General features: G+C 39.2%; 2 protein-coding genes across 5 annotated transcripts; one reads left to right on the top strand and one right to left on the bottom strand.

Moving 5' to 3' along the window:
- Positions 1-66,213: 66,213 nt before the first annotated feature.
- PURG (purine rich element binding protein G) lies at positions 66,214-101,863 on the bottom strand. Of its 2 annotated transcripts, XM_045821166.1 has the most exons (3): positions 101,647-101,863; positions 100,473-101,336; positions 66,214-66,995 (listed from the first exon to the last, which is right to left on the bottom strand). In XM_045821166.1, exons 2-3 carry the CDS (start codon positions 101,328-101,330, stop codon positions 66,849-66,851), a joined length of 1,005 nt encoding a protein of 334 aa, XP_045677122.1. In that variant the 5' UTR covers positions 101,331-101,336; positions 101,647-101,863; the 3' UTR covers positions 66,214-66,848. The 2 variants fall into 2 exon arrangements, with proteins under 2 accessions (XP_045677122.1, XP_045677121.1); XM_045821165.1 differs by lacking the exon at positions 66,214-66,995 and having other exon boundaries at positions 96,112-101,336.
- A 403-nt stretch (positions 101,864-102,266) lies between these two features.
- On the top strand, positions 102,267-224,914 carry WRN (WRN RecQ like helicase). Of its 3 annotated transcripts, none has more exons than XM_045821508.1 (36): positions 102,267-102,473; positions 122,059-122,159; positions 131,130-131,246; positions 131,896-132,008; positions 135,648-135,793; positions 136,271-136,419; positions 137,161-137,310; positions 138,808-138,877; positions 142,800-142,914; positions 148,397-148,814; positions 151,249-151,314; positions 153,247-153,397; positions 154,712-154,787; positions 156,038-156,105; positions 158,944-159,052; positions 159,632-159,700; positions 161,200-161,282; positions 165,091-165,197; positions 172,788-172,975; positions 176,459-176,633; positions 180,571-180,752; positions 183,768-183,869; positions 184,159-184,251; positions 188,823-188,964; positions 192,201-192,371; positions 192,449-192,546; positions 193,343-193,418; positions 194,230-194,303; positions 198,748-198,823; positions 199,056-199,168; positions 201,232-201,346; positions 205,884-206,015; positions 208,447-208,609; positions 215,865-216,088; positions 219,443-219,532; positions 222,154-224,914. In XM_045821508.1, exons 3-36 carry the CDS (start codon positions 131,154-131,156, stop codon positions 222,271-222,273), a joined length of 4,317 nt encoding a protein of 1,438 aa, XP_045677464.1. In that variant the 5' UTR covers positions 102,267-102,473; positions 122,059-122,159; positions 131,130-131,153; the 3' UTR covers positions 222,274-224,914. The 3 variants fall into 3 exon arrangements, with proteins under 3 accessions (XP_045677464.1, XP_045677462.1, XP_045677463.1); XM_045821506.1 differs by having other exon boundaries at positions 194,227-194,303; XM_045821507.1 differs by lacking the exons at positions 102,267-102,473; positions 122,059-122,159 and adding an exon at positions 125,719-125,764 and having other exon boundaries at positions 194,227-194,303.
- Positions 224,915-288,358: the final 63,444 nt, after the last annotated feature.

Genomic DNA, 288,358 nt, shown 5'->3' with positions numbered 1-288,358 from the left:
GCCTGAAACCTTTAAAAAATATGTAATATATGAAAATAACTTTTCTAGATGTGAACACAATCACACTTTCCTTAAAGTTTGTATCACTTCTATTCGTCTATACGTAACTCATAAGTTAAAACGGAAATTCAAAAACTTAAATAAGCAAATTATAATTTTGGGTTATTCTGACTTTACACTTTGAAGTAGTCCCTTACTCATCTGCCATCCCCAAAAGAACAATTCACTTACAGTATTGGAGTGCTTCGCATTGTACTTGGAACCCACAATTTTTAAAACTGAGGGTAACAGGGGTATCTTGTAATGTCTTGGAGTCACCAGTAACCCTCAGCCTTCCCACTTTCTGTAACATCACTACTGAACTGTTTTTTCCACACAGCCACCGTGTCCTTCAAATTAAGCATTCCAAACAAATGGAGTACATCCAACCGCAAGCATGGCAAGGGTGGAAACTGCCTTAAAATGAGTTTTGGATGGGCTTAGGCAATGGCTCATATTAAATCACCTGCTGGCCAGGCGACTTTTTCTGCACCCACAGTCCTGTGCGGCCCGAAAAGTTATCAGTATGTTCCAAAAAGGCAAGAGCTACCAAGCCGAAGCAGTCCCGCAAAATTTCCACTCTACCTTCACAACGGCCAAAGCGCCACGGACACGCGGCGGCCGCATCCCCGGACGCCCGCCCGCCCGCCCGCCCGCCAGTCGGGGCAAGCTCACCGCGGGCTCCTCTCCCGAGCCGCCCTCGCCTACCCGTGCGTCCCCACGTCCGCCGGCGCCTGCAGCGAGACGGCGGGCGGCCAGCACCCGCAGGCATCGTCCGAGCGCAGCTTCTGCTAGGTGCCAGCCCGCGGGCAGCCCGGGCGCCCCGGACCGCTGGGCTCCTCGCGAGGTTCCGAGAGCAGCCGCCAACCGGGTGGTGTTCCCCGCCTCCGTGCTCCAGAGCCTCGAGTCCGGGGTGAGCCCCCTGAAGCCCGGGGTAGGCGGTGCCCCGATGAAGCCACGCCCTACCAGCCCCCTGCGGGCCCCCCCCCCCCCACCCCCCGCGCTGCCCCACAGGGAAACACGCCCGACGCCCAGTTGAACGCTCCAGACGCCCTACTCCCTGCACAGGGCACGGAGGATTCGAAGCGTTCCCTTCTGCCTTCGGTAAACCGAGACCTGAGGGTCGAGGGGACGGGGTCGACGTGAGACCTCTTGTAGCACCCGGGGCTCTTCCCTCCCAGGGCCTCGGCACCCCCATGCTGCTGACGGAGGCGTGGGGCTACCTCGTGGCTCTTAGCAAGGAGGCAGAGGGGGCCGAGCGCAGGAACAAGCCCCTCCGTGTTTGAGGTCCCCTGCTCCTCGGATGCCCACTTTTGGGCCCAAGACAGGAATCCCTGAACTTCGTGATACTTAACGTTCTCTCTTTAACTTACTGAGAACCTCGCTAGCTTCTAAACCGCCTCCCCTCGTCCACCACTTCCCCCACAAACATTGAGCCACCTTACTTGTCCAGTGAGTTCCTCGGCATCTAAACCTTCCCAAGGAGAAAAGGAGCTTCCATCAGCTCCTCAGGAAACTTCAGGAACGAAGCGGGGCGCCGCAGTCACGTGCTCACCGCACGCGGAGGCATCTGTACTAGGCGTGGTTTGTATCTGCACCTGCGCAGTGGGCGATGGGCGGACGGAGAAGCCCTGAGTGAGGAAGTCTGAAGCATGGGATTTGGGGGCTGGGTAGACATGGCTCGATATTCCCGTTCAGTGTCCCAGCGCACAATGTGTGTTCAATGTTCAGTGCATACTTTATTTGCACCTAGTAGGTCTTCAACGAACATGGTGAATGAACAAAGGAAATATACATGCTACTGGTATCCTTTCCACTCAGACTCCTGGGTTCTTTTAACTAAAGAGTGGGTCTTGCTTAAGTTAGTCTCCAGGCTTCCTCAGTTCTGAAGGGGCCGTTCTGGTGCATTGTAGGCCTGAAACATTCTTCACTATTTGTGGGTAAAGGTGTTGGGACAGGGAACTCAAATGATGCCCCATTCCATTTCCTGATAATCACTTACTATAAGGCAAATGGCTTCAGGCCTACAATTGTGAAATTAAATCTAAGGGACTGGTTGGTCCACAGTACCTGGATTCTGTGATTTACGTAGTCCTCGAATTGGGCTGTAATAGACTATGCTATAATTTTCTGAATGTAAGAAGTTTTTAAAAATCTTGATTTTTAGGTTCCCCAAAACTTGTGATGTGTTTGATACCTCCAAGCTCAAGCCTTAGCTAACCAAGTTGACTATTAGCTGTGGAACATAAAAAGTCCTTTAAAAACTTTTAAAATTAAATTATTAAATAATCAAAAAATGTGCCAGAATGGCTCCTGCAAAAGAACTGGTCCAGAAATTCAAATATTTTTTTCAACATCACTGATGTAGCTAGGTATTCACTTCTTTTAGCCTCCTTTCCTTTCTAAAGTCATTATCTTCAAATGAAAAAAAGAGACTGATCTATTTCTTGTCCTCTGTTTCCTGCATATCACATCCAAGATATCCAAGTCATTAGAAATGCATTTCACATTGCTTTTGCTGTTAACACTACTTTCAAAGACTATTGATACAGGCGGATGGAATTAGTTGAATTTGAATACTGGCAAGCATACTATAATGTTCTGAATATTCAGTTCTAAGACAGGCTTGGAATTTCTTTTTTTTTTTTTTACATATATTTTATTGATTGTGCTATTACAGTTGTCCCATTACCCCCCCTTTACTCCCCTCCACCCTGCACACCCTCTCCCACCCACATTCCCCCCCTTTAGTCATGTCCGTGTGTCATAAGTTCTTTAGCTTCTACATTTCCCATACTATGCTTACCCTCCCCGTCTATTTTCTACCTACCATCTACAGTACTTATGCTCCATACCATTTACCCCTCTCTCCTCCTGCCACTTCCCTGTTGCTAACCCTCCATGTGTTCTCCATTTCTGTGGGTCTGTTCCTGTTCTAGTTGTTTGCTTAGTTTATTTTTGTTGTTGTTTTAGGTATGGTTGTTAATAATTGTGAGTTTGCTGTCCTTTTACTATACATGTTTTTTTATCTTCTTTTCCTTAGATAAATCCCTTTAACATTTCATAAAATAAGGGCATGGTGATGATGAACTCCTTGAACTTGATCTTATCTGAGAAGCACTTTATCTGCCCTTGCATTGTAAATGAAAGCTTTGCTGGATAGAGCAATCTTGGATGTAGGTCCTTGCCTTTCATGACTTGGAATACTTCTTTCCAGCCCCTTCTTGCCTGTAAGGTCTCCTTTGAGAAATCAGCTGACAGTCTTATAGGAACTCCTTTGTAGGTGACTGTCTCCTTATCTCTTGCTGCTTCTAGGACTCTCTCCTTCATTTTTACCTTGGCTAATGTAATTATGATGTGCCTTGGTGTGTTCCTTCTTGGGTCCAACTTCTTTGGGACTCTCTGAGCTTCCTGAACTTCCTGGAAGTCTATGTCCTTTGCCAGAATAGGGAAGTTCTCCTTTATTATTTGTTCAAATAAGTTTTCCACTTGTTGCTCTTCCTCTTCTCCTTCTGGTACCTCTATAATTCAGATGTTGGAATGTTTAAAAATATCCTGAAGGTTCCTAAGCTTCTCCTCATTTTTTTGAATTCTTGTTTCTCCACTCTTTTCTGTTTGGTTGTTTCTTTCTTCCTTCTGGTCCACTCTATTATTTAGAGTCCCAGTTTCCTTCCCATCACTATTGGTTCCCTGTGCATTTTCCCTCATTTCTCTTATTGCAGCCTGCATTTGTTCATCTAATTTGGGACCCAAATCAACCAATTCTGTGAGCATCCTGATCACCAGTGCTTTGAACTGTGCATCTGATAGGTTGGCTATCTCTCAGTCGCTTGAAAGTATTGCTTGTGGGGCTTTCACTTCTGTTTGAGCCATCTCCCCCCACCTTTGGTCTGGTCGTGCCTGTTACGTAAGAGGGGCAGAGCCTTAGGTGTTCACCAGGGCGGGGCACCCCAGTAGCTGGGTTGTGATGTTGTATGTTGGGGTGGGGTCCGAGAGGGAACAATGGCGGTTGCTCCATTCTCCATGGGACCTCAGTCCCCTCTGCTGCTTCCCCCAAGCAAACTAGGCCCCTCTAGTGCCAACTTCCGAGTGGGCGGGCCAGTGCATGCTGTGGGACTTTCCAAGGACCTCTCCTGTGAGGCTGGGAGTTTCTCCATGAGCCTCAAGCCCCACAGGTGACCTCAATCAGTGTTCTGAGGCTGTGTTTCCCAGCGCTGTGATCCTGGGTTGCGCGCAGTGCCTTGCTTCACAATTCCTGCCTCGCTAGGTCTGCCGTTTGCCACCCCTTGGCCAAGGCCCTGCACACCCCCGGATGCCTTATGCACCTGGTCTCACTGCGCTCTGCTCTCCATACCATGAACTGCGCCCGGCTGCCCGACTCCACCCCTCCTACCGTTCTGGATGAACGGGTCTATTTTAACTTCTTGGTTGTCCGACCTCCATACAGTTCAACTTTCTGTCAGTTCTGGTTGTTATTCTGTTTCTAAATTGTTGTCCCTATCTTGGTTGTGCAAGGAGGCACATTGTGTCTACCGTCTTGGCTGGAAGTCTCAGCTTGGAATTTCTTAAAGAGTTTTTTAAAGAAGAGAATTCCTACAAATTAGAATTTTTGGACAAAATAAAATAAGATGCTATTCATAAGTCCTACCTCTTTTCATTCTTCTACATTTCTCTATTTTATTCTTTTCTTCAAAAGAATAGTGCCAGACTTCCAATAAAGATAGCAGTGAAGGTAAATACGGTACTTGAATCCTTCTACAACCACATCAAAATTACAACTGAACTACAGAATAACTATCATTCGAAACCACCTGAAATCTAACTGAATGGCAGTCTTACAACTAAAGATATAAAGAAGCCACACCAAGATTTGTAGGAGGGGCAGAGATGAGTGAAAGGTTTTCTTAGGCTCCTCCGAGGAAATAAATGCTAACCAGACATAAAATTAGGCAGTATAGAGCTTTATTTGGAGTTTGCATGCCTTAGTGAAGTTCCCCCGCCCCGTCCGCACAGCGGGGGCCAAGAAAGCTGAGCTGAGCAGGCAAAATGGCGGGGTTTTATTTTGGGTTGGCTCTCCGTGGGAGCTGGGGATTGGTCCCTTATGAACAAAGCGGCAACATATCATTGGTAGTTTCCCTCGCTCCCGGTGATGTCATCCATCTCTTTTGGGTTGTAGTTCAGCTGCCATGATTGGTTGTAGTCCAGCCACCATTTTTATTGTAGTCCAGCCGCTATTTTGTCCTACCCCGCCCATCCTGACAATGAGGAATAGGCTGGTCTCACACCTATGTGTGGTGTATAAAAATAGGGAGGGATATCTCAGCTGCAGAGGCTCCCCATCCCCACTGCTGAGGAGCAAGGGGTCCCAGATCCACACCAGGCACCCTAGCGCAGGTTACCAGAGCCAGGAAGAGAAGTGTCCATAGCGTCTGGCTGTAAAAACCAATGGGGATTGTGGTTGAAGGAGATGGAAGGCTTTTGGAGTCCCAGGCAGTTCTGTTTAAAGGGCCTGTGCACAGACTTACCTGGACTCACTCACTCTGAGTTCCAACACTTGAGCAGCAGCTGGAAGGGCATCAGGGACATACAGGGAGTACCTGAATTGTTTAGCATCAGAATGAGAGCTGGAGAGACAGCTTTAGCCAGACAAAAGTGCTGGTGGAAGCCATTACTCCTTTTCTGAGACCCCTTTTTACCCTGCAGGTAGGTGCCATATCTGAATCTTCATTAACCTGGTTCATGCGGTTCATCCCACCCTGGTGATTCCCTGAGACCCTACCCCACTCAACTTGTAGTCCCACCCAAGCCATTTCCAGTGGCTTTTCCATACAAACTGCTTGTCTTGGCTCCTGCTGTGGACTTTCCAAAAATCTATCGAAATTTCACAAATTGTAAAATTGCATCTGGCCTTGGTGTGCCCTGCACCTCTTGCTAAGTGGACCCAAGCCTGGAACTAATGGTAACTGGCCTTGGTTCTAAGCTTGGCCTATCCTGGGCACCTCCAAGGCCAGCAAAAGTAGCAGTCATCTGCAGATCACTCTATAGCTCATGCTGGGTGGCCCCAGACTAGGTATAGGCAGTGCTGACTTTGCATCTTCCCAGAGCCTCTAGAGCCAGTGCAGCTGGTAGACAGCTTCAGACCATGCTGGATTACAACTCTATCACATCCATAAGTGACACACTCAAGGGTGAGCACCAAAGCCCCACTGAAGCAAGTCCTGCTCCATAGGGTCAGTTCCTGCACAACAGCTTCATCACTGTAGTCACAGCTGGTCCTCACAGCTAATCGGTCTGGGTCAATTCCTCCCAGTGACACCAATAGCAGTCAAGGCTAAACTATAGCAGGACAGTGCATACAGCCCACACAGGACACACCTGAAGCACCCAATTTGGGTGACTGGGGAGGTTGTACCAGGTACAACAGGGAAGGTGGGCCCTATAGGGTGCCTATGACACAAGGCCATTCTACCAAGTCTGGGAAATGTAGAAGCTCTACCTAATACATAGAAACAAACTTAGGGAAGAAGGCAAAATATGCAAAGAAACAGGTCCCAAATGAAAGAACTGGAGAAATCTCCAGAAAAAGAACTAAATTAAATGTAGGTGAGGAAACTATCAGATACAGAAAAAAGATATAGAAACCATAAAAAAGGACCAGTCAGAAATGAAGAATACACTAACTAAAATAAAGAATAATTTTCAAGGAATTAACAGTAGAGTAGATAAAGCCAAGAGTCAAATCAGGGATTTGCTACATGAGGAAGCAAAAAACACCCAAACAGAATAGCAAAAAGAAAAAGGAATGCAAAAAATGAAGGTAATGTGAGGAGCTTCTGGGACTTCCAGTGTACCAACATTCACATCAGGGGGGTGCTGGAATGAGAAGAAAGAGAGCAAGAAATTGGAAACCTATTTGAGAAAATAATGACAGAAAACTTCCCTAACCTGGTGAAGGAAATAGATATACAAGTCCAGGAGATCTATAGAGTTCCAAACAAGATGAACAAAAGAGGACCCCACCAAGACACATCATAATTAAAATGCAAAAGGTTGAATACAGAGAATCCTAAAAGTAGCAAGAGAAAAGCAGTTTGTTACCTATAAGGGAGTTCCCATAAGAATGTCAGCTGACTTTGCAGGCCAGAAGAGAGTGGCGAGAAATAGTCAAAGTGATGAAAAGCAAGGGCGTACAACCAATATTACTCTATCTAGCAAAGCTATCATTCAGAATTAAAGGACAGATGAAGAGCTTCCCAGACAATAAAAAGCTAAAGGTGTTCACCACCACCAAACTAGTACTATATGAAATGTTAAAGGGTCTTCTTTAAGAAGAAGGGAAAAAAGATCAAAACTATGAACAACAAAATGAAAATATATAGCTATCAAAAATTAATTCTAAAAAAAAGAAAAATAAAATAAGAAGCAGAACAGAAATAGACTCATAGAGAACATTTTGGTGGTTGCCAGGTGGGAGGGGGTCTGGGGGAAGAAATGAAAAAGGTGACGGGATTAAGAAGTACAAATTGTTTGTTACAGAACAGTCACAGGAATATAAAGTACAACATAGGGAATATTCAATAATATTTTAATAACTCTGTGTTATTGGACAGGGTCTGGGCCCAGAGTGGGTCTGTCTCAGGCCTGCTGGCATTGTGTGAGTTCTTGACCTCATGTAGGAAAGATTGCACGATGCACATCAAAGTGATTTTGAGGGTATGTTTCTTCAAGATCTGGACAGTGAAACAAAGAAAGGCCTTAAGGTTGAAGAAGCAACAGGAGAGAGATAGTCAGAAACAAGGAGGCCCTTGGAGATGGGTTCAGGGACTAAGCCTGGGATGAGTTGCCACTGCCCATTGCTCCCCTGGTTGCAAGCCTTGAGGGGTTTCTTAGAGTTTAGCAGAAAGAGTACAGAGTTACAAGGCATGGGCATACTTAAGCAAGAGCACCCTGTGGATCCTTTGTCTTGAGGCTTTTTATATTTCTTTGGCTAGCTGCCAGAATCCTAGGGGAGGTCTTAGGGGAGGGTCTTACCAGAATATTCAAAATGTGCATATACAGCGTTTAGAGTTTACTTTCTGGTTAGTTTTATTTTAAAGGATGTTATTGGAGAGGAACTGGGACCAAGGCCGGTTTGTCCCAGGGTAGTCTGGAACGTGTAAACCAGAGGAGTCCAACCTTTTGGCGTCTCTGGGCCACACTGGAAGAAGAAGAGTTGTCTTGGCCCAAACATTAAATACAGTGTGACATGTAATCAGGAGAAAATCTCATGTTTTAAGTAAACTTACAATTTTGTGTTGGGCCACATTCATAGCCATCCTGAGCTGCATGTGGCCCATGGGCTGCTGGTTGGACACCCCTGGTCAAACCATTTGCTCCTGAGTGTCCTTGGTTAGGGAACAGAAAACCTTGTGATTCATTAGCTGGCTGTAAATTGCTTAAATTGTTTGGCCTTGTTTAATTATTTTATCTCAGTGTCCCTTATTCCACTTGTCAAGGAATTTCCCCAGTTTCTTAGCATCCGGCCACATTCATACGGTGTCAAATGGGTATGAGATTTACCAGGACAATCACTTAATAAGTTATATAATGCCTAATCACTGGGGTGCACACCTAGAAGTAATATAATATTGTATGGCAACTGTAATTGAAAAGTTAAAACAATGATTAAATGGCAAACAACAACAAAGAAAGAAGTAAATGGTACCGTATTAGAGTTATCCAGAAAAACAGAAAAACAGAAATTTGTTTCATATATATATATATATATATATATATATATATATATATAACTTACGTGAATATAACTTGAATATATTTATATATATTCAAATATATATATATATATATATATATATATATATATATATATATATATATAGTAGAGATGAGAGAGAGAGAGAGAGAGAGAATGATTTATTATTAGGAATTGGCTCACAGGGTTATGGAAACTGAGAAGTCTCCAGATCTGCATTAGCAAGTAGTATACCAAGGGGAGCCAAAGATGTAGGTATAGTTCTACTTCCAAAGTTGGCAGGACAAGAACCAAGAACCAGTGTTTCAGTTCAAGACCAAAGAAAGGAAAAGACTAATATTCCAGCTCAAGGCAGTCAGGCAGGAGAAATTCCCTTTTATTTGCTCTGTTTAGGTCTACATTTACGTGAATGAGGCCCACCTATGTTACGGAGGCCAATCTGCTTTCTTCAGTCTACTGATTCAAATGTTAATCTTATCTGGAAACATCCCTACAGACATACCCAGAACAATGTTTGACCAAGTGTCTGGGCACCTGAAGCCCAGTCAAGAAGACATTGAATTAATCAACACAACTCTACCCCTTGTCAACTTGGCATCCATACCCATTTCCTTAAAGTGTGTTCAAAAGACAGTAATGGAGTCATAATTCCACCTAACATAATACAACTAACATGTGTACATCTAAAAATTCACTAATCCTTTCTAGAGAAAAGGATATCAGGTTGTTGAGTGATATTTACTGCTCTCCTTGATATCCCATAACTAAAATACTATGATGTAAAATTATCAATGCTTTATACACTAACATAAAGACAATACATCTGTTACATGTTAGACACTTGTGAAGTTTTTGGTTTCCATTGATGTTTGATGTTTTCCAATTTACATTTTGTGATTGCCTTTAATTTCTCTTTTTCTTTCTTTTTTTATTTATTGATTTTAGGTATGAGAGGAAGAGAGAGACACAGAGAGAGAGAAAAAAGAGAGAAACATCAATTTGTTGTTCCATTTATTTACCTAATCATTGGTTGATTCTTGTATATGCCCTGACCTGGGATAGAACCCACAACCTTGGCATATGGGGACAATGCTCTAGCCAATGGAGCTACCAGGCCAGGGTCTCTTTTTTTCCTATAATTTTAGTTTCAGTTTTCATCTTTACCTCTTTCTCAATAATTTCAAAGGCAGCAATTTGCTCCTTTGAGCCTTGTTTTTTTTTTTTTCCTAGGGATCATAATACTGAATGGCAGCTGACAACCATTTGATCTAATTTGTTCTGCCATTCGCTTATCTTTCATCTCATGAGATTGATCTCTTTTCCTCCTCTATTGGTAGATCATCTTGGCTAGTTTCCAAAGCAACAAATATCCTGCTGAAATTTTTTCTACTTGAATCTCACTGGTTATTTCTAAGAATTTCATGTTTTCTCCCAGTCTGACTTGTCCTCTCTGGAGTTTACAGCCTGCTTATTTCCTGAGTTGGTATGCTGATTTGACATTTGCTCTGGCTGGGAGGTCTTCAAACACTGTTAATTCATCCTTCCCCCATTTTATTGAAATGACAAATTTTCTTTATCCAATTCCTTTAATCTTAAAGGTGGATTATCCACTTGTCTATGCTAAAATTCTATTCTAGTTTTAAATATAGCACTGTTACAATAATTTCTCAAGTTAACTCTGATTTCTTTCCCTAAATGTGACTAGCCCTCCCTCCAGGTGTCACACATGTGAATGTATTTTTTTTAGCAAAAGGTTGTAAAGTTAACAATAACAGGATTTTACTAAGGTAATGGTGAACTTCAGGTATAATCTATGGTCAAAGCATCCCAAGTTTCATGTTTTAGAGATTCTGAAAACTGAGGTCTACAGAACTTAAGTAACTTGCCCAAACTTGATTAAATATTTATAAGTAAATCATATTCCTTTCTTTCTGTTAAGACATCCCTTACTGCACACACATTGTACTCCATCGAAATGAAGTTGAGGAGGAATGGGTTATAGAAAGAAATAACATCTTTCTATACAGAAAGACAGTGTCACTTTTTAGATATATTTCATGGTTTGTTTGTCTAAGTGTTTTAACACAAAACATCCTTGCATCATGACATATTGGTCTATTCCCTCTTCTCTCTCTCTCTTTTTTCCTCTACCTATACTTCTATTTCTATCCACCATAAAGAAAAGATAAAACAAATGATGCTTTGAAAGGTTGACTCAGGTTGATTTTTGGTTGAGTATTTTCTAGCCCTTTAAGGCTTAGTAATGTTTTTGAAGGGATGCTACCATCTTATATATGTTACCAGACACTGTGCCCTTTTCAGATATTCTCATTTACTCCTCACAGAAATCCTGAAAAGTGGCATTAATTTAATTTTACAGCTGAAGAATCTTCAGCTCAGCTAAAGTCATTTCCTAAGCATTTATGATTAATAGATTATTGATAGGGTGAGAATCCAAATCTAAGCACATTGGCTCTAAAACCCAATTCTTTCCTACTGAGTACACTAACCAAAAGTGTGAAAAAATAGAATAAGTAATTTTCCTGCCATATTCTGAAAGTAGAGATAGTTTTGTTAAAGTTTTAAGCTCCTAACAATGTTATAACCTTCATAAATTCTGGTCTTTGACATTTTTGGAGCTAATTAGCGGAGTTGCAAGGGAGCGCTGGGCACATGAAATGGCTGCTGAACAACGCTGTTGACACAAATCCAAGTAAAAGATGTGTTCTCCTGAATGATTAGGTCATTATTAATTTACTGGCAAGCAAGCTACCATTTAAAAATGCCAGCACCACCCACCTATCTACAGTCAACTGGAGTATAACAAAGGAGCCAAGCATATGCAATGGGGAAAGGATAGTCTCTAATAAATTGTGTTGGAGAAACTGGACAGCCACATGCAAAAGAGTGAAACTAGATCACTGTCTTATATCATACACAAAGACTAACTCAAAATGAATTAAAGTCTTAAAGTAAGACCATAAAGTGAAACCATAAAACTTCTAGAGGAAAAGATAGGCAGTAAGCTCTTGACATCAGTCTTGGCTTTGAATTTTTGGATCTGACTCCAAAAGCAAAGGCAACAAAAGCAAAATTAAATAAGTGGGACTACACCAAACTAAAAAGCTTCTGCACAGCAAAGGAAACCATCAACAAAATAAAAAGCAACCAACTGAATGGGAGAAAATATTTGTAAATCATATGCCTGATAAGATATCCAAAATACATAAAGAACTCAAACAATTCAATAGCAAATAATAGAATATGATTTAAATATGGGCAGAGGATTTAAAAAGACATTTTTCGAAGAAGACATTGATGATCAACAAGCACGTGACTAGATGTTCAACATCACTAATTATCGGGGAAATGCAAGTCAAAACCACAATGAGATATTACCTCATACCTGTTAGAATGGCTATTTTCAAAAGGACAAGTAATGGCAAGTGCTGAGAGGATGTGGAGGAAAAAGAACCCTAGAACACTGTTGATGTGAATGCAAATTGGTGCATCCACTATTGAAATGGTATAGGCAGGGGTGTCCAGCCTGCAGCCCATAGGCTGCATGCATCCCAAGATGGCTGTGAATGCAGCCCAACACAAAACTATAAATTTACTTAAAACATTATGACATTTTTTTTTGTAATATGTGTCACAATGTATGTAATATATGGCCCAAGACAACTCTTCTTCCAGTGTGGCTCAAAGACACCAAAAGTTTAGACACCCCTGCTTTAGAGGTCCCCCCAAATTAAAGACAGAACTACCTTACAACTTCAATTCCACTTCTGGGTGTTTATCTGAAGAAAACAAAACATTAATATGAAAAACTATATGCACCCCTGTAATCACTGCAGCATTATTTATAATAGCTGAGATTTGGAAACAAGCTGAGTGTCCAGCAGTGGATGAATAGATAAATACATGGTGTATTTATACAATGGAATATTACTTAGCCATGAAATGTAAAAATGTGGTGACAGTGGCCAACATCAGTGCATAGCCTGGGCTGAGTGTGGATGCTCTTCCTGAACCAGCCACTACAATATGGGTAATCCATGGTGCTGTGTGATTTTAGGAGCACAAACATGGAACACAAAACTGAAGAAAAAGACTCTTGAAGAATCTCTAAATCCTCTGCAAGAAACTAGGTGATAGGTCAGTCCCCCACAAGCACAAGCAAGGGTGCAGAGGTAATGCAGGAGCTGCTATTTCAGTGGTGAAATGGAGTGGAAGGAGTAGCATTGGCAGCGACAGATGCATGGGCTGCAGAAAAGGGGAGTCCAGTAGTGGATTGATCACTTAGTTCTTCACTACATAGTGTTTTTAAAGCAGAACTTACTAAACCCCTGGAGTTCTTGGACAAATCATGGTTGGGGTGATGGTCAGATAGCAAAAAACAAACAAAAATACAGGGTGCCCAATTAAATACGAATTTCAGAAAAACAAGTTTTTCAGTGTAAGTATGTTCTATATAATATTTATCTAAGATTCAGATTTAACTGGGTGTACTATATTTTTATTTGTGAACCCCACCTCCAAGGTGAAAATGAAAGAATTTGTGGATAATTTTGTCAGGTAAGGTCTCACATGGGGTCATACCTGTTAATTGGCCAAGGTAGACTACAAATAGTATTTTCTCTGTAATGTAATAGCATCTGTGCCTACCACTATGGCAGCACTTAACACCATATTGCAATCACTGATTTTCTTATGTCTCCCTCAATTTTCTGTGAACTATTTAAGGGAAGGCACTGTGTTTTCCCCATGTCTGTGTCCCTGAAGCTCAACACAATACCTAAGATAATCATATTCATTAAATGCCAAATGAATACTTGAGTAAATTCATTCCAGTTTCAATGAACGTAGGCAAATTATCATTCTGTCCAGTAGAGGGAAGCTGTACACACAGTACTGTACAGAGCAATCTGTACAACATGGCCAAGCAAACCTGCCTTCTGAACTTGAAAAATTCTATTCCTCCAGCTCTCTGGTTACAGTAGTGTGATAAGTTCTTTTGAATTGGTGTTTCAGGATTCTTAGGGTATAATCCCAGCAGTGGAACTGTTGGGTCAAAAGGCAGTTCCATTTTTAGTTTTTTTGAGGACATTCCATACTGTTTTCCACAGCGGCTGCACCAGTCTGCATTCCCACCAACAATTTACTAGGGTTCCCTTTTCTTCGCAACATCATCAGCACTCGTTCTTTGTTGATTTGTTTATGATGGCCATTCAGTTGTTGAAACCAATTGCCATTGATATATTAACAGCAATGAAAATTGTCCTAACCAGGGCAATTCACATGTTTTTTATATTCCAACTATCTGTAATAGAATAAAAAAAAATCAGCCAGCCAAGCTGGAAGACTAAATTATTTTCCTATTCTTATTATAGAAAATGGTAGTACAACATTACATCATGTAAGAGCTATTCAAAGGGAATGAAGCCTAAATATGGAAGGAAAAATGTATTAGAGCTGTGTCAGATGGTTAATATAATAATATACTATTTTCTTGGATTTTGTGAAGTCAAATTCGTTTAAACCTGTACTTTGTTATGATCTTTTCTTATTCCTACCTAATTTTGAATTCATAATTTTTATTCTTTTTCTTAAACATGGGTCCTCAGAACTGTTTAAGATTCAGGACCCCAAATCCTGGCTCTGATTCTGGAAATAGGAATTATTATTATAATCGGGAAGTAAAATTGAAGTTCAGAGAGTTTACAACTCCCCTCAAGTCACAGGGCTTGCAAGGTTCAAATGCAGACCTGTGTGATGAGATGCCAGAGAATGAGGGGACAAGAGCCACCCACACGGGGTCAGCAGTAGCTCCTTCCACCTCTGAAATCTCGCTTGGGGGAAATGACACCTATGGAGTAGTTTTTGATTGAAGGTGCAGTTTCAGTATGCCCACACTACATAGGTATATTTAGAAGACTTACTATTCGTATACCCCAGACAAGGGGGCCAGGGAAGGAGGGATGGAGGGGAGGGCAGCCCACTGTTTTAGGTCAGGAGCAGAGCAGGAGAGAGAGAAGAGGGCAGCAAGCAAGTATTACTTAACAGGTGTTTGGGGTGGAGGATAACTGTAAGTGGTTATAAAGCTGGAATTTGTGGACCATCCTAAACTCAGGTACTTATCAATGTCCAGATTTTGGGAGTGAGCAGGGTTATCCTACTGCAAAATGCCCAGGCAGCAACTCAGAAAAACAAAGTTGTTTTTCTCAAGAGTTTTTTTCTCAGAAGTTGTTTTCACTCACCATGACCAGTAATTCCAAAGTCAGTTTGAGGATCAGTTTGGCTATCTCTTCTAACTAGCCTTGTTCATGATTTCTCAGCTCTGCCTCTGTAAGTAATGTGGTGTCTCCCTGCAGAATATTGGCATGATCACAATTCCAGGTTTCATCTTAACTTTATATCCAATAGGTATGAAGGTAAATTTCTTAGTTAAAAACAAAACAAAACAAGACAAAACAGAAATAAGTTGGTGAGGATGTAGAGAAATTAGGACCCTTATACATTGCTTGTTGGAATGTAAAACGGTACAGGTGCTGTGGGAAATGGCCTGGCAGTTCCTCAAACGTTAAACATAGAATTACCATATGATCCAACAATTCCACTGCTAGGTAAATGCCCAAGAAAAGTGAAAACATGTGTCTACACAAAAATTTATACGTTAATATTCATAGTAGCATTATTCATAATAGCTCTAAAGTGAAACAACCAAAATATCCACCAACTGATAAATGCAAAACCCAAATGTAGTATATGCATACAATGGAATATTATTCGGGCATAAAAAGAAGTGACATTCTGATTCATGCTACAACACGGATGAATCTGGAAAGCATCATACAGAGTGCAAGAAGCCAGATACAAAAAGTTCACATATTGTGTGATGGGAGGTTACACTGACCTTGAACTAGAGCTGCAAGGTAGAGTAGGCTCTCCAACAACAAATGCAGCAGTATCTCCTGGGGTGTTAGGAAGCTCAGAGCAACAAGCAGAATAAAGATTTTAATAAATCTGGAAAATCCCACAAGATTGATCTCAGGGTATCCAAAAGCAGGGCAGTGAGCGCCCCAAGAGCTTTGTGGAATAAATAAAGGGGAATTCTTGAGGCAATGGAAATCAGAGATTCAAATAGGCAGCCAGAGAGATCAGCTGCTAGAATCACCAACTGAGAAGAATTCAGATCTCCAATCCTAAAGAGATTACTGACCTGGAACAGGCAGCCAAGATTAGAATTGGGAACATGGAACAAGACTGAAAAATGCTAGTCACTATAACTCAGGTAAAGTATCAGAGATGTGAAGTAGTGAAATGGGATATCAAGTCCAATACTTTGGGGTTAGAACCCCTTCAATTCCTTCTCCCAAATAACTAGAATTGACCATAGTGATGAGGTATGGTCTGGTTTAGAGTAGGGAGTTGGTGGCAGGAAGGAGAGATATTAGGCATAATTTGACTTAATATATGGAAAACTCAATTATGCCAGTATAAGTCTCCAACTGAAAATGGTGCTATACAATGGAACATTATTTCTTCCTCCCAGATTTATTGCAACATAATTGACATACAGCACTGTAGAAGTCTGAGGTGCACATTGTAATGATTTCACTTACATATATTGTGAAATGATTACTATAATAAGATTACCATCACCTCACATAGATACCAAAAAAAAGAAAGGAAAAAAAATTTTTTTCTTTGTGATGAGAACTCTTAGGATTTACTCTCTCAGTTTTCAAAAATACCATGCTGCCCTTGCTGGTATGGCTCAGTGAATTGAATGCCAGCCTACGAACCAAAGGTTTGCTGGTTTGACTCCTAGTCAGGGCACAAGCCTGGGTTGTGGGCCAGGTCCCCAATAAGAGGCATGCTAGAGGCAACCGCACACTGATTTCTCTTTGCTAGAGAAACAAACACTGATGTTTCTCCCCCTCTCTTTCTCCCTCCCTTCTCTGTCTAAAACAAATAAATAAAATCTTAAAAAATATATCATGCAGCAGTATTAACTATAGTCATCATGTTGTCTATTTTATTCATGATACTTACTCATCATGTATCTGGAAGTTTGTACCTTTTTAAAAAAATATATTTTATTGATTATGCTATTACAGTTGTCCCATTTTCCCCCCTTCACTCCCCTCCACCCTGTATACCCTCTCCCAGCCATATCCCCGCCTTTAGTCATGTCCATGTGTCATAAGTTCTTTAGCTTCTACATTTCCCATACTATTCTTACCTTCCCCCTATCTATTTTCAACCTACAATCTATGCTACTTATTCTCTGTACCTTTTCCCCCTCTCTCCTCCTCCCACTCCCCTGTTGCTAACCCTCCATGTGATCTCCATTTCTGTGGTTCTGTTCCTGTTCTAGTTGTTTGCATAATTTCTTTTGGTTTTGCTTTAGGTGTGGTTGATAATAATTGTGAGTTTGCTGTCCTTTTGCTATACATGTTTTTTCTTTATCTTCTTTTCTTAGATAAGTCCCTTTAACATTTCATAAAATAAGGGCTTGGTGATGATGAACTCCTTGAACTTGACCTTACCTAAGAAGCACTTTATCTGTCCTTCCATTCTAAATGAAAGCTTTGCTGGATAGAGTAATCTAGGATATAGGTCCTTGTCTTTCATGACTTGGAATACTTCTTTCCAGCCCCTTCTTGCTTTTTTTGAGAAATCAGTTGACAGTCTTATGGGAACTCCTTTGTAGGTTACTGTCCCCTTATCTCTTGCTGCTTCTAGGATTCTCTCTCTTTTTTACCTTGGCTAATGTAATTATGGTGTGCCCTGGTGTGTTTCTTCTTGGGTCCAACTTCTTTGGGACTCTCTGAGCTTCCTGGATTTCCTGGAAGTCAATTTCCTTTGCCAGAATGGGTAAGTTCTCCTTTATTATTTGTTCAAATACGTGTTCAATCTGTTGCTTTTCCTCTTCCCCTTCTGGTACCCCTATAATTCGGATGTTGGAACGTTTAAAGATGTTCTGAAAGTTCCTAAGCTTCTCGTTTTTTTGAATTGTTATTTCTCCATTCTTCCCTGTTTGGTTGTTTCTTTCTTCCTTCTGGTCCACTCTATTGTTTTGAGTCCCAGTTTCCTTCCCATCACTATTGGTTCCCTGTGCATCTTCCTTCATCTCTTTTATGGTAACCTGCATTTTTTCATGTAATTTGTGCCCAAAATCAACCAATTCCGTGAGCTTCCTGATCACCAGTGTTTTGAACTGTGCATCTGATAGATTGGCTATCACTTGGTCCCTCAAAAGGATGAGTCCTGGGGCATTGATCTGTTATTCTGTTTGAGACATGTCTCCCCCCCGCCCTCTCTCTCTCTCTCCCTCCCTCCCTTCCTCCCTCTCCCCCTCTCACCCTCTCTCCCCCTCTCCCTCCCTCTCCCCCTCTCCCTCTCTCTCTCTCTCTCTTTTTTTTTTTTTGGTCTGGTCGCTCCTGTTACAGTGAGAGGCGGAGCCTTAGGTATTCACCAGGGCTGGGCACCCCAGTCGCTAGATTGTGACGTTGTATGTGGGGGCGGGGGCGAACAATGGCGGTAGCTTGGTTCTCCTGGGACCTCAGTCCCTTCTCTGGGATCTTGGGTTGTGCGCTCTGCCCTGGTCCTCAATCGCCACCTCACTGGGTCCACCAGCTGCCACCTGCGAACTCAGGGTTCGCACCCACTGCGATCCTGCACACCCCGGATGCCGTACTCGCTCCCGGTTGCCTTATGTGCCCAGTTCTCCCTGTTCTCCACGTGCCGCGACCCTGCCCAGCTGCTCCTTTCCGCCCCTCCTACCGGTCTGGATGAACAGGTCTACTTCAACTTCTTGGCTGTCCGACTTCCATTCAGATAAATGCTCTATCAGTTCTGGGTGTTATTCTGCCTCTAAATTGTTGTTGTTCTAGTCTTGGTTGTGCGTGGAGGTGCGGTGCGTCCACCTATGCCTCCATCTTGCCGGAAGTCTCCAAAGTTTGTACCTTTTAAACACCTTATTTAGTTTCCTCTTCCCCCATCCCCTGCCTCTAGTCACCACAAATTTAGTCTATTTTTCTATGAGTTTGGTTGTTTTTGTTTTTACTTTCTGTGTGTGTGTGTGTGTGTTTAGGATTCCACATATAAGTGAGGTCATACAGTATTTGCCTTTCTCTGACTGACTTCATTTTGCATACTGCCCTCAAGGTCCATCCATGTTGTTGCAAATGACAGAATTTCCTTCTTTTTTATGGCTGAATAATATTTTGAACATGATTTCTATAAAAATCATTAAATGTTCAATTCACACATGAAATTTGATAATAGAACTGATAACTATCCTTTTTCAGTTTTACTGGGGCCTAATTAGTACATATTTAACGTATACAATTTGATGAGTTTGGACGCATGCATACACCTGTGATTACATTACCACAATGAAGCTAATAAACGTATCCATCACTCCAAAAGTTTCTTGGTGTCCCTCTGTATATTTGTTTTCTTTGGTAAGAACACTTAGCATGAAATCTATTTTCTTAACAAATTTTTAAGTGCACAATACCATGTTGTTAACTATAGGCACTATGTTATATAGCAGACCCTTAGGGCAGCAATTTTCAACTGGCATGCCGCAGGAGGCTCACTGGTGTGCTGCAAGAATATTTAAAACATGCAATACCTGACTACTTAGTCAGGGGCACTGACTTTTTTTTTCTTAGATTGTCAAATGAGAAAAAAAATGACAGCAGCCAACACAACAATAGCTGTATAGTGTGAATGAATAAAAATTATACCTATTTTTGGTTAGATTGGCAGAAAATATATTTTTTGTTGTGCCACAGAATTTTAGTAGTTACAGTAGTTTATGTGTGCCATGAGATGAAAAAAGGTTGAAAATTGCTGCTCTTGAGCTTATTTATCTTCTGTAATAGTAGCTTTACAGCCATGGAAGAGTAACTCCCCACCTCCACCTCTCCGCTGGCAACCGTCACTCACTTTTCTGCTTCTACAAGCTTGACTATTTGAGGTACCTTAGGTGAGTGGAATAATACAAGCATTTGTCCTGACTTACTTCACTTAGCATAGTATCTTCCAGGTCCATCCATGTTGTCACAAATGGTAGGATCTCCTTCCTTTCTAAGGTTGAATAATACTGCATTGTGTCTATTTAGCACATTTTCTTTATGCATTCATCTGTCACTGGACATTTGGATTGTTTCCATACCTTGGCTATTGTGAATAATGCTGCAGGGAACATGGGTGTGCAGGTCTCTCTTTGAGATCCTGATTTCAATTCTTTTTGGATATATACCCAGGATTTGGGTTGTGGGATCATATGGCATTTTTAATGATAACTCTTACTTTTTGCATCAAAATATAAACTAAATATTAATATAGTTCCCACTATATTGAGGACTAGAATATTTCTATGGACACATAAAAATATAAATAAAAACCCAAGAGTCGAACACACTGTTAAACTTCAATAAATATTTTTGAATTAAAAAATATGAGTAAATGGATCACAGTGTAATTTGTAAGAGGGAAAGGAGATAAAAACTAAACTCCCATTAGTAGAAGTGCAGAAAAGTATACTACTTTCCTATTGTGTAATACTGTACAATTATGAGGTAAACAAAAAATCAGATCTTTTTATGCTCATACTGAAGGATGTTTGTAATATTTCTTTACCCCCAAATAAAGAGAATAATGAACCTCCATGTGTCCATTATCCAGATTCGACAAATATCAGCACCTGTAGTTCTCATTTCATTTTCCTTCCTCTATTTTTTTTTTTTGGTGTGTGTGTTTACCACCCTAAGTCAAGTCTCCTTCCATCACCATTTATCCTCTGCACACCTTCTTCTACCTCCTCCCCCGCCTCTCCTTTCCCTCTGATAATTACTGTTGTTTGTGTTATGAGTTCTTTTTTCTTAGTCCATTCAACTTTTTCACCAGCCTCAAGGTCCCTCCCCTCTGACAGTTGTCAGTCTCTTCTTTATATATGAGTCTGTTTCTATTTTGTTTATTAGTGTATTTTGTTCATTAGATTCCACAGATGAATGAAATCATATGGTACTTGTCTTTCCCTGACTGGCTTATATCACTTAGCATAATGCTCTTCTGTCAGAGTAAGATTTTTTTTTCTATTTTATGGTGAAGTAGTATTCCATTGTTTAAATGTATCACAACTTTTTTATCTACTCATCTACTGATGAGCACTTGGGCTGCTTCCAAATCTTGGCTCTTATAAATAATGCTTTAATGAACATACGGGTGCATATATTCTTTTGAATTAGTGTTTTGGGTTTCTTTGGGTATATTCCCAGAACTGGAATTGCTGGGTTGTAAGGCAGTTCCATTTTTAATTTTCTGATGAATTTCCATACTGTTTTCCACAGTGGTGCATCAGTCTGCATTCCCACCAACAGTGCAGAATGGTTTCCTTTTCTCCACATCCTCACCAACCCTTGTTTGTTGATTTGTTGATGATAGCCATTTTGACAGGTGTGAAGTGACATCTCATTGTGATTTCAATTTGTATTTTTCTGATGATTAGTGATGTTGAGCACCTTTTCATGTGTCTATTGGCCATTTGTATGTCCTCTTTAAAAAAGGGTCTATTCAGGTCTTTTGCCCATTTTTTAATTGAATTGTTTGGTTTTTTAGTGTTGAGTTTTATGAGTATTTATAAAATTTGGATATTAAGTCTTTATCAGATATATCATTGAGAATATGCTCTGCTATTCAGTGGGTTGTTTTTTTCATTTTGTTGATGGCTTCCTTTGCTATGCAAAAACTTATGGTTTGATATAGTCCCACTTGTTTATTTTTCTTCTGTTTCTCTTGCCTGAGGGGACATATCAGAAAATATATTGCTACTAGAGATGTCTGAGATTTTACTGCCTATGTTTTTTCTAGTATTTTTATGTTTTTGAGTCTTGCATTTAAGTCTTTAATCCATTTTGAGTGTGTTCCTATCTATAGTATAAAAAAGTAGTCTAATATCACTTTTTTGCAAGTACCTGTCTTATTTTACCAACACCATTTATTAACTAGACTGTTTACCCCATTGTATGTTCTTGTCGCCTTTCTTGAATATTAATTGACCATAAAGGCGTATTCTGGGCTCTTTATTCTCTTCCATTGATCTATATGTCTGTTTTTATGCCAGCTTCATGCTGTTTTGATTACTGTGGCCTTTTAGTATAGTTTGATATCAAGTAGTCTGATTCCTCCAACTTTGTTTTTTCTCTCTCTCAAGATTGCTGTGGCTATTTGGCGTCTTTTGTGATTCCACATAAATTTTTGAAATATTTGTTCTCAATCTGTGAAATATGCCATTGGTATCTTAATAGGAATTACATTGAATCTACAGATTGTTTTGCATAGTATGGACCCTTTAATTATGCTAATTCTTTCTATCTATGAACACATTATATGCTTTCACTTGTTTGTATCTTCTTCAATGTCTACAGTGTCTTATAATTCTCTGAATTCACGTCTTTTATATCCTTGGTTAAATTTATTGTAAGGTATTTTATCTTTTTTATGCAATTGTGATTGGGATTGTTTTCTTAAATTTTCCTTTCTGATTGTTCATTACTGGTGTATAAAAATGCAACTCATTTCTGGATATTTATTTTGCATCCTGCTACTTTGCTGATTTCATTTATCAGTTCTAGTAGCTTTTTTTGGTGGAATCTTCAGGATTCTCCATACGCGGTATCATGCCATCTACTAATAATGACAGTTTTACTTCTTCCTTTCCAACTGGGATGCCTTTTATTTCTTCTTCTTGTCTGATTGCTGTGACTAGGACTTCCAGTACTATGTTGAGTAAGAGTAATGAAAGCCAACATCCCTGTCTTTTTCCCAATGTTAAGGAAAACACTAATAGTTTTTGCCCATTGAATATGATGTTGTCTGTGGGTTTGTCATATATGGCCTTTACTATGTTGAAGCATGCTCCCTCTATTTCCATTTTTCTAAGAGTTTTTATTATAAATAAGCGCTGAATTTTATCAAATACTTTTTCTGCATCTATTGAGATGGTCATGTTGTTTTTATCCTTCATTTTGTTTGTGTGGTGTATCGTATTTATTTATTCATGAATATTTTACCAATCTTACATCCCTGGAATAAATCCCACTTGATCATGGTGTATTGCTGGATCTGGTTTGCTAATGTTTTGTTGAAGATTTTAGCATCTAATTTCATCAGGGATATTGGCATATAATTTTCTTTCTTTGTAGTGCCTTTATCTGGTTTTGGAATTAGGATAATCCTGGCCTTGTAAAATGAACTTGGGAATCTTCCCTTCTCTTGAATTTTTTGGAATAGTTTAAGAAGGATAGGTATTAGTTTTTCTTTGAATGTTTGGTAAAATTCACCTGTGAAGCCATCTGGCCCAGGAATTTTGTTTGTTGGGAGTGTTTTAATTACTGCTTCCATTTCACTAATTGTAATTAGTCTATTTAGATTTTCTGATTCTTCCTGATTCAGTTCTGGAAAATTGTATGTTTCTAGAGGTTTATCCATTTCATCCAGATAGTCCAATTTGTTGGCATATCATTGTTCATAATCTTTTCCTCTTTTGTTCATGATATATTTGAGGAGTGAAATTCACAAATACACATAGTATTATCCTATTTTATTTTAAAAAGTAATACACTGAGTAGGGTTGGGGAGAGGGAGTGTTTAGTGAGAGATGTGGAAGGAAAACCACAGCAACTGTTAAATGATTTTTCCTACTCAGTGGGAGTAAGGTAAGAGTAAGGAAGACAGATAAAACTGTAATTTATTACTTTATACTCTTAGGTTGTTTTTTTAAAAACAACATCATGTGTTACTTTTACAACTAGAAAATTTGATGATAAAAAGGAAAGCATTGTACAATACATAAATAGCTTAACAAAATTAACCACCATTATTATTGCTATTATGTACGGCTTTCGTAAACTTTTCCTTTTTCTGTGGCATCAATAATTTGTTGCACTAGTTCTAATACATATGCAGTTACTGTAACCATATGTAAAAAACTCACATTATTGCCAGAAAAGACAATAAAACTAAGCTATCCATGGCAGCAAAGGCCTGAACAAAATTGCAGGTAAAGCTGTAAATTAACAATTGATTTGATCAGTGCAGAGTGAGCTGTCACAGGAAGATGAAGAGTGGCCGAATCATCTGTATTGCACTGACATAGAATAGGAGGTAAATTCAGGTACTGCATGCTCTCTGGAGGCTAACAAGACACACTGTTCACACAAGACCATTATTCACACAAGACATACTGTCTTATGTGGCATAGCAGTTACCCTGTCAAACACGAATATTTTGCTTTCTCTCTTCTGTGAACAGGAGACAGCTTTCAAAAAAAGGGGTGGTTTTAGTGCACAATATTGTTAAAAGCTGAGGAAGTGCCTGTTATGGACTAAAATTATATACTCCCTAAATTCATATGTAGCCCTGGTTAAATAGGCCATAAGGGTGGGGCCCTAATCTGACAGGACTGGTGTCCTTATAAGAGGTAGAAGAGATACTAGTTCTGTCTGTCTGTCCATGCACATACAGAAGAAAGGCGAAGTGAGGATGTAGCACAGAGGCAGCAATCTGCAAGCCAGGAAGAGAGACCTTAGGAAAAACCAGTCTTGGCAGCACCTTGATCTTGGACTTCTAGTCTCCAGAAATGTGAAAAAGTAAGTTTGTGTTGTTTAAGCTGTCCAGTCTGTGGTATTCTGTAATGGCAGCCAGACAGACTAATACAATGCCCTAGTGTCTTTCTTTGAGACTCTTTATATTCAATCAAGATCTCCTGTTGTCTTTTTTTTTTTCAAGGAATTCTATTGAACCTTCCAGTCTCATCTCTATCTTTTGTTCTCAGTCCTGTTCTTTCTCAATATTTTCTTATCATTTTTGTATTACTAACCTTTATTAAAATACAGTCTTCTGCTCTTTAGATAAGAAACTGAGGAAAATATAGTACAATGTGATTTTATGTTTTGAAAAGACCCATTAACAAGAATACACTATGGTTTAGAACCAAAGTGCTAAAGTACTTTAGCTTCCATGCACATTTTTATTATCTCCTTTGTACTCTATGTTAACTATATTCATCAGAATCCATTTAAAAAATGGTGGCCTTCCTTATCAGCCTGTCAAGGTTACCATTTCTATTCAAGCAGAGTTGTTAAACTTTATTTTTGTAAATCTTATAAGAATTCTCTTATCACCGTAACAACAGCAAAATGATAATGGTAGGAGTTTGTGTCAAACTTGTGGTAAACATCTCACAGTATGCATGTATACCAAGTCATCATACTGTATACCTTAAACTTACACAATGCTATGTCATAGGTATCTTAATAAAGCTGAGGAATTTTTTAAAATGTTTTAAATACCATTGATTCAATATCTAGCATGATCCTTGATAGATATGATCAATAGATGTTTTTTAAGTTAATTTTAATTGTGTACACACTAACCCTCAAAATGCTTTTAGGTTGGCAATAAATCCAAGCTAGCAGAAAAAAGATCCAAGTGAACGTGACTCCTAATGATACATAAAATTCTATACTATATGTCAGGTCATTATTTCTTAACCACAATAAGCAGGACACTTAGACTCTGTGCTTGTTTTCTTGTCTACAAAGGAAGGTATCCACTGCTATGTGTTTTTGTCCTCAAAAGTGTCGTTCATAGAAAAGTTTGAGAAGCATTGGACAAGATGGCCTTCAACATTCTTTAGAGTTCTAAGATTTTTTTCAGTCATAGGTCGTAATTCGCAATCTGAGCTGCACGGCATGCTGGGACATTCTAATCAGCAGGATCAGGGAGGCAAGGCCAGAAAGTGGCGGTGCTGAGGAGAAACCAGCGGAGGCATTAACTCCTGGGCCCACTCTGTGCCATCATATCAAGTCCATGGGCATGTGGCAGTCTTTGGGTGGCTCTAGGCCAGCAGTACTCTCCAGGAAGGCAATCTTGATTCCGAGGGCAAGGCACACGGCACTGTGCGCAGGGGTTCTGGACAGCGGTGATTCTCAGCATCAGGTGGTTTCCAGGATCACAAGTCAGGGAGGACTCAGAGTAGTGATTGCAAAAAAATACCACGAGTCCTGAAGGATGTGGGTGGAATAAACTTGGTGAAGGGCACTTGGGTTATAGTCAACTGGACTGGGATTCAGGACCATGCTTTGTTTCCAGTGGGAAAGCTGCTTGGGGCCAGAGAACCGGAGTAGACAAATCAGACAGACTGGCTACACCTGGAAGTGGTGAGTCTGCTTGCTGGGCATTAAGATATAGTCAGGTTGTTGTTTAGTGCTCACATATATGAGGTCTGTCCAGAAGCTATCCAGCCATGTAATATGAAAAACAGAGACACTTACTGAAGAAGATACAAGATACAAGAAACACTGTACATAGGGCAATGATGCCTCAGTCCACTTCAAAGCAGGCACCTTGGGACCTCACACAGTTCTCCCAACCGCCATCAGCTACCCTGTCATATTTTCTTAGATCTCATCTACAGCCTGAAATCTGTTCTCTTTCAAAGGTAATTTTAGTTTTGGGAAAAGTCAGAAGTTACAGGGCACCAAATCTTGGCTGTGAGGGGGCTGGGACACCTGAGTGATTTGAAGTTTTGCTAAAAAACTGCACGAAACATGATGTATGAACAGGTGCATTGTCATGATGAAGCTGCCAATCACCAGTTGCTCCATAGCTGTGGCCTTCGGAATCATCCAAATAGTGTCCATGGAGGAGTGTTCAAGTTTAATGCAAACTTGGATGCAGACTCGTTGCTCTACTTGCTCAGTCATTTTCAATGTGACAGCCACCCAGTACCCATGCTCACTCAATGGCATCTACCACCCCCACTGACTATATAGTGAAGTTGTCATTGTTCACTCATGCACATTCCAGTCCACTCTCCTTGGCTGCCAGGTTACATCGATACTGTGCAAACCATTCTTATATTAACAATGGCTCGACTTTTTCCAGACGTCAGACTTTGTATATCCAGGAATTGCTTTACTCTCTTCCTGACTTACAGTGGGGTTATGTCCCAATCAGCCCCTTGTAAGTTGAAAATATAGTTAAATAGAAAATGCATTTAATATTATACTATAGAGTATCCGTAATTTTCCTCATGGGGCTGACTGGGAGCTGTGGCTCATTGGCACTGTCCAGCACCATGAGGGAGTATTTTACTGCATATTGCTAGCCCAGGAAAAGATCAAAATTCAAACTTCATAGCATGATTTGAGCTGAGCATATATTGCTTTTTCACCATTATAAGTTGGGACCTCCATGCACTGCTGGAGGGAACTTATTTCTCACCAGATTAGGTTTTCATGGGTTTGAGAAATGAGTAGTGCTGAGCCTCTGTAGGGCAGGACATGAGCAAGCAGTAGCTGACATTTGGCAGGTGGAAGAGGGAGCAGCCTTCATTTCAGAGGCTGAATGTTCTGTGCCAGTCTCAGCCTATTAACAGTGATGCTATTGGCTAGAAATGCCCAGGGCACTCTTCTGAGCCCAGGTGAGCTCCCAAAGACATTTCCCCTTTGAAGTCAATGTTGCAGCTGGACAAGCTTTTGTGGTTATTATGATTGCAAGATGCACCTCAGCAACAACAATCAAGGAACTTTGGAAGGTTTATTACTCACAGATCCTGGAGAGCACACGACACCCCTGTAGCCACACAGTGAGGTCTTGGGTGGACAGAGAGAACATGGGCCTGAAGTTCTTCTATTGGGGTTGAGGGTGGGGTGCCTAGGGTTTTATGGATTCACTCTCTATTGGTGAGTTTAAAACATAAGGGTGGTAAGTGGAAAAATAAGTTATCGGTTATCTAAGGCAACCAGAGGTCAAAAAAGGAAACGAGGGTGGCATGGCCTGGTTCTTTATCGAGTCAGGTAGGTAGCACTGTGCCCATCTGAGACAGCAGTCTTTGGAGTGGATGCTTTGAAGCAGTTGCCTCAGCAATCAGAAACTCCGTGTCAGGCGCTTACATTGCAATCTTACTGCTGCTAGGAGCAAAGGGCACAGTCGTCTGCAGTAGACTCAGCTCACAACAGAAAAGGGTGTTCTGTCAATTCAAGCTGTGCAAAAATTAATTTTCTGTCACTTAATTGTTAGCCATATTGGAGATGTCTGAAGATCTATGAGAGATACATACTATTGAGGGCATTTCTATCTAAGCCATCAGCAAGCTGGTCAGCTTGGCCTCCAAAGTCTATCTGTAATATGATCACTTCCCTCAACCTTTTCTCCAGAGTCCCATCCCCATCATCTCCTCCCCAGACCACAGCAGATGCTTCCTCAGTAGGATCCAATTCTCAGAAAGGCCTAAACTCACTTTGAAAGGCTCGCCTGATTAGGTCAGGCCCACCACAGTTCATCTTTTTAATTAATTCACCCAAAGTCAACTGATTAAGGACCTTAATTACAACTGCAGAAGCCCTTCACCTTTGCCATATAATGTAACATAATGACAGGAGGAATAGTCCATTCCATTTACAGGTCCTGCACACACTCAGGGAGAGCCGATTATACATAGGTTCGGGTCCTTGCAGCCATCTTAGAATTCTACCTACCACAGGTATGTTACCAGCTTCAGCATAATCCCATGGGGAACTCTAAAATATAAATTACATTACAGTTTGTGGAAACTGGAGGCAAGGAATCTCGACTTACTTATTCTCTCACCAGTTGGTCACTGGTTAAGGGCCTTTCCAGGGGATGTAAATTCCCAGGTGTTTTGGTGTTTCAGCAAGTATGAGCAGAGGCTCCAGAAGCTCTCAGTAAGCTGCATGAATAAAGTTGCATGTCCAAGCCATTAAAAACAAAAGAGCTTGGAAAATGAGGAAGGACACAAAGAATTGTAAGGAATTGTAAGGGATCCCCGGATAGTACCGGCAGTAGTCACTACCACCTACACATTCTAACACTCAGATATGCTTGAGTCTCACTTAAGTTCAGTTCATGCTGTCAGTTTCCTTCAAGACAGTGGCTGGTCACATTTCTGGGGGGAAACTAGCTAAAGTCTCCATTGCTGCAGTTAGTCTTACGGTCCTAACTGATACCCATCATTTCTCTCTGCTGTTTATTTTGGTTTCTCACATTTTTAGCAAGTGTTTCTTGTGGTCTAGATGGCTTACTTTGTGAGGCGACCCAGGCCCTCATCCTTGAGGAATGTGAGCCCTGGTTTCCAGGCCCTCATCAGGCCATTTTTGTTGTAGTTGTTCCTTTAGAGTGACAACTGGGCATGGGAGCACCAGGACTTGACCCAGGGGATCCTCTGAGCCCCGAACACATTCCTCCTGCCCCATTCCGTCTACTCATCGTGAGCAGGGTCAATTGCCCCTGCTAGTGTGGCAACTTTTTTTTTGCCTAAATGACCATGTGGCTGCTGTAGCTATAGGTTTGTAGAACCTATACTTTTGGATAGAAGAAGGATAAATTCTCCAAGCCAGGCACTGGAAGTCACTGTGAGCAGTGCCACTTCTATTTCCATTCCTTGTTTTCTGGGCCTCTGTGCTCTACTTACGGAGGGCACAGCGCCGTATAAAGGCTGCCGATTGAAGGTAAAACATCCTGCAGGCCACGGCCTGAACTTGCAGGGAGCCATTTCTAAGCTGGTGCCATAGCTGCATTTTTAAGATAACTCCAACTCTTCTGCAGGCAAGCTGCACCTGTGGTATGGCCAGTTGATCTGGGGCCTTCAGGCGATGCTGTGACTTCATTGTTCTTAATGGGTTTCCTTTGTTATGCAAAGGGAGGCTTTCTCAGGTGGGACCCCAAGATGCTGTGGGCAAGAAGTCAGACTCAGGGAACCTGTTGATCCCAGTCAAGATCAATCACTGTCCCTTCCAGAGTGTAAGCGATCCCATGTAATCAACTTGCCACTATGGGGCCGATTGGCGTCCTGAAGGGGAAGTACCATATTAAGGGCTCAGTGTCAGTCCCTGTTAGTGATGGGCCAGACGCTTAGCAGCAACAAGACCAAAATCAGCCTGGTGAGAAGGTGTCTAAGCTGCAGGGCCCTAGGTATCTTCCATCTTGGCCATCTTTTTTCAGGCACCAGGTGGCTGGCGATAGAAGTTTGACATTTTGGGGGCAAATCCTTAGTTTTTTAATGCCTCTCCTGCAATGGATCCACCCTGGTGGGCACTCACTGGAGATACAAATATCCTCAGATTTAGGCCCCCTCTGATAGGCCCCCAGACTCTAATGTCCCTCATCTCACTCCCTCCAGACCTCTAACCAACCAACTGAATTGTCCACCACAGCCTATAAGCCATGGTGAACTAGGGGGGAAGTGGCAGAACTGGTCCACTCCTGTACAGGCAAGAAGGGTGTGCTTTGTCTGTAGAGAATTTACAAAGAATCATAAAAGTGCCTACAAGTCACTGTATTGTTTTCTTATCACTGTGCAGTGGCAAATCTAAGCAATGTTGGTATTAAACTATTCCTCCATGATGGGGTGGGCTGCTCCCACTCCCCCTTGCCCACCGCAATGTGGTATCTCCCAACAGTATCTGCCCCACAATCCAAGATATCCTTACTACAGGTTATTTCTCTCTTCACACCAATGGATGACCAGGTGCTCTGTCTGACCCAGCCCACTAAAAGGATTTCCCCTCACCACTGTCTTTCAAGAACACTCCTACACGGATGCGGCTGTAGTGCAGCCCACTTCATCTGTGGCTCATTCCCGTGAGTTGACCCATCCAGGAACCATTCCGACCTTGACAAACTTTACAATAATTAAGTTCACCTTGTCTCTGGTGGTTAAGATCTGTCACCTGGCCTCTACTCTTCTGGAATTCTATCATTCCCATTGTCATCAAGAACTGTTTCATGACGGCATCCGGAACCAGAGGCTCTGGGCAATGGAGTGTCTCAACTGAGTGTCTGAAGAGTGCTGTGCCCTCACCATTAGTACTTTCCTTATCATTGTAAGTACAAGGAGTATCCTTTGGGCCCTCAGAGGAACATTGTGAGTCCTTGAGTCTTGAATAATTGAGTCATTCTGACTTGTTCTTATCTCTGAGCCTTTAAATATCATTCTTAACACTCTGGCAAGGCATTCCTGATATTTCCACTTCTTTCCATGTGGGTCATTCCCCCCACAAACTTCTGGAAGCTATCTCAACAGCATTTTAGGTCTAGTTCCATTAGCAAGCCCTTACATCCTGAGTGATAGGATATTGGCCTCATATTAAGGAACTAATCTTTTCCAGATTAGTATACTGCCCCCAGTTCTGGTCCAGCACCCTCAACATCCACACCCAGACATGTTGGCCAGTCCTTGAAACTTCTTCAGTGAACACTCTTTCTCTCTCTGTGGCAAGGTCAGCACTTCCCTAATGAGGCCACAGTGAGACTTGTCCCATGTCATTGGTCTAGTAGCCAGGAGGGGAAGAGGTTGCCAAATGTGGGGAGGGCAAATATTGTCTTGAGGAGCACAAGGCATCTGTCTCACCTGATACCTTATCCAGGTGAGGGGTGGGCCACTATTCGTTAGCCAGGGACATCGAGGCTACTTCTGCAGACCCTGAGGCTTCGAGGTTCTCAAGTGCATCTACCCAGATGTCACCATTCCAAGTCTCAGGTTCACACTGCTTCCCCATTTAGGCCCTGACTCTGTTCTAGGAGCCTGGATGAGGCTGCAAATTCAGCCTTCTCTGAAGTTCTGCTAGTCTTAAGATTATTAATAGGTCCCAACCTGTTCTTTAGCATGCTGTGTCCTCTGGTTTCTGGAATTAAAAGTGTCTTTAAGTGGTGCTGAGGGGGCCTTCTGACTTTCACACGTGAGACTCTCATTTTCTCTTCAACGCATCAGTGACTCCCAGAAACAACCAATTTCACAGTCCTTATAATTGCCATTTCCTTCTTGCTTCTCAATCAACAGAGAAATTACACAAGCCACTGCTTCATTTCCCACTGGGTCCTGTCTGGATGAACGTCTTAGAGAGACTGTAATTCTACAGCATGACGAGGGCCGTCCATACTCCACTTACCCCCACTGGGAAAGTCCTGCTTGCCATCTGGCCAGCAAGTGACCCAACTCTAGAACCTCATGTTTAGAGTCAGTTTCCTAGGACCCCTTTCAGAACCAACTGTCTTAGGTTCAGTTCCTCAAAAGCAAACACTGACACAAGGATTTGAGAGCAAGTGATTTAATAAGGAGGTGCCTTCAGGAGAAACTTCTAGGAAATGAGGAAGCAGAGTGGAAGGGGAAGAAGTGAAGAAAAAGTGCAAAGTCTCCATTTCAGCATGTCCCCATCAGGACCTCTGGACCGTAAATTCCTGTTGAAGTTAGACCCACTCCAGACAAGGGAGGTGGGTTTTCTTACACTCACACAAGTCAGCCATTGGCAGAGGGCCCCTCCTGGGAGAAGCAAACTCCTAAGCACACCTGCCTCCCAGCAACTGTGGGCTAATTGGCTCTGGTAGTCCTTGGACTGTACTCTGAAGAGAGTCACTGATGTGTGCTGTTACAAGAAAAAGCACAGGTTCTGGGGGAGGGCCCTTAGAAATGGTAGAAGGAATCTGAAGGGGTCTGGGGGAGTTCCCAAAATGTTCACTACACTGATCAAAGGGGTGTAGTGATATATCTGTCAGCTATTCCAATAGACTTTCCTGATTATCTGGGTGTTGGACCCCTGGATGAATGAGGAGAGCAAACGACAGGCATGTGGACAACAGCAGGGCTGAGCCCATGGGTCTTTTGCCTTGTGTCTACTGAATTGGTGCGCATGTGTGGGTGTGGTTTGTCATTCCTCAGTGTTGGCAGGCTTCTTCTGGTCACATGCTTGTATTTTTCATTATTTAATTGCCATCAGATTTAATGTGTCCACATTCTAATATTAGAGGTATAGAAGAAGGGTGTAGCTATTCCTGTCTTTTGCTTCACTGTGGATAAATTTCCACACCATGTCTATTCATAGAAACACAGGCAAATAGAACACTGGATATAGATGTGAGAATTAATGAACACCCATCCAATTTAAGGCCTGAATTACAGGCACCTTAGATGGCTGCACATATAACCATAACTTTTAAAAAAAATGTTCAACTCTTAGAAATTATCCCAAATGAGAACTTTCAGGACAGAGCAAGATTAACTAAGTAACATTCATTTACTCAGCAAATACATGCTGCAGACCTATTACATATCATGCATTTTGCCAGGGGAGAGACATACAGTGATGAATAAGAGACGGTCCTTCTTTTTGAGCTTACAAATTACTGGAAAAAGTACACCAATATATAGTTACATAATAGGAACACATATATACACAATATATAGTAGTGCTAGATGCAAAAATAGAGAGATATACAGGTTAAAAAGAGGTATAGAATAAGGCTGCTAAAGGATGTCCTGCGTCAGCCTCAGAAAAACTTCATAAAACAGTGATTAAAAATAATGGGCACTGGGCCTGGCTGGTGGGGCTCAGTGGACTGAGCTCTGGCCTGCAAACCGAAAGGCCGCCACTTCCGTTCCCAGTCAGGACACGGGCCTGGGTTGCAGGGCCATGTGTCCAGCTGGAAGCGTGCGAGTGGCATTCATTCAACGCCTCTCCCTCTATTTCTCCCTGCCTCCCCCTCTCTCTAAAAATAATAAAATGTTTTTTAAAAATTACAAATACCAAGGCCCACAGAGTCAATGGTTTTTCCCCTACTGGAGATGCAGTGGGGTTATTACATTGCATCTGCTTCTGACAGCCTCCTAAGATTTGACTGTGACTCAGAGGAGAAGACTGCTTCACCATAGTGCATGATATATGATTGTTAACTCTTGAGGGGGCTGTTGACATCACCACCATCAAATATGCATTTGCTTTATCATAAGACATGCTGTGTGTGTGTGTGTGTGTGTGTGTGAGAGAGAGAGAGAGAGAGAGAGAGAGAGAGATGGCGGGGAGTGGAGGTGGATAGGGAGCTTAAAGACATCTCATTTACAAAGACTTTCCTGTTCTCTTTCCTGTTCTCTTCAGCTAAATTTTGGGGGAGATAAATTATGGTATCAAGCAAAAGTAATCACAATATTATAGGTGTAGGCCATCAGTATTATAGTTGGAATAATAAGAACATGCTTTGCAGCTATGCCATCAAGGATGAATTGAAAGAAATGCCCTGGCTGGTGTGACTCAGTGGTTGAGCACTGGTCAGCGAAACAAAGGGTTGCAAGTCTGATTCCTAGTCAGGGCACATGACTGGGTTGTGGGCCAGGTTGAGAGGCAACCACACATGGATGTTTCTCTCCTTCATTTTCTCCCTCCTTTCCCCTCTCTCTAAAAATAAATAAATAAATAAAGTCATTTGAAGAATGGAAACATTCTAGAATAATAAATGGATGAATGAGTGAATGAATGAATTAAGCATCTGCTACATGTAAGGCACTGTGTCAGGGCTGGGGGGTTCAAGAATGAAGAAGACTGATATAGCCTTGCCCCTCATAAGAGGTAGAGACAAAACAAAGAAGTATACAAGTAATTACACAATGAAAAGTGTTGTAATACTAACAGAGGAATGCAATGAGATTGTACAATAGGTGGATCTAATTCAGGGGTGTGATGTTTAGGTGGAGACCTGCAGAGTAGGTTGAAATCATCCAGGTGTATTTGTTTCCTAGAACTGCCACAACAAATAACCAAAAACTTGGTGGTTTAAAACAACAGAAGGGGGTCTCCAGTCAAGATGGCGACGTAGGCTGACATGTCTTACCTCATCACACAACCACATCAAAATTACAACTAAAGTATAGAACAACCATCACTCAGGAACATCAGAAATTTAGTTGAATGGAAGTTTGACAACTACAGGATTGAAGAAACCGCATCCATCCAGAGTGGTAGGAGGGGCGCAAATGCAGAACAGGCTGGACCCACACCCACATGGATATGAATTTGGGATATCTCCAGAATGAAGAGTCCCAAAACCACATCAGGCCCCCCAGCCCAGGATTCCAGTGCAAGGAAGATAAGTCCCCTCAACTTCTTGCGGCAAAAACCAACGGGGATTGAGCTGGTGCAGGAGGCTGCTGGAGTCCAAAGCAGTTTCTCTTGGGGAACACACACTCAGACTCACTCCTTCCGAGCTCAAGCTCCAGGGTGTCAGCTTGAAAGGCACCAGCGGCATACAGGGAGAAACTGAAGTGTCTGGCATCAAGGTGAACAGAGGCCATTGTCCTTTTGCTCCTTCCTTTGTCCTTTGTCCTCCTTCCACAGATCCGGTAGGCTGGTGCCATACCTGAGACTCCACCAATCTGGCTAACACTGTGTGACCCACCTAGGAGACCCACAGAGGCCTTGCCCCACTCAATTTATGGGCCCACCAAAGCTGCTTCTCCATAAGAATGGCTGGTCTTGGCTCCTAAATCCTATCAAACAAGGAACAGCTGGTTTCAGTGAGCCCTAGCAGCAGCCAGATTAGAGTCACAGATCAGAGTCCCAGAGTCACCTGGGAATCTCCAAGCCCAGCACAAGTAGCGGCCATCTCAAATTGCTTTATAGCTTAGGCAGGGTGCCCTGGGCAACACAGGTGGGAGCTGACCTTGGCCTGCACCACCCAGGAAACACCAGGGCCAATGCACCCTGTGGACACCTATGGACCATGTTGGAGCACCACCACCCTGCCCCTGCACAGCTGATCCTCCATGAAGGGTGGAGGTTGGTGGTCAGTGGTCGCAAACAGTCCTTGCAGCCGACTGGCCTGGGTAAATCCCTCCCATTGATCTGCCAACAGCCACCAAGTTTCAACTACAAGAGGAGGGTGTACTCAGCCCACACGGAGGGCACACCTTGAATACTCAGCTTGGGTGGTAGGGAAGGCTATGCCACTGGACTTTACAGGACACCTACTACATTAGGCCATACTACTTAGATATGGAGTCAAAGCAGCTCTACCTAATACATACAAACACACAGAGAGGAGACAAAGAAACATGGTCCAAATGAAAGAACAGGTGAAATCTGAAGAAAGAGAGCTAAATGAAATGGAGATAAGCAATCAGATGCAGAGCTCAAATTACTATAAGGATGTTCAAGGAACATAGTGATAACCGCATCAGCATAAAAAGGACCCAGTCAGAAGTGAAGGATACACTAATTGAAATACAGAACAATTTATTGGGAAACAACAGTAGAATGAATGAAGCCAAGAATCAAATCAATGATTTGAAACATAAAGAAGCAAAAACAACCTTCCAGCTTTTGGTGGCTCCTGGAGTTTCGTGGCTTGTGGCTGCCTCACTTGAGTCTCTGCCTCCATCTTTACATAAGTTTCTTCCCCTCGGAGTCTTCTCCTCTGTGTGTCTCAAATCTCTTTTTACTTCAAAGATCATCAGTCATTGGATTTAGGGACCACCCTAAATCCAGGAGGATCTTATTTTAACATCTTTATCTTAATTACATCTGCAATGATCTTATTTCCAAATAAAATCACTTTCACAGGCACTGACTTGGACATGTCTTATGGGGGACAGAGTTCAATCTACGACATCAGGCGAACAGATATCCTACAGGTAAGGAAGGGGGAAGAAATGTCTAGTGAGAGGAAGTAGCATGTCTAAAAACCCTGCTATAGAAAGTAATACAATACTTTTACTCAAGCAATAAAAGAGGGGTTTTTTTGAGGCTTGCATTAAACACATTTGTTTATAGCTGCTTCCTGTCAAGGTCCCAGTAAAATGACAGAAAATGAATTTGAAATATATGAATTCACACATAAGAAAAAGAGACAACAATGGACTAGTGCTGTCAGCAAAGTTTTGGAAGAAGTTTTACCAAAACAGAGGGAAGAATGATAAATAACTTTAATAGAACAGAAAAAACCGAAACCTTACATGCCTGTACAGAAGGTGACAAAAAAGAGCAAGTCCGTTTCCTATAGAACCACAGAGAGGGTCAGTTCCTGGAGGTACCGGTAGTTGTGGGAAACAAGGGTAAGTGAGGGGGATCAAAACCAATGATGAGTTGAAAATCTGTATGTAAAACAGATTCCAGTCCCTCTTCCTCGTGTTTCATAGCCAGGCAACAACATTTCCTACAGTCTCTACATGACAGCGGAGGTTTAGGATCTGAAGAAACGGAGTGAGAGAAGTTCCACACTCGAGGACATCAGGTGGAATGGAGGATGGGAGAGAGATGCCTGACTGATAGAGGCAAAAATAAGCGAAAATCTGCATGTGGAATGGCAGAGCCCGATTCCTCTATCCAACCCCCACTCCCCGGACATAGACTTTCAAACACAGAGGGGCACAGGCAAACTATTATTAATACACAAAAACTTAGAGTTTTTTGGGTGTAGTTCCCATGAGCCCTTCTTGCTGCATCTACTAGAGAAGAGCTTCAAACAGCCCATGTGACAAGAGACGGGACAACTGTCCGAGAGCACTCACATACCCAATGCTGTCTATACTTCAGGTAGGTGTTTCTTCATTATCCTGGGAACTTAAAGGATGATTTTAATCTTGAAACTTAGTTCAGACTCAAATGTAGTTAAATTTGCATAACTCCTTTGAAAATCTCTTCCCCTACATTTTCTTTCTTAAACTCTCTATATATCAGAAGTACTCTCCTCTGGTTTATCTCTGCCTGTTTGCTGTATGTTCTGAGAGTTTCCTGACTTTATTTTCCATCCTCTGTACTGAAAGTTTTAATTTAATCTCATATCTTTAAAAATATTTTATTTACTTATTTTTAAAGAGAGAGGAAGGAAAGGAGAGAAACATCAATGTCTGGTTGCCTCTTGCTCACCCCTACTGGACCTGGCCGCAACCCAGACGTGTGCCCTGACTGGAAATCAAACTGGAGACACTTTGGTTCTCAGGCTGGTGCTCAATCCACAAAGCCACATCAAGCAGGGCCGTATTTTTAATTTTTAAATGCTCTTTCTGTTGGAGGAGTTATCATGACTGCCAGTTGACCTGCAAGATGGACCCAGGCCATTGGAGGGAGGCTCCTCCCCGCTCCCCTGGCCTTGGAATGTACACGTTGTCCTCTGTGCCCACAGTGGGAACTGTTCTGAGAACACGGCCATCAGAGAGTAAAGTGTTGTTGTGCCCAGCTGGACCCTATAAGTGACTGACTGCGAGTGAGGCCTCTATACAAACTTTAAGATTCTGGAGTTTTGGTGCAGAGATCTATGTGTCTTGCAGCACCCAAGACAAGTTTCATTAATTCACTTGCTTATTAAACTTTCCACCAGTCAGTATGGAATGGTCTGCCTCTTCCTTTGGTCTCTCCTTTCCGTTTTGTATAAGGGGGCCAGTTTGTGAACCAACACTTCTCTTTGATTTTATTTTTCACAGAAATTGGATATTGTTTCATGGATGATGTATTTTCTCTGATTTTTCTGAGTATATCATAAAGTTTTCTTCTGCTCCTTATAATATCCATTTCCTCAGAATGACTTTTCTGCATTCCATGGCACTGGCTTTTTTCCAATGTGTGACGGCCCTTGATTGTCCACTCACATTTAATTTGCATACTAATGAGCTGACTAGAGCTCTGTGTGCCAGTACTGGTTTGACCACTGCCAGGGCATTTATACTAGGACTCTGGTGATTTAAGAGACCTAAAAATATTAGTTTGTGCACCTTTGATTTTAATTTTGTTTTGTTCCTCTGAAATCATTCTGTTCACCTAGAGAAGTATCATGGCTTTTGTTGTTGTTGTTGTTGTTGTTGTTGTTGTTGTTGTTTTGCTGGGAAAGGATAACCTTTGTTACTACCACTTGGAAATGAATAGGAAAAGGTGGTTGGCAGAGCTGAGGCAGAGAAGTACCACATGAAGACACAGGGGAAAAAGAGGCATCTACAAGCTAAAGAGAGAGATCTCAGAAGAAACCAACCCTCTGACACTTTGATCTCAGACTTTTATCCTCCAGTATTGTGAAATAAATTTTTGTTGTTTAAGCCATGCAGTCTGTGGTACTTTGTTATGGCAACCAACCCCAGCAAACTAATACAGTGAGAAATTAGATGCTTTACTAATAAGATCAGGAACAAGGAAAGGATGTCCCTTATTATCACTCATATCCAACATCTCACTGAAACTCCTAGAAATGCAATAAGACAATAAAAGGTGATAAGACATATACAGATTGGGAAGACAGAAATAAAACTGTCTTTGTTCTTAGGTGGCATGATTGTCCATGTAGAAAATCTCAAAGAATCAACAACAATAACAATGACACATTCTGAGAACAAATAAGAGATTATAACAGGTTGCAGAATATAAGATTAATACACAAAAGTCAATTGCTTTCTTATATACCTGTAACAAAAAATCAAAATTTGACACATAAAACACAAAACCATTTATACTAGTACCATAAAAAGGAAACACTTAACTATAAATCCAACCAAATATGTATAAGGTCTATATGGGGAAAACTCTGAAACTCTGATGAAAGAAATCAAAGAGGTTGTAAATAAATGGAGAAATATTCCATGTACATGGACAAGAAGATTGTTTCAATATTGTCAAGATGTCAGCTCTTCCCAACTTTGTGTATTTGATGCAATCCCAGTCATAATCTCAGCAAGTTATTTTGTGGATATACATATATGCTTTTGTATATGCTTAGACTCTCTCCATTATATCATAAGAAACTGCTAACAATGATTGCCTCTGGAAGTGAGGAACAGGTGATGTAGGGGAGACCTGTTTTTTAACTTTTTGTACCTTTTAAATTTTGTATCACTTACATGTTACGTAGACAAAAATTTAGCCAGAAGAGAATTTTTATTTTAAAGATTTTATTTATTTATTTTTAGAAAGAGGGGCAGGGAAGGAGAAAGACAGGGAGAGATACATCGATGTGAAAGAGAAACATTGATCAGTTGCCTCTCATACACGCCATGACCGGGGACTGAACCCACACCCCAGGCATGTACTCTGACTGGGCATCGAACAGACAGCCTTTCACTTTGCAGTAGGACACCCAACCAACTGAGCCACAGCGGTCAGGGCTAAGCTGGAAGAGAATTTATACAAGTTCACACAGGTAGTAAGGGACACGAAGGCACTGAATCTAGGTGTTCTGAACTGTAAGGTGAGTAAGAAAAGACGTTGCTCTTTGTGTGAGATGATAGTGACAGAGAGGGTGGAAAAAGCAACATGTTCGGATAAGGAATGGACTAGACAGAGTGCCAGGCTAAGAAGTGTGGGTGTCATCCTACAGCTCATGGACAGTTGTCCAAAGTTTTAAGTATGAGGGGGGCGGGAATTTGATCAAAGGAATATTGGGAACTTCTTTTCTTTTTGAACATTGCCCAGAATCCACCTAGGCAGGCTTCAAAGGGGTAAAATAGGAGAAAGAAGAATTTGTAAATATTGAAAAAGTAAGATACAGAATAATTCTCTTTGGCTAGAAAAAGACAGGTCACTTAAATAAACCTCAAAGGGCTCTAGGAGTGATGGGAAGACCTGGGAGCACAGGAGGTGATGGAGACATGACTTGATCAGTAGCTAAGGGGACAGCATGTGCAAAACAGTTAACAATTAGGAGACAGGAAGAAGGTCTGGGAAAAAGCATCAGGAGCAACTCTAACATTCCTGGTTAACCTTCACTGATGGCTTTTCCTTTTGGACAAAAGATTGAGGAAGCTGTGTTCAGGTTTGAATTACTTCTCAATGTTATGAAAGAATCTAGGATCTAAAATTCATTGCATTTGTACATGTAAGCCTAGCCATAATGCAATAATTTGCATTTATATAGCAACATTCATCTAGGGCAGAAACGCACTTCCCCAGCATTAACTCATTAATCCTTACAATGTCCTTGTAAAGGAGCTGGCAAGCATTATTATCTCTATTTCACAAATAAGAAAAATGGAACTGCTGAGAGGGTAAGTGATTTGCGTGAAAATAGATGGGATCTATATTGGGTATTAATACCAGTATTACTACAAGTCTCTTGGAAATGAATTATAAATGATTGGTTCAACACGGTTTGGTGTTCAGATGTCTCAAAAATTTGAAATAAATGAACATTTTACTTTGACTTTATAACCAACAGAATCTGATTATTATTCAGTCTTTATTCACTCTGATGAATAACGTTTGTCTCATGGGATTCAAGGCCATACTTCTCCCTGACTAATAACTTTAGACTCTGTGAAAGGAATTGTAAGGTCAGAAAAATAATAAGAAGAAGTCACTTGACTTTATAGGTTACAGATCAGCAATTTGTTTTAGTTTCTGAACCCCCCAAAAGCCAACTTTAAGACAGTATTTGGGTTCAAGTAGCTTGTTCAGAGGGTATTCCAGGAAGCATGTCAAAGGAGCAGAGAAATAAGACAATGAAGAGAGGAGAGTCGATAAAGCATTTTGTATGTAAATGAGCAGGTGATGGAGGGACGACTAGATCTGTGGCTAAGGACACGTGGAAATGGCTCTGCGTGCTAGGGACCCTCTGTGAGACTATTGACCACAACTCTGAATTGTCTCACGCTGGAGCAAGGAAGTGGGTTTGTTCATACACAAACTCCTACCCCTCTTTCATTGAGGAATGTTCCTGTGGCATCTCTGGTCTGCTTGGTGCCTAGGCTGACAAGCTCCCTAGGCCAAACGCCCTCAGGCAGAAGACAGCTAAGAAACTCTAGTGTACCTGTTGACGTCAAGCTTTTGATTGCCCAGGCACTCATTTCAAAGACGTGTATCCTGAATAAACAGAATGCCAGCTATATGGCACAGTCTCTACAAAAACAGCTAGATAAGGAGCCAGGCAACCCCACCCACCTCCCCCAAGGTCCCATTTTAGAAAGCCCTGAGCACTAACAATTAAGGAGAAACCATAGGCACCCTACCCTCACCCTGGATATGTATTTGTGTGTGTAGAGGGTGTGCCACAAGTAGTTTGGGTCCAGGTGAGTGCCTCAGGCATTCCTAACTGATAGCATCACCCTCATAGGCCCAGGGACACAACAGAAGCCTTTAGCAAGTAAGGGATGTAACACCAACTGCTGCTGAGCTCAGAATGGCCAAGGGGATCCGATAAAGGCTCTGACTGCTTCTGCTACAACATTCAACTATCAGCATTTATTGAACATCTACTATGTGCCTGCCACTTTGTTAGATGCAAGGCTACAAGATGCCTAAGACATGGTAATTTCTCTGAAACGTAAATTCTGATCATGCCATTCTCTAGAGCCAACCACCAGTAGTTCAGATCTGCTTTAAACTGCTACAATATTGTAAGAGATGTGGAGAAATTTTAAGCGTGAGAGAAAAACATTGACAACATTAATATATTCTGTTTAATTGGGTTTGACTGAGGGAGCTATTGCCCAGGCTGCTTCTCCTATCTCTTCCCAATTTCTAAGTTACAGGATTTGGTTTCCTGCTAGAGCACAGCAGGATCTTTTTGCTTTATAAACCCCCTCTTGCCACATTTCAATGACTTCTTCCCTAGTAGACACAATATCTATTCGGCCTCAGTTTTCTTCATCTCTCTTAGCTTGAGTCCTGATAGACCTGCTTGTCTCCTGCTAACTCCTTTGCCTGTCTTTCTCTTTCCAATCTGATTTTCCCTTTTAAAATTCTTTCCAATGACTGTGAGCTCATTGGGGACTTCCCTTCCCTCGTCCAGTGTCCTTATAATGACGGCCCTTCCCTGACAATTTCTGCTCTCTATTTGAATTTACTGATATTTTAGTGTAATGCTGAAGTTCTGGTTTGTTTTTTTTTCTGACTTCCAGCGTGAAGCTAGGTGAATTTTCCCGGGGTTAGTAGATGGTTAGTGAGACAAGACAAGCCCTGTCTGCTCTATCTCACAAATGTGCCCAAGACAGCACTTACGTATTTTAAACGTGGTTCTCAGGAATCAGCCTTCCCCTTCCTGACCATTGTTTGGTCCAATGAAATGATGATGACAAGATCCTCAGTGTGACATGGAGGCAAAGGTGGTGTGTTATCAGGACACAGGCTGATCTCTGCTCAGGAAGCTGATGTGTTGTCTAGGTACAGGGCGATTTCTTCTGCTCAGTGCTTATATTTCCTGGTAGCTTTGTGAAGACAGGAAATAAAGTAATTTGGGGTGCTGGGGAGGATTTAAGTCACATTTCCGTTAGCTGCATTGTTAGTGTCTATGCTTACCATCATGCAGCTGTCTTCCTGGCCATCTGTGTGCTTTCTGCTCCGGGTCAGACATTAAGACGTGTGTGTTCGTGTGCGTGCGTGCACGAGTGTCTGCAGCAATTATATGAGGACAGAGTCAAGTGAGCCTGGAGCGTGTTAGCCGTTTTGCTTTATCGATGCTGCTTTGAGGAACTCCTTAAGCTGAGAGTTAATGCTGTCAGATTTGCTTGGTGTGGTAGCCCTCCTCTAAGATGAACAACTGGGCACCAAGAAAAGACAAGCACCCATCCTTAGATGAGTAGGTAAAGAAGTTATAGTACATGTATATGATAGAATATTAGTTGGCTATAGGAAAGAATGAAATCTTACTATTTGCGGCAGCATGGATGGACCTAGAAGGTATGCCAAGAAAAATAAGTCAGACAGAGAAAGAAAAATACCATATGATTTCACTTATATGTTGATTCTAAAGAGCAAAATAAATGAGCAAACAAAATAAAAACGGACTCATAGATACAGAGATCAGACTGATGGTTGCCAGAGGGGAGGACGGTGTTGGGGTGGGCTGAGTGAAGAAGATGAAGGCATTACGAAGTACTAATTGGTAGTTACAAATGGTTCCGGGGATGTAAAGTACAGCATAGGGAATATAGCCAATAATAATGTAATAACTATGTCTGGTGCCAGCTGGGTACCTGAAATATCCGGGGGAACCCTTTGTAAAGTATATGATTGTCTAACCACTATGCTGTACACCTGAAATGAATAAAAAATAATGTTAAATATAAACTGTAATTGAAAAATATAATTAAAAAAGGGAAAGACACGGAAGGTATAATTATGTAATTGTGGGCAGTAAAAGTCGACTTCCTCCTTCCCCCACAGAAACCGTCTGAGGAGCTGAGGAAGTACGGGAGGCCAGCCTCAGAGATTCAGTCGATAACTCACACACTGAATGTTCTCATTTCGGTAGCATTTGGCTGCCTATTATGTTAACTTCGGGGAAGTTAAAAGAGAGAGGGTGTGGAGATGTAGTCTTTTTCATGCTATTGGAAGATAATTCTAGATGGAAATCACAAGCCTTTCAAGAATCTTGGCTTCTTGGGGAGAACGAGAGAGAGGGAGAGAGCGCTAGTGAGCAGGAGAGCCCGAGCTATGAATACAGGGTCAAAAAGCTGGCAGACAAGCAAGCAAACACACACCCTATCTTAATGGAATATTATCAAATAAAGTTAGGTAATTTTGTTTCTGCCTTTAGTCTCTAAATGTTTTTTTTTTCCTTTATGTTTTTTGTTTGTTTGGTTTGTTTTTGGCAAAGATGTCTGAGTCTCTACTTGTACCCTTACCGGACAACTATGAATAGCTATGGTCTCCTCATTTGGTAACATTCCATTTCCTTAGGGAGCAACCCCGCTCCCACGCTCGTTCAGGTGGTTCAAATGGGGCTGATTCTATTACCCTGCTCTAAAGGTGAGAACAAATCCCAGGCTTAGGTAATTAGATCATTCCATCCCCTAGAAATGTAATTGATTCAGAAATTAGTCCTGATCCAAGCCAGACCATGAAATTAGCTCTAGGATTTTTATTGGAACTATCGGGAGAGAGTCACTCTCTTTCTTCTGTGGTTGCTAAGGTGATAGGATATAAGCCTGAAGCTGTGGGTACCTACTTTAACCATCATCTGGGGAAAACTTCCATGAGACTGAAAATAACATAGAGGAAAGCACAGCCAATAGAGAAGTCTGATAAGGTTGATTATTTGAATCAAGCCATTCCTGAAATTAAAAAAAAATGATTCCTTGACTTTTAAGTTGCATGAGCCAGTAATTCTCTTTTTTGCATAAGCAAATTTGAGTTCTTTTTCTTGTGCTTGAGAATCAAGCACCAATGTAACTAATATAACTATTATAGCCTTTTACTGATCAATGGCTTTTCCTTTCATTACTGTATTTGTCTTACTTGTGAATTTTAAATGTAATCTTAGCCTTTTTATTGTAATTAACTATATATAACATAAAATGACCATTTTAACCATTTTAAAGTGTACAAACCAATGGCATTAAATATACTCATAATATTGTGCAGCCATCGCCCTATCCATTTGCCTCAGCCTTTTTAAAGAAAACAATAATTCAGTTAAAATTTCCTCTTTATAACCTGTTTCCCAAGAGATCAAGTCAGTTGCAGTGTTGGTGGATTAGGACCATTATAGGAAATTAACTTACAAAAGCAATACTGTGGAGGCAGAGAAATAAGCCATCCACGAGCCACAAAGGAGCTATTTCTCTCAGATTCATATTGAGTGGACACGATCTTGTTGTCCCCTGAACACCTTTTAGTCTAATTGTCTTAGTCAGTTTGGGGTGCTATAACAAAGTACCACAGATTAGGAGGCTTAAATAATGCACATTTATTTGTTATAGTTCTGGAGGCTGGGACATCCAAGATCAAGGTTCATGGCGAGGTCCCTCTTCCTGGTTTGCAAATGTCCACCTTCTTGATGAATTTTCACCTGGTGGAGAGAGAGGGCCTCTCTTTGTGTCTTTTTATAAGAACACTAATCCCATTCAGAGGGCTCCACCCTCGTGACCGAGTTACCTCCCCAAGGCCTCACCTCCAAATACCACCACACTGGAGATTAGGGTTTAAATGTCTGAATTGTTTTTTTGGGGGGGTGGGAGGGCACACATTCAGTTCATAGCACTAATATAAGTATTGTAGAAAAACACTTATATTTCTAGTACTAGGAAAGCTTTATTAAGTAATAAAACTAGACCAAGACTCACAATCAGAGACACTAATACTATTGGATTCTCACTGGCAATTCAAACTACTCCAACTTCTGATACTTGACTGATAGTGTTCTCACTCTTCTGAGCCTTTAAAAAGTAATTTTGAAAGCATTTTAAAACTCGGATGAAGAAAGAACGTGGAGCAAAGAGAGTACAAAGCACTGAAGTGAACTGTGGATGAGAAATACATATTACAACGCCATGAGATGGCCTCTCGGTGTGAGCGCATGGGTGTGCGTGTGCGTGTCTGCAGTGGGGTGGGGAGGGGCAGGATTTCCTGAAGAAAGTTAAAGAAAGATACTACCTCAGTCACATTCATCTGGACAGACCAGTGGTGGCCTTCACTAAAGTCCTAAGTGGTTGTTGGAGCCAGTCTTACCCCTCTCATCCTTCAGATATGCCTCTTTCTTTTTATCTCCATGGTCCCTCTACTCATCTCTCCTAACCAACTTTCTTTCCCATCTGTGCCCTTTTCTCTTCCTTTTCCTCCTCTGCCTCAGTCCTGCACTCAATACCAAAGGTGGCAGCAGACACCTCTTACTTTAAGTATGTCCCCAAAACACCTTAAAACTCCAAAAGAAGTCCAAGAATCACCTCAGTCTCCCCAAAGAACTCAAGATTTGCCCTGTTCTCATGGCTAGCTGTATGGGAGTTCAGAAGTCATACTCCCTGTTACATGTGCATAAAATTTCCTTATAGACATTGGACTATTGATGTTTGAGGAGTTCTGCTATTTCAAGTCCTCAGGCATCCTTCAATGGCAGGTGCGGGAGAAATGATAACAGTCTCAGCCAAGAATTCTTATTAAAAACAAGTATAGTGTAAGTATAATTATTTTCCAAGTCTTAACTAAGAACAATAGAAGAAATGAGGGATCAAAGGCAATTAAGAGTGATTCATAATGTTTAAAACAGCGGCCCTACTTGTTACTCTAGCTAGAACTCTTTTGTGACATTGGGGTTACTGTATTGAATCCAGATTTGGTTAACGGGTTGCAGACGTTGGGGAATACCGCACGCCTGTGGAGAGAGTGAGGGCTCTCTCTGCAGGGGTCAGTTTTTCCTGGTGTCATTTATCCAACTGGCCTTAATAAATCAGAACTTCGAGTAGACAGCAGGGAACATACGTCCTCCTGAGGCCTTGTTCTTTTTAAGGACAGATTTGAAAGAAGATCTCAAGAAGGTGAGTGTCTAGGTGGGTTCCTGGGTAACAGATGCAAAGATGGCATCTGTAGCAAATTTGGCAATCGTTGTTTTCCTAGCCACTGTGCTTTTCTTTGAGAGAATGTCTTGCCCGCAGCCCCAGAACACACCATTGTGATGCACCCGGCCCTGGCAAAGCTCGGAGGACAAGTTGTGGATACTCAGTTCTGGATGAGTGAGTTAGATTTTTGCTTTTGACAAGCTGGAATTGCGACAAGGAGAGTCTGAGTCAGTTTGATGATTATGGGCACTAGAACTGAAAGGTCATTGTACAGTTAGGGCTGGAGTTGACTTCAGAGAAGCTCCATGTTTCAGCCCAAATTATAGGGAGTTGAGAGAGCTGGTCTCCAAAGCGAAACAGGAGAATGACAGAGCAATGCAGCCAAAAAGGGACTAGAGATCATACAGCAGCCCTGATTACTGAGGGGAAGGAATGTCATCTGCTGTCATACATAAAACCCAGTGTTTTAACAGATGCCCTTCAGTGGTTTAACCAGGAGAAGTTTATCTGTAGTTACACAAGGCCCAGCTGGGTGCTCTGGGTTGGTTAGTGGCCTTCCTCATCACTCAGGGCCCTAGGGTCCTTCTTTCTTTGTACTAAGTGCTATGTCAGTGTAAATAATGCTCTGTAGCAGATCCATCCTCAAGCATGAATGGCTTGACTAAATAGTAATTTACTTCTTGCTCAAATAAAGCCCAATATGGGATTTCCGGTTGGACAACACTAATATTTAAACTAATAGTAATACAAACTATGCTAATATTAACATTGTATATATTTAACATTGTATGTATATTGGAACTGTTATAAATACTAATATTAGTACTAAAGAACAGAGAGAAACCCACCCATTCAGCCCTTCTTAACTGAGGTAATAGAACTATGATTAGATGTCACCATTGTGCATCTTTTCTGAGTCAGACGTTTTAAAAAAAGAGGCAGAACGCTTTCCACCTCTGAGGCAGGGGAAACCACAGCAGGTGAGAAGCACTGTATTCACATTTTAGTGGAGTGTGGGGAGCACTACAGCTGATTAAACACAATAAAAACGGAGAACTCCTACCAGCAGAAGGCTAAAACGAGCGTGGTCATGCCTCAATGTTAATTTTGTTTTGGTTGGAGAATAAATAGGTGTTAAACATTCTTTTTACTGGTCTGAATCTTTGGGCACTATTAACTTTTTTTTGTAATTTATTTGAAAGGACCAAAATTGGGCTTTGTAAAAAAAGGGGAGGGGAGCCATCTCTGATTGTAGCAAGTGCTTAGCATAGGTACACATTGTTCCTCTTACATTGTCTTTAATAAATCATCACTTCTGAGCAAGTAGAACAGCGATCTGCAAGATTGTATTGTCTACTTACAAGGACTCAGATGGGAGGATTTCTCTCTCAGAGTTCTCTTTGATTAAATGCCCACATTGTACATATCTTTTCTTTAAAAATAAGAAATCATTCAGCATTATTACTTTTAGGTAACAAATACTTATGTGCTGGGCATCAAGGATCCAGTAGTGAAAAATCAACAAGCTTATCCTGGAAAGAAGTTGAAAATGCTGTGAATGAACAGTTTCAAGTGTCAAATTTGTCAAGCTGAGATTTTCCTTTTGAGGAAAAAATGCAGAGAAGTGAGGAATAAAGACTTAAGGTGAGACTTCTTAAGAAATGACATTCACCCTTATTTCCACAAGCTTGAGAAGTCAGGATGTTTTCTGGTTCAGAAGCTGATGTTTGGGATTAAAGTCATCTCATTCAGAATGGTCGCTATTTCTTCTCCCCAGGATGGGACACTGATTATAAGATACAACACACAAAGACAGGCATTCTTTAAATTTAAAAGAGAGATGGTAGCTATAGCTTAGATTTTGTTTAAGAAATCCATAGAACACACAAGTTAAAGGGCAAAGTAAGTTTGCTTTATCTCCATAGAAAAAGTGAATTTTGTTTGAAACCATCCTTTCAGGGTAGAATGGGTAGAAAGTCAAACTTTCTTGAATCTGAAATATGTTGTTTTTTTTTTCAACGTGTGAATTTGCTCTGCTGCAACACCTTTCTATTGTTTAGTGATGAGAATGAGAGAGAAAGCCTCAGATACAGATGCTAAGCACCACACTGACCTGTTTCCAGTGCTAAAATCAGTGGGATGTTACTATCCAGAAGAGTGGGTTGTTAATATCCGAACAAGCGGGGATTGCCCTGAAAGAGAAGAGCCACCCTTTGCCATTTAAGTGATGATTCCTGTCCGTAGCAATTTTCACAAAAAGAGAAAACACTGGCTGGAAGGAAAAAAAAGTCACTTTTTATTGTCTCTTCCTCTGTAAGGCCAAAAATAATCTGTTGAAAGGCAGTGGGGAAAAAATCTATCAGACAGCTGGTACTTTGTTTGTACTAGGTCAAATGATTTTTTTAAAAAGGAATTGACAGTTGTACAGGGTTGTTTTTTGCATGGGGTTGAAACAAAGATTTTAAGATTTCCCTACACAAACATACTCTGCTAGCCAGGTGATGATGATGGTCACCATGATATGAGATATCATTCATTGAGTATTTGAGATGTGTACATTGTCTAATGTCCAATAGCCCAATGAAGTGGGTGCTATTATTGTCTTCTTTGTGCAATGAAGCAATGCCCAAGATCACACATGCAGCAGAGCTGAAATATGAACTCCGGTTGGTGAGCTTCATAGACATATGTGGAACATGCCAGAGAAGAGCTCATACATATGAAAATTTAACTTGCAAATGCATCCAAATATATGTGAGTTGATATTCAAAACCTAATAATAGTAAGTCAAAAATGCCTTGGATTTAAGTAACCTTTTTTTTCCCTGAAAAGTCATCTTTAGAAAACACTTTCACTATTTTTTACCACTTAGTCATCCTACTTAGAAGAGATTGCAGAAGACAATTTTTATGTTTGAAAGTTCTTAAAAATTGAAAGCAATAACTACTCATTTATGTAATTTTTTTATAGCACGTGTAACATACATTTGGATGATAATATTGATGCAGTTGGGCATGGTATATAAAAAGAAAATAAGCTTAGAATGAGAGTAAGAAATACTGTGATTTAAACTTGAGCAAGCCAAGCTGTTCCCTAGGTGTTCTATATGTGTGCACTTGAAGTAATGTAGTAACATAGATTCTTGGGGTACTCAACACAGACTCGTGAAGGAAAGTGAGGTAATGTACAAGAAGCATTCAGAATGCTAAATACAAAGTTACTATGTTTCTATATTTCACATGTATGTCATATAAAACTGCATTATATTTTTAGATATAGATTCTCTCCTTTGGGAGGAGAGACTCAGTTTTCAAACACTTAGGTCCTTTTTTTCTCTCATATTTTCCAAATCCTGGCGGCTCCACTTCCAGGACATAGTAACGGTTCTTCCACTTCCCACAACCTCCACCGCTACCGTGGTTTAAACCACCGTAATCTGTTGCCTGGGTTACTGTAAAGGGCTCCTACCAGTTTTCTCTGCTTCCATCTTGCCCTTTGGGGATCTATTGGATCCTCTGAAAATGTATGTCAAATTGTGGCACTCACATGCTTAAGACTCTCCAGCGGGTTTTCATCTGACTCAGAGTAGAAGTCCCTACAACGGCCAGCCTTGCGCACCACTACTTGATCCCTCCCGTTTACCCCATCTGCTCTCTCATCTCAGCTATTATTCTCTCCCTTATTAGCTCTGTTTCAGCTACACTGACTTCCCTGATGTTCCTTGAGCATCCCAAGGGCACTCCTGCCTCAAGGATTTTGGACTTGCTGTTCCCTTTGCCAGAAATGCTGTTCCCTTTCATATCCATGTGGCTCTTTCCTCACTTTCTTCAAGTCTTACATAAATTCAACACATCCTAAGGACTTTCCCTGAGGGCTGGGATTAGTCCTAACACCTGCACTCTCTATTTTTCACATTCTGCTTTCTTTGCCCTTCACTCCCACACTTCTTACCACTTGACAAATTCCTGTCTGTTTATTGTCTGTCTCTCTAGTCTAGAATAGAAGCTGCTGAGGCAAGAATGGTATTCGGTTCATTGCTGTACTCCCAAGAACATTTTAAAAAAATGAATGACTTAGTCCTCATGGTAGTTCAGAATCAATGAAAGGATAGGAAAAGATCTACCCCTTAAAAATTGGTTTGAAAGCAGATTTTTCATAACACAAATTATGTTTGCACATCACTTACAAACTTTAACACGATTTAGGAAAAGTGGTTCTAAGTTTCCAACAGTTTCCATTTTGAGTTGGTGATAACCAGAGTGATAAAAGAACAGAAGAAACATAAACAGTTGGATGCGAATCTATGTAAGTTCCATGAAAGCAGAGGCTTTTCCCTTCCTATTCACTGTTGCTTTCCTGGCTCTTGCAACAGTGCTTAACAGATAGAAGGTGCTCAGTAATTATTGATCAAGCAACTGAACACATTTTGTACATGCCCCCATTAAAAGTAGTCTTACGGGAGCAAACAGCAACCTAACTCTTTCCTTTTATTAATGTCATTAGACAGCTTTTTAAATAATAAATTTTAGTAGGTATATCTCCACGTATATATGGATTATTATGTAACAAGTATGATTTCACCCATGAAATCTACAGTGCTGTTTCTTAAATATATTAAAGGACATAAGGCTAATTAATTTCTCCAGCTTCGTTTGTTACATATATTTTTATTTTGTCTCTGGTTTGTGATTCAATTGATTTGTTCCCTGATGTACTTGTTGAGCACCTACTGTGTGCAAAGTCTGATTAGACGCAGTCATTGAGCTTTTGAGAGGTGATAGACCCAAGGTAGGTTACTGGCCATGAAAGTCCATGCGAGGAATAGATGTGACTTAATCACAGCAAGTGCAGCCAGGAGTCGACAACTGATTGACTGTGAGGGCAAGGAAAGGGGGATTGGCTTTCCTTGCTCTTGCTGCCGTTCATCCTGCCCTGCAACATAGCCATACGGGAAACATCCCTGGACTCCTCTAACTTGAGGCCCTGTGGAAAAACCCGCGTGCTGTGCATGGAATACAGAAGCCCACAAACGAGACTCAGATGGGGACCTGAGACTCAAAGGGTGAAGGTTCATGGTGCAATTCTTATGTTAGGATGTCAGTACTTTGCTTTAAGGTAAATCACCATAGACTGCATATTATTATATGTTATTTAGATTAAGCAGCAGCTTAAGTGCATTCTGATAGGGGATTACCAGAGCTGGATATCCTACACAGATGGTGTTTCTGTGATGACCTGCATTGTGACCCATAGGTACTTCACTACTTAGCAGGTGAGTGTCAAATGACTGTTTTACTGGTGTAATTAGTGACTTGTTAAATAGTGCAAAGGATGTTAGAAATGGGTGATTTCAAGATTTATTGATTGGTGGAATATTTTAGATGCTCTCCACACTTGCATATAGAGCATAGAAGAGTCAACAGAATCCTGAAGCTTGTATCGTTAGGAATGTCATCTCAGACTAAGAGGATCCTTGTCTATAGTTCTTATCTCTCTAGCGTGGCTACAGTATCTGGGAAAAAGAAAGGCTGGGCAGAGGAAAGAGGGTAGAGAGGGAAAGACAGAGAAGGAGGGGGACGGTAATATTAAACATACGGTCCTTTTTTATTTTATTTTTTGGCATTCCTGATTTGCTGAAGTCTAATGAAGGCTTAGCTGGCCTAGAGCACAGCCCAGCAAAGCCCACCATGATGCTGTTGTCACTCTAGGCTTCTGGGGAAGAAGTCACTTGGGCATTTTGTGATTGGTTACTTGTATTATCTTTCTCCTTGCAAGATGTGCCTGCTGATGGGAGAGCAGCTCAAAGGCAGGGAGAGGAGGCAACTGAAAGTCAAAGGAAGGGAAGAGCAAAGAAACAAGAAGGGACCCAGGAAAAAGTGGGAAGTGCTAGGGGTAAATCTCCGAAAGACGGTACCCCTGCCTGGTGCCCTCAGGGCAGCTGACAGGTGGCACAATATTTTTCACGTTCCTTTACGCAATAGAAAACCCATGAGCTTGCTTTATTTACAAGGCAACTGAATATTGTTACTCTGAAATGAGTTTCCAGACCTCTGCTTGGTATTCCGTTAAAGAAAAGCAATCTCTTCATCAGTTTTCGTGCAAGCACCCATTTTTTCATCCCTTTGGATTTTCTCTTTGTTAGTGCCTTAAAACTATCAACTTTCCATAATATCTGTGAATTGTCAGAAATGGAGAAACATATTACCAAATTTAAGGTCTAAAACATGTCCTGCTTACTTTAGTCATTCTCTTTAATTACTGTTTTCTGAACTTAAATTATACAGCTGTCTATCAAAACGTGCAAATAAAAAAAACCCCTACCTCGACAAAATCAAAATAAGATATTTTGATATATACTTAAATTACATGTTTATCTTCCATGTGCCCGATTCGTTACCTCACAAAGAGTTTTTTTGATTTTTGGATAGTTAAAAAGCCTTTTTTAAAAATGAGTACTGATTCATGCTACAAGATGGACGAGCCTCGATTCTATTGATAGGAAAGGTCTGGAATAGGGAAATCTTGAGAGACAGAAAACAGATCAGTGCTTGCCTAGGGCTGGGAAGTGGGGTTGGGCCACAGAGAGCGACAGCTGATGGGTACAGAGTTTCTGTAATAAGGGATGCAAATGCTCTACAATTAGATTTCAGTGATGTTTGCGAGCCACCGTCTTTTATTTCCCTTTAACCCCCAACAAATTTGCACGTAGGGAGTACATACCACTTTAAGTATTGACGTAGCAAAGCCACACAATTGCATTTAGTGTCACTCAGTGGTGAGACGTGCTACTGTTTATACCGATCCTTTCACAGGTTGGAAAGTGGCCAGTGATTTCAAATCCATACGCAGCGTGCAGTGTTTTCGGGTATAATTAACAAGTGAGAATTTAAATGACTGACGCTGTGTATCTAGTTGGGCTCAACCACAAAACCTTCTTTTAAAACCAGGAACTACTGCATAAAGAAAGAAGTTATATTTTAATAACAATGCTCCATCTGTAGAAAATCAAAGCCGATTACACTAACCATTCATTTTCTCTGTCCTCATTGTTAGGACCCAGACAAGTCAAGAGGGATAAATCCCTGTTAGAATTTTTTTTCCTCCTGCTACCAGTTGTGCAATGAATGAATAAATACATGCACAAAAAGAGATACATTAAAGGAAATCACTTATGTGAAAGAAAACAGTGTCTAGCATACGGTGGGTATGTGATAAATAAATGATAGAGTGGTTTCTTGAGTAGGAGGGGGTGTTTTCTGCCAAACAGAAAGCAGGCTTCAGCTTGAAGTTCTTCATGCGTATTTGCTGTTTTGCTGTATGAGGGGTTCAGAATATAATTAGTGATTTTCAGTATTTAGACCTTTGCCTATCGGGCAGGAGCCAGAGGGCAGAATATAGAAAGATAATCTACATTTTGTTAGTAGCTACACTTTTTAGCATAGAGGGAAAGCTGTTCAATCTGTTTGGTAGGTGTTGCTGTTTTTAACCTTTCACTCTGATTTCCTTTGAGAACCGTCAGGAAATTTTTAAATTTTCACTCTTCCACTTTGACGCCTACCACTTAAGAAGGTATAGAAGTAGTATCCTAAAAGACAAGGACATTTTCCAATTTAGCAGCCCTAGCCTCCCAGCTGATTTGAGAGAGGTGCTGAGTGCATAGATACCATGCCAAATTGCTTTGACCTGCAACAGTAATGGGGGAGAGAGAGATTAGAGAATTCAGAGAAAACGCAAAGCACAGCGAGCCACCTCCGCAGTTTCACTGAAATCCCCACGGTGCAGGTCTTTGTCCCATTCCTGGCACAGAGCCACCAAAACCCTCTGAATTTCCTAAGCGATGAGAGTGTAATAGGCGTGATTAAGTGTCTTCCATTACTCAGAACAAGCCCCTTTTAACCACACCTGAGGTTATGTTAATGACTTTTGGAAGGCCCTGTGGATGGGGGCTGGTTGCCAGGGGAACCAAACACGTGTTTAGGGGCTTGGAACTTTGGGGCCCACTCTCAGGAAGAGGACCGGGCTAGGGACTGAGTTCAATCACCAATGACCAATGGTGCTTAGCTAGTCAAGTTTCCATAAAGCCTCCACAGGACGAGGTTTGCGTGCTTCTGAACTGGGGGACACAGGGAGTCTGTATAGGCGGAGACATACACCCCAAGAGAGCGTGGAAGCTCTGTGCCCACGTTCCCCATACCTTGCCCTGTGCATCTCTTCCATGCAGCGGTTCCTGAGTTAGATCCTTGTGTAATAAACGGGTGATCTAGTTTATAAACACAGCAAACAAAATATCCCGTAGCGGTAAGCATCTAAGAATCTGTTTCTCCAGCCAAGAGTGGGGTATCTCCAAATCACCTTTAGGGGAGTTCTGAGTACAGACGCAGGGGCTGCGGAGCAACCAAAAGTTGGAAGTGGCAGCATTCATTTTAAGGCTGCATAGTAAAAAAAAAAGAGCCGATCTCTGGGCAGCATGTATCATTCATTTACTGATTTCATTCTTTCCTTCAGCTCAATAAATAATGAGTGTCAGGTATGTGCTAGGCCCTATCTGAGGTGCTGGAGATAATCTCTTAAATCAAGAAATTAAAATTGATAGTGATGCTAAGAAGGAGACGTGAAAAGGAGGAAAGAAAATATATTAGATTATAATTGTTTCTAATCTTCTGTCGCCTCACCTCCTAAGAGGAGGAAGGTTAGGTTATTACTGGCCCAAGTTCATAGGGATGATGGTCAAAGTGGAAAAACGAACAAACAAGAGACTATGGAGAGGCTAGTGGGACTGCATCAGAAGAAAGCAAGCTTTATTGGAAATGAGAAAAAGCAGATATGGGAAGGGGAAGTAGTAAGGGAGAAAGAAGAACTCATTTCAATGGAGTTTGCCCGAAACTGCATTTGAAGATCCTGAAGATGAATGCATAACGGCTTTTGTGGCCGCTTTTGTGCACGTGGGCTTAGAAAAAGAAAGTGTGAGATGAGAAATTTTGTTTGAATAAGTAATGAATCCTTTTGGACTTTTCTGTTTGATTAAATTCATTTTGTAAAATTTCTTTCTTTTTTAAAAAAATCATTGATGAGAGAGAAAGAGAAAGGGAAAGGTAGAAACACTGATTTGCTGTTTCACTTATTTATGCGTTCATGGTTGGTTCTTGATTCTTGTACGTGCCCTGACAGCGGACTGAAACCACAGCCTTGGCGTAGCAGGATGACACTCTCACCCAATGAGCTACCCAGGACTCTAATTCATTCATTCATTCATTCATTTTCATTTTACTTATTGTTTCTAATTTATTTTTAAATTGATCATGCATGGTTTCAGAAAAATAAGTGTATACAGTGAAGATGTCTCCTTCCTAACCCGTCACGTAGTTCTTCTCTGAGGCAGCAGTTGTTCATTGTTTCGAGCATGTCCTTCCAGTAATATTGTCTGTACATGAAAGCAAATACAAATGAATAATATTCTCCTTCTCTTTGTGCAAATGGTACCATACTATATACAGAGGCAAAATGGTGAAAATTAGAAAAACTGATCATATCAAGTATTGGTGAGGATGTGAAGGAATTGCAGGTGGGAATGTAAAATGGAACGGCCTGATGGAGAACAGTTTGACAATTTTTTAAGAAGTTAAACATATACTCACCGTGTAATTTAGTCATTCCGTTCCTATGTATTTACTAAAGAGAAATGAAAGCAAATGTACTTGAACACAACTTTTCACAGCAGTTTTATTTTTACTAGCCAAAGGCTGGAAACAACCCAAATGTCCATGAACAGATTAATAAATAAAAAATTTAGTATACCCATACAATGGAAGACTACTTAGCAATAAAAGGAATGAACTATTGATACACACTCAATTTATAGAAAGTTCTAGAAAATGCAAACATCTATATTGATGTGAAGTGGGTCAGTGGTTGCCTGGGGCCAGGAGAAAGAATGACGATGGGTATGAGAGAGGGAAGGAAACTTTTGCAGGTGATGAATATGTTCATTATTTTGATTGTAGCGAAGGTTTCATGGTTGTACACAAAACCAAAACTTCCCAAATTGTACACTTGAAATATTTACAGGGTATTTTATGTCATTTATACCTCAATAAAATAATTAAAACATACGTCTCTGTTGACCACCTAACCTCACTTGTTATTTGCAAAATATATTTAATACATCTTGGTTGAAACTGTAGGAAAATGACCAACAAAACAATGCTCATCATGGGGGGATTAGTTAAATAAATTTTCGTGTCTTCATACAATGGAATATAAAGTTGTTAAAATAATGTTATTAATCTTTATACACTGAAAGATGACTAAGATATTTTAAGTATATAAAATAATTTGCTTGCTGGAGGGGTTGTAAAATGGGCAGCCACTTCAGACTCCTAGGAATATACCCGACAGAACTGAAAACGTATGTACATGTGGAGACTTGCACATGAGTCTTTGTAGCAGCATTACTCCTCATAGCCCCAAAGGAGAAACAGCCCACGTGCCCATCAACTAATAGGTGGATGACAGAGAGGGCACATGCGTACAACGGAATATTACTCAGCTATAAAAAGGAATAAAGTACTGGCACATGCTACAGTGTGGATTAACCTGGAAGACATATGTGTGCTAACTGAAAGAAGCCAGACACAAAAGCCACATGTTGTGTGATTCCATTTATGTGAAGTGTCTAGAATAGGCAAATCCATGGAGAGAGAAATAGATTAGTGTTCCCAGGTCCTGTGGCAAGGGAGGGATTGGTACGGGAGTTCTTTCTGAGGAGATGAGAATATTCCAGAATCGGCTGGTGATGATGGTTATGCAACATAGTGACTACAGTAAAACCATTAAAATACACAGTTTAAAGTAGTGAATTAAATCTTACATGAAGTGGTATATCACAATTAAAAATGGTACATAGAAAGACCTTGGAGAAGTAGAAGATACAATGTTAAAAAATTTGGATATTGTGTAATTGAGTACAGTAAAACATCATTTTTGTTTAAATATTATAGGTGTATGTTAATTTATGCATATAAGTAAATTTGGAAGACTGTTCACTGAAGTATTAACAAGAGGAATCTCTGAGGAGTGAGACTATGAAGGACCTTTACTTTCTAAATAATACATTTAGGCACTACTTGATTTAAAAATACACATGTAACTTTTGTGATCAAGTAAAATCAAAGATTCTTTAAGTGATAAAGAAATATGCTGGTAGAGGTTGCTATTGAATATATCACATAAAGTTCTTTTTAAAATAATCCTTTGATTACACAAAAAACCACTCTATATTCACTTGTTTTGCACAAATTTAGGTTTTCTAAATTGAAAGGAATATTTTCTTTCAATTTATAAGATGTATATACAACATTTATGTGAGATATTTGTGTACTGAAATATTTTTAAAAGTTTAAAAAATGTTTAATATTTTACATTTTAAAACTAGTTTACTTTCTATGTTATTCTTTACTGGTTTCAGATATCTAGCATAGTGGTTAGATAATCATATTAAAGGTTTCAAAGTAGTTGTTTTTGCAGTAGAAATTTGACTATTGAAAGAGTACTCATAAATATTTTAATATTATTTTGAAGTTCATTACTCATGATCAGTTCAGACTCCAATTAGGTTAGTCCTTCTCCCTCAATTTTGCATATAAAGATCAAAGTGATCCCTCTTTCAAGCTCAGTCAAATAAGCATCAAAACTTCATCAAAACTTCGTTAGTGACGGAGATGATCACAAAGGCCTTTACGCGTGGGCATGGCAGCCGTGAGCATGTGCCTCCCAGATCTCCTGCTTCCCGGAAGATGATTAACCAGAGGCATCAGCTGCTGTGCTCTGACTTCCATCACCGTGTTCCCGCTAAGACCCATTTCCCCTGGACTGTTCCCAGTGACTGCTCGTGGCAGGGAAACGAAGGCAGGCCCATGTCTGAAAGGCACAGGAGTCTTCTGAAGAACATCTCGACCCGAGGACTCTCTGTGGGCCCTGCCAGAACTTCCTTAGAACAGTGCTGCAGTCTAAGATCTTCCCTCTTTCCTTCACAGGGGCCAGATCAGCATCGGCTCCTTGGCTCTCCCAGCCTCCTCCAGCTCCTCATTTTCCTGCGCTCGCATTTGCCCCAATAAATCTCTCATATACCTAACCCTATCTTAGCTTTTGACCTAGACAAACACAAGTAGTACCAAGAATGATCCAAGAAAAGACTGTGATTTGAGACTGACCCACTGACGATCCAGTGGGCAAAGAGGAGGTTACCCTGGTTGATAGGTGGGGCGTGGATAGTCCCTAGCCTAAGGTGGAAACTTAAGTGTTAAAGATTTCACTGATGGTGACCCCCAAATGACCTGGCAAAGGAGGATGCTGTGGCAGATGTGATGATTAAGGCATTTGAAAGCCATGGAGAGAACAATGTTCTCAAAGACAGCAGAGCTGGCTGGTTACTGCTAAGCTGTATCCATGCCAGCACAGGAATAATGAGAGATCCAGAGCCCTAACAAGCAGTTAATGGCCAAGTGTGAGAGCCAGAGGGTCTCTTTGATAGCTTACAAAGAGGCCCTTACCCCCTGTAGTGTGAAAGAGCAGACACATTCGAACAGGCTGAAGCTCAAACAGAATTACAGAGATCCACAGATGTTTGAATGTTCAGCCAACACAGATCTGTTATACCAAGGTCAGAATGCTGGGTGGGGAAAATCTGGGACCCTGAAAACTGGAATGGGGACATACAGATGGGTGTTTCTGAGTATATTACTTCTGCAGGGTGCCTCCTGCCCCCCAAATCCTTAAGGCTTGCAGTGTGTCCCAACCTTCCCTGGTCTGATAAGAGACAGCACTTCTATCATGCTAAAAGATGTTGCAGAGACATCTCTCGAGCAGTGCTTCCCTCAGTAGCTGTCCTCACCTCCTCCCTGTCTGATAACCAAGGTTTAGTCCCCAGCATAACCTGAATGGGTACATGCTGGGAATGGTTAAGAAGGAAAGAGACTATCCATCAGAAGAGCTGCAAGAATCTGCATGTACAAGCAGGAGCCAGAGGAATACACCTTGGCCTGTATTTTGAGAGTGCTTCATAGGGGCTCTTCTCAGGATCTAAGATGTTATACCTTGACAAGAACCTTAGGGAATGGGGCAAACTGCTAGGGCAGTCCTTAAAAATCGAGGAAAAGCAATGACAGCACTCAATGAAGTGGAAATTTCTGATTTCCTACCCCTCAGTAGGATAGGATTCTGCAGCACATCTAGGCTGCCTTGCAAGCAACACTGCTCATTGGTCCTTATGATCAGAAGAAGGAAAAAGAGGCAGGAGGAAGTAGAAACTCCAGAATGTACCCTGTGAACATCCAAGCTCCTGCAATTTCAAATTGTGAGGATATCTTCTCCCAAGTAAAAGACACATTGGTGCATCTTGCACTTCACAACATAAAGGAAGCTCAGCAGCCTGATTGGATTTTGGGGCTTGGGAAACAATGCGTTCCATTGATAAGAATATCACTCCGGCCCATGTCCCGTGGGGCACAGGTAACTGCCACTGTTGAGTAGGGCTAAAAGCATGGAAGGCTCTGTAGCCAGTGCAGCAGCCCTGCTGCTTGGTCCATATGGTTGGGCAGACCCGATGGCTTCGGAAGACCAGTGTTGGGAAAAGATGCAGTGGGATAGAGCTTTTCCCAAGCCCCAGCGGGAGAGTTACAATGCAGGCCTCTGGGATTGCGGGATAAGACTGTGCCAACCAGCCTAGGACTAGATACCTTTGGAGAAACAGCCCTTGAAGTGCTACTGGGCCCTGGTGGAGGTGATAGCTGTGGACCAAGGGTGTAGAATTGTCCATTATTATGACTAAGAATATTCTTTGTCATCAAGTCGAATGGGCCAGTGATAGTTCATCATGAGATGGGAATGATACATCCAAGATGAAGCCTGAGCAGGACCAGAGATCATAAGTACATTGCATGAGCAGACAGTCCAGAGTTCTTTATCTCCCTCAATAGGTGCATCAGCGTTTCTCTCCCATTTTGTACCTATGGACATTCGAAGGTTTCCATACATTTAGCTGAAGGAAGGAGAAAGAGCCTGAATTTGGTTTCTGGATGAGGTGGCTAGGTATGAGGGTGCAAGCTGAAAGTGGGTGGGGTGGCCTTGAAAGACAGTGGGGAGAAAAAATCTTCCCAATGGGCAGAGGTGCAAGCAGCGCGCTTGGTCATCTACTTAGTATGGAAGAAGTATCTCAAGGTGAAAAATTTACTTGTCCTGGCAGTGGTCATTGGTCTGGGTATCTGGCCACGGTCCTGGAGGGAGAAGGATGGAATACTGGGACAAAGCACTGTGGAGTGGAGGCATGTGGATGGGCAATACGGGAGTGGGCACAAACTGTGAAGAGTTCTGTTTTGCATGTGAATGCCCATTCAAAGGCACTCACCATGGCAGAGGTACTGAACAACCAAGTAAACGAAATGACTCAGCCAATCAACATGAATCAGAGTGCCATTAGCCATCTCAGAAGTGGCATAGTGGGCACAGGAACAGAGTGGCCAGGGTAGCAGAGACAGAGGCATCCAACCAGTTCATAGTGAAGGAGGTAGATGGAGTAGGCCTATGACATAACCATGGCTATCGCACCATCCAGCAGAAGCCAGCTTCATGGAATACAGACACAGCCTTCTAAAGGCACAGAGGAAGCACCAGCTTGATCCAATACTGTGAAAGTGTGGATGCTATCCTTCAAGATCCAGCATTTGCACAAATCCAGAGACCTGCTGTGCACTCAACAGGAAGAACACATGAATCTGGGAATCAAGGATGTGGATGCAAGCGTGGCCTCACTATCCTTACCAGTGACTCACTGGGGGAGTTTGTGCTTCCTGACTCCCCAGCTCTGGGCTCTGCAGGATGGAAGGTTCTGGTCCCCGAATGGGAGGTACCTTCTTGCCAAAGGACATAGCCAGGAACTACAAGTTACAGCTGCTGCCCAGGCACTTTGGACTCCTCATGGCTAGGATCCAGCAAGTTCAGAGAGGAATCACGGTATGGGCAGGGATACTTGAACCTCATCAGTAAGAGGAGATAGTGTTGCTTTAAACAATGAGGACAGGAAGGAAAAAAATGTGTGTGGAACCCCCACGACCCATTCACGCAGTCTCTTGGTACTTTCATGCCCTGGTGCACCTGCTAATGGGACTGTGCTACAACCTTGGCCTGAGAAGGGTATGATTTCAAGGGATTAGAGCCCTCAGGAATGGGTTTGATCATGCCACCAGGTAAGCCACTGAGTCCTGCCAAGGTGAGGGCTCTGGGTGAGGGGCAACGTAGAATGGATGGTGGAGGAGGCAGAGGATGAGTTCCAGCTATTGCCCTGAGATCCAATGGAGCACCAGGGGCTGTGCTTTATCCTACTAACTTGCCTTTTCTGAGTTATTCCCTCAGAGAGAAAGGCCTGTAGGGACCAGGTGAAGGTGCTCCTCCAACTCAGGAGGAGCTGTCGATCTGCGCAGTACAAACAGAAGCCTTTGGTGGCCATGAAAATGCATCTCCCAGATTTCCCTTAATTAACTCACAGCCCAGCCCCTGTGCTCTGAAATCTATCATCATATTTGCATTGTGGTTGTGCTTCCCCATAGCCACTCCCAGTCAATGCCTGTGTGTGGCAGGAACACTAAACAGGCCACTACCTGTAAGATGCTGGCCATCTCACTGTAGGGTGACTTTGGCTTAAGGACTGTTAATGGGCCTGGGCGGAGCTTTCTTAGAGCTGTGCTGAAGTTTAAGAAGTAATTTCCTTACACTCACCCTGGTTGCTTCTTTCTTCTCCTTCAGAAGCGAAGGCCCGTATTATTGTCTGCTGGCTCCTCCACCAGCTCCTTCTCCATTTTCCCTGTGGAATTTCCTCTAATAAATCTCTTGCACACCTACTCTCACGTTTGCCTCTGCTTCTTGGAGGACCCAGGCAGATGACTTATGTGTCAATCTTGTATGCTGAGTCTAGTCAACTGGTGGCTGCAAGGAGTGCTGAGTTGAGACAGATTGGAGAGTTGTATCTGGTCCGTTGTAAAGAATGCCATGATCTATTGGCAAGGTCTGCTATGAGGGCAAGGGGGGAGGGGCTCGACCTTTCATTAGTAGCTATATCTGAATTGGAATGTTTCCAAAATCTCTATAGAGAAGGGTTATGGTCAGAGGGGTATTGTATTTGAAACTTTTGCTAATGGTGGATGATATTCATAATGATAGTGAATGATTAATGATAATTGTGGTTAATGATTGAATAATAATAAGTATTATTAATAAGGATATGATTATAATGATATAATCATTATATCATATATAATGATATAACATCATATATAATGACTGTATAAATAAATATAATGCCGAATGCTAAATGATAATTATAGCATGATATAATGAGGAGCCTCAAGTTATTGTAATGTGAGACAATATGTAGATTAATTATATTATATAAGGAATAATAATTTCACACTGAAAGTGTTACATGGTATCTAGAAAAGAGATTCAAAACATAAGGTCTCCGTTAGTGGTCTCCGTCTCGCACTTGGGGCGACTGCTCCGGTGAGCTGATGGGATATTTGTGTTTCCGTAGCAGCTGTGTATTGGGGAGCCCATCAGAACATGCTGCTCTTCCTTGATATTACTTATTTCCCTTTATCTGACTTTATCCTTGTCAAGCAACATTATGACATTAATTAACTTTTATAAGATTTTCCTACTAGAAAAAGAATGCGCTGGTCAGCTGACATAGGTATTCTAATCTACCTAGCATTTATTTCCTTCCTGTAAAGAAATCATTTTTAAAATTCCAAAAACCACACATGCTTACCATTAAATAATTTTAAAAGTATAAAGCAAAATTTAAAGTCCACTTCTCATGTAGAAATTCCTTTCAGTTCTACTCTGTAGGAGTAACACTTTATTTTTTATTGTAAACGAATTTTCTCCACTGGATATCTGATACTCAAAGTGGTTTCTTTAGGACTTTCTTTTAAAAGAATCTCTTGTGTATTTACCCAGAATGAACTAATAAAACCGAGTTTCTAAATACACAAAACCGAAAGCCAATCCTTTCATTCAAAGTTCTTTTTATCTTCAGGAGCCAGCCTTTCCTTAAGTCTTTTATGATGGCAAACACTGTGCTTTGCAGAAAGTGTGAGCTGTAGCCACCTCTCAGAGCATGAGATTCATTTGGTAGATTATTTGTAATGCTTCTGCTCACAGCACTCTATGGTTTATTCAGTCTTAGGAACTACCACCATTCATTTGTTTTTGTGTGAATTGTATTGCTTTATCGTTATTTTCCAGACTTTTCATTGCCCCAAGGATAAAGTGAGGGAGGGGAAAGTAAGAAAAGGGACTTCAGTCTTAGAGTGAACTCAGTAGGCACCCACTTCAACAGTTTTAAAAAGAACACATGAAGACAAATCTGAAATGATGGAGATTATAGATGGGCTCTTTTAAAAAATGCGGTTAAGATTATTATTGACCATTTTCAAACTTAAAGCAATTTTTGATGAGAAATATTAGCTCCCTAAGATGAATAAGACTTAGGCTTTTGATGTACATGAAATTTATTTCAAAAAAATGTTCTTCAATGGAGAACATCTGGATCTTTATTGAAAGTGCTTTTATTCAAGGATTTACAGATGAAATCCTTAAGCTTAAGATCTCCAAGGAAGATCTTAAAGATCTTAAGATCTCCAAGGATTATTATTTCAGAAACAGAAAACACAACTTATCAAAATATTGTCGATAAACTATAAAGATAAATACAATTTTATTACTCTAAAAAAAGCTTAAATATTGTTTTCACTTAAAGAGGGAGAGACTACATACTTTTCCTAAGTGAACCAACTTACTAAGTGTACTCATTTTATACTGATAATTTTTAAAAATAATTTCATACAAAAAGTTTTATGAAAGTCACATTTTTGCTGGGACAAATATGATGATGAACAATAATACATAAATCTGGTGAGTATGGGTATAAACATTAGAGATCTTTTCATGTAGATTAAAAAGTACACTTTTCCAAAAATAATTTATTTACTCTCACCCTTTTATTAAATTAGAATTAATTTTTACTTTGATTAACATGAAAATATTACCACAGAAATAAAGATTACTCTAAAATATTCCTAGGCCTACTTTCTCTCTCTTTTTGACTAAAGAAAACCAGTAAATATTTTGTAGCACATTTACTATTTGTCAATTTGATAAAACGGAATGCTGTAAAGGCACTTACAAAAATATACAGTAGAATTATCTGGTGTGAGGCGATGGTTTAGTAAATACTGCATTTGTTCAGGATAGTCCTGGAGATGCATGCCCTGTGTACATATTGGCTCTATTCTCTAAACTTCATTTTCTAATGTTAGAAGTTAGTTACAATTTAATAACTACTTGGGGCAAAATGACTGTACCTTACCCTCCTTATATAAAGAACTGTAGTAGAAGGAGAATAGCATTTCAGCTGTTGGACCCACTAGATTAGATGGATAGGTTTGATCATCTACTTGAGATCAATGATCGTTGCTTAAGGAGGTTAAATAGATTTTTAATTTATTTTTTCTCCTTAAATTTAAGGTTACTCATGGCTTAGACAAAATACCAAGGTAAGAGGGAAAATGTGCACTCTCTTCACACCGAATTTCTCTCTGGCTTAGGAGAAACAACGTTCTGCCTTCATGAGGACAGCAGCTTCACTTGTCCTAACGCTGTGTGATTCTTAGTGTAGATGCTAAATATCACTGCATGGGTTTATGCCACTCTGGCATATATGGTATCAGTTTGTCTTGGAAAGTTCTGATTTTACTTTTTTGTCCTTATTTCCCTATAGGTGGCGTGGAATTTTTACTTTAAGTATCAGTATACACGAATGGCTTTTTCATTGCCATTTTAATTGCAATAAAAGTTTTGAAGGTATACTTGCAAATTTATCTCATGGCTCAGCCAGATGATAAAACATTATCAATAAAGTACTAAAATAAACAAATGCACTCTAACGGCACATTTTTGTTCTTCTCAACTTAATTATTTCCAGGTCTGACAGGTCTAGTTTTTATAGGTAGGGTCCAAACTTGATTCCAGAAGCCAGGCCAACTGGATTTAAATTCCCAAAGATACCACAGGTTTGGGGGCACAAATGAAATCACAAAATCAACACATGGTAAGATCAACTTTTGGTTGATAACACGAGGGCCCAGTAGAACTGGTTTCTACTTTCCGAAATCTGCTTTCTGAAAAATAATTAAGAATCCCAAGTAACCACACATATAAACCAGTTTATTAGATTGTCAGGGATACTTTGAGACGTATTCAAGTGATTTTATTTCACTTCATATAAACAGAGGAAGGGGAGGAAGTTGTGAACTTCAAGCTTTGATCCGCATGTGTGCAGTTAGCATCCACCAAAGCACCATTGGATATGGGAGAGTTAGCACCACAGGAGTTTAGGACCTAACTGTTGACATGCATCACTGAAAAACCTGCAACATGAACATGGAAGGAGTACATGGGATGGTCTATTAGAAACAATACAAGGCCATTTATGATTTGTTTTCATACAGTACAATACAATCACCAATCAATGAGAACCTTTGAAGTACAATACAGGACAAAAAACACTTTGTACCCTGTTAACACTAAAGCAGTCACAGATTTAAAAACATGTTTTGTGTGAGAGGTAGTGGACTGAAATGATCCCTCCTCCTTGATTTTTAAATTCAGAGTTATATAGTTACATGATCTCTTAAGAAAGTATTTTCAAATTTATGTCTATTTCAATGCTGACAAATGGTTTTTTGAGAACTGAAAGGCTTGATGAATTCAAAACAAAACAAAAGGAAAAAAACCTGATATAGTCAAGAAGACTCCAGTGTGGTGGAAGATATTGCACGTAACATCAATTTGAAAAGGATGTCAGTGGTGTTGACACTTGTCTTCCCTTCCGTGGAGGAATGTCAAGTACAGAAGCCTTGCATTTGCGATGAACTTCGTTCATTTCTTTCACTCAGTGCCTTTGTTCTGAAGTGTAACATAACAGACATTCCTTATTCCCCAACTTTTTGTAGTGTCATAGGGCTGTTCCTTATGCTGGATTTGACAACAGTGAAAAGGGCTGATATTCTCTCTGGATTTAGGGTAATTTGTGAGCTAAAGAAAAAATATTAATTTAAATTTAGCATACGTGAAATTTTAAACAGAGTTTCACTATTTTCACAGTACAAACCCATAATGAATATCATTGAAAACCTTTCTGTTAGAAAGCATGTAACAAACACTCAATTTTAAGTTGTGTAAGTTGTGTCTGGGCCAATTTTGGCATATTAGCAGATTACTGTATAAGAAATGTATAATGAGAATAGATGCAGGTATATTCAGATCTCAATGCATTGATGTCAAGGAAATATATATTTTTAGTCACCAAGAGAAGAATATACCCTGAAGCATCTATGTAGACACATAATCAATGATGTGTCTACCCAACTTCTAATTCTGGAATAGTGATAACAGGGTCAATTAGAAAAAAGTACTCAAATACAGTACGGCAGCAGTTTTATGATGTATATATTTAACAGCAAAACATCTTTGAAAATAGATTCAGTACTATACGTTGAGTTTACAATTCACCATTTCTATACTTGTAATACATGCATTGATTTGTTTTCCCAGTTTAGAAAAATCCCACTAGGACCAACATCTTTCAGAACAACAATCTAACATTAAACAAAACCTTCTAAGGAAAATATTTAGCATCACAGAAATCTGAGAAAAGTCTGTTACTCAGCATCACAAAATACTCAATAGATCTACATTTAAGATTGTTCATGCCGTGACATTAACACACCTTTGGGTTAATATATCTTATTTTAAGAAGAAACAAAGAAACGAACCAAATAATTGGCATGGAATTTATCTTTAGTCTATTCTTGGTAAGAGAAGACTGACCTCTAATAAACTTGACTCCTTCCCACAATGGTACCTGTGTATATGAGGCAGCATTTACATTTAATAAGACATTTATGTAAAACTAGTGATAGAAAAAGTGGCCACCACAGAGAAAGAATGAAAGGTAAGTAAAATTATAGACAAGTATTTATTTTTCCTGAAATGAACCGCTCCCAAACAAAAAAAGAAAGCAAAGTTGGTTCACTTTGAAATATTCTTCTGTGGAAAAATATTCTTGGGTAAAAGCTAGCCTATCCCTATAAATGTCAGAAAGATGTAAGTTTTCACTTGAGCAAAAATGTAACTTTTGAAAAAGAAGACCTATTTGCTTTCTCTGTCAAATCAAATCCGTTGTATAAATCAACAGTGATTTTCTGCAGAGGAAAGAGCTCCACGCAGCAGCATACCCACATGACTAACTTCGATTTGATCATTCACTAGCCATGGCTGACTAATGAACACAGAAGACACAGAAATGATACTTAATGTTTTAGGGTTACATAAAAAAAAAAACCAACTTGACTGCAACAAAATTGAGTTGTGACAAGTGGGCTTAATAGTTTTGACGGACCAACACTTCAGTACAAGGTAGTAGCAATTAAAAATATGATTTAAAAAATAAAAGCTGTCTAAAATTGTTCAGTGAAAAGGCCTTAAAATTTTACATTTTAACCTCAAATGATTGTAGACTTAGGCTAACAGTTTTGCCACTATCCCATCACTTTTGTTACTCGAGTTTTATTTCTTCATTGTTCATTGGTTATATTATGCAATACAATTTTCTGTGAAAATAGTTTGAATTATTACATTATATAAGAAGCTTTAGAAAAACACATATTTAGGATAAATTTGTAAAAGAATAAAGGATATTTTAGGGGATTTTAGACAAATTCTACACAGATAAATAACTAACTAGTTCAAGGTAATAAAGTGCCTTCATTTCCAGGTAATTAATTTTTCCCTAAAATATTTTAAGGCTTTATAACATCAGAAGTTTGGTAGTATATGGATTATGTTATTAATTAGCATTCTTTTGTAGTACTTACTTTATTTAATCTTTTAATGCATATTAGGTAATTTTAATAATTAGGAGCTTAAAAAGATAAAACTTGAATTGTAAATTATGAGTTCATTCTGTGAGGAGAGGAAAAGATGTATAATTTCTAAATGCTGTGTTTGTACATAAGACTCACATGTTGCTTCTGAACAATTTAGTTTGTGTCATAATATACAGCAGCCAAAGCCTCTCAAAAATGCAACAGAATTTTTAATCCCATGGCAAATGGGGCCATCATTTCTTTCATTTATATAGTCTGTTGTCTTCACATTTAAAATGATTGTGCATCCTCAAATGAAAAAGGCCATTAAAAATCTAACATAAATTCTTCAAACACAAGCACAATACTATTTTTTATTGCAACAGCTTATGTATAATCTGTATTGATGCCAACATCTAGTGTTAAGGCATTTATATTAGTTTTCATTTTGCTTCTACCATCCATGAGTGTGTCACAGTAAAATACTGGTACCCTCATAGAAGTATGTATAACAGCCATAATCATACAGAATTCTCTTGCTTCTTATCATCTCTCTTTGGAGGATATGAAGGTATTTAAGCATAGCTGTGCATTCAGTTGTTTTAGCAGCTTCATATTTTAAGATAAATTATAACTATATGAACATCAACTTAATTTGTTATAACCACCACAAACTAATTAAAATATTTAAATATTATTTTTCAGGAACTTAAGTTATTTTGTCAGAAAATTACTAAAGTGACCTGGCTGGCGTAGCTCAGTGGATTGCGTGCGGGCTGGGAACCAAAGTGTCCCAGGTTCAATTCCCAGTCAGGGTACATTCCTGGGTTGCAGGCCATAACCCCCAGCAACCACACATTGATGTCTCTCTCTCTCTCTCTCTCTCTCTCCCTCCCTTCCCCCGCTAAAAATAAATAAATAAAATCTTAAAAAAAAGAGAAAATTACTAAAGTGAGGCACAAGATTAAATGGCCATGATACCTAAAGTGTTCTTCTAATTACCATTGGATTAATTTAAATGTTCCTAAAATTAAAGGTTTTTGAGGTTAGGATGAAGGAGGAAAGCTGAAACTCATTGCAAAGAATGGTTTAAATTAAACCTTTCAAATAATTAGAAAAATAGGAACTATCAGTAGCAAAAAAGTGCTAGTCTTAAAGTTGGGTTTGGTTTTGAATTTAAAGCCTAGTAAGAGTAATTCCTGGGAATTAAAAAAATATGGCATAAACTTTTATAATTGCACATTTCTGTAACAAAGTGCACAAGTTACCACATTTTTTTAAGTTACCACATTTTAAATGCACACAATTCTACTTTTCAAAATATAAGTATATATAAAGTTTTATCTTTTTCATAATAGTACAGTACAATTTCACTAAGTTGGCACAAATATGTAATCAGGACAATGAATTTTAACTTTCTAAATATAGTATAGTGTATTTTTTAAAAATAACTGTTAGAATCTTTGTCATGATGGGATTCAAATCCAAGTCTAGCCAAAGCATTCTCATAAAATCTGAAAACATCACGAGAGTTAATTTAGGTAAGTTTCAGCCATGCAATGCACAGACATATGCTTTAAAAACAATTAGTTTAGTTATCCTGTTTTAATCTAACTACAAATTATACATACTCTCTTTAATCACGGAACCTACAAAACATGTAATAAACTTGAGAATAGTATTAAACACTGAGGTTTCTAGCCTTAATTGCTCATTTCTATTAAGTATATCAAAAATGTTTGGGCTATTAATGGGCTATTAATTTTTATGCTTCTATCTCTTTATTGTAAATAGAAATGCTAAATGAAAATGTATACAGACAATATAATAAGAACAAAAGGACATTAGAGACCAAAGCACCAATGTAAAGAATAAATAAAATATTAGCAAGTGTGTAAAAGTTCTCCATATTAATACATTCGTTAAGTTAGGGAAAGACAGTAAAAATTAAGATCTTTTTACTGAGTAATAAATATGTTAATATATATATATTTTTAAAATAAGTGGCATGTATGTAAAGCTAAATTTTAAATATTTTTGTTGTTTGAGTATGTTGATGTTAAACTAGAGACATGTCTCATTATAAACTGAGACACCCCAAAATCATATTATTCAGAGAAAAAAGAGAACATAAGATCACGATTCTCAATGATGGGTCATATGTGTTCTATTACACCACAAGCTAATCATTGTGGTGCTGTACCTCATTTAATTAGAGTGAAAATGCTAATAAAAAAAACACAAAAGTGCTAATGTTAAAATTTGGACTACTTCATTGTCATAGAACATTCAATGACTATCAAAAGAGAACCCCTTCCTCTTCCTAGAGTTTAAGAATCTCAATCTTGGATATAAAGAATGATTACATAAAAGGATAGAAAAGAAATGTCCAATTTTATAAATTCTTTATCTTCTGAGGGTGTAGAATGGCATATAAATTTGTATCCTAGTCTTCTAGAGAATTAACAAATTTTAAAAACACAAGTAAAATTGGAAGGGACTAGGCATGATAAATTATTGATAATAACTTCCCCAAACACAGCACACTGACAGGTAAATCACAGAAAGGCTACATATGCATTCTATGTAATTTAACAAACCTTCTTAGAGTTTCTGAGTATTAAATTGTAATCCCTTGTTGGCAGGTAATAGTCTTGGATAGCGAGAGCATTTAAAAATTATTCGATAAAATACTTCAAATAAACATTGAAACACAGATTTTTTACCAGAAGCTGTAGACATGTGGAAAATAAACTCTATATGTGATATTCTAATCTGATTTAGCTAATCTAATACCCCAAATAATACAAGATCCCACAATCTCTCTTGGGAATGTACAGATCTCTTCCTCTCTTTGTAAAAGATAGGCAATTGTATTTAATTTAGCTTTTTCCTGGTAGCAGTTCTACAGAGATGACATGCGGACTAAACATACCTATGAGGACCATTCTTACAATAAAATTTAATCCTGTTTTGTATTGTTCAGCTCTTCTATAGCACTATTTATTTCCAAAATGGCCTGCAACTAATGCTAATAGTTATTTCTCAATGTATCACTATGAGGAAAGCAAATTAATAAGTTGCTTGTGCAGTAGTGGAGCTACACAAGGTCTTAAAAGATCTTATGTACCTTCTCTGCCCTGTAGGCAGTTATCTAGCATCGCCCTATGCTGTGTGTCTGTACCACAGGCTCCTTGGGGCCAAAGACTAGATCTTGTTGTCTGCTGCATATCCAGACCTAGCAGAGTGTTTAGCTCATGCTGCATGCAGTATCTGTTGAGTGAGAAATTAGACTGAAAACAACAGAACAAAGAACATACTGTCCCCTCTCCACCACCTCCCACCAAATGAAAAGCTGTACTTGCCCACTCTCCTTTCTCCATCACTGTAGGGTGGGTAGTCTCATTCATCTGATACAATAGAGTAGTATTACTCACTCCTAAATCACGATGGCAAAGGCCACATGGTATGTGTCCCCCAGAGTAGCAATGACATGATTGACTGTTACTACAATTACTTCTAAAATTTGAATTATTCATCCTTCCTCTTGCCCAATATTTACATTAAAAGTTGTGCTTCCACATATGATGGACTATTCTTTTCTTAAGCTAACTCAGCCATAAAGAATCAAAGAAATAATTCTCAGAGCTTTAATCATTAGCACGAATGTGGACAATATCAGAAGGGAATGAAAAGAATATACACATATACAGCAAAAGGAACTGGGAACTAGTGATTCTTCAATTTTTTTTGAAATTAGTGCAGAAAAGGCAGGATCCTTGTAAAGATAGTGATTAGTAAACAAAGTGAATACTAAGGTTAAACTAGATTATGTCAAAAGTGTCTCCAAGTTCTAAAGTTCCATATTGTGCAAATTGGTTCCTTCTGTGCTAAGATGGGAATCTGCACAGTATTCAAAGTATATTTCATTTTTAATTAAAAAAGGATAGTTAAACTAAAAAAGTTTGATGTTTTGGAACTTTTGAACAGTTGTTCACAGCTGTGAATATTAAAAGTTTTTCTATAAACCACTATTACTTCTTCTTTTGCAAGAATACCGTGTAAAGCCTTTTAAATCCCTACTGTATCTACTTAAATTATATCAGTATAATGTGACTATTTTAATGCTTTATAGTGTCAGCAAAATTAGTAGCTTGGAGTTTGCTCCTATTCCTTCTACTTGACATGAATGTGTGCCCTGAAGAACCAGCTTTACCTTCAAGGCCTCATTTCCAATTTCAAAGAGAGGAAGGTAACATTATTTCTTGTAAAAATTAGAGTTATGGTTTTAAACACATCAGTGGAAAAACAAGTGATTATGCTACTAAGTTTGAAATTCTAAATTGCTATACTGTCAGAAAAAAAGAGAACTATTAACTAGACCATTTTGACTGAGAAGCAACAAAAACATTATTAATTCCAAAAATAGGATGTGGAAATCTCATTTTTATTAGCAAGAACCATACATACTAGGAGAACAGATGATTTACTATTAGCTTTAATTTCTGGTAAGGTGGGACTTTCCAAAACCCTTCAAGCAGCGTGTAATCTGGAAATCAGGCTTATCTCCTTCTAACATTAAACTGATATCACCGCTGATACTCAGATGGGAACAAGGGCCATGGCCTCATTTTTCCACATGGCAACAAGCATTATCGGCAGTTATTTAAAATTAATTACTACAAATAAAATAACAATAAACTACTTACAGAATTCTTGCATGCTGCTTACAAGCAGTTAATCATTTTTATAGTTTAGAACATATCCCTGAAGCTTAGTATGGTAGAATTGTAAGTCCTCCTACAGGTTAAATTACACTGAGGAGATTCTCTTGGTAGTTCAAATGTAAATGCCTTTTGGTAAGACATAAGACTTAGGATAACTTCTACACTAAATCAGTCATGTTAAAGGGATGTTTCAATGCAGTATTTTTTAAATCATCAGAATGAAATGTGATCATGGTAAAATAATTTAGGGCCCTGGAAAAATAACTGTGAGACAGGAGAAGGAGAGGATGTATTTGGTTTTAGTGGTAGGCAGGAAGGCAAAAGAAATGAGAAAAGTGAATGAGAGGGATTGAGGGAATAGGAATAATCTGAAACTTTGTTAACATTCTCTCAGGAATCTGGCAAAAACTTCTTACTTCATTTGAGTGCCTTTTCCCATAGAACTGATATAACCATTGTAGTAACATCTGGGTATTCTTTCCCTTGCTGAATTGTGTATAAATACTGAGATGTTTACTCTCCATAAAGTTAAGAAAGTGCCTGCTGTGTGTGCCTTTGGTATATGCCATAGTGTTCTGGGATCTCTCAGTGGCTCTGTAGCTCCTTATTTTAGAATCTTAAGGTTGGATATGGTAAGGATTGGGATGGACTAACCAAGGGCCAGCTCGATCCTCTTTGTTTAGTTATGCCAAAATTCAGACTCCTTTTTGGTAAGAATAGAATTCTCTTGAAAAAGACAGTAGCAGAAAGTACAAATTCACCCTTTGGATGTATTGGCACACAATTTCCTATGGCCCACTAGAATCACAGTATAATCTTTGCTTCAGTTTATTGCCACCCCCTAGAATCTCAATGAATCTTTGCTTAAAATTGCAAAGTTTAGGTAAATTCAATGAGAACTTTCAGAAAAGCAAAGATACAGTCTGGATGTTGCTTTCTTTGTATCTATTCTTCTTTTGTTTATATGAATTATGAATCAAAATGAGTGTCTAATAATAATATTGAGTTCATAAGGTCAAGGTTGTATGATTTTAAGAGTGCATAAAACTATTGAGATAGCATCATATTAAAAAATAAAGTATTCCTTCCAGCATGTTTTGATAATAGAGATATCACATAAAGTATGTCCTCACTTGAAATTATTTTTCACTTTCAAAGGTCAAAGCAGAAATAAAAGTGAAGAAACAAGAATAGTTCTGTGGCCATTGCAACTGTTAAAGTGCGCTTACCTAATATTCTGTTTTTAATAGAATAATTTAGAGTCTCCCCAAAGAGTACCTCTTGATGCATATAACATTAATTAGGGTGGGAGAGTTGTTTGAATTTTAGGACTATTGTCATTTAACATTAATACTTGAGGATATTTTGTCCCCTCCATTATAACTACAGGTTTCTGCCATGACTTTAATAGTAGTATGTGTCAATTAAGCTATTCAGTGAAGATCTGCTTTTTTCTTGCTTGTTTTAAAAAAGTATCATCAATAAAAAGGAACTATTTACGGATAAACTGAACAACATGGATTATCTTAAAACTATTAGGCTGAGGTAGGGGTAGGTGGGTCAGAGGAATTGGAGGTGGGAAAATGGAGACGACTGTACTCTTGAACAATAAAAATACATACATACATACATACATAAAAAGAACTTGAAAAAAACTATTAGGCTGAGTGAATAAGGCAAAATGCAAAAAATACATGTTAATTTATATGAAATTCCAGAATAGACAAAACTAACTAATGTGTGGCAGCAGAAATCAGATCAGCAATGGCTTTTGGAAGTCAGAATGTAGGGGGAGTCTGTGGAGGTGTTGACTGGGAAGGTTATGGGAATTTTCCAGGGTGAGAAAAATATTCTGTCTTGATATTTATCAAAACTAACTGAATAGTATAATAATTTCATTTTATGTAAATTGTACCTTAATAAAAATGTTAAGCATTACTGCTCAACATGACATTCTTGCTGAAGCATCAGAGGTATCAGAGGTTGGATGGCATTTCTGTTTTTTGCATTTAAAAACTTATTTCTGCACACTGTCCCCGAGAGAGCAACACATCCGAGAATGGAGTCCATGCCTAACGACGTGCAGAGGACATGGAATTTATACCAGGGCACTGAACTAAAACAGAGTCATTTTGTTTGTTTGTTTTTACTGATGTAAAAAGAAGACAAATCCTTTTTCGGACATACTAAATGTACCAGTTCTAAGAAAAGATATACCATCTTATGTTGAAAAATTACCCTAGGACAGAAAAGGTTTTCCAAGTCAGATTTGTCATTGTGAAAATGCTAGTGTATAAAGGCTTAAAATCAATAGAAACTTGTCTCAAATGCTCCTTAAAAGTGAGCATGGCAGCATGGCCTCCATCCTTTTCTCTTTGTTCTCCAAGGAGGAGTAGATGCTGGTGAAGTAAGTAGTACTGAAAGAAGACTGATTAACTTGAAACATTTAGATGCCAAGGAAACAAAATTTTACCTTATGCTTCTGGGTGTATAGATCAAGAATCTATAGGGTATACCACACTTTAAAAGCACTTTAAATGCCAGTGATTGGGGCCTCATTTATGATTACCTCATCATTTCATATCTAAGGGGCCACATGTTCATCTGCTTTAAAGAGGTCACGTGCAGAGTCAAAATGTCTCAGGAGTTCCCAATTTTCTACAGAAATAACCTTATCACATTATCTGACAAGTCTAGAAATAAATAAGTAAAAAAAAATGCTACTGGTACTGAGGAGAAAAGAGTAATATCCTGAGTAGAACTTATCTACAAATAATGACAAGTATTCATGGGCAAAATTGAGACTGTAATCAAAAGTCAGATAATTGTTTCTCCAATTTTTTCTTTTCCTAATTCTAATTCAAACTCACCAAAGGTTTATGCTGTCATAAACCCATCCACATTACATACAAAGCCATTTTAAATATAGAATTTTACTAACCATCATCATCTCCACCCGAAATTTGAGGGGAAAAAAGAAAAAGTAAGCAATTTCCCTAGCATAATGCCTGGCCTGTGGGAGAAAACTCAGTTAAGTATTTGTTGCATAAATGAATGAATGCTTTCATTTCCCTCAAATTGCCATTTCCTACCTCACACACTGTCTTCTTATTGCACATTAAAAATTCAGTATGATTGAAAAGAAAAAGCACAGGCACACCCTTAATGAGTAAAAAAAAAAAGCATTTCTCTGAAACACTTAAGCCACACATCATTACAGCTGCGACTGCTACTGTGACACAGAAATCACATAACTATAAATTGACATAATTGTAAAACAGCAAAAAATTGATATGAGATAACCTATATTTTTAACTATATAATTTTCCTTTTAAAAACCAAGTAATGATATTAAAGGACATCATTTGGGTCTTTAGAGTGAACAATAAAAACTTGGGTAATTCCTAGAATGGATAGCTGAGAGATGTTTCATGTAAACATATCTGAGACAATGAGTTTTAAAGGTTCGTAAACACCAAAGGAAAACAGAACACCAAGTGGAAGAAGGCAGAAAAAATACAGTCCAAGACTCTGTGAAATGAGGAAAAGCTCAGTCTCAAGATGATGGTCTGCAAGAGCATCTTTACCATAGCAACTGGGCCTCAACCCTAACGGCCCCTTTACTATCCTGAAACCAATTATCAGAAAGGTAATTTCTTCAGAGTGATATTTCTTTAGAGTCAAAAGGAACCACAAACATAATTTGGTAATCATGTTTACAACTTTAAAATAATCAGGTGAAAAAACTCTTCTGGTTAAGAAAAATATTTTGAATGAATCTCAGATACTATCTCCCACTGGTTTGGGAGCAAAGAACCTACTTCGCCATGTAGAATGTGCTCCTGTGTATAATGTGCACCCATGGTTTTGGCCCAAAATTTCAGGAAAAAATCTTTTAATTTCTTAATTCAATTAAAAAAGTTCTAGGGTATTATTTTGTATACAGATGTTGTTATTGCTTTCTAGAGTTACACTTTTAACACATAAGCATAAATAAAAGAATTAAAAACATTTATATAGATACAGAATTAGTATGACCTATATATAATTCCTATTTTTCCCTAAAAAATTTGGGCAAAAAATTGCATATTATACACTGCAAAATACGGTAATAGACATTGGGCAGTGGCAGGACCACTTAATAAGGGCTAGTTCATGCTCTGAAATGACTTGTTAAATGATTTTGAACAGATCACATATTTTAAATCTTTTCCTATGTTACAAACTGCAGGTGTTACATTACTCCAAAGACTCCTGCAAGCAAAAAAAGAAACACCCAAATTTGATGGGAGATCTGGACAAGAAAATACCTACACCAATACAAGGAAACTGGTGAGTGGAATCCTTTTACTAGTAGGGGCAGTGGTCCCCAAATTAGGCAAACTGATTCATTATATCTTTTAAGAAGAGAAAACAAAGCAGTTCTGAGTTTCTCCAGCAATAAAATATGCTTCAATATTTTTCAGTCTGTGGACAGCTTATTCATTTTTCTTAGTGGTGTCTTTTGATGAGCAGAAAAATTTGATTTCGATGAAGTGTAATTATTTATGACTTTTTCTTTTATAAAGTCAGTGTTTTGTTTCCTGAGAAATGCCTGCCTACACAGTTGTGCGCTTTCATATTCAGCTGAAAACAGTTTCAAAAGATGGTAACTAGCCCACCCCCCTGGCCACTGCTGTGCCTGAGCATTCTCCTGGTGAAAGGAGGCTCTCTTCCAATTTCGTGTCAATTTTGCTATACTTTCTAGGGAATGGGTCCGTTTTACTGGTTGCAAAGAATAATGATGTCATTTAATTTATTAAATGCTTATTATGTGACAGAAACTTTCCTAACATCTCCATGTATCTTAAGACATTTAAGTGTCTTTAACAGAATTCTGGTTGACTGTGGGTTCTGTGAACCCTATCTGTTTTGTTATTGATCCATCCTCTGGACTCAGATGATTGCCCAGCACACAGTGAATCATTAATGATTAACCAACTGCATGCTGATTGAATAAACTCTCACAATAATTCATAAAGTTGTATAATTTGACTCCAATTTCACAATAAGTGACAGAATTTGGATTTGAACCCGGGACTAGATGACATTCAAGTCTGTGTTCTTTACTATTCTGTACTAGGGCCACTGAGACTGGCTGATAACTGGGGGTAGGGGAAACACCGCACCTAACAATACAGCCAAAATCATTGCTGTCGCTTAAGAGGGTGAAGGAAACGGATCAAAATTATTGTTGTTTTATTCCTGTCATAGCAAAAAGCAAATGTGGAACTTCTATTAAGCTCTTTTTTGATAATCTTAGGCATATTGATCTTTCTGTATCTGTAACTATGTGAGAATTTGTGCAGGTTAAGCCAATATGAAATTTTTATGGCCACAAAAATATGCAAACAAAAAATTCAATCAGCATATAAGAATTCAATCAGCATATAAGAATTTAGAGTTCAGCCTGCCAATGCCTCCGTCATGATACTACTAAACCATGGTTAACTGGGAAGGCCAGGGACAAGGTCATTTTATTTCATGGAGTTTCCTAGTCAACAGAGCTCTAACTACAATGCTCTATTTAACCCTATTGAAATAGAATCTGATTGCATCTTGAATAAATATAATGTAGTGAGCACGATTAGGTTTTGTGTGTGAATGAGAATACTTCCATGCTCTGGAATCTTCATGGTTAACAGCTATAATCGCAGTATAATAATGTGAAAAATATGTGGGTTCTTGAGTCAATGTGATAAAAACTCAGAACATCCCTTTCCAACTGGTTTTTGAAAAAGCCCACTTCCAACTTATTAAGTGATCATTTACCTCTGGTTTGTAAGAGTGGAGGGAAAACATTCTCTTGTTGATTTTTAATTATTAACTGAACTTACTTGCAAATGAAGTACTGTAGTTTTATCCTCTGAATTATCTAACTAGAGTGACATTTTTTGATGGCTGCACTGCAGGGCAGGTGCTATGACAAGGCTGTGCCAGAAGGGCAGGGAGGACTCTATCTGCATTCTAGTCATTGGGGTCAAGGTCTGGAAGGCCCCCTGAGGGGGAAGCCCAGGCTGTGAGACTAAATAGCGAGGAGGGGTCAAAGACTCATGACCTGAAGAGGAGAGGCTGAATCTAGGCAAGTGGTTTGTGTGTGCTGAGTACCTACATGATGCCTTATGTCTTCTGCCGGGCTAAAACTGATGGTTGTATGAGTGCCGAACTGAGGCTAAAGAAGTGTCAAAACCAGGAAAATACGTAGAATACATTTTAAAAAACTATTTAAATTAGCTATAAAAGCATGTATTTAATCTTACCAAAATCTGATTTGAAGTTTACCATTTCAAGTCTCCAGAGTGTTAACACAAAGGCTTCAATGAGCAGTGGGCGTTTTATAAACCTTGGTGTTTGATTATGTCATGAAGGGATCTCCGTAAGTCCTTTCACCTGCCTGGCCGTGCTCTCTCCATCTGTTCATTGAGGTTAGTGGTATTGAAGTAAACTAACCTAAGTCAGTATTCCCATCAGGATAAAATGAGATTCAATACGTGAAAGAATTTTGAAAAATATGTGAAATTATATGTGAATTATTAGAATTAAAATTTCATATTCTTTTTACACTTAATTTAATTAGAAAATATTTCAGAATTAATGGCCAGCTATGGAAAAACCTTCAGGACAAATGAATACTTTGTACCAGTAAGTAAATGAATTTACCCATTACTGGCTGTTCATTGCAGTGTGTCTACAGTGAAAACTATTACAATTTCGGACTTACTAACAGTCACGTTAGGATCAGGCTTATTTCATGTGGCTAAGACATTGGTGAAACAGTCACAGTTGAGAACAGTGATGGAGTTTTGTAAACCAGACATATGGACAGAAAAGGAGTTTGTGAAGATACTATGTATGTGATGAGAGTGAAATAAATGAACGTAAGGATGAACACAAAAGCCCAGGGAAGAGACAGCAGATATCCGAGATGACTGTCACTACTCCTTGCCTTCCTGATTCTCTCCCCAACTCAATCCCCCGTGCTCATGGGGCTTCACGGTCGTCTCCAACCCAGAGCTCAGGAAGTCATTACCACTTGAATATAGTAGGCACATGAGATGAAACAGAATTATTAGTTTCATCCTAGGACATCAAAAGAAATTTGGCATGGGGAAGACAGAATTATTGTTTAAAACAGTACCACTGTAGTTTTCTAAATTTGCACCAATGAAATATATTTTGAGCACTATAACAGAATGTAGATAATCATATTTAAAGGATATATTGTTAAAGGGAAAATGACACACAACATTTTATAACAGATACCCTCAAACACACTTCTCATGTATACCAACGCACTGCCTGACACTTGGCAGAAAATCGGATTAATATCTGTTGAATAAAAAATGAAAGCCTGATTAAGCTCCAACAGCTGCTTTGAATCCAACAGTTTTGGATATGGTACACAAAGCTAATGGCAGTGGACTATTTCCATTTTGTAAACTATTGTATTTCTGTTCCTCAGCATAGGCCTGGCACAGAGGAGCCACTCAATATCCATTGAGTGAAGAGAACTGGATCATTTATTTATAAAGCAAGGGAAAGAATATTTTTGAAGTAAAATTCAGGATGCGCAGGAACACAAAAGATGCCATATTCTACCACCCCTCAATGTGTGAGTCCTTCTCTGAAGTAAGGCGATGTAGCATTTCTTATCAGGCTTTTAAATGATCACTTTTACTTCCACTTGTGTCCATTCGATTTGTCTGTTAAGTTCTGTGATCCTGAAGCGACAAGATTTCAAAGGCAAAATAAGAACAGGAACAGTGGGTTTTAGGTGAAGAGAGATGATGTCAGCAATCAGCGCAGTGCCAAGTGTAGAGGGGAACGGAATAGAGGAAGAAACAGTCTCTGAGTTTAAACTTAAATTCAAAATAAGACAATAGGATTTTATTTGGGAAGCTAGTAAGTTTAAAATTTTAAATACATTTAATCAAGTTTTAGAGTGTCTAAAAAACATCTTTTGGAACGGGAAGAATTGCCTATTTAAAGGCTTGTGTACAGGGCCGAAAGGGATCTGTAAACTGAAGTGGCAGGGTCAAAAGGGGTCTGGGCAACTTGGAGAAACAGCACTGGAACACGTTTTCGAAGCATCGATTACTAAATATGAAGGATGCCAAGAAGGAAAGATGTTCAATAAATGCCAGATGAAACAAAGAGGATCTGGAGAAAAGTGAGGAAAGGCCACAGAGGGAAGTCCAAGGTCATTTTGTGAAGAGTTTCTCTGATTCTAGGGATACAGACATTGAGAGGGTTCTTAGGGATCACCTCTTCTGATCTAGTGTCCACAGCTGAGGGATAAGCAAGCTGAGGTCTACAGAGATTAAACGACTTGCCCCAAGCCCAGCTAACAGGCACGGGGCCAGGGCTTCTGAACGACACCACCACACCCTTACCTCTATACCACACTGCTGCGCACCAGGAGGACAAAGGCAAGGTTCTTTAAATGCCACGAATGCTCAAAATAATTGTCCAAATGATACACAGCTAGGATTGTTTTGGCCTTGTTAATTATAGGACAAATATAAATATAGTGAGCAATTTAGCATTCATATTCATTTTATAGTTATTTTGTAACAAAATTATTAAAACTAAGTTGTTATTTTGAGTTGAATTATTGAAAATCTAATTTAAGGATCAAGTTTTGTGTTTAAAATTAATTTTTCCACATGAAATATAAAAAATTTCCATCAAATATAGTGTAGATTTTATGTAATATGTCTCAAGTCAGAAGCAAATCACCCTATGGAAGGTAATGCTTGAATCCCAGCTTGGTATGTTATTAAATGTAATAGTTCAGTCTTTTTTAAAAAATGAGTCAAACAATAAATGGTTGATTAACTAACCAAATTACATAGCTACCTAATGACCCAAAGTATCCCTTAAATAACAATACATTTAATAATACTTGAAGAACAATAATGCAAAGTAGCTTTAGTTGTTATAAAACAAACAGGCATCCTTTAGCCTAAGTAAATTCAATACTATAATCGACAAAGTAGTTAAATAATGTCCCCAAAACGTTCAGGACTTGCCTTGACTGGTGTGCCTCAGTGGACTGAGTACCAGCCTGCGAACCAAAGGATCACAGGTTGGATTCCCAGTCAGGGCACATGCCTGGGTTGTGGGTCAGGTCTGCAGTAGGGGGCGTGCAAGAGGCAAAGCACATTGACGTCTCTCTCTCTCTCTCTCTCTCCCCCCCCTTCCCTTTCTGTAAACAAAAAAAGCTCAGGACTTGGGGAATTTTCAGGCTGGATTTGCTATATTAAAGAGTCCTACAGGTAGCTTAGTTGATGTTAGCGAATTCAGAGGAGAGGGTGAATTCTAGGCTGCTGATAGTGCGCACGTGCCCTGAGGACTAAGTGAACTTCTGTGATTTAGGAGCGCTAGCGGTAAGCAAAGAAGAAAGATCTTACATAGTGATGGGAGCAATGCACAGGAAAAGAAGTGATTGCTTAGTATGTTACTGAACCAGACACACCACAAGTCGTTCACAAAATCTTCTCCTCCTTGCTGAGAGCACCTTTCAGATTTCATAATGGAAATGAAAGGAATAATGAGAGTCATTTAAAAGAATTTTCTTTCAAGTAAATACTACCAATATGTTGCAGCAGAGCATTCAAGAAAAATTTGGATGCTACAAAAATTAAGGAATTATTTTAAATTGCTCTAATAAATTGCACTGGTCTGGAAAAATGAGAATACATTGATATTATAAATTGTTATATCCTTAAGGTGAAGATTCAGTCATCATTATTAAAAAATTATAATCAACTAGTTTTTGTGTTAGTTTCAAGATAATTGAGGCCAGGAGAAGGTAGATCTTCTTCTATATCAAAATCCTAAGCAATAGTACTCATAATTATAGCATTTCTGGTTATTTAGAAGGATATTGCTGTTAAGATGTCAATATTTATGGATTTCTTAAAAAATTTTAATAGCAGAGGAAGACAATTTTTTTGCTTTTGAAAAAATAAAGAGTTTTAAGAATGTTTCTTGGGTCGAGGTTTTTCATACTGCAAAGGAGTTTGAAAATAACATCTGAAATATTCCATTTGCAGAAACATCACTTTTATTTATGCCTATTTCCTCCTCAGTTATTATTCTAATCAGGCTGCATAAAGGTAAACACTTTCATATTGTACTATGCCAAGATTTTAAAATCATTTATTGAAGAATAACACTGTCAAGTTCAAGAATAATTTCCAATCTACTTCATAGGTAATGCAAAAACATTCCTAGAATGTGTATAGCAAAAATCTACAGAAACTTGACCTCACTTCAGGTCAAGATGGTGGCATAGGCAGACATGGCTCACAACCTCTCTGCACAACCTCATCAAAATTACAACTAAAATATAGAACAACCATCCCTCAGAACCTTCAGATACCAAGTTGAATGGAAGTCTGACAACTACTGAATTAAAGAAACCACATCCATCCAGACCGGTAGAAGGGACACAGATAAGGAACGGGCTGGTCCCACACACACATGTAGTGGATGAAAATTCAGGAGAGAAATCTCAGGATTGAGGAACCCCAGCCTAAACCAGTCCCCTGGCCCAGGGTTCCAGTGCCAGAAAGATAAGTCCCCAGAACTTCTTGCTGCAAAAAACAGCAGGGATTGAGTCAGTGGAAGAAACTACTGAAGCCCCAAGCAGTGCCTCTTGAAGAACCCACACACAGACTCACCTACTCAGACTCACTCCCTCTGAGCTCCAGCACTGGGGCAGCACTTGACAGACACTAGTGATATTTTAAAGGGAGGAACTGAAGTGGCTGGCATCAAGGCAAACAGAGGTCATGGTCCTTTTCTAACCCCCCTCACAGAGCCAGCAAGCCGGTGCCATATCTGAGACTCCAGCAACCTGGCTAATACTGATCCACCTTGGTGATTCCCAGAGTCTCTGCGCCACCCAGCTTATGGCCCCACCCAAGCTGCTTTTCCATGTGAGTAACGGTCTTGGCTCATGCTGCACAACTTCCTAAATCCTCTCCAATAAGCAACAGCAAGCCTCAGTGAGCCCTAGGCCCAGCAATAGCAGCAGCCAGCCTAGATTCACACCTTGGCTTCATCTGGGAATCTCCAACCCCAGCACAAGTAGCAGCCATCTCAGATTGCTTTATAGCTCAGGCAGGGTGGCCCTAAGCAAAACATAGGTGGGGGCCAACCTTGGCCTGCATCACCCAGGAAACCTCAGGGCCAGCACACCCAGTGGACAACTACAGACCACACCCAGGCACCACCACCCTGCCCCTGCACAGCTATCCTTCATGGAGGACAGAGGCTGGTGGTAAGTGGTCACAGACAATCTTGCAGCTGACTGGCCTGGGTAAATCCCTCCCGTTGACCTGCCAACAGCAACCAAGGCTCAAGTACAGGAAGAGGGTGTTTTCAGCCAATAGGAACTGTGCACCTTGAGAACCCAGCTTGGGTGTTAGGGGAGGTTGTGACACTGGACCCTACAGGACACCTAGTACATTAAGCCACACTACCAAGACACAGAGTCAAAGCAGCTCTGCCTAATACATTGAAACAAACACAAGGAGGCTGCCAAAACAAGAAGACAAAGAAACATGGCCCAAATAAAAGAACAGATCAAAACTCCAGAAAAAGATCTAAATGAAATGGAGATAAGCAATCTATCAGATGCAGAGTTCAAAACACCGGTCATAAAGATGCTTAAGTAACTTAGTGAGGATCTCAACAGCACAAAAAATATCCAGTCAGAAACAAAGGACACACTAATTGAAAATAAGAATAATTTACAGGGAAACAAGAATAGAATGGATGAAGTTGAGAATCAAATCAATGATTTGGGACATAAGGAACCAAAAAACAACTAATGAGAACAAGAACAAAAAAGAATTAAAAAAAATGCAGATAGTATAAGCAGCTTCTGGGACAACTTCAAGAGGACCATCATTCTCATCATAGGGGTGCTAGAAGGAGAAGGGAAAGAGCAAGAAATTGGAAGTCTATTTGAAAAAATAATAAAAGAAAACTTCCCTAATTTGGTGAAGGAAATAGACATGCAAGTTCAGGAAGCACAGAGTCCTAAACAGGATGGATGCAAAGGGGCTCATTCCAAGACACATCGTAATTAAAATGCCAAAGGTTAAAGATAAAGAGAGATTCTTAAAAGCAGCAAGAGAAAAGAAGTTAGTTATCCACAGAGGAGTTCTCATGAGACTGTCAGCTGATTTCTCAAAAGAAATTTTGCAGGCTAGAAGGGACTGGCAAGAAATATTCAAAGTCACGAAAGCAGAGACTTACGGCCAAGATTGCTCTATGCAGCAAAGCTATAGTTTAGAATCAAAGGGCAGATAAATTGCTTCCCAGATCAGAAAAAACTAAAGGAGTTCATTATCACTAAACCATTATTATATGAAATGTTAGGGGGATATATTTAAAAAGATGAAAACTATAAATAAAATGACAATAAATACAGATCTATCAACAACTGAATCTGTAGAACAAACTAAGCAAACTAAACAAGAAGAACAGAGAAAGAATCATGGATACGGAGAGCATTTTGATGGTTGCCAGATGGGGGAGAGATGTGGGGGTGAAGAGGTGATGGGATTAAGAAGTACAAATAGGTAGCCACAGGATAGCCATGGGGATGCAGCCCATGGAGGTACAGTATAGGAAATGGAGCACCCAAAGAGCTTAAACACATGACCCAAGAGATAAACAATGGTGGGGGGATTTTCTGAGTGAGTGGGGGGTGCTGGGTGGAGGAAGGTAAAGAGGGAAAAATCAGGACAGCTGTAACAGCATAATCAATAAAATATAATTAAAAATTACAGAAATTCCAGGATTTATGCCTAATTGCCATGGTAACTTTAACCTCAAAACTTCAATAAACAAATAAAGACAAAGTGTCCCTCAGGAGTCCTCTAGGTCTCATGAGGAATAAAGGGTTAGCTTTCCCTGTAAATCAGGATAAAAAATTCATTTGCAGTCACCCAAAGACTATAAAAATCTCTTAACGTGAGCACAATTGCTTTTAATTGTAAACCTTTTATATGTGAGAATTACATCAATAGAGAATACTATAAGAATTATACTTGGAGATCCAAGTTGCTATAACTATAAACCTATCATTGATGGGAAAAGGGTTAAGCATATCTTGCTTATTAAAAAATGTTGAGAAGTTGGGAGAATGGTGGTTGCCAGGGGATGACACAGTTTCAGTTTTTAGGATAAAAACATTCTGGAGATTTGTTATACAACAAGGTCAATATACTTAATATACTTAGAAATGGTTAATATAATAACAAATGGTTAAGATGGTAAATTGCATTATGTGCTTTTTCTTTATAACCACAACAAAAAGAGGTTGAACAAGACCAGAAGAATGAGGTATTCAGACTGACTAAGGATATTATTTCGACTTCTAATAAATTGTAAGTATACATCTTTAAAAAAAGATTGAGAAAGGTCCTTTGAAATTTAGCAGGTCAACTTGAGAGAAAGTGAAAGACGAATCACCTGTGAACTCAACTGAGGCTGGAAAGGCTCAGAATGTTTTGGCTGTGAATTCTGGGGAGCATACAGTCAGCAGTGTGAATCTGAGTTTAGGAGGTGGGGAGAAACTAGCCTTACCTGTGATTATTGCCCAGAAAGCTGGACAAAATGATAGTACAAAACCTTAAATACTAGGATTGAAGTATTTAGCCTCTCTTTGTTTAAAGTGAACCCTAGATATCATTTGTATTTAATAACATAAAAAAATCATTGTCCCATGGTGTTACTTATGGGTGACAGTATTAAAACCTAAACAATTCTATTTGGGGGAAAAATATGGAAGGAAGGATGTAAGTTTAAGTCCATGACAAAGAACAGCTTCCGGAACACCTGTATCACAAAGGGCAATTTCTGAACCCCACTCTGGACCAACCAAATCAGAGTCTCTGGGGATGGGGACCAGAATCTGCATTTTTAATACACAGTGGACACTAATATTTGAGAGTGAACTAAATTTTAAAGGGAGAAACTGCTGTCAATTTCATGGATGTTAGAACTCATTAGAGGCAAATACAGAGTTGAACGCTTATGGGTATTCTTGATGATATAATCAGGGCCGTGATTCTTTGGGTTCCCCAGAGGTGCACTGAAGATTTTTCTGCCGTTTTAAAGGAGGGACTTTTGGATTAAAGCAATCTCTTAGAAGTATGACAAGAGACACATTCCGAGGTGAGACAAATGGTAGTTTGGGCTGCAAGAGCCAGCTGTTGGGTCAAGCTTGAAAGTTTTAGATCTTCGGTGGGAACTTTCACAACTCTATAGCAGGTGTGACAAAAAGCAAATATTTGGCATGAATGCTGTTCTTCTCTCTTTCCTTCCAAGTGCAGGTTTAAAATTCTCTACATAGGACTTTAGGGCAGCCAATCAAGTGTAGTAACAAGCATGATGAAAACAATTTATCTTTACTTCTCTAGGGGCAGGAAAAGGATGGGGGAAGGACTGAGCTCTTGTAATCTATACATATTCATTCACACACGTGATATTTGTGCACAGTAAAATTTACTTAGCTAAGTATTTAGAAATGTGTAATACAGGTAGAGTTTATATAGACTTTGATGTAATACATTTCACCCAGATCTCTCTCTAAAAGATGTCATTTGTCCACTAGAAGTTTGGAAACATTACAGTATCAGGAGAAAACACAGATGACTGGAAAAAGTGGCCTCCAAGAAAAAGCGGACCTCCAAGTGAGAACTGAGTTTCACACTGGTTCATACTAGATCCCAGAATTTTCCCTTCTACCCTTAACAAAGCCTTGAACTCTTAAAGAGAGAACCACACATGTTATTTGCAGCAATAATCAACTTACTTGGAAATTTATTTTCTAACATAGAAATTTTAAGATGAAATTAGAAAACTATGTTTTATTTCACCTTACGTTAAAGTAGTAGTGCATGGGACAAAAAGGAGAATGAAATTATTTCATTGTTTCAACATTTAAGTAGAATTTAATCTGGATTTCTAGAAACTTTATTTGATAATATCCAATAATTTGGTTTTCCAATTTACTGTATCATCTGTCTTTCCAAATAAACCCATAGCAGATACTTTTGAAACAGCAATATATATATATACTAAATTTATTCCTTCATATATTTCTAAAAACTGATTAAAAGTAAAAATTTTCTTATAAAAATTATAAAAGCTAGATTTAATTTTGCAGGGAAAATTTCATAAAACTTATCTTATATCATGTTGCAATAACAAGGGATGGGAGGAAATGAGTTTTTTCTTAATATGTTTCAGAATAATACTAGAAAAATTGAAATCACACTTCTTTGTTCAACTTGGTAAATTAACAAAGACCTTGAATACAAGAGTTCCAAGTATTTGTCCCAAAATTCTGTCAAGAGTTGTAAACAATCTTCAAGGTAATAGCAATCCATTTTTTCCTGATTTATCAATTCCCTTTAGCATCTTACGTGAAATGTGTATCTAGTCTCTGCCTTAAATAATTCTGGTAACATGGAGGTAACACTGCTCCTTGAAGTTTGTTCTCATGTTGAGCTGAAATCTACAAATCTACCAAAATCTCTATTCTGTCAAAAGCCTACTCAAACTATAATTCTAAGACTTAATTTTTTTTAATCTAAAATTTAAGTTGTAGCAATAATACAAACAGAATAATTAAAAGAAAGTTACACTACCTGTAGTGATCCTTTTGAGCTGGTCACTATCTCCATTATGTCAGGGGTTAATCTTTTCACAGTTAGGAATTCATTCATTGCTTCGAAGCACTAATCATTGAGGGGGCAGTAGTTGCAAAAAGACGTTAATAACATCACAGAACTGCCAAATATCTGTAAATGAATTAATTTAGTATTTCCAATAGGATGTGATCTACTAGCATAACAGCTATTAAGAGGTTATGTGTAGTCATATATATTAATTGTATAGATTAATATATAAAATATGGTTTTGTTAACTTTGATCAACACATTAATTATAGAATGTCTACAGGTTGGAAAACGAGTTATTTTAAAATATATTAGATATTTTCAAATAATACACTCAATGAGTGTTCGGGTGAAGTATTTCTTAATTGAAATCAATGAGTACAGCTGTTAATCTTTAAATAGTACCATAAACATACTACAGTATCTGTATAGGTCCTCTATCCTATACATATGGATAGGACCCATGAAGATATGTTTTTAAAAGAAATTAGTATAATTCTTTCCACATCTATCTTAAGAGATAATTAGTATTTTAAGCTTTAGCTTTTATTTTCTGTTTATTTACCCTATTTTAGTAATTACGGACCATCTGAGTGCCATCACAGGTCCCAATATGTAAAATTAAATGGCTAAACTGATTGTAAGTTTTCTTAAAGTCCAAATATTTAATAGTTATTCTTGAGTATAGAAATTATTCACTTTCCTCTGCTCAGACTTACACACCAGAGTTATCTAATAAATTAGAAATGTGCTTGTCCCTTTAAACTTGAAAGCTAAGCTTTTCATATATGGATTCATAATTGTTCCTTCCCATCAGAATTATCTCAAGATGGCTGTCAAAAAAATCCAAGGGAACTAAGAAAAGTTATTAAATGTAGTGGAAGGATAAAAAGGAAAGAATTTTTACTTAAGCTCTAGTCAACTTATAAAAAATGTTGCTTGTTTTGGGATTTATAAACTTTACAAGGCAGAATGAGTAGCACTGAGTCTTCTTTCTACCAAGATGCTACCTCCATTGGTTTTGGCCAAGTTTCTCCTTCACTACCTTTTGTAGCTAAGGTAAAATCACATCAACCTACAGCAGTGGTTCTTAAGTGTGGTCTCCGTGGGAGCTGCATTGGGAATGTGTCAGAAATGCCAAGTTTTGATCCTCTGTCGCCCGTCCCTGGAGACCCAGGGAGCAGAGACTGGAGGTGGGTGCCAGCAATCCGTGGTTTAACAAACCCTCTAGGTGATTCTTAACCACACCAAAGTTTGGAAACTGCTGGCCTCCAGTACTAGAGAAAAATGTCTACCTATAAATAGGGTAGTTACTTCAGTTTTTTCTGCTGGAGTCAAAGAAGAGGAAACTTAGAAATTAAATATGAAAATGAACAATGTAGGAAGAGCAAGATGGCAGGAAAAGTGGCCAAAAATCAGTGAAACTCTGACATAGATAAGATTTATTTTCAACTGATCTAACATAACCAGTTGTTTTTGGCTCGTGAAAATAAAATTGTAGACCCACTGTGAAGAGTAATTTGTTTTCTCTCTGCCCTTAAGGGTAGAATTGAGGTGATCTATTTACATTTTCATCTGATGCTTTTAAAAATATTGACTTACATTTGAAACATAGATAGTTGGTTGAAATTAGAGGTTCAATCTGTAAAAACTATACTAAAGATAAAATAAATTTCACTTATTAGCATCATACTTTCACCAACTACCAGCTAGATGAACCCTCCTATATGTAAGTAAATGTCTCTTGGATGAACTAGTCCCATTTATAGGAAACAGACTGGGATAAAATAATTCCAGCAATCCAAGGCAGATTTATTTATAGTGGGGGTTGGGGGTAGCCTGTGCTCTGTTAGTCAGCAGACTAAATTTCAGAATTCTTAAGGTTAGTGTGGCCCGAATGAGCACAATCTTTGCCTGTTGTCAATTTGGGTTCAAATATATTAGTTCTAAAATATTGAACCAGTTTCTAAACCTCTGGAATATTAAAATGGAGATGATAAGAGGGTTGTTATGAGGATTGAAATAGTAGATACATGGGGCCCAGCAATGCCTAATATATGGTGAGTATTCAATACATAATAGTTATCAGTACTAATATATTTGACTCTTCCTTTCATTACCGCCTTCTCTTTCAAAATGATCATAGTGCAATTCTCCTAGAGGCTAAAATCATTGCTGAAATTACCTGTCAACCACACTAGTCAAAACATTTTCTGAATATCCACTGAGTATTGAAAAGTTGGAGTAAAGGACCTTTCAATCCGTATCATCCCAAGTGGAATATTTTTATACATCCTAAAATATTATATAGAAATATGGTAATAGTGTTGACATTAGTTGAGTGAAGTAATAACCCTTCTTTCTCACAGTCTATAGATCTAGCTCATAGGACAATTTATACATTTTTAAAGAGCAGCTTCAGTCTTTATTGTTTTAACTGTCACCTGAACAAATAGATAGGATGGAGTAGGGCCATGGTCATAGTGGAAGAAGTTAATGTTCTTAGCCACTTCTAACAGGTTACAGTGTATGCAGGGAGGAAAAGGAGGGAAGACATGAACAAAATACACGTGTGTATACACTTCAAAATACACTGCGGTTACTCTTAAATATTGTCTCTGATAAACAAACAGGCACCAAGAGGTCTAAGGGGTTACTCTCTTTTAATCCTCCCTGCTGACAGTAGGGTAGCACTGCATACGGAAGAACTGGGTGCCTAAATAAACGCCTCTAGACAGAGACCTCCTGTGCTTCTTCTCTTCCCCTCCAATCATCAACCTGTGCAGTTTCTCAAGGCTAAGAGCAAATAAACAGATCCATTATGATGTCTTATCTTTGCATACCTGACTACTTATAAGTCCTCTAAAGTAGACCCATGGTGTTCCCAGTTAAGTGTCCTTCCTTATTTTCCTTGCTAAATGTCATTACTTGAGACATAGGATGTGCAATAGGACCAAGGAAAAAGAGGTCAAAAGCAGTACTTGATTCTCAGGGACCACTGCAAAGATAGCTGCAGTGTATTATTTAGCAATGCAATTTATAGTTATTTTTAGAAACAATGACATTTTAAGAAGTGATGTTAATTTTTAAAATTCTTCTGCCATGCAGAATATGAGAAATGATTATGGATGTGTAGAAACAAGTGGTGATTCCAAAGAATGAGACCTCATAGAGATAATAAAAATACTTCTTTAAAAAAAATCAAAGCATAGGGTAGCTATGTAGTTTGTATACAACAATTGGGCCTTAAGAAGAAATAGGAACAAAATTTTATTTTGTGTGGCTAAACCAATATATACATAAAACTGACACTTCTGCATTTTTTGGGGGTGGTATCACCACAGGTTGCTATATTATTATAGTTCTTTTTAATATAAAGAAAGAATCTCCCGCACTTTCCAGTTCTGGTATTCTCCATCTATATTTTTCTTTCCCACTCCATGGATAGAGCATTTAAAAAGTTCGGAGAGAACCTTACCCTTTCTGCACAATCTTGTTCATTTTACACATATGGAAGCCATTCAAGAGAAGTCAAATAATTTGCTCTGGGTCAGGCCATACACTGGCAGAATTAGGTACTGTTATTCTTCCTCAAATGCTCTTTTAAAGGTTAAATATACAGGGATTGAGTTCTGAGAATGACTTATGTCTTTTCATTTCTGTTACAGTGACTTCTTTTGTCACAGGCAAGCAAAATAACCAGGCACCGCCATTCTCTTTTCTCTTTTCTCTTTTCTCTTTTATATTGGCTACCTCTAGGTGACAACCTCAGCACTTCCACAACAAATAACCAATAGTCTCCTGAAGGAGAGTGTTATCCCACAGAACTGTTTTCTCTAAGAAAAAGAAAATACTAAATATTTCTAATGCAGGCATCTCAGATAAAAGAAATTCTGACTTTAATCAGATCAAATAAAATAACCAGATTTATGCCATAATTTTGATAAAGACAAAAACCAACAACAGTGCCCTGCTCTCCAAACTCACACGTTGGGCAACTCTCACTTTTAAACACTATAAACTCTGTTCTTAGGGATTACTATCCCTTTTCTTTGCCCCTAATGTTTTCTGGGAACAATGAAAACTTTGGACGGAATAACACAGAAGCCAAGTATAAAGGGGTAAATGAGCGGACAGACAACTCCTAGTCAATGTTAGCAAAAAGTCAACAACATTAAAGCAGTAACTGTATATTCCATTTAAGTGAGTATTTCCTTCATATTCACACCATAAGCCAACTTCACCGTAGCAGTACTAATGAACTCGCTATGAATAAGTTTTTCTTTACTGGTAGATGCCACCGGCCTCAATAAGAGTGAGAACTTTTTCTAAAGGGATATTTGAAGAAAGTAGTTTTTAAAACAAAATTTACCACAAAGCACATAATTCAACAAGTAAAACTTGTTGAATAAAGTATTGGAAATAGTTAATATTTTTTAGACTAAATTTAAGCAAAAACTCATTCCTGAAGGTGAATTTACCTTCCCTTTGACCCCTCTCTTCAAATAAGGAACAATACATATAAACCATCTTAAACTTAAGTGAATATCCAATGTTTATCCAATAACCTTTGCCAATGTTACAGATTCTGCAGAGAATAATTTTTTTGTTATTAAAATAAAAGAAGCAAACTTTCTTATACTTTAAAAATATATTTTTAAGAGGATCCTGTTTTCTAACAACACCTCCCACATTTTACAAACAGAAAATTATGCCACCAATTATGGAGGTAAGATTCTACAGTTTAAACCATTGCTTTACTTTTAACAACCTTTTAACATTTTGGTAAAATTTCAGAAACCAATCCATTAAAAAAATTCTTTCTCAATCCACATATTCTTTAAGATAATCTTATTAGTATTGGATCTTTTACCTTGGTTACTTTAATTTATAATGATAGTGTCCTTCAGGATTCAAATATGGAAACTTAAATTTTTCAGATAACAATTTTTCTTGGTGGTCCTTAGAAAAATGAACTTAAACGCTGCTTTGGTGTGAATAAAAATTATTATTTTGGGGGGGGAGGAGTTGGGGAACTATTAAAGCAGTTTTGTTCATGTTTTTAGGAATAATCATCACACTAACCTCAATTTTAAACAATTATATTTGCTACTTTATATTTTTCAAGCACAGAATGGAGCGGTTTAGTTGTACTTGTGCCCTCCTAACCCCAAAGTTTTCACTCTTTCCCAGAATCATCATCGTGCCTTCTGGTCCCAAGGACGTCTGACAGACTCTGGCTCCGTCAATGGGGAGTCAGTGCTGTAAACAATCAGGGCTAGTTTTATCCCTTTGTTTAGTCTTGGATTTGACCAAGTTGTTAAATGAATTATTCATTAATAATCTTATGCCTTTCTTGTCAAAAACATAAAAGCTCATGTTAATAAATAAAGAGTTTGACAGTCATGACATAACCTTTTTCTATAGTCCTAGCACTCGTTTGCTCTTAAACTCACTTTTTTTCTAAAAATAATAGTAACAGAATCAGTAAAAAATTGACTGAAAGTGATTAATTTGTTAACATTTTTAATATGGGTGATTTTCATTAGAGAACACAATTAATCTAAAGTAACACTTGGTTAAATAATTTAACATCCTGCAGTCTTGATCTGTATTACTTCAGGAAAAAGATCAATACTTTGGAAGAAAGGGGGAAAATAGGAAGGCAAGATGGTTAGGCTTCAGGGAGAGAAACAATATTCATATATTTTAAAATTAATATATACATATAGTATTAGCGTTTTAAGTAAATACCAATGGGAATCATTCAAAATTTCCTTGAGGCTCTCTTGGGGTAATAACATAAATGTTATGTTAACTAGATCAAGTATGGTATCGAAGTAAAAGGAAAATAGTCACTCATAATGACAGATCTAAAATTGATACTAGTGGGTACAGGATAGTGTATGGGACACGTTTTCATTTGCATGTTTAAAAAGAATATATGTATGTACACATATGCTTGTACATGCAGAGTAACCCTAGAAAGGTATACAAGAAATTGGTAACATTGGTTGCTACTTTTTACTTTCTACCCATCTGTAGCAATGTAAATATTATGCTTTTCTTACTCAAAAATACTGATTAAAAACCCACTACTAAAATAAATTTAAATTACCTAAAAGTCACGTCAAATTAAGAAAAGACTTTTTTTCACATTATACAAAAAATATAGGAATATCTTGTTTTTCTAAGATCCACCTACATAAATGTGGGTACATTTACTTTATGACAGAGTATGTAACTATAAAAACTCCATTTTCACATGATTAAGTGGGGAAAACACATTTTCCCCGCACGTCACTGCGACAACATTGTGGACCACGGATCGTCTGGACAGCATGCTAACATCCTCATTCTCTTTCTCTGATGGGCTAGCCATTGGCCACTAATTTCTCTATGAGATTCAAGAAATCCTTAACGTCAGACAGATTTTAAGAATCTTATTTGGCAGTGATGAATTTTATACCTGTATTATTCTGTTGGCATAGAATCAATTTTAACTTCTTTTAGTGGTTTACTTTAGATTTTTATCCTGCCAAAGACGATTGGTGTTTCAGTAAAGGCGGATTTCACACTATGTGGTGACTAAGCAAAGTCCTTCCATAAAGCTTGAAATCAGATTTTTATGAATCGTTCTAATGAAAGGCATTTCAAAATAAGCAGGAAAAGAAATCTTACATTTATGAAAAATTATCTTCAGGACACCACTTAAGAATTCAAATGAGGTCCTATTCACTTAACATATTAATAAACCATAAAACAAAACCTAAAGGAATGATTGTACATTTTTCAGTGGTAGCTGCTTGTTAAAAATGAGAGTCTAAGGGTATATTCCAATTTCATCCTCTTCAAATTGTGCAGCTCAAATAAATGTTTATTTTACTGAAAATATTTGCAAAATTACAATTTAAATACATGATTATATTAAGATAGGATGACTATTTATCATGTATTCTTACCCACAGATATAAAATAAATGCAGTGAATATAGCATACTCTTGATGAATTGTTAGTACACAGTGTTTCTTAGTGAAGTACATACAACCTATTATTAAGCAACAATCATCTAGTTTTCAAATGTACATCTTAGGAAGTTTTTAGGGTGAAAGGATACACTAAGTCCCCCAATACCCTTTTTGTTTGGTGAAAGTTAGTTCTTCTGCAAATTTTGAAATAATATACTTATCTCAGCAATTGTTCTTGGGCTCTTTGCATTTCCTCAATTTGAAATTTTATTTCTTTAGTCTGGGTGTTTTCATAATGACACCATGTCAGCCAACCATACTTTTAATTCTAATACAATCATGTACTGTCTTTTCATTAGTTATTTAAACACACATCAACAATGAAACAGAATCATTCAAAAAAAATTTGTCAGCACAAATTCCCGAAATCAATTTTCAGGGTATTATGGGGAGTCTCAACTAAATATAGTCTCAACTGTAATATTAATCTGAGTTAGAAATAGGTTTTTTAAAATTGATTCTAGTCCTTAAAAATACAAATATGAACTCTACTTTAAAATTCTTTGTTAAATGTATTGGGATTTATTTCAAAAGCATCTTCTACCCTTCTCCATTACACTGATTTAATGGAAACTTGTTACTACAGCAGTTCCAACACAAACATATGCATGCAAGAGATCACCCTATAGATTCTAACTACATAGTTATTGAAACACATCCCACCTGTCAAGTGGCATAAATGTACATCTTATATATACAAAAGGTAAAGTGCATTATTAAATTAGTGAACTGACAGATTGTCTGCCTGGATCATATAGCTTTCAAATAGACAAATGTGAAATTCTCTCATTAGAACCAATTATTTCAAGAGGTTCCAACTAGCTTTTCCACCCTGTCATTTATTTTTTGGCCATGCTCTTTAGTGCAAATAAGCTTGTGTTCGACTCAAGTTTAAGGGACATGGCAATTTGGGGCTTTAACAAGAAAAATTATAAAATGTGGCAGAACATTAATACTTTTATAATACATTGCATCTTTTGCATATAAGCAACAGATTAGTGCTGCTTTCAGTTGCTAGGAGCACACTGCCAACTATTATGAGGAACCCGTTTCCAAATTTCATACTATTAGCTTATATTATTACAGTTTGAGTCTGTACCACATTAGCTTAGGTTATTATGTGCAAACATCATCAGTGTTTTAGAATTATACAGTAATTTTGGTTACTAACTTTAATGCTCATTTTTTGACTTCTACCATCCAGTTGCCTGAAGAGTTTATCTTCAAGGCAGGGATCCTGTTATTTTGAAGAATACCATGTACACTTGCAGCTCCATTTATGTCACAAATGACAATAAATAAAATGTATATTGCACAGATAAGAATAGTAGCTTATTTTATAAGATACATGGCAATACATGTCCTAATACCAGAGTTTTGAACTGGATCTTATTTGATTATGGCTAATGATTGATTGGGAATTTTATGTATCAAAAACATAGCATAATTTCATTTTTCAATGAATACATTGACTCTGAGGAAAATGAAACAAAAGGACTGGCAGAAGGCTTAATGATTCTAAAGTGTATTCAATTGCCCGTAATATATGGTATATATGCATCTATCCAATCTGTAGCTTTGACATGGTAAAAACTTTGAAGTATATATACAATGTAGAAAATTTGGCTGCTTGACTAATGCTTTACTTAACTAATTAGTGCAAAATTAAACTAATAATATTTATATACAGTAAATTAAAGATATTTATCTTTGACATAGTATTGTGTGTCTGTAATATATATCATATATTACATACACACACATAAATATATATATATAGACACACACTTAAATATTATCAGACTAAAAACCAAAAATGGAATCATTTAGACTTAATGAATATAAATATTTTGGAAGGGAAGGTTTTAAGAGAGAGTATACAGTCACAGCAATAGTGATAGGAACACTGAAATACTGGGATATTCACAGCTCCAGTTTGCCAAAATCTGACAGGTTGATTATTATTAATAGGCACTATGATGGGCAGCAATAACAATCAGTAGTACAGTAATTCAAGTGCACACCACTCCTTTATATACCCAAAACTACGTTTACCAAGCCTACAATAGTTTTTTACAGTTAGCACTGTTTGAAGAGCCTTGCTACTTTTAGGGTCTCAACACCCACCATGTGCTATTAAGTCTAGTACTAACATTATCTTCTAACCTTCAGTTGTTCCATAGTGATCCAGAAGGTCCACAATTAGAATGAACTAATGACATTCCTTCATACTACTTCAGGAAATGTGAAATACAGTCGGCAAACCAACACCAGCATATGGGTCTGGGTTACTGAATGCTTGTTTTTAAGTACCATAAACCAGTGAAATTAATTTTCTTAATGCATATCATAAAGTTTCCTAGTGACCTTACTTAAACGTATGTGGGGACAAACCTCTGAAGGAAAAAAAATTGTTAAAATAACCTTGAGTTACTTATAGCATATAAAAGAAGAGCTATGTTCTGATCTCAATCCATGCAGCCAGCTCTCATTAATGAGAGCTATATTTGGGGGTTGAAATCAGTGTCTGGCCCTTAAACATGGTTATATGGACTTATTGTGTGGGAGGGGAATAAAGCCAAGATCAAAGACAACAATTTCATTCAGAATAAAATGTAGCTCAACAGATAAAAATTCAGTCAGTTAATACAGGGTGGGTTGGTACACATAGACACTATAACCACTTGTTTAAAAAATTGCTTAGGTGTTGAAAAATTGCTGTGGCACTTCCTGGAAAGTAATTTTTAATGCATGTAAATGGGTGAGTCTTGTTTTTAAAGTAAACCTTGTTAAGTATTATAAAGAGCACCTTGGAAAATGCCTGAATTTTCCTTTCAAACATATTTATAACCAATATTTTTCCCAGTCTGAAAATTTATATGCTAAATGCTTTTTAGAAAAATCCTTTTTTTTCTCCCCTGAAATTAAAACATCTGTAAAAGTCAGGTTTATACTGGAAGTGTTGACTCAGTTTTAACGGTGGCAATTGCAAAAGTGCTAGTAAAATATATTATTACAGACGTATTTTTTATTTCAGTGAACTGGTGCACCAACCCCTCTGAAAGAAGAAGCATAAAATATAACACCTTAAGTCCATGATATATTTTGGGGAGAAAACCTCTCATAATCTTCAAATTAGCATGAAAACCTAAAACATCAAGATTTCCATGGCAAAGCCACAGGACGAGGCTTCCCCGTCAGGTGACATAAAAGTAATTCCTGAAACTTTGGAACGTCAATAAAAATATATGGTATAATAAACACAAGTGAACATGAAATTGATTCTAACTAACTTAGAATAACCAATTAAAACTCTCCCATGACTTTGATATGGCAACGCTAAACTGTAGGGTTACCACAAAATGTGAAATTAGAGAATACTATAGTAACTCTAAGATTTGATACTTTAATGTTACTGTTTAATATTCAGTTATCCAATGGATAATTAATATATTTCTACTTGTAGTTTTATAAATATATTTACACTATACTTGAGGTCAATTTCTGTTTCTGTGGTAATGGCCCTACAGGTAAGCTTAGCAGCTTTTAATGAAGTAGGAATGGGGTACTTTTGGGGGGAACTTGTTAAATAGTAATTCACACTTCCATATTAAGTATATGTATCTTTTTTCAGGATTATGTCATAGTGCAATGTAAATCTTAGTTATGGTATTTAGAAGGTCAGAATGTCACATTTTGTGCTGATCTGCATACTTCAGTAGTCTGGAGCAGATGAAGCAGCTAAACTATTTAGCTCTAGGAAGGTGGGAATTCCCATACGAATTATAGTGTTCTGTGTATAACATAACATGAGAAATCGGACTCCTTGAAGTATTATAAAGTATAGAGGTATTACTAATAACACAGGGCCAAAAAAGAGGAAAAACTTCTTCAAATGATTATGGATCAGTACTTTTGGCCAATTTATGATTTTAAATTTTGCCTGATGGAGTTCAATTTCACTCTAGTCGAGGCATTCTTGTTCTTCACCACTGGCCCTTCTGCCATCCATTCTCTTTTCTTTATGGCTGTTGCATATTTTCCTCATCTCTTCTTCATACTTGATAAAATTCTCCCCAAACCTTGTCCAAGCTTTGAACGGAACAGTAATAGTATTACGGTAAGGTGGCCTCACCTCACTTACCTTCAGGAAAATTCCATATTTATTAGAGCCCACATCAAAGTAGAACCTTTTATTGTCCACTCTGAAAGAAGTCCCCTCTGGGAGTTCAAGTGGGTCATCGTCTCCACCTCTTCGTTCTTCTATGTCCCCTTCGCCATAGTCTTCAATTAGCTGAACCAAGGCATCGCGAAACTCAATCATTCCTTGTGCAGGGAGGACAATAGTCTGCTCTTGGCCCAAACTGTGGCCAAAATAACCTATCATGCCAGTCCCCCGCATCATGGTTTGTCTAATCCTTAGGAAGCGACCCCGCTGATTTTCCTTTAGGTCCAGATAGTATTTCCTATTGTCCCTCTCTATGTAGTCTGTTTTGAGGACACTGTGAGGGTGCTCCTCCGACCCCACGGAGACTGGTGGGGAGGGTGCCGAGTGCTTCAGTCTCCTCCTGGAGGCTTGCTCTCTGCCGTGGCCATGCTCTTGCCGGTGGCCCTTCAGACCCAGGTGGGCGTAATGCTCGATGAAGTCCCCTAGACAGTCCTTCAGCTCTGCTGCCACTGACAGGGAGAGGGTCAGTTTACTCTTTCTGATATTGTCCTGCCGGCCTCTCCCGATCCAGACTTCAGCTATCTTTAGGAACCGGCCCCGGGAGCTTTGCTTCACGTCTAAGTAAAACCTCTTTTTCTGGATGTCCACTCGTTTGGAGGCCAGCTCCTGGATTTCGGCTGCGCCCCCAGGCTGATGAGGGGTGGCTGAAGCCCCGTAGTGGGGGTAATGGGAGTGCTGGGCCTGGGGATAGAGTCTACTCTTGCTTAGGCCGGAGCCCCCCACATTCTTGCCTCCGCGGCCGCCGCCGCCTCCCCTTCGCCTGGCTCTTTCCATCTTCAGCTGCAAGTGACAAACAGACACACGGGGCGGGGTGGGGGAGGGGTGTTGAGAACAATCGCAGACGCCCCTCGGCCTGCGCCGCTCCCGCCTCTGCCCGGGACCCCCACGCCAGGCTCTGTTCCCACGGCGTCGGCCGCCCCAGAGCCCAGCTCCTGCCCCAGCCAGAGGGTCGGCGGCGGCCGGCGACAGACCCAGTTCTGCACCGCACGCTCAGCATCCCTCCGCCGCTGCTGGCCTCCCGCTCCCGCTTGCCGCCGGGCGCCCGCTTGGAGCTTGGGAGCTCCAGGGTCCCCAGCCGGCAGACACTCACATCAGCACTGCCATCATCGCCGTCGCCGATGCCCTTCACGACCGCCGCCGCCGCCGCCGCCAGCTCTCGGCCCCTCCGCTGCAGCCGCCGCCCCCCGCCTGCTCCACCGCCTTCGCCGATCGCAAAGCCGGGCGCCGGAGCAGCCCGTCAGGGGCATCGCCCGCGGCACCCACAGCCGCCGCCCCTCCTGCGGCCGCTGCGGGGGCCGCCGCCTCTCTCCCGGCACCGGCCCGACACCGGCCGGGGAGGGGGGGGGGTGGGAGGCGGGGAGGGTGGCGGCGAGGGGCGGGCAGTGGACCCCGCCTCCTCCAGCTCAGCCCACGGATGGGAAGAGGGGGTCTCGAGTTCTCCCTTGGGGCGCGCCCCGACTGAAGCTCAGCGCGTCAATGAGAGGTAACCGGACAGGTGTGAAAATGGGAATCAGGATCGGGGGTGGCGAGAGTGCTCCGACTTCTCCAGGTTTTGCTGGGATGTAGGACTCTCGCGGCCCACGGCACCCGCACGGAAACTACAATTCCCGGAGTGGCCCGCAGCGGCCAGAGTCCCCGCGCATGCGCGCCGCCTAGCCTGCTGGCTCGGGCTTGGAGCGCAGCGCCCCGTAGAGCGGGAACGCGGGCGGGGCGAACCCTGGAGGAAGGGGTGGGGATGTTGGTCTCCCACAGTTGAGGTGTACGGTGTGCGCCGCGACGCTCCGGCGTGCACTCGGAAGCACGGGAGTAAAGTGTGTAGAATTGGTGTGTAGCGTGGATGCCTGGGTTCCAGGCGGTGCTGTCGTGGCGCTCCTCAAGTCATCCAGCTGGAGACCCGTTGAACTGGCTCTTCTCCGGGTAACATGTCCTCCCCACTCCTCTAACGCCGGGTCCAGACTACGGGGTATCGCCCGAGCCTTCTCCCACGCTGGAGGTGCTCAGTCCCCCTAGGCGGTGTGTGGGAGATTCCTTAGAAACGGAGACCTTCTTTCTCCGGTTCACCTCCCGAGCACCCCGGGAAAGGCCTCCTGACCGCCTGCAGGCCTTAGCGGAGCTTCTGTCGGTCGGGAGTGTGCTTCCCGGTCCCTCCAGCCCCCCAGCTTGTGCGAGTGGCCGCCCTTAGGATACTGTCTTTTCCATGCTGTCTTTACTGCTGTAGAAATTGAGCCACTCGATATTTACACAGCAAAGCCGAGGGACGTAACTTGCTATGTGTAATTTGGCAAACTATGTTGGATTTCTTAAGTTGAAATTATTCAGTCCCTACTGTGTGTGTGTGTGTGTGTGTGTGTGTGTGTGTGCGCGCGCACACACGCATGTGTTTCCTGGCTGAATCTTAGTTGCTTTACGTATGTAAAAAGACTACTACTCCCTATGGAAGAGAGTGCTACCAGCTTTTAAGGTAGAGTACTTTAGAATGTTGTGAATGTTTAGGGAATTGGAGCTCGGGATTGGTAGGACAGTTTACATTCGATGTCATTGAATAGGACTGGTCTAGACTGTTCATATGCATTTGGAAGTCATCAGTGTGCTATAGATAAATTTAAAGCCATCAGACTGGATGGGATCTCCAAGGGAGTGAATGTAGACAAAGGAGAAAGAACAAGTCTGTTACCTGAATCTGTAGTGCTGTGATGTTTAAAGATTGGAGAAGTAAGGAAGGACCAATGAATGGTACTGAGAAATAATTCTTACTGATGTAGATGAAGAAGCAAGAATTGTAACAGAAGCCTAATCAAGTGTTTCAAGAAGGTGGGTGTGACTGATTGTGACATGTGCTGCTGGTGCATATACCCAGATAAGGATTGAGACTTGACTGTAGTGTATGACAACATGAAGGGCATTGGCAACCTTGATATGAGTCCTCTTGGTGGAGTGGGAGAGTGGGTTTGAGACACCGTGGAAAAAGTGGAAATATATATGTGTGTGTGTGTGTGTGTGTGTGTGTGTGTGTGTATTCCTCAGTTGGCAAGCTAGAGATGTAGGAAAGCTAATGGTATAGCTCCAGTGCAAGTCTGAAGGCCTGAGAACCAGGAGAACCAGTGGTATATGTTTCAGTCTAAGTCTGAGCCCAAAGGCCAGAGAAGACTCATTCCTAGCTGGAAGAAGGTCAGGCAGAGTGAATTCTCAATTACTCAGGCTTTTTGTTCTGTTCACACCTTCAACAGATTGGATGAGGCTCACCTACATTGGGGAGGACATTATTCAATTTACTGATTTAAGTGTTAATCTCATCCATCACAGACATACCCAGAATAATGTATAACTAAATATCTGAGCACCCAGTAACCCATTCAAGTTGACACTATAAAATTAACCATCACAGTAGAGTATATTGACATAGATGCATTGACATGAATAAATTTCAGGGTAGGAGTTTTTTTGTTTTTTAAAAGTCAGTTTTAATTTTTCGATTACTGTTGGCATATAATACTATATTAGTTTCAGGTGTACAACTCAGTGATTAGACATTATATAAATTACTAAGTGATCATCCTGATAAATCTAGTATCCATCTGACACCATACATAGTTATTAGGAATATTATTGACTATATTCCCTATGGTGTACTTTACATCCTCATGACTTTTCTGTAGAAACCAATTGTACCTCTTAATCCCTTCACCTTTTTTTTACCTATCCTCCCAACCCTCTCCCAGCTGGCAAACGTCAAAATGTTCTCTGTATCTATGAGTCTGTTTCTGTTCTGCTTCTTCCAGGGTAGGTGTCTGTGTAAGGTCTTTTTTGATTGCTTAAGTGAAATGTGAAGCAAGATCATCAGTTGAGAGTGAGGATGGGGAAAGAGATATGATAGGTTTAAGTAGAAAGGAGAAGATAGGAACTAGAAGGTGAGGATAGTAAATAGATTAGTGAGAAGTTGTAGAATTGCTAGGAAGACAAAGGGCTTACTTGAGGTTGCTGGTCACAAATTCAAGGTGAGACCAGTCACCATGGTTGTGATTTTCACCTGCTACATTCATTCACTTGCATAGCTACAGACACAGAATCAGCAGAGAACTTGCTTTTAATCAGGGTTAGAGTTTTGCCAGGAGAGAGTAATGAAGTCAGAGATGGGCAATGAAGTGAAGGGAATTTGCAAGGAAATGGTTACAACTTTTTAATTTAAATTAGTCAAGGGAAAGATGACTGGATAAAGAAGATGTGGTTGTATACAATGGAATATTACTTGGTCATAAAAAGAATGAAATCTTACCATTTGTGAAAACATGGGTGGACCTAGAGAATATCATGCTGAGTGAAATCAGACAGAGAATGACAAATACTGTGTGATTTCATTATATGTGAAATCTAAAGAATAAAATAAATGAACAAACAGAACAGAAACAGACTCATTGATACAGAGAACAGACTGATGGTTGCCAGAAGTGGGGGGTGGTGTTGTGGGGCTGGGTGAAAAAGGTGAAGGGATTAAGAAGTACAAATTGGTAGTTACAAAATAGCCCTGGGGATATGAAGTACACCATAAGGAATATAGTCAGTAATATTGTAATAATGATGTATGGTGCCAGGTGGGTACTAGGTATGTCGATGGGTCGATTTGTAAATTATATAAATGTCTAACCACCATGCTATACACCTGAAACTAATATAAAATAATACTGAATGTCAACTATAAATGGGGGGAAAAAGAAAAAAACTGGTCAAGGAGGAATTAAAGACTATGCCAGGGTGCAAAGGTACCAGAATCATTGGAGTATAGGTCCCCGTTGGATCAAAAGATTGGGTTGAGTTTCTGGAGGGAATGAACTTGAAAAATAGGAGGTGCTCTGTGGAGAGCAAGATGCTTGGAGCTGATGTTGTGGAGGGATTCAGTCACTGGGAGTGACATGATATCCTCATGTAAACAAATGAGTGGAGCAAGGGGTAGGTAAGATTATTGGAGGAGAGCTAGTCAGAAAACAGAGACACCGTCTTCCTCAGATATTGTACATCAAAGGTCATGACCCACCGGGTAAGTAAAGGGAGAAAAAAAGGTAGAATATTGATATAAATGGCTACAGTTCTGATGGTGATCATGACGATAATTGTCCATTAATGTCCAAGTCAAATACCATCAACTTAATCTATATCTAACTCTGGAAAGTTAGGTACTGAGTTACATATAGTTATGTGGCAACTCATAGTCAACCCGTAAACCCTTCATGAACGTTTGTTCTTGGGCCAAAGTCTTCTCGTAAGAGTAGCAGGTCTTTTCTTAGTTGTCAGTTTGAAATTCTTCACCAAAGGCTTATTATAATGCAGCTTCTGTAGAAGTTTTTCTTGGTTTTCTGTGTAGGCTTCTTTGACTTGTCTTGTCTTTCAGGGTTGTGGATAACTTATGGTGAGAAGGCAGGCAGAACAGGAGAACTCTATGACCTAGTAATTTCATACTTAGCAATCCATCCTATGGAGCTAATAATGCGAATGTCTAAATGTACAAAGGGTGTTCATTGAACATTATTCGTGATAAAATTTACAAGCAACCTGTCATCAGTGGGGATTTGTTAATATTCAATAGGGACATCAGTATAAATAGGGATATATTATAAATGCAGATAGAAGCCTTCAAATAATCATACTAAGAATAGGCATTAGGTTTTACTTACTCTGTTTCTTTCAGCAGGGATGCTTTCAGTCAGTTAAAGGAGAAACCAAATCAAACTAGCGTTAGCAACAAAGTGTTATTTATTAGCCTAGTTAACTCACAGCCTGAGACCTTGGGACAAGTTCAGTCAGAGCTCTGACTTTGTACGGCCCTGTGCTTGGCCCTCTTCCATGAAGGAGGCATGAAGGTGCTTAATCTTTAAGGTGGTATCATGTATGGTTGAAGGTGACTGTGCAGCAACCATGCTATGCATTTCTTTCTTCCCATCTAGCAGGAGCAAAGGCATTCTTTCCCATACCATGGAAGGAGAATTCTGAGCTTTGCTACAGTGGAACCACGTTGGATGGAATGATTAGGCACAGGAGATGGATAGGAGGTGGAGAACAGAGAACTGAAAACTGGGTCGTAGCTCTTCTCCCTGAATCAGTCGTGTGGAAAGGGGAATGGGATTTCCCTATTGGCCTTAAAACAGTTGGGTTTCATTCCTGGTGCTGATCTTGAGGTCCTCTCATTCAAAAAGTTTTGCTTTTACACATCGAGGGCTCAGGTGGGGAGGGCTAAATGGTATGTTACTCTCTTGTTTTCCTAGTATTAAGGTAGTCAGCCTCTTTTTTGCTCCCTTTTCGTTCTTGATTTGACTAAAACCATGAGACTCTGTTTACACTCAGGATCCCAAGGGGGAAAACTATGTCACTTTTGACTTCATGATTTACAGAGGCCCTAATATTAAATATGATTGCAAGATATGATTGCAACTCTCAGAGTGCAGGAAAGAGGTAGAAGAAGAAGGAGGGAAGCAGAGAGGGAGAGAGAGAGAGATCATGCGTGTTGAGAAACAACCTATGGACTGTTAAAACTCTCCCTTCGAGTACCTGACCTTCATTCTATTCCTGTTTTCCCTGTAAGGGCCCCTATTAATGGATAGGTATCCTCCTGGATTCTTCTTTGCATTTCCATAGACATAGAATTTCATTTTATACTTTAAATTTTTAATGGCAACTATTATGGACACCTAGTTTTTCCTGTTTCACTTAGCACATATGTAGAGAAGTTATCATATTAATACATATAGCTGTATTTTATTCTTCTGTCTACTATGCCATATTATGGATATATCATTGTTTATTTAACTCAATTTACTGTACTAACTGCTTCTCCAATTGTTGCTATTACAAACTGATATAGTGAGTGTCTTTTGCTTATGTCCTTGTGCACATGCGCATGTATTTCCATAGAGTGCAATAATTGCTGGCTTGAAGGGTATGCATATTTTAAATTTTGATATTAACTTTTACAAAATGTCTTTGAAAATGGTGAGCCAGTTTCTGTTCTCTTGCCAAAACTGTAGATGATTAACCTATTTAATTTTTGCTAATAATGGTGTATTGAAATTATAGACCATTTTGTTGGCTTCATTTATTGTATACTTTGTTCTTAAAGATTAAAAGTACTTCCTTTGTCATATGTCAAATTTCTATATTTACACGGATCTATTTCTGGGCATGGTATATTTTATTCCATTGATTTATATCTCCATTTTATGCTAGTTCCACACTATTTTAATTGCTGTTTTTTTGTGTTGTTTTATATTTAGTGGAGCGAGTTTCCCCTTACGGATCTTATCTTTCAAAAACAATATTTACTGTTCTTGAGCATTTTCTTTTTCTAGTGAACTTTAATATAAACTTGTGTGTTTTCATGAAAATCCTGCTGACATATTTTCTTGGTGTTGCTTCTTCAGCTTATTGACTTAATTAATATCTTTACAGTTTTGAGACTAAGTATCCAGTAACTCAGTATATCTTACCTAGCTATTCTTTGGTGTCTTAGTAAACTTCTCTAGTTTTTAAAATGGTTCTTAAATATTTTATGTTAGGTTTATTCCCCAGTAGGTTTGTCATTTTCGCTGTTACTGAGTTTAGGTATGTTCTATTCTCTGATTCTTGCTCATATGTAGAAAAGTACTGGATTTGGGTATGCTGATCTTGAATCTGGTCATCTCAGGAATATTTGCTGCTTTTAATCAATTAGATAAATTTCCTGCCCTCAAAGAGTTATTGGAGAAAAATTATTTTGGGAAACTTGTTTTTTGGTAAAGACTGGTCAATAATAGCAGCTAAACTCTTTGAAAGGCAATTGTCTTTCTTTTTTGATAAAATGCTTAATATATGGGAAGATTAAGAAAGAGGATGGTCTTGGAAGAACTTCTCGTGGGGAAATAAGAAATTGGAATAATTTCACATTCTCTCCTAAGTAAGTGGAAACAGTGGCTTCCCTCCCGCCTGAGCCTGTTTGAAGCCTTTGCTCCTTTCTGACTCTGCAGGTTCGGGCACTGCATTTTTATGGTCTCTTTCCCCTTTTTGTCCGATAGGCTCGCTCTTCAGGGGAGGGCAGAGGTTCACCCTCTCTTTAGGTCTTTTTGAGGCTGAGAAGATAGAGGCATGAGATTTGCCTGGTGTGTGGTAGGCAAAATAGAAGCTCTTGGGAAAAATGTCAAAGCTTTGTTTCCTCCGGACATTTGATGTTGCAGGCATGAGGCATCATCTGTTGATTGGCACCTCACCTGTTCCCGCTGTTGATTCCTAAACTGAAGGCACTGAAGGACAGTAGAAAGGTAATTGGACTAGAAGATAACTTTTGCCTTCTTGAAGGTGTCATGAAATTGCTAGTTTTCCCTTGTATTCATTTTGTATAAACTTGCCCTGTCTGAAGATATTCTATTAGTCCGTATTGAAGAACTGCATTGGGTAAATTGATGGTTGCTTTCAGAATTGTGTATTCATTTTTTCCAGTTTCTTTTTCATCCAGTCTCCAATTTTATCTTTCATTCATCTTTCAACACTTAACTTGGTCTTACTGTAAAATTTATGCATTTTTCTTTCTACCTGGCAATGCTGAATTTCAAACCAATGCTGAGTTTGCATCCTAGGTTAAATTTTACTCCTATTTAGTTGAGTTATACTTTTCTGTTTAATTGCTCTTTAATGTTATGTTGATTCTTATTCTGATTTAAAAAGGTTTTGAAATTATATGAAATTATGAAAATTTTGTAATTGTAACTTTGTATGGCTATTTTATTTATAATTTATAATTTATTTTTATTTAAGATAAGGGATTAAAGGAAGAAAAGGATTGACCATGTAATTTTATTTCCTTTTATGTTTGTGTATTAGTTAGAGCACATCATTGTACCGATATGCCAAGGTTGCGGGTTGGATCCCCTGGTCAGGGCGCATACAAGAAACATCCAGTGAATGCATAACTAAGGGGACAACAAAGCAGTGTCTCCCTCTCTTCTCTCTCAAATCAGTTTAAGAAAAGAATGCAAGCACAAAAAACTTGATTGAAACAGGCTTAAAAAGTGAGGAAATTTGTTATTAAAATGTAACTTGAAGGCTGGCGTAGTCCATGGACGGTGACCCCCTTTCTCATCTTTGCCTTCTTTCGTGTTGGCTTTGTCCTCAGGCTGACTCCCATCATGGCGGCAAAATGTCTGTGGAAGGCCCAGGCTTCCCCTTCTCAAGTAGAGGGCATCTCTTCCGGTAGCTTTCTTACAAGAATGAGACAGTGCCATTCCCAGACCTGCCCCTCCCAAAACCACCCCTGTTGTGTCACTGGCCTGAATTAAGTCATGTATTTTCTCCCTACACTAAATCAAGGGGGATGCCTTGAGTATAGGCCTGAGTTTCAGAATCCCCCTTGGGGCAAGGGGGATGGGGTGAGCGGGATTCACCGTGGGAGCTGGGAGTGGGGCGGCTCCCCTTACCCACGCCGGCTTGGTGGGTAATTGTTCATTATCTGAGTTCAATTTATGCTGCTGTAAGAAGTGTGCAGAGTGGAATGGATGCTTGGTAGGCAACCATCAATGTCCCCCTGATAATGAGTCGTATAAAATTTCATCTCAGGCCACATAAACTACCAGTCATAAATATAAGAGGAAAAATAGGCAGACGAAGCAAGTTTTAAATGGACTTACTTGAAAACTTTCTCTGCACTTTCCCAGTTTATAATGGTTGATTTCGCTGACTGGCTATAGCTACTTTCAGAACAGAGGAAATTCATTAAAAATAATGAATTATTCAGTTGGATGGTGAAATTCAGTTATAAAGCACTTCCCTGTGCCACGGATTCAATTCAGGTCAAGTCATGTTCTGGTTTATGGGCAGCGCGGCTTTTCACAATGACACAGCACGGAGAGCGGCTTCATCGTTTCCCTCTGCTGCTAGCACTTTAATGCATTTCATTGTATTTATTTGGTTGGTTCCATTTATACTTTATGTCAATGGACTTCATTAATACAAATTTTTATTTATACTCTATTAATACAAATTACATATTTGACAGTACTGAAAATTTGGTAGATACTTACAAAGGAATAGGTCTCTCAAAAAAAAACCCAAACAAACCCATCATCCTGTTACATCCTGTTTTTTTTAATGTATTTTATTGATTACAGTTGTCCCATTTCCCCCCTTTACTCCCCTCCACCCTGCACACCCCCTCCCACCCACATTCCCCCCTTTTAGTTAGTGTCCATGTGTCATACTTATAAGTTCTTCGGCTTCTACATTTCCCTTTCTATTCTTGCCCTCCTCCTGTCTATTTTCTACCTACCATCTATGCTACTTATTCTCTGTAGCTTTTCCCCCTCTCTCTTCCTTCCACTCCCCATTGATAACCCTCCATGTGATCTCCATTTCTGCAGTTCTGTTCCTGTTCTAGTTGTTTGCTTAGTTTGTTTTTGTTTTTGTTTTAGGTGTGGTTGTTAATAATTGTGAGTTTGCTGTCATTTTACTGTATGTTTTTTATCTTCTTTTTCTTATATAAGTCCTTTTAACATTTCATATAATAAGGGCCTGGTGATGATGAACTCCTTGAACTTGACCTTATCTGAGAAGCACTTTATCTGCCCTTGCATTGTAAATGAAAGCTTTGCTGGGTAGAACAATCTTGAATGTAGGCCCTTGCCTTTCATGACTTGGAATACTTCTTTCCAGCCCCTTCTTGCCCCAAAGGTCTCTTTTGAGAAATCAGCTGACAGTCTGATGGGCACTCCTTTGTAGGTAACTCTCTTACTTTGTCTAGCTGCTTTTAAGATTCTCTCCTTATGTTTAGTCTTGGGTAATGTAATTATGATGTGCCTTGGCATGTTCCTCCTTGGGTCCAACTTTTTTGGGACTGGACTCTCTGAGCTTCCTGGCTTCCTGGAAGTCTATTTCCTTAGCCAGAATGGGGAACTTCTCCTTTATTATTTGTTCAAATAACTTTTCCACTTGTTGCTCTTCTACTTCTCCTTCTGATACCCCTATAATTTGGATGTTGGAATATTTTAAGATGTCCTGGAGATTCCTAAGCCTCTCCTCATTTTTTTGAATTCTTGTTTCTTCTTTCTTTTCTGATTGGATGTTTCTTTCTTCCTTCTGGTCCACTCCATTGATTTGAGTTCCAGTTTCCTTCCCATCACTGTTGGTTCCCTGTACACTTTCCTTTATTTCACTTAGTGTAGCCTTCATTTTTTCATCTAATTTGCAACCAAATTCATCCAATTCTGTGAAGCATACTGATTACCAGTGTTTTGAACTGTGCATCTGATAGGTTGGCTATTTCTTCATTGCTTAGTTGTATTTTTTCCAGAGGTTTGATCTGTTCTTTTGTTTGGGTCATTTTTTTTGTCTTGATGCCCATCTTGTTACTTTTTAAAATTGCATTGGCTTACATAGCCAAATCAAATGCTAATAGGTAGTTATTTAGCTTTTTTTTAATTTGCTTGCTTAGATTATTTTGAGGGAAGTTAGGATTAGCAGAAATCTATCAATAGATCAATAAAAATGTTGAAAACCTCTTCTGGGATATAGTGAGGGCTTTGTTGTGGATTCTTTGGTTCCTCCTTGTTTTTCTCTCTCTACTCCTATTTCTGTTAGTTCACTGAAAAGTAGAAAGGAATTCTTAAAAAAATTAAACAATATCATATAAATTACATTTTCTACAATAAAGTATAGATTATGTGTATGTGTATATATTTGTGTCTATATAGGTAGTTATACATATATAGTATATATATAGTTATATATAGTATATGTATATGGTAAGTATAGATATACTCAAAGGATAAGGTTATATTTTCAGAAACTATGTATTATTATAAATTATATCAAACCCAGAATCTTAAAAATTCATTGCATTGTTGATTACATTTGAAAAGCTTTTTGACTAGAAGCTGCCTCTCTTGGTAAAAATACCATAATTGTAAAGGTAAAACCCAAAGAGTCTAACCAAAATAGGGTGTTGTTAACCAAATTGAGTTGCTGAAGCATTTAAGCTGCTTTGGGTTTATAAGCTTTCTGTGTTAGGTTATTGAAAACACTTACCAATTGAATCGTATATCAATCACTGAAATTTTTTTCTCTATATTTTTTTCTACATGAAAAAGTTAGGTGAGTATGTGAGTATTATTGTGGTGATGTAGATTATAGTCTGAAACCTTCTAAATATAAGTTACTAGAGAAAGAAAATAGATGCATGTTGAAATTCAGTACTCTTTGGGTCAGGTACGATGGGAAAGAATGAAGTCTTAGATAAATGATAATTTTCTCTTCTCTATTTGAATGTGTCATTTGAAAGAACATCCAGATGTTCTACTGGAGAAGCACTTCATTGCTTAATTAACTTTCGGTACATTTATATACTTTGTCTAGTGTGTGTGGTTTGGTATCTCTGTTTGAACCCACAGATTCTCAGTTTCTCTCAGTACACTAATGGGGATGAGGTATAACAGCAGCAAAAGATCTGTTCCTACTCTGTAGTACACCAGCTCATGCGTAACTGCAGTTCAACAGATGTGACGCCTTATTTATCTTCACATTGATCCTGTGGTCAGTAAGGCAAGTGACCACAGCAAGTAATATAATCAGGATTTAATCCTATTTTTACAGTTGAGAAAATGAAAACTTGGGAAAGTGAAGTGACTTATCCAAAGTCACATGAATGCTAAATGGCCAAGTGTCAAAAAGTATAATTTTCCAAAATTTGAAGACCATTTCTCATACAAATGTAGAATGGACACATGTCTCATTTATTCAGGAAACCAACGGGAGATAAATTGGTTCAAAGAGGAACAAAGATTATACACAGTATTAGTCAACATTCTTCAGAAAATCAGAACCAATAGGATAGATAGATAGATAGATAGATAGAACGAGATTTATTACAAGGGATTGGCTTATGCAGCTATGGAGGCTGAGAAGTTCCATGATCTGGCACCAGCTAGCTAGTGGTATAGTTCCAGTCCGTACCTGAAGCCCAGAGAACCAGAGGAGCCAATGATGTATGTAAGTCCTGCTCCTAGTCCAAAGGTCCAAGAACCAGGAGTGTTGATGTTCAAGGGCAGGAGAAGATGGGTGCCCCAGCTTAAGCAGAGATCAGTTTGTTCTTTTTGTTCTATAGATTGGCTGGTATCTGTCCTCACTGGTGAAGGTATTATTCTTTGCTCAGTGTCCCTATTCAGATGCTAACCTCTTCCAGAAATAATGTATTTCCAGCTCTGGGCTGGTAACCCTTAGCTCCGTCAGGCTGGCATGTAAAATTGACCATCACATACAGACACTGAAGAAGTTTGAAATAAGGTTGATAGGTTAGATGCAGAGCTGTCCTATAGGGCAATAATAACCATAGCCTTTGAGATGATTTTATGTACTGGATAGAATTCAGTTGCATCTTGTAAAAAGTTGTAAGTTAATATGAAACTTCATAGAGTCTGAGTTTTTAATCAGTAGTAAATAATGAGTCAAGTAAAGGTATGTTCCCTAATGAAATAATCCATGGGTGATTTTGTGCTCCTGTATGACATTCAAAGGATAGACTGACCTTTCTTTGTCTTTTAACTTTTGGATTTTTTTTTTTTGACACAAAGCAACACTGGAGCCTAAGTTTTCTGATTCTAGGTCTTGATATCTTTCTACTCTAATTCTTTCCTTTTGCATAGTGTAATTTTTAGTACTAGAGCAGCCTGCTAACTTTTGCAATATCAGCTAGCTTTTATTAGTTTTCTTTCATGCACAGTGTTGGTGATAGAGCTTTCTTCCTCAGAGAAGCTTTGTGAAACTCGATGGGCATTGTAATTACAATTTGCTTAAGTGCACAAATTGAGAAATTGAAGTGGTAGCTGGCTACTGTGATTGCTCTTTCATGGCATTTTGTTAGCAAATTTCAGAGCATTTGTAAACATTCTTGCCATTTTAAATTAAATAATCAGATATAAAACAGTATATTTCAGCAGATTAGCTTTTACATATTTTAAACAAAATACAAGTGATATATTTTAGGTAGTAAGTGAAGATTGATCCACATTAAACATTATAATTGCCTATTAGTGTCAAGCATTGAACTACTTACTGATAATTTTGTCTTGGGCTAGAAATCGTTATTTGTACATGCCATTGAACTTACCAGTGTGATTTTTTTTGGATACATTTCAGAAAGGTTGTGATACTTTATTCAGTTTAGCACTCAAGAAATTAGGCAAGTCAGTTACTGTGGTAACAGTATGTATTAATTTCCTTACCTTAACGGTTTTAGGAACAAAGAAATCTCTGAGCTAATCCACTGAAACCCAATTTTCTCTTGAGACTGGTGTTAGGTCTGTCCACTCTTTAGAAGATAACACCATTGTAGGTGGAAAAATATTGTGCTCTTGAGATGAATTTCTAGTCTTAGAGAATGAAGTAGAGTGTGGTTTAAAAGCTAGATCAGGGGTGTCAAACTCGTTTTCACCGGGGGCCATGTCAGCCTCCCAGTAGCCTTCAAAGGGCCAAATGTAATTTTAGGGCTGTGTAAATGTAACTACTCCTCAACAGTTAAGCCAGAGCTTGGTGCTGCGGCCAGGTAGAAACAAGGTGCCGAGCTGGATAACACAACGTGCCGAATTCAGCCTGCGGGCCTTGTGTTTGCCACCTGTGAGCTAGTTGATTAAAAAGCTATTGTTTCTTAGCTAATTTGGAATGCGATTGGTTTTAATTTCCCTAAATTTGTTCTAACTTAAACTTTACTGCTGTGATTTCTATTGACATGAACTAGAAGTGGATTTAGTAGACAGTTTCTCTTACTATCTAACTGCTGTTAAATAAAATCACTCAAGATGAATTTCTTTCAAAGTATGTTATAATTTTGGCAGATAAGCTCTTAACATTTAATTGACTAATATTACTAACCCTATAGTAAGCCCACTAATTTAGCTATCATTTTGTAACTGTTATTTTAAAAAAGCCTTTACTAAGAACTTGTATTCTTAGTAGATATTTTATGCCTGCATTATGGTGAGTAAAAACTAGCTGGGTGGTTAATAACAGCCACTTTGGAAATTTTCCAGTCTTAGAGCATTTTGTCTGTGTTTGTGAACAGCAGTTGGCAAACTGGCTAGTAGGTCACATTTGACTAGCAGCTTGTTTTTGGACTGATCACCAGCTAAATGGTTTTCATATGTTTAAGTGACTGAAAAAAACCACAAGAATAATAGTTCATGAAATTTTTATAAATTTATATTTCACTATCTATAAATAAAGCTTTATTGGAACATAGCCATGCTTATTTGTTCAAATATTGTTGTTGGCTTTTTTACAATGATAAACTTGAGTAGTAGCTACAGAGACAATTGGCCCATGAAGCCTAGAATATACACTATCTGACCCTTCAGAGGAAAAGTTTGCTGACTCTTGTTCTATAGTATAAAAATCATTGTTCATTGAAGAAAAATCTTTCCCTTTTTTTTGGGCAGACTTCCTCCTCACCATCCCCAATTGCTAAGAAACAAATTTTCCTTTTATTTTAATCCTCACTTGAGGATATAGTTATTGATTTTATTTTATTTTAAAATTATATTTTATCGATTATGCTATTACAGTTATCCTGATTTCCCCCCTTTGCTCCCCTCCACCCAGCACTCCCTATTCCCTTAGGCAGTCCCCACACCATTGTTCATGTCCATTGGTCATCAGTATAAATTCTTTGGCTACTCCATTTCCTGTACTGTGCTTTACATCCCCATGGCTATTCTGTAACTACCTGTTCGTACTTCTTAATCCCCTCACCTCTTCACCCCTTCCCCATACACCTTCCTCCCATGTGGCAACCATCAAAACACTCTCCTTGCCCAACATTCTGTCTCTGATCTTCTTGTTTGCTTAGTTTGTTAGACTCAGTTGTTGATAGATTTGTGGGGTGTTTTTTTTTTTTTTTGCCATTTGTATTGTTCATAGTTTTGATTTTTTTTTTAAATAAATCCCTTTAACATTTCATGTAATAATGGTTTAGTGATGATGAACTTCTTTAGTTTTTTCTTGTCTGGGAAGCTCTTTATCTCCCTTTCTATTCTAAATGATAGCTTTGCTGGGTAGAGCAATCTAGGCTGTAGGTCCCTGCTTTTCATGACTTTGAATATTTCTTGCCAGTCCCTTCTAACCTGAGTTTCTTTTGAGAAATCAGCTGACAGTGTTATGGGAACTCCCTTGTAGGTAACTAACTTCTTTTCTTTTGCTCCTTTTGAGAATCTCTCTCTATCTTTAATCTTTGGCATTTAATTATGATGTGTCCTGGTGTGGTCCTTTTTGAGTCCATCTTGTGTGGGAATGTCTGTGCTTCCTGGACTTGTATGTCTATTTCCTTTACCAAATTAGGGAAGTTTTCTTTTATTATTTTTTCAAATAGATTTCCAATTTCTTGCTCTTTCTCTTCTCCTTCTGGCCCCCCTATAATCTGAGTGTTGGACCTCTTGAAGTTGTCCTATCGGCTGCTTATACCATCCTCATTTTTTTGGATTCTTTTTTGTTCTTGTTCTTACCGGTTGTTTTTTGGTTCCTTAAGTTCCAAATCATGGATTTGATTCTCAGCTTCATCCACTCTCATGTAGTTTCCCTGCAAGTTGTTATTTATTTCAATTAGTGTGTCCTTCGTTTTTGACTGGATCTTCGTTTTCATGGTGTTGAGGACCTCACTAAGTTCCTTGAGCATCCATCCTTATAACCAGTGTTTGGATCTCTGCATCTGGTGGATTGCTCATCTCCATTTCATTTAACTCTTTTTCTGGAGTTTTGATCTGTTCTTTCATTTGGGCCATGTTTCTTTGTCTCCTCATTTTGGCCTCCCTGTGTTTGTTTCAATATATTAGGCAGAGCTGCTTTGACTCCGTGTCTTGGTATGCCTTAGTATGGCCTAATGTAGTAGGTGTCCTGTAGGGTCCAGTGTCACAACCTCCCCTAACACCCAAGCTGGGTTCTCAAGGTGCACAGTTCCTGTGGGCTGAAAACACCCTCTTCTTGTACTTGATCCTTGGTTGCTGTTGGCAGGTCAACGGGAGGGATTTACCCAGACCAGTCAGCTGCAAGATTGTCTGTGACCATTTACCACCAGCCTCTATCCTCCATGAAGCATAGCTGTGCAGGGGTAGGGTGGTGGTGCCTGGGTGTGGTCTGTAGTTGTCCACTGGGTGTTCTGGCCCTGGGGTTTCCTGGGCGATGCAGGCCAAGGTTGGCCCCCACTTGTGTTTTGCCTGGGGCCACCCTGCCTGAGCTACAAAGCAATCTGAGATGGCTGCTACTTGTACTGAGGTTGGAGATTCCCAGGTGAAGCCAAGCTGTGAATCTAGGCTGGCTGCTGCTATTGCTGAGGCTGGGGCTCACTGAGGCTTGCTGTTGCTTATTGGAGAGGATTTAGGAAGTTGTGCAGCATAAGCCAAGACCGTTATTCACATGGAAAAGCAGCTTGGGTGGGGCCATAAGCTGGGTGGCCCAGAGACTCTGGGGATTGCCAAGAGGGGGTCAAACAGTGTTAGCCAGGTTGATGGAGTCTCAGATATGGCATCAGCTTGCCAGCTCTGTGAGGGGAGGGTTTAGAAAAGAGACAGTGGCTTCTGCTTGTCTTGATGCCAGCCACTTCAGTTTCTCCCTGTATACCACTGGTGCCTTTCAAGCTGCTACCCTGGTGCTGGAGCTCAGAGGGAGTGAGTCTGAGTAGGTGAGTCCGTGTGTGGGTTTTTTAATACAAACTCCTTGGGGCTCCAGCAGTTTCTTCCACATATTCAATCCCTGCTGGTTTTCACAGCAGGACGTTCTGGGGACTTATCTTCCTGGCACTGGAGCCCTGGGCCAGGGGACCGGTTTAGACTGGGGCTCCTCACTCCTGAGATTTCCCTTCCGAATTTTTATCCACCATATGTGAGTGAGGGACCAGCCCATTCCTTGTCTGTGTCCCTTCTACCAGTCTGGATGGATGTGGTTTCTTTAATTCAGTGGTTGTCAGACTTCCATTCAACTTGCCATCTGAAGGTTCTGAGGGATGGTTGTTCTATATTTTAGTTGTAATTTTGATGTGGTTGTGCGAAGAGTTGAGCTATGTCTGCTTGTGCTGCCATTTTGACCAGAAGTCCCTGTTTATTGATTTGAGAGTGAGAGAGGAAGGGGGGAGAGTGAGAAATGTTTATATAAGAGAGAAACATTGATGGGCTGCCTCCCATACATGTCCTGACCAGGGATTGAACCTGCAGCCTAGGTATGTGCCCCAACTAGGGATCAAACCCACAGCTTTTTGGTGTATGGGACAACGCTCCAGCTCAGCCACACGGCCCAGACAGTAACACATTTTTCCTAGAAAATTTGGAATATGTAGAAAAGTATACAGAAGAAAATTAATAATGGAATAAATATAATAAAAATGATGTGAAAAAAGATAATTTAAAGCCATCTGCAGTTGTGGAATAACTTTAATATTTTGTATGTATTTCTCTAGAACTTTAAAAATATATAATATGAAATATATATCTATGTAATTATATATTATATATGTACATGCACATATACAAATATACACATATTTATTGTATAAATTACAATAACTTGCTTTTTTCACCTTTTACATTATAAGAATATGTTTTTAATAACTGCATAGTATTCTGTTTAATGGAACAATTTGTTATTTAACCATATTTCCATGTTGGACATACAGTCTGTTTTCAACTCCTTTTATTATGAATATGAGATCTATCCAGAAGGTATCCAGACATGTACTGTACTTTGCCATGTATAATGTGCACTTTTTTGTCCAAATTTTTGAGGGAAAGATAAGGATGCACATTATACATAGGTAGTACTAATTTTGTATCTATATAAATGTTTTTAATTCTTTTATTTATGCTTTTGCATTAAAAGTGTAGCTCTAGAAAGCAATAAGGATATTCATATGCAAAGTAATACCTGAAATATGATAATTTGTTTTGTTTCTAATTATAAATAAAAAATTTAATTAAAAAATTAAAATGTAAGACTTTTCCTTAAAGTTTGGGCCAAAAACATGGGTGCATATTTTACGCAGGGGCATGTTACACATGGCAAAATATGGTAACATGAAAAATAGAAACATTTATTGAAGAAGATATAAAATACAAGAAACATTGTGCATAGGACAATGATGCCTCAGTCCCCTTCAAAGTAGGCACCTTGGGACCTCACAGTTCTCCCAGTTGCCATCAGCTGCCCGTCATATTTTCCTGAATCTCATCAATAGTCTAAAATCACTTCCCTTTCAAAGGTGATTTTAGTTTTGGGAAAAACCAGAAGTTGCAGGGCACCAAATCTGGGCTGTAGTGGGGCTGAGCCACCTGGGTGATTTGATATTTCACCACAAAACTCTGCACAAGATGTGATGCATGAGCAGGGGTGTTGTGCTGATGAAGCTGCCAATCACTAGTTGCCCATAGCTGTGAGGCCTTCTGAATAATCTGAGTGGTTTACTTGGAGGAATGTTAAACTTAATTCGAAATTTGATACAGATTTGTTGCTCTACTTGCTCAGTCATTTTCAGTGCAATGGCCACGCCGTACACATGCTCACTCAACTACGTCTGCCACAGTGAAGTCATCATTGTTTACACGTGCACATTCCAGCACACTCTTCTTGGCTGCCAGGTTACACTGATGTTGTGCAAACTGTTCTCATTATATTAAGAATGGCTGGACTTTTTCCAGACAGAACTCCTATTATATATTACATTTAAAATATATACTTTATATATTTAATGTATGTTTTATATTTAAATATTATATAATGTATATTTTAGACATAATATATAACATAGATTATAATCCTTACATATAAACCTTTCTGAGGAATCCCAGTTGTTTTAGTAAGATTCTTAAAAATGAAACTGGGAAAAATCATTTAAAAAGTAGAGAAGTATTTTGAGGGAAATCTTCGTATTGCGTGAAAATACCTCCTTGGCCTGCCTTCATGAGGAAGATGGCTCACCTTCCACTTAGCCTTGGCTCTGGTTGGACCCACTAATTTTTGTAGTAGACTATCCGACCAGTCTGTCAAACCAGTTTAAACAATTTGACCCTAAAGCACACAGTTGATGACAGCTGACGTAGTGGAAGAACTCAGTGCTTTACTCTGGGTTCATACTTTTTTTTAATCCTCACCCGAGGATATGTTCATTGACTTGAGAGAGAGAAAGAGAGAGAGAGAGAAACATCTGTGTGAGAGAAAAACATCAATTGGTTGCCTCCCGCGCACACCCTGACCAGGGGTTGAGCCAGTAACCTAGGTTTGTGCCCTGACTGGGGGTAGAACCCATAACCTTTTAGGCATATGGGATGATGCTGCAACCAAATGAACTACCCAGCCAGGGTTAATACTTTCTAATCACAGATCTGCAGCTTGGGAAAATAAATAATTTGTTGGGAAAGGAAATAATTTGCTATCAAGTGGAGTAAATACTCCAGGCCAGTGTGAGCCAACACAGTGGAGGCCGAACATCTGATGAGTCATCCTGGGGGTGGGGAAAGGAGATGTGTTCCATTCTTAAGATGACTCACTTTCTGTTCTTCTTAAGTAGGTGTCCCAGCCTACCACCTTGTTCTTGTGTGTGCCTTTTGAAATAAACTCCCTTTGTTAGCATATTCTCTTTGTCCATCACTCATTCTGTAAGGTGCAGAAAATGTACTGAAGTACTTAACTCAAAGCATGATCTGTATAGAGGTATCGCTTTAAAAAATTTTTAGGGCTACCCATACCAGCTGCTAGTATTGATTTGTCTACAGCAGAGGTTATAAATTGAGAGGCCTAGAGGCCAAATTTTGGCTTTCAGAGGGGTCTCAGAAATTGATATCAAATGGAAGATAGCGTAGTAACGTTTCATTCTTTGTCTTCTTTTGAGAAATTGGAAGGTCTGGGCAACACTGGGCCCATTCTATTTGCAAGAGTTAGCTGGGCCAAGTCAGTGGCTTCCGATTGGTGCTGCAGCATAGTGATACGGGGTATAGGGAATGCAAGATTTTGATGGTTGCATGTTTCTTTATACCGAAACACATTAATATCATTTTACAAAACAAACATTCAAAGATTTACAATAGGTGAAATATATTTGAACATTTTTTTAATGTAGATCCTTTGTAGACTACTTGAGTCCAAAAACATGTATGGCTGTGCACAGTAAACATGCTCAGAAAGAGTTGAGTTGTGGCTATATCATGTAGTACTTCTCATGACTTTCCTGTAAACATGATTTCCTATCCAATTATTACTTTAATTGTGCATGCATATGTTGTTTAGTCATCAGGAAAGTTAATGTGTTTGTGTAAATAAGATTCTCTTAATTTTATTTGTCTTAATTTTCATAATTTTACTGCTAATATAGAACATAATTATTAGCTAATTACTATTGTGTGCTATTTGGTGTTGTCTAGTGAGAAACAATTAATTTTGTTATCTTTTGCTTGTTATGTGATTTTTAATTATTTCTTCTGGGCTTTTAAAAAAAATCCTTACCTGAGGATATGTTTATTGATTTTTACAGAGAGAGAGAGAAAGAGAGAAAAAGAAACATGATGTGAGAGAGAGACATCGATGGGCTGCCTCCTGTATGAGCGCTGACCAGGGATCGAACCCACAACCTAGGTATGTGCCCTGACCAGGAATTGAACCTGCATCCTTTTGGTGTACATGGTGTAGCTTCATTCAAATAAACGACTCACCCAGGGCTTTGTTACAGACTTTTTTAAATATATATTTTATTGATTATGCTATTAGTTGTCCCATTTTTCCCCCTTCACTCCCCTCCACCCTACACACCCTCTCCCACCCACATTCCCCCCCCCCTTTAGTTTATATCCATGTGTCATAAGTTCTTTAGCTTCTACATTTCCCATACTATTCTTGCCCTCCCCCTGTCTATTTTCTCCCTACCATCTATGCTATTTATTCTCTGCACCTTTTCCCACTCTCTCCCCCTCCCACTCCCCTGTTGATAACCCTCATGATATCTCCATTTCTGCGATTCTGTTCCTGTTCTAATTATTGCTTAGTTTGTTTTTGTTTGAGGTGTGGTTGTTAATAATTATGAGTTTGCTGTCATTTTACTGTACATGTTTTTTATCTTTTTCTTAGATAAGGCCTTTTAACATTTCATATAATAAGGACCTGGTGATGATGAACTCCTTGAACTTGACCTTATCTGAGAAGCACTTTATCTATCCTTCCATTCTAAATGAAAGCTTTGCTGGATAGAACAATCATGGATATAGGTCCTTGCCTTTCATGACTTGGAATACTTCTTTCCAGCCCCTTCTTGCCTGCAAGGTTTCTTTTGAGAAATCAGCTGACAGTCTGATGGGAACTCCTTTGTAGGTAACTCTCTCATTCTGTCTAGCTGCTTTTAAGATTCTCTCATGTTTGATCTTGGGTAATGTAATTATGATGTGCCTTGGTGTGTTCCTCCTTGGGTCCAACTTCTTTGGGACACTCTGAGCTTCCTGGACTTCATGGAAGTCTATTTCCTTAGCCAGAATGGGGAACTTCTCCTTTATTATTTGTTCAAATAACTTTTCCACTTGTTGCTCTTCCTCTTCTCCTTCTGGTACCCCTATAATTTGGATGTTGGAATATTTCAAGATGTTCTGGATGTTCCTAAGCCTCTCCTCATTTTTTTTAATTCTTGTTTCTTCTTTTTTTTCTGATTGGATGTTTCTTTCTTCTTTCTGGTCCACTCCATTGATCTGAGTTCCAGTTTCCTTCCCATCACTGTTGGTTCCCTGTACACTTTCCTTTATTTCACTTAGTGTAGCCTTCATTTTTTCATCTAATTTGCAACCAAATTCAACCAATTCTGTGAAGCATACTGATTACCAGTGTTTTGAACTGTGCATCTGATAGGTTGGCTAATTCTTTGTTGCTTAGTTGTATTTTTTCTGGAGGTTTAATCTGTTCTTTCATTTGGGCCATTTTTTTCCCCTCAGTGCATCTGTTACATAATAAGGGGCGGAGCTTTTGGTTTTCTTCCCGTCGTGCAACCTGCGTTGCCGGGGTGTGACGCTATAGGTGGAGGAGGGGTCCGAGTAGGAACAATGGCACTTGCTCAGCTTTCTACTGGTTGTCAGTCGCTTCTCGCGCTTCCCACAATCAAATGGGGCCCTTCTGGCACAGATTCCCCGGTGGGTGGGCTTGTGTACCGTTTAACACCCTATGGGTCTGTTCAACAAATTCTCCTGTGAGGCCGGGAGTTTCTCCTGCTGCCACCTCAACGCCCACCAGTGTTTTCAATCAGTGGTTTGAGGCTTTATTTCTCTGCGCTGAGGCCCTGGGTTGTGTGGTCTGTCTCAATCCCCAGCGGTTCCTCCCAGTGTATCTGTGGGCGAATGTGGGACCGCCTGCTCCACCAGTCACCATCTCGCCGGGTTGCCAGCTGCTGCCTTGCCCACCCCCATCCTCCAGCCACAGCATTGCTGTGACCCCTCTCCTCCCAGCTGCCCAACTCTGCCCCTCCTACTGGTCTGGATGAGTGTTTCTTCTTTGACTCCTTGGCTGTTGGACTTCCATACAGTTTGATTTTCTGTTGGTTCTGGTTGGTTTTTGTTTCTAAACTGTTGTCCTTCTTTTGGTTGTGCGAGGAGGCACAGTGTGTCTACTGTCTCCGTCTTAGTTGGAAGTCCTTCCTCTTATAGACTTTTGATGTGACAATTTATCAAACCTGATTTTGATAGGATTCATTATATGTTTGATATACAATTTAAAGAAATAAGTAATAATTGAACATATATAATTTAATTTATTCAATTAAGAAAATATAGGCCTTTAAACTGTCAAAATTCATATGAAATATTGATTGCCCAGAGGTATATTTTGTTTACTTAAAAACTTAATATTAAACTAAATGAAAATAAATGTATCAGTACATTCAGTTTTTGTTTTCTCTTTTGTAAATATCTATACAAACATGTTTGTATAGAACTTAAAAAATTGCTCATAAGAATTCAAACTGAAAATTGACAAAATACTTTTCTGAAGGAATTCAAAGACCTATAGTATTTTAAGGACTTTATATTCAAATACATTTAATTTTTATAGGTATTTACTTTCTCACTATAATGTGTAATACACTGATTAATGCCACCTGAGCCATGAGTTCAACATAATAGTAAATATTTAATAAATAATAGGTAATAATGGATTACCTCAGAATTGGATTTGGTGTTTCCTTAACTCTTCACTTTTCAGCCTGATTCAGATGAAGGGTAGGTGTGTCAAACAAAATGTTTGGAAACATACAAGATATTATGGAACAGTGGAAGATTGGAATTGGGATTAACAGGAACCATAAAGGCCTTACTTTAAGTTCAGTATTAAAAAAATGACATCTTATTCACAGAGAAGTTCTTGTAACATTAAAATTTGCAGAATTTCTGAATTCCACATTCCGTGATGTCATAAAAATGGTGAACCTAATGAAATGCATTTTGCTACAGTGCCTTGTCAGCTTTAGGTGAATAAATGTGATTAGTTATTTAATTACTAAAATGTGTCTACAGTAGAAAAGAAGATTTATAAACTAAAAGGAAAATTTCAAATTATTTTATGCAAATGAGTCTTAATTTGAAAATTTGTTGAAGTTGGCTTTAAAAAATGACAAAGTTTATTGGTTCAGAGTAAAAATTCAGCTTTGGAAGAGTGAAGTTAAAATAGTTTTAGAAGTGATGTTTAATTGGTGTTATTTGAATTCTAAAGAAGAGTTAATACTAGTAAAATCTGTGTGTCTAAGACAGCTTTGGCATTAATTGAAACACTTGATATAAAAAATTCATTTCTATTCAAAGCTTGCATCATCAGAAGGAGTTAACATGTTTCGGAGCAGAAGAAAGGGAGGAACTATTAGGTTTAGAGATTTCAGCACTCCTGAAGTACGATCTAAAGAGATTGAATTGTTGGAAGAAGGAGTCTCCAGTGTACTGGAACAGTGCCGCCTCCTCTTTTGCCATTTGCTACCACTTGTGCTAATAAGTTTCTTTGTGATGGTTGCTATATAGAATGTTAAGAGCATGTTAAAAGGTCTTAGTCAGGAGTTGTGTGCAGTCTTTTTATAAAAAAATCCTCACCTGAGAACATTTTTCATTGCTTTTAGAGAGAGAGAGAGGAGAGACAGAGGAGTGAGAGAGAATTAATATGACAGAGAAACATCGATCCGCTGCCCCTCACCTGTGCCCCACCTGGGGACCAAACCTGCAACTTGGGTATGTGCCCTGACCAGGAACTGAACCTGTAACCTTTTGGTTTACAGGATGATGCTCCAACCAACTGAACCACATTGGACAGGGCGTGTGTAGCATTTTAAAGTATAAAACCTAATATACAAAAATGGTGTTCATCTAAACAATTTCAAGTTTTTTACTTAAAGAGTTTGAAATTTTTCATTTTATAAAGAAGATACAATAAAAGTTTTACAAAACTTTTATTCACATTTCCTGTTGCCCTTCCCAGTGTGTCATAAAAATATGTTCATTTTCTGAATGTGCCATGAATTTGAAAATGTTGTCAGTTCCTGGTATAGACCTTCATTTATAAACTAAGTGGGCAGTCGAGAATCGTGTATTTGAAAAAATCAACAGACATCAAGCTCACTAAGTGGAATAGTTGACCCTTGATAAAAAAAAAGTTTATAAACAAAAAAAAGAATTTAAAGTCCCTATGAATATTATCAGTGGATTCAATAGGACATGTATTTATAAAAGAACAGAAAATGGTAGAAAAGGAAAACCAGAGGATAAGAAGGGAGTTAGAACATAATTCCCTAAATAAAATACTCAGTAGAATTACTGTGGCAGGACAGACATGGCTGAAAACTAGGTGTTTGTTGAGTGAACTGAACCACTGATACGTCCTAGGAAGCTTCCTTGACCTTTCCTGTCAGAGGGTTTCCAAAGGAGTTGTACCAATGGGCTCAATGGTGGGCTAGACCTTGAGATGCCAACTTTGGAGACCTGTGAACAGAGAATTAGCATCCTAATGCTTCAGTAAAAAAATTAGGGTCTCTCGATCCCCTGTTCACTGCCTCTTGAGGGATGTTAAGAGCTGATCACTGCTGATGGTAAACAGTTACACAGGCCAAGTAAAATAATAGTCTGCATAAGGAATCCAGCATCAGTGGAAACAACACTAGAATATACAGAGTAGGAAACCTGTATTGAAACAGAGCTTTGAAATATTTAGATTATAATTTTTGCAAATGAAATAAATAATAAACACATTTTGGGATACTCAACTAGAGGACAAAGAAACTTTCTAGAATTAACAATATCTTAAGAGAATTGTAAAAATTCTCTTGACAAACTGAAAGAGGAATAGCATTTTTGAGAGTGAAATTAACATCTTGCCAATAAGCGGAAGAAGTATTTTAAAATACATGACAAAATTAAAGAGGTGGTAGTTAGGAAGGAAAAAATAGAGACTTGGAGAAGAAATTCATGTGGGAAGAAATTCACTAGTGTGCGAGTAATTGCAGTAGAAGGAATAAAGGCATAGATGTGGCAGTTGGTAGCTAGTTAGTGATGGGGTGCGTTCAGTTGCTGCAGCTGCCATAATCAAGTTCCAACAACTGGGTGACGTACCAGAAATTTCTTGTCTCACAGTTTTGGAGCCATTGGCCAAGTTGGTTCTTTCTGAGGGCTCTGAGGGAAGGGTCTGTTTCAGGCCTTCTCTCTGTGGCTTGTAGATAACTGTTTTCTCCCTGTGTCTTTTCACGTCATCTTCCCTCTATGCATGTCTGTCTCTGTGTCCAACTTTCCCCTTTCAATAAGGACACCACTCACTTTGGTTGGGAACCACTCTCATGACCTCATGGGAATTCGATTACCTCTGTGGTACAAGGCCCTATCTCCAGATTAAGTCACATTCTCAGGTAATGTGGGTTAGAATGCCAATACACTGTTTTCAGGAGAGGGATATATGTAGTTCAATCCATAACAAGGGGACATTTTTTTGATCTAAGAAAAGAATGGGAAAGGGGTCCTTCTCTAGGTGTCACTTGAGACAGTATAGTAACAATAGGATGGAAAAAGTGAAATTTTAACATTGACAATGGGAAAAAAGAGTGCAAACGATAATTTTATCCAGTCAGAAAAAATGGAAAAAGAATAAAGAGGACATTGAAGAAAGTAAGATAAATACTAATCAAAGTCAGATGAAAAGGAAAACTCAAGTTCATACAGTAACTGTGAATGAGATGAATTTCCCCATTGAAAGACAGATTTGTTCAAATTGGGCTATTCAAAACAAAACAGAAAAATAACAGAAATTCAAAGTGTATATTGTTTAAAGACGACAGTATTTAAAAAAGTGATAAAGGTTGAAAAGTGGCAGGTAGTGTTAGATAGATAGGCAAGAGGATTCCAGGAAAGTCGAAAGCAAATCAAAATGTTATTTATTTCAAAGAGGGATTTAAGATCCTTTAATGGCACAACATGAAACATTATGGGATGATAAGAATTGATTCTGGAAAAAGATATGTCAAAGTTCATACTCAGTGATGTAACAGCCATATAAATTAGTATTCTATATTATTCAATGACTTAATCCCTTCCAAGAGTATAACCTTTAGCTAATCAATGATTAAAATCCTCATGTATGTTGAGGAATTTCCCTACTGTAAGTTATTCTACAACTTTAATTTTCTTTATGCTTTTTATCTGCCCCAATATCTAAGTAAATTTAACAAAGATGTTAAGTTTGTAAACAAGTTTACTTTAAATTCTTTGCCTAGAAGCATCTAGACAGAATTTTATGTGTAAAAGAGTGTATTTACATCTAACAATTAGATATTTTAAATTAAAATGATTTCAGTATTGCAGGTGGTTGTAGGGAAAAGTTACAGAAGTTTACTTTTGTTTTGCCAATGTGAATTACTTACAGAATTCCAAAATTTTATAGTTTGTTTTTATACAGGTGTGTATTATTTGTAGAAACCTCAATATCCTGGCAGTTTTGCAAATGATCTGCTCTGTGTTTAGCCAAGACTAGTTCTCTGGCTTTGTAAAAGATATTGTAAGATTAAGGACAGACACCAGATACACACACATGCACACAAACTCACTTTGGGGCCAACTTTTGATTCTCCTGTCAAAGGTTTTCCTTTGTGGCAAATATAAACTTATTAATAACCACTGACATGTATAAAATGCTTTACAGTGAATAAAGCATACATATTTTACATATTTTATCTCGTTGCCTACAATGCATGTGGTAACACCCAACACCTGAGCTGTCAGTTCTGATTCAGTGAATCAAAGATTTTACCCACTGCCAAACTTTGCTAATGATTCAAAGAATACAGGCAAAGCATCACATACAGGTGAAATATTCCTTTTTCTTGGAGAAACTCCAAGCAGTTAGACACAAATTCCAAAAATGCCCTTATGTTCTGCATTAGGACATGTTACGGTTTTGGAATAAAAATAATTTGGGGTAATGTGTGCAAAAAAATTGCACAAAAGGAGTTGTTTTGTTTTGGGATCTCCTGTTTATTTTCTTAATTACACAGCTTCCTTGACTGTCTAGGTAGGTACTTTTTGGTATTTTTCTGTTGATGCAACACTGATAGGTTTATAAGGCTAGCGTCTGGTTTGAGGTGATTAGAATGTTACTAGGGTCCTGGGTGAAGTCTTTTCTTCCTCCTCCCCAGCAGGGGAATGAGATATTAGCTTGCTCTTAACCCTTTCCCTCCCAATGCATAAGAGTAATGGAGTTTGTTCTTGTGGCAGGGCTCCTCCCGCAGGCCCCCCGCCCCACCCTGGCTGCCAGGGATGAGAATAAGTCTACTAAGGCATGATCTGCTTGGGGAAGAAAGGTGGCTGATCTCTCAAAGGAAGAAAGGCCAGGACCCTGTTCCTCAATGGACTTTTATTGGGTCTAATTTGAATAGGAATACAGGGCTTATACGTAAAGTTCATCAATCATTGTCAAGCAGTAATGATCAAACAATAGAACTCTGAGGGCTTATTCTGAGTCAGGGTCAAATAGCCAAAGGGCCAAAAAATTTTGGGGAACAAACTCATTTCATGCTTGGACCCTTATCATTTAACTTGAGGGTATTAGCAAAGTAGGTTTCATAAGATTTTATGCATTCTTTCTTAGGCCTGACCGCTGTAGGGAACTCGCTCTTTCCAGCACAGGGCCACATCTACCTCTGGCATTGTTTCAGGCCTAAGTCAGGCAGGGGAAGTAAGGCAGCCAAGAGATTAGGAGACTGCTTGCAGACAGAATGAGGACTCAGGCTATATCAAAGCCGAGGGGCGAGGGTCCATCACTCCCCTTTTCTACAGCCCCCCCAAGTCCTTTCCTGAGAGCCCCTTCATGACTGTGCCTGTCTTAGGTCATCCTTCCCTTGAGGAATCTTACCTGTCATTGGCTAACCAGTCATCTGCTCAGGGCCAAGCAGGGTGAGGTGAAAGGGAGCAGAGGCAGTGTCCCCACAAGGAAGATAAGCTTTGTCTCCTAAGTGGCTTATGGTCCCAGGGTCTTTTTACTCAACCTTAGCTACTAGGGGTTACAGTTTCTGAAACCAGGCAGGGTAGTTTCCAACATGTTCTATATGGAAAATTTTGCTAAAGTAATCTTTAAAATTTTTCTTCCATAGATAATCAATATTCTCTGTTTGGGGGGTTTATGCTTGAATAATTGTTAGATATTATTTAATTTGTTCAGATATTGCTAAATATCAATAGGGTTGATAGGTTTCCCCTAAATTATAAATAGTTGTATCTATTATTTCATATTAATGTTATGTTTCATCGTAAGAATCAGCAGGTGTATATTCAAAACTGCTGCTCTTTTAATAGAAATTTGATATAATTGAAACTAAGGTAAGGGTTTGAAGAATTTTATTAAGAACTAAGCAACTAAGGCTACTAAGGCTACTTCATTTTAGTATACATAAGTCACATGATGGATCTATTTCACTTTTAACAGAAAGGGCATGTCATGGTTCTCCTGTTCTTTATTTTGTATATTCTTGAAGTTCAGTTTACAGTAAGGAGAGCCCTCAATGCTAGTAACAGATTTTAAAAAAAAATCCTCTAGGAAATGCTTATTGTTGGGGAAAATTATTCATTTGCTAGGCCAAGAGCATAAAAAAAATCCCTAATATGAAAAAGCTCTTATCTGTCACAAAATTGCTTTTCAAGTAGACTTGTGAACAAATCTAACAGTTTGCTGAGTTTACTTAGATCTTAGGACAACCCATATAGCAATTTATACACTCAAGGATTCTCACTGTTAATGAGATCACGATTATTCTTTGAATGGGTCAGAATCATGTAGGAATAGGATTTTGAAACTACTGGAGCTTTAGAACTCAGTTAACCTGACTCACTTATTTTAAAAAGAAGAAATACTAAATGTATAGTTATTGGATCTAGCATATTGTGTCTGTGTTTTTTTCTTTTTTTTCTTTTGCAATTCCAGCTCTTACAGCCTATATTTGGGCTTAGATGCTGTAACTGACTTTACATATATATGTTTGTTTCTTTAATAATATTGACAGGCTTATGTCTGAGTTTTCTTCGAAGATTGTACTTTATTTAGTTAAAGAGTAATTGTTTTTAGATTTTGCAACAGAGCCTTTTAAAGATGAATGAAGAAAAACTGGAGACTCTGCAGCAGCGGAAACTTACTGAATGGTTGTCTACGCAGAATAAGAGATGTGCTGCAGAAGAAAGGAAGGTATGTAGTTCCTCAGTTATTCCTTCAGATGGGAAATTTTATGTAAATTTGACTGCAAAATGAGTCAGTCCTTACTTTTAAACTTCAGGTTATTATTTAGGTTAGAGTAGCTATTGTGCGAGTGCACCAGAATCTAATCATTGAAAGGGTATACACAGATCACATCTTGACTGGGTTTACAAAATGAGATTTTCTTATTCTGTACTTTCCCTTTTAAATCCGGTTTGCATGGTTGACCTTACTAGTTTGTTGCAATTCAGATAATTTAGACAGTGTTTACTTGGCTGAATTTTTATGGTTGAGCAAGTTTAGGTCCTCATATATTTAAGATCCATCAACCAGTCTTCAGCATTTCACAGCAACATTATTACATCTAGGATACTAATATAATTACAGGGAAAAAAATCAGTGAAATAGATGTTATGAAAATAGCATTAGAAGTTTGGAAATAAACTTAGAAAAACAACTTTACAGTGGATGGCTTTGTCTTTGTTACATTGTCCTTATGACTTCATTAGTCTATAAGGCATTAGTTTGTAAAACTTAGAACCACAGTTTGAATGCTTCAGTAAGATTTATTATTTCAGTGAACATTTACTATTTAATGTGAACTTTATTTGCTCCATTTGGGAATTTTATTTAACTCAAGGGGTCTCTTCAGAAGAGTGTTTTTGAGGATGACCTTCCATTCTTGCAATTCACTGGATCCGTCGTGTACAGCTATGAACCTAGTGACTGTTCTTTCCTGTCAGAAGATATTAGGTAAGAGATTTGAGTTGCCTAGTTTCATTGGAATTTAAAACCCTAGAATATTACTATTGAATTAGTATTTGAAGTATACCGAGTTTTATTTACAGTTGAGGTGTGTTCAGTAGATAATTTTTTATGCATGTAGAATATCACCTACAAGTTTTAATTCTTTGTAAATAAAAACCTAAAATCACTGAATTAAACTACTTGTTTGCCTGTTTGTTCATTCATAAGCCTTTCTATTACTTTAGCTAATTTTTTTTACTTTCAGCACTTAAGATGTTATATATACGACTACCGAATACATGCTTATTTCACCAATTTAGAAAAAAATGCAAGAATTATTGCAACTCTAAGTGCCCCTTTATATTTCATTAAAATACCAACATAGTAATACTGAATAATGGTTGTGACTGGCTCTGTTGCATTTAGTTAATATTTATAGTAAATGACCCTTAAAATAACGTTTGAAATGACTGTTAGTATTTTAAAAAGTTATCTTTTAAATTAAGAATCAGCAGTAATTCAATTTAAGCCTCTTGAGTCATTTTACAAGGAGAAATAGTAGGGAATTTATTAAGGTCTTTTTTGAAGTTGTTATATCTGTTTTTATTTTAATTAACTGTTACACATTAGGTTTAAAGAAGGAGAGGTAAGTTAAGCGATTTATTAATGAATGGTCTACGGTGGTAGATGTATTCTAGAGATAGTAGTCAGGTATCCTCACTTTCACTACAGTTACCTGGCCACTTTTGGGTCTCATGGAGAACTAAATTTATTTCACAGAGAAGGTAAACTCTGTTGTTTATGCTTATGTATATGAACTCTACCATCTTAGTATGCCATATCTGAAGACAGGGGTCATAAGTGATTTGTACAATGCAGTTTTGATGAGTTGTGTGCATTTTGTGAAAGGCAGGCAGATCTTTTTTTCTACCTCCTCTGGCCACCTTGAAGATTTTTGCTTTTACAGGTTTTCAACAATTTGATTATGATGTGCCCTTGTTAGTGTAGTTTGTGTTTATCTTGTTTGGGGATTCATTGGACTTTCTGAATCTGATCATAGCTTCATCAAATTTGAAAATTTCCTTCAATATTTTTTTCTTTTATCCTGTTACTCTTTTTCTCGCACTCTATATACACAAGTTAGATTGCTTGATACTGTGCCACTGGTCCTTAGGCTCTCTTTTTTTTTAATCTTTTTTTGCTTTTCTTTCTTTTTCTGTCTGTGTTTCATTTTGAGTATTCTCTTTTGCAATGGCTACAAGTTCACTTATTTTGTTCTCTGGTCTCTGATCTGCTGTTTTCCCATCCTGTGAATTTTTAATTTTATTGTATTTTTCTTCTCTAGAAGTTGTTTTTGTTTTTTAAATATGTTCCATTTTGGCTCTTGTCATATTCATATTTTCTTTTAAATCTTTGAACATATTCTGTATGTTTATAATAACTGTTTTAATGTCCTTGTTTGTTAATTCCATTATTCTAGTTATTCTTTTAATTAAGCGATTTTTACATGGTTATGGGTCACATGGCTGGCAATCTTTTATTGGATATTGTGATTTTATCTTGTTGAATGTTAGCCTTTGTTGTCTTTCTTCAACAAAAGGAGGTTTGCTCTGTCAGACAGTATTAACTTACATTTTATCAGGGTCGGTTTCTACAGTAGCCTTTACTCTGGAGATAATTGAGCCATACAATAAGGTATGACCATTCTGGAGTCTTTGCTGACTGCCCCACGTATTCAATAAGAATCCCTACTTTCAATCAGGAGGGGGGCAAAGGGTGAAAAAATTGGGACAACTGTAATAGCATCAACAATAAATTATTTAAAAGATAAAAAAATCCTTTTTCTGACTTTTCAGAACTTTAAAGCCTCTTTACCTCTGTGTAAGTCCTAGGAATTGTTAAGCTTAATTTTCACTGATTGTTCTTTGCCCAGCCTCATAGTTTCACTCTGTGCTTGAATGTCCCTGCTTGCTGGGCTCCCTGCTCTCCAGAGCCCCACCCACAACTTCCCCCTGCCTCCACCTCTCTGGCTCAGACCCTGGCTCCTCCACGCAGAGCTCTGCTTGGGAGTCTCCTCCCTGTCCTGTAGTCTGGGACGTGTTGGCGCTGGGGGGGGGGGGGGAGGGGGGGGAGGAAGGGGGGCAGCAGTAGAGCTCACCCTGGGTTTCCCTTCCCTCAGAGAGCACAGCCCTGCACTGCCTGTTTAGTGTCTGAAAACTATTGATTATATATTTTATCCAATTTTTTTATTTGTTCAGGGAGGAAAGGTTTTTCTGATCACTGTTATTCCATCTTGACCCAAAGTGGAATTTCTGCTTTGAGTTAAAATTTTTTTAAAGTGTATTTTTAATTTTTAAAAGTTGTGAAATACACAAATGTAAACAGTAATAAATAATAACATAAGCACTTATCTGTATCCCACCTAACTTTGTCAAATTGTAATATTGATTTTCTTCAAATCTTTATTAAGAAGTGGAATAATAAAATACAGCTGGAGCCTCACGTGTGCTGTTTCTGATTCTCCCTCCCTCAGCGCAGAGATAATGTCTGTCGTGATGTCCACATGTAGCATTACCTCATGTGTTCTCTACAGTGTTCATAATTTATATCTCAAAATATCATATACTATTATTTTGCCTATTTAAAAACTTTTAAAAATGCTCTCACACGAGAGGTGTACTTTGTCATTTTTCACTCAACATTTTATCTTTTTGAGAATTTTTGGTATGTGTAGCTCTATTGTAACCTTTATGTGATATTTTATTGTTTCATTATGCCATAATTTGTTCATTCTTTTGCTGATGGAAATGTAGTTTCTATTTTTGCCAGTAGTAACAGTATTGTAACTAATATCCTCAGACATTTTCTGTGTGGGTTGTGCACATAGGAAAGTTTCATAAATTTATAAGAAAATCTCGCCAGGTGATAATATTTATACTCATACGTCTTTAGCTAGATATTGTCAAAGCTTTATCCAAGAGGATTTTATCAGTGTGCACATTCACCAGTGTGTGAGCAGCCCCACTGGTGGGTATCCTCAGCACTGAGTACTGTGTGGCTTTAATTTTTGCCAGTCAGATAGAGGCAATATTGTATAGTTTTAATTTTCATTTCTCTGATTTCTAGTGAGATTCCATGTTTCAACATATTTATTTTGATTTCCTTTTCTGAATTGTCTGTGGTTTTTGATTTTTAGCCATCTGGATTTCCTTTTTTGAATTGTCTGTTGTTTTCGATTTTTTTGCTGGATTATTTGTCTTTTTCTTATTGGCTTTTTAAGGACTTTTTAATATTTTATGGCTATTCATTAGCAGTGTATATGTATCACAGATATCTTCTACCAACCGTGGCTTGTCTTTTAACTTTTTGGATGAGGTTGTTAGTTATGCAGAAGTTAACATGTTTTAAAAAAGATTTTATTTATTTATTTTTAGAGAGGGAAGGGAGGGAGAAAGAGAAAGAGAGAGAAACATCAATGTGCGGTTGCTGGGGGCCATGGCCTGCAACCCAGGCATGTGCCCTGACTGGGAATCGAACCTGTGATGCTTTGGTTTGCAGTCCGAGCTCAATCCACTGAGCTACGCCAGCCAGGGCTTAGAAGTTAACATTTCAATGTAATTAACTTACACTATTTTCCCCCTGTAGCATGAGTCTTTCTGAGGGAGATGTGGTGGGATTTGACATGGAGTGGCCCCCGACATACCGCAAAGGGAAACTGAACAGAGTCGCACTGATTCAGATGTGTGTGTCAGAGAGCAAATGTTACTTGTTTCATATTTCTTCTATGTCAGGTTGGTATCTCTTTCCTTTGTTTCATTTTTGTATGGTAGATAATTATATTATTGTCAATTTTATCCCTATAAAATTAAGCTCTTGATGTAGTTGGTACTTCTTTCATTACCTTACACTTATTTAAGTATTTGTGTTCCACCTGATTCATTCATATCCTGTTTTATTTAATTTTCATGTTTCTTTCAGACATTAATATTATTCCTGCTTTAGAGTGTAAAGAACTGAAATCTAGAGAGGCTAAATGACCAGAAATATACTGTTACTGTTAGCAGGGGTAGCATTCAAAACTAGTTGGTTTTCTTGTCATTTATCAACAAGGGTTTTTTTTTGCTTTGGGTAAGAAAAGAAATAAGGTGAATATCTGAATTTTAACAACGTGAACATTAATGTAAATATAAACATATAATGTGTAGGAAGTAGAAAATAAATTCATCATGCTTAATAGAACCTATGAAAATAATAATAAAATGTTACAGTTTTTCCTCAGGGATTAAAAATGTTGCTTGAAAATGAAGCAATTAAAAAGGCAGGCGTTGGAATTGAAGGAGATCAGTGGAAACTGCTGCACGACTTCGACATCAAACTGAAGGGGTTGGTGGAACTAACACATGTTGCCAATGAAAAGGTAGTGACAGTATGTACATTATTTTCCCAAACAAGATAAATTTGTGTTTCACAGAATGTGCCTCCTATCTGACTGCTGGACGTTTTGAAAAAAAAAAGTTTTTGTGATAAAGAAGTCTCAAATGAGTGTTTCATAATTAAAGTCTTTAGTTTTAATCTGTTGCCTTAGCAAAGTTTCTTTAAGCAAGTACTTCCTTTATATTAGTATTATTTCACTGTTTCATTATTTTCAAATTTAAATATTATATTTTAAGTTTATCTCTTTAATCTGTTTTAATCTATTTACATCAATGCCCAACACCTTTTTTTTTTTTTTTTGAAGGGAGAGGATGATGGAGCTCTTGTGGTATGGTGCTCTTTGTGAAGTTTGACCATCATTTGTATCCCCTGTGTTCCACATATTTTATTAATATAGTCATTAGGTTAAATTCTCATATTTAGCTAAGTATTTATTTGGCTGGGGGGTAGAAAGCCTGCCAATCTATCCAGTTTTTTTTCCCTATGAAACAATAGTTTCACAGTCTAAGACTTTTAGTAACTACTTTGGGGAAATTCCAGAATTCTGATCATGTGGACTGCAAATGATGTTTTTAATGACAGGATATTTGTGAGGACTATTTATGCTTTATATTTTGGTATAACATTTTTAGCTTTATTTGTGGCATGATCATTTGGTGGTATTTAGGAATGTACGAAAATAGAAGGAGTGATTTTTGCTGTGTTGGTTGTTCATGATTTCTAGCTAAAATCTGCGGAGTCCTGGAGCCTCAATGGTTTGGTTAAACACCTCTTTGGTAAACAGCTTCGGAAAGACCATTCTGTCCGCTGCAGCAACTGGAAAAACTATCCTCTCACTGAGGACCAGAAAGTGTATGCAGCTACGGATGCTTATGTACGTACCAAAGATCTTTAGACTATGATGTGTTTTTTTTAAAACCTATCATAAATTACTTTAGAAAAATTTTGTTGTGGTTAGTGGCACAACTCAACTAAGATATTTTCAGTTTGGCAGTAAAATGCTTAGGAAGGCATTTGGTGAAGCTGTTAATTCTCAGTATTAGTTAAAAAGTACCAATCAACAGTTGTTCAGTGCCAGTTATTTTTATTGTCATGAAGCCAAAATAATGTCCAATTTGTATGTAAAAAATAGGAGCTTGCTGAAAACGTGAAAGGCTAATGAGCTGCGACTGAGTATGCACAAATGCTATTGACGATGTGTTTGATTCGTAAGCATCTTCAGAATAAAAATAATTACAAGACAGTTTCTATATTGAAACTGACCTTATTTCTTATATTTATATTTAAAATGTGGTAAAAATTTAGAAAAATTGCCTCCAGATTTAGTTTCTCCCTGCTGCTAGTGAGATGCATTTTCATATTTGCATATTTGTACATAGTGAAATCTGGGCTTATCTTTATATACAGCACTGTTGGGTTTTTTTTTTTCTTGTGAAGTATATTTTATGGCACAGTGAATTACTTTTTCCCTAATTTATACTTTTAATTATTTATTTTAATCCCCACCCAAGGATATGTTTATTGATTTTAGAGAGAGAGGAATGGAAAGAAAGGGGGGAGAGAGGGGGGAGGGGGGAGAGAGAGGGGGAGGGGGGAGAGAGAGAGAGAGAAAGGAGAGAGAGAAATTGATATGTTGCCTCTCATACATTGATCACATGTGCCGTGACTGGGGATTGAACCTGCAACCTTTTGGTGTACAGGATAACGCTCCAACCAGCTGAGCTTCCCTACCAGGACCCTAATTTATACTTTTATTTGTAGATGAATATCTTATCTCTTTTTTTTTTGCATCTATTTTTTAGGAATAGACTCTCCTTTTATTTATAAACAAAATAATTTTGTTGGAAAATAGGTTGATAATTTTCTTTTATGTTCTGTTTTTTAAAAAATGTAAAACTTGTTGAGAACTAGCTAAAATTTCATAGTGTTTTTATTCATGAATAATGAGTATGACTTGACCCTATCAACAGTCTCTAGAAGAAGGACTGTTTATATACTGATTGACATTCTCAGCTGGTTTAATGAGATATGTGGAATTGGATACCTGTAGTCCAAACATACTTCTCTTACTTGATTGCATTTTGTCAGATTCCATTTGTACGTTGTTTGATCTGGATACCTTCTTGTAATATTACATGTTAAAACATGAAAACTCAAACTTTACTTTAAAGCATAGGCTGCTTGCTTTCTCCATTCTCACCATTGGTGTGGTGAGTAGATGAAGACATTCAAATGTTTGTGTAACTTAATAGGTTGAATTCAACTTTTGGGTGCTTTGGGAGTATCATTGTTTTGGATTTTTGTAAAGATGAGTCATAATTTTGGTAATTGTTATTTAGTATGATCTTTTCATTTTTCTTTTTTTCCATAGGCTGGTCTCATCGTTTATCAAAAACTAGAAATGTTGAGTGATGCTGTGCAATTGTTTTCACTAAATAAAGGTATGTAATGATCTAAAAATAAAAGATAAAATTTGAATGTACTCTTTTGTGAGGTTTAGCTCCGAAAAAACAGTATTCACACCTGTGCAAAGTATTTAGTATTATTACAACTTCTTGAGAGTCTGAGCAGTTTTGACATTAGATTGACGCCTAATTGGCCATAGCTTAGGGTTTCAGGCATGTTACTTGTGGCAAAGCAGGACTTCCTGCTTTTGCTTTGTAGCATTGCTGCTTATTAGACTTCTGTGGTTGGGACTTTGTGGCTTTCATAACGTCAGTGATAAAACTAGCTACCTCCTAGTTTAGAGATTATATTGAATATATCCTTTCTATAAATATTTAAAGTGTATAAGATGCTTTATAGTGCCCTGGTTTAAATTTCTAAGTTTTCTCCCCTGCTGTTTTTCTCTAAGAAGAGTGGCCACTTCATTCAGCTTGACTGCCTTTCTCAGGCATCTCATTAGGTTGGTGATGGCAGACAGAGGGAGTGAGCAGCAGGGCTGAAGAACATTGAACAGGAGGAGCAAGATTTGGGATGAGGAGTCATACGGTTGATTGTAGGTACGTTAGAGGGAGGAAGCCTGCGAGGTAGCAAAGTGGAGGGGGCCAGTAGGCACTTAGATACACAGCTGTAACTCAGAAGACAGTTTGCGTTAAAAGTAAAGAGTTGGGAGTTGGAGATGAAGAACTGGGGCTAAGAAACTTGAGGAACTCTTAGTATTTAATGTTTTCCTGGAGGAGGGGACAGCAGAGGAGTGGCCACAGGCATATTCACACTTAGGAGTATGGTGTGTAGAGGGCCAAGCAGAGAACATGTTTTAAGTGGGAGGATGTTATCAACAGGTTTAAATTACGCTGAGAGGCTGACACACTGACCACTTAGAATTAATCATTAGACTTGGCAACATGACCATTATTTGTAACCTTTCACTACCGCAGCTTTGAGGTACTGGGTGACAAAAGAGTATTTCAGTGAGGAAGAGGTCATGAAAGCATGTGCTATTAAAACAGAAGAGCATCCACAGACTTCGGTCCATGGAGGTGTGATAACCTAGCAACAGGGGAGTAGTGGAATGATGGAACAACTTCTTTTTCAGAAGTTTGGTGTGGAAGGGGAATATCCATTTATTTGTTCATATACCTTACCTGTTGGGTGTTTATTATGGGTCAGGCCCTGTTCTGGTTGCTGGGGAAATTCACTGAATGAAACAGACCACTCCCCTTCACTTCTTTGACTGAGGTGAGAGGGAGCGAGCCACACAGACGTCCAGGGGAGGACATCGCATCGCAGGCAGAGGGGGAGAAAGAGCCATGCCTGTGAAGGTGGTGGCTGCCTTGTGGAGAAAGAGCAGCTGTAACTAAGTGCGGTAAGGAAGGGTGAGAGGAGTAGGAAATGTCGCCAGAAAAGTGCCTTGAGCCAGATTGTTTAGGACCTTATAGGCTATGAATCTGACTTCATATTTTATTAATTAAAGTAAATGCAATGGTGAGTGATGGAAAAACCCTTACAGGATTTGGAGCAGGAGAATGGCGTGATTAAATTTTTATTTTAAAAGGATTTTTCTAGCTGCTGCAAGAGGGCAAGTATTTAGGCAAGGAAGTCAGTTAGGACGCTGTTGTAATAGTCCAGGCAAGAGATGATAATTGTTTGGTTTAGGCTGGTAGCAGTAGAGATGAGAAGTGATAGATTCTGTATATATTTTGAAGATACAGGTTGTGAAGGATTTGTTGATGAATTCTCCATAAGGGGTGAGACGTCAAGACTGAGCAGACAAGATATTTTGGTTGGATTTATTGAGTGAATGGAAGGATCAGTTAGTGGAAAGATTATGGCAAAGGAGAAGGTTTTGGTGGAAAAAACCTAGGTTTACGTTTCGGACATGCCAAATTTTAATGCCTGTTGATATCTAAGAAGACATCTTAGTTGGCAGTGTGATTCTGTAGTTAAGGGAAAGGTTGACATTGGAGGTGTGACTTTGGGAACCATCAGCGTACAGATAGTAGTTAAAGCGGTGAGACTGGATGAGATAAAACGGGGAGTGAATGGAGTCAAGAGCAGAAGAGGCCCAAGCATTGACGTCATCAAGGGCACACGCGTTTGCAGGAAGACGAGCAGAGTGCAGCAAGGGGGGCCGAGGAGGGTTGGTAATGATGGAGCAAGTATAGGAGCTGTGGTGTTCAGAAACTAAGAGAAGAAAACATTTTAAGTAGGAGGAGGTTACAAACTGTTTTAAATACCGTGGAGAGTTTGAGCGAGGTGAGGAACTAGAATTGACCATTGGATTTGACAGTGGGAGTTCCTTGGTGACTTTGCACACGCTGCTGTGCTGTCCCGGTGGGGCGGAAAGCTTGCTTGCAGTCAGTGTAGGGGGGAACGGGAGTAGGAAATTTGAGACAGTGAGTGCTGATACCTCTTTCAAGACATTTTGCTGTAAATGGGAGTAGTGATACTGACACAGACTAAGTGGCAGATGGAAGTGGGAAGATGAGATCGTTCTCTTCTTTGCATTTCTGTTTTCTTATTGAACTAAGAGTTGAGTTGTCCCCTGAGTAAAGGAGGGACAAGCTGCTGTTCGAGGCTGGAGAGAAGAAAGAGGTATGAAATTGTCATCTTGAGGTTGGGAAAGCAGGAAATACAGAATGATTAACAGTCATTACTGAGGGTTTGAGATCTGTGGCAGGAATTTAAAACCAAGTGAGGTGAGTCATCATACTTGTGTTTTCTTTTCAGCTATATTCAGCTGCTTGGGTCAAGGCATCAAGTAGGTAAAAAAGCTGGGTTTAATTAGAGTAGGGGTTTAGCTAGGCGAGTACCATGCAGGGAGGAAGGAGCTAAAGAGTGAGTCCATATGAACATGTGATTACTGTGATATGTTTAGGAAAGGAAAGTAAGACATGGTGATAAGTGGGAATGGGAAGGATAATGGGTGAGGAAAAAGTGCCAGAGTCAGTAGATCTGGCTCTGAAAATGGGGAAGAATTGCTGTATTTTGGAAAGTGTGTTTGAAAGGAAGAGAGCATGCTGTTGTAGAGGGTAGAATGCTTTCCACTCAAGTTTGGGTGTGGTGACGTCAGTGGAAGTCGTGAAGTCAGGGTGTGACTGTGGGAATGGGTGGCCGAGGTCAGTTGAGGAAATGGAGGGATCAAGGAACTGCAAAGCCCGCACTTTCAGGTGGAGCATCTCTGTGAATGTTGAACTCACTAGGAATCATCACGGGAGTGAAGGGAAAGACAGTGAACCAGGCGCTAAAATCGTCGATGAATGAGATGTGGTTTTGAGATCGTAAGATAACTGCAGTAGTCAGAAATGGCAGATGTTACATGCTTCCCAGGAGCTGGGCTTACTTGAAAGGCAAGGGAAGTGGTAATGGAGAGGAAGGACTTCTAAGCTGGTGAAGGGTTTGGAAAAAGACAGTGGGTTTTGTGGTGTAGATGGAGAATGATGTGCCAGACAGGATGAAGCTGAGAGTTTGGAAGATGATCAGGGATTAGACAGGCTTGCATTTCATTTTGGTGGTGACTGATTGTGAGGACAGTAAGCAATGGCTGATGGGTAAGGCTATATTTTATCAAACTATGTTTAATAAGCAGCCCACCTGGTATAAGATCAATTTCTGATTTTAAAATAGTGCAGAGGGTTCAGACTCTCATTTCTACCTTCTCCTGCCTTGGTTGATAACTACTGGGATGTAATATGTGTGAATGCAGATAATTTTGAATTTATTCTAAACTTAAATAGCAAAAATTTGAAAGGGAAGTAAAGTGACAAGTGATTTGGAAATAGGATAAGGAAGTCTTTTTGTTGCAATTTATTTAAAGGAAGAAAATAAAAATGTGAGTCCTAATGCTGTTTAAATAAATGGCTAACTAGACATCTCTGTTCTGTGGTTTACAAATTAATATTGATTCTTTTCCCCCCCCAGAGGAAGAAGTAACACCTAGCACTGTGAGGACACAATTGACAGCAATGTCTGAGGAGATGGTGGGTCTGACTAAGCATCTTCCTGACGCTGTCAGAAAACTGGAAAATCCGCAGAGGTGAAGTGTCATCTTTTTGTCTTTCCTTATCAGTCTATTTGTTCTTACTGCATTTTGCTATCTGTGAGAAATCATTGTTCATTAAGGAAGATTCATATAAATGTGCTTGGATATATGCATACATATAGACGTATACATTTGAGAAATATCTTTCCAGTTGTTGAATTATGCATCAAAAGGTTTCAGGCTTTTCTGTCTGCTTTTTTTATGAAACAAAACAAAATACAATTCATAAGTCCATGTGGAGGAAAATATTTAAAATTCAAAGTTGTCTTTTTCTTTGTGTTTTTGAGCATCTTTTATTTAATTGTATTTCGTTTGGTCACTTGAAATCAGTAAAGAATTCTGTAAATAAAAAATCTACAAATAGACGAAATAAGAAATCTAAAATAAAAAACTTTTATCCTAGTAGCTAGCTTCATTTTTCAGCTGCCTGACTGTCACGGGAGAGTTCTGCCTACTCCGTGCACTGTGGCAGACGTGGCACTGCGGACTGCAGCTGCGTAGCCGGCTCCTTCTGAAGCCAGGCCTTGCCCTAGTCTTAATTGCTAAATGACTTTGCTGTTCAATCTCCAGAAGCAGGATTGTTCTTGAACAGTGAATGATTACAATGTGGCATTGTTATTTTGAGGCAAAGATGCTTTGTAGAAATATGAAGGGCTTAGTTAAAATAGAATTCTTTTTTTAAAAAATTGAATTTATGGTGGCGGCATTGGCTCATGGGGTCATGTAGGTTTCGGGTGTAATTTCTGTGACCCGTGATCTGTGTATTGCATGTGTGCCCATCACCCACAGTCAGATCGTCTTCCGTCACCATGTGTTTGGCCCCTTTACCCTTTACTACCTCCCGACCCTTCCCTCTGTTAACTGCCTGGCTGCTGTCTTTCTGTGTCTCTGAGTTTCAGTTTCATTTCCCACGTATGAGTGGAAATCATATGGTTCTTGGCTTTTTTTCCTGACTGATTTATTTCACTTAGCTGAACATTCTCATGATCCATCCCTGTCGTTGTGAATGGCAGTACTTCACCTTTTTAACGGCTGAGTAGTATTCCACTGCATATAGGTACAACACCTTCTTCATCCCAGCCTCTGCTGAAGGACACTTTGTGGAAGCATGCAGCAGTTAGTTAAAGTAGAATTCTGACTCTGACAAAATGAATGTTAATGTATTCTTTGTTGGGTAAGATTTATGATATATTTTCATTGAGAGATTTCAAAATATGATATAGAAATACAGTTCTTTTTTCAAAGTCATTTTCCCCCTAACAATTTGTTTAAGTAGTCTTTATGTAACTTGGAGAATTTCTGAAAGATGCACCTCTCAAATGGGGAAGGATGCCAATAAAACTGTTTCTTATCCATTTTTACATTTTTCCCTCCATAAAAGAAGAAAAATCACTATTTATATGATGTTTATATGCATTTTGTATTTTTGCTCTAATAATTAAAATATCTGTGAATGCTTTTTGTAATGCCAAAGCTAAATAGATTTCCTTAAAACCTGAGAATGGAAAATACTGGATTCATTTTTAGGAAAGAGAGATCTTGTAAAGTTTTAGTGTCAAGGCGAGAACTAGTTAAATTTCTAATTTAATGCTGTTTGTAACAACTCTATGGTACTACCTAGTATATCTAGATTGTACTTCAGAACCAGGAGGGAACAAAAAAGGCCTTTGAACAGCCAAAATACCATGAACGTGAACATGAATTCAGGCTCACTTAACTGTATTTGCAGTGGAGTGCATGAGGCTGCAGTTGGAGCGTATTTGCTCTTTGTTTATAGATAGGGTTTAACGATCTTGGATATCCAGTTACAGTGAAAACCAGGGATAGATAAGGAATGTTATGCACAGGACCAGAGCTGGAAGTTGCAGTTGGCTGTCTCTGAAGGAGAGGACAAAATGATACAATTTAAAAACTCTTGAAATAGAGCAGTGTGAGGTTTGTTACAGGAGGGAACAACTTTATGCTTCAGGGACATGGGAAAGTATCAGGTTGTACAGTACTGCTTAATCTTTGATTTACATTCAGTACTTATCTGTTGTATTGCTCTCAGGCACTTGACATTTTGCTGGGTGCTGAGGTTGTCTGCAGGCTGCTAATACGTAATAACAATCCTGTGAAGGAAGGAAAAGTACACTATTCATTATTGAAGAAGGCAGGGCAGCTTTTGATGTATTCAGAGTAAATAGTTACCTTACATGAAACGTGCTATGCTCTGGTGTTAGCATGGAATAAATGAGTCCTTACGGTCTTGTCAATCAGTCTGTGTGCCACTGTTGCTCTGTTTATATGTCACAGCATTCCCTCTGCATTTAACAATTACACTGGGGCACATACCTGTTTCCCTAATGTATTTACATACAGTTCTTGTAGTTGTATTAAAATAAGGTTTGAAGACTTTTAGAGTGTTAGAATTAGTGAGCTTTTAGGTTTGAATTTAATTTTGCTTTTGGTTTTTTGATGTAGACTTGGTCAACTTAAGCTTGAGCTCAACTTTGGAGTATTGGTAATGGTGCTGTTTTCAGTATGAAAATAACTCATGAAAGAGACCTGGCTGGGTAGCTCAGTTGGTTAGATATTGTTCTGATATGCCAGGGTTGAGGATTTGATTCCTGGTCAGCAAGAATCGAACAATGAATGCATAAATAAGTGAAGCAACAAATTGATATTTCTCTCTCTCTTTCAAAAAAATCAGTCAATAAAAAATTTTAAAAAACTCTATATAACTCAGGACTTTTGATAGTTTATTCCCATGAATGATCAAATCTTTATTTGAATCATCAATATAGAACTTCGAAAGTCATGCCAGTCTGACTTCACTTAGTATGATATTCTCTCTCAGGGTGTCCAACCCGCGGCCTGCAGGCCGCATGCAGCCCAGGATTGCATGAATGTGGCCCAACACAAAATCATAAATTTACTTAAAACATCATGAGATGGTTTTGTGATTACGTGTTGTGATGTTTGTAATGTGTGGCCCAGGACAACTCCTCTTCTTCCAATGTGGCCTAGAGATGCCAAAAGGTTGGACACCCTAGACCCATCCATATTGTTGCAAATGGCAGTATTTCATCTTTTATTATGGCTGAGTAGTATAGTATTCCACTGTGTGTGTGCACCGCATCTTTCGATGCAGTCATCCATGGGAGGACCTGTAGGTTGTTGCCATGCCTTGACCACTGTGAATAATGCTGCAATGAACATGGGAGTACGTGTATCTTTACGGATAAGTGTTTTCAAAATTTTGGGGTAGATACCCAGAAAAGGGTATCTACTATAGTAGCTCTATTAATTTTTGGAGGATCCTTCATACAGTCTTCCATAGTGTCTGTACCAATTTACATTCGCACCAGCAGTGTATGAAGGTTTCATTTTCCCCATAGCCTCTCCAGCACTTGTTGTTTCTTGTTTTATTTGATAATAACCATTCTAACAGGTGTGAGTTGGCATGCCATTGTGGTTTTGATTTGCATTCCTCTCTTAGCTAGTGAAACTGAGCATCTTTGCGTGTATCTGTTGGCCATTTGTGGGTCTTCCTGGGAGAAGAGTCTGTTCAGGTCCTCTCCCATTTTTAAATTGGATTATATTTTTTTGTTATTGAGTTATATGAGTTCTGTATGTATTTTGGATGTTAGTGCCTTATCGGGAGAATTGTTTACAAATATCTCCTCCCATTTGGTTGGTTTCCTGTTGGTGTGGTTGATGGTTTCCTTTGCTGCGTAGAGGCTTTTTCGTCTGATACAACCTCATTCATTTATTGTTGCTTTGACTTCCATTGCCTTTGAAGTCAAATTCACAAAGTTATCTCTAAAACCAAGGTTCGTAAGTTTAGTGCCTATGCTTTCTTCCATGTATTTCATGTTTCAGGTCTTTTGTTTAGGTCTCTGATCCACTTTGAGTTAATTTTTGTGTATGGTAATGAATAGTTTAGTTTCATTTTTTCATATGTGGTTTTCTAGTTTTTCCCAGCATCATTTCTTGAAGAGGCTTTTTTTTTTCTCCATTGTATGTTTTTGGCTCCTTTATCAAAAATTATTTGCCATTATATATATGGTTTTATTTCTGGGCTACCAATTCTTTTCCATTGGCCTGTGTGTCTGTTCTTCTGCCAAAGCAGGCTGTTTTGATTCTTGTCACTTTGACCATATGATTTCACTCATATGTGGGGTGTAAACCAGAAAGCAGCAAATGAACAAATAAACAAACAAAAACTCGTAGACACAGACAACAGTGTGGTGGTTACCAGAGGGGAGGGTGGTGCGGGAGATAGAAGAGGGTGAATGGGGTCAAACATGTGGCGACGGAAGGAGGCTCGACTTTGAGTGGTGCACACACAGTGCAGCGTACAGATGATGTCTCACGGGACTGTTCCCTTCGGAGTTACACAGTCTTATGAACCAGTGCCACCTCAATGGATTTAATAAAATTATGTCATGTCAGATTTTATTAAGGATTGATTTTAATACAGAAAAATTGGAAGAGCTAAGCAAAAGCATTAAACAGTAAAATATGTCTTTTCTCAACATATTCCTTTTTCTCCTTTTCATTTCTATTTTTATGAAGTAACTAAAATTTGCTGGAATAAGCCCTATAACCAATTGATAAGATAGTGTGCCTCAATTTCCAGTCTAGCTGTGGTTTTCCTATTTAGTTAATCAGGTTTGGTTTTAATGTAGCTATTTAAAGTCACTTAATTAAAATGTTATATTAGCAACTATATTTAAGAAGTTAAGAAATTCAGTTCATTTCAGATCATAAAAATTTTCTTTTAATTTAAGGTATTTAAACACATATTAAGGTATATGTGTTTATAATCTTTTGATATACATCACGACTTTTTCATTAAATATAGGCCTGATGTGTGGAGTTTTGCAGAATGTTTCTTGTTTAAACACACCCATACATATCATCTACAATTTCCAGTTTCAGTTTCTTTAAAATGGATGAAAACTTAAGACATTTGAAGCAAACTTAATACAGAGTCCTAAGATTATTCCTCCAAACTGTTATAGTGATTTGAACTGTAATCAGACAGAACTTTTTTTTTAAGAGGAAATTTGCTAAGTCTTTCCATATCACATGTTCAACTTAAAATTCAGTGAAATAGTGTTTTTTTTTAGTGGTTATGTATCATTGATTTGATTTACATTTAATTAAATTAAGTAGCATAAAAAGTATGGCTGGCGTGAACATTTACCATGGGACCAAATACTGCTGCACTTAATAAGCATATAAGTCAACTGTTGAGTGCAGAGATGCATTGCTGTATTAGGGAGTAGTCTACCAGCTGTAAGCATATAGTGGGCACTAGGGAATGAGGAACAAATTTAATCTAGTGTGTAAGTGAAAAATAAAACAAAACAATGTGTCCTTGAAGTAAAGTCAGTTTAGAAAGTTTCTACCCATTCAAAAGCATTAACATATTATCTCTATAGTTGATGTAGTTAAAGTTAAATTAACTTCTCTTAATTTTTTTTAGGGTTTCTCTACTATTGAAGGATATTTCAGAAAATCTGCGTTCACTGAGGAAGGCAATACTCGGTTCTGCAGAGACTGACCTGAGGCCCAGCAGTGATTTTAACTCGCTGCCTTTGGAAGGCCCAGCTGCTGGTGGAGTGCAACAAAAACAAATTACAGAAAATAAAGCTTTTCCTGAAGTTAAAGAGGAGATATGGGACCCAGCATTTGATAATTTATTTATGCACAATGGAGAAAATATGCTTGCAAATGAAGTGAAACAAGAAGACGGCTTTGAAGATGGACTGGAAGACAATATGTTGAAAGAGAATGCAGAAGGAATGTGTTTGATGTCGTTAGATATTACAGAATATGAACTCCAAGTTTTGGAACAGCAGGCTCAAGAAAAACATCTTAATGATGTTACCTGCAACTCTGAGGTACTAAGTAAAGGGAAAACAGTTTTCATTCAGCCGTAGGGGTTGGCTGGTTTTTTATGTAAGGGGCACATAGTAAAAATTGTTGGCTTTGTAGACCACACAGTCTCTGTTGTTAACTACTAAATTCTGCCAATTTAGTGTGAAAGCAGGTATAGACAAGCATAAACAAATCAGCTTGTCTGTGTATCAGTAAAACTTTATAGAAACAAAAAGTGGGCTGGGTTTGGCTTGTGAGCCATATTTTGCCACTCCCAATTTACTATAATAAGCAGCATCTTATAGTTTCATGTGGATACATTTTATAGTGTCAATATATATTTATTGTAATTTGCTATTTTTGCATTACTCCTGCCTTTTATCTAATAAATATTTTTACTTTCTTTTTTGGATTCCCTACATATCTACTAGTATTTACTCTTCCAAACTTTACTTTGGGGAATAGATTGATTTCCTCATACAGATATTCTTTACTTGTTATAGTAAGAGGGTTTATAATAAATTATTGCTTTTGCTCGACACTAACCTTGCTGTCATTGGGAGAGCCGGTAATCTATGTTTTTTTCTTGATAGATTATTATTAAACATTCTATATTTTCTCTCAACTTCATGTTTAGATTTCTAATTATTATGTTCTGATTAGATTGGTTTAATTTGTGAGATTTTGTTTTTCTCCTGGCTAAGTTAAGTGTATTTTTTGAAATAATGAAGTTGTATTAGAGGAATCATTATATTTCTTTTATTGTAAAGACAGATCATAAAAAGAGATGTTATACAGCCTTGTAGTTTTATCTCATTCACTTTTCATTAGTTTAAAAAATTACCTATGATGTGCACATTCAGTAGAATTTTATGCATTTTTCTTTACAAACCTGTTCTAAACTTTTAGAAATTAGATTTAAAAGTAGTTTAATAGGGTTATGTCCCCCTCAGTTTTCTAATGGCAAAGTCTCAGTACTTGAAGAATTCTCTATATTTTGGCCAATAATTAGCAATCACTTCTATCAATATGTGAATGCATTTTATTTTAAAATTGTTTTCAAATAATTCTCATATCAATGGTTTGTAAAACAGATTCCGTTTTTAGGAAATATCTTTTGCTAACATCTGTGTGACATGTAATTAATTTTATTTAATTAGTTTATTTTTATTGTATTTTTTCCATTACCATTTATCCCTGCTATACCCTCTTCCATCTACACCCACCCTCCCGGCACCCCCACCCTTCCATCACCACATTGTTGGCCATGTGTTGTCTCGTTTTCTTCTTTTCTGTTCCACCCCCCCCCCAACCCCCTCAACCCCGGCTGTCATCCTGCTCTCCAGCTATGAGTCTGTTTTGCCTGTTAGTTCAGTTTGTTCATTAGGTTCCACATATGAATGAAATCATATGGTATTTGTCTTTCTCTGGCTGGCTTATTTCACTTAGCTTAATGTTCTCCAGGTCCACCCATACTGTCTCAAAGGGAAAAATTTTCTACCTTTAATTTCTTGGAAATCTCCTATCATGTGTACACTTTAAAAATAAAATGATGTTTCATATGATGACACAGGATTATGATCAGGGTTTCATGATCTGACTGACGTTTACCCTAATTATTACCATTTATATGGTTTAGTAATTATTAGCATTTTTTCTTTATCCATGAAAGACCCCATTTAAAAAGTAAAAGATTTTTTCTCCTTGTATAAATCTAATTTTAAACTTGTTTTTTAAAGCTTAATATTTTCAGGTTAATTAAAGAGGGTATGGAGTCAATTTTTTTCTCCTACTTACAATTTAAAGAGTAGACATTTTGGGCAGTCTTTCTTCTATATTTCTCAGTGCAGTTTCCCGTGGTGTTGGGCACATGCTTCCGGGGGACTGCCAAAGTTTTGTAAAGGTTCCTCGTACCTAAGTGTCAGCGATAGTTAAATAAATACCTTACTGACACTCTTTTTCAAATATATGTAGATGCTATTGTAAAATATTGATTTATTTAAAGATATTTTAATAATCAGAGTACTTTTTGAACTTTTAAAAAATAAGTGGGTAGATAAGAACAGCTATCATTCCTGGCTTTGTAGAGAATTTTTTCAAGCGCGTAAAGAGGTTCTTGTACTCAAAAAGTTTGGGAAGCACAGATTGGCATTGTTTAATGATAGTTGAACTTGGCACTTTGTATTCTCATTTAGAGTGTGGGCTTTATTTCAAGTCTGTTTATCTTCTTCATCTTTCCAGTTGTATATTTTTCTTTCTCTTTTTATTTGTGTCTTTGTTTCTTTATGTTTACTACTCCTTTTTTCTTTCTCCCTGCCACCCTCTTTCCCTTCTTTCTATCTTATTATCATATAAACAAAAATATGTGTTATATATTTATCTATTTTGTAGAAAAGAGGGTATGGAGTCAATTATACTGGAAATTAATGTTTGACATCCTTTTATTTATCCTCCAAGGACAATGAAGAAGATACATCTTATATAATTGAAAGTGATGAAGATTTAGAAATGGAGATGCTTAAGGTATGTTTAACATTATGGAAGATTACTTCCAGTTCTTTCTAAAGGTCATTTAATTAAGTAAAATATTACCTAATTCTACACTGGTCTCACACAATGAGATTGCTATCAGTTATGTAAACCTAGATTTTGTTTTCCAATTCATCATTCTTTATATTTTTATATGGTCTATGAATAATGTTTTAGTAGTAGTATACTAATTTTTATAAACTAGAAAACATACTAATATGTTTTCTGTGTTCCTTTTTAGATCACTTTCTTTTAATCTTCTAATCTTTTCCTATACTGAGGGTTGTGATTCAGCTCTCCATTACTGAAATAGGTTTCCCTTTCTTCCCATTCATGTGTATTGCTTTTTATTTGGAAGTTTTCTTTTTTTACATTCAGTTTCCTTTTTTCTTTATTCGGTTTTATATACTATGAATTTTTTATATTTATTGTGTATAATTTTCTCATGTTTAAATGTTTGCATTTTCCCCTGTTATCAAATGAAATTATTTTCTTTGTAATTTATTTATTTTCTATATATTAACCCAACTTCCAGTTTCTTTGTCAGGTCCTGTGAACCAAGGATGGGCAATAAGAATGGAAAGTCTAGATTAATTAGGCAAATTAAGTGAAAATTCATATATAGAAGTTCATAGTTATGCATATTTTTTATTCCTAATCTTTTTAGGTCAATGTGATTTTTTTTGAATGAAATGAGATTAGGTTCCTGATTCTTTAGTTTTGAGACAAAGTAGTGGGTAGTGATTAGGAGTGTGGAGTCTGAATTTGCAGATGCATTCTAACCCCAGCTTCTCCATTTATTCGCTGTGTGACTCGGAGCACGTTTCCTAGCCTCTTTGATGCTCAGTTAACAATTGTAATTATTACTTAACGTGGTACTTTTGAAGAGCTTAGTAGAGCCTGGCATTCTGTAAGTGTTTAATAAAGATTAGTGAATAGTAATAATAGTAAATAAATGCTAAATTATATTCCTTTATTGGTTAACCATTTCTCTGAGGAGTGCTATTTAGGTAGTACATTTATGGTATACTTGTGGACTTCTACAAACATATTATATATCGAACCTCTTAGAAGGCGACCTGGATAACCATGTGAGACAAGTTGATTTTCAAAATGCTTTTGAAGTATGTTTGTTAACTTGAATAAATAATCAGAAACAGAACTTTATTTTCCTTTTCCAGATCTGAAATGAATACATTTTTTTAAAAAAATGTGAAGTCAAATTTATTAAATGGAGGTTTTAATAAAAAGAGAAAATAGGAACTGTGGTTTAATATTTCTTTCTGTCACTTCTCAGTAAAAAATTTTACAAATGATACAATTTTGGAATACCCTAAGGTTCTTTAAGTAGCTAATCTTCATTCAAGGAGGAAAATCAGATATTGTCAGAAAAAAATAAAAGCAAAAAACTTTATTTCACATTTATAATATTTCTTAAATTATTTGAATCTTTTTGTTGTTTTAACAATTCCCAAAACACATTTATTGTTTACTTATAATTTAAACCATATGCTTACTTTAAAAGACTGTGACTGATGTGTGATATAGAGAAACTCATTGCAAAAATAACATTAAAATCTGCATCTACCACTTGGGAAGTGAAAACATTGAAGTATGATAAAGAAAGAATGTTTTAAATTATCTAACCTCAAAATTTATGATAACTCTCCCTTGGCATATTTCATTATATGCTATTCATGACCCCTGCGTGTGCCAGAAGTATTCCAGCTTTGGCCTTGTGCCTTAGCAGCCAGTTTTGAGCACGTATTTAAACTGGAGCACACATGTCCTTTTGTGGTTTTGCTTGCTCATCTGTCAGATTTGAACAAAATTGTAGGCTCTGTTAATAATATGCTTTTTGTGTTTGGTGAAAAAGATACGGCACTGTCAATGATTTTGCTTTTAAAATTATTTTTAAACTTTCAGTCTTTAGAAAACCTAAACAGGGGCACAGTCGATCCAACTTATTCAAAATGCACAGAAGTGGAAAGAAATCTGGACGATTCTTTTAAAGAAGATGAAGATGAAGATGAAGATGAGGATGAAGCTATTGAAGAGGAGGAAGAAGATAATGGAGGTAAGCACTGTACTGTGTTTGAAATGACCCACCTCTGATACCTACCACTGACTTTAAATTTAGGGTTCAGTTTTTAAACATTTTGGAAGTCAAGGATTTTGTGGCATGTAGTTAATTAGGTCCTCTAAACTTGTCATGAAGTCCTTAGTTTTTCGGTATTGTAAAGCACTGTTGTGTTATTTGTAAAAGCAGAGTAATGAAAGTTCTGTGTCATTTGGTGAGTGTGGTGATGTGAAACTTTTCATCCCAAATTTTATGTTTTGTTTGTCAAAATTATAAAATCATTAGTAAAGAATCATTAATTACTGGTATTAGACATTATTATAAATAGCATAGATATATAATGTCTGTTTTGCAGGAGCTTATTAAAATAAGTGGCACAATGTTAAAATAGCAAAATAGCCCAATTTCCATACTGTATATGCTAACTATAGTAAAGAGTCCACTAAGTGAACCTCCTGTTATTTAAATGGAAATAATAGAATAGAATATTGTAGCAAACTATGGTGTCTTCTCATGAAGTAGAACTCTCTCTAGAGCCAAGTTTCATCAGTGTTATAAAGTGGAAATCTAAAGTATATTTTGCAGGTGAGGAGTACATGAAGATGTTAAAAAAATGTTTCCCCACTTGTTTTCTTGTATTAAGTACACATATGACATCTCCAAATCAATTTAATTTTCTATATAGAATTGTTAAAGCTGAGAATTATAATGATGAATTTTTATTTGTTTAGAGGTGAATTATGTTGATTCTTTGCGTTGCTCTTTCTTGGCCACTTGTGAACCCTGCAACCTGAGTAGAAAATGAAAATCAGCTGAGTAAATTTAACATACCTTCCTTGTGCTATGCTGTTAGAATTTGGGTGAAAGATTTGGTGGAGTTATAAGTAAGAGAAAGATTTTATCTATGGATTTCATTGGTGATTGTAATGTAATTCTGATTATACCATTAGTTGAAAGTTGGGTATGTTATAAAATTTGCATTGGTATATTACTTGCCATGGTTGGGTCTCATGTTAATTTTTAGAAGCTCAGCAAATACCAAAACACCTTTTTTTTTTTTTAAATGCTGGCAAAGTATGAACCACAACAAAGTTCTAATCCTTAGAATTAGGTCATTACCAAAGCGTTTAGTCAGAGTCGTGACTGGCGCCGAGAGGGCCAAAGTGGTTGGATTTAAAAGTCAGAAAATAGTAGTAACCTTTGGATCTACCCCTCTAGTCTTTATAAGAAGCCAATGAAATAAAACTTTTATTCCCTCACACTACATGTACTTCTATGTTAACATAAGTACCCATTTTATTTTATTTTAAGACCCTTCGATACCAGGACCAAATGCAGAGCAAATTATTTGCCTCAAGTCTTACTTCGGCCATTCCAGGTTCAAGCCGTGAGTATATTCTCAGTTAATTGAATTGCATATTATTCTTTTCTTCACAAGGGGAAATAGGCAAATAATCCACCCACTTCACAGAAACCACACAATTTCACTATGGTTTAGATGTGTTACATTGTATTTTCTGTGACTACAAAGTTAGTTTGAAGTAATATTTACATAAAACTCATGTCTGTAAATTATTTTTGTAGCAAAGAAAAATGGTTTTTCTTACCATAGAGAGTTCTGGATAGAAACTACTTTAAATACATTAGTAAATGAATTGTAATTTAATGCTGACTTGTTTTTCATTAAATAGGTATCTATGTGCCCATTCTGTATATTTTATTGTTCAAAGCATGCTGATATAAGAGAAATTCATAAGACAACAGTTTGAAGAACAGTGATAATATTACCATTTTTAATATAATTCAAATATATTTACATCTAAGTGGATACATTTACAAGTATTAATATAAGATGAGGAACAAATACATTTGAATGAAACTAATAAGAATGTAGATATCTAGATTGGATTTTTTTTCCTTGTCTGGGAACTTAAACTTTAATCCATGGAGGCATTTATTTCTTCTTTCCCTTTGGTCTTAAAATTTTTTTAAAAATTAACTTTGTCCTACATACAGCAAAGTGTACATAAATGTACAATACACATCAGTGAATTTTCCCAAATGAGGTCCCCTGTGTAACCAGCATTCAGATAAGGAAGAATAGGTTGTTAGCAGCATACCTTTCCAATTGGTTTTTCCCTCAGTGTTTTATTAAACAAATGTTTGGAGATAAACAGTGAAGTTGAAAGAATATTTTTACTATGAATACCTGTATATTCAACATTTTGCTATACATAATAACACATTCATTGATCATCCCTCTACCTATTCCTTAATCCAGTTTTTAAAAAGCATCTCAAGATCAATTTTAGACATCATTACACTTCTTCAGAAATACTTTGGCATATAAATAATTAACTATAGTAAAATATTTATTTATTTATTGGTATAAAATTTACATACTAGGAAATGGTCAAACCTTAAGTGTATATACATTTGCAAATCTTAAGTGCACATGCGTACATCCATGTAGCCTAAATTTAGAGTTCTATCTAGGGTTCGTACATTTTTATATTGAAACTCAAGAATGTAAAAGAATTTTTATTAGAGGAAGTAGAAAAATTAAATGGCTTTCAATTTGTCCTCTGGGTTTCTTGTTAGTAAAACAAAACAGCCTTTTGCGTTTTCGTTTTCTAGGGTTCAGTGGAAAGTGATTCATTCTGTACTGGAGGAACGAAGAGATAATGTTGTTGTCATGGCAACTGGTAAGTTGTACTTAAGCAAATAACCTAATCTTTTAAAAAATACTTCAAGGTTTTTAAATGCCTGATCTTTCATTAAACTCTCAAAATACAAGTACAGTAGTTGCCCCTTATCCACAGTTTCACTTTCTGTGGTTTCAGTTACCCATTGTCAACCATGGTCTGAAATATTACATGGAAAGTTCCAGAAGCAAATAATTCATAGGTTTTAAAATGCTCACCATTCTGAGTAGTGAGATGAAATCTTCTCAGCCCCATTCTGTCCTGCCCAGGACGTGCATCCATGCCATAGATGCTCCCCCACACGTTAGTCACTCAGTGGCTGTCTCTGTTATCAGAACTGCTGTTACAGTGTCGCAGAGCTTGTGTTCAAGTCACCCTTATTCTACTTAATAATGGCCCCAAGGTGCAAGAGTAGTGATGCTGGCAATTTGGATATGCCAGAGTGAAGCTGCAAGTGCTTCCTTTAAGTAAATGAGTGAGTGCATTACAGTAAGATATCTTGAGAGACAGACTGTGTTCACATAACTTTAATTACAGTATATTGTTATAATAGTTCTACTTCATTATTACTTATTGTTGATCTCTTACTGTGCCTAATTTACAAAGTAAACTTTATCATAGATTTGTATGTATCGGGTTTGGTATTATCCATGGCATCAGGCCTCCATTGGTGGTCTTAGAACATATGCCCTGTGGGTATCAGGGACAGCTGTACAAATACAGATGGTGTAAAATACAGAAGAGAGGGAACTGAGAGTAGATGCTTAAATTTATGCATGAATTAGCTCTTACAAAGATATAAAGTTTATTTGTTTTTTTTATAATGGCTCCAGTAGTGCTTTTAGTTTCTTTAACTTTATTCAAAATAATTTTGTTAGATTGTATTGTGACAGCTGTCCTATCAGCATGCATTTAAAAAAGGCTTGTCAGGTTCTGGCCAAGATGGAGGGAGGGGTAGGTAGATACACTTTTCCCCTTGCACAAACAAAAGAAGGAAACAACCAATTTAAAACCAGAAAACAACCAGAACTGCCAGAAAATTGAACTGCATGGAAGTCTGACAACCAAAGAGTTAAAGAAGAAATATTCATCCAGACTGGTGTGCCAAGACAAAGAAATATGGCTGAAATATGGTCCAGTGCTTTGTACAGAGTTCAAAACACTGGTAACCAGGATGCTCCCAGAAATGATTGAGCATGGTCACAAAATAGAGGAGGAAGTGAAGGCTATACAAAGTGAAATAAAGAAAAATCCACAGGGAACCATTAGTGAAGGGAAAGAAACTGGGAGTCAAATCAATGATTTGGAACAAAAGGAAGAAATTAAACATTCAACCAGAACAGAATGAAGAAATAAGAATTCAAAAAACTGAGAGGCTGAGGAACCTCTGGGACAACTTTAAACATTCCAACATCCGAGTCATAGGGCTACCAGAAGGAGAAGAGGAAGAGCAAGAAATTGAAAACTTATTTGAGAAAATAATGAAGGAAAACTTCCCCATTTTGGCAAAGGAAATAGACATGCAAGTTCAGGAAGCCCAGACAGTTCCAAAGAAGTTGGACCCAAAGAGGAACATGCCAAGACACATCATAATTATATTACCCAAGATTAAAGATAAAGAGAGAATCTTAAAATTTAGTAGCAAGAGAAAATAAGATATATTTACCTACAAAGGAGTTCCCATAAGACTATCAACTGACTTCTCAAAAAGAAACCTTACAGGTAAGAAGGGGCTGGAAAGAAGTATTCAAAGTCATGAAAACCAACAACCTATGTCCAAGATTACTCTATCCAGCAAAGCTTTCATTTAGAATGGAAGGGCAAATGAAGTGCTTCCCAGATAAGGTCAAGTTAAAGGAGTTCATCATCACCAAGCCCTTGTTATATGAAGTGTTAAAAGGACATATCTAAGAAAAAGAAGATCAAAACTATGAGCAATAAAATGACAACAAACTCACAACTATCCACAACTGAACTTAAAAATATAAAAAGAAAAACAAACTAAGCAAACAGCTAGAACAGGAACAGAATCATAGAATGGAGATCACATGGGAGGTTATCAGTGGGGAGGTAAAGGGGAGAGAGGGCGAAAAGGTACAGGGAGTAAGAAGCATAATTGGTAGGTACAAAATAGACAGGGGAATGTTAAGAATAGTATAGGAAATGGAGAAGCCAGAGAACTTATGCATATGACCCATGGATGTGAACTAGGGGGGAATGCTGTAGCAAAGGAGGGTACTGGGAAGAGGGGCATAAAGGGGAGAAAAAAAGAATGGGGCAACTCTAATAGCATAATCAATAAAATATACTTAGTAAAGTGAAGGAAAAAATTGGTGAGTTTTTGTGTAGCCATTTTAATATCGAAAAGGGAAGAAAATACACAACATTTTTGGCATATTATCTTTATTCAAAAAAGGTAAAAATGCAACTGCAACACACAGAAAAGATTTTTGCATTGTATGGAGAAAGTTCTGTAACTGATGAAACTTGTTGAAAGCAGTTTGCAAAGTTTTGTACTGGAAATTTATTGCTGGACAATGCTCCATGGTTGGGTAGACCAGTTGAAATTGATAATGATCAAATTGAGACATTAACTGAGAACAATCATTGTTATACCATGTGGGAGAAGGCCAACATACTGAAAATACCCAAATCAATAAAGTTATTGGTGAAAACAAAAAAAACGTGTCTTTTATGGAGAAAACCATATGAACTTTTTAGCCAATGCAATAGCATGATAGTGAGTGATCATTCATCTCATTCAAGTGCATTGTAAGAAGAAATCAAAATACTGAGGCTTTGTTTTCATTTCAGTGAGTATGTTCTTTTTATTTCAAGGCTATGGGAAGAGTTTGTGCTTCCAGTACCCACCTGTTTACGTAGGTGGGGTTGGCATCGTCATCTCTCCTCTTATTTCTTTGATGGAGGACCAAGTGCTCCAGCTTGGGTACGTAATGTTTTCATTGCCACCTTGTCAGCTTTCTCTCTCTTTCCATGAAGGTCATATCGGATCTCTAATTATGTATTTTAAAGTCGAATTCCCAGTAACACCTTTATATAAGTGTTACTTTATAAGCAATACATGACATGTTAGGGGAAAGAACCTTTCTCAGGTTCTCCGTAATTCAAGACCACCAGGTGGTCCCAATAAACACTTTTTTAAAAGCAAACAGACTGCCATTTAAATTGCATTTTTAAAAATTCTGTTCTCTTTCAGTTATACTTGCTCTTTAGCTCAATGTAGGCTTCTATGTATTCACAGAAGCCTACATTGTAGTTATGGAAAAATTTTAAATGTCTTTCAGTTTGCAATGTTTTTGAAAAAACCCTCCTTAACAACTTACCTTCTAATATGGCCCTTGAAAGAATTTGTTGAACGAATTAGTAAGTTACAAAAAGACTGAGGATTGCAGAGGGGAATGTATTGTTTTAAAGAATTATATTTCTTTATTATTTCTCACTTAAGAATGAAGTTGATATTTGTAAAGTGTACATGGCTCCAGGATATGTGTTTGTTTTCTTGTAGAATGTCCAACATTTCAGCTTGTTTTCTGGGATCAGCACAGTCAAAACGTATTCTAAAGGATGTAAAATTGTGAGTAACTTACATGCTTTCTGATCATATGATCAGGTTTCTATGATGTTTGAGAGAATTTTATACACAAAAAGTTATACTTAATGCAGGAACAAAATGTCTGTGGTATGAATATGTACAGCTGAACACGAGTCTTTGTGTAGTCGTGGGCTCTGATTTCATTGCTATAAACATGACTGGGTCATGTGGTAGATAAATATTTAAGTTTTATTTTCTAATTGAGGTAAATTTACGTGATTTAATATTTATCATTTTAACCATTTTTAAAGGGTACAGTTCCTTGGCTTTTAGCACATTCAGAATGTTTTGCAACTGTCATTACTAACTCCAGAACATTTTCCTCAGTCCCCCAAACCTCCATATCCATTAAGCAGTCAGTCCCCATTGTTCCCTCCCTACCCCCATGTAACAGCTAATCTAGTTTCTCTCTCTGTGATTTGCCCATTCTGGACATCTCACCTGAATGGACTTACACAGTGTGTGGCTTTTGGTGTCTGGCTGCTTTCACTTAGCACAGTATTACCGGCACTTCATTTCCTTGTATGGATGAATGATTCTATTTAATAGACATACCGTATTTTATTTATCTGTTCATTAGTGATGTACATTTAGGTTGTTTCCACTTTTTGGCTGTTACGAACATAATAGTACTTAGAACATTTACATACAAGTTTTTAAATGAACATATGTTTTCAGTGCTTTTGTGTATAAGCCTAGAGAGGAATTGCTGGGCCATATTGTAATTCTATGTTAACTTTTTAAGAAACTGCCAGATTTTTTTAGAGTAGTTTCTTTTTTTATCTATAACCTCTATGTGTTTTACTCATTGTTTTCTCCAAGGAGATAAACATTCTTAGCTTTTTTAGTCACAAAATAGAAGATTGCTTTGCAACTCCTTTTTTTACACGTTTCAGGTCTTGCCACTCCAGAGGCTGACTGGTTGGTTGATTCTTGATCAGACCCCCAAATTCTAGGACAGAGACCCATTGACTTGATTTTCATACTGTGTTTAACCCTGGCCCAAGAGGATGTGGGCAAGAGAACAGAATGCATAGAGAAGCATGCGTGCATAGGGTTTCACCGTAGGGAAGTGTGTGAACACGGGCTATAGTTCTCCAGAAGGAGGGTGGTATGTAGGTGCATCGCTAACACGCAAAAGGTTTACTACAGGCTTGATCATGTAACTCAGGCACTGTAATTTTGGGTCTGGACCGCTAGAAATCAGAACCAAGCTTCTGCTGTCACCTTAACGCTCAGCACTCCCTGACAGGCATTGCCAGTTTTTATGTTCACATGCTGAAGTGAAATCAAAGAACAGCATATGTGGATACGAGTATGTACACATCAGTATTCATTTAGTTTTTAGTAATTAGCATAATGTGTTTTTTAAAAATTTATCAGGTATTATGGTTGTAAGTTGTAATTCATTGGGTTATTGTTTTCTTTATTGTAGTAACATTTCCTCTCCTGTTTCTTTTTCGTTTGTTTTGTTTTTATAGAGGCAAATACCGGATCGTGTACTTAACTCCAGAATTCTGTTCGGGTAATTTGTGCTTCCTCCAGGAACTTGAGGCTATGGTGGGTAAGTGGTACCACAGGATCCTTGTAAGAATTTACTGAATTGAGTTATCCTTTAAAGTTGAACTTGTGGACGATCCTGCATTTCACTTCTGTTAAAGTTTATTTCAAACATTAATTCTTCCAGGAAATCTCTGACTCTCCGACTGGGTGTCTCTCCTGTCTTATCCCATAGAAGGAGCCTGTAATTCCTTCTGCCATAGAAATTAGGCTGCTGTCTTATAATTACCTGTTTATATATGTTTTCTTCTCTACTATAACCTTTTTTTGGGAAAAAATACAATTCTTACTCATTTATATTTCCCTAGTTCAGTGCTTGGCACATAGTCAGCATTTAAGTGTATTGTTGAAAACTGTTCATTCTTAGATTTCATGAAATTATAGTTTTTTTTTAAATATATGTTGAATCTAAATTAAATCCATGTAGTGGTTCTCTACCCTTGTTGTCCAAGAGACTCGCCTTTCAAACTTTAGAAAATACAGCATCTTTCAGCCTTGAAGGTTCTGATTGAATGCCCAGGGATGGTGCCTTGGCATCTCGGGTTTTTCAGAGGTGATTCTGGTGTGTCCTCAGGGCTGGAAGACACAGGACCTTTGATTATTTGCCACCAATGAGTATGATTATTTTACCAAATTAGAGATGAGTTAGAGTTTTTGCTCCAGAAAATTTAAATACAGATTTAGTCAAAAGCTGACATTGCTCTTTTTGTACTTAAAAAATTTTTGTCTGTTATTTCCTTCTTGATGGTTAGGCTCAGCTGCCTAACAGTTTCTATCCAGGCTCATTGCAAATGCACATATTTCAGTTGAACTAACCAATATTATGTAATCTTGTTGTATCATTATCTGTTAAAATAATTCCACATAGCAAAGTTTTTTTTAACATTGCAGTTTCTCATTTAATGGTTACTTGCACATAACTCTAGGGAAACATTTAACAATTTAATTAACAGTATAATGAAAACAAATTTATATCCTTTTAGTGTGTGTTAAATACTAACAAAAGAATTAGGACAGAAATTAACATTTGATTAAATATATTGTCAAAGAACATATTCTTCCTGGCTGGCATAGCTCAGTGGATTGAATGTGGGCTGCAAACCAAAGGGTTACAGGTTCAATTCCCAGTCAGGGCACATGCCTGGGTTGTGGGCCAGGTCCCTAGTGGGGGCCACGTGAGAGGCAACCACACGTTGATGTTTCTCTCCCTTTCTTCCTCCCTCCCTTCCTCTCTCTCCAAAAATAAATAAATAAAATCCTAAAAAAAAGCACATTCCTTAGATATTAAACTCCCATTTTGGAATACTATATTTTTGTCTTTAATAGGAAACAAATTGGTTGTGTCTCTTATTAGGTTGTATGAAGTTTTTGTGAATATTTTACTTTATATTAAGCCTAACTACCTTAGAGATGCAGATTGCCTGGTTTTATTCTAAAAGCTAGGGTCTGTTTCCATAGTGGTCTGGATGTGTTGTGCTCTATTTTAGTATTTTCTTTGTTTCTGTGATAGAGATAATAACTAGCTTACGTCTGTACTTATGGTAGAGTTAATAATAGCTTACATCTGTACTTAGATCCTTTGACAGGTAGTTCTAATTCTCTATTTTTATTTTCTGTAATGGATTAAATTATGAATGTTGCAAGCATTGCAGAGGAATACTCTGCATATGATAGATGAAAATGTTCTTTTTGGTTGACTGGTGAAAAAAGACATTCTTCTTGAAAATTTTTTTTTGGCTTTTGTTTGCAGGAAATTGTAAAATGCTTGTAAAAGTGAATATACTCCTTTATTTGTATAGTAGTCTGACATTTAGCTAATCAGTTTTTAGTTTTTATGATAAATGCTACGTTATTTAGGTAGTATGGATTTTAACAGAAGCAGCAAACATAATTTCTATGGAGACTCCTTAAAACCAAACACACCTATAATTGTCTTTTCACCTTGGAAATCAGGCTTGAGTGACAAGTGTGCCACAATGAAACGGCGTAGGACCTGGTCAGGCCAGGCACTTGGACTTGCGCATTTAAAGTGAACGTTGGCAAAAGCTTGCCTGAACTCACTGTGAGGGACAGAGATCAGCTTCATTCGAAGGTAGTTAGTGAAACCTGTGATTTTAAGGAAGGTTTTAAAATAAAGGAGGAGCCACCATCTTTGTTTTAATGTATTTAATTTAAAATCTGTATCATTTGGTTTCTAAAGCCAAAATAAGTACAGTGGTAACATTGAATCTTTCCAGCCCCTCAGTATGAACCAGAGAATTTTGATGCTAATGACCCACTTTGCTCATGTTAGTAGGTTTCTTTTGTGCCTTCTCCTTCAGCTTTATTATAGTCAGTAATCTCAATAAATTGTAATTATTTATTTGCATGTCAGTCTCTTTTTTTAGAATTATGAGCTCTTCAAGGTCACGAATTGCATTTTATTCATCTTACTATTGTTCCTAGAAAAGTGGTTGGATCATAGTAGGCATTTAATAACAATATAATAATAGTAGTAATTTTTTTTATTGAGATATCTTTTATGCCAGGCCCTGTCAGAGCATTTTATGTGAGAGTGATGTAATTTAATTTTCAGAGTAACTAATAAAATAAATTTAGGGCTGTTATCTACTTGTACTTGTGGGAAGTGGAGACCCCTTGCTTCAGGTGACAGAAGTGCTCAGTGGCGGAGCCATGTTCTGCGTCCAGGGCGTCCGACTCCGGAGCACATCTTTTTAATCTCGGCTAGTGTTGGGACGTTACTAACACTCAGATAAATATCAAGTAATGATTATAACTGCTGAAGGGACAAATTATTTTTGTCTTAAGTATTAATTTGGTAATTGAGGGTAAAGGCACTATTGCTGTTGCTCTGAAATATCTGAAGACATTGTAGTGGATGGTCACACAATAAAGCCCTTTTCTGAAATGCATTCCTTACACTATTGATTCTGTTTCAATGTGGGTGTGTGGCGTGGGGGCAGAGTGGAGGGGTTGTGAGGGGAAGAAAGAACAAATTATACTCCTTCTTACCTACTTTGTACATAATGAGATGTGGTCCTTCCCTTACACTGGAGACCGTGGACGGCACCCTGAGTGTCGGTGCTGGTGTCTCAGCGGTACTCTTTGGTGTGCGGTGTGGGAGCAGGCGTGGGTAGTCATGCACTTAATCTCACTGGAAAGGTTCTGGTTCTGCCTCTTGAAGGGTAATCAACGAGAGAAGTAAAAGTATTACCAAAGAGAAAGAGAACAGCTCTTTTTCTCAGGGCATTGTCATTATGATTGGTTCATGAGGGATAGTATTGAGGACAGGTGTAGTGAGTACTTCATTTCTCTGAGGAATAATGATGAAAGCTGAAATCCAATAAATACGCGTTTGAATAATATATAAATGTTTCCTTCTTTTGTCCATATAGTTTTAATCTATTTATTTCTCTTCTTCTCTTTTTTTTAAGATTTTATTTATTTATTTTTAGAGAGGGAAGGGAGAGAGAGAGAGAGAGAGAGAGAAACATCAATGTGTGGTTGCTGGGGGCTGTGGCCTACAACCCAGGCATGTGCCCTGACTGGGAATCGAACCTGCGACACTTTGGTTTGCAGCCCGCACTCAATCCACTGAGCTACGCCAGCCAGGGCTATTTCTCTTCTTCTCAATAGTGATTTTTCGTGTTACCTGATGTTATTTACCAAATATTGGTTTGATTCAATCGTGTATTTTTTCTGTGATACTTACATATTCTAAATGAAGAAGGCGATGTTGATTTAGATGAAGATACCCTTTGTTTTTGAACTTCAATTTATTGTCCCAATTTCTTTCTTTTCTTTTTTTATAGGAATCACTCTGATTGCTGTGGACGAGGCTCACTGTATTTCCGAGTGGGGACATGACTTCAGAAATTCGTTTAGGGCTTTGGGCTCCTTGAAGGCAGCATTCCCGTCGGTAAGCTCTGCCAAGCTCAGTGTCTGTGACCCCACCCTCTGGTATTTGTCTCCTAATGTGCCAGTTCCCAGCCGCCCTGTTTTCCTTGATATTTTCAAACATGCCAGGCATGCTCCTGTGTTCGGGCTTTGTTCCTGCTCTTCCCTGTCCCTGAATACTCTTCGCCAGGCAGTTCATGTGGTGTGATCCCCTCCTCGCTCCAGTCTTTGCGGAAACACTGTTTTGTGAGAAAGTTCCAATTAACCTCGCCTCTAACATTCATTTTGTCTGTCATCTTTAGGTCCGCACTAGAATATTCTTTGTGGGGAGGAGTTTTTGGTGGACTGGGTTTACGAATCTAGAACAGTGCCTGGCACATAGTGGTGCCCCATAGACAGTTGGTTACATGAGTAGATGAATTGGATGAGAAAGCTGAGAATCAGAAAGTAACTCTTTCACACGTGCTCTGAGCAGTGGGGTTCGGCAGTAGCTACACAGTGGGACACTGCTGGTTTCTGAAGCAAATAATTTGCAATATAAAACATAGTTTCTGCCCTAAAGTAGCTCATAGTCCAGAATTGGAGTTTAAATTCATACCTGTAAAAATAAAAGCAATAGTGACAAACAAGAAGTGGTACATGAAACAGTACAAATAATATAGAAAGATAAATTCTGTTAATAGTGCATGTAATAATAGAAAAAGAAGATCTTTGTTTGGTGAAAGTCACAAGGCTCAGGTACCTTGACTGCTTTGCATTAATTTAGAATGGTTTTAAAGTAAGCTTTTGGAAACTAGGAAGATTGCTCTCTGTAATCCTTTCCTAGGCCTTTGATTCTAGAAGGATTCTACAGGAGTGTTAGAGGAGTTTTGACTATTCTTTGCAGCTCTGAACCACGTTTAGTGTTGAGTTAAGTCTTTTACCATGTCTGGCTTTGGACTCCACTGGATCCTTTTCATTTCTTGGGATGATTCATTTTGGCACAGAGTGTTTGTGAAGCAGCGGCCGAGAAAATCTTTTTCCCTAGTGTTCTCATGAACCCTTTTCATCTTATTATTATCTCTTTATTTTTATTCTATTACAGTTGTCCCACCTTTTCCCTCATTACCGTCCCCTGCCTCACCCCGCCCCACAGTCAGTCCCCACGCCACTGGCCATGCCATTAAGTCCTCTATGCCTGTTCCTTGTTACTAGCTAAGTGGTGGGAAATGCCGCCTGGCGGCTGTGAGACTGGCGTTTTCTTCGCTGTTCTCAGTGTCTTTTTTCTGCCTCCTGTTGCTGTTGCAGTGGGACAGCTGGTGTGAACCTGCAGTGCTTCACACCGCATTGTTGCAGTAAGTTCAAAAATGGCAGAGGAATCACTAACCTGTTTGGCACTCGATTCCAGTTTGGACAGAACCAGATAAAATGAGTCTCAAGAAAGAGAAGCCAGGCAGAAAGTTTTACATCGTTCTCAAAATTCTATAAAATTCAAGTACGAGGAATTATGAGATCCATCAGACATGTTGGGTTTTTTTGTTACTTTCTCCCCGGTCCTTTCACACAGACCAGTGTATAGGACACACTCAATAACTAATTGGAATGAGTGAATGAATGAATAAATGAAGCCTGGTATTATGGAGTACAGAGTTAGAATTAGCAAGGTGACCCAAACTTAGAAGCAGGTGGAAGGCTTATAATTCTCTAAATCTATAGGTTCTGCACCATTGAAGTATGTGACTGCCATTCCTAAATTTATAATCCAAGATTAATTTATAATTTATTACTTGTTTTAACAACACTTGACACTTATTACCAAGGAAACAAATTTTTGCCAGCTTCAAGTATCAGATTTGTATGAGTTAAGAACTTGATATAGGTGACAGTAGGCGACAGTAGAATTTATCTTCCAAACCAGTTCACTTTTGACAATGAAAGAGTGTAAGCTCTTAATAGTGTCATGATGACAGGAGAAACTGGGGGGTGTGCCAGCAAACTAGGATGCATGGTCACCTTTCTCATAAGCAACCTGTGTGTTACTTTTAAGCTTCACCCTAGTTTATAAATTTTAAGTGTTGTACAGCACAACATGCTTCTAAGAAAAAAGATTCTATTCATTTCTGAAGTTTCATATATTCTATTACATTGTTCCATTTTCTATTTGAGGAAGCAACATTTTTAACTGTGACTTTCTAGAATGTTGTAGACAAAAGACTGAATTCATAAAGACTGAATTTGTAGTGAATTTTTTCACTGTTAGCATGTCACTCGAATAGGAAGTTTCTAGTGGCAAAGTGGGAATTTTTTTTAGAAGAGAGTCTAACATCATGCAGCACTCTCTGTCTCATATATATTTTTATCTTCACCCAAGGACATTTTTTATTGCTTTTTAGAGAGAGAGGAGGGGAGAGAGAAAAACACTGATGGGAGATAGAAGCATCTATTGGTTGCCTCCTGTACGTGCCTGGAACAGGGATTGAACCTGCAAACTAGGTATGTGCACTGACTGGGAATCAAACCTGCAACCTTTCAGTTACAGGATGACGCTCCTCCCAACTGAGCCACACTGGCCTAAGTCTGTCTCATACTTTGAAGGAAAAACTGAGGCTAGGAGAATTTAGCCCCTGCCAAAGTCAGTGGTAAATCTGGGAGTAGTGCCCATGGAGTTTGTATAGAATTCTTTATAGTCGTTGCAATAACAGTAATAGCTGAAACTTTTTGGGTGCTTACTGAGTACTATGAGTTATGTTCAGCACATAATGTGTTTTATCTCATTTGGTCTTCACAATAACTTTACGAGATTGTTGTGATTATTTGTAGCCATTTTATAGATGATGAAACCAAAGGTCAGATACTGAAACAAGCAGCTCAAAATCTCCCATCTGGTTAGTGGCACAGGCAGGATTTGAACTCAGACAACTGATTCTAAGCCAGAGTTTTTTCACCAATGTGCTGCTATTTTGCCTGATTTTTCTATTAACTTCTTCAAGAGGTGTCGTGTTTTATGCATATTTTCCCATTTTCAGAAGTATATTACCCACCCACTCATGTATGTATTACTCAGAAACAAACCAAACCCTTTTTTCTTACAGTTTTTTTATTCTGAAAACTTTCTTTATCTGCATATGCAGTTAAACAGCAAGTATTTTATTACTGCACTTACAAATTGTTCCCATAAGGTACTTAAATTAATGAAAATGCTTTGTTGTTATGTGGGTGGGAATGTGCATGTCCTAAGAATACTTCATATTTAAACTTCTCTTATTTTTAGCCTTATATTTGATTAGAGAAACTAACTTTTTACTAAACTGATCTATTCATCTCTAAGTTGCTAGGCATGCACTCTCTAAATTCAGAGAACTGTCTGATTGTAAGCCAGAAATCAATGAAGTTAATTTGGGAATTATCATTTTTGAATAATTTGACAAAATTTCAGGATCAAGAATGCAAAAATGCCAATAACCTGGTCAAATTGATTTTGATACATTTAAAATTTACAAAAATTTTATTTATTGATTTGAGAGAGAGAAACATTGATTTGTTGTCCTACTTATTCATGCACTCATTTGTTGATTCTTGGATGGCCCCCGACCAGGGACTGAATCTGCAGCCTTGGTGTGTGGGAACGAGGCTCTAACCGACTGAGCCACCGGACAGGGTCATTTTTTGCTATTTAAAAAAACTACTACCAGCCCTGGCTCGTGTGGCTTAGTGGACTGAGTAATGGCATGTGAAGCAAGGGGTCACTGGTTCGATTCCCAGTCAGCCCACATGCCTGAGTTGTGGGCCAGGTCCCCACTGGAGGGGACATGAGAGGCAACCACACATTGATGTTTCTCTCCCTTTTTCTCCCTCCTCCTCTACAAATAAATAAATAAAATCTTAAAAGAAGAAAAACTACTGCAAAACTTGATACTTTTTACATGAGCTTTGAGATAATTTTTCAGTAAAGCAATATTGATTGTAAAAGTAGTTTATAGTTTTTAATAAGTTGGTTTTCAAAGTCTGTAAGTGCTTTTTCACAAATTGCACATAAATTTTCACTTACAAGAGAATTGCTTAACTGAATTTTGAGGCAGATGAAGTGTATCTATGGGCTATTTTATGATATTGTTTACTGTATTTGTAGTGGGTGAAAAAGAATATTTTAAGAAAGTTGTATTCTTAGAATACAATAGCTAATGATTTAGGAACAAGTTTTAGACTTAGTTCATTTTTTCTGATTACGAAGTAATAGCGTAGTGGATTATAACTCCCTATGATAATACGAACAAAACGTTAAGTCTAGTTTTTTGGAATGTATGTTGTTATCCTACTTTCGGATTTCTGAAAGATTACACGTTCATATTTTTCCTGGTACATGCTGTGCCTGTTGTTTTGGCTGCTAATCCAGTCAAAAAGCCTTTGCTAGCCTGAAAATAGAGCATGACTAGGTTGCTCAAGGAATTGATTAATAATAGATGTTTCATTTTATGCATTTTTCTTATTTATAGTATGGCATGATTAACTTAGCAAAACTGGAGAGAGGTTATTCAGGTCACTGAGAGCTTTCCTTTTAGGTCTGAGAAGCCATAAACCAATTATTTAATCAGAGACAACAACAACAAAAAAACAGCCTCATTGCTTTGTATGGTTAGATTTTCAATGAATGAAACAGTTTATAATTTGTGAATTATAGATTAATAGAAAAACAAGGCATAGATAGCAAGCCCTGGCTGGTGTGTCTCAGTTGGTTGGGCATCATCCTGCAAAGCAAAAGGTTGCTGGTTTGATTTCGGGTCAGGGCACATGCCTGGGTTGCAGGTTCGATCCCTGGTTCCAGTGCTTGCAAGAGGCAACTGATAGATGTTTCTATCTGATATTGATGTTTCTTTTCCTCTCTTTCTACCTCTCTTTCCCTCTCTCTAAAAATAAAACAAATAGGACCTTTAAAAATAAGGCATAACAATATTCCCATTTATATCAGCATGATTATAAATAATATAATGAATGTTAAAAATATTATAATGAATATTATAAATATTATAATGAATGTAAAAAATAATGTAATGAATGTAAAAATATTATGTATAAATAATATAATGAATGTTAATAAAGGGAGAGGTAGATAGCTAATAAGTAGTCTTAATAAGACAAGGTAGACCTTACAGTTTGAAATCTAATGGATTTATTTATTTTAAGTATATTTTATTGATTATACTATTACAGTTGTCCCAATTTAGTTTTCCTCTTTGCCCTCTTCTGCTCAGTAGCCTCTTAACCCCCTGACCCTTAGTTCATGTCCATAAGTTTTGCATATAAGTTCTTTGGCTTCTCCATTTCCTATACTATTCTTAATATCCCTGTCTATTTTGTGCCTATCAGTTCTGCTTCTTAGTCCATGTACCTTTTCCTCCATTCTCCCCGCTGATAACCTCCATGTGATCTCCATTTCTATGATTCTGTTCCTGTTCTAGTTGTTTATTTTGTTTCATTTTGCTTTTTTAGATTAAGTTGTTGATAGTTATAAGTTTGTTGTCATTTTATTGTTCATAGTTTTGATCTTCTTCTTTTTCTTAAATAAGTCCCTTTAACATTTTGTATAATAAGGGCTTGGTGATGATGAACTCCTTTAGCTTTACCTTGTCTGGGAAGCACTTTATCGGCCCTTCCATTCTAAATGAAAGCTTTGCTGGATAGAGCAATCTTGGTTCTAGGTCCTTGCTTTTAGTTACTTTGAATACTTCTTGCCAGTCCTTTCTTGCCTGCAAAGTTTCTTTTGAGAGATTAGCTGATACTCCTTTGTAGGTAACTGTCTCATTTTCTCTTGCTTTTAAGATTCTATCTTTAGCCCTGGCTGGTGTAGCTCAGTGGATTGAGTGCGGCCTGTGAACCAAAGGGTTTGCCAGTTTGATTCCCAGTCAGGGCACATGCCTGGGTTGCAGGCCAGGTCGCCCCCACCCCTGGTAGGGGATGTGCAAGAGACAACCACAATTGATGTTTCTTTCTCTCTCTCTCTTTCCCTCCCTTGCTCTCTCTCTAAAAATAATAAATAAATAAATAAAAATCTTTTAAAAATACAATTCTATCTTTAACCTTTGGCATTTTAATTGTGATGAATCTTGGTGTGGCCTTCTTTGGGTACAGCTTGTTTGGGACTCTCTGTGCTTCCTGGACTTGTACGTCCGTTTCCTTCACCAAAATAGGGAAGTTTTCTCATTAGTTTTTCAAATAAGTTTTCAATTTCTTGCTCTTCCTCTTTGCCTTCTGGCACCTGTAGGATCCCAATGTTGGCGCATTTGCAGATGTCTCAGAGTCTTCTTATTCTCTCCTTGTTTTTTTTTGAATTCTTGTTTCTTCATTCTGTACTGGTTGACTCTTTATTTCTTCCTTCTGTTCCAAATCGTTGATTTAAACTTCAGCTTCCTTCCCTTCACTGTTGGTTCCCTGTGGGTTTTTCATTGTTAAACTTAGCGTAGCCTTCCTTTTTTCCCTTATGCATTTGCTGTACTGAATGAGTTCTCTGAGCATCCTTATCACCAGTGTTTTGAACTTTGCATCTGACAGGTTTGCTATCTCTGTTTTGCTTAGTTCTTTTTCCGGAGTTTCGATCTGTTCTTTCATTTAGGCCCTATTTCTCAGTCTCCTTAATTTGGCAGCCTCCCTATGTTTGTTTGCTTCTGTGTATTAGGCAGAGCTGCTTTGACTCCCTGTCTTGGCACAGCTGTTATGTTGTAAGGGATGGAACTTTAGTTATTTGCCAAGGTGGGGAAACCTGCTTTGCTGCTTTGTGGTACTGTGTGTGGGGCAGGGGTCGGAGAGGGGACTATGTTGCCTGCTCTGCTCTCACCCTGTTTCTAGTCACTTCCCCCACTTCCTGTATGTGGCTGACACCCTTCTAGCTGCTGCCCTGGTGCTGAATCCCAGAGTGGGTGGGTTTGGGTGTGTTCTAGGACTGTGTGGGCCCTTTAAATGGGCTCTCTTGAGAGACAGGCAGTTTCTTCTGCCATCCCAACCCCCACTGGTTTTTACAGACAGAAGTTATGAGGCTTTATTTTCCCCATGCTGGCACTCTGGGCTGGCTGGTCTAGCCTGGGGCTGGGATTGCTTGCTCCCCAGGTGACCCTACAGGTTCGTAGCTGCCACACGTGAATGCGGGATGGCCTGTTCCACCCACCACTGCTTTTGCCGCCTTGCCACCACCACACTGCGTCCTCCCTTCCCTGGCTCCCCGTCTGCGGCCCTCCTACCTGTTTGGATGAATATTTCTTCTTTAAATTGGTTGTCAGACTTCTGTACAGTTGGATTTTCTGGCAGTTCTGGCTGTTTTTTGTTTTGAGTTTGTTGTGATCCTTCCTGTCTTTGAGTGAGGAGGCGAAGTGATCTACCTATGCCTCCATCTTGGCCAGTAGTTAATGGATTTAGTATATTATTTAAATGATTCCTGATTTTAAAACAAGTAAGTGTATTCAGAGGCCAAGAAACACATAAGCAGGAAGGTCTTCTTCTTAAAAAATAATTTGAAAATTGCATTTTTAACACAGTGTCTCCTGTCATTGCCTTCCAGTCTATTAATTTATTTTTAAAAAGATGGTGGAATTTTTAGGATTTAATGTGCTCGCTCCTTTTTGAAAAATTGGTGTACTTCATTCAGGTTCCAATAGTTGCTCTCACTGCTACTGCAAGTTCCTCCATCCGGGAAGATATTGTACATTGCTTAAACTTGAAGAATCCTCAGATTACCTGTACTAGTTTTGATAGACCAAACTTGTATTTAGAAGTTGGACGAAAAACAGGATACATTCTTCAGGATCTGAAGCAGTTTCTTGTCCAAACAACAAGGTAAGGATTTCATGGTTGATAAATTTTGGTAACTATTTCCTTAAAAAAATATATATATATATATATGTATATATTTTTTAAATATATTTTTACTATTTCTTTCTAATGTGTATTTAACATCAAATTCTACTTAGCTTTGGTTAAAGTCAATTGTGGTGGTATATAATCAAGGCAGGGACAGAGGAAAGTCAATTCTGAGGAAATGTATTCCTTGAATATTTTTATGCTCCATACTGTTGCTTGAACAGGACATACACTCTTAATAACTGACAGGTAAACCACAGAATCAAAGGAATCTCATATCTGAATTCTATCTAGTTCACTAATTGTATGAAAAATTTGAGTATCAGGGAATTTTTCCAAGTCATCTTAATAGTAAACACTCTTGAGCCTTTAGCGTGTGCCTAGTACTGCCACGGGCGCTTTACACGGGTGAGCTAGTTTAACCCTTACAGCTGCGCCGCACGCCACATGCTGTTTTCATTTTATAGCTGAAGAAACTGTCACTAGTACTGTTTCCTGTTTATTTTGTTAGAAGGCATTTTATTAGGAATGCTAAGAAGCTTTTCAGCCTTATTCCCTTATCTGTCTGCTCAGTGAAAAGCTTATAATTTTCATGTTATGAAATGTGTTTTTAGGTCAGAAAAATGGAAATAATCTTTGTTCTACCAATACAAACACAACATAAGTCTAGCCAAATCGAGTTTAAGAACATCATTAGCGTGTTCTTTTTCAGAAAGGAATTAAAAGAAAAGAAGATCCTCTCTGGGTTAAGGAAACCTCATAATACCTCTTGGGGGCCTCTAGGATTAAATGTGAGATTTGCTACTGGATGACTGTTCTATATTCAGAATAAAACAAGAATGTATTGAACACATTCTGAATGGTCTGGCTGTCCTAGTGATTTCTCTGAAGCGAATACTCTTGTGTTTCACTTCCCTTCCTTTCCAAACGGAAATCCTTCTCTTGAAGAAGGCCCTTTCATCTCGGCTAGAGTCTCCTCAGTCAGATCACTATCTGCTTCACGAACCTCTGATCCTTTTCAGTCCATACTACCCCCAGTCTCTGTGACACTGTCCCCTAACCACTGTCTCCTTTTTGAAAGTATTTACTTCTTTTTTTGTGATACTGTGACATCCTGTCTTTCTAATAGCATTGTCCTCTTTGGCATCTTGAATGTTTTCTTCTTTTATGCCAATTCTGCTCATTGAAGTCTTGATTATTTTTTACCCCAGATTATTATAGTCTCCCCTAACGGACCTTCCTGCTCCTCAGTGTTCCTTGTTGCACTCTACATGCAGTTTTCAGATTTCTCATCCCAAAGCACACCCCCAGATCTTGGTGTTCTTTCTGGTAGCTCCCCCTTTTCCTGTGGACTGAAGACCAGACTCCATACCCTAACATTCAAGGCCATCCAAGATTTTGATATTTAATGTGACTGTGGTTGTTCTGAAAGCAAATCAGGAAAGATTTTGCACTAATTTCCAGTCCTCCAAGAAGGGTAATGGCAGCAGGGAACCACTGAGAGTCGAAGGTTTCTGTAGATCTTAGGCAAATAGAAAGAAATTGTCCTCCTAATGAGCAATGAGGTGAAGGGAATTAACACATCGGACTATTGCTTTTCCTTTCCATTTTCTCTCCTTCGTTTAATTCTGCTATTTTTTAAATCAGTGTTCACATTTTTCCCCCATGGAGGTAACATGTTTCTTACACTGTGACCTTACTTGCTTTCTGTATTCCTGGTAGACTTAAATTAGACAGATGAGCCCCTATCACCAGCCTCCTGTAATGGTTAGCCGAAGACAGGCTTTTCCCCCTTGGAAAGTTGTTGTGACGGAACAGCAGTCTTCAGTAAACCACTTGGCAAAGTAGTGAATCCTTTTATAATAGAACGTTTTACTCTTGATTTTTCTGCTATATAAGTTCGAATTGTAATGTATTTTCTACTTGTTAAAAAATATAAAAAGTGATACATAGTCTTGGTATTAATTTGAACAATTTATGTACATATAAGTCGAAATATACTTCACTCTTCCAATCCCATTCCTCAGTTATAATTACTGTTAGTATTTATTTTGTCATTCATCTTTCATAAATTGTTCTGTGTCTGTACTGGGCTGATAATGCACCTAGTTTCCATTGTATTAAGTTTATACAGAAGTAGCTTCATAGTGGATCCATTTTTTTACTGCAGTTTTTTCCTTTTATTTAAAGTATCTTTGCTATCTTTTTATATGCTTTTAAAAAATTAGGGTATTAGTGTATAGGGCATTACAATATCCACATTTTGGTGAACAATTTTTTTTCTTAAACATGTTTTTTAAGTAAAATTTTTGTACATTAAAAAATAATTTATATTTTCTCTCGCTCCATGAAGTTACCTGCTGTGAATTTTTGATATGGAAACCCATTTGGTCACTATTAAAAATTGCTTTGAGTAGATTATTGAGTGAGACTCATTTCAGTTACTAATTTTTCCCCTTGATTTATGTTTTTAAGACTTTGCCATAGTCCTTCTTAAAGGTTTTATATAACTTTAATTTTTTAATGTTTGCTTAGTATTTTACAGTTGAATGTATATAATGATGAAGATTTAGATTATTTTTCACTATTATAGTTGTGCTGTAAATATTTGTGCACATGTATCTTTTAGCCAATGTGTAAGTATATTTTAAAATAGATTATTAAACTTGAAATTATATCAAAGGGCAAATGTATTAGAAATTAAATAACTTTTCTTAAATCTAAACTAGTACAGTTTTTATATTCATTAAATGAGTACAAGTGAATGTATTTATGGAAATGAATATATTAAGGAATTAAATAAGGTCTATGGAAACCATCATTTACACTTCTAATAAATAAGCACAGGTTTCTAAAACAGACTTTCTAATAGATGTTTTCTATAACAATCATAGTCTTAAGATTACTACTTTGAACTATAAAAGTGATCTTTTAATATTACAAGAAAGTTTTTGCTTTATCCGTAAACACAGAAACTCAATTTTATGATCACAAAAGAGAATAAGAATAATATAATACAAATTTTATTTATTCTCCTGTGTAAATATTTACTTACCTTATGTAAATGAAGACTAATGGTTAAACCAGTGCTTTGTGTTTCTAAAAGTATGCAAACTGCATTTCTAATTATTTCTAAGTTTTTATCACAGCTTCCGCTTAAATAAACAAACTTGTCTCTGGTTTTAAATTTAATTTAAACAAAAACTAAGTCAGAAGTGTTTGGGGTTAACAGAAGTCATTTCCACATTTGACTTGCCCTCATGTCTTAGATTTTTATGTGAATATATCACTGTATTCTGTATGCTTTCTCCTTCAAGTCTTTTACTAAAAGAAAAATCTAAATTTAAACTTTAATTAAAATGGAATTAAATTAAAAATTTAAAAGGGAAAATTAAATAAGGTAAACTAAAATAAGGCAAATATATGTATATGTTTGTTCTTATGTTCTTTTTTCTTTAGTTCTACCTGGGAATTTGAAGGTCCAACTATCATCTATTGTCCTACCAGAAAAATGACGGAACAAGTTACAGCCGAACTTAGGAAACTGAATTTAGCCTGTGGAGCATACCATGCAGGCATGGACATTAGCTCAAGGAAGGAGGTTCATCATAGCTTCATGAGAGATGAAATTCAGGTGAAGATTCATCATCCCCATAGTGCAAACAGATGTTTCTCTATTTATTTACCAAATCTTTCTTAAGTACCTTCTTTGTATCGAGCATGAAACAGTTCTTCTGATAAATGGAATCATAGTATAATGTGGGAGATAGCTATGTGAAGAAACTATTGCAGACTAGTATAAATAGCAGCCTGTACATAATGTACATAATGCTCTGTGCTTAGGTGCACAGAGAAGGAGATGTTAGCTCTCTCTGTAGGTTGTGTAAAGGGATGGTCACCCAGGAAAAAGCAGTTGGAGTAGAGTCTGAGCAACTGCATAGAAGTTTGTCGAGTGTGAAAGGCCAGTAGGTGAAAAGGGTCAAGGAATTGGTTATAGAATTCCAGGAAGAAGGACTGGCATGTGCAGAGCACTGTGATACGAGAGTGCAGGGAGTTGTGAGTAGTTGCAGTGGTCAGAGAGAAGGGGCGTGTGGAGGAAGAAGGGCTTGCAGTGAAGGCGTGAAGGCAGGAAGGAACTGTTAGAGACTCAGGGGAAGGCTGAGTGGATTGGCTGGCCAGCTTTTAAAGGGCCTTAACGCTTACAAAAAGGCAGGCCGGAATTGGTGGGATGTGCCTCTAGCTTGTCCAGACTATTTCAGTCTTACAATTTTTCATTTAAATTAATTTTTATCTAACACGTAAGACAGGTTAAAGTAGAATAATTCTTCTGAAGTTGATGTGAGGGAGAAAGAGGTCCAAGAACCTCGTTATCTCTAAGACAGTCCCCCTGGGTATCTTATCTTATGATGCCCCAGAGCTCCGTAGAGTGGAGTTTGAAAGCCATTGTGGCAGACTGTTCTGTGTTTTTGAGCAAGAGAATAGTTATATGGGAACAGGAGACTGGCAGCACTGAGTAGGTTTGATTTGAAGGAGAAGAACTAAAGAAAGGGTATCGATGAAGTTCCTGTGAAGTGCTACAGCTGAGATTCTAGTCGTGATTGTAGTTATGTACTAACTTTAATTTGTGATGACTGGAAATCTGGGTGTCCATGAGGAACATTGGGGGAGATTTGAATTCAAGCCACGTTAGTAGGTTTAAATCCACAGCTTCACACTGCGAACGTCATATCCACACGCTTTCACTATAAGCCTGTGGACCGGTCCTCCTCTCAAGCTGAGATGAACTTCTGCTTTGCCTGTTTCTCTGCATCAGGTCATCCATTTCCTCTCTCTGCAGCCCTCCCTATCATAGGTAGTTGTTAACCACCCCAGACCGTGCTGTTGAAACAGCGTAGCTCGGGGCTGGTTTGCATGCACTGCCTGTAAAACCCACAGTGCATTGTGGCGCTGCAGTGTACTGCTGTCTGAAAGCATCCGTTCTCCTCCTTCTTCCTCAAAGACACAAACAGCTGTCACAGCTGCTTGGAATAGAGATTCTACCCACCTTCTCAAATGCTTATATTTTTATTTGCTCATCTCAGGAGCTTGAAAATGATCAGGTAAAGTGTTTTAGCTGCTGCTTACTGAATCTTAACTATCCATGTTTGAACCATTAACTGACCAATGATTTCATCAATTATGCTTCATTACTAATTACTCATTTAGGTAGAAACATCTCCTGAGGACACGAGAGAGTACAAACTTTATCTATAATATGTTGTGATGGGGGACTTGTTGGGTACATCTGGGCTTCCTGCCAATACACAGCTTCATGAAACATTACTTTGAAATAATGGCTGTAAAAACCTTAACAGCGATCACTAATTACACCTAATATCGAGAAAGGCACATGTACGTTTGTGCTGTTGCAGTCTTCCTTTTTATGGCAGGATGCCACAAATTTTCATCTACATTATGAAAATTAATAGATGAATATTGATTGTGTCACCCTAGGCTGGCATCAGGGTTTCTGCTGTGTCTGACAGCTGGCCAGGGCACTCCTTCTTTGCTGTTACAAATGACTCTAAAGCTTCACACATGAATTGAAAGTTCTCAGAGACCCTCTCAAGATGATGAAAATACATTTCCTCATATATTTAGAATGGTCTGGTGCTCTTGGTATTGATTACTTGCCATTGCACATTTATCTCTTGCCTACTGAGTATGTATGTGCACAGAATTCTAGATATTCACACTCCTGTCTTTTTACAGTTGGTTATGCTTTACTATGAGCCCAAAAGTACAGCTCACCTTCCTAGCTCACCTTCCGGTTCTTAATGTCTTAGATGGAGTGATTCTTAGAATGTCAGCAGTTTCCATTTTATAATTTTAGGAAAAAAAATTTCCTTCTGATTATTCATAACCAAACCTAACCACTTTTGGATGTAGATTTGGATTTTTAGTCTATGATCATTCATTTTTGCTTTTAAACTTTTTAGTTTTATGTCCTTTTGTATTTTATTTGCCTTTTCAAGAAGGCTTGAATTCCTTCCCTTTCTGGAATGAGGTTGTGAATTAATTGGGGACAGAATATCTTTATTTACACCTGAGAAAATATGTTGGTTTCATCTAAGAATAGTTATATTATATTATGACAATTAAATCTTAAAAGTTCTCTACACACACACAAATAAATGGTAACTATGTGAGATGATGAATGTGTTAAGTAACCTTTCTGTGGTAGTCATTTCACAAAATGTATGTATATGGAATCATTACATTATACATCTTAAACTTACACAATGTTATATGTCAGATGTATCTCAATAAAACTAGAAAAACTGAATAAGAAATAACATTTAAAAAAGAAAATTAGAATTATGTTGCTTATTCACTCTTAAATATAGCAAAATGGCCTAGCCTTATTCACTCAGAGCTTTTTCTTAATATATTTCCATTCCTATATTTACTTTCCTCTCATCTTTATTGTACTTCCTTTGATTTGTTCAGCATTTTCTTTTTCTGTCTTCCTTCCATTTTTGGCTACTGTTGGTCCATATTAACACATTTTTAAAAGGCACTTTAGTTTTTATCAGTTATGCACGTACATGAAGAACTGAATAGTTCTACAGTGAAAAGCATCAGCCTCTCATTCCTTCTGCACTTTCATTTCCTGTTCCGACTCTTTTAGTGTGTGCTTTTGGTGTTTACTGCTATATCTTGCAATCATTTGCTTGTGCTGCTACTACTTAGTTTTTTTTTTTAAATCTGTTTATTAGTTTTAGGCCTTATCTATTGACTTCCCATAAAAGATGAAAGTTCAGTTTTCTTTCATATCCTTTAATCTATTTATATATTTTGAATCCCCTTTCCTCCCTAATATTAGTATTAAAATTTGATTAGATAATATATATATTCAAATTTTATACATATACATAATCATTGCTCTGTAAATGTTTTTATTGCTAAGCCATGTAGTGTATTATAGTTACTTTTCTTGCACAACTTCTTGTATTTTTACTGTTAATACTTTAAAAAAAATTTTTTGTTTAGTTTTTTTGTGTTCTTTTCATTAATTCTTCCCTGAAACTTCTTCAATTATGTAAATATTCATCCCGGTATACTGATATATATTAGCTATTTTATCCTTTTAAAGATGCAGAGATGTATTTGTTTTATTTTACCATCTGTAATGAGACACTCCCTTTCATCTTAGAACAGTGCTAGGAAACACTAAGGAACTGTGCAGCCAGGCGAGGGTTCTTGAAGCTTCATAACAACACAAAAGTCTCACTTAATGTAATAGTTCTTTTACGAGCCTCTTTCATGTCTTGTACTTATAGGAAAGGAGCCACTTTATTTGCTAGTTTTCATAAAGAGAAAACAGAAACCCTATTTGATGGTCATTAATCTGTAATCTGTAAATTGGGCAGGTAATCTTTTACTCTATAAGTGATTGGTTGAAATTATATTAAATTCAGTTTCATGCTGAGGATTTAAGTTGATGAACTACCCATCCTTATTAAAAGGTAAAAATGTAAGATTTTCGTTCTGCCGAATGTTTGTCAGACTGTGTCATTACTTATTCGCAGTGTGTTGTAGCTACCGTTGCCTTTGGAATGGGCATCAATAAAGCCGATGTCCGCAGGATCATTCACTACGGTGCTCCCAAGGAAATGGAGTCCTATTACCAGGAGATGGGCAGAGCTGGCCGGGACGGGCTTCCCAGTTCCTGTCACGTCCTCTGGGCTCCAGCAGACATGAACCTAAATAGGTAAAAGCACGCATTTCAAGCTTGTAGATTCTTTTCTTTCTTTTCATATACGCTTTGAGAGCATTTGAGGCAGCATCCAGCATTTCAAGTAATGTATTTAAGTGCATTTAAAACAAAACAGAACAGAGGACATCTAAGAACACTTGTGGTGAGTGCTGCCACCTAGAGGAGACGACCTGTTTCAGCCATTCCTTAGTGTGAAGAATTAGCTAAGTCAAGACTATACTGGAAATGTAACCTAGGTCCCGTAATCACAGAACCGTGTAAGTATGGATATTAGGGTTTATTTTACTGTTCTCTTCTTGACAATTTCAATAATTAGAAGGTTTTTTTAAAAAAAGACCATGCAAATATGTATAAAATTACAGTTTTGGTAAGTGCAATGAAGGAAAGTTGCATTGAGTACATAATGGAGTGTGTGTTTGCCACGTTGAGGAGGTCAGGTCAGTCCTTGCTCAGGAAGGGACAGGATAAACTGAGATCCGAAAGAAGAATTGGGGATTAGTTAGGTGAAAAATGTTTGCTATAAATTTTAAGCTCTTCCTTTTAAGAGCAGTCAGTAACTTTTGTTTCTTAACACAGGGTTAATAAAACCATCCTCTTAAATATAACAGTTATTATTTTCTATTTGACACTAGTGTTTGTGTAAAGTTTTTAATAACTGATTTAAAATATTTGGCGTAGAACACAGCTCTGCATGCTGCTACTAAGTTTGGGTTTGTATGAAACCTGAGTTGATTCTTATCAGTTCTCATTTTATTTGGGCACTGTGCTGAAGGTGGTGAAGGCTTGGCCTCAGTGGTATATTGTGGCTTTGCTGACTTATCAACAGAGATAGTTCCTGGTTTTCTGGGTCTCCAAAGATGCTTTAAGTGGATTTCTCATTAAGATTTACAGGAAGCAACAGTGATTAGTATTAAAACAGTGGTGCCGGAAAACCCATACTTGAGTCTTTAGTATAGACAGGTTGTTCTTGGTATCCCCGCTTCAGGAAATAAAACTAAGATTAATCAGGATGAAAAAGACCAGTAAGGCTTGAGGATGCGTCTGTGTTATGCTGGTGACAGACTTCTTCTATTAGACAAATAAAAAGTTTTAGAGTAAATGGAGTTGGTGGTTCCCACCTAAAAAGGTCACTGTAATTCACCAGATGTTTTGAGTCTGTACTATGCCAGAATCCTGTGAGAGAGTAAACTTGTTCAGTCATCTCTGTAAATGTGTAATTTTATATTTTTTCCTTTTTTTATTAACTTTATATTTCTTATGGCAGAAGCCAAACCATTGGCAAAGTCCCAGTGTCTGCATTTGCTATTATTTTAATCAGACTCAATAGTTATTGTAATTTTTAATGAAATAATTTGCAAATTAATTTCAATTTAATAAATCTTCCACTGGCTCCAACCGATTCCTATTTATGATATTTTTAGAAATTTCCTTCTTTTTCAACTTGTTTTTATTCTGTAGAATTTTGTACTTAGTTATTGTAATAGTCCCAAAAGAAAAATAAATATTTATTTGATCTGGTGGTAGAGACTTGCAGTTTTTTCTCAAATATGTCACACTGAGAAGATTAGCTAATGTAGATCATCTAAACCAAATATAAGAGAGGGTTTTGTTTTTAGAGTGTAGGCATTTGTTTTCTTCATTCTTCTGAGAAGGAGGTGAGCTGAATAAACAAACTACAGCAGAAAAAGAGCCAATTTTTAGCCCACTATCCAGGCAGGATGAGGTGGGGTGCTGACCTGGGACTCGAGTCAGCCGCTGGAAGAGGCTTTCAGGAGACGACAGGCATACCTCATTTTATTGCACTTCCCCTCATTGCGCTTCTCAGATGTTGTGCTTTTTACAAAATTGAAAGCAAGACCCTCCACTAGCAAAAAGATTACAACTTACTTTATTGTGATACTCACTTTATTGCGGTGGCCTGGAATTGAACTCGCAATATCTCCAAGGTATGCCTGTACATGGGAGTGTGGTAAGTGGTGTCGGATGGTGAAAATGTTTTTGAATAAGAGATCATTTGTGTGTTCAGACTTTCCAGAAGTCACTGAACTGGATTCCCTGTTGGTGTCATCCTTGAGAATTGTACAGAGGTATTTTTATCAAGCAGAAGTTTGGATAGTCAAAGTACACATAGGTGGGGTCTGTTTTGATGATGATCAGTAGTATCACCTAGATCTTACAGGTAAATCATTGTTTTCTTTTGAAATACCTGCACTGTATTCAGCTCAGACTTACGTTTATTCTTTGGAAGATATGTAAGGCTGTTTGGGAGATTGTCATCATTTAATATATTCATACAATTTCTCCACAGCAGCCAATGTAAACAGGATGAGTTATAGCATGAACTTTAAAACAGACACACGTTCTGTAGAGTTATTTAACCATTTTAAGTAATTTAATAATATGGGAAAAACATCAGTTATAGTTGTCTGAGGAGGGAACTTAATTCTGATACTTTACTGGTGTCCCATTACATCCTGTGATACAAGAGACAGTTTCAGAGGGCTGAGAAACCCTCTGAAGAGCTAACAGGAATCTAGGCTCATATTTGCATCATGAGCCTTTTTCAGTATTCCTTACATAGATGCTTTTAGTTTTTCATATAAAATAAATTAAAATAAAGAGTAACCTTTAACTGGGAAAAGGTGGAAGTTCATATATAGCTGAAAGATTGCCAAAAAGCATGTAGCCTATAAATCAAAATGAATTGATTTGATGAATTGATTCAAAATGAATAACTTTAGGGTTTATAAAATTTTTTTTCAAAGACAGCTAGAAAATTGATGCTTGGAAACAGGTAGAATTCTTTGAAAAATAATTTTCATAAAAAATCAGAAAAATACTTGCCCCTGTGAGGGGCACTGACTAGGAAGAGGCACATAATTTTCTGGAATGATAGAAATGTTCTGTATCTTGAGAGGGTTTGAAGTTATAGGTTATGAAAAATAAACAGTAAGTAAATAAAAAAAATCACTAATGCAATTTTACATATTCCTATGACATTTTTGACAGGCAGTGCCTTAATGAGATACAAAAGGAAACGTTTCGATTATACAAATTAAAGATGGTGGCAAAGATGGAAAAATATCTTCGTTCCAGCAGATGTAGGCGACAGTACGTATCACTTATTTTACATCAATTGATCACACAGACTTATGGGTGGTGGTCTTCTAAGAAAAACATTTTGGAAAATAATTAGAAATATTTAGAAAGGATATTTTGTTGATATTGCACATGTGCTGAATTTTTAAGGCAAATTTCCTTTTTGCCTCAGTAAACCAAAACCAGATAATGAGGTCCCAAGTGAACCAATTAATGATGATTTTGCCTCATTATTTTCAGCAATGAATTTAACATATATGTTTTTGTTCTTTTATTTAATTTTAAATTTTCTCTTGGGTAGAATCATCTTGTCTCATTTTGAAGACAAACAACTACGAAAGGCCTCCGTGGGTATTATGGGAACTGAAAAATGCTGTGATAATTGCAAGTTCAGGTAAAGATTTCTCCTAGATGGACATTCTGAAAGTCTCTTTCTCTTCCTTTTTGCAAATACTTCTTAGTTGAATTTTTGGTGAATGGTATGTAGTACAGTTTTTTAAAACAAAATACAAAATTTATTTAGAAAACAAAGCAAACAATATTAGAGTATTTTGCCTTATAAAAAGACAAAATAATAAAGTGTAAGGCCTAAATCTAAACATATCAATAGTTACATTAAATGTAAATGATCTAAAATACCATTTAAAGTAGACATTATTAGGATTGGTTTAAAAATATGACCCTACTATATGCTGTCCATAAGAAATCTACCGCAGGTATATGGGTAAGGTAAAAAATAAAAGGATAGCCCTGGCCAGGTGGCTCAGTTGGTTGGAACGTTGTCCCTGCACCAGAAATGTTGTGCGTTTGATTCCCGGTCAGCACACATGCCTAGGTTTCAGGTTTGATCCCCCGTACGGGTGCATATGGGAGGCAACCAATCAACATTTCTCTCTCACTTTGATGTTTCTCTCTCTCTCTTCCCCCTTCCTCTTTCTCTAAAATAGATAATATAAAATATCCTTGGGTGAGGATTAAAAAATAAAAGAATAAAACTAATACCATGAAAACACTAATGGAAACAAGATGGAGTTGTTTTAATATCAGACAATGGAGATTTGGGAGAAACAATATAATCAGAGATAAATAAGGACATTACATGATGATCAACTGTATCAATCATGGTTCTCCAGAGAAACACACACACACACACACACACACACACACAGAAAATATTTAAGGAAGTTGCTCATGTAGTTGTGGGATTGGCAAGCTGGCAGGCTGGAAAGTTGGGCAGGATTTCTGTGTTAACAGTCTTGAGTCACAATTCCTTGTTCTCCTGCAAACCTCGGTCTTTGCTCTTTCAGGCCTTCCTCTGATTGGATGAGACCCCTCACATTATTAAGGGCAATCTCCTTTATTCAAAGCAGCTGATTGTAAATATTAATCATATCTACAAAATACCTTTATAGCAACATCTACATTAGCCCTGGACCCAGCAACTGGGTGCCAGAGTGTAGCTGAGTTGACCCATAAAATTAGTTATCATATCCAAGAACACATAATCCCAAGTGTGTATATATTTAACAAAAGAACTGAGAATTGGAAGTAGAAATAGAGAAATCCATAATTACAGTTGGTGACTTCAACATCTTATCTCAGTAATTAATAGAACTGTTAGACAAAATCAGTAAGGTTATAGGAGAAATGAACAGGACTATCAACAGACTGGGCCTAATTAACTTTTATAGACCTCTCCACCCAACTGCAGCAGAATACACAATCTTTTCAGGTGCCGATGTAATGTTCACAAATAGGGACCTTTTTGGGTCAGAAAGAATTGTATTCATAGAGTATGTTTTCTGGCTATAGTGGAATGAAACTAGAAATCAGTAACAAAATAACAGGGAAGTCTCTGAGCACTTGGAAATTAACACACTACTAATAATTCATGAGTCAAAGAGGAATTCTCAGGGTAAATCAGAAAGTATTTGAACTCAATGAAATGAAAATGTAAAATATATGATACACTGCTAAAGAAATACTTACAGGGAAATTTAGAGCATTACATACTCTAACAGAAGAAAAGTTTCCAATCAGTAATTAAGCCTCTACCTTCAGAAGCAAATAAGAGCAAAGTAAGCTAAAAGGAAGCAGAAAGAAGGAAATAAGAGAGGTGAGAGTGTGAGTCAATGAAATAGACAGTTGAAAAGCAATAGAGAAAACCAATGATGTCCAAGGTTCATTATTTGAACATGTCAATAAAAGTGACAGAAACTTCTATCAAAAAGAAGGAGACACATTACCAATATCAGGAATAAAAGGAATTTCACTACAGACCCAGCAGACATTAAAGGGTAATAAGGAAGCACTATGAATAACTCAGTGCATGTACATTTAATAATTTAGATGAAATGGAGTAATTCCTGATAACCTCAAGCTAACGAAACTTAGCTACAGTGGAATACAATAGATAACCTGAATAATTTCTAGCTGTTAAGGACATTGGATCCTTGTTCAAAACCTGTGAAAGTAAATTCCCTAGCCCAAATGGTTTCAACAGCAAAGTATACTAACATTTACAAGAAGAAATAATGCCATTTCTATAGTGTGATTCCATTTATATGGTACTCTCTCTGACATAAGACTATCCTGTAGGGCCCTGGTTGGTTTAGCTCACTGGATTGAGTGCTGACCTATGAACTGAAAGGCTGCTGGTTCAATTCCCAGTCGGGGCACATGACTGGGTTGTGGGCCAAATCCCTGTTTGGGGGTGTGCGAGAGGTGACTGATATTTCTCATGCATGTTGATGTTTCTCTGCCTCTCTTTCTCCCTCTCTTCCTTTCTCTCTAATAAATAAAATCCTTTTTTAAAAAAAGACTATACTGTAGGGATAAAGAAAAGATCAGTGGTTGTCAGAGGTTCCAGGGAGCGGGAAGGTGTCATTACAAAGGAATCTCCTGAGGGGGTATTTTGCTGTGATGGACTTATTTCGTGTCCTGATTGTGGTTGTGGTAGCTATTGTGTGGGTAGCTGATGAGTCAATGCAGGAGACTTCATGGATGTGTTTACATTTGTAAAACTTTACATACCCAGAGACCTACAGTTAATTTCACTGCACTATATGGATTCAAAAACAAAAACAAAAACAAAAACAAATGGTATACCTAGTTGAATGAACTGTGTACCTAGGTGTGGTAGTTGTATTCCTATTAGACAAACCGAGTGTTACAAGGATGGAGATGTTCTCTCTGTAGTAACAGATGGTTCCTTCACCAAGGCGATGGGCTTGGTCTTTGTACCTTAAAAAAAAAACAACTCTACAAATGTATAAAGCTCAAATTGACAGAATAGCTGGAAGAAATCAATAAATATACTGTCAAAGTAGAAGAGTGTGATATAAATTTTTAGTTGTTGGTAGGTTAGGCAATCGAAAAATTAGTAAGCTGTTGAAAATTTGGTCAACATAGAAGCAAATTTGATTTATCAGATACATCATATATACAACCTTGCACCAAGCAGTTAGAACAATGTATCTCAAACGTCTTTCTTCATGCCCACCCAGTTAGTGATGATACCTGTACAGCACCTGAGGCTAGTTCAGTCTCAGTGCTGCCCAGAACACTATGGTCTGAGTGATTAACCTTCTGGCAAACCTGTATCCATTGGCAGCGCACCAGCTGAGTAGCACTGAATTAGAGACTGTATTTCTTACACGTACATGGAATATAGAAAATCGGCTATGTGTTAGAGCAGGGGCTGGCAGACTGTGCCTGTGGACCACACTTGCTGCCTGTGTTTGTGATTAAGGTTTTCTTGGGACACAGCTGTGCCCTTTGTTTATATGTTTTCTGTGGCTGTTTTGCAGAATCGAGCTGAGTAGCTGCGACATAGAGCCTGTACAGCTGGCAAAGCCTAAACTATTTACTCTTTGACCCTTTATTGAAAAGTTTTGTGACCCCTGTACTAGACTGTACCATATCTCAAAAGCTTTCAGTGGTTGGAGTCAAACACACCACATTTTCTTCAGAATGCAGTTGAATTAGAAGCAGTTGGAGGATAAACACATTCTCATTCATTCTGAAATTGCAAATAACACTTTAAAATAACTCATTGATCAAAGAAAATATCCAACTGAAAATTAAAACATTTTTAAAACTTTGTGATAATTACAATAACATACATGAATACTTATAAAATTTAGCATAGGTGGTACTTTGAGGGAATTTAAATACTTATATTAGAAAAGGAAATTAATGAAATAAATATCCTGCTAAAGAAGTTAGGATAATAAACCTAAACATAGTCTTTTTCCCCCTAAACATATTATATCTGAAATAATGAATATATTATTGCTATTTCAAAGATATTTATTATAAAGAAAGCAATTGAATTGGGTAGTGGGACAGCATCAGGTAATTGATTTTCTCTAAGGAGCCCTTTTGTTCTCAGCCTGCTTTAAAGGATTCACATTTGTATTAATGATAATTTCAAATCTGCCTGAAGGATGGCTTAGGAATTTAACTTCTAAAAATGACTTAAATGATAGTCTCTGTGTCATATTTTACAGTCATTAGAGTTAAACTAAAAATGTATTGCATAGGTGATTTGTTTTTAAGTTAAAAACATTTTTTTGGCACCAGACCTTTCCTTTTACCATAACCAAACACTGAGATCCAGTAGTTATATAATCAGTAATGTGAGCACTTCAAGCTGTAATTCTGCTCTCAGACTGCTTGAACTTCTTTTTCCTCTGTCTTTGGTCTGAGGTACCTCCTGTGAAACTTGGATTCGAGGGCACTGGGGTTGAGTACTACCAGTATAACATAGCCGTGATGCTATGTTATTGTCTGTATTTCATGTTTTACATACTTTACATACTCTTGGCTGTAATGAACTTTATTTGTAGCTTCTGAAGCAGTTGGTACATTTGAGATATTTTTTTACTTGGCTAAGTATTAAATCTTTTTGTTTCTAACGGTACATGCTTTAGCTAAGCCTTCTAACATACTATTTGTATTTAGATTGGATCATTGCTTATCCATTGATGACTCAGATGATGTGCCACAGGACTTGGGGCCACAAGCATTCCAGCTATTATCTGCCATCAGTGTCTTAGGAGAAATGTTTGGAATTGGGGTTCCAATTTTATTTCTCCGAGGATCTGTAAGTATATCTGTGAGTCACTGTCACAGTTTTTTGACTCCTGCCGCACTTTCCTTCAGAGGTTTGCTGCATTGTGATTGTGGCTTTGGCTTTAGATGAGTTATTAGAAACTCGGAGAGTCATATGAAGTTCCAGTTAAAGACTGCATTCATTACTTTTGACAAAAGCTGTTGTGTACCACAGCTACTGCTGTTTTCATATTTCAAGCTCATGTTCAGCTCTGAATCTCCACCTGGAAGCAATTTTATTACACTGCAGTTGGATAATCCCTAGACTGGTTTTTCTTAGGATAATTAAGAAAAGTTAACTTTCATTGTGTCAAGGGACAAGTAGAACAAAATCGTATCTTTTAGCACCCTGGAAAGTAACAAATTCTCTGAATAAAACTTTAATCTCAGTGATTATTTGTAAAAACAATATTTGGCAGTATATTTTTTCTTTCCTTCTGTTTTGTTTCTTATCAGAAGTATTTAGAATCCCAAGGAAGTTTTATTTTTGTTTTATCAATAAATAAATAGTCATTTTAGCTACTTTTTTTGAGTGATTAATGTGCCAGTTATTATGTTAACAAATGCAGGTAAATATAAATAGGACACAACCCTTAACAGTTAAGAAGGTTTTCTGTAGTCCTTTTATTTATGATTCTATTCCTGATTTAGAAATCTGTAAAGCAAAGCTAAATTATTATATATTGATATTAGTTGAATAAATCAAAAGTGGGATAGAGTCCTTTGCAAATATGTATATTTATTAAAAATGTACTTAAAACTAGAGATTAATATTCTCACTTTGTAGAATTTTAAAAATTAGTAAGCATTTATTTGTTAAATACTTGAACTTCATGTAAGTATTTTCTGAGTTTTTATTTTGCTTAGAAAAAGACAGATTAAATTAGTTATAAGTATTTTTAATGAAATATGTCGAAATCATGTTAACTATTTGGTTACTGAATAAAAACTTTTTTTAAATTACAAGTTTGATTAGAAATTGAAAACAGTGATACTACTTAAGGAACTTGATTTTAGCTGGGATTAGTTCTATTTTTTCTTATAAAAAGAATTTCAGTTGCAAGGGATAGATTAAATATAATTTAGATCTATGAAAATTTGTCTCTGTCATGTTCAAAAACAGTGTATCCCAGTTGAATGTGTAATTTATAGAAAATTATCCTTGTTTTAATTTGGTGTGATCCAGTAGTATCCAGTATCAACAAATAAGTGTAAGTGGGCTCCTAGACCAACTTGAACTGGCCACAAGAGGGATCAGATTTCACCTATTATTTGAAAACCAAGTCAGACCGCTTATACTGACAGTCTCTTCTGGGAGTCCTCAAATTAAGAAGTTTATTCTTTGTGAAATTGTATACTACCCTTGCTAGATAAAAGTGTAAAACTTTTTTAAAAAGTCGCACTTAATGAACGTTTGTGGACATTAACTACAGTGAAAATAAGGCAAGTTTTTTCCCCCTTCTATTTCAGTAATCTTGGTATCTACTGGGATATTGCTTTAACATTTATCATTGTACCTCCTTTGGGAATTAAGGAAGTCAGCCACGTTAACTAATTTAGGCAAAATTAGTATCTGTCTTTGCAGATAATTTTGAACTGTAAGGCGATAAATATCTTAAACTAGGGACTCTTGGAGTTTATGTAAAGAGATAATATTTGTATGTCTGTGTAACAGGTATAATTTCAGTAACATGATTCTCCTTTCTTACACAAGATTTTCTAGATAGTATAAATGATTATGCAGTGAATCCAGGTGTTTGTGGATGGAGCTTAAAATTTTGTTTTTAAAGTACAAGTTTAGTTAGGAATTAAATAGTAGAAATGTTGCCTCAGGAACTTTTGTTTAGCTGTCTAAATAGCTCACCACAGAAATATCTTCAAATATTTATGTGAAAAAGTGGTAAGATATGGAGGTATGTTAATTTTATAGATTAGAAATTAGGAACACAGCCAGTCATTTGCATTACTAGGAGATTATGTGCAACCCCTTTCCTGGTCACACTCGAAATAGGCAGCCCTAGCAGTCAGGAACGCTCTCCTTTCGCTGGCTCTGGGAGCCTCCCTGCCTGAACCTGCTGTGATCGGATCAGTGCAATGCATGCTTCTCGACACTTAGGAGGCCAGTAATGATACACTGGATTCTTCGCTAACACCGTCTTGTGAACAGCTAACCACTCTGCAGTCACGCTCCTGCAGAAATAGCGGAGGAGCTGCCCTGCCTCACTTTCTGCCTACAGATGCCCTGTAAATGCCTCTGATTAGTGGAACTTAAATGTTATACAGGACCCTAGTGGAAAGGGAGCTTGAAAAATAGTGTTTGTAACTTCCCAGAGTCTGTGGTAGAAGTTACACTGGATGAAGGTTAGACTGGCCCTTGAATTACAGTCTGCCATATTTGCCGCGGATACATTAGAAAGGAGCAATTTTCCATAAAGCTGTATGTTCATACACTACTATATACGTTTGAAAGTAGTATTTAAATGTGTGGGATGAATGAAAGAGGTAGTAAGAGGGCAAACTGAATAGAAAAGTACTTCACAGAGCGTGAAGGTGGGCCGAGTCACCTCCATCAGAGGACAAGAGAATTGCATGTGGCAGACCAGCTTCCCCTGCATTTCTAGAGCCTGATGGCTGCGAAGAGTCTCCCACTGAAATCCTCTCTTGACTTAGGATGAAATGTCCCACAAGCAGCAGCTATTTAGTATGCACTTGCTCCTCCTGGAACGTCTGAGTAAAGCAGCTGAATCAGAAATGATCCGGTAAACTCGGCAGTGCGGCCCGAACAGCCACGCAGTGGGAACTGAATTGTTGTGCTGCACTCACGGATTCCTCGCTGTTGGGTCGCACTGCCCTTGACATCCATGCTTCTAGTCTGGAGCTGTAGATTGTGACCGCGGCTCTCAAACAATAATGCAAGTTCCTAAAAGGTCTAACGAGCAAAGGTTAAACATTCCTAACATATCCAAACCTATGCATTGGGAAATGCTTGTGAATTATATGTGAAGTTTCCTGCCACAGCTTTTAAGACCCAAAAGAAGCACTATCTTGATTACATATTTATTTGTAACTTAAGTATTCAGAGCAAGTAGGATGGATAAAAATTTTGTAGACTTTGAAAGCTGAAATTTCATGTTAAATGCAAAGAACCAATAAACAGCTTTTGTGTTTTATTTAACCTCTTTGATTAAATCAGCATTTTTAGATACTGATTTTTATTCCTCACTTCAGGCTTCGCAGCGTCTTCCGGATCATTACCGCACTCACAGAATGTTCGGCTCTGGCAAGGATCAGACGGTGAATTGGTGGAGGGCTCTGTCCCATCAGCTCATGGCCGAGGGGTTCCTGGCGGAAGTTCCTGGGCGCAGCAAGTTCATAAAGATCTGCACCCTGACAAAGAAGGTAAGCGAAGTAGAAGTCTTCCTGTTTGATTTCATTATTCTCCCTATGCGTTAAAAGGTTCTCCTTGTGTTCAACAGGGTAAAAACTGGCTTCATAAGGCCAGCACAGAATCTCCTGGGAGACTTATCCTTCAGGCTAATGAAGAATTGTGTCCAAGGGCGTTTCCTCCACCCAGGTTCATTTTTCAGCTTTGTTGTTGTAGTTGTTTTTGTTTAAATGTTCAAATTATATTCAGTTTACAGGCAGCACACGGTGAAATGGGTAACGATATTGTTTTGGCATATCTTTTTTAGTCATTTTGGGGTTATGGGCCTGTGGGAGAAAGATAACTAATAGAACACTTTTCTTGGTTGATAGGAAGTGGTTGAGAATAGTATTAATATTTAGAAAGCTGCTCTCCCATTGATGAGAGAAGCAACAGTGAGATCAATGTTGAAGATCACTCCATATACCTTATTTCCTTCTTATGTGTAAAACGTGGGACAGGAATACACTTGCTGCCTACTTTTTAATACCTTTACATGTTACCAATCATCAGATTTTTTTAAAAAATTGAGATATAATTGACATGACATTGTATATGTGTCTTAAGTGTACAATGCGTTTGTTTGATATGTTTATCTATTGCAATATAACTATCAGAGAAGCCACAATTCTTTTCTGTGTTGAGAAAAATTAAGATCTTGTCTCTTAGCAACTTTGAAGTCATAATGTACTATTGTTGACTGTAATCACTATGTTGTGCAGTAGATTATCAGCTTTTCTTTTAAACTCAGAAAACTTAAAACAGTTTCAAACTTAAACAAGAGTTTAAAATATTCTTTCCAGAGCTTTTTCTGAAAAAAAAAAAAATCAATTTTCAGGTCCTCAGTTCTAAAAGTAATATAATCTCACCTGCCTTTCTGAGTGTAGAGAGATGACTCGAGTAGTAGATGTTTATTACCTTCTAACATTTGCCGATTGTTTTCCAGTTCCGGCGCTGCGTCTTCAGGCACCGGACAGCGTTTCTCCGGTCAAGTACGGATTGAATTAGCTGCAGAGAAGGAGGTTTGTTTTTATCAAAGAAGTGATTCTTATTTCATTTTTCTGTTGATGTAACTTCTATTTTTAAATTTTAGTATATATTTTAGTTCTCCTCCAATGAAAGGAGAAGGTGCCATATACAACAACATAAACTTTGTGAAGAGGAGTGATATAGATAGAATAAAATGTGCAGTATATGGTTTTTGAGGTTAATAGAAACAGAAGTATTTGAGAAAGCAACTTAGTTTGATTCTTTTAAACCTGTTTTCTGGCTCCTTTGGCTTGGAGGGTTTTTTACATATTATGATACTTAATAGTTGACAGAAAAATAAGACTGATTTCTAAATGCTCTCATTAAAGGTACACACACACACACATTCTTGCTTTGTGTTTGGATTTTAGATAACTATTGCAGATTAAACACTTACCCACTGGCAGGCTCCAGCTAATTAGAACAACTGGGGTAATAGGAAAATCTGCAGAATTAAATTTTTCAGTGAACTTTTTCTGCTTTGTCAACGTTATCCAGAATGTAATTGAATAATTTTTGTAACTTGGGCACTTGTATGTCTCAAAGAATACTTTGGATCATATATTTTTTATAGATTTGGAAGGAATGGGACATTATGTCACATTTCCAACTATTTTTAGAATCTTGTATGTTAACTTATCAGGTAATTTTTATGAGAGCTTGGTTAGTGAGAGGAAAAATTGTCATTGTGAGGTGTTGTGTTTTAGAGGAAAATTGTCGTTGTGAGACCTTATTTTCTTCATATTTAAAAGTTTTTTGAAACTTCTAATTTTTAAAAATGGATTTCTTGATGTTTAAAAGCAGTCTCACTTGGAGAAGATGTATTCCTACAAAGCATTTGATAAAATTTCTTCTGGAAGTAACATTCCTACAAAAAGGTACAGTTCAAAATTTTTATTTTCTATACTTACTTTATCAAGACTTTTTGTCTTTCTTTCTTAAAGAGAAAGGCCTGTCAGATGTTTGGCTATTTCACTGGTGGAAAGAAGTTAAGGCCTAAGCCTCCAGTGTTGTAATTATTCAAGCAGCCCTATAAAATGATAGCATTAATTTAATAGCTAGTAATTTAATAGCTAGTACTTCTGGGTATTATTGTTTACCAGGCTCTATGCTAATTACTAAGCATTTTGTATGTAATAGCTCATTTAATTCTTACAACAACCTATGATTTAGCTACTATCAAGATTATTTATCTTCATTTTATAGTTGAAGATACCTGTGGTTAAGAAGTTAGCCAACTTGCTCAAGAGCATACAACTAATGGCAGAGTGACTTCCAAATCTGTATTTGTCAGCCTCTAGCATCTAAATACTAATTATTTGTATTTATATGAAATATATACTCTCATCTAGACACTGATGAATTGTATTTGTATGAATATATATTCTCACTCACATTTTTAAGAAGGACTCTATGGCAACATGAAGAGGCGTACACTGGAGTGGGTAGAGAATGGAGGTGATGCGCTGCAGGGGTGGGCAGAGGTAGGCTCACAGCTGTGAGTGCGTGAGCACAGTGCTTGTTCTCGTGTTATTTATTACTGACTGTATCATTTTCCACACAAACTGCTGGAGCCGACTTTTGTCCACCCCTGTATTGTACTTTCAAGTGTAGTACATGACTTACTGACTTAGTAAAAGTGGGGACAAAGTACAGAATTACAGAAGGTTTTAGTATGGAGAACTTGAAAAACTTGTTTGGACTTACAGGCAAATTAGGTGGACTGTGTTTACACACATTAGATGAAAGTAAATTAATGGGCTATAACACTCATTGTCTCATGATTTGCTCATTAGAAAATACTACTTATACTACTATGCTCAGTACTACTTTGGATCTGACAGAAATATTTACCATAACTGTGAACAGTGTCTTGTTTGGATATGTACTATGTAATTATTGTGTTTTATGTAAACAAAAGGTTTAAGGAGTGTACAGAACAAGGTATTCATTCAATGTGTTGAGGCATTTCTTCATTTAAACATTTACTGTGTTTTTACTACTGTGTTTTCTTTGTGCCAGGTACTGTTCTAGGCACTGGCATTCAGTGGGGAATAACAGATTCATAGCCACTGCCCACCCTGCCCCTCCCCAAACTTATCCTCGAGCAGGGGTATCCAACCTTTTGGCGTCTCTGCACCACACTGGAAGAAGAAGAGTTGTCTCAGGCCACATGTTAAATACACCAACACTAACGCAAATTAATGAGCAAAAAAAAAAGTTTTAAGTCAATTGACAATTTTGTGCTGGGCCGAGTTCATCCTGGCCCGTTCATCCTGGCCCATTCATCCTAGCCACCCTGGGCTGCATGCGGCCTGCAGGCTGCAGGTTGGATACCCTGCATCTAGCAGGATGTACAGTTGAGCAGTTGAGTTTCATGATAGACACACTGGGTTTAAGGTGCCTTTTGAGTGGTCCAGAAATTAATTTGAATATATGGGTTTAGTGTACAGAAGAAAGATGTTTACTATTAATAACTGTTATGTTAACATTCATTTGCATTTTCATTAAAATCATACATGTGCATGGTTTTACAGTCAGTTGATGCCTGAAGACGTGTAACAGAGTATACCAGTCCAGCCTTTCCTGAGCCCAGTTTGTGCTGTTTTGTAGAAGCAGTCCCCTGAAATATCCCAACTGGTTCCTCTGCTATTACCACTATTTCTAAGTGGCATGCTGAGATTACTGTTTTTTGACTTACCAGTTTTAGAAATTTTCTGTTGACATTCTATAATGGTAGATTGGGGCTTATCTCCCACATCCCCTTCCCTTCTTTCTCCTCCTTCATTTTATAATTATACTTCAGGTTTGGGTCACATTATTATAATTTGTTTTTACTTCATTATATCTACTCAAGTATTATTATATACTACTAAGTCAAACTGTGTTATTATGGCCACCACTAACTTAATTTTTCTTTATGTTAATAATAGTGTTTTTTAATCTCCTCTGCTTGGTTTTTAGTGTTCCTTTTATTAATTTTTCTTTTCTTCTATTTTCAGACTCTTTTTGTTTGTTTACTTTCTTAGAGAATGCCTTGACTTTATATCATATCCTATCTAATGAAATTTTCATTTTAGTTATCAAATTTTTAGTTTTTATGAACTATTTCTTGTTCTCTTCTTTCTTTAATATATAGCAATCTTTTTTTGTTTCATGGATACAGTAACTTCACTTACCTCTTTGATTATATTCATTATAGTTATTTTGAACTTTTCTTCTTTGTACTTGTAATAGCATTCATACACAAAATGTATTTTATTTAACATTTTCCACATGTATTTCTGCTTTGGGGACATGTTACCCAGAATTTTTCTATTATGTATGGTGATAAAATTTATTTGTGAAATAGTTTAAAATACCATTTTCAAATAGTTCATTAGTATAAAGATTTCCATAGATGATAAAATGAAGGTTAATATATTATTTAAAACAAATTTATAATTGTCTTGAGTAACCTGGTATTACTCATTCTTTGCACTGGAGTTATCTTTCCTTGGGTTCAACTTTAGTTAATTTTAGTGATAGGAAACTTTTCCTCTTTATAATTAATCAGTGAGAAATGCTGCTTATAGAAATTGGTTTTCTATCTAGCTTGTGGCCTAGTACCTTTCCTAATATGTTGTTTGTTAATTGGGTGTTATTTATCCTTCTTTTTAGGAGTCAAAAGCAAAATTACTTCTTTGGCTTATTTTTGTTTGATTTTGAAGAATATTGTGAATAATTTGTTTAATCTCATGATGATGTTCCCCACTAACTAAAAATTAATGGTATCACAGCAAAGAATCATAGATTATATTCTTCTTTGCTAAAAAAATATTATCTTCTGTATAGGTAGTACTCCTATCTATAGGAGTACTTTCCTAGGAGACCACCACTCCTGCCTATGTTGTCTTTGTCCAAATGTCTTCTATACATGTACCTTGATGACCCTTCCCCTTCTTTGCCTACTATCCCCCTCCTCCCTTCCTTCTGGTTACTGTCAGTTTGTTCCTTGTTTTAATGTCTCTGGTTCTATTTTGCTTGCTTGTTTGCTCTGTTGATTAGGTTCCACTTATAGATGAGATCATATGGTATTTGTCTTTCACCACTGGCTTATTTCACTCAGCATACTGCTCTCCAGTTCCTTCTATGCTGTTGCAAAGGGTAGGAATTCCTTCTTTCTTTATGTTGTGTAGTACTCCATTGTGTAAATGCACCACAGTTTTTGGATCTACTCATTTACTGATGGGCACTTAGGCTGTTTCCAGCACTTGGCTATTGTAAATTGTGCTGCTATGAACAATGGGGTGCATAGGTTCTTTTGGATTGGTGTTTTGGCATAATTAGGATATAATCCCAGCAGTGGAATCACTGGGTCAAAAGGCAGTTCCATTTTTAGTTTTCTGAGGGAATTCCATATTGTTTTCCACAGTGGCTGCATCAGTCTGCATTCCTACCAACAATGTACTAGAGTTCCCTTTTCTCCACAACCTCGCCAGCACTTGTTTGTTGATTTGGTTGTGATGGCCATTTTCACCGGTGTGAAGTGGTATCTCATTGTGGTTTTAATTTGCATCTCTTATGGCTAGTGATGCTGAGCATCTTTTCATATGTCTCTAGGCCCTCTGTATGTCCTCCTTGCAGAAGTGTGTGTTCAAGTCCTTTGCCCATTTTTTAGTTGGGTTGTTTGTCTTCCTGGAGTGGAGTCATGTGAGTTCTTTGTATATTTTGGAGATCAAACCCTTGTCCAGGGTATCATTGGCAAATATATTTTTCCATATGGCTGATTACTTTTTCATTTTGCTGATATTTTCTTCAGCCATGCAGAAGCTTTTTAATTTGGTGTAGTCCCATTTATTTATTCTTTCCTTTATGTCCCTTGCTCTAGGGGACATATCAGTGAAAATATTGCTACATGGAATATCTGAAATTTTCCTGCCTGTGTTCTCCTCTAGGACTTTTGTGCTGTTGCAACTTATATTTTAAGTCTCTTATCCATCTTGATTTTATTTTTGTGTATGGTGTAAGTTGGAGTATTTTCTTTCAAAGAATTTGGTCGAGGAGGAGGATGGGGCAAATGCTGTTCTTAAGTATACCAATTTTTGAGGAACTCAGTTGTAATTTTAGCTTACCATTGTAATGAATGTGTTTGACTCAAAATGTTTAAAATCTTGGCTGTCCTAAAAGTAACAGTTGCCTTGCTGGTATTGGGAAGAATAACTGTTAGTATAAGGCTTGAAAAGACTGTCACTCTTGTGCTATTCCCATTCTGGGGTGAAATAAAAAATGAACTTGCAGAAAGAAAATTTTTTATCATTTATTTTCTTTTAAATATTTCAGCGTCTTGGTACAGTCACCAGGAAAATCTTACAAGTCTTCAGAACCTGTTATTTCAGCTGAGGAGCAGGAGACTCAGGTATGACTTTTGTAAAAAGGCGGTAGTTTTTGAGGGACACTTATGAGTCTACGCTTGCTTAAAATTCTGTTGCCAGTATTTTTAAAATTGTCCTTCAGTGAAGAGTCTGAGATGGAGTTCAGTTTATTTTTCACTCTAAGGAAAAATGTAATAGCTGAATCTCTAGACATGAAGGACTGGATTTCTCTAAGTTCATTTCTAAAAATATTGAGTTGTTTCTTTTTTTTTTCAGACTGTGCTATATCGCAAATTGATAGAAGCTAGGCAGAAACATGCCCATAAATTGAACATTCCTCCCGCTATTCTGGCAACAAATAAGATACTGGCAGATATGGCCAAAATGAGGTAAATTATCTATTTGTTTATGTTCTAACATAATTTTCTTCTAACATAATAGACTTATAAACCATATCTTAAGTGATAATAACTATGGCTCCAACTGTCCCATCTGTTGGATAGGACACCTGTCATATCTGCGGGTGGCTTCCAAACCTTCCATGCTGCTCCCAGCGATCTCTTCTCTGGTCTTTAGTCCCATATTTCTGAGTAAAAACCCACTGTCTTCAGCACCAGATCCAATGCATAAAAAAATCGGTCATAGTCCACCACACTCCATATGCAGATTTCCTGCAAATACTAAGACCTTTCTTTCTGAATTCCTTGTTTTTGTTAGTCGTACTGTGATGTTCCAGTCATGCATGTTTAAACCTCTGGTATCATTGTCACTTCTCTAACCTATCAGTACGTTCCCTTCTTACTCTTTTTAAATAGTGTTTAGACTTTTTTATTTAAATGTTTCTTGTGTATCTGTCTCTGCCTTCCTCCCTCATTCAGACTTCATCCTTGGACTATCGCAAAAGCCATTTAACTAGTCACTTTTTCCACCACTTTGTTTCATCCGATATATGACTACCGGATTAGTCTTTTTCATGTCATACTTCTGCTTAACTAGTTTCCCACTATGTTAATTTCTTTGGCTTACAATTCAAGGCCCTCCATTTATAGACTTAAACCTACTTTTCCTTCTGAGTCACAGAATTTCAAATGGTTTGTCTTACTTGGATTTTATACCATTTGTTGAAGACTCCTTTTCAGTTCCATATACTTATTTAAATTATTGCTTCTGCCTTGTAGTTTCTTTGATTCCCCAACTCCTAGTAGGAAATTCTTCAAAATCTGGCTTTGTTATTATTTTCCCTGTCAGGTCTTCTGAGTTTGTATTAGCAGAGTGATTCCTCTCTCTGGAATTCATAAAGGACTTCTAAAGACAAATTTGATGGTGTGGTGATTGCAGGGATGGGGAGGAGAGTGGGCAGAGGCAGAAGAGGGTCTAAAGGGTGACAAATGGCAATTGAAAAAATACAATAACTTTTTTTTAAAAACGTTTAAAATTTTGAAAGGTGCTCCTATGGCCCTTATCACACAATGCTGTGTTTATTTTTTGCCATTAGTGGCACACATATGTCATATTGTATAGATTTTAAACTCTGTGGAAAACAGTAATGTGTTCCTCATCTTTCGTGTCTTTCAGAGCACCTAGCACAATGTCTAATAAACACCATGTAGTCAGTAAATATTTAGAAGAAATTATTTCTAAAGAATAGTTGCTTGATAATTTTATTTTTCTTTTATGCATTTAAAAAATATTATTATAGAATAGTAATGGAGATGTAAATATAGCATAGGAAATAGAGCCAATAAGATTGTGTTAACTATGTATGATTTTAGGTGGGCACTAGGTTTATCAGAGTGAACACTTTGCAGGTTATATAAGTGTCTAATCACTGTGTTGTACAACTAAAACTAGTGTGTTATATGTCAACTGCAATCGAAAAATAAAAATTATTTAAAAAATAGTTTGTGTCACTCAATTTCATCCAAGAGATGTTTTGTTAGTGTAAAGGTTTTTCAATTTTATGTAGTACTTATAGTGTATAATAATTACTTCATTAAAATAAATGTTCAAAGACCACACTGTAATATTAAGTGAACATATTTAAAGGAAAAGGAGTAATCATTAGGTTGGCATATTTTTGGAAAGAAGACATCATGCAGTCTCTTGGATATTGGATACTATAAGAAATACTGAGTTAGGTTTATTGTTACAAGTAAACACTTTATAAACACTACACAAGATTTTCTGAGTTTGTAGGCCTCTTAGTTGTCCTCAGTTAATACCTCAGAGCTTTTCATTTCACAGCTATAAAAATAATAACAATGATAAGAGCAGTGATCGAGTAGAATATTAGCCTGCCTATGATAATGGCCTGTTTAGCAGGGAGCACTGTGTTTTTGGGTGATGGTGATGTTTTCATTCATAAATCACCACAACAGCTAAGGATCAGCTCTGTTGCTGGAGTGGTAGTGTTTCGGTGACTTACTGACTTTCAGTTTCTTTTTAACGGCAGACCGACGACAGATGGAAACGTGAAAAGGATCGAGGGTGTTTCTGAAGGCAAAGCCACGATGCTGGCCCCTCTGTTGGAAGTCATCAAACGTTTCTGTCAGATAAAGAGTGTTCAGGTAAAATGCTGTGGTGTACAGGGGTTCTGAAAGAATAAATATTTTTGACAATTTGAAAATCGACCTTCAAAAACAACATTTTCTCCCTTTGTTTTCATTTCCACACCAGGTACTTAAAAAATGAATTCAGACCATTTCTAAAGTAAATCCGTTAATATGAACATGTTAGTTACCTAATTTTTATGATGCTACTGAAGTAGTTGTCCAAGCTATTTATGTCTTTCTATTTTGTTGGGAGGTTTTTGTTTTGAAATTTAAGTATTGTATTGTTGGTAGATAAAGTATTTTACCATCAACTTACCCTTCCCTTCTAGTTATGCTGTCTTTGATATTAGTACGTTTCATGGTATTTTTTTCTTCATCTTTGGATCCTTATGTTTCTTCTTGCTCCACCGCATATGACGTTTCCACCGGATTGTTTGGGTTTCTTTCTTCAAACTCCACTTGCAGACTCCAGCACAGGCGAGCAGATCCCATCTTAGAGATCATTTTCTAACTCTAAGTAGAAAACTCTGCTTTTTGTATGTAACATGTCCCTGTGTTAATACAGAATATCACTGACAACTTTAAATTTTTTTATACTCATATAAGGTATCGTGTGCAAATTTCATATATGTCATATTGGATATTTTGAAAATGAAATGATAATTTTTAACAATTTGATAAAGAACACCATGCCAGTGGTAATTGAATAATTTTTCTTTCTTTGGACACTTGACAGTAGGAACTTCTTTCTTGATTTAGTGGTTTTATTTAATAATGAAAGACCCCCCGCCCCCAAACCCTCTTCAGAAGGGTAAACTGAAGTAGGACAGAAAAAGTCAATGCTTCAGAGGATAGGTATGAAACTCTTTTGAACCTGCTGGATAGAGAAAATGACTTAATTTCTGGTGGTTAAGAATTATGCCTGGACTCTTTTATAAATTGAAACCATTTCCTAAAGGAATAAATTAATACACCTTAGTGTTTAAGCCAGCTTTGGTATTCACCACTTTCATTAAGCTCTTAATATGTTAAAATTTTGAAGCAAAAAAATACTGTCATGGTACAAATCAAAAATTACAAATATGAGGACATGGATATTAAACCCATTAAGATAGCTATTTTGGAAAAATAAGTTAAAATCATTTTGTAGAAATACATTTTATGAGAGCTATAATGTTTTTATTTTTATTTTATTTATTTTTTATTGAATTTATTGTGGTGATATTGGTTAATAAAATTATATGTCTCAGGTGTGCATTTCTGTAATACATGATCTGTACACTGTACTGTGCGTTCACCACCCCGAGTTGAGTCTCCTTCCGTCACCATTTACTCCCTCGTAGCCCTCTTCTACCTCCCCATCCCTTCCCCCTCTGGTGAGAATTATGACGCTTTTAAAATGTCCAGCCTCTCCAGAGATGAATTCGTAGTTGACAGTTAAGCATAGTTTATACTTAAAAAGCATAAAAAGATATAGACAGCTATTTTTTTAACTATACATAAGGAGTAGGTAGAAACAGCATACTGTAGTCATAATGAAACCTGTAAAAGACTGACTTACAAAGTTAAAGAAGAAGAGCCTACTAATCCCTTGATGAATAATATTGGTATTGTTTTGATAGGTTATTTACCTGTGGTTCATTATATTACATATAGATATATGAGAAAGAATATTCATGTGCTTTTATTTGGGAAAGAAATTTAATTTTTTATCCATATCCTATGATTTAGGAATTTTAATTAAAAATTTTATTAGTTGAATATTGGTGTACTCCTTGGTGAAAAATAGAAATATTTCTTTTTTTTTTATAAGCTCAATTTCTTTATCTGTAAACAAAGTAAAAATAGAAATATTTCTGTTTAACATTTCATCTGTATGACATCATTAAATATACGATGCCTAATTTTTTAAAAAGATTTTATTTATTTAATTTTAGAGCGATGGCAAGGGAGGGGAAACGAAAGGGAGAGAGACATTGATGTGTGAGAGATACATCAACCAGTTGCCTCTTGCACGCCCCCAGCTGGGGACCTGGCATGTAACCCAGGCATGGGCCCTGACTGGGAGTTAAACTGGTGACCCTTTGGTTTGCAGGTTGTCGCTCAAGCCACTGAGCCACACCAGCCAGGGCTTGATACCTAATTTTAGAATTTAAGTTATCTGACCCAAATAAAAAAAAAAAACTTTTGGCATTTTGCTTTGCATATTTCAGAAGAATCAGGGCTCTATTTTCACATTAACTTAGAAGGTAATTCCAATCAAACAACACTAGGGGTGGGAATTTGGTGTTCTGAATATGTAGTACACCTAAATAAAGCATAGCCAGGTGTTACATATCTGTTTCTGTTTTAAAACTTTAGCATAACTGTGAATTGCCGTTTTTAGAAAACATGCATCAAGACAGAATGCGCGTTTTCCGGGGAAGCCCAGCTGGCTGCCCACACTGGAGCACTTGCTGTGGTCTCGGCCACGGCTTCCGTCCTCATCATTGCCACGTTGAAGGTCTCCTCTGTCTGGCCAAAGAACAGTTGTGCCTTAGGGAGTAGATTTGCATTATCTTTCTCTGTGAACACAGTTTTATGTATATGTGTGTGTATATAAATAAAAGTGTATATATTAGAATGCAAATTCATTAATTTGTAGTGGGAATACAACCGGAAAGTTTCACTTGAGCCAACCAGCATGTTCTCTTCTATAGAAGAAGGTGGATGGGGAGGCGGCTTCTCCAGGCTGGATGAACATTGTTCAGTGAACCTGGAATGTAACAAGGGAAACTCAGAGAGTGTTTTTTTTTTTTTTAATTTTAAAAGTATGTTTATTGATTTGAGAGAGAGAGGAAAACATCGATGTGAGATAGAAATATTGATTGAGTGGTATGTCTCCTGTACACACCCTGAGCAGGTATCAAACCTACAACCTAGGGATGTGCCCTCACTGGGAATCGAATCCCCAACCCTTTGGTGTATGGGACAAGGCCCCAACCAGCTGAGCCACACTGACCAGGGCTGGGCGTGTCTTAAATAGTCTCTCAGCGGCAAAGGCAGATTGAGGCATTCTCACGTACTGCAATTCTTGCCACAGAAACTAATATTCAAACCTAGTTAGCCAAGACTTCTCATCTGAACAGCGCTTGGTTGGACATTAACCTACTTTTGTTTTTCTCTGCCTTTCCTATTTTTTAATATATGTTTCCACAATTGATTGTTCTCCATTCACATTGTCTTTTATTTACATAGAGTATGATTCGATTAGACTTTTTTGCTTATTAGTATCACATTCTAGCCCTACCTTCTTGAGATCACTGCTCTCATATTAATTTGCCAAGTGTTTTGATGTTCCTAAACCCTTTAGTCACACCTTTACAGGTGATTTCATGATTTTGCCCCATAAATCCTGAATCTTTGTGTCCTTGCCAGTGTGACCCCCGGTGGTCGCATGCTGAGACCTCGGTCTAGGGTGTTCCATCACTGTCTGCCAGTGTAGGCTGCACTGTCATCCTGAGGTCTGGCTGATGGAGTTTGATTTTAGGCATTCCCAGAAGTGGAAGGCCAAATGTGACTGTGTTAAAGTCTCAGATGGAAACACTTTATTCTCATTTAATAAAAAATGTTCCTCTTTGAAAGTCTGGGGTGCCCAGAAACAGCCTGGAGCCTGTAGGCCTCGTGGTGGCGTCTGTGTTGCTCGCTGGGCGGCAGCTGCCCAGGTCCCGGGAGCTGGTCTGAGACGCCCTCTCCGTTCAGGGAAGCGTGGGCTGGTGTCGGATGCAGTGAGCCAAGTTCCGTGGGATTTAATCTTTTAATCTAGTGTTGGTTGTTACATTTTGGGAGGTAAAGTTGGCATTTTGGAGGGAAACTTCGTATATTTATGTGAACCCTACATCGTATAATTCTGTCATAACTGTCACTCGACCTTTACCTTTCTTTCAGACTTTAAAGTAATTCTGGTTTTTCTTTATTGATCTTCTTTTTTAATCCCTTCTCCCTTTTTTCTTTTAAATGTCTTAATGAATCATATTTAAGGGTTTACGTAATGCTTCAAGAACTGGCATTTATATGGATGTTTTTAACCATATGTATGTAGTTATGACATTTTCCCTTAAGATACATTAGCAGAATTTGTGGTTATATTGTCTAAGTTTGAATATTAATTATTTTTATTTATTCATTTAATATTCACTTCCAGGGGGTTAGGGGGCTTGCTATTTAAAGAAAGAATGGTCCACATTATAGTTCATTTTTTATTCCCTCTTATTGACTAAAGGGAAGACTACGAATTTATAATTCTACAACCATGTTTATTATTACAAATATTGCACTAAAAACTTATTTCCTCTAGCCTTATTTTACCTTTTTAAATCAACATGTTAAAAAAACCCCCACCAAAACCCTTTTTGAACTCCTTAAAAAAAGGGAATTTTTTACTGTTCCATAGAGGTTTTATTTGTGTTGTTTTTTTGCCCTGGTGCCTACTGGTCCCAGAGATAGATATCTTTCCGTCATTATACTGATATTATTATTATTCACCATTTGTGCTCCATGTGAACTTTTGCAGACAGACCTCTTCTCAAGCACAAAACCTCCAGAGGAGCCGAAGAAAAATCCGGGGGCAAAAAGCCAAGAATGCTTGCTTTCGCCGTCCGCTGCCATCACTTACTCCTTGTTCCAGGACAGGCAGATGCCCTTGGTGAGTGTTGCTCTCGTGTTGGAGGGGAGTTTTAAATTTACCCAAATATATGTTTGATCAGCTTTTCAATTGCTAAAGTTGAGATTCAGGGTAAATTTCTTCTAATTCTACAGTATTTTTCGTTTTATATTTAATTTTAGAACAGAATATCATTTTCTTTTTCTGCTAAGCCTACCTCTGTCGATTAAGTAAAAAGATAAAAAGAACAAGTATAATTTGACCATGATTATCTTATAGAGGTTATATCAAAGGTCCTGGTATCCCTTATAGCTTAGGGATATTAGAGCAGCCACACTTTAAGACTATTTTTTAAAAAATTGGATTAATAGTTTAAAATCTATTAGTGTATATATAGATAGATAAGAAATAATCTACAAGACACATTAAATTTTTTTAAAAAGGAAGATGCAGAACAGGGTGAAGAGCAAGCACAGAAATGTGTATGTGTGCTCATAGGTACGCCTGCTCGTGTACTCAGCAGACTTCTTTTCACTCCGCATCTCCTAGCGCTGGTCTGTGTTCTTAACCATGCCTGATGCTCCCTGAAAACCAACTGGTCATTGTGAAAAACAGCCATATTTAATGTTTCTTCACTGTTCTGGCATGAATCCTTAGGCTGTTGAGTATTTTTTGTAATACACAGGGTGGAGCCAAAGTAGGTTTACAGTTGTGAGTACACGGAACACATATCCTTCCATTATTACTTACTAACTATTATATTATTTTCCATACAGACAACTGTAAACCTACTCTTGTCCCACCTCGTACACAATGGAGAGTCTGTTTTAGGGGACTGGAGACAATGTGGCTCCAGTTCAACTAACTTGAATTCCTCTTGACAATACATTGATTTAGAATAGGCTGTATGGTCCAGCGCCCGGTTTTCCTGTTTCGTGTCTTCATCCACCAGGCCACATTACACACTTTTTATCCTGGTGAAGGTCCAATGTAAATAAGGATAAATCCGGCTTAGGATAAATAGTTCATAGATAGTCAAATTCCTTAATTAAAAGTATAAAAACCATTACATAAGAAACCAGATAATTCCATTGTACTGTTTTTGAAGCAAATTACATGATAAATAAAAATTTAAGTTCTGCCTCTTAAATAGTAACTTAAATGTACATGTTAAATATGCTGTTATATGCATAATGTTACCATGTATGTGTGGTATAGCTGAATATACTTTCTAGGAAAATTTGGTGTAGCCCTCAGACTTTCTGAGTGAAGTGCATGCTGGTACTCAGCCATGCTGTGAGGTTTTATGTGTCATATTACATGTTCATGGTTAAAAATGTGAACACTAGTATATCTTCATTTATCTCTTTTGCTATTACTTGGTTGTATATTATTGTGTGATATCCTGGTGTAATTATCTCTAGCTCCCAGGAGTCTGAGACGGTCTTGCCAGTTAACCACAAAACTAAACTGCCTGGGACTAATTAATCAGGAGCAGTCCTACAATTAGTTTTAGGTAATCTGATGCCTGGTGTCGAATAACCGATGGTAGTGCACACATGGTGCACGCTGTCTGGTGGGAAGGGTGGGCCTCCGGTGAGAGCAACCTAAAGCCCGCCGGCGAGGGGAGGAAACGTGGCTCTAATGGCCCTGTTCCGTGCAAGTGTCATCATCTACACAAATATCACCCACATTCAGGTTTTCAGGGTTTTCAAAAGAGAGTATTACGAAATAATTTAGAGCTGCATCACTAAACTCTTGGAGTGTTTAAAAGAATGTTTTATCTAATATATATCTTAAATAGATTTAGAGCCACATTTGTTTAAAAGCTACAGAAATACGTAACATTGTCCTAAATTGATGTTTCATTCAATGCCAGGCACATAATGACAGCCTTTGTTTAACTGTGGGTTGTTTTACTTTATGAATAAAGCCAATTTAAAATGCCTATTAAAGTCTTCTCCAGAACCTTTTATACAATGCATCTGGGGCCTGTGTTATTACTGAACACTATAGGATTTGTCTTCTTGGATATTCATGAAACTAAAGCACTGTGTATTACATCAAATATATAGAATATTGGATTGCAGTTTTACTCTATTTTCAAAGGTTGTGGCAGCTTTTAGATTTAACACAGAATGACTGCTCTCTGCCACTGATGGGTTTCTCAAGTGAATAATTGCAAGGAGAGGAGGATTGACTTCTTAGCTAATGCTGGATGATTTGGTTTTATTCAATATAATAATTTTAAAAAGTAGAATCTGTGGAGTTCTATTATGTAGGTAGTTTTAAAGAAATTGTTTATTGAAATGAAATTTTTCTGTGAAGGTTTATTAGCACATTGTTTATTGGTCATTTATTGGCACATTGTTTATTGAACATTTATTGTCTGAATGTTTTGGACATTTTATTTTCATACTGTGCAGTGGAAACTCGGAAGGACTCACTGGTTGTTTTGCTGCTCTTTCTGTAGAAGAGTGTGGCTGAGAACAGGATTCTGCCTCTCACAGCAGTTGGCATACACTTATCCCAGGCGGTGAAAGCTGGCTACCCCGTCGATGTGGAGCGAGCGGGCCTGACTCCAGAGGTTCAGAAGATTATTACTGATGTCATTCGAAACCCCCCCATCAACTCAGGTGATAATCATGGGATCCAGATGAAATAATCAGGCAATCCACTCATGTTTTTTAGTTTAACAACATCAACCCTTTACGCTACTATGAAAACTTTACTTTTATAAGGCTTTTTATTGTTTCAATCTTTCTTCCCATTAGCACTCAGGGGAAAGTCAGCCTTAGAAATTCTTGTTTTTCTTTTCAGCTTCAGATTACAATTTACGTATCCATCCTGAAAGAATACACTTTCTTTCTTTTTTCTTTTTTTTTATTTTATTTTAATCATTGTTCAAGTACAGTTTTCCTTTTATTCCCATTCCAGCCCTTTCTTTCTTTTTTAATTTCTGCCTCATCACTTCTCTATATTCATTCCCCCAAACTGACTGACTCCTAGTTTTTCCCTAAATCTTTCTGATTCCTCGTCCCTGGTTTCACTAGTCTAGCCTTTCTCATCTCTGTAGTCAGTGATGTCCGTCACTGTGACCTCGAAGGCATGGACCAAGTTCTCTAGACCCGTGGAGGAGGGTTTCCTCTTCTGACTTGGCCACAGAACCTCACCTGTGCTCACGTGGCTTGCCCTGCAGAAAATTTTTAATATGCTTATTTAAAAATTATGCTCCATCGTTTGAATGTATTGATGAGAGAGGGGTGGGGGAAGGGGAAGGGAGAGAACTCAAGAGAAACATCCACCATCTGTGCCCGCCACCTGTGCACTCACTGGTTGCCTCTTGCATGTGCCCCGAGCAGGGACCGAACGTGTCACCCTGGCAGACCGGGATGGTGCTCCAACCAATTGGGCTACCTGGCCAGGGCTAAATTATGGACCATTTTTTACAGAAATAAAGACAAGGTTCACTAGAGCATTTTTCCTCCTAAATATATAAATACAAACCAGTGTGTTAATAATTCAATAAATGTGATAAATATATTCAGACTATTAGGACTGAGCAGTACACATACAAGAAGGCTAATCTCTAAAGCTACAGTGCAAATCATTAATTTTTTATTATCTCAAATTCTTTCCCACTTAGGAATAACTAACTGTATGATTGCCTCCAAACACTTGGAAATAAGAGGAATGAGATCACCCTTTAAAAGCACAATCAATACTATACTTAATTGATCAGAACAAAGCTATCCAAGTCACCTTAAAAGGCATTGTGAATTCTAGGCTTGAGCAAGACTTGACTGAAGGTCTCAGAAAGAACAAACACCTCCACCCCTCCCGTAGGTCAGCCATGGAGGCGCAGGAACTGGAGACACAGGCAAGCCTGGGCAGTGGTCGTCTCAGTTAATTCCAGGGACGCAAGTTTCTCTCCTTACCCCACTATGCTGGAGTTGTGCTGCCAGCTGTTTGAAGAAAGAAATACGCAGTTTCTAATCCTGGCTAATGGGATGTCAAGTATATTAAGGGCCTATTGATAACTTTTGTCAAGATACTGTTTGAAGAACCATCTTAAATTCTGCTTCTCTGTCACTTCTTAGCTCTCAGGTCATCATTTGATTTTTCATGTAGATCTGTTTGCAGGGAAATTTTGCAGTAGTGGGTACTTATCTTTGTGAAAATTGCGCATTCATAATTGTAAATGAACAAATTGGCATTTTGTGAACCTGGTTAATATGGATCTATTGAGGTTAAATTAGATTTCTGAATCTGAAAATTAAAGGGCCCAGTCTTGGACTGTGATAAAAGAAATTCAAGGCAATTTAGCTGTGAAACACCTTAAGAGCAAGCTAGCCAGCTGTCCTGGTCACATTCTAGTCTTTCTGGTTTTAGCAGCCATTTTACTAGAAATTAAGGCAGAGGAAGGAAAACAGGAATCTGTTTGTAGGATTACAGTTGTGATTGTATAATGCTCCTCTTTCTCCAGTGTAAACTGAAATAGTCAAAGCTTCAGGTGCCTTCTTGATTGTAATCCCCTGGAACTTTTTACCTTCGTACATATTGTCTCTCAGGACTCGGAGAAATGTGTATCTTGGATGAGCTGGCGAATGGTAGGCAGTAGTTTCCGACAGAGGCAGCTTGTTCCTATTGACAATCGTGTTTGCTGTCCTTTAGCTGCTTCCTTAAGTCCTCCCATCCAAGTACTGACCAGGCCCCAGCCCGCTCAGCTTCCGAGATTAGGAGAGATCTGGCACGTTCAGAGTGGTATGGCCATAAAGTGCCTTCCTTATATCCTGAAGACTGATAGGTGGTGTTAGCCTCACTAGTAAGAGCAAAGGTTCTGGTAACGGCTGATCCATTTCAGGCCTTGGCTGTACCATTTCAGAGCTGTGTTACTTGGGCACACTACCCAGTCTCCCTAAACCTCAGTTTCTTCTTCTCTAAAACAGGGAGAGATGTATACCTTAGATACAGAATTGGGAGACATAATTAGATACTGCACAGAATGCTCTGGCACTCGGTAAGTGCATTGCCCTCTGGATCTGTGGGTTTACATCCGTGGATTCAGCTAACTGGAGGTTGAAAATACTTGAAGAAAAATTCCAGAAAAGTTGATCCCTAACCAATACAGTATAAGACTATAGAGCACTTACATTGTTAGTATTATAAATAATCTAGAGACGATGTAAAGTATAGGGGAGGACATGTGTAGGTTATGTGGAGATTCTACACCATTGTATATAAGGGACCCGAGCACAGGGCCCTGGGACCAGTTCCCACCCATAACCAGGGACAGCCGTGCTTCGTGCGTGGGGGTGGGGGTGGTGGGGGCAGCAGTGGTGAGCGCGATGGGGAAGAGGCAGACGGTTAGATCCGATGCCTCCTTAAATATACCTTTTATGATTATTATACTAGTCTCTCTAGAAGCTAATTCAGAAAATACGAAATTAATAAATAAGTATACCAGAAGAGGGGTTTCAAAACTGTTTTATACAAACAACTTCAATCATTCAGGCAGGTTATAATTATATCAGGTTTTTTTAATCAAGTATTGAAGAAATCTCGGGCAAATACTTTTGAATGACGAAATAGATGTTCTCATTTCAGTTCATTATTGGCGGGGGAAAATGGTAGAGGAAGATTTAAGATTCTATTATTTGGCCAAGTACTGACAGCATCTATTTTATTGGGCTATGGTGAAGAATCAAGATGCTGCTAATTGCTTTCTAAATCATATCGTGGTAAAGTTACAGGATTTTTGATTTGGAAAGGAAACCATTACATTTTCATTTTCCTTCTCCCGCCCTATTTCAGAGATAGGAACCCAAGGCCTGGGGAGTTGCACCTTGTTTTAATATCACGTCAGAGTTAATGACAGCAATATTTCTTCTTACTCTGCCGTGTTGAGGTTGTGCTGCCAACTGTTTAAAACAAAGAAATATGCAGCTTCTAATCCAGATAGAGGATTTGGGTTTATAGACCTCTAAGTGATGAGTAAAATAAGTGTACTAAATTATATTCGGTTTACTGTCTTCATATATCTAATATCTTTAAATATTCTCTACTGTATCTAGTATGCTCTACATTCTGAGTTTAGAAATTTCAATTTCTTATGTTACAACTTTTCAAATTAAGATATATTAAAATCAAGCAAACTATATGAACATGATAACTTCTCTATTTATAATTGCACAGCCTGATTCAACAAATACCAGGTAGATGAGAAAAGTGTGTGTAATCACTAGTGACTAAAACATTAGCTAAAACGTTTGTGTTTACCACTGTGTACTTCCTGCAAATAAATTTCCATTCAGAGATAAATATTAAATTGAAATTCCACAAACAATGTAGAATATTTTTAAACACTTTTTCACTTTCTGTCAATATACTGTATGCATGTTGTACATATAATGTGAAAAAGCGCATTGTTGTCATTTGCTTCTAGAGCCAAAGTTGAGACAAGGTATGACTGCAAGAACCATGAGCTGCAGGTTTTATTTTATTCGATTGTACACACACTTACAGCCTGTAAGATATCATTTATCGATGTGAAATTGCACTTTTGAATTCTTGTTTTGCCTCGTTAAAAAGCTATTCTTTTATTGGAGAAATGTGCTATAAATTATAATAAGAAATGAAGATATACATAGTGTATTAATGTTTCAGAGATGTTATTTTTATCTTTTTTTTTAAACTGCAGTCATATTCCATAATTTGGTGTTTTAATGAACAAGTTTGATTGGCACTTAAATTCCACACAATACTGAATTTATAATTTTCTATATTTTATTATGGCATAATGTTAAACCTAAAAATAGAGTATTTGCATTGATAAATTATATCTAATTTGCTAAGTAGATTTTTGTCCTGGTAAACTTAATAGCTAAAGGAATTCCGTACCTTTTTATTTTTTTAGTTTTATCATGTCTATGTAATTTTAAGCTTCTTTTACGGAATTGAAATTCTAACTATGCTTAATAATACATGAAGCAAGATATTTAATGAGGTATCTGGATAATATTTTGAATAATTTCCTTCTCCTATTTATGTGCGTGTGCCTGGGAAATTAGGGGTGGCTTCCAAGGGACCTGCCACAGAAGTAGGGGTGACGTGATCTCTTCTGAAGCAGAGTGCTCTAGTGGGGCCTGGGCTGCTTATTTTACTCTCCAATAGCTGGTTTCAGCACCTAACCTACAGATGCAGAATAATGTGCATCTGTAAAGTTAGATGCCACTTTATTTGCATATGTATATTATGGGATGACTTTAAGACAAAAATATAAAGAGCACTTATAGAAATGTGTAAGTAAATATATGAATTTTCTAATTATATCTGAAAATTATATTCTAATTACAGTATAACAGCTGTACATTTATTAAGTCACTAATAGTGGTTTAATACCAAAGACAAATGTTTATACATCATAATTTTATGAAAGGAAGGTATTCTAATTTTAGAAATAAATTGTCTCAATTGGAATAAAATATCTTACTTTTCATTTCAAAATAATTCATTTAGCCAGGTCGGGGAGGGGTGTGGGGAGAAAATGCAGACAACTGTAATTGAACAACAATAAAGTAATTAAAAAATAAATAAATGAATAAATAAAAAGGAGGACAATGTAAAAAGCACTTGAATAAGGATATTTTCAAATGATTGTAAGACAACTTTTTTCAGATACATGAAGTCCCCCGTGTATTAAAATACTTTGAATGATATAAAGAAAAAAATTCAGTTAGCCAATGATGATGTGGTAGGACAAGATTGTGTGGATGTACCCCCAAAAATCGGTTTCTAAATTTTACATTTGTAGTTTGGTGAAACTAAGGATGTATAGTTTGTTTACCTAATATTTGAATACCCACAGAAGAAAATGAATTTTGTACAAGGTAGAGTGTTAGTTGGCTTGAGCACAGGGAAACCTGAGTGGGTGGGTGTTCCAGAGCAGCACTCTGCAAAAAGAAATGCAGTGGGAGCCACATATGCAGTTTTAAATTTTCTGGTAGGTACATTTAAAAAGTAAAAATAATTATATAATTTAATTAACTCAATATCTTAAAAACGCTGTCCTTTCAACATATAATGAACATAAAAATTATTAATGAGTTTTTTTTGTACCAAGCCTCTGAAATCGGGAGTGTATTTTGTATTCACAGCATATCTCAATGCTGATGTACATTTTTATTTGAAATACTTAGTCTCTATTTAGCTTTCATAGAATTGGCAATGGAATAAAGTAAATGAAGATACCCAATTTGTGCCAGACATACTTAAAAATTTTCTGATTACTGAATCAGGCATTGGTTTTTAAATTTAAGGTTTATTTTTAGTTTTCAATTAAGCTTTTAATGAAAAATTCATAAAATAACAGTTTCTCATCACTGTGCATTAACACTGAATGCTTCCAAATGGAGAGATCCTTTGTCGATGAATTGCTCTTCTATCATATTTGAGGGCTGCATGCTTGCCTTAGAATTACTTAAAATCAAGAATTTGAGTTCCTCAGCCATTTTAGCGAACCAGCCACTTTTTAAATGCCCAGTGGGTTCATGTGGCTAGTGGTTATTGTATTGAACAACACAATTACAGAGGTCATTTGGCAATATGTGTCAACAGTTGGAACCTTTGAACTAGTAACCTCACTTCTGGGAATCTAGAAAGATGGAAAGATATTTGTATTCAGAAAAATATTCATCAGAACATTTTTTCCAAAGAAAAATTGAAGACAAATGAAAGCGAATGCAAAGTAAATTCTGATAGATACATACAAAAGACGATGATTAAAAATGATAAGGTGGTAAAATTCACGGAATTTCAGTGGTATTGGTATGGTATTATGACCAAGGGACAAATAAAACTTTAGTTTGGTTGATAGATATGATAGTCACCTTGCTGATTTTATTCCATTTAGAGGTAATCTTATCTTTCCAAGGTTTCGATTAGCATCAGTTTTTTTTTTTCTTAACCTGCAGCTTTATTTGGGAAGTCCTAAGCAAGATAAGAACTTTAGGAAGAAAAATATAAACCTGAAAACTGTAGTAATTGAAAGACCAACTTTTCAAAGCGTCATTTAAAAATATTTGGTCTGATTGTTCATTTGAATTGGGTATCAGAAAAGTTTTGATACCAGTTTTGTACATTACATGAAGATACAAGTGAATAGCTTCTAAGTTGTTCAGTTTTACCATACTCCAGAGAATTGCAGATGACTGTGAACTTGGAAGTACTTGAGACATAAATAATGGTCATTGGCATATCATCTGTAAGGGTCTGAAGAGACCAACACCATTTGAATAAGTTCTGTTGCATTATAAAACCTAAAAATTCCTTGATTCTGAAAATAAGTTATACCTTTCCCAGAAAACTAATTTAGTTACTAATATGCATTTTAAATAGTGTTTTGTTAGCTACACTGTCCATGGAAAGGATCCTTTTTACTGGCATCTTATTAACAAGTGTGATTAGCTTCTATTTTAAGAATAAATTAATTTCAAAACAACTTGATGGAGTTCACAGCATACACAATTCCTTTAGAAACAGTTCTGGGAAGGGTGGCATTGATTCGCAGACAGTGTGAAACATAATTTATGCAGAGTTGATGGCACTGACCTGATTGTGATCTTGCGGTTGAGGGGGGCAGGAGTAAGGCGCACACTGTGCCCCATTCCCGTTTCCATCGGCTGTCGGCATTCCATAGGGTTCCATCGGTTTCCAAATGGCTGGCGGCATTTGCAAGGGGAACATTTCCTTTGGCCACCTTGGCCACCTTCCACCCTTTTTTCTCCAAGACATTTCACCATTTCCAGCTCATAGCTAAGAAAAGCTCATAGGTTTTCTAGGATGATCTGTGTGTAATTTATTTTTAAATCTTATTTTTTTCATCCTTTACAGAGTTGAGCAAAATTAAACTAATTAGAATGTTTGTTCCTGAAAACATCGACACGTACCTTATCCATATGGCAATTGAGATCCTGGGAAATGATTGTGACAACAGACTGTTACACCAGCCTGCGTGTGATTCCAACAAAAAGAGATGTTTTCCCAACTCTGAAGAGAGCTGTTCAAGTTCTAAGAGAAGCAAGGAGGAGGCAGGCCCTGGCGGCAAGGTGTTAATTGTATGTAGAATTTTCATAAAATGGCACTGTGTTCAATTTGCATATTCTAACACTTAAAATGCTATATTTTTTAAACTGCTGTAACTTCCGATACAGTGTTACTTTTTAAATCTTTGTGCTGTATTTCTGTTGCTTTTCATAAATTTGAGCTCAGAAAAGTGATTTTTTAAATGACAGAAAAAGGGAATATAGTTTGTCTTTTTAGCTTATTGTGTAGAATGTTAACTTAAACTTTTTCTCTACTTCATATTATATTGCCTGGAAATTATCGTTCTTTCATAGGTGTAATTAATACTGGCTCAAGCATATGACAATTCATGTGTTTAATGAAAACGAAAACCAATTCTGAGTACCTCCCAAACCGGCCTGTCTTTCCTGCTGTCGTCATCACACTCTGTGGCTGCCACAGTGACTCTCCCCAGTACAGGAGAATTGTAGTGCGTGGTTCTGAGTGTGTCCCGGTGCGTTTCCTGTATGATTAGAGGAAGGCCCTGAATAATTTAGCGTTATTTTAGAGAATACATTTTATTAAAATCACGTGCTTTGAAAACTACTTTTATGTTTCTGGTGTGAAGAAAATACTATATGACAGTGCAACTTTATTAAATGATTGTGTAAATTTGAAAAACTGGCTTTCAATATCTTCCAGGTTTAAAATTACATGACTGTGTGGTGAATGTTTGTGAAAACTAATAATTAACTAAAAAGTTATTTTAGCTCCTTCTGGATGATAAATTCAGCATGGTAGTAAGTGGTTGACAGTATCTGTAGTAGAGAATGAAGAGCTTCATTCCAGTTCCAAAGTAATCTTTATAGGGTTTCCTTTTCTTAGTAGCTTAGAAGTCAGAGAACTGGTCTTATTTAATTCCGTACTTCAGTTAGGTTTATATATATTCTTTCCTAGATAATCTAATGAAATCTGATTTGTTGGAACTCTTTACATTATTATGTTGATAATTGAGTTAGCTATAAGAAGGGCATTAAAGACAATGTAGGTTGGGTGGTGCTGGTGAAATGTGGCTTCCATTCCCGGCCTTGTTATTTCTGAAGTCTGGACCAGGTGCCTAAGACCTTATTTCTCCACAACTTCTTACCTATTAATACAGGAAAAGGTGTAACTTTTCATTTTTCCTGAATATCGAAGCAACATTTATGTACAGTATTATTTTAACCACGCATCACATTTTTGCTTTTCCTCTACTGAAATGACATCAGATGCCAGCAACAGAGTGGGGAGATTTTTGGGTGGGTGGGTGGTACTGGATTTAGCCTTTTTTCCCCAATTTGGGGGGCTGGGAAGTAGATTAAGAGGTCAGTGAGCCAGCCAAGGTATTTTTTTTCTTCTGCCTCTCGCTATAGGAAACTTCTTCAGTACTGTCTGTTGGAGGCCTAGTTTCAGGATCTTTCATATGTTAACATTGGTCGTCTCTCCTGACCTTGTTGAATGCCTTCGTGTGGCTCATCTTATCATAATGAGGCTTCTATTAGAGAATAATGTCAGGACACGTTGTTTTTAATTAGTTGATGTATTGTTAGATTTATAACTATGGCGATTGCTATTAATATAGAGGCCCAGTCTTGCCTGTGTTTGATGGAGGGAGGTTATGTCTGGATATTTTGTAGTTCTGAATTAATATACAGAGGTACACAATGGTTTCTTTAAATGTGTAAATATTTTATTTCAGAAAGTTTTCTGATAGTTTTTGTTTATTTCAGGAAACTTTTCTTAAATTTGACTTCTTATTTCTAATTCTTTCTTGAGCTTTTCTTTCACTCAGTTTTGAGTTTTTCTGACCTTACAACGTTCTTTTACATTTTGAGTCATTTTCTTAATGTTTTTCAGCTCATTTTGAGAGGTTACAGTTTTATTCTGCATCTTAGAAAGCCTTTCTGGGTTATGGGATTTGACCTTTGCTGTTGCTCATTTTCATGTGAAATTAATTCTCCTGCATTTTCAGAACAAGGCGTGATTCGGGATAGTTTTCCACAGGGCACAGAACTCTCTCTTCTGTTGTTTTGTGCCTGTTCAAAAGAGGGAAACTGGGTTTATGAGATACACCCCTTTGCTGGTTTCACCTGGGCTTCCTCTTCCCTTTGCCGCTCTCGTGCCTGCCCCGCTTGGGCTGGGTTTTTCACCCCAGCAGTTCTCGTGTGTGGGTGGGGGGCCTTCTGGAAGGCGGCATGGCCTGGTCAGGAGAGCTCATAGGAGCCAGCTGCTGTAGTCACTTAAGGGACTGCTGTAGACCTCTTTCAGACCCCTGCAAAAGCCCCCCCTCCCCCACCATTTCAGGTGCTGTTCTCAAATTAGTCTGTCATGCTTCCAGTGTATACCTGTGGGCTCTTTGGGGCTTTTCTGGTTCTCAGGCACCTCACTGCTTGCCTCTGCTTTCTGCCCTACGTATGCTGTACCATGCAGGTCTTGGCTGCGGGTGGTTTGTTCTCACATGATTATAGTGGTGGTTTCCTGAGGGTACCTTTACACTTTCTTTCGGTGTAAATGTAGAGGATGAGTTTTTGTTTTTCTATCTAGTTCTGTTTTAATGCTGGGATTCAGAGAAATTTTAAAAACTATGCTGGTGTTTCTGCTGTCTTCCAGAGCCCTCTCTTCCTGTTTCACTTTTTTCCTTTTAATTTTCTTGACTTATAGAGAGAGAGAGACAGAGACAGAGAGAGACAGACAGAGACAGAGACAGAGAGACAGAGACAGAGAAGAGAGATAGAATTTCCTGCCCTGCCACTGAGTTTCATTGTAAATTAAAATATACAATATTATTTACAAACTATTTTAAGGCACTCAGAAAAAATTGCCCTATGGGAAATATTATTAATATTCAATACTTCAGAGTAATAATTTTCATAATTTTCTTTTGTATTAAATTTATTGGGTGTAACATTGGTTAATAAAATTATGTGGGTTTCAAGTGTGCAGTTCTGGAGTACATCATCTGTGCGTTGTGTTGTGTGTTCACCACCCAAAGTCCTTTTGTCACCATGTATTTCACCCCTTTACCCTTTACCGTGTCTCCTCCACCCCTTCTCTGAGCCATCACTGCGCTGTTGTCTTTGTTTGTTTTTGTTTGTTTTTCTTATTCATTTGTTGTTTCCAGTTCTACATCCCACATATGAATGCAATCATACAGTTCTTGACTTTCTCTGACTTACTTCACTTAGTGTGATATCCTCAAGATCCATCCATGTTGTTGCAAATGGTAGTATTACAATAAGAATTTTCTTAAGCTTTGCTTTTTTAGGCATAGTTTTTTAAAAAAAGAAAATAGTGCATGCTGAACTATTTTGTATGCCATAAAAATATTAAAGACTGATGGAAAACATCCTTGTGCTTTTTCACTGAAGGATAAGAGTCACAGAAATTCACTGACTTCTTGGAATCAGCCACCCAGTGATCCAAAAGTAGAAGATCTCTTTACAGATTCACATTTACAGGTAAAGTCAGTTGAGTAACCGTTTTTGTGACAAATAGATTAGGCTCAAAAATTAATGGCTAGATCTATCTTTGTTTTAGATGAAATTAAATATGAATATAACATACATATTTCTCTATTTGCTTACATATATATGCACATACAATCAGCTAATGAGTTAATGTAATGTTTTATATGCTCAGCTTAGTGATAATAGCTTGTTAATAGAATTTAGAGTATCAAAAAGATGTAGACATCACCTTAAAATGTTATCAGGATTGCTGGAATCTTCGTCTTCCACAAGGAAGGAAGTAGTCTCCGGCAGGCTTCTGTTAGGGGACCTAGACGTCCCAGTTCAAGCCCCCCAGACACTTACTGTGAGACTCAAGAGACACAGTCAGTGTGAGTAAGCCTTCCCCCTTTCTCCATGAAATAAGATCGTTACTGTCATTTTAGGAAAAATGCTGAAGATCATACTCTGTAGAAATGTTACAGGCAATAAAATTCAGTGTTTTCAGGATAATAAATGATATTAGCTACCAATTAGTGAGGGTCATGAGTAAATCAGAATGTGTTTTGATATTTCACCTATAGGCTTATTTAATTCTCCAAATAATCTAGTCACGTGATGTGCTGTCAACCTCATTTTCTGCGTGGTGCAACTGAGGCTTCAATGACAGGCATAAGGTCACATGTTCAGCAAGTGACTCAGTTAGAACTTAAACTTGGTTCTCTCTGGTTTCAAAGTCCCTGCTTAATTATAGCATTTGGCTACAACAGGACTTGGGTTTTTTTCCTCTGCTCTGTTACTGTTCAGATTTCATGCTGTCTGTTACTTTTTGGCTTTGTTATAATCTGAACTGTTTTCCTTCCTCTAAATGTACTCCAGGGTCAGACTCTAATTGTGAGCAACGGTAGTTGTCTGGCTGTGCGGGGTTTTGATATTCAGGTCTTTAGGGAAGAATGATTATTTCTGGGCCAGTTTTATGTCTACCCACATGCCTTTTATCTGTGTTACTTTATATCCCTAATGTTTGTTATTTCTAAGGCAGACATTACAATAAATCTGATCTCTTCCCTGTGAGGAAATAGGTACTTGGGAGAACAGTTGCTATCTTAAATCTTAACCATTTTTTTAAAAGCTTTTGCTGAAGTAGGCATAGTCCTTTCCTCTACACTGGATTTCTTTTGTTAAGCTGGAACAACTAACATTTTTTACCTTTTTTAAATATAAGTTTTAGAGTTTTTTTGCCAAGGATCTTTTACTTCCCCCCATCCTTAAATATTTTGAAACCATTTTTATTTATTTTTAAAGATTTATTTTTATTTTTATTTTTTTATTTTTAGAGAGGGAAGGGAGAGAGAGAGAGAGAAAAAGAAAGCGAGAGAGAGAGAAACATGAATGTGCAGTTGCTGGGGGCCGTGGCTTGCAACTCAGGCATGTGCCCTGACTGGGAATCGAACCTGCGATGCTTTGGCTCGCAGCCCAAGCTCAATCCACAGAGCTACACCAGCCAGGTGAAACCATTTTTGAGCATAGAAAACACACTAAAGTAGCAAGCAGTTAATGAAGAATATATAGACACAGTCTTCATTCTTGAAATGGAATAAATCATACTTATGTACCTTAGGCTAACGGACATAATACCTGAGATGAGGCCCCCGTATCACAAAGCCTTTCAAATAGTTTCAATAACCATATTAACTCTGCTGGGTTCCCAGGTGGATGGATGTCAGAATGACTTCTCTGTCGTTAGTGTGAGAATCTAGTTTGAGCATCTGGTCCTCAAACTAAGATAACATGGATTAATACCATTTTAGGCTTACTGGAACCCTTACCTACCTAAAATTGTTTAGCTTTTTTCACATGGGGATTGTTTAGTACACAACCACTGCCTTTGGTTCTGAAAACGTTTCTCTCAGAGACGTTTGACTTGGGGTTCTGCCGCCTCGTGTGGGGTGTGCCCCCACCCCCCGAACTCGTGCAGTGTTGTGTATGGGTGTGTCTGTCTTTTTTTCTCAGCAGTGGATCTCCAGTTTTTAACAGATTCTCTAAACATCTGTGAAATGAAAAACAACTTCTAAAATTTATTCGGGGAAGCTGTTTTAGTGTCTCCTGAATCCCTGCGCCTCTGCGAGGCACTGACGATGGAACCCTCGCCAGTCCCTCTGCCGTCATAGATGCGGCAGTCGCGTGCTTTTCAGATGCCAGATACAACTCTGGGTGTGCACGTGTGCTTGTATGCACGTGCGGGTGTGCACGTGCGGGCACGCTCGCGCCCAGGCAGCCGTCTTCCTCAGAACGTGAGATCCGCCGTGCTGGTCACCCCAAGCACACGCAGCGGGGGACAGGGCCCTGCAAGGACGCCTAGTCCTCTCCTTCCCAGCCGAGTGGCCGCCCTCGCGTGTCTAAGAATGCACAGCCGGATGGCGAGTGAATCGCCCAAATTACTGACAGAGCGATTTTTGTATCTCTTTTCTTAAATTTACTTTCTGATCCAGAAATGAATTCGAAAGGTCTCACTTTTTTGTTTTATTTGGCGAGGGAAGGGGGCAGGTACATATTTAATAACGTGTTAGTGTCTTTTCTGGCGCATTTTTAACAGTGCAGATACTGCCTTTTCTGTTTCGTTTTCCTAACAGACGTCATCGGAAACTTCTCAGAGAAGACTGCCCGCGTGGTTTGCCAAAGGGAGCGTGACCCTGTCCGACACGAGCAAGAAGTCCGTGGCCAAAACCAAAAACAAGGGTCTCTTCAGCTAAAGTGGCAGCCGCCAGAAGGATTACGTTCGCCTTGCTGGACTGTGGCAGAGGTGCTGTATTTCGTTCCTGGAAAGACTGGGGGATGACGTTTCAGTTTAAACATTGTTCTGATCTCCAAGTAAAGCCCACCTGTCCATTAATCAGCTGGCATCTCACCGCAGCCGTGTGCGGGTTCACTTCGATCTCTGCGTCATGCAAGCGAGTGCCCCGTGGGGCTCGGAACGGGTCTCCTTGAGGGTTGCTCCGAGAAACGGCCGTCGCTGCACTTTCTAGTCTCTTGCAGGCGTGAGTCTGGGACGTGCGACGTGCGGTGATGGGGTGCAGGTAGCGGATCCGTCGCCGTGTGCTGATGTGCGTGTGGTGCAGGACGTTCCTATGTCACCCAGAGTCCGTGTCGCACGGGAAGAAACACAGTGGTTTCACAGCCGTCTCTGCAGTCTTCGGACCGTGCTCGCTACACACTGTTAGGTGCTGTCCGTGCTCCGGTGCAGGGAAGCGGAACATTTGGCTTCCATGTAAATAGGGGAAGAGAATATAGCAAAGGAGACCAATTTGCACTAGAAAATTGTATTTTCTACACGATTTCTGTTGTTTTTTTAAATAATAAATTTGAAAAATGTCCGTCATACTGAATGTTATAAAGATTATATATTAATCTGTTTTAAGCTTTCATTTAATTACCCTATTTTTTGAGGATGTCAGAATTTGATTCTAAAATCTACTTATGTAGCACATATAACTGAAATATCTAAAACCCGTACTGGTGATACTAATTTGGGTAAACCATAGTAATATAGCTTTAAGCAGTTTACCCTGTGGCCTTACTTGAATTTTGTAAATAAAAATAACTGTCATTAATACATAAGAAACACATGATTGTTATAGAATTAGAAAATCCAGAGAAGTGAAAAGAGAAAATAAAAATCACCAGTAGTCCCACCAGCTAACCCCCTTTATGACATTCGCCCTAACTTTTTTATGCACTTTTTTCTAAGTTTGTTACATGAAAAATGCATGAAAGAATTTTCTTTGTAAAACACTCAAGTTGTACTTAAAACGTGAAAGTGCCCATACTCCTATTTTCTCACATCCCAATACCTGCCCTAAACCAGAAGGTGCCTTCTATTGTATGTGTGCCATGTAGTTCTTTAGTCATTTGTTCTGCATTTACAGGCCTTTGCGTGGGGAACTATACACATTCTTACCTTTTTAGACACAAATGAGATCATGCTATATGCAATTTTCTGCACCAGATTTTTTACTTAATACGCTGTGAAGCCCTTTCCATTCAGTGTCTATTGGTCTCATTGTTTTTTACAGATACAGACTTAGATCCTATAATTTGTATAATCACTTTTCTATTGGTCATTTCTGCTTTGTTATTTTTCTATAGTAGATTGTTTTTAGAAGTAAAATTAGAGAGTGAAACATAAACATGTTTGTTATATTTCATTTGTATATATGCTGGACATTTTTGTCATTAAATAGTCTTCCACAGAATCTTGTTTTGTGGCTTTATGCAGTACAGTGACCCTCTAAGTGTGGTCTGCAGGCCATCAGGAGTCCCTGAAACCCTTTCAGGGGGCCACCAAGATGTTATCTGCCTTCTGTATTATGTTGATGTTTGCAACGAGGGTGCAAAAAGGAGCAGTGAGTAAAACCACTGGCGCTTTAGTGCAGAGCAAACCAGTGTAACCAAATTACTGCTCTTAGTAATTCTCAGTCCTTTCCAGTATTCTGCATGACGCAGTGCAAGTTCGAGTAAAGCTCTTCTGCTACCAGAGTATGAGGGTCTTCTCCAGGAAAAGCCCTCCTTTGACTGAGTTGTGAGCTGAATTGGTTGCTTTCCCCCCCACGAAACACTGTTTTTACTGAAAACAATGGCTGATGGGGAACTCTGGCTGGTCATTCAGACTTGGGCGTTTGGCAGACATTTCCTTTCCAAACGGAACAAAATCAGCCTCTCACTTCAAGGAAAACTGATTATTTGTTGCCATTGATAAAATTTGAGATTTCTAGCAAAATTTATAATTTCGAAAAACTTACGTCTGCTACCAGGAGTTTGACAGATTCCCATAACACAGACTTGCCTAATGAGATGGTAGGGTGAATTTTTTATTGTTACATTATATGATGATTCTTGTCAACATGCAGAAGCTCTGCATGACTCAGTGAACCTGTATTTTCTGGAGGATTGACATAGGGTCTTACAAAGTCATGCGTGGTAAAAGACTCATTCAAAGTGCACGATGGACCAGAGGATCGCAACAAAACAGAGTATGAAAAAAGTCATTTCGGGTTGTACACTGCAACCAATCTATAAGAAACTAACGCTTGTCCAGTTCGGATGTAGTTTCAAAGAAGAATATGTACAATTATCTGGAGAGGTTAGTTACTGAAATCTCTTCCCTGTTTTAACTGCGCGCCTGCGTGAGGTCAGTCCTTGTTCGTGCGCTTCAGCCCGAACGGCACGTGGAGGCCGCGTGGAAGCCACGTGGAGGCGGACTGAACGCGGCAGCGACCTGAGGGTCCGGCCTCTCTGTTGAACTGGGGGCCGTCACTGTTCTCGCTCGGCGGTGGGGCGGGGTGCAGAGAAGTGTATTGGTGTTACATGTAATGGATTGACTACTGCTATTTTTAAACGCATTAATAAATATTTTAAATTTTTTCTCAGTTTTGATTTCTACAAATGGGAAATAGTGGTAGCTGTTACCTATGTTAACAAAAGCTCTTTGGGGCCCTTAATGATTTTTAAGAATATAAAAGGGCCTGAGATCTAGGAGGTTGAAAACCGCTGCTATGGTATTTTATGATATAGACATCTATGAATTATTTAGCTGATTTCATATTATTGGACATTAAAGTTGCTTCCAATTTTTCTGCTGTTCTAAGCACAGCTTTGAATATTTTGAAATGAAATACGGTATAGTCTCATGCCAAAGACATAGAGGGAGAGAGAAAATTAATTTTTTGTTTATGTAGTAGAATGTATGCCTTACCAGCAGGCCTGTTTGGGTTGGTTCAGGAGAAGAATTCCAACCCGGACATGGCGAGTGGCACCTGCGACCTCAACTGAGCCAGTCTCTGGCAGCTGTTTGGCTCTGGGGTAGGCATGTGACCTACGCTGTCCAATCAGAGTGAATCTCAGGGCCTACTGTGGGAATGCCGAAGCAGCTGTGTTCTCTTTTCCCCTGCTGTTGCTCCTGAGGAAGCATGAACCTTGGGAGTGTTGGAGCCACTTTAGGGCCACGAGGAACCTTCCTTTAGTGGAGCTGACTCTGAGCCAGGCAGAGTAGAAACAGGGCCCCAAAATCAGGTTGCTGGTGACATTTCTGGGCTACTAGTTCATACCTTTTCTAAAATCAGACATCACTTTGCACGTCTCAGATACATGAGGCATTAAATTCTCTTACGTAAAACCTGTTTCAATGAGGGGTTTTCTTTTTTGTTTTTAACTTCCAATGATGTGCAGTTGTCACAACAGCGATATGATTGACAGAAAGAGCCTCCAAGGGACATAGAAGATGTCAAGTTTCTTTAATGGCAAAGGATGTGGAATCTCATATTGGTCCTGCAAAGTAGATGACAAAGCAGCACGCTCCTAGGCAAAAGCAGAGGCTTCTAGATCTCACACGTTCTCCGGTCTTTTCGCAAGTTCCCTCCGGGGTGTGTGCACCCTCCCCTCCCTGCCCCCACCCCCAAATCCCTACCAGCGGAGAGTGTTTTAGAGGCTCTGCTGTATGTCCCTCCCTGATCATCAGGTGCAAGTAACTGGTGCAAAATGATCACAGCACATTGGAGAGTATTTCCTGTTAGCATAGAAAACTGAACTGAACCTCCCAGGTATGGCACTGTTCTTCAGCAGCTTCAGGCCTCAAGTCTGTCTCCGGTTCATTCTTAAAAACAAGGACTTTCTCCCAGCTTTTGTTCTCATGCTGTCTCCTGCAGAAAGTGTTGATTGCATTCTCTTCTGTGTTGTTGTAGGACCATAGGACTCTGACAACAGAATCAGGAGAATCCCTGCCAGTTATTTAGAATTCAAAACAGCTGTGGTCCTACCAGACTGTTAAAATAAGAATAGAAAATTCTTTCCATTCAAAGAGGTTGCAATAGAATTAACTCAGAGCATGAAAGATCCAGCGGGATGACCGTACAGTCATTTTAGAGCTAAACAGACTGTAGGAATAATAAACGTTAGCTGTTCTCTTCCTTTGCCAGTAGGGAAGCTACAGGGGCAGCCACTTTGTAATCAGAAGGCTCTCAGTGGTTTGGCCAAAGAAAGGGGAGTTAAGTAATTCTGACATTTGAGGGCACTGGGCTAAATTTCTCAAGGCACCAAAGTAACTTACTTTTCACCTAACAGGATACAAAGCTTGTACGAAAATCATTGGAAGAATCAAGTGTTTGTAAATTAATGTAATATTCTAATTCATGAGTCAGCATCTGTTAAGATAGTCTTAAAAATCTCTGAATATCAATTACTTTTTGATGTACAGGCTCCAACCAACTGAGCCACCTGGCCAGGGCTCTATGAATTACTTTTAACTTCTTGAAAGGCTTAGTGTAGCTGATTAAGGGTCGGGATGTTTGAGCTGGGGAGCGCTGAACAGGTGGAGAGTGAGGAGCAGGAAGGAGGAGAAGGCGGCTGCTGCAACCCTGTGAGCCTTCGAGAGCGTGGGGGGCTCCTTGAGACCCCCAGACCCTCTTTCTCCTAGGTCCTAATGGGGGAAGTTTATTATTTTTATCGCCTCACTTGAATTTTATACAGTTTCTAAAGCATACAGCAAGAACCCATCAGTTTATTCTTTTTTAATTTTATTGAGTTAATTGGAGTGACACTGATCAATAACATTATATAGGTTTCAAGTACACAGTTCTGTAACATCACCCGTACATCGCACTGTGTGTGATACAAAACTGAAAGCTGCAAATGAACAAAACCCCAGTTTCTTTTGTTTCTTTGGCTTACTTTCAAGCCGAGAGTAACTAAGGGAACATTTACCTCCCTGGTTCAAGAGCACCATCTACTGCTCAGTCTTGGTAATTTCAGCTTATATGGTGCACAGGACTATCAGAACATTGGTTTCTGGGTTGAGCTTCAGGTGTGTGGCTAATGTGTCAAGATTTGACAGGAGAGAGAGGTGTTCACTCTGGGCTAGTTTCTGTGACCCACAGAGAAGCTACAATCTTTTTATCCATTTATAGAGCAGCAGGAATTTAAATGAGTCTGTTCACCAGCTCCTGTGTGCTGGGCATAATAGGATTTACTTCTCTGTTGTCAACTGGAAATTTTTTTACCTGTATTGAGACAATAAAAATAATAATCTTCCCTTGACCTGTTTTGAGAACATTCTGTGGCTCCCTACAGTTCAGAAAGGAGCTTCTTAAACTTCCATTTTTCTTTTCCTCTACTTTACGCCCAACATAGGGAACCCAAGCCACAGCCTGGCGGATGCAATGAGAGCAATGCTGGCCCCTCATTGAACAAGTCTCATGGTTAGATCTAGTCTGCACACCTGGGTTCGAAGGGTCCTGAAGACCAACTGCATTCCCGCACAGGGCATCTCTGAAGCCCACGCTGAGTCCCACACTGCTCACCACCCACCCTAGGCGGGGCCTGCCTTTGTTCAGGCCGCCCAGCCCCAGCTGAGGTGGCTGTAGTCCCAGGGTAACCATGTGTCACCAGCTGAATTGTGCTCCTCCCCCGCAAATTCCTGTGTGGAAGTCCTAGCCACCAGGGCCTCAGAATCTGTATTTGGATGTAGGGTTTTTAAAGGGGTAATTAAGTTAAAAGGAGGGCATTAGGGTGGGCCTTAATTCAGCATGACTGGTGTCCTCATTAGAAGAGGAGATTAGGACACAGGCTCACTCAAGAAAACCAGGTGAAGACACAGGGGGAAGACGGCTGGCTCTGTACAAGTCAAGGAGAGAGGCCTCCGAGGATCCCGACCCTCTGCCACCTTGCTCTTGGACTTCTAGCCTCCAGAACTGTGAGAAAATAAATTTCTTTTGTTGAAACCCCCCAGTTTGTGGTGCTGCATGACAGCTCCAGCAAACTTAAAACACCTGGAGACTCTCATTGTTTAAATTCATCCTGTAAAACTGACCGTTTAAACAGCCTTTTTCTGAGCATTGTTTTCCGTTCACACACATCCTCTGGGGTCCTGAGATTCTATGTCTTCCCTGCTCAGACCACGTTCATGACACGCTGAGCTGAACTCGTTGGAAAGGCAGGTGGGGGAGAGCCCAGCCAGGAGAGAGCGCCTGGACGTTTGGAACGCCCTGTCTGCACTTTCAAGGGCTCCGAGGCCCTCTTAGCCTGGAGCACAAGGCCTTTTGCAGCTCGGCACCAACTTTCCTCATACAATTTTAAAGACAAAGTTGCAAATATAGTACGTGTTTGTTAGAAAAAATAGAAATTCAATTAGAAAAATAAATAAGTTTCTATAACCTTCCCACTCAGGATTAACTATGGTTTTCAGCCAGGGGTTTGCTTTCCTGTTCACTTTGCAGTCAGTTCTGACGCAGCATCATGACGCAGCATAATTTTTAACGGCTCCACAGCATGCTACCGAACGAGGTTGGACTGTTTCAGATGGTTAGAATATTTCCGTGTGTTGTTGCTGTGCTACAACGGACATCTTTTTAAATAATTTCAAGACGTGGAAATCCTCTTGGTATAAATTCCTGGATATAGACTTACCACATTTCTAGCTGGTTGTTGTAGTAAGACTAATGATGGTTTTTGAATAGGAACCGTTAGTTATATAAATTTTCATTGGTTATTTATGGCTTTCCAGGTAGACTGTCATTTCATGTGTCAAAGATGATGATGATTTGTCTCATTGTGCACGATGAATATCTCTTAATTCTTCTTTTGCAATTTGCATGGGCAGAACCTTGAGAATGTTGGATAATTGTAATGAAATCAAGCATGCTTATCTTGTTTCTGTCGATAATTTTGTTTTATCATTAATTATATTTAATAGTGATTTCTGATCAATACTTTTTACCACAGCCAGGAAATTTCCTTCTATTTATAAGCTTTTAATGATTTTCCAGAATGGATGTTGTATTTATTAGGTGCCTTTATATACTTTAAAAAAAATTTGGTTTGTAAATAGGACAAATTATATATATAGATTTTTTTCTAATATTTAGCAATTTTTCTGGTCTGGTAGTTTTCTGGTAGTGGTAAATTACTTATTTGAATTAGAGTCAGATTTAATATATTTATATTTTGCTTGGTATTATGTTTGTAAGCACTATTTGTTATTTTTCCCTTCCCTCTTTCCTTCCTCCCTCCCTCCCTCCCTCCCTCCCTCCCTCCCTCCCTCCCTTCCTTCCTTCCACAGGTTTTAGTATAAGGCCGTACCAGTTTTATAAAAAAGAACTGAAATCTTTCTCTATTTTTAAAAAATGTAATAATAAAAATAAAGTCTCAAATCTGAGTACTTTGGGGTTATTTCATGTGCTTTGGTTTTTAGAATTATAATTGGTACAGATGGTGTTATAATTCTTACTTCCTCTTAAATCTAAGGATCACTAAGGAGACTGATTTTAAATTTCTAAGGGATTTGACTTTGAAAAGAGTCTGCTTCCTTTTTATTTCTAGTTTTATCGAGTGCAGCAGACTCTGCAAATAGGCTGGCCTAAGATCATCCCTTTCATTTCTTTCTGGAAACTGAACTCCGATTTCGTCAAGGGCAGCAAAGTATCTAGCTAAAACGACTCAGCTTCCCGGTCTACCAGGCCGCTAGTCATGGCATGTGGTGCATTTCTGATAGTTAGATGTAGGCTCATTGTAGGCGTGAGTTCCCGTGGATAGAGTTGCTTTTGGAATGAAAAGGTGAGGACAACCCGGAGAAACCCGCTTGCTTGCGGCTTTGCCCTTTCCCCTTCCTCCTCACTACATTTACTCATTGGAATGCAGATGTGATGTCTGGAGGAAAGACAAGCATGATGATAAGCTCTCACGCGCTATTGATGACCAAGCAGACAACATAAAGAAGCTGGGCCCCAATGGCATCGTGGAGCAGGTGCGCCCTCTCGGACTTCTGGTCTTACAAGCCCAGTGAAGCGCGCTAGGACACTGGGAGTCATGCTTCCTGTTATCTGCAGCTGAATGCGTGGATAATGGACACACAACCCCGTGATCAGAGAATATGGCTGGCCCCAAGTCTGCTTTTGTGTAGTGACTGTGATATGCTAACTGGTGTAACACACAGGCCGCACAGTGTAAACCACGGGGGCCCATTCTCCTTGTTTAGGGTTCAGCATGGAACTTAGTTTTGATGAGACAAGAGAAAGTCTTTTGGGTCCTTCTGAGCAAGGTTTTCTTGCTTGAAAAAGGGCTTGCAAGGAAAGTCTGTAGATGAATTTCCAATGACCCAGCGATGGCAGTTTTGATGGTGGAGGTGGTGGAAGAGCTGGAGAGGGACCGGAGAAAGTGATGCCACCAACAGAGCAAGATCAGCAAAATGCAGTTCCGGGGGGACTCATGCGCAGCTGGGTTTGATGGCTGGGCATGACGTGAGTATACAAAATCTGAGGTTCTTAGGTTTCCCATACGGCCATCAATCCCCAGAAATACTTTTGGTTTCCACCATCATTTTCTAATTAATCAGATGAATTCTGCCCTTCACAAATGGTAGGGTCAGATTGCTATTCCTTACCAATTAATCCTGCTATGCTCTTTGGTACGCCTCCTCTGTAATTCATATGTGAGCGTCTCATCCTGCTGATCAGTCAGCAGGTCTGCCCAGGGTTCTGTCAAGTGAGCCAAGCTATTGATTTATAAGTAAAATAATGTACTGCCTGGCTTTGATGATATTACAAAGGCAACTAATTTCTCAAGAGTGTGCTAATTCAATATAACACAATAAAGAAAATTGACTTGCTTTGAGAGATGGATGATTTTAGAATTAGCCTGCTCCCAAAAGTTCATTTCTTCAGATGGGTAAGAACTTACTCCAGATGGCTATAACCCTGATCTGTTGGTGATGATATGCCCTGAACACATGCAGGTTACTAGTTTTATGGGTATTTTCTTAAGCCAGATAAATTATCTGAGATGAGGAACAGAAGTTGACTCGACTTTATCATTTTTGCTGCAACCCAGTACTCGGGGTACGTGTGTATGCTTACCTGACTCTGCAAAGTCCTATAAATCAGAGGTTTTTAGTCCTTCTCATCCCAAGGCACACGCCAACTAATTACTAAAATTCTGCAGCACACCAAAGAATATGTTATAATGTTTTTTTGCTGCTCTTTCCTCTCTTTCCTTTGCCCTTTTCTACTTCTCCTTTATTACCAGTTGAAGCTAACGAGTTTTATTGGTATGGTCTCTTCCTTAAATGAGAGAATTCAGCAGTGAACTCATTTTGGCCTTCATTGACTTTTTAAATTCATGTTGTAGTCTTCTTGTTTTTAGATAAGGTAAGTAACTTCTTTTTAAAAAAATTTCATAACTCTATTAAGGTATAATTGACAAATAAAAATTGTGTGTATATGGTATACAATGCGATGTTGTGTTACATGTATATTGTGAAGTGATTACCGCAGTCAACCTAATGAACATATCCATTATCTCACATTGTTAAAATTTTGTGGTAAATTTTAAAATCGTCTCCTGGGCAATTTGGATATTGTTGTGAGACTCCAAATGCTATGTAACCATCCCTCCTTTCTTTTTCTTTTTAGCAGGCAGGCAGTCCCCTGTCGAGGTGTAGCTGGAGGGCCGGTGTGTTAAGCTTTCAGCTAAGCCCCGCTGTCTGACATCACTCCAGAAAACCCAAGGCACTGATTTCACCATTGTCTCCTCGCAGACAGGTGGGGTGGCAAATTCAGCTCCACCCCTTGGCCTCACTGTTAGCTTCCTGGCCTGTACCAACTCAGTGTTTCCAAGTGGGGGTGTAAGATCAGCTCCCCACTGGGCTCTGCTGCCACCAGGGAGAGGTCAATAGGGAATGGAGTGTTGACTAAGCCACCTGGTACACCTCATTGCACCTAGTTGCTGCTGGGAGGGACAGAGGCTCTGGTCCCCAGTGGGCCCTGAAGACACTGGGGGTGGAAGGGCAGGAGTGCCAGCTGGCCCTGTTTTGCATGGCCTCATTTAATCTTGTCATTGCCCTCTGGGGCCGGAGGCTCACCTCCCTTGGAACTTGCTGACACTGTGCTGCTGGAAGAGTCAGAACACCCCTGCTTCCTCCAGGGGCGGGGTGGGGGGCGGGGGTGATGGAAGATCAGGTCCTCACTGGGCTCCACTGACAGCAGCACTGGTGCTTGTCTTCGAGGAGCGAGGTGGTGGGATGGCAGGTTGGTCCCTGCTCAGTCCTGTCAAACCCTGAAGGAGATGGGCTTTTCCTTTTGGCATTTGCCTGGAGTAATGTAGGCTCCACCAGAAAGGTCTATTGCTAGGCCACCATCCTTTGGCTGGGAGGGACAGACTTTTCTTGGAGCTTTTCCACTCGTGCCTATTAGTGATTCCAGGTGTGCGACTCTGCAGCACCAGGGCCAGGATATCCCGGAGGCAGGGAGGACACTTAGTCTGAGTTAAGGAGATTGCCCTCACCAGTGTGGGTGGGCCATCGTCCAGTCCATTAATTGGTGAACAGAACAAAAAGCAGGAGCAGGGCAAACTTGCTGTCTGCTTCAGCGCTCAGGCCTTGGAGTCTGGGTTGGAACTGTACCACTGGACTTCCTAGGCCTGGAGCTTTCAGATGGCAGATCATGAGACTTCTTATCACCCATAATCTGTCAGCAAGCCCCTCATAATAAGTCTCTTTCTATAGCTCTACATATATCCAGGGTCTGGCACAAATAACGTCCCTTCTTTATTACAAACTCTTTTATTACAAAATCATAAGCATGCCATTGTATAACATAACAATATCATGCTCAAGCACACCATATGACATTTTAGGTGAAATGTTCAAGTTAAAAGTATAAACTATTGCGCCCACATTGTTACCCGACCAGCCACACTCAGGCATGTGTGACTTCTGCCGGACCCTGCTCTATGGATCCTGTGTCTTGGGAGAACCCTGACCAAAGCACCTGGGAACTCACCACTGTGGCATTTCTCCAGCCCCCAGGTCCCTGGGCAGGCCACCTTCGTCCTTCCACCTTCCAGGGGCTTCCAGGGCTTTTTGTGTCGTGTGCAGGCCTTTTGAGTTGGGGGAGTGGGGGGAACCTGGGAGGAATGGGGCTACTCTTATCTTGGAGGAACCAGAAGTCCAAGAACTTTCATTGTGCAAAATGTACTTGTTATGGTCTTAATGTTACTGAATGAACCCAGGCATAAAACACAAGCTGGTGGGGAAGGGGAAAGGTCTTTGTTAAAATGTTGCACCACTTGGGGGAGGGGGAATGGGAGGCCCCTGGCCCCAGGCCATTCTCACACAGACAGACCCCCTGCCCCCAGAACCAGAAACAGTGTGAAGGATAGGAATCAGAACCATGCTAAATAATATAACTAAGAAAAGTCGTTGGGAGAAAGAATATGGGAAAACGTGGTCTTTCATATCAGAGTGGTAGTAAATTATGTCTAAAATTGAAGCATGTAAGAAAAAATAACTGATGATTGAAAAGTAAGTTCATCAGTGCTTTTGCTTATCCTTAGAAAAATATTTGAAGAAATAATATCTCTTGTAAAGAAAGAACATCAGTTTGATTTTGACAATTTTCCTTCAAGTGAAATTAAATGCATTTTATTAAAAGCAATAGGATCTTGTTTCTTGAATAAATGCCATTTATTCCATCTCTCCACATATCGTCCATCTATCCAGGCATCTGTCAGTGGATACACAGACTGAGGGCTCCTTTGGAAAAGGGGCGACAGCAGGTTCCATTCTAATTCCAGCTTGTGGCAAGGGCTTCCTCGGGGCCAACTGGGGGGCTTTGAAGTGTGTCCCGTGCCAGCAGACATGGGGGGCCGGGGTCTGACACCTGCGTGGGAATCCAGGGGGCAAGGGCAGGGCTGGGAGCCGCCATGGCAGCAGAGGCAGGGGAGGTGCTTGTGCTGGGAGGGGCCTTCTCTCAGAATTTGTCAGGGCACAGGGTGTGTGACTGTCTCCGCGGACACGTGTGGGCCTGGTGGGAGAGAGACCTGGTGCCGGGAGGCCTTCTGGGGCCCTGTTGTACAGGGTTGATTGGGGGAGGGAGGAAAACTCAGCACGAAGAGGCTGGTAATGCTACCTCTGGGTGCCAAAGGGTTGGAGGGAGGGGTGGCCAAGGGGCTTGCTGGAGTCCTGGGAACTTCAAGGACCCGCCAGAACCCACAGGAAGCACCACCACAGGCCCTGTGTAATTGGCAGCCAGACCCACCTGGGAGTTCTAGGTGAGCCCGAATCCCTTACTTCCTCACTGTCTGCCGCCCCTTCTGGCCCAGGAGGGGTCTGAGGTTATCGCTCCCCCTTCGAGGGAGGACGTAGTCAGGAGGGAGTTGAAGCAGAAACACCACCCACTGCCTCCCCACTTCTGAACTGAGCCAGCAAAAGTGGAAGGAGGGAGAAACAATAACACCTAAATTTTGGAACTTTCACTCTTGCGTGGGACTAAGTATTTCAGTTTTTGAATTGAGGCTATTTTTATGACTAGAAGTGACCGAAGGCTATTTTATTACCTTCCAGGAGTTCAGAAGGCCGAGTGCACCTGCGCCCGGCCCCACACTTCCCGCGGGTGCCCAGCACCTCCGTGCTTCTCCGTCTCCCGGGAATGCCCTCCAGTGGGGGAAGCCCTGCTCTCTCCTCAAGGCCCTGTTCCAAAGTCATCTCCACACGAAGCTCACATGCATCCGCCCAAGGGGAGACTTTCGCTTACTCCCCTACCTGCTCTGAGCACCTTACTTATATCATTGTACTTACATTAAGTACAACCTAGACCATACCTGGAATGTCACCAAAGCCTGTGCGAAGCCAAACGAGGGGAACTTTCTTACACTAAGATGAACGGGTTCTCTCTCCGGCTTCTGTGTCAGTCTCTCTGTGCTCTCGGGAAAAGAAGAGCGATATCACTTCAAAGCTTGATGGAAAAGAAAATTAAATTCTTAGCCCTGGGGCCTGTGAAATTGTGAGCTGTCACTTTCCCCATCCTAGCAAGAGTCCACACCCTCCAGGGCTGGCGTTTAGGGAACAGAAGCACAGCTGGAGTGACAATTTTTTAAAAATTTATCCTCCTGCCTGTGACAGACGGCACACATCTATTTATTCCAGCAGTTTCTGAAGAGCTGGATACGATGCCCCCCTCGACTCCGAGAGCCCCTTCCTACCAAATGAAGTGCCTGGGGATACGTCGCGTTGCATAAAAGGGAACTGGTTACAGAAACAGGTCATGGAAAGTGTTAGGACCTTGTTGAGGTGGAGGAGTCACTAAATTGGAGGCACAATGACTATGAAATCTCAGGGTCCCAGAATGTTGCTGGAACTGGGGTTTTGCTTTGTATATTTTATGGCAGCTGGGGGATGTTTGTCATGGTGAACCCATTTTTTACATCTATGGGAATAGCGGCATTACCGTCACCTAATACCAAATAGAAAGAAGATGTGCCACATTCAGAGATGTCAGTGTCATCCCCGGTTGCAGCAGCCTTGGGGATGGTGTTAGAAGTGGAGTTCAGTTAAGGAGGAAAGGGAATTATGAAGCGTGGCCACCCCCCACCCCCCCACTCCCACCAATCCCCGCCAATCCCCGGTGCCCGGTGGGAACTCAGCACATTGTTGGCTAAATGGTTCAACCTTATCATTGTTTTTCAAAGAAATTTCCAGTTTAGGTATGTAAAAAAAGTTGAATGGCTTAAGAAAAAAATTAAAGCTCCCCTGCAAAACAGAGGATTTTCTAATCGGAGAAAAACATAGTGAAACAAAGACCTTTTCTTCACAAATGACAACGGTGAACCACTGTGGGTGAATAACTTAATACTTAATTGGCTTCCAAACACCTATGATAAACCCTGGTTCCTTTCAATCATTTCAGATAGTACTTTTAGGCTTTTATAGGCAAAACTTCCTAATCCTGTTGCATAACACAAGTATAATACGTTCCAGCATCCTTCCTGTAAGTGGTTCAGGTTACCTGACTTTTAGCAAAATTTGTGTAAGACTGACATTTCAAAAATTAATGTGAGGATTAACTCTATTGTTAGTAAAAAAAAAAAACTTTGCAGAACCTGCCTTAAGCTGTCGAAGTTTTCAGCCTTCTGAGGCAGAGGAGGCTAGGGGAGGCTGGATGTTTTGCTAGGAGACCTGTGAAAAAAAATAGAAAAAACAAAATCTCAAAGTAGTACATTCTTGAAGTAAATATATGCTTAACATTCTGAAGGGATCTTTCGGTGCCAGAAAGAGGATTTTCTATTACAGTGTTTAGAAAATCTAAGAGATGCTTTTTGCTATTCAGCCTTTGAAAATAGCCTGTTTTCTCCCATGAATGGTGTGCAGTTTTTTTTTGTAGGAGAAACATTTTGAGAAATGCTCCTTTATACAAACTTTCAAAGCTATTTTCTGAACTGTTAAATCTGTTTTTTTTTTTTGCATTCAGCACTTTGTTATAAAGAGCAAATCACTTGAAAAGCATATGATTCCTTTTCATAGCCTTACTCTGAGTGTAAAGTGAAAAGATTGCTTCCAGCATTCACTACTCAGTCATTATGGGGTGTCACTCTTTCTGGGTTGGCCTCGCACCCGTTTTAGTGGGGAGGGTTCAGTTTCAGTGTGTGACTTGTGTCTGTAGATTATTTGCTTAAAGTGATGGGGGTGAAATGTAATAAAACTTGACTGGGCTCTCCAGGACAGTTCTGGTAGGTAGAGGATGTTTTATCCAACATGAAATCAGCCTTGGTAGGTGGGGAGAGGACCCCTGTGTTCAGGTAGGACACTGTGGCCCGACCTCCCCCCACCTTTCAGTCTTATTTTGCTTCTTTTCTCCCCCACCCTGCCCCATTCTCCTTCCTATCCCCTCCCCTACTCCCTTTCCTTCTTCCATTTTGTTGCCCCTTCCCCTCCTCTTCATGGAACTTTCTCTCCCTCTTTCCAGGGTTGGCCAGAGTTCAGGGGAGTGGCCCCAGGCTCAGGGATCCCAAGATTTCAACCCAGAGGATAGAATCCAAAGGAACACATTGAAGGCCCTGTGCTCTGGTCTAATTCCTGGTGGGGACCCAGGTCTCAGGGAGTTACCCTGGTGTCCTAAGGAAATCACAGAGTTTGTGGTTTCAATGAGGATGAAGCTGGGACCCAGCAGTAAGCCACCTGGCCACCCCCACTACCTGTGACATCTCTGGGTACATAGTTCCAATGGTTCACTTACCCTGAAGATCGTCACATCAGCATCCAGGTTGCTTCTCATTGGCTGGTGTCTATCGTAGTGCAGAAAAATATAACAACACCAGGAATCGGCACTTTAAAAACCATATTTTACTCTTGGTAATTTCTGAAGAGTAATTTCTTAGAGCTTTCGCTCTTTAAGACTGATATTTTCAGTACACAAACACGTTCTACACTTATTTTCTGTCGCCAATCAAGGACGCCGACTCCCCTCTGTCGGGAAGGACTCACCCCAGGCACGTGGGAGCACTGTGGGGAGACAGCCCGCAGCGGCCTCTGGCAATCACCCAGGGCTGTTCCCAGGGGCGGGCTGCAGTCCTGGCCAGTTTCTGAGGATTCTAAGGCCATCTGCCCTTGTGCGATGCAGGCCATCTGGGAAGGGCCATCCCAGCTTCACTGTCCCGAGGGGGCCGCTCAGTGAGGCTGTGTCACAGCTCAGCTTCTCCCCCTGCTCAGCTCTGCTGCCCTCCACTCCCTCCCACGGGGCTGAGGCCAAGAGTGTTCCCAGATACTCAGATACCTACCTACTCATCACCGTTTCAGGGCTTGCCTCCCGGGAACCCAGCCAAAGGTATTCTCCTTTCCTAGTCTCAGCAGGGAAGATAATCACAAGCCAAACTAAAAAAAAAAAAGATTTCATAAGTTATTAACAGAACAGTACATTGCACAGCATTGCACGTTAGCATGTCAAAGTCAAGCAATGGTCTTTGGTTAGGCCACAGAAATAGGTGGGTAGGACCCCAAACAACTGGGTGGAAGAACAGAGATTTAAACTTACAGAAATGTCCAGAGCAGACCCAGCACCAAGATGGTAACCTCAGGGGCAGCTGCTTGCAGGACTGAGGGCGTAGACGGAATACAGAGGGGCTGAGTTTGACCTCACTCCACCATTTACTGGGTCTCTGCGCCATACGCCCCTCGTTTGTGAAGTGAGAGTGAGAGTTCTTGTTCGGTAGGGCTGTGAGAGGCTGAATACGCAAAGGAGCTGTGCCCAGACCATCTGTGAAAACAGGGCTCTTACCCACAGTCCACAGCAACTGGCCCCGAACACCAGCGTATTCGCTGCAGGAAGCAGCCCAGGAAGCCAGCCTGCCATCTCCCAGTCGGACTTGGGGAGTCAAAGCACTGTTTCTAGCAGACAATCTGGGAAGACAGACAATCACCCCTGTAACAGTTGGCCCCAAAGAGCTAGGATCCGACTCATAATGGACAGCTTTTCTAAATTTTGTTTCAGCTTCCAACTCAGGGCCAACTAGAGGAAGGCAAACGTGCCCTTAGCCAACCACACAGGAGGTCCTGCGTCTAGATCGTCCTCCTACAGCTTCCTCATCCAACAGCCTCCAGCCTGGGGGCCCTCGAAGCTTTTCCTTTTTGCCGTGAAAAATTTTCCCCACTCCTCTGCCTGCCTTTGCATTTCTGCCAAGTGCGAGCCCATGTGGCTGACTTCCTTGCTGTAGCAAGCTCCGAATAAATAGCCTCTTCTTGTTCTCATTTGGGCAGTCTTTGTTTATTCCTACAGTTGTTAAAAGGAGTAAATCTGTTCATGTTTGTAAACCTCTGAGAAACAGGGCTTGGCACATAATAAATGCGATACAAATGCTTGTTTTGAGTAAAATAAATAAAAAGCCATTCATAGCTGAGAAGTAACATCCACCCTTAACAGTTCCCTCATATACACTTCATTTGGTACTGTATCCTTTGTTTATTAGAATAAGCCACTTTCATTTCCAGTGGTTACTTTAATCTTCAGAAGTTTTTCTTTTGTTTAAAGATTTTATTTATTTTTAGAGAAAGGGAGGGAGAAAGAAAGGGAGAGAAACACCAGTGTGTGGTTGCCCCTCGCACACCCCCTACTGGGGAACTGGCCCACAACCCAGGTATGTGCTCTGACTGAGAATTGAACTGGTGACCCTTTGGTTTACAGACTGGCATGCAATCCACTGAACCACACCAGCCAGGGCTAATTTTCAGAAGCTCTGAAGTGGAGAAATCTACCTACATAGTCTAAAGAAGGTTCTGTAGCAGATACTAAGCCAGACAGGTCTCTTTCCCTCCCCTCCAGATGGCTTCTAGAAGGGGTTTCTCAACACCCCATCTTTGTAGGTTCTGAGGTTCTCAGTAACCCCTTTGATCCCAGCTCTCTCTTTCTTGGCTCAAAGCTCTTGGTTCTGGAAAGCTTTTTTCCCTTGATTCACTATCTTACAGATTCCTTAAGAAGACTACCTTTATCCATTATGTTGCTGTGTTCACATATCAATTTTATTATCTTTTCTGACCTTGACCAAAGGGAAAATTCCATCAGGAAATCCTATGTGACGTCATCCCCCCTTATCTCTGGGGGATATGTTCTAAGACGCACCCAGTGGATGCCTGTAACCATGAATAGTGCCAAACCCTATACATACTATTTTCTCCTATACATACCCACCTATGATAAGGTTTAATTTATAACTTAGGCACAGTAACAGAGAAAAACAATAACTAATAATAAAGGAGAACAATTATTACAATATACTGTAATAAAAGTTATATGAATGTGTTCTCTCTTTCAAAATATCTTATTATACTGCACTCACCTTTTAACATAAAGGCAGCATTTTATGGCTTCTCTTAGGCATATCTGAGTTGCCAGCATCACTACTCTTGCACCTGGGGGCCATTTTTGAGTAAAATAAGTGTGGCTTGAACACAAGCACTGCGACACCTCAGCAGTGGATCTGATCGCCACGACGGCTGCTAAGCAACTCACGCAAGAGGAGGGTGTGCCACATGGAGATGCTGGACGAAGGGATGGGTCGCATCCCAGGCAGGAACGAGTAGAACAGCAGATTTCATCCTGCCGCTCAGCACAATTTAAAGCATATGCATTATTTCTGGAATTTCCATTTAACATTTTTGGACTGTGGTTGACCACTGGTAACTGAAACCACAGAAATGCAAACCCTGGGCAGGAGGGGATTACTGCCCACCAATTTATATCACTGACCTATCAGCCTGTAAGAATCATCCCCTGAAATGCCTAGAGATGCAGAGAAATGTGTGTAACTTATTTGTCCTTTAAGATGGCAGCATGCAGAAACTTCCGCACCTGGCTTGTCCGTTGATCCATCAGGGTCCCCCAGACTGGGGGTGAATGAAGCCCTGTCCTTGCAACCTCAGGGGGTTCCACACTTGACTTCAGCAAACTGTCGTGCCTGGGTTTCAGGCGGTTCCTGGCTTGCCAGCATCCGGAGCACATTTAGGTGTGTTCCTTTGGGTTTGGTTGTGTGCACCAGCAAATGCACAAATGTGTGAAGAGTGTGTGAAGAGCCAGCTGTGCCCTGAAGACTGGCGGTGCCTGCAGAGGTTTGCTGGAACTGTGTGTGGATCCAAGTTTAGTTTCAGTTAGTGGCTCTGAATGTTCTTTTCACTTTCTTTCATGTCACTGTGCTGTGATACTCATGGAAGTGGGTTTCTGGCTTTGTTCCCTGTGGTCTGGGAAGTGGAGAATCCAGCTCTAGAAACTCAGGCTCGTGCACAGACACCACTGGAAAAGGAGGATGGCTATGGTGGCCAACTGGGGGTTCTGGTAGACCTGCCTCGGTTTCACATGATCATGAATCCCAGGGAAAGTGAACCCTGGAAGTGTCCCTAGAAGGCTCCAAGATGAGCCTCTACTGCCCTTCAATTACCCTGGATCCTGAAGCCCTGGGTTCTGAGCAGTGGTACCCTGCATTACTAAGGAGGATAAACCTTACAGCCAGCCTGGATTGCAGAGTCCTGGCCAGGCTTTGGACTACCCCTCTTGATCCTGATCTATCCCTGAGCCGACTTTACTGAAACTACCCACCAGAAAACAGGAATCTTGTTGCAATGAGCCTGGCTTATTGCCAGTGGGCTTGGTTTTTAATGTTGCCCCTATAAGCTCCAGGCTATGTTAGAATTTGGCACCTCTATTTTTGTAAAAATAAGAAAAAAAGCAAGCAGACCATGTGGACTTAGTTGCATGCTGGATGGAGATCGTAATCTCTTATACAAGCAACCCAACAGTGGCCCAGCTAGCATTGAGGTTGGACTCTGAAATGAAGGCATCAGGACTTGACTTTGGTCTGTGAAGTCAACCAGGTAGCCCCTTGGAAAACAGATCAACCCTTCACTGGAAGAAGACTAATTGGTATTGTAAAAATGAACTTTAATAATATGTAAACACTTAACCGTTGAAGCCAAAGAAAGTGTGGGGAATGGGTTTCTGTTAGAAGATGGATCGCCAGGAGGTGACTGAATGTAGTTTAAAAGGGGGACAGTCTGACTTGGAAGCTGTGGAACGAGGGGAAGGCTTTGACAGTGATTGAGCTTGACTCCAAGATGTGGCCAAATTTCCATACAAACCACATCCATGCGGGAATGAGCCTTCCCTCGGAGAGGCCTGCTGGAGTATCCATCCGTGTAAAATCAGCTTGTAGAATCGATTTCTTAAAATAAAGCTTTGAGGCAAACGAGAGGCTGACATGCTGCCTACTGTGCTAAGGAGGCAGGCGCTTAGTAGCAAATGAGAAGGGGCATCTGAAGAGGAAAGAAACTCGGCTGGTGACAGCTGACAGCAAACTCGGAGACAGAAGAACTAGTTAATGTAACAGGTGACTGAGTCATCCAGAATGCCCAAAAATGTGTTGGAGCTTGAAGAGCATTGGTGAAGTACATACACTCAGCCAGAGAGTTGTGAGTCTGTGACTCATTTAGATGTGGGGACTAGTTAAGAGGGACTACAGCAATTTGAGTTAGGTGTCCGCTCAGCAGACCTAGAATTTCCCACCTGTAAATGCTAAGCAGCCTCCCTGGGGGCCTCCCATCCACTTTGTTACCTGGGATTTTGTGATCAGTTACAGTTCTACAGAGTCTGTGAGTCCAGGTCCTCTGCCAACAACTTGTTCTTCGTGGCGTGTGTGAAGGCTCCTCCCTGTCCTCTACTATTCGAGGGTCCCATTATTTCTGCTGCAAACGGGGGACGTGGTGGCATGTCCTCCTCTAGTCATTGGTGTAGAGATGACAGCTACCATAGAGCTTGTTCTCTTCCCTACCAAAAAATATCTTTCCCCTCTCATCAATAAATATTTAATATTCAAGTGTCTTGGCGAATGGAGTGTCCTCAGGTTCTTCTAGAAGGTAAGTTTAGGTTAGGGGTGGCCGAGTAGGTTGGTCGTAATAGATCTGGTCCGACAGTTTCAGATTCCTTTTCCTACAGTAAATCATCCAATTCTAACCTCACGGTGTGCTTGTACCCATTGAGTGGCTTCACTTAACCAATCCAGTAGACTGTCGATACCACTCCTGGGTGCTGAACCCAATTCATTAAGTTCACATTCCAGGGTGAGTGCACCCATATCAATCCAATCGAGCATCATGCCTCAGCTTCCCTGTCATCACACTCACGGATCACTCACATTCACACTTTTTGGAACCCTGCAGCAGATGCTGCACTTCTGTCCGGGCGCTGTGAGGGCCCAACTCCCGTGATAAACTTACGAAAAGGTTGAGGGGCTGGGTCCTTGGGAGAATAAGCACCCGTTTTTGAAGCAACTGCCCCAGGTACGTCCACTGAAATCATTTTCTCCCCCGGAAGGCTGTATCTCTCAGATGCAGAGTGGGGATGGATTGGCTCTGCTCCTAAGGAAGGTTTAGAAAGATGTGGGGGTTCACAGTCCTCAGATTCATTTCCGACTGCTCAGCTGTCCCCCTCCCATGTCTCAGGTTCCCACTCTCCCACCCTTGTTAATACCTGTCTTGGTGAAGGGATGCAGAGGAGCTCAGCCCTTAACAGGTTTTGCAACCTTACATTTCCGGAAACCAGGCCTGGCCTCCGGTCCTCAGCCATGGCCTCTCTGTGACAGCACGAGGTAAAGGACTCCCTAAACCCCGCCACTGAATCTTTCTGGTTTTCTGCTCATGTTTTGAGCTGGATGGTCATAAACATCCTTTCTTTTCCATGGATGTTCTCTAGGACTGCTGGGAGAAGCTAGCCTACACCACAATCTTTATCGTCAACATCACAGATTTTATAAGCACAATTGTCATAGCAGTGATATGTCCCAAATATTTTGTCTCTTAGCAATTAACCTTCTTCTCGCAATTCATATCACGCTCTGTGATAACTGGAGTGACTGTGATGCCAACACATGCCACGTGCTACTCGAATCCCACTTCCTCTTGATATGGATGTCACCCTACACTTCTCAAATCCCACAATTCCATTTTAAAGCCTTTTTCCTAGGACCACATGAGGCACCAAGGACTCTATCAGTCAGGGTCCTCTCAGAAAACAAATGGTACCCTCAAACTAGTTTTTTTTTTCAAACTAGTTGTTTTAAGGAGGGTTTCATAAGGGACTGTTCACAAAGGTGTGATCGAGTTTAAGGAACCAACAGAGGAGAATGCAGTTCTGTGGGAGCTGCTAGGACCCTGGCCTGAAGAGGGAATGGGAGGAAGTATCACTAGAACCTGGAGGGCGTAGCTCTGTGGACAAGGCTGCCACAGAGAAGCTGTGGCCTTTGGGAGGAGGCAGCTGCCTCAAAGCAGCCTGGGAAGGAAGGATTTGAGAGGGAGACAGGCAATCCTTTGACCTCACTCCTTTTCTAATCTTTTTCCAAGGCTAAATCTCTTTCCACTGGTTAAATCCTGCTGGCAGCCAGAGGCAAGGGATCCCATCGATGTAGTGTCTTCCAGTCAACCTCCTAGGGCTCACAGAGGGGTGGCGAAGGTTGGAGACCAAATATAAGAGAGCAAGTAGAAGATACCCAGCATAGGGGCTGTTGAATTAGTTAAACAAAAAGGCTATGGGACCGAGGTGGCTCTGACACCTTAGCAGCCTGTGCACGCACACCAAAGCCCAAGCTTGTCAGCACCTCAAGGGTATGAAACCGAAACCAAAGGACATCTGCTCACAAACAGCCAACCAGGCTTTTCCAAACAAGGCAAATCTCAAGCTACAGTCAAGCAAATAGTTTCCTTGCTTTGCTTCCATCTTCTCTCTATAAAGGTGTTTCCCCAGGCTCCTGTTGGTGGAGGGCTCCCGGCCACTTCCAGTTCGGCACTGCCCATTCTAATCAACTTTTGCTCAAATAAACTCAAAATTTTTAATATACCTCAGTTTTTCTTCTAATAGGGCTAACCCTAACATAGTCTGATAGACTGGCCTACCTGGCAGAAATTGGTGTCAAGTTTCTCCCTATTATGATAAATAAATATATTATATATATACTTACACACACACACACACACACACACACACACACACACACACACTATTCTGTAGTATCTGGTTTAGAAAAAGAATATAAACTTTATGGGAAACTTCATGTTGAAACTTGTATGTGTACCTTGAAGAAAGTCCCGTGAGAAAGCAATGGTCACATTTCTCAATAGTTCCACACAAAGCCTCAGTTGTTTCAAGTTCAACACAGAAATAAACTTCCAACATGAAAGTAATTAACTTTTCATTCTTCCAATTAGGAAAAAAATCACCACTAAAAGGAATGACTTCAATGTGGTAAGCAGGGTTGCTTCTCGGTAATGAGGTGATGGGGGCAGAAAGAAGAGATGCATTTTGAAGACACTAAGATGGTACGATTGTTAGGCTTTGGAGACTGGAATTAGGTTGCACGGAGGTGCTTCCACCAAGTCAGGGCGCTGGAGGGGCTGGGCGGCCCGGTGGAGAAGACACCTGACTTTGTCTCTGGGGACCTGAGGGGTACTTCTGAACCATGCCAGTGGCACTGCAGAGAAGGATGACTGCTGGAACGGAACCCGGGAGGGAGTTCCAACCTGGCGATGCAACTTTGGGTCCCGGGTGTGGAGAGAGGTTCCTGTGGTGCAGATAGAGGTGCTGACACTCTCACTCTTTCCAGAAGGGCCCTACCACTGAGGCAAACCAGGACAGTCACGAGTCTCAGGGGAGGGCAGATAATGTTCTGCTTCTGTTCAGGAGCCAAAAGCAGTTGTGGGAGTGTGCCTTGGGGAGACACCAGGGGCACACTCGGCTGGTTCACAACATTGTCTTGGGCTGGCCCAGAGGGTGGTTTCAGGGGGCCCAGGGCTGCCTCATAGCTGGCTTCTGAGTGTGACTCACTCTCTGTGACAGCCGGGTGTTGAGACAATGTAGTGCTGGCCACCTGCCTCCCTTTAGGGCTGTAATTTAGCCGAGGCTTTTCTGCCTTTTGTCATGTTAAATGGTGCCTGCCAGTGACTTGCTTCCCGAGGCTGGTGCTTAATCTGTGAGCAAAATGAGCGACTCACCCCCTGTTCCCAGTCTGCTCTTAAAGAACTCAAGTTTTCTTAACCGGACCCCTGGGGAACCCCTTCGGGCTCAGTATGAAATTCATCTTTAGTTTTGAATCACTCACTCCTCTCAAAGTAGTTTCCATTTCCTGGGGAGAAGCTGCTCTCTGCCTTCTTGGGGGGGTGTCTTCTTGTTTCTTGGGGGGTCCTGTGTGAATTTCTCCTGTTTGCCAGGGTCCTTCTTATGCAGTGTCATTTAAAGTTCTCTCTGATGTTGGTAAACAGCCAACCTCCACTGCCTCTTCCAAATCCACGGATTGTTTGCTAGCTGGCTTTTCTCAGCCCAGCCTCCGAAGGCTCCCAGGGCAGTGGCCAGCAGGAGGAGACTGAGAGGAGACTCCGTCTTCAGAACAAACGTGCATTTCAGTGGCCACTCAGAGTCTCCAGAAGGTTCCCTTTCCAAGCGCCCTGGGACTCACCTCCCTGCGGATGCGCACTGTGGTCCGCGCCCACGGACTAGCGGGGCCTCCACCAGCCGTGAAGGCTGCCCCGACCTCTGCTTTAAGGTCAAGCGTGCTCCTCGCCCTCTGGGCGGGAGCCTGTGATCTCCCAGGGTCTGAGGCCACCTTCAGCGACCCTGTTTGTTGTTTCAGGGTGTGAGAGCCCTGAAAACAATAGTTTTCTTCCTTAGGACAGTGATGTGAAGTAGCTTTAAATAACATTTATAAATAAAAAGGCTTACATTGGACAGAGTTCCTAAGGAGCTTCCTTTGAAGAGGTCACAGAAAGAGACGAGGGAGTAGGAAGCCCACAGCCTTCCTCACACCCTTCCTTCGTTAGCCCCTTGCAGCCTCGGGCCTTTCACGAGCCCCGTGGTGGCTCAGAACAGCAACTTTTCTGCCGGTGGAGGGATGGCGCCTTCCAGAGGAAGTGCCCACCCTATCTTCTGTTGTAAAAAGTGGTGTTTCCCATATCTCCTTCTTCTTTTTTTAAAAAAATTATATTTATTTTTAGAAATAAGGGAAGGGAGGGAGAGAAACATTGATGTGAGAGAGAAGCATTGGTTGGTTGCCTCTTGTACATGCAACCAGGGACCGAACCCACAACCCAGGCAGATGTCATGACTGGGAATCAAACCGGTGACCTTTCACTTTACAGGATGACACCCAACCAGCTGAGCTGCACCGTGACTCAGGGCTCATATTTTCTTATAACCCAAATCCATCAACATTTTCTCTGGGGCGACGGCCAGCACAGGCAGATAGAGGTGGATTTCCCTTTGTCGTCAGAAGCCCTGGTTCATGATTAGTCACCGCTTTTTGGGTAACACACAGGCTTGACTTTAATAAAAGAAACAAACAGACATGAAAATTTACTGAAGGTGTGAATAGGGGCATGACGATTTCCATCACAAATTATAGGCCTTTGTTTTTTAAAAAAACCTCTCTTGTGAGACCCCCTAAAATGGTTTAATCATTTGAAGTTGATTTACACATTCAGATATATGTAACATAGACAGAGTTCCTTCAGTTTTGATACTCACCTTATAAGGCAATAAAGCATGTACTTCTCAGCCAAAAAAGTAGTTTATTTGCTGATTGTGAGGGCATCAGTATGCAAACACTCACTTTATTATTTTATGTCCAATGCTCCTATGTTAGCTATCTAATGAGCTGTAAAGGAAATTACTTTTCCTAGGTTTCTCTGACAATAGTCAAATTACGGTGTTGTTCTTATGAGCAGGATTAAAGATCCTGCTTCGAGTACATGGTTGACTTACTAGAAAGCTGGTGACGCAAAGCACTGGGTGTATTTGCACTGATCTGCAACGGGTGGGGGACCTGTCTGCGAATGGCTGGCAGAGCCCTTTGAAGATCAGTGTGTCTGTTCATGGAGCACATGGAGAGCTGGACGGAGATCACGGTTGTTTCCTCTATCTCATATGATGTCCTTGCAACTAAACAGGACATAAGGAAGGCGCTGGATTTGTGGATGGATCTGTGATGCGATGACAGTTGGTAGAGGATTACTGCTGTGTCAGGTTCGGCCACCCAACACGTTGGGTGACTTCTGAGGTGCAGAGGGCTTGTTGCTCCGAGGGGCTGTCGGAGTATGTCCCACACTCCCCCTGTGTCACAGGGCAAGACTCCTCTTGTAGACCATCACCTCACAGGTGGCCCTCAGAAATGACTTCTTCTCCCACAGGAGGGAGACTTTATGTTTGTCCTGTAGGTGCCATTAGAGTTCTAGATAAACTTTGAAAGGAGTCTAAAGCTAGTGGAAATCTCTTGAGAAGTTTTTGGTTATGCTACGAAGTCATACAGGATACAGAGTTGGAGATAGGCATTTGTTACATGGAAAAAATATAGTCTGATTTACTGATGAAGAAGAAAGCTATGACTTCAGTAACCACTGAGGATGAGAAACACATTCAGTGTATTCAGTATTCTAAGAAGAAATAGAATAAAAAACATTTGAAAACAGACTGTGCATTTATCAGAAGCTAAAAGGTAGATTGGCATAGTGTAACTACACAGATGAAATTGTTCATGGGATTTAAATATTTTGCACCTGGTGTGTGGTGCACGGCGAGTAGGGTAAGCAGAGTTTGAGCCTGTATGAAAGAAAAGCCACCAGATTTTCTCCCTGGGAAACTTTGCAAATGTGATTGAAGAATTGATTTATTTTTTCTCTTCTCAGTGGTGATCCACAACTTTTCTTTAAAGAGGACCCAGCTTCTATTTGCTATTCTTATAGAGAATAAAGAGCTTAGCTGTTGCGTAAATGTGCCGTTTTAACCCCCGCTGTTTCATAGAGTTGGGCGCTGGCAGCCCCTAACAGCTTTTCTTCCCGATAGCCTCTTTGATGTCCTGAATGGACGATGTGCTGTTGCTGTGTGTGTTCAGGACTCCCATTTTGAAATGCAGCGACACCTGTCATATATTAAAGGAGGGACTGGTCTCATCAAGCAGTGGGTTTGAAAGGCCAGGGAAGCAGAGTGCAGTCTTAGGAGCCGCATAGAAATGAGTGCGTCCATTGATGGCACACGTGGAGAGAATTCAGCTGCACGATGTCACCCACTGGGGGCTGAAATGTTGAGGACGGTAATAGGACCAAAGACGAGAATCAGACCCAACAACGTGCAGGAACCTGAGAGAAGAGAAATTACTGCTTCAAAAAAAAATTATGGACCTACCTAAAGAAAAAAGGAAAAGAATCTGCAAATGGCGGCTTTCTGGGTTGTACTGGAGGTAAAACAATCAGTTCAGCCCCCTGTCTTCTGTAGGTCCAAGTGATGGGGGTGAAGACGAGCCAGGTCTTGGTGTTGCTTTCTTCTGAGGCCTCCTGCCTCTTTGGAGAGCTCTTCTGACCCATGGAGGACCTCGGGCTGCTTGCTGGCTGATCGGAATTCTACTGACGTTTACTAACATGGGGGCAGGATTCGTGCTCTCATGTTCCCTACTTCAAACTCAAAATCTACCAGTCTGACACATGTACTTTTTGAAGTTCTGCGAACTGCTTTCTAATGGGACAATCAGCGAGTTAATTCTTCCAATATGTTAGTTGCCTAATTATTTACATTCTTTCCACAAGGATGATATCTAAACATGGCCAAAATGCACACTTCATCTTAAGAGAACTTGAGAATAATTCTTATTGTAACCAGAAAAGACGCCGACGTTCGGGCTGCCTGTCACTACCAAATCCAATAAGCAATGGCAGCGACTGAATCTTTTATGGGCACTTTATTCAGGTGGCCAGCGATCCGAAAAGATGGTGGGTTCATACCCTAACAAACCATCTTGCTTTCTTTTTCCTGGCCATATCTTTTAAAAGGGGGGTGGGGGAGGAAAAGCAAGGTGCAGTGAGGGCTTTGAAATTCAGGGAGGATTAGGTGAGCGAAGCTACAGCATTCCTGTTCTCAGCAGTTAGCTGTTTCCAAGGTGGGGTGGGAGGTGGTCACACAAAAGGCCCAGATGCCTCCAACATGTCCCCAGGTGGTAATCTCTAGCCAGTGCCCCAGGAGGTCGGCTGCTTTTCTCGGGAGCCAGGATGGGCCTTATCTGTAGTTTCTGAAACAAAAGCTTTATATACACATTACTTGCTAGACTGACAGCTTTTTACCTTAAGCTAAAATTTTCCAAGTCTTGAGTCCCCTGTCATTGTGGCAACTTGAAGCTGAAAGAGATATTGAAGATAAGTCAAGTCCACTCTTTTCATTTTATCACTGAGGCAGAGAGGCCCCTGAAACCGTCTGACGGAGTCACACGAGCACTGGCTGCCGGGCGGAAACTGGCCCCTGGCCCCTTGGCTGTGTCATGTGCGGTGAGAGTCAGTCGCAAGAGCAGACGGGGTGCGATTTCTGTGGTTGTTGGTAGGAGGCTAGTGGAGATCCTTGACCGCCGAGCCCTTTATCCATGAAGGACACTCTCTTGAAGCTGGTAATGAAAGAGGGGAAAATATTGACCTTGGCTTAGGGGAGGGAGGGGGAGAGAGAGAGAGAGAGAGAGAGGACAAATATGCTTATGAGATACATCACAATCCTAGAATCTGTATCTGTACTGAAATGTGAGGAGCAAAGAATAATCTACCTCCTGAAAAACTGGGTCTCATATTGTAACAGGGTGCAGCCAAGAAGAGGGCCCCAAATAGGGATTTGGAATGGGGTCCAGAACTCAAGGTGTCCAGGAAATATTAAGATGTCCCCCCCGCACCAACAGGTGTGGGTTGGGGAAGGGACACATGGAGCAGGGCCATTGAGAGCTGTTTTGTATAGCAACAGCTTTGCAGCTAACTACTGGCATGGTCATTTAACATATCTATAGCCTTTAACTGGTTGCATAGATATGTTAAATAGCTGGCCCTGCTGTGAGCCAAGGGGATGGAAGTAACTTCCCCATTAAGACGTAACTGGGGGGCAGGTCCCCCAAGTTATAGCACCTGTTTGGGAGCTTGGAGAAGATTGGGGCCATGCCTGCCCAGACCCACGATGGCAGCCCAGTAAAGCTGGAAGGATATGAGAGTGCTGGCAGGTGTAGCCAATTGTGGGAGGAGTCGGAAATGGGGCTGCAGAGGAAGATTGGTGCGGGGATTTAAACCCAGACTCAGCAGCCATTGTGTAGGGAGAACCATGAGGTTTTGGCAGAGTGGAGACTTCCCACAGCCCTGTGAGAGAGAATCACCATGCGGCTTTAGCAGAGAATTGCCACTTGGCTTTGGCAGAGTAGAGACTCCCCATCCTTGGCAGAGTAGTTGACCCCCATCCTTGCAGCCATCGAGAAGGAAGAACCCCGAGGCTTTGGCAGAGTGGAGACTCCCTCGGCTATTGTACAGAGAGGACCACGTGGCTGGGGCAGTGGAGAGAGAACCAGGCAGCTTTAGAAGGGGGAACCACCACCCGGCTTTAGCAGAGATCTTGGCGACACAACTGATGGTGCCAGGAACTGAGGGAGGTCTACCAGCCAAGAGAGATTATGGGGAAGAACCAGGGGCTGCCTGATCCTCTGACTTCTTTTTCTTTTCCTGAGATATGGTACCCCAGACTGGGAAAAGGGAGGAGGAAGGACTATGTGTGTTTGTGGGTGTTTTAAGGGACTTTGGGATTTTGATGAAGATATTAGGTCACTACTTTAAGTCTGTATAGCATTAAATAAACATTTTCTTTCATTCTCATGAATCTCTGGCATTGAGGGACCTCTTTCTTTTGGTGGCAGACATAACGAACCTGGGGGGGTTCCTTTCGGGTAGTAGTATATCGTCTCAGGCCCCCCCCCCATTGTTCGTTAACAATATTACCCATATAGGTCCCTTGATTTCTGTTAGCTCTGCATTTTACAACTACTGAGTGTCAAATGTAAATACAGGGGCCATCAAAGTAAGCTTCTTACCTTTGTTATTATTTATTATTGTTATTTTTGCTGAGATTGATGATAAATTCATTTGAATTATGCTAAGCCCTGTAATTAGAAGAAAATTGAAGTGTCTGTACCTGGAATACAGATACCTCCAAGAATCAGGTTTGTCCTGAAAATCGAGGAGGAACAGAATTGGTAAATGAGGTTTTAGGCTTGACGTCAGAATAGCGGTACAGGCACACCTTGGAGATATTGGGAGTTTGGTTCCAAACCATTACAATGAAGTGAGTGTCGCAATGAAGGGTGTTGCTATTTTTATTTTTTCTGCTGGTGGAAAGGTCTTGCCTTCAATTTGTAAAAACAAAAACAAAAACACCACCACAACACCCGTGAAGCACAGTCACGGGAAGCCCAGTAGACGAGGTCTGCCTGCAGTTGGGAAGTGAAAGGAAAGGGAAGAAAAGGCTGATACCTGAGCTGCAGGAAGAAGAGAATTTCTTTGGGACAAAGGCTGAGACCGTAGCGGTCAGGTCAGACAGGTTGGAAACACGCGGGACCTGCGTGCCCTTCAGATGGAGCTCGGGAAGGGTTCTTAACGATTGTTAGTGAACGGTTGAGTTGTTGGAGGGGCACCCAATTTGTAATATCCCTCTTCCCCGCCTGGATTCTAACCAGCTAAGTATAAAGATGCCAGAAACACAAGGCTCAAGGGGAAATTGGACGTTAAAAGGCTTTAAAGTATGTGGAATGGACCCCGGGGCCGGGGGGGGGGGGAAGGGAATCTTAGGTAAAACCCGGAGACTTGGAGGCTCCACCTCTTCCCGATTCTAAGAATCCTGGCTTCCATGCCCTGTTCCCGCAGCTGGAGCCAGTGTCAAGGACACAGCCTTGAGACAGCAAAGTGTTATTGAGACCATTTGGAGGGTGTATGTGACAGAACTTCATTAAGACCTCTGCGTAAAGTAGATTCTGGGGGGCAGGTGGGTACGGCGGTTTCCCCATCGTGTGGAGTCAGCAGGAGTCTCCTAAGTAAGTTCCCCTGTTTAGTAAACCTGCCACCCACCAGTCTGGGGGGTCTGCCTCTCCTTGCCCTCTCGGGAACAGTTCCGTAACTCACCTGGGAAGCTCCTGAGGCTGGGAACCAACGCACTAGAAGAAAGTTGTCTCAAAAGCCATTCTGGGAAAGGCCGCAGTGGGCACAGGTGAATTATTTTTCTTAGGAAAGCAGGTATACATTATTATAATACCTTTTTGATTGTATATATATTTTTCTAATGTGATTCTGGATTGTTTTAGATACTGGGTCTGGAGAAGATGTTTTGTTGTTGTTTGGAGTAACTGGGGTGTGAGAGTCAGTCATTTTCGACATTTCGTGCCTGGGTGCTCATACTTGGTGCCATTTTTTCTCTTTACTTTGACTCCCTGGACAAGTATTCTAAGGGAGAGATTTGAGTTCGGTTGATTCAACTTGGGAAGGTGCTCATTCTGTGAAGGGCAGGCTATGGCGCCTGATGCAGGGGCCTGGCTCGGCCCAGGCCTCCAGGTGAGAGTCTCCGACACTAAGCAACATGACAATTTGGGAGAGGAACATTTTGAGGATTAATTTTTTCAGCCATTTTACTTCTGAAGTTTAATTTCTCTGCAGGCACTTAGTATTTGAAGGCTGCCGTCTACATCTGGTGCATATTTATATTACTGCTGATGAATTAAAATGTCCTTTGTGGTCCTTGTACTCTTCTTGGGGAGCTCATTATACAGTGCAGCTGGGAATAATTGCCGATGGACAATGGGTAGGGAGGGAGTAAATTTTAGCTCAGGGCGCAGTTTGACCTGGAAGTTAATTTACTAAATATTTAATTTTGGCCATTTCAGAGTCTTTAGCTATAAAAATCTCATCCACATGAGCCCAAGGAAGATCCATAAAGAGCAGTGACCTGTGTAGATGAAGAGGTCTCATAAAAGTGGAAGCAAAACTGCTCTGGCATGCTACAGGTTCCTTCCCTAAGAGAGCGCCGCATTCCCGGCTGTTTATGGACGTGGTTGTGTCAGCACTGAGGCGGAAGACCAAAGGCTGCATGCGCGTGTGTATGCGTGTGTGTGGGTGTGTGTGAGGGAGAGGGACAGTGAGAGGAGGTGAGTGTTGTAAGAGGTGCTGGTGGAGGGAAAGCATTTTCCACTATTACTTATTTTTGCCTGTTGTGAAGGGAATTTCTCCTCCATGATTCCTGCTTCCAGGGAGGGGCTAATCTGTTGGTTGGGTCCTGCTTTTCTGCCGAGAAGGGTCAAATCTGCCAGAGGTCACTGCTCAGGCCTGACCTGGTTTCTTGTCCCTCCTCCCATAAGGCCTTCCTATCAGGCTTCACATAGCAGGTTTCCTTGCTCTGGGTTTTCCAGTTTTCTAACTTCTTGATGTTAAATTAGTGGGAAGTTGAGTCAGGTTAGACCTCTGTTGGGGCTATCATGGGGTGTGTGTGGCAGTCCTATCTCTAATTTGCATAAACACTATTTTCTTTCTCTGTGTCTGTCCCTCTGTCTCTCTGTTCTGGTCTTTCTGCATCTGCAATTCCTAAGTTAGCCACTGGGTGGCGGGCTCAGTTCACAGAAACACAAATCCATTCAACCAGAAGTTGCTTTTTCTAACTTTGTTGACAAAAGGAAGACACAATAGAAGTCAAGGTGAGATGCTATGTAAAAGTCAGAAACTTAAAGATATAACCCTTCTCTTGAATAATCAGTTTGGGAATTTACTGCTTGATTGTGTGTCTTACAGAGTTTATTGCTTTTTTATTCCCTACCCCTCCAAGAAAATTGATTTGAGAAAGCAATCAACAAAGATTAATAGAGATAGCCAGGTGCCACAAACACATAGTGATCAAATTCTGTTCCTAAACTAGACAAGCTGCTTTTCATTCTGAGACCTCACCTGTCCAATGTGCCCCTGAGGCCTCGCTATGGACTGAATTGTATTCCCTCTCAATGTGACTGGATTTGGAGGTAAAGCTTTTGGGAGGTAACTAAGCCCACATGAGGTCTGTAGCACTGGTGGCCTTAAAAGAACAGGATTTAACATTTCAGGATTATTGGAATAATAAGAATGGGGGAATTGAAGAAGCCCTAAGACAGAAGAATAGTATAATATTTTTTCTCATTTTTCCCAACTCTCTTAAACAAAACAAAAAACCCTAAAACTTCTACAATATAGGATACACCATATAGATCACATATATCATACATAATGTCATACATGTGATATATATTATATATATAATTTTTATTTAGGAAGTTAAGTGATATCCAGTTGCACAGAGTCAGAGAAAACTGAGTTGACAATCTATGGCCAGACCTTCCGGAGTCTTCCTCATGGCCAGTTCCCCCCTGTGTTTGCTAAGTTTCAATAGCTGGGGACAGGGCAATTGAGTCTGCAGTCTGGAAAGAGGCTTCAAAGTACATCTCCCTAGAAAGGTAAATATTGTCTTACCTCCATCCCAGGGTATAAGAGCTGGATTCTTTTCCATGTAGATGCTCCAAGGAAATGAAGAAAAGGGGAAGGTGTAGAGGATGAAGGGGTAAGAAGACAAAGCATCTCCGGTCCAGATCTGTCCAGTAGCCTCCAGATTTTGTAGTGTTTTTGCTCACTTACAAAAGGGGTTACACTTAGAAATGGAAGTAATCCAAACTTGACCCTTAGGTCAGGATGTGAGGTTCAGTTCTGACACTTCGGCCTTAGGGCACAGCGCCCTGAGCCTTTCTCCTGATCCCCAAAACAGAGCTGTGCCTCCCCATGGGCCTGTCAGGGGGTGCAGATGGAATGATGTGCAAAAGCCTCCAGCCGTGAGTGGCTCAGGGTGGGTGCTTGGGGTTCATTAGTGGGGGGTAAGCGTCATAGTTAAGAGCGCAGCCTTTGGGGTCAGTTTGGCCTAAATCCAGCTTGGCCACTAACCGGCCAGGCTCTCTGAACAATGTGCTTACAAGTTTCCCCACCTGGAAGCTGAAGGTCACGTTGCCCTCCTGCTGCTGAGAGGCGAAGACGGCATGCGTCCAGCTCTGAGTGCAGTGAGGGCTGCTCGTGGGAACTCAAACACCAGCAGCTGGGACTATCAGCCCTTATGCTCGGACACTGAACTTGACACTGGGGGAGGAATGGGGCAGAAACGGCAGACCTCTTCCACTCCGGCCCTGCACCTGCTTTCACACTCTCCTCTCCTTGCCTAGATCCATCATGCGTTCATTGTTTAGGCATCAATATCTACTGCAGCGTTTCTCAATTTTTCAAGCCCATGACTCCTTGTGATAAGTTTAAAAAAAAAACCAACACTCATATTCCCTTCAGGGTTCTGATTTCATGCCCCACTGCCCACCTTGTCCTCCTACCTGGGCATTGCCTTCAGGGGAAAAGCTTCCATTTGGAGGTGCCCTTGCCCGAGGCAAAACTTCCTACACTTTGGGGCCTCCAGTGGTTTGTGAGGGTGGCAAGGAAATGGTCCCTCCAGTTAGGTGGGGGTCAGTCCACCCCCTCTTATTTCCTGGTGAAGTCTGATGTTAATCCGGTATGTTCCCCTTCAGACATCCATTCTGTACGGGCCCTTTCCTAATATGACCCTCGTGGTAGAAGAATTGTGAGATGACTCCCTGTGACCCAAGTTCTTGCACAATCCATTCGTCATGCAAGTAGGTTGACTATGACTAGGGTGCGACTTCACTGTGTTGTATGGCAAAGCAAAAGGGATATTGCAGGTGTAATTAAAGCCCTCATTAGTTGACTTCGATTGTCCTGGATGGACCTGGTAGACATTCATTCCCCTGCTGGCCTTGAAGAAGCAAACGGCCACCCTGGGAACTGCTGGTGCAGTGAAGTGACAGCCAGGGAGTTCAAGTTGGGAGAGAGGAAGGTGCTGTGTCTGAAGGAGGAAGAAGCCAACCGATTTCGAGCAGAAAATAAGGGCTGGAAACATCCATTTTATTTATCTAGCAACCAGGTGGTCAGGGTGCATTTGGGGGAACGGCAGGGACCAAGTCAGATCGCAGTGATGTGCGGAGTGAACGGAAGGTGGTGAGCAGATGGAGCAGGCCCAGACCCGTCCTGCAGGCAGCTGTACTAGGGAAGGAGAGTAAGAGGGCGGTAGCGAGAGGGGACCTAGGACCACAGTCCGGTTTTTCATAAGGAGAAATACTTGAGGAACGTCGATGCTACTGGGAAGGACAAAGCAGAGTGGGCGGGGGGGGGGGGGGGAGGGTACTTCACGGCAGGAGGCTCTTCAGGAGGTCGTCCTGAAAAGAGATGGAGAATTTTCCCTGGGCAGCAGTGGGCTGGCTTTTCCATGCCCTTGGGAGGAAAGCGGGGTTAGGTTCAGATGCAGGTGAGTTGGGGAGGGAGAGGCTGGCCAGTTAGGTAGGGCGGGAGGTTGGAACATCTTTACTGAAGACCTCTGTTTTCTCGGGAGTAGGCACCAAAGTCATCCTCACGGTGAGACAGTGTTTGGGCAGGGTTCGTGGTGAGGAGTTTAAAAAACCTCTCATGAGAAGAGGGAATTTCAGGGGGGAATGAGAAGGGTTGACAAGAACAAATTTGGAGGACACATGGACAAAAACTAGGGGTTGGGGGTAATGGGGGTAAGAGGGGAGGGTTGGGTGGGTGGGCTGGAATGGGAGTAAGTGGGAGAAAACTGTACTTGAACAATGATTAAAATAAAATTAAAAAGAAACTAAAAAAACAAAACAAAACAAAAAAATAAAAAACCTCATGAAATTATAATATGCACACTGAAAAGTGATAAATAAATGATTACAAGGCAAATCCATGTACGTAATCACATTTTTAAAAACTCATAGAACATTCCAGAAGCACCCCAGAAACCTTTCTATGCCTCCACCGAGCAGCAGCACCTCACTTCTAACCCCATAGATTAATTTTGCTCCTTTTTGTCCTTATTTGACTGGAAATAGTACGTACTGTTTGACACTTGATTTTTCTTATTCAACATCATGTTCGCAAGGTTCATCCAGGTTGTTGGGAATGGAGGTAATTCTTGAACTTTCATTGCTATATGATATTCCACCTATGAATCTGTCACAATTTATTTATTTTTTTTTTAATGTTGACAGATATTGGGATTGTTTCCAGATTTGGCTCTCACAAACCGGGCTGCTGTCTGTGTCTTTCGGTCTATATGGTGCATTTCTGTTGAATAAAAATACGGGAGTGGCATTAGGTTATACGTAGGTTCGGTTTTCAGCTGTATTCCCCCGGGAAGAAAGACCTGACAGCAGTCCTGCCATCTGTTTTCTCCCTTTCCTGGGGGGATGCCTGGGAAAGAAGGAGAAATGGCCCAGGTAAACCCTCTTATAAACACGCTAATGAAAGACCCGCTTGGCGAATGCACTGATGGTGTTTACCAGTGTGGGAGTTCTTATCTATGGAATGCCTTTTAGCAGCACACACTTGGAGAGTTAGAGTTTATGTTACTCTTTCTAAATAAACCAGGAATGTATGTCCTTATGGGATAGGGCTTTCCAGAAAATGTCACCTGTGTCATTTAATTATCAGAACATGAAAGGTAGATGCTTCTCACCTGAAAGAGCTCCCATTACTTCACGTGGTGCCCACAGGCGTGGCTGCAGCCTCCTCACGTGACAAGAGGGAATGTGGACAGTGGCATTGTCCTGCAATGAGATTGGTCACCAGTCTTTCCTTGCTTCACCTGTGTGTCACAGCGACTTGGGTCCTTGTAGTTATTTGTCCATATGGGGGCAGATCTCTGAATTTTCTGAGTCTGATTTGACAATCCGAATCTTTGTGTATCTCACTACCATGATCATTCATAGAGATTGTCCCAGTCTATCTTTCCCAGAAGTGTGGGCGAGTCGCAGTGGCTTCTGTTCTTGCTAACACTTGGCAATGTGTCTTTTTATTTTAGACGCTCTGGAGTGTGTGTTGGTCCTTTGACTTTGTTTTTTCTTTTTCATTGGCTCTCCTTGCCCTTCTTATTTTCATCTTCGTTAGGGAATCAGCTTATTAATTTCCACAACAAATCTGCCTTTGTTTTGATTGATAGAGCATTAAATCTATACATAAATGCAGCAGAAAGGCCATATTTCAATACTTAGCATTATGAGTTGAATCGTGTTATAACTTCCTGCTAAAATGGTACTTTTATCATTATAAAATATCCCTCTTCCTCTGTAATAAGTCTTCTTGCCAAAAAGTCTACTTTGTGTGAACTTGGTCTAGGCACACAAGCTCTTTTGCCTGGTGTTTGCGTAGTGTGTCTTTTTCCAGTTTTTACTTCAGGATTTTTGGTGTCTTCAGATTTAATGCGTGTTTCTTATGAGGAATATAGAATGAAGTTATTTTTTCTTCAAATCTACCAATGTTTGTCTCTTGGTGGTACTATTTAGTAAGGCTACATTTATTGTAATTACCTAAATATTTTTTTTGAAACCTATTATATTATTGTTTTCTATTTTTTCAACCTATTCTAAGTTCTCTCTTTTCTATTTTCCTCTTTTGTAGGAGTGCTGATGCTAAATGCTTTCAGTTTTTTGTTTCAGAATGGGTTTATTGAATTTTCCCTTTTACAAGGTATTTTGACAATGTACAGAATTTTAGGTTAAAGTACTCTACGGCTACACTTTCTCCTAGTTGTTCAGTCAAACACGAATGTGGGTGCCGCTTAGAGAGATTTTTTCCAGAGGTAAGATTTCAAATCAAGTGACCTTAGGTTATTTGGGTACACCTGACTTAATATCCTGAGCTCTTTAAATCTGGGTCAAGAGGTCAGAGACAGGAAAAGTCAAGATTGGAAACCACGACGGAGATTTAGCGTGCAAGGGTTTCCCCACTGCTGACGGGACGTTGCCAGGGACCACAGGGCGAGGAATGCAGGCGGGGCCTCTGGCAGCTGAGCACAGCCCCTGGCGGATGCGCAACAGGGAAAAAGGGGCACCTCAGTCTCACGACCACAAGGAGCTGAGTTCTGCCACAGCCCTGTGAGCCTGAAAGACGTGTTAGTCTGCCGAGGCTGCCACAACGAGACACCACAGACGGCGTGGCTGAAACGACACAAATTGAATTTCTCACAGTTCTGGAAATTAGATGTTGGCAGGGTCGGCTTCTGGTGGGAACTCGGCCTGCCTTGCGGACAGCTGCCTTTCCTCCGTGTGAGCTCGGGGCAGTAGGGCGCCGGGTGGGTGGGCGTGGGCGTGGGGGAGGGGAGGGGGGGAGAGAGAGAAAGATTTCTGCTATTTCTTCTTATAAGGACACTAGTCATCACAGATTAGTGCCTCACCTTTAATGGCTTCATGTAACCTTAATTACCTTCTTAAAGGCTCCATGTACGAATACAGCAGGTTAGGGCTTCAACATGTGGATTTTGTGGGGACACAATTCAGTCCATGACAGGAGACCTTGAACTCTAGATCAGAGCTGCGGTCCAGACCAACACCTTTCAGCTGGGGGAGACTCCTACAGGCAGAGAACCCCGCCTGGCCTCTGGTCTCCAGAAACTGTGCGATAATCAGGAACCTGTGTTGTTTCAAGCTGCTAGGTTTGTGGGAATTTGTCATAAAGTAATATAAAACTGAGACAGGAGGCACCTAGCAACTCCAGGCTAATAGCATTCTATTCATTAAGAAAATCAGGCCCGAAGAAGTAGAAGAGTGCAGTCATCTGTCGAAGCTTTCTCTGCCACTGGAGCTGGGGAGAGGCACATACCCAGCAACCTTGCGCCCCGTCCAGACCCTTGAGTTTTTCTTTACGGACCTTCTGCTGATGTAGCCAAGGAAATCCACGCCCACCCCAACTTTCAGTTAGTTCTTTCTTCTGGTTCACTTCTGTGCAGGGTTTGTGTAATTGCGGGCCGTAGACCACCTCTGTCTGAATCACCGGCGGTGCTTGCTAAAACGCAAATTCTCGCCACCTCCCAGTCCCCGAGAGATTCTGACTCAGGAGGCGGTGCTGACACACAGTCACGTTGCAGGAACACGGGGCGCACTTTGCGCAGCAGTGCGTGGCCTTTCCTACTTGTTGGCTCCTCGGGGATCGAAAACATCTGTTCATCCTTCTATGCCTAATAAGCACTAACATAATTTTGATTACCTCATTCACGCAAGACTCCAGCAAGAGGGGTTTATCTTATCCTCACTGGAAGGTGTCCAGTGTGAGGAACCTCGCGTTCTTGTGTTCACTGTGGCTTTAACTTATATTTCTCTGATTATTAATGTTGAGCATCTTTTCATATATCTTGTGGCCATCTGTATGTCCTCTTTGGAGAAGTGTCTATTCAGGTCCTTTGCCCATTTTTTAAATTGAATTTTTTGTTTTCTTAGTGTTGAGTTGTGTAAGTTCTTTTTAAATTTTGGATATTAACATCTTATCAGATGTATCAGTGGGAAAATGTTCTTCCATTCAGTGGGTTGTCTTTTTATTTTGCTGATGGTTTCCTTTGCTGTGCAAAAGCTTTTTAGTTTGATGTAGCCCCATTTGTTTATTTTTTCTTTTGTTTCCTTTGCCTGAGGAGATACATCAGAAAAAAAATTGCTACAAGAAATATCTGAGATTTTACTGCTGATGTTTTCTTTTAGAATTTTTATGGTTCAGTGACTTACATTTAAGTCTCAAATCCACTTTGAATTTATTCTTGTGTGTGATTTAAGGAGGTGGTCTAGTTTCATTTTTTATTTTGCATGTATCTGTCCCACTTTTCCAGCACCATTTATTGTATATTCTATCCCATTGTATGTTCTTGCTTTCTTTGTCAAATATTAATTGACCATATGACATGGGTTTATTTCTGGGCTTTCCATTCTGTTCCATTGATACATATGCCTGTTTTTATGTCAGTACCATGCTGTTTTGATTACTATAACCTGGTAGTATGGTTTGCTGTCAGGTAGTGGAATACCTCCAACTTTGTTCTTCTTTTTTCAAGATTGCTGGGGCTGTTTGGGGTCTCATAGTTTCATACAAATTTTTAGAATATTCTTGATCTGTGAAATATACCACTGGTATTTTGATAAGAACTGCATTGAATCTATAGATTATTTTGGGTAGTATGAATATTTTAATGATGTAAATTCTTTGTATCCATGAGCATAGAATATGCTTCTACTAATTTGTATCTTCTTCAGTTTTTTTCTTCAGTATCTTATAATTCCTTAAGTACAGGTCTTTTATATTCTTGGTTAAATTGATTCCTTATTATTTTGTTGCAATTGTAAATAGAACTGTTTTCTTAGTTTCTCTGATAGTTCATTATTGGTGTATAAAAATGCCACTGATTTCTGAATGTTAGGTTTATATCCTGCTACTTTACTGCATTTAATGCATTTATCAGTTTTAGCAGTTTTTTTTGGTGGAGTTTTTGGGGTTCTTTATATATTATGTCATCTGCAGATAGTGACAGTTTTACTTCTACTGTTCCAATTTGAATGTCTTTTATGTATTCTTCTCTTCTGATTGCTATTTCTGACCTTAAAGAAAATTCTTTTAGTTTTTTTGTCTGTTGAGGATGATGTTGATTTTTGGTTTGTCATATATGGCTTTTATTATGTTAAGGTATATTCCCACTATTTCCACTTTGTTGAGAGTTTTTATCATAAATGAGTGTTAGATTTTATCAATTGTTTTGCATCTTTTGATATGTGGTTTTTATCCTTCATTTTGTTTATGTGGTATATCATGTTTTTTGATTTGTGAATACTGCATGAACCTTGCATCTCTGGAATAAATCACACTTGATCATTGTGTATGATCTTTTTAATGTATTGCTGGATCTGGTTTGCTAATGTTTTGTTGAGGATTTTAGCATCTATGTTTATCAGGAATGTTAGTTTATAATTTTCTTTCTTTGTAGTGTCTTTATCTGGTTTTGAAATTAGGATAATGCTGGCCTTGTAAAATAAGCTTGGGAGTCTTCCCTCCTCTTGCCCTTTTTGGAATAGTTTGAGAAGGAATTAGTTCTTTGTGAATATTGGGTAAAATGTGCCTGTGAAACCATCTGGTCCAGGATTGTTTTTTGCTGAGAGTTTTTTATTTCTGCTTCAATTTCATTAGTAGTACTTGGTCTATTCAGATTTTCTGATTATTTCTGATTCAGTTTTTGAAGATTGTATGTTTCTAGGAATTTATCCATTTCATCCAGATTTTTATTTTGTTGGCATATAGTTGTTCTTACAGTCTTTTGTATTTCTGTCATGTCAGTTGTTACTTCTCCTTTTTCATTTCTGATTTTATGAGTCCTCTCAGTTTTCTTGATGAGTCTGGTTAAAGGTTTGTCAATCTTGAAACAAAGAACCAGCTTTTTGTTTCCTTGATTTTTTTGTATTTTTTTAAAGTTTCTATGTCATTTATTTCTGCTCTAATCTTTATTATTTTCTTCCTCCTACTTCGGGCTTTGTTTGTTCTTTTTCTAGTTCTTTTAGGTTTAGTGTTAGATTGATATTTTTTTCATGCTTCTTGAGGTAGGCCTATAATGCTATGAATTCTTCTCTCAGGACTGCTTTTAATGTGTTTCATAGATTTTGTATTGTTATGTGCTCATTTGTATTTCTTTCAAGGTAGCTTTTGATTTCTCCCTTGAGCTCATTGTTGTCCTACTCATTATTTAGTAATATGTTATTTAGACACTATGTGTTTGTGTATTTTTTATTGTAATTGATTTCTAGGGTCATACTTGATACAATTTCAATCTTCTTGAATTTATTAAGACTTGTTTGTCCTAACATGTGGTCTGTCCTAAAGAATGTTTCATGTGCACTTGAAAAAATTGTATATTCTGCTGCTTTTGCATAAAATTATCTGTAAATATCAATTAAATTCATTTGGTCCAGTGTATCATTTAAGGTCACTGTTGCCTTGATGATTTTTTTTTTTGGTCTGGAAGATTTATCCATTGATGTCAATGGGGTGTTAAAATCCCCAGCTATGACTGTATTACTGTCTATCTCTCCTTTTATGTCCATGAAGATTTTCTTTATATATTTTTAGGTGCTCCTAGGTTGGGTGCACATATGAAGGGGTATATTCTCTTGTTGGATTGATACCTTTAGTATTATGTAATGTCCTTATTTGTCTCTTGTTATGGCCTTTGTTTCAAAGTCTATTTTTTCTGCTACAAATATTACTATCCCAGCATTTTGTTGTTGTTGCATGGAATATCTTTTTCTATCCCTTCACTTTCAGTCTGTGTGTATCTTTTGTTCTGAGGTGTGTCTATTGTAGACAATGTATATATGGATCATGTTTTCTTTTCCATTCCATTCAGCTATCTTATGTCTTTTGATTGGAGCATTTAATCCATTTATAGTTCAGGTTATTATTGATAGGTACTTATTTATTGCCATTTTATTCTTTATGCTTATGCTTTTCTTTCTATATATTTCTGTTTTCTTATTTAAAAAAATAACATATTTTTATTTATTTTTAGAGAGGGGAAGGGGAGGAGAAAGAGAGGAAGAGAAACATCATAGGTCATTACATCTCACATGGCCCTCACACTAGGGACCTGGCCTGCAACCCAGGAATGTGCCCTGACTGGGAATAGAACCAGAAACCCTTTGGTTCGCAGCCCACAATCAATCCACTGAGCTATATCAGCCAGGGCTCTTTTTTCTTGTTAAAGAAGGCCCTTTGACTTTTCTTGCAATATTGGTTTGGTGGTAATGAACTCCCTTAGCTTTTTGGGGGGAGGTCCGGGGAGTTCGCTATTTCACCTTCAATTGTAGATGATAGCCTTTCTGGATAGAGTGGTCATAGTTGTGGGCCCTGGCTTTTCATCACCTTAAATATTTCATGCCATCCCTGTGGCCTGAAGTGTTTCTGTTGAGAAATCACCTGACAGTCTTATGGGAGCTCCCCTGTAGATAACTATTTCTTGCTGCTCTTAAGATTCTCATATTATCTTTAACCTTTGCCATTTTAATTCCTATGTGTCTTGGTTCTAGATGTGTGTTACCCTGCCAAGTTCGCGTCCTGCAGAAAGGTCTGCTGGCTGCACCCAGCAGGGCCCTTTGGTGCTCTCTTTCCCTTGAGAAGCTCTTGGCAGACAGTCAGATGCTCATTGAGCTGTGTGGGTTTGGAATGGGGTCCAGACTTGCCTGACTCTTGTGTGTGGCAGGTGCCAGACCCTCCCTCCCCTGACCTGGTCGTTCTCCTAACCTGTCCTTTTGACTCCTGGTGGCCCTGCCCTGCTGAGTGCAGTTGCACAGGGAGAAGGGAGTGCTGCACAGAGCTGGGGCCTTCAGACCACATCTCCCCCAGAGGCTCTGGTTCGGGGCTCAGACTGGTGCTGGGTTGTGCTGTTGAGATGCAGGGGGGAGGGGGCATTCTTGAGTGGAGTCCTGGATGAGTCCAGCTCAGACGGTCCTGAAATCACTTAGTGGTCATTTCCCCATTCCTCAAGTATTTAATTAGAATGGACACACTTCTAAGTAACCCATGGGTCAAAAATCAAATCACAATAGAACTTAGAAAATATTTCAAATTGAATGATAATAAAAACACAGCACATCAAAATGATAAGATGCACGTTAAGCAATGTTTAGAGGGAAACCTCTAGGTTTAAATGCTTTTTATAAGAAAAAAAGAAAAGTCTCATTGGGATGAACATACTTGGAATCTGGTAGCACCACCACATGGGTTTCTTGGTCTATAGGTTAAGAGTTATCATATGGGGAAGACCAACTGGAAGCCTCAGAAATTGTCCTGCATCCTGGGGAGGAGCATGCCAGATCAAGGGAGTAGCAAGTTCACAGGAAGCATTACACCTGATGTGCTTAAGAAATAACAAGAAGGCCAGGGTGGAGGAGAACGGGCAAGGGGGGAGAGTGGTAGGTGATGGGTAGCCAGGGCTAACTGTGGTTTGTAGACTTTTACTCTAAGTACGATGGGGAGTCAATGAAAATTCCGAGTAGGGGAGCGATGATATGATTTAAACATCAGAAGTGTTGTTCTGAATACGCTGTGGAGAATAAACTATATGAAGGCAAGGACAGAAGGCAAGGAGATCAGGTAGGAGACTTTCAACACATTTCAAGGGAGAGAGCACGGTGACTTGGAACAGAATGTTAGTGCTGGAGGAAGGCAGAAGTGGGTATATTTTGAATATAGAACCAACAAAATTGGTCAATACATTTAATGTGAGTGATAGAAAGTAGTTTAGATTGTCTTCAAGATATTTGTTTTATTTTTAAATTTCCCCCCAGTTTTATTGAGATGTAATTATCATGTAACATTGTATATGTTTAAATGATTACCACAGCAAGTTTAGTTAACATCCATTACCTCACAGTTACATTTCTTTTTGTTGATGAGAACTTTTAAGATCTACGCTCTTAGCAACTTTTAAATATACGATACAGCACTCTTAACTATAGTCATCACATTGTGCATTATATCATCAGAACTCACTTATCATGTAACTGAAAGTTTGTACATTTTAATGACCTTCACCCAATTTTCCCACCCCTCAGCTCCCACATTGGGCTACTACCAATCTGATCATTTGCGTGAGGTGTTTTTTTTTAGATCCCACATATGAATGTGGTCATATGGTATATCTGTCTTTCTCTCTCTGACTCCACTTACCACAGTGCCTTCAGGGACCATTCATATTGTCACAAATTGCAGGATATCCTTCTTTTTATTATTGAAGAGTATTCCATTATCTATCCATCCATCTCTCCACCTATGTCTCTCCACATCTATATCCATATCCTTATCTATATCCATATATATGTGTGTGTGTGTGTGTGTGTGTGTGTGTGTGTGTGTGTATCACGTCTGTATTCATTAGACTCCAAGACATTTGGCTCGGGCAACTGAAAAGATGAAGTTGCAATTTACTCAGGTGGGAAGATTATGGGAGGAACAGGTTGAAGAAAGTGTATATAATTTTGGGCTTGCTTTTGGTCATGTTAAGAGATACCTACTAGGCAACTAAGTAGAGATGTGGAATAGACAGTTTGCATATACATATCTTGAGGCCAGAATTTTAAAATAACTGTGTAAGCCAGCAGCACAGAGGGTGTGTTTAAACCCATACACTTGATGAGAACACCTGGGGAGTGAGTGTAGATAGAGAATGTATGTGTATACGTAGGTAGTATGTAGTGTGCATGTCCAAAGAACCTTTTAGAAATTCAAGTTCAATGTATGATGTGATTCATATAATGTCCCAAAGCAGGAAGGAATTTCAGAGAGAGTTACAGAAAAGTTTGTAGCCTTCAATACTGTATTAAATGGCTAAAAGGGAAAAAGTGAGAAACCATGGAAATAGTTACCATGGAGACATCAACATTCTGGGAATGGTAAACTGACTGGACCTAACTGTTGCCTAGGAGTCCTGTATAAGGGATGGGCTGGCAACCAAAGCGGACTTTTTCCCTAGGATGTTGATAAGCAGCCTCTGCTCAGGGAAGGAGCCAGATGGCTTTTCAGAGAACCACCATCAAGTTCAAAATATACTCCAACTTACTTTGTCTAGTCTATTTTTTATTAGAATTTGGTGTCCTGGACAGTTTCCACAGAAAAAGTTAGCAGGAGATCGAGATGGGCAGGATGAGAGAGCTATACAGTTGGGAGTTGGCCACGTGGACCAGAAAGGGAACTGGCAGGAATACGGAGAGCAGAGCGGGGAGAAGGCCTGCACGAAGAGGGCCCTTTGCTGGAGTGATGTGATTCCCGAGGTAAGGCGGGAAGCGCTATGAATGACGGGTTAGAGACAATGTATTTTCAGTCATTCCCAGTTCTCATGGAATTGATGGTAAAATAAGTAAAACCATACAGTTTTAGAGAACAGGAGGAAAGGCAGCGGGGGAAGGGGATGTCCACATGTTTTTGGACCACTGCAAGCAGAACAGAGAAAGATGGAAACCAGTCACTGCTGATGAGAATTCAGACCCGTTCAGGATTTGATAGCACAGGTACCAGAAAAGATGAGATTGAGTCACGAAATTAAAAACTGGTGGGAGTGTCATCTGAAAGTTTCTAGGTTACATAGTCTGACCACACCCCCTACCCCATGTGAGAAGGCAGTCCTAAAACCCAGAGAATTAAAAATAGAGAGTGTGTGATATAAAAGACATGGTATATATGTATCTTAAAATAAAATATATAACATGTATACATATGTATATAGGAATATGATTATGGCAAAAATTTATTTAATCTTAAACTTTTATCATGTAGTCCCCAAATATTTTTAAAAATTATGTGCAATTTATCTTTATTCTTTTTATATTTTGTTTTATAAGAACATTTTGATAAGAACTATTTATATTAGGGTCCTCATTGAGTGACTCATTCACAGAAGGGGTCTTTTGATTAGCATTTTCATGGGATACAAATAATCTGTACTCTATACCCACAAACTTCTCTCCAAACCTTCTTTTTATGTCAATTTTCCCATCTAGCTGCTTCCAAGTTCCTTACCACCTGGCCAACTATCAGCCATTTCCCATGAATTGGGAAAGATTCATACCTCAGGCAATCTTTCCATCTTAACAAAGTGGGCAACAAAATGTTCTTAGAAGTTCTGATTTATGCATATAATCCACAGCTATCTGAAAACCTGGAAAAAATATTTCCCTTCTTAATCAACCTAATGTAGGGGCCTCCTTATGAGGTCATGCAAGTGTTGATGACAACATGGCAGAGCAGTGTGAGTAAGCACAATGGGAAAAGAAAGCATGCTCAGGCATCTTGTGCGTTAATGTGTGTTTGAATTCAATCCCATTTAGACCTCTTTCACTTGATTACAGAGTCCTGCTGGGCACTCTGGTCTTTATGGTTTAGGAGCTCAGATGATACCCAATCCAGGATGGTCACTCCAGTTGCATGTTCATTTGATGTGTCATGGTCAACCATGAATTCTCTACCAAGGTCTAGTAGCCACCTCGAGGTTTTAATCACAAGAATAGTTACTTGCTGAAACTCTGCAGAATTTTTCTGTGATTGTTGCACTGGGGCTTGCTACAATCTTCACACAGTGTCATGGTTGACTGTGTACATTTGAGAACTTGAATTTGCTGGGTCAGAGCTCAAATGGCAAGGTTGCTTGCTCAGCAACTGGATAGCTGGAGAGCCTTCTTTTGCTCTTAGCCCACTCCCATTTGATATACATTTTTAAAAAATATTTTATTTATTTATTTTTAGAGAGGGAAGGGAGGGAGAAAGAGAGAGAAACATCAATGTGCGGTTGCTGGGGGTCATGGCCCGTAACCCAGGCATGTGCCCTGACTGAGAATCGAACCTGTGACACTTTGGTTTGCAGCACATGCTCAATCCACTGAGCTGCGCCAACCAGGGCTAGATATACTTTTGAGTAACTTGTTAAATAGATCAGTGTAGCTCACCCAAGTAAGGCATGTTTTCCATAAAATCCGAGTCAACCACAAATGTTGATAAATGCTGCATTTGTCAGATTAATGTTCAGCAACTTGTTCTTCACATAGGAGGAGATAACCTAGTATGGCTCAGACCACTAGACTCCCAGCAGTGTTACTGGGATAGCCTTTGAATTGGATTTATTTCTCAGTTGCTGACATGCACATTTCTGGTACCCGCTACGCCCTGTTCACTGGGTTCAATCAGCATAATGTCAATGTAGTAAACCAATGCAATGTTATGTGGGATGGTGATATAATCAGTTTTGGAGAGGTAAAATAGTACTGTGTCAAAATTTTGAAAAGGTATCCTTCTGGGGGAAGGAGGGTGAGTGGAGGTGAAAGAGGGTATAGAGGGGATAAATGATGATGGAAAACAAAATAAAAAATATAAACATAAATAAAAAAATTATCCTTCTGATCCTGCCGAATGAAAGCAAAATGCTTCTGGTATTTTTTACTTTGACGAAGAGGTAAAAGCATTTGGCAGGACAATATCTGCTACTAGATAAAGTGGCTTTTGTCGATCTGTTACAATGAAGAGGCCACATGGGGAAGCAGCTCCAATTAAAGTTAGCAACGACTCAGTGCTGTCCTTTAAGACCCAGTTGTCCTCTGCATGGACCAAATGGTGAGCCAAATGGCTGTGTGATAGGAATCACCCATCCTGCATCTTTCAAGTTATTCTTGGTAGCATTAAGCTCAGACTTTTCCACAATACATGGTATTAGTTTTGGTTTACTATTTTGGTAAGGAAAGGGAGATCCAGGTGCTTTAACCTGGCCCTTCTTAGCATAATAATTCTTAGCGGATCAAGAAGCCAATGTGGATATTCTGTCAGTTTCTATTCAAATCATATGCACAGAAACTAGAAAAATATCCCTGGAATTGGTTCATAATTCCATTGGACTAATCACATGGGCACTTCAGTCATAGCTCCATTTGCCACATGGCTTTCTTAAACTTCTTAAACCTGATTTGAAGATTGCACTAAGTGTGCTCTGGGTCTACACGGATTAGCCTTAGGTCAGAACCAGTGGACAGGGAGACTCACCATCATAAAAATGTCAATTATGACCCATATGTTGTTGACCATTGTGATGGTCAGAGGATGTCCATCACAGTGCCAATAAGTGGTGTTAATTTAATTAGATATAAATACAGAAAAATGGACCTCGACCCTTACCTGACATCATGCACAATAATAAATTCCAGATGAATCTCAGATCTTGCCAAAGGAAGTAAAGCAATAATTGATTTAGAAAAAGATATGACACTTTTTATAATCTGGGAGGAGGAGAGTCTAGGACAGATTCTTTACAGTGGCCCTTTCTGTATACTCTTCTGTGTGCCATTAAGGAAAAACCGATAAATTGGGCCACATTAAAATTAAGAATGTGTTTGGAAGGTGAGTGAAATAAGCCAGGCAGTGAAAGATGAATATCGTATGATCTCACCTATAAGTGGAACCTAATCAACAAAACGAACAAGTGAGCAAAATAAAACCGGAGACATGGAAATAAAGAACAAACTGACAGTGACAGGAGGTGAGGGGGGAGGGGAAAAACAGGGAAAAGAAGGGGCAGGGTCATCAAGGAACATGTATAAAGGATGCATGGACAAAGACAGTGGGGGGTGGGTAAGGTGGAGGAGAGTAATGGGGGGAAATGGAGACAACTGTAATTGAATAACAACAACAAACAAATACAAAAAAAGGACCCCACATTCAACCATAGGTTTCTTTAAATTTTATTTTTTTATTGTTGTTTCACCCATGGGTTTCTTAGGTGATGGTTTAAAGCTCTCAAAATAAATTTTAGCATGATCAAATGGAAAAAAATGATTGAGAAACTGAATGGGCAAGCTTCAAGAAGGACTTGTCTCTGTAATATGTAAGAATGCCTATAAATTAATAAGAAAAAGGCAGAATGACCAACAGAAAATAGATAAAAGATGTGAACCCAAGAGAGCATATCCAAATGGTAAGAAACATATGAAATGGTGGTCAAATTCACTAGCCAACGAGAAATGCAAAATAAAATCATATGACACATTCATATACATGCGCACAGTAGAATGGCCACATTGCAAAAGGCCGCAGAGGTTAAATTTTGTCAAGGGTGGTGGGGGTGGGAGGCGACTGGAATTCTCATGCTTTGCTAATGGAAGTACACGCTGGTATGACCACTTTGGAAACTGTTTGACAGTATCTACTAACATTGAATATGTGTATACCCCATTAGTTGCTATACACCCCCCAAATGCATACATTATCATCAAAAGATAGGAACATAATAGTAATAAATATCATGAATATTGGTGAGCAGATAACATGCCCCAGTGAATTCTTAGAGTGGAATCCTGACCCCGCACTGACCCAGCTGCACGTCATCCCAGTTCATCACAGTTATTTTTAATTGACCCCTTCTCTCCGTACGGCAGGACTCTCTTGTTTAATAGTGGGCATTTAAACATTTTATTGAGAATGCCAAATAGTTATCTGAAGTTTCTTGCTGGATCCTCTGTGAACATTTCCAGATACTTGCTCCTTTGATTCCTCGGAAAGACAATTTCTTTCACTGTCTTGCTCTATTGCCCTCCTAGCCTACATGAGATATTTTTTGTTTTTGGTAACTGTCAAATGTGCTGAGTCCTTTGAGCTCCACTGTATGTCCCCATGCAGTGTGTAGAGACTGCACTCACCCCCATTCTCTGAACTTGATTTATGGTTAGTTCCCCTCTAGGACCTGACAGGTACTCATGTATGTTGCCCTCTGAAGGCATCCAAAACCAGTGCACTGCTCATTTTTTCAATAGTTTAAACCAATATATACATGATATACTGCAAGTCCCAGAATGTACAGTATCACAACTAGGTTTTTCTCTTGTCTTCACACTCCTCCTGCCCTGCTCCCCCCTCCCCCACCCCCCGCCCCGACGTGAGCAGAGCATGGAGGACAGCTGGTGGAATCCTGAAAAGCTCATATGCATGACTATCGCTACATGGCATGCACCCATACACTTCCTATTTTGTGGCTTTAGGACTATCATTGTCTTAGCCTTCTTTCTGTTCTTGTTTCTCTTCTGTCACGATCACTGGCAGGTGGCTTTCCTTGGGGCAGTGTTTTTATAACCACTTTATGAACGTTGCTTCGTCTAGAAGGTGAACAGAGAACTGGAAAGCTATTTTGAGATGTGGGGGCTGGGCTGTCAGCTGTGCTCACTCGTTACTTAAATGACTCATCTCAGTTCTCCAACTTTACAGAGAATGCAATACCAGTTAAATTTTAGAACTTCAAAGTCTACTGTTTTGAAGTTAAAACATTAATTACGTTTTTTTCCTTAATGGTCTGTCACTCTGATTTATGTTGGTACTTTCTCAGTGGAACCCCAATGTCATTCAGGAATAGAAGAGACAGGTATTTTGAAGTATAGGGGTCCAAAGGAAGGCTAGATCCTCCATAGAAAATTATAACCATCATTTCTCTCGGTATCTGGTTCACGTGTGCAGTGCTACCTCTTTGATTCACTTTTGTTAGGTGCTATTTCTTTGAATCTGTCTTCCAGCTCTCCTTAGACCAGAGGATCAGTTGTCATGCTTTCTGTTCTTCAGCTTTGTTCACACGGTCTTCTATTTCCTGACACAGTTTGTAAGAGAAGAACATGGCCAGGCCTAGGAATAGAGAAATAAATGAAGTATGTCTTCAGTGCCCTCCCACATGTCCACTGCACCTGACACTCTTCCTTTCTTTCTCTCTCCTTATTATTTCAATAAGTACAATTTATTATCATGAGATCCCTCTACCAGGAGGACCGAGCTACTCTGATGGTGGAGTATGACAGTATAGGACCATTATAGTAACGATCTGCTAATGGAGGTGATGTCAGAGGAGCTGGTGCTAGATTGCTAGGTTGCGGTTTCTTAAGAGAGATAAAATAGGTAAGCTGATGAGCACTTCTCTTTTTCCTTTGTAGAGATCTTATAAGAGACTTCCAAAGAAGGAAGTACATCAATATTTTCAACTCCCCACGCCTTAAGCCAGTGGTCAGCAAACTTTTTCTATCAAGGGCCAAATAATAAATACCTTAGGCTTTGTGCATCATATGGTTTCTGCTGCAACTACGCAGCTCCGCTGTGGTGGTGTGAGAGCAGCCGCAGACTGTCTGGAAACAGCTGGGAGTGGCTGAGTTCCAAAGAAACCATTTATAGAGCAGGTGGCAGGGGATTTGGCCAACGGGCTGTAGTTTGCCCACCCCTGGTGTAAACCCGAGATTAGCCATTCTCTTGGGACATTTCAGTTTGGCCGTTTTCATGGGTCATCTCTCCCATGTGCTCCAGTTCCCCTGAAGAAAAAGGGTAGAAAATAATTTTGTAATGAATGTTCCACAGTGTAGGCATGTAAAAAAATATACAACTCTGAAATTGTAGGCCTCTTAGGAAGTTATTCTCCTGCTACTGAGTCTAAATCTCAACTTTTCAAGTTATTCCTAGGCCCACATTTGTAGTTGCTGTATGTGACTTTTGTTACTGAAGACAAGACGTTCTCAAGGGAGGACAGATGCCCTGAAATTGGACTCACCATCTGGTTCAAACACAGTGGGAACCAATTGCCTTTGAGGGCAAGGTGTGAACACCTGTTCTTTCTTGCAGATTGAAGAGTTACTGTTTGAGGCATAGGAAGCTGTATTTGCTCACAGCTATGGCTATTGAGCCTATTTTCAAAGCCTGAGCAAATACATCTTCAAGTTGGGCCATGGTTGGTTGATTTACGACTCAAGAATGCCAAATTCCCACGTTGGACTCGGACCAAACGTTACATTGTTCTGTGCGCTGCCTGCTGCTTCCTACACAGATAATTACCAGAGGCTAATTTACAGATGCCAGTGGGAACGGAAATGGAGTGAATGGCTGCCCACAGAGCTAGGAATTGGATTTTATCAGGAGTCAGGGAGAAGAACGTTTGCTCTAAAAAAAAAAGTTCAGAAAAGTGACTAGTTAAGAAATATAACTGTAAAATGATATCCAAAGGGCAGTGCTGCATTTAAAACCATTGCTTTAGAGTTAGACAACCCGAGTTCAATCCCTAATTGTTCCACCTAATAGGTGGAAACTTGGCTGAATTTCCTAACCTCTCTTAAGGCTCAATTCCTCCCCTGCAACATGAAAGTAATAGTAGGATCTATTTCAAAGTAAGGACTAAGTAAAATAAACACATGTAGAACATTTATCTCAGCATCTGGAACACAGTAAATAATGAATAAATGTTAGTTAATACCATCAATCTAGTGTTTAAAGTTTTCTTCTGTATCCAACAATTATAAACATTTTTACCTTCCTCATTTGCTCAAGGTTATTATAAGATAATTACTCATAGAATAGAGAACTTGAGATCTATGAATTTCAATGAATTGCTCAAGGTTGGAGATTAATGGAATCAGAATTAAAACTCATCCACAATCCTCTTGTTAATACAGATTTTCCCAAATCTGAGCTTCTCCAGAAAGATCTACTTACCCTTTTTGACTCTACTTAGTTATCACGTTATTCTACTAATCTTAGCATCCAATTTATAAATGGAGTGACCTCTGGCAAATTATATCCCCCAGTCTCAGTTTTTCACTTATAAAATGAGCAAGTTGGTAGGTAGAGTTGATGACTACACATCTTTCCAGTTCTGACGTTCTAAACCTGCAGGTTTTGTGGAGAACTTGTCCCTGAGGTGAGCAGCTAGTCATGGAAATGGGTAGGCAATGGTTGAACCACGTCATCGTTTTCACAAGGGGAGTGGTGATTAAAGACAGACTCAGGATTGCAACTATCACCAGGACTGAGTTTCCTGCATCTGCCAAACGTCCCTGCTGTTGCATCTGATGGCCAACAGAGTCTGCCCCTGGCATTGCTTCATACTGTCCCAAGGGAAGGACCAGGGATGTTAGGATGTGAGGACAACTTAAAGTGTATAATGAATCAGCTATGCAGATAGTAAAGTATATAAATAAGGACCTTTTTAATTGAACAATTACTTGGGCAGACTTATTTTTCTCTTAGATATTATTAGTCCTATGAGTTCTTAATGAAAATGATGATATTAGTATTCACTTTAAACACACACACACACACACACACACACACACAAGTCCAGTTATTTTGCGAGTTATATTTCTATTTATTTATTTACTTATTTTTTTAGAGGGGACAGAGAGAAAGAGAGGATGAGAAACATCAATGTGTGGTTGCCTTTTGTGCAGCCCCTACTGGGGACCTGGCCTGCAACCCAGGCATGTGCCCTAGACTGGGAATCAAACCAGCGACCCTTTGATTCACAGGCCAGCACTCAACCACTGAGCCACACCAGCCAGGGCATATTTTGCCAATTACATTTCTTAACACTCAGGGCATTAAAACTGAACTTCATGTTTTAGGAGGAATTTAGTAATGGAGCTGAACAGGGCTACCTAGTTTCCTAAATTTTGGTATGATACTCAAATCACTAAATTAAGATAATCTTTAAAAATAGCATGGGGAAAACAGCAGAAATAGTTAGCAAGACTCTTATAGAGCTGTTTAGAATTGTTAATTAGAACTGGATATTGTTCATACATTTAAATGATAACTAAATCACCTAATACATAAGTAATGCTACTACTGCTTATAACAGTAATCAAAGTGTATACTTGGAATAATCATTATCTTTGATACACACACTTCAAAAATCAACAGATTTTCAGAGATTTGCATTTTTGAGTAATTTTGTCAAAAGATGGGTATTTCTGTGTAATGAGAGATACACTGTTCTGTAAAAAGAGAGGTGTAAGTAACCTGAATTAGGCAGTCCATATGCAAATTATAATTTTCTATATTGGAGCGCATCACATGTAGGGAACATAGCAGTGTGGTCAGAACAGCCTCTGGGGTCAGACGGACTTGCCTTTGTTTTAGTTCTTTGCCTTTTACTGTGTGACCTGCAGTAGAGGAGTCAATTCATCTAAGTCTCAGTTTCCTCTTTGTGAATTACAGAGAGTAATTGTGACTATTTCATAGATGATGTTGAAAGAATTGAGATAAGTAGATGCAACCAGCCAAGTGCAGTATGTACCAAGTGCTTCATGCCTTTCTTCATGGGCGCACAGCTTTTGCCGAAACAGATGCAGCTCCCCATTGGCAGCAGCCTCCATGCAGCGAGGGTGGTGGCTACAGTGGGCTTCTGCCCATGCTGTTGTCTGTGACATCTGAAGCCAGGTGCATGGTAGCAGGTGACTGCCAGGATAGCAGGATGTGGTGAGTCCTTTAAATACACTGATTAAAAACTTTTCAAGTTTGCATCTTGAAATGAGACACTTTTTATTGGCTTTTCATTCGGTGACAAATTCACTTCTCAGCTTTGGTAGATATTTCCAACCATTTACATTTTCCCACCTCTTTTTAATTTCTCTGAAACTCTGACTAATCTCAGTAGAGATATGTATTAGGAAATTAAGTCTGAAAGAGGTTATTTATCTTTTTTAAATGTAAGCCATAGAGAATGCCTTATAGATTTTTAACTTTATGAAAGAAAAACTATAATGTGAATCATTAATTAGAAGTAGAAAATATTTTTGCCTATTTAAATAATGAAAGACATCCATTTTTAAACATTTCTACTTCAGAGATTTGGATTCAGTAATTATGTGATATTTTTAGCTCAGTTAACTAACTCACAAACTATAATGGAGATAAATTATTTTTATTTTTATAGAAAATGAGATAAACTTGTAGTCCTTTGGAGTTCATTTAAATATGGGTCATTTCAAGGTACTGAGTTGCTGTCTTAAAAATATTTTTAGAAATTTTAAAAATTACAATTGACATACAATATTATATTAGTTTCAGGTATACAATGTAGCGATTAGACATTTATACAACTTATGAAGTAGTCACCCTGGTAAACCTAGTACCCCTCTGACACCATGCATAGTTTTTACAATATTATTGACTATATTCTGCATGCTGTACTTTACATCCCTGTGACTGGTTTTCTGTAACTGGCAATTTGTACTTCTTAATCCCTTCCCCATTTTCGGGTAGCCTCCCAACCCCCTCCCATTTGGCAACCATCAAAATGTTCTTTGTATCTATGAGGGTTTTTGTTTATTTATTTATTTTAGATTCCCACATGTAAGTGGAATCATACAGTATTTGTCTTTCTCTGTCTGACTGTCTCACTTAGCTTCATACCCTCTATGTCTATCCATGCTGTCGCAAATGGCAAGATTTCATTCGTTTTTATGGCTGAGTAGTATGCCATTGTATAACTGTACCACAGCTTCTTTATCCACTCATCTACTGGTGGGCACTTAGGTTGCTTCTATATCTTGCCGATTGTAAATAATGTTTCAGAGACCACAGGGGTGCATGTGTCTTCTTGAATTTGTGTTCTAGCTTTTTTCAGATAAATATACAAATAGTGGAACTGCTGGGTTCTATGGTGGTTCTGTTTTTAATTTTTTTGAGGCACTTGTACACTGCTTTGCATAGCAGCTGCACCAAATCACCATCAGGGGAACTCCCTGTTGATAGGTGAGGACTTGAGATGGAGAGAAAACACAAAGTGATAAAGAGAAAATTATTCCAAGTTAATTAAAATAGGTATGAAAACTGTTTACAGTTAACATATACACACTACAAAAGATGTCACATGTATAAAGCAGAATAGCATCTACACGTATGTACTTAAAGATACGCCAGCCAGATATTATTATGACTAAGATGAGGATGGTGATGCCAGGAGAATGCAACTGCAAACAACAGCGTAAGGAGCAGGGTGGATTTGCACACTCACTGGATAACATGACTTTCATTTTCACTTGATGTTTGATAGCACTTAGCAACAAGTGCTGTGTGAATAACAAAATTAAGGTCTTAATTTACCATTAAGAGTGCAAATGTGGGCATACTTAATAGGGTTCAATATTTTTTAATTTGATTAAGAAAATGAGCATGTATCTTTTATCTTTCATAGAATTAACGATCCACAGGGACTCCAAAAGGAGAGCAAGTATATTCTGCCCACCAATATGATAGGTTATTTTATTCAATGAAGGGTAATTGTAGTTGACAAATTTATCCACATACTGGAAACATTCTCTGTTTTAGGAATTTTGACTGCTAGGCTTATAGGGCTTTGACTTTCTGTTTAGTACATGGTTAATATAAAGTAGTCTCCTTTTCCAGTGCAACTTTATGATTGCCACTTAGTATTCTGGGAGGTAACAAACCTTGTAGTAGTGATGCTTAACATTTAGGGAGAACTTGCGAGCCCACAAACGTCTGTTATCCCATTTCCATCCATTATACCCATTGCCCTGTTTCCATGTGAGACAGGCTGGGTGAGCTCCAATTTAGCTGTGGCTCAGAAAAGTGGCCCACCTCAGGTTCCGCTGGTGGCAGAACCCTGGGATGTTGAACTGTACCCTGGAAATCTGCATGGTTTTGTGAACCAATGACACACGAATAAATTAAAAACAGAAAACCCAGATGACTGCTCTTTCTAGCACATCAAGGCATCTTGCAAGCTGTGTGCTTATATGTTGAGATGCATCACAGCAATGCCTAAAAATAAATGACAGTATTAATAGGCTCATTTTATTCGGTGACTTCAGCTAAGCATATTTCTTCCTTGAAAGCATGGGGAAGATACTTCCGCTTCCCTCTGTATTACTGAGGGTGGAAGGGTGAAGTCTGTGGGAATAAAGAGCAATGCTTCCCCACCCACTTTTTCTAAAGACGTTGATTACTCTCCTGTAGCTGTATGAACTGCCATTCCAGTGGATCATGAGAAAAGCAAGGAACTTATAAACTGTGACAGCAAACAGGACCAAGAAAGCTGGTGATGACAAGGAAGAAATCACATTTTTTTCATAGGATGGTCAGTTAATGAGGAACATTTTTTGGGGAGTCTTCTGCGACCACTACTTTTGTTTCTTTTTTAAAAATGTCTCAGTTGCCCCCTCTCACAGTGAGGCAGGTCAGGGGAGCTGTTCTTGGCTTCCTAACAGTGAGTTAGGGCACCAGCTCATTTACTCTTAACAGGGTCTGTCTCTATAGAGATCGCAGAGGCTTTGAGGAAAGTCATTTAAACCAGTTGGATGCGCTGAAAAGCCCCCTTTCCTCTTATGCCACTAGCTGTTGCTACAGTCGCAGTTTTGAAGAACATGAAACCGACTACAGAAAATAAAGTCAGGGAAAATTGAGTGATCATGTTGCTTTTCTCTGACAGGGGCCACAGCCCAGGAAAGCAGCGGCTCTGAGTCACGGAGTTGTACAGGTGCTCTCCGATGTCCGGAGTGCCGTCCCTCACTCCCCTCCCGGGGGGGGGGGGGCGGGGGAGGTCCTTCCGGAGGCTCTAATTTCCCTGCTTCCTCTGACACTGCTTTCTAACTTCTCATACTGCCAACCACGCCCCCTTCTCCCCACATTTTTCTATTGCTGTCACAAAAAATCAGTTGTCCTAGAATTTACCCAGTTTTTATTTTTTCTGTTCTCTTTGTAATGGTATTGAATTTCACCTGTTGTTCCCTGTGTTTTCAGTAATAGAAGTTAGTCCAGAGGATTGATTCAATTCAAGTTCAACATTTTGGGCAGGAATACTACATAGGCGGGCCTGTGTGCTTCTGATTGTGCATCAGTAGGTATACAGTATCGGGCTGTTCCTGTTGGAACCTTAAAAAACCCCAGTCTGGCCCTGGCTGGGTGGCTCAATTGGTTGGAACATTGTCCCGTACACCAAAAGTTGAGGGTTTGATCCCCAGTCAGGGAGCGAATGGGGGGCAACCAATCTCCATTCTCTTTGTCTCTAAAAAAAATCAATGAAAACAAAACAAAACAAAACATATCCTTAGGTGAGGATTAAAAAAAAATCCGGTCTGAGTTCCTAAGTAGCTCGCCAAACTCTAGACCTTGTTGTTTGTTATCTGTTGGCCTGCTAAATTGAGATGGGAACCATGTTAACCAGAGATTTCTTTTCTTTCTTCTTTTAAATTGTGGTTTACACTTTTTTAAAGATTTTTTAAAAATTTATTTATTTTTAGAGAGGGAAGGGAAGGAGAAAGAGAGAGAGAGAAACATCAATGTACAGTTGCTGGGGGCTGTGGCCTGCAACCCAGGCATGTACCCTGACTGGGAATCAAACCTTCGACACTTTGGTTCACAGCCCACGCTCAATCCACTGAGCTACGCCAGCCAGGGCAACCAGAGATTTCAAATGAAATAAACATCTACTGACAGACACCTTGAGAAAGGTACTTTGAAAAAGGATTTGAGGTACCTTATATGAAAGGACACCAAAAGATATAATTAGAATATTACAATCCTGTGATGAGGATGGGGGGAGGAGCTGATGGGATGTCACAGCGGGTATGAAGATTGACAGGAGACAGAAGAGGAGGAGGCAGCCTACTGACAAGAAAGCTACCAGTGCCCTTCAGCAGGCGAGCCCGCCTGCCAGCCTCCGATGGCTGAGATCATCCCAGAGGCTCCTCTGCTTCTTCAGATGTTGATTTTAATTCCGCAAACATCTACTGAAAGCCTATATACTCAGAGATGCTAGGTTTCATGGAACACTTAGGAAGATGAACCAGCCAATTGTCATCCCTCAAGATGCCCATGCTTCACGAGGATGACACCCAAAGTTACTTTAATCTAGGTCAGACAGTGTTAAGTGCTATAATAGAAATGCCTGTGTCAGGGCTAGGGAGCCAGGTGGAAGGAAGTGTCGATTTCTGACAGATAGGATAAGGGAATTCCACAGAGGATGTGGCATTTGAATTGGATTTGAAGAAGATAAATGGATTTTACTCTGTGGAAGGGGGAAGAAAGGGAATTTCAGTTCACAGAAATAGCTTGAACAAGGTAAAGAAATACTGTAAAGTGTATGATGTTTTCAAGGAATGGTAGAAAGTTAGCTCTAAAGAACCACATGGCACATGTCAGGACATAGAAGAGAAGCCAAAAAACTAAAAGAAAAAGAAGATAGAAGACCTGACTGGGAAGAGTTTTAAAAGCCATGCTAAGGAGTTTTGTAGCTTTTCTTGCGAGTAATTGAACCCTTTTTAAGAAGAAAAGAAACATCACAAAATTTATACTTTATGAGGGATGATTCTTCAGGCAGCCTGGAGAATCGATCGCCTCGGGTAGAGAATGACCCACGAGGAGAACCCTCTCAGTGTTTGGGGGCCTGTGAAGGGAAGGGAGGGTGTGGACTCCACAGGCAGTTTAGAGGTGTAACGGAAAGGCCTTGAGAAACAACTGAACGTGAACGGAGAGAAGGGAATCCTTAAAGACGACTCTTGTATTTTTAGCCACAAAGTAGATGGTTATGCCATTTAACTAAAATGGAGAATTTAGGCTGATGAACAGTTTTGGTGAAGACAAAAAAAATGAGATGAATCTGAACTGTCTGTGGCATATTAATTTATTTAACAAATGAATGAATGACATACCTTATTTTAGGTGCTGGGGACAGAGGTTAAAACAAAAAAAGGCAGTGAAGGCTCCAGCTATTACGCAGCATGTTTTCTAGGAGGGGCACACTGAGGAGAACCAGGGGGGAAAATAATTTCAGACTCTAATAAGCACCAAACAGACAATAAAAACAGGTGATGGGAGGAGCATGACTAGGATGGGGGAGCTGCTAGACTAGGCAGTAAAGGTCTGCTAGGACTTTCGAACAGAGACCTGAGTAATGAGAAACCAGCCAGTCATACGAGGACCTAGAGGAAGAGAAGTCCAGGCAGAGGGAACAGCCGGTGGCAAGGCTGCAAGGCAAGAAGCCACAAGGCATGTTGAACGAGGAGCAAACCAGTGCTGTTAAGGGACAGAGATGGATGAATTCAGATGGGATGCAGGGATGCCGACTGTGTGGGTCTTGTAACAGGAGAAGTTTGTTTTCAGTAAGGGTGCACTGGGAGAGTGGTGCACACAGAAAAGATATTCTCCGATTTATGTTCTAAAAAGATCACCCTGTTCCCTGAGAAGAGAATGGACGCAATGAAGTCGAGAGTGGAAGAGGTGAGCCAGTGAGGAAGCTGTTGTAACGGATGCTGGTGGCTTGGGTAGGGAGGGGGTCAGAATCGAGGTGCATTTTGAAGGTTCGAGCCAATTGGACTTGCTAATGGGTGGGGGCAGGGGTGAGTATTGGCCCTGGCAATTGTTGGGAGGGGGGAATACAGTGGGCGAGGGGAGACGTTTGGTAGTCCAGTCACAAGCATGTGGCAGGGGTTTGAAAATAAAGTTTTAATCCCAAACTTTTTACTTTTCACAAAATTCTTTGTTTTTCTGTATTTTAGGGACTTTAATCAACATAAAAAAAAATTAAATTCATGATTGTTTTCATCAACACCCCTCAACCCTATTCCTCCTCTTCTTCTTTAACCCGATAGGTGGCGCCCTGCCATTGATCATGTTACAAAGCTGGTAGTCAACCTAGTTTCCTTTTTCCTCTACTAGCTCCCATGTCCTGTCTGTCACGGAGCCAGCTGCTTGTCCCTCGCAGGTGCTTCTCAGCCTGCTCTACTCGTCTCCATTTCTGCTGTCACCCCGTCTGGCCGAGCCACCTAGTGCAGCTACTGCATTAATTACCTTCCTGGTCCAGGGCAGCGTTCTCAGACACCGGGGGACATTTGGCGATGTGTGAAAACTGTGACTGTCATTACTGGGTCAGGGAGAAACCTGGGATGCTGCGCAACATCTTACAACACATAGGAGAGTCCCCAGACACAATGAAGAGTTATCTGGTTCGGTCAAACTGCTGCTGAGAAACCTTGACATCCACTCTTGCCCTGATGAGATTTCTCCAAAGCAGTCTGTATGGTCTTAAAAATAAACATATGATAGCAATTATTTTTTAAAGTGACATTTCTATGCATGATTAAAATGCAAAATAGACATCCATTTTAAACTAAATGACAAATGCTATTACATAAACCCAGTTACTCCAATCATTGGTTGTTTCAATAGTTAACATTGGGAAAACATTGGTTATCTAGTAGGCAACTCTCTCTGCATTAATTTCTCTATAATGTGGCTGCGTGCCTGCTCTTGTTAGTTTCTTTTATAACTATTATGTTTCTTACATTTAAGAATATGCTTACTATTCAAACCCGCATATATGATGGTCAGTGTTTAGTAATCGAACAGTTAAAAACCCCGACAAAACAGTGAATACCAAGGACATAAAAACAATGCAAATGATATCACATTCAGTAAACACAGTGACATCGTGAAGGGAACAATAAATGAAATTATCCCTCTTGGAAACTGTGCTGCTAAAATAAGCTAAACATAGCTACTCCAAAACAAGCATTAAAAATAGCGTGGCAAACTTTGCAACTATAAAGTTAACTGCTTCCCAGCTCTCCTCTCCTGAGGAGATGGCGCACCATCAAACTCCCAGTAGACATGGGGGTGGGGACATGCCCCTTACTCTGAGGTAGGATTTCAAATGAAACTCCAGGATAGTTGGTTTCTCCTAATGAAAATGGACACAGCAGGGTATGACTATATTAAATTTATATAGTTTTTATATCGAGCAACAACATAACAATGAAACTACTGTATTTTGCCATGCAAAATGTGTACTTTTTTGCCCAAATTTTTGAGGGAAAAATGAGGATGCACGTTATACATGAGTAGTACCTGAAGTACCTTGTATCTGTTCATGTGTTTTGTAATTATGTGTTACATAAAATTTCTTGTGCCATAATATATTAAAAAAACAAATGCTGAAGTTCCTTTATAATACAAAAACCAAGTATCTAAATGCAAATAAATAAAAATTGAGTTAAAAAATTAAAACAAAAGAATTTTTTCCTGAAAGTTTGGGCCAAAAACATGGGTGCGCATTACACACAGCAAAATACGGCAATGATGTCGTACCCTGCTTAACATCCTTCAGTGGTATTCCTTGCCATTTGAATCAAGTCTAAATTCTTGCTTAAAGCTGAAAAAGCTAGGCAAGGTCCCATTTCCGCACAGGGCACTCTCTCCTCCTACCTTACAACTCGGCCTTCCTGCGCTCCTTTCCAATGCTTGCTCATCGAATGTGCACTCATTCTCCCATCTCTGCTACTCTGCATGTGCTATTTTCTGTCTGGACTGTTCTTCTTTCCCTACTCCCGACCTCCCTGCCGGGCTTCTCTGTCCTCCTCATCCTATTTGCTTTCAGCTTTAGAGTGTGTATTTGTTGTTTGGTCTGCAGTGCTGGGCATTCCCAACGTTTCTCTGAGACTCATTTAAGTTTCCAAGAAAGTATACCATGCCCCCCCCCACCCCCACTATACAACAAAACCATTAGAAGCAAAGTAGCAAGTATTTTATAAGTCTTAATTGTTGTGCTCCCATCAAAACCATGGACCTTAAGTTATAGCTTGGGTTTTCCATAGCACAATCATGATAGTATCCCTCACAAACTACCATTAATAGTAACATAAATGGAATCAATAAGAAATGAAAGCAGAAGTGTACATCAGTAGGAAGTGGGAGGCCAGAATACAGTTCAAACTCCTTGAAGCTTCCATACACTACTCTTGATCATTTCTCAGGACTTCCAAAAAATTTCCTGGGGTGATCACTTTCTTTGTATGATACTAGATCCCATTGTTTAATAAACCTATTTATGCTATTGTCATCTCCAAGTTAATTTTTTTCTGCATCATTTTAAGAACTGGCTTTTCCAAGGTGAAATATCACTTTCATGCTGGGAACAATGCTTTGACCTTTTTAGAGGAGGAAATGCAGCAGCATCTTGATGCTTACTGACTGGGAGGCTGTGCTGCAGATGCGCCGTGTGCGTCGGGAAGTCCATCTTGGCTCAGTTTGAATTCTGCTTTCCAGCAGGGCTGTGCCCTTGCTCTGCACATCCTCTGAGTGTGTAGATGATACTATTAGGGAGTAAAATATGATAATCTGCCAAACTTTCAATAAACGTTTTCCTTAAATATAGTAGGAGTATATGAACAAATGACATCATGGTTTGAATTTTATTTGTGTAACAAGTTTGCATTTATGTGTAAGACATTATGCTGTGTACACATAGGCATGGGAAGAAAGTAGGTTTACAGTTGTGAATACACAAAGTAGAGTTTATTCTTGTAGTATTATTTACTAGTTATTGTCTTATTTATTTACATTACAACTGTAAACCTACTTTTGCTCACCCCTGCGTATTATTGATTAAAAAATTACACCTAGATTATATTATTCAACTAGATGCTCAGTTTTTTTAAGGCCAAAGACTTGTCTGAGCTGTGCACTATGTATCCTAGAGTGTGCTCTGAAATGTTTTGAATACTTGAATTTGTACAACTAAATGAATTTGCAAGTGATAGGCCGTATGAATACCGACCCACAAAACTGTATTAAAATGACAGTTTCAAGGAGCTAATAATTTTAAGATTCTGGAAAAGAGGGGTAACAATTGTTGGGAGCTCATTTGAAGAAAACCCTTATTTTGATCCCAGACAACAAAATTCTGTTTAATACTCTAGTTGCCCAGCTCAGAGAAACATATGGTAGCCTAGAGGGTTGGAAGGTGTCAGAGTGGAGCCTACTTAGGATGTCTTTCTATTAACGATGGCAGTTAACTCGAAACAAAAACAAAAACAAAACTAACCTTCGAAGCGTACTCCGTGTGGACATGGCCTTCCTGGTTCAGAGGGGTCGGCGTCGGACCGGCGGTGAGCCTGGGAGAACGGCTCAGCAGCTGGTAGTGCTGCCTGGCGAGATAAGCCAAAGCGAGTTCCGTGCTAACATATTACTCACGAATGGAATTAGTGTAGTTTGGCTAGAGTTCAACTCAGAGTTGAGTGATTTAGAAAAGAACGTTTTGTCTTTTAATATTGCAGACTTTATTCAATGAGTTCTGAGGCTTTATGTCACCCTTCTCGCATGGTAAGGCTTCACGGGCTGCGTGCTTTGACGAGTGAATGGAAGCATCTAGAATGGTGCCTACAGACAACAGAAACAGCCAGTGCGGGGCGAGTCCGTGCTGTGAGCACCGCAGTGGAGATCTGAATCCTACAATCTAATTCGATCTTTTCAATAACCTCATCGTGTACATATTTATAATTTCATTTAATATTTATGGAATTCCTAGTATTTTCTAGGCACCATGTTAGACATTAGTATAACTATTTCCATTTTATAAGGAGAAAACTGAGGTTCAGAAAAGTTTAACTTTGCTAAGGTTACTATTGTAGGGTGGTACTCACAACTATTTGTTAAAATCCGTAATATATAGATTTTATTTATGATTCAGTAAGAAAAGATAAATGGTCAAGAAATGGACCAAAAAACCTCTCTAGGCATTTTATAGGAGAGTAAATACAGACAAATTAAAAAAAATTAATCTCATGAGATATTGATACCAATAGGACTTGGGAGAAACAAAAGTGTGACTTTAGCCTTGTTTTCATAAATAAGTTTATTTTCTCACTCTTGCACATTGTCCTCCTGCTTTCATTCTGCATCCGCCACCTCCATCTGTAGTATCCACCGTCACCTTGGCAGGCTGGTGAGTAAAATGTACTTTTGAAAGTTTCAAGCAGGTTTGCTTCCTTTTTTAGGGCATCGAGCAGCTTCAAGACATATCTGGGTCAGTTTCCTAATTTTTGCTTTTATCTCAACTGAAAGAGTTGTACTTGTCAGTTAAAATGGGAAAAAAGAGGAAATTGATCAGTTTCTCTAATTTAAAAACCATCAAGTTTATAATTGCACATCTTGAGATAGTTTTTTAACGATAGAGAAACTTAGGTTAAGAGGATTATTTTGGCTTTGCCTAAAGATTCATACCTCTGACCTTTAAAGCACTAGCTTCCTATGCTACCATTTGTCATTTTCTATATGTGAATAATCAGTCCACTTTTCCCCAAACACTTGTAATTTTGATGACACAGGCCTGACACCCTGGCAGCCACTTAAGTTTTATTGTCAAGGACAAAAAAATTCTGACTTAGCTATGAGAAGAAATAATGTTTCTATATTTGCTTACTTAGAGAGTTTAAGTTCACTGGAGTGCCTTGTCTTTTTTTTTTTGCTTGAAGCCCTTGGAATAGAATAAATCCCCTGCCTCCCAGAGAGATTCATTAGTCCCAGAGAATAAAGTTGTATGTTGTCACCTGCATGCTCAGGAGGAATTTTGCTAAAGGTTAGTTATTTTCAAGGGGAAAGTGCAATGAGGTCATGGAAAGTTTGAGAAAGGAGAAAAACATTGTAATGCATGATTGATAGTATTGCACATAGGCTATTTTTTCTTTTTGTTTTATATCATGTAATTTCTTCCATTCACAAATTCTGTATTCTGGCTCCTTTTCTGATTCATCATTCATTCAGTTTTCAACACATCTATTGAGCACCAATTTCATGCCAAATCTCCTTTAGAAGCTTTTGATACATGGGTGAACCAAACCAACAAAAATCCTTGTCTTCAAGAGCCTGTATTCCAATGGGGAGAGGACCGGCAATAAATAATAAACATAACGAATAAGCGAATTAAATGGAACGGTGGAAATTAACATGTAATATAGAGAAAAGGAATTGAGCAGGATAAGGGACACTGGATTGTTGACAGGAGGTGGATGTAATCTTGAATAAGATTTTCAGGCTAAGCCTCCATGGGAAGGGGACATCTGAGCAGAAATTAAAGGAGGCAAGGGAATAGGCCAGGGCGTTATCTGGAAGTTGCATTCTAGATAGAAGGAACAGTCAGCGTGAAGGCCCTGGGGCAGGAGCATGCTTTGTGTACTTGAGGGACAGCAAAAGCCCAGAGCAGCTGAAGTGCAGTGAGCACAGGAGAAAGTGCTAGCAGATGACTTCTGAGAGTGAATGTCAGAGAGTGGAGGAATAATCAGGGGTGGAGGGAAGGAGGACTACAGTTTTGTGGCCATTGACATAACACAAGCTTTAACTCTTAAGTTAATTGAATAGACTGCTGGGGAACAAGTAAGTAAGAGGAGAGACCGGTTAGGATGTTGTGTCACCGAGGAGAGGGGTTGCCGATGGGGGCCAGGGGCTCACGGTGGAAGGGGTGAAGGTGCACAGCATTTCCCGACAGACTCACAAGAAAGATGGAAGGTCAAGCATGACTTCAGGGTGTTGGGTCTGAGCAGCGCAAGAATGCTGACGTGAATAGAATTGTGACATCTGCCTGCAGAGCAGGTTTGGGGGACGGGGAAAGATCAAGAGTTTGCTTTTTGATATTTTACACTTGTGCTACCTATTAAAGTTTTAATAGATACACATGTGAGTGCTGA

Source organism: Phyllostomus hastatus, unplaced genomic scaffold (assembly GCF_019186645.2).
Source record: "Phyllostomus hastatus isolate PE091 unplaced genomic scaffold, TTU_PhHast_1.1 phas_scaffold_46, whole genome shotgun sequence".
In the NCBI taxonomy this organism is placed as follows: Eukaryota; Metazoa; Chordata; class Mammalia; order Chiroptera; family Phyllostomidae; genus Phyllostomus; species Phyllostomus hastatus.
This window is presented reverse-complemented; position numbering and strand designations above follow the sequence as displayed.

Coding starts and splice junctions, on each gene's coding strand:
- PURG (XM_045821165.1), bottom strand. CDS start 101,330: ATGGAAAGAGCCAGGCGAAGGGGAGGCGGCGGCGGCCGCGGAGGCAAG.
- WRN (XM_045821506.1), top strand. CDS start 131,154: ATGAATGAAGAAAAACTGGAGACTCTGCAGCAGCGGAAACTTACTGAA. Junction 180,753..183,767: donor GCAGACATGAACCTAAATAG/GTAAAAGCACGC, acceptor CATTTTTGACAG/GCAGTGCCTTAATGAGATAC. Junction 184,252..188,822: donor TGTGATAATTGCAAGTTCAG/GTAAAGATTTCT, acceptor ATTTGTATTTAG/ATTGGATCATTGCTTATCCA.